This window comes from Podarcis raffonei, chromosome 14 (assembly GCF_027172205.1).
Source record: "Podarcis raffonei isolate rPodRaf1 chromosome 14, rPodRaf1.pri, whole genome shotgun sequence".
In the NCBI taxonomy this organism is placed as follows: Eukaryota; Metazoa; Chordata; class Lepidosauria; order Squamata; family Lacertidae; genus Podarcis; species Podarcis raffonei.
In genome coordinates this window covers 42,777,233-43,021,025 of record NC_070615.1, presented here as the reverse complement: position 1 = coordinate 43,021,025, position 243,793 = coordinate 42,777,233, and the positions used below count along the sequence as shown (strand labels likewise).

General features: G+C 44.0%; 9 protein-coding genes across 16 annotated transcripts; 3 read left to right on the top strand and 6 right to left on the bottom strand.

The window, feature by feature from the left end:
- Positions 1–392: 392 nt before the first annotated feature.
- On the bottom strand, positions 393–38,199 carry USP42 (ubiquitin specific peptidase 42). 2 transcript variants are annotated; one of them, XM_053364129.1, is made up of 17 exons: positions 38,018–38,199; positions 29,092–29,341; positions 27,569–27,772; positions 26,882–26,992; positions 26,230–26,332; positions 26,060–26,127; positions 25,870–25,940; positions 24,167–24,249; positions 23,075–23,186; positions 22,399–22,539; positions 12,574–12,674; positions 11,472–11,622; positions 10,090–10,836; positions 8,235–8,326; positions 5,629–6,930; positions 3,264–3,580; positions 393–1,900 (listed from the first exon to the last, which is right to left on the bottom strand). In XM_053364129.1, the coding sequence occupies exons 2-17, from the start codon at positions 29,330–29,332 to the stop codon at positions 1,848–1,850; spliced, it is 3,897 nt and encodes a 1,298-aa protein (XP_053220104.1). In that variant the 5' UTR covers positions 29,333–29,341; positions 38,018–38,199; the 3' UTR covers positions 393–1,847. The 2 variants fall into 2 exon arrangements, with proteins under 2 accessions (XP_053220104.1, XP_053220103.1); XM_053364128.1 differs by having other exon boundaries at positions 3,268–3,580.
- Positions 38,200–41,945: 3,746 nt separating this feature from the next.
- EIF2AK1 (eukaryotic translation initiation factor 2 alpha kinase 1) lies at positions 41,946–66,372 on the top strand. Of its 2 annotated transcripts, none has more exons than XM_053364134.1 (15): positions 41,946–42,741; positions 45,529–45,687; positions 47,074–47,210; positions 48,104–48,135; positions 49,172–49,271; positions 51,445–51,525; positions 52,353–52,453; positions 53,321–53,374; positions 54,538–54,826; positions 55,711–55,819; positions 56,710–56,816; positions 63,403–63,523; positions 63,614–63,693; positions 64,278–64,511; positions 66,170–66,372. In XM_053364134.1, the coding sequence occupies exons 1-15, from the start codon at positions 42,606–42,608 to the stop codon at positions 66,296–66,298; spliced, it is 1,869 nt and encodes a 622-aa protein (XP_053220109.1). In that variant the 5' UTR covers positions 41,946–42,605; the 3' UTR covers positions 66,299–66,372. The 2 variants fall into 2 exon arrangements, with proteins under 2 accessions (XP_053220109.1, XP_053220110.1); XM_053364135.1 differs by lacking the exon at positions 41,946–42,741 and adding an exon at positions 43,047–43,224.
- On the bottom strand, positions 57,751–61,749 carry ANKRD61 (ankyrin repeat domain 61). Its single transcript, XM_053364141.1, has 3 exons — positions 61,427–61,749; positions 59,674–59,744; positions 57,751–58,755 (listed from the first exon to the last, which is right to left on the bottom strand). Exons 1-3 carry the CDS (start codon positions 61,580–61,582, stop codon positions 57,867–57,869), a joined length of 1,116 nt encoding a protein of 371 aa, XP_053220116.1. The 5' UTR covers positions 61,583–61,749; the 3' UTR covers positions 57,751–57,866.
- A 348-nt stretch (positions 66,373–66,720) lies between the features above and the next one.
- On the bottom strand, positions 66,721–72,381 carry AIMP2 (aminoacyl tRNA synthetase complex interacting multifunctional protein 2). Of its 2 annotated transcripts, none has more exons than XM_053364143.1 (4): positions 72,283–72,381; positions 70,361–70,567; positions 68,634–68,865; positions 66,721–67,257 (listed from the first exon to the last, which is right to left on the bottom strand). In XM_053364143.1, the coding sequence occupies exons 1-4, from the start codon at positions 72,295–72,297 to the stop codon at positions 66,872–66,874; spliced, it is 840 nt and encodes a 279-aa protein (XP_053220118.1). In that variant the 5' UTR covers positions 72,298–72,381; the 3' UTR covers positions 66,721–66,871. The 2 variants fall into 2 exon arrangements, with proteins under 2 accessions (XP_053220118.1, XP_053220117.1); XM_053364142.1 differs by having other exon boundaries at positions 72,142–72,344.
- Positions 72,382–72,612: 231 nt separating this feature from the next.
- On the top strand, positions 72,613–87,858 carry PMS2 (PMS1 homolog 2, mismatch repair system component). The gene is made up of 15 exons (XM_053364130.1): positions 72,613–72,855; positions 73,222–73,361; positions 73,643–73,729; positions 75,100–75,202; positions 75,438–75,621; positions 76,449–76,616; positions 77,024–77,121; positions 77,962–78,061; positions 78,301–78,385; positions 79,169–79,321; positions 80,531–81,398; positions 81,949–82,116; positions 84,360–84,460; positions 86,373–86,542; positions 86,744–87,858. The coding sequence occupies exons 1-15, from the start codon at positions 72,836–72,838 to the stop codon at positions 86,885–86,887; spliced, it is 2,589 nt and encodes an 862-aa protein (XP_053220105.1). The 5' UTR covers positions 72,613–72,835; the 3' UTR covers positions 86,888–87,858.
- A 1,488-nt stretch (positions 87,859–89,346) lies between these two features.
- LOC128402214 (radial spoke head 10 homolog B-like) lies at positions 89,347–117,846 on the top strand. 5 transcript variants are annotated; one of them, XM_053366240.1, is made up of 22 exons: positions 89,351–89,819; positions 91,233–91,549; positions 93,123–93,198; positions 93,982–94,050; positions 94,333–94,506; positions 95,564–95,590; positions 95,980–96,065; positions 97,373–97,493; positions 98,823–98,999; positions 99,271–99,412; positions 101,243–101,364; positions 103,207–103,396; positions 104,264–104,372; positions 105,248–105,327; positions 105,447–105,595; positions 106,090–106,197; positions 108,212–108,388; positions 110,680–110,805; positions 112,108–112,198; positions 112,712–112,837; positions 115,427–115,625; positions 117,050–117,846. In XM_053366240.1, exons 2-22 carry the CDS (start codon positions 91,305–91,307, stop codon positions 117,261–117,263), a joined length of 2,808 nt encoding a protein of 935 aa, XP_053222215.1. In that variant the 5' UTR covers positions 89,351–89,819; positions 91,233–91,304; the 3' UTR covers positions 117,264–117,846. The 5 variants fall into 5 exon arrangements, with proteins under 5 accessions (XP_053222218.1, XP_053222215.1, XP_053222214.1 ...); XM_053366239.1 differs by having other exon boundaries at positions 89,351–90,028; XM_053366243.1 differs by lacking the exon at positions 110,680–110,805 and having other exon boundaries at positions 89,347–90,028.
- Positions 117,847–120,140: 2,294 nt separating this feature from the next.
- Positions 120,141–149,519, bottom strand: CCZ1 (CCZ1 homolog, vacuolar protein trafficking and biogenesis associated). Its single transcript, XM_053366244.1, has 15 exons — positions 149,158–149,519; positions 146,718–146,815; positions 145,938–146,031; positions 140,119–140,193; positions 139,333–139,380; positions 137,814–137,897; positions 136,090–136,265; positions 134,397–134,478; positions 134,203–134,264; positions 133,423–133,534; positions 131,669–131,702; positions 130,767–130,884; positions 123,662–123,820; positions 122,482–122,609; positions 120,141–120,502 (listed from the first exon to the last, which is right to left on the bottom strand). Exons 1-15 carry the CDS (start codon positions 149,254–149,256, stop codon positions 120,447–120,449), a joined length of 1,425 nt encoding a protein of 474 aa, XP_053222219.1. The 5' UTR covers positions 149,257–149,519; the 3' UTR covers positions 120,141–120,446.
- A 15,976-nt stretch (positions 149,520–165,495) lies between these two features.
- Positions 165,496–173,941, bottom strand: LOC128402217 (parvalbumin, thymic CPV3). The gene is made up of 4 exons (XM_053366247.1): positions 173,881–173,941; positions 170,740–170,872; positions 168,326–168,435; positions 165,496–165,663 (listed from the first exon to the last, which is right to left on the bottom strand). Exons 1-4 carry the CDS (start codon positions 173,939–173,941, stop codon positions 165,638–165,640), a joined length of 330 nt encoding a protein of 109 aa, XP_053222222.1. The 3' UTR covers positions 165,496–165,637.
- Positions 173,942–187,343: 13,402 nt separating this feature from the next.
- On the bottom strand, positions 187,344–195,632 carry LOC128402216 (parvalbumin, thymic-like). Its single transcript, XM_053366245.1, has 5 exons — positions 195,506–195,632; positions 194,687–194,755; positions 191,690–191,822; positions 188,683–188,792; positions 187,344–187,864 (listed from the first exon to the last, which is right to left on the bottom strand). The coding sequence occupies exons 2-5, from the start codon at positions 194,745–194,747 to the stop codon at positions 187,836–187,838; spliced, it is 333 nt and encodes a 110-aa protein (XP_053222220.1). The 5' UTR covers positions 194,748–194,755; positions 195,506–195,632; the 3' UTR covers positions 187,344–187,835.
- Between the last annotated feature and the right edge of the window lie 48,161 nt (positions 195,633–243,793).

Below are 243,793 nucleotides of genomic sequence, written 5' to 3'. Positions count from 1 at the left end.
GAAACCTGTAGTCCACCAATAACTCTCCTTAGCCCCAGACAGCCAGTGGGCAAGGATGGTGAAGAGGTAGTTCAAGAACATACGCTTCAAAAACTTGATCGTGTAGAAGCCAGGATGCTAGCTCTCTGCAACTGCAGCAAAGGCGCATCAACCAGAGTGTGATTTCTTGAATAAAATATACAGCTGCTGTATCACTTAACCAGAGGACACACACACTATACAGTAAGTGAGTAGTTATTACATTAAACGATTCACCCTTAGCTGGGGATATACAAAATACCACCATGAGCAGACAGCCTGAGCAGAGAGCATCAAGAATATAAACTTCGTTAAAAGTCATTGGTGTAGAACAAAATGAAAACATAACACTACACACTAGATGGAAACCAGTGTACATTGAGCAACATTGTTTTGACTTGTTGTATTTATATACTATATAAATTTTACATGCCATATATTTACAAGTGGGGCAAGTGCTTTATCTTTAAAAAAACAAAAGATCAAACTTTAGACATCTCTGAACAACACAGCTTGTATAAACCAGACAGATTATTCAGATGAACTGTATTTAATACAGTTTTCCCCACTCCGTCTCCTGATGCAGGACCAGTGAATTAAGTGTATCACAGTTTGATAGCAATTCATCATAAAAAAATTAAATCACAGTATGAATGTGTCTGTAACTAGAAACTTTTGAAGGGACAAGGACCAGACAACTGAGACCCCGTAAAGACAAGCAACACTATAGTAAAACACAAAAACATAGTGGATGTATGAGGATGGCTCCTGCTGGCCGTTGTCGGAACGACGCAGGGGGACCCGCTGCCGCCAGTGCCGTCATCTGTGGGCGCCTGAAAGAGCCGTGGAACAGATGCCCGGGACAGGCAGCTGCAAGAGTGGAATCAAGGAGAGGCAAAGAGACAGGAGACAAGGGGAATAGGAGCTAAACATGGGGTGGGGGTAGAGTAGGGGAAGGAAAGAGAAAGTGCACAGAACAGGAAAGAGGACGCCCCACAGAGTGAACAAGAGCCAAAGGCAGAAGCCTTCAGTGGAGGAAAACTGAAACGCAGCAAGAGAGAGTGTGGTGGGAGGGACAGAAGGAGAGGGGGGCAGACATCTGCCGGAGACATCCCTGCACCAGCCTTCACAAGTTCATGGGTGAGACGACAAGCCTGGCCATTCAAACACCCTGAATATGACCAGCTGGCAGGTGGTTGGCGACATCGCAGGGCCCAGAGAGACAGCCCTATCCACGGGAGTGGCTGCAGCAGGCAAGGGGCCTTCAGACATGTTCCAAGATACATTCAAAAACTGGTAAAGAGTCCGAACGGCACGTTTCACATAGTCCAAGACTGGAATCCGACGGGGTGGGAGGGAATGGATCGAGTTTCTAGTAGCAGACATCACAGAAAAAACAGATGAAGCTCTTGCAAAAATTCTAGTTGTATGTGAAATTTTTAAATAAGTCTTTAAATTAAATAAGAGACTATCAGTTGCAGCTTGATAATTCTGTGGTTTCCTCGCCCCTTTGCACCAGGTGTGTAGACTTGGAGCAACATCACATGAATAACACAATCAACCTGAGTCTGTAACTAAGCAGCATTTGAGATGTTCTATTCCAGGGCATTAATTACTGTGACATTTACAGGGTATATTTTATGATGTTCAGCAGTTGTAGAAAGTTTCCATCCGGTTTTTTTGTTTCTTTTTCTTTTTTTTGGATTGCAGGTAATTAAAAAAAAAGTCTCAAGGTAAAAACTAAAAAAAAGGGTTTCTTTCAATGGTAAAATTCTGTACAGTATTTCTGAAGCACCAATTATGAATTAAAGAGTTAATCGCTTTTCGGTTTATAAATATACTGCGAGCTGTGGAGGGATGGCTTCCAGCAGACACTCTGGATCTGAAAGAAGAGAAGAGAACCAGGTTATTCTTGGATGCCTAGATCCGAGATGAGCTTTTGTCTAGTTCCTTAATGGCACAGCACAATTGTGGTGCTGTGTCACACAAGCTGTAACAACTGCATCACTGACAATTCCAGCACTGAATAATCCTCAAATTGTTTCCTGCTTTCCTTGAGCCTTCAGCAGCAGAGAGTGAAATGGGATCACTCTCCATCAATCACTCTCCATCAGTCTGGCTAAGAGACCAGCTGCCATTTGGCTCCACCCCTCCCTGAAATGTCTCCGTTCAAGCTGGTCATCATAAGAACAATTATATTAGTACACGAGTTTGCTGGTTTTCCCATTCCTTCCCTCTTTTTATGACATATTCATTGGCCTGCAAGCTTGTGGACAGGGACTGTTTCATTTTCTAACTCTTTGTACAGCACCTAGGAAACTTTGCAGGTTTTATAAATGATCCCTAATAAACCATGCTAACCAAACTCAGTGGTTCAGCATCTGCTTTGGATGCAGAAGGTCCCAGGGTCAGTTCCTGGCTGGCAAAAGACTCAAGTCTGAAGCCAGGGACAGGCGCTGCCAGACAGTGTGGACAATACTGAGTCTGACTCAGTATAAAGCAACTTTCTATATTCCTATGATATTTTGAAGCCCCTGAGGAAGCTTAGGATTACATCAAGTTATTAGCAGCATAATGAAACATGCACTGTTGATTGAATCTTGGGTTAAACAGCACCTTGATGCAATCATTTGTCAGGAACGCAGTAATTTTCCATTTAGATACAGAAGGTGGGGAGCTGGTGACACGTTGGGACAGTCCTATGGTTGGCCTGGGAGCTCTGAGGCAGTGCAGACAAAGCAGCCTTAGCATGATTCTGGGTTCCCAAACATGATTCTGGGTTCCCAATCATGAATTGTCCAGGTTTATGAAAGCGAAAGGGAGGACCACTAAGCCTTATGGGTGGGAATGCCTGCCTCACAGACAGCGTGATATAGTGGCTACAAGGCTGGACCAAGGATGGCCATTTCCAAGTGGAAAGCTCTGCCTGACCTACCTTCACACAGATCCTCATAAGGACAAAATGGAACAGTGCATGCCGTTTCTTGAGCTCCTTTGAGAGGATATGAGATAGAAATGTAATAAAACAAAGTAAGAGGACTCCAGAGGTTGCCCAGGAGTGGGAGGAAGAGCTGCTTTACAGCAACTTCTGCCAGCGTGGGGATCCTCCAGGGATTCTGAGTGGCTAGTCTCATCAGCTCCAGCCACCCCACTGGGGGTGCTTGTCCAAAACCACTGGAAGCTCCCCATGAAGGCGAAGGCTGCTCTCCAGACACCACTTGGAAACCCCCCTCCAAGCTTCTTACCTACGTTATGATCTGTAGGTGGGCAGCAGCTCTCTCTCTTGCTACCTTCTAAGCTCTTGGTTTTCTGGCAAACAGTCTCTCCATCCTGGGGGCCCTTGCCCTGTTTCCTATATGCATCCGAAGAAGACTCAGTCATTTCCCATGCTTTGAGATTCTTGGTTTCCAAACCGGTCGGCTTGGGAAGACGAGAAGCTGACGTTTCGGCGCGCTCTTCTTTCTTTGTGCGTTTCTTCTTCTTCTTCTTTTTCTTCTTATGTTTATGCTTGTGAGTCTCGGCCTCGGAGCTGGATACAGACGGGTCTGAATCCTGGTGGTACCTGAAAGAAACGGAAGCTAGTTAACAGGAAAATCTGCAATGCAAGCTCCTGGAAGGCAACAGGTTCTTCAGCCAAGAGGAAAGTGTCCTGAGTGGGTCACTCCTTCTGTGTGTGTGTGTGTGTGCGCGCGCGCAAATGAGCACAGACATTGTTCCTACCCAGTTCATAATAACAGAGTGATTTCAGAGTTTCTGCTCTGACTGGGTTTTGAGCCTCCCTACATTTCACTAGGTAATGTGGAAAGGGAGCCAACCTTAAGAATGCGAGATGACCAGTGGTCCACCAAGTAGTCTAATCCTCCTTTAAAGACATCCAAGTTAGTGGATGGGCAAGGAAACTCAGGGAAGGGCCATGACTCGGTGGTAGGGCACTGCTTTGAATGCAGAAGGTCCCAGCTTCCATCCCTGACACCTCAAGGCTGGGCACAGAGAGACACTTGTCTGAAACTCTGAGGAGCCATTGTCACTCTGTTGTGATGATACTGAGCTAGATGAACCAATGGTCTGACTGGGGATAAGGCAGCTTCCTTTGCTGCTGTTCACCTAGAGGAGAGGGCATTCCCTCCATGGGGAGGCTCATGGTCACAGCTCACACACAGCTCAATCTGCTGTGAGTAACATGACCTGCTTTTTGTTTGCTGCCTTGGGATCAAAGACACGCTATATGATCTTTATTGCTTTTGTTCTCCCACCCTGAGAAGGGTTGTAGAGACCTCACACCACCTTCCTGAAGCTGGGAAAGCAATAACTAGGCTTTGGGAAGCAGGTGGGAGGACTCTAGGACCCTGCCAGAGCCCTCATGCCTCCTTCCCAAAGCCCAGGGCCTCGCTTACCCACCTTTGGGAAGGCCGCATGTGGCCCTTGAGCTGCACATTGGAGCATAGTGTACTAAATCAACCTTCTTCCCCCACCGCAATTTAAGGTCTGCTAAAGATCCTGTGGAGGATTTCATTTCAAGAAGCAGGACCTTTCCTGCTGTAGCCCTAGAGCTTAGTGTGTCCCTCCCTCCCCCCCCCCACTCAATGGGAAGCACAAAAAGCCCCCTTCTTGCTTTCATGCCACAGCCAGCTTAAGCTTTTCCTCTTCAAACCTGCCTTTGGCAGCTGATCTGCTAATACACTCTGGACCTGAGATTAGCTTCATTTATTTTATTAGTGGATTTTAAACAGAAAGTGTTTATGAATGAAACATAGGACACTTCCATACACCAATGAAGTTGTACCGCTGGCTACATCTAGCTCAGTATTGTATACACTGACCAGAACTGCTTCTCTTGGATTTCAGGGAGGGAGGGAGGGAGGGAGAGAGAGAGAGAGAGAGAGAGAGAGAGAGAGCTATTTCCCATAGCTGGCACTACCTGACCCATTTCAACTGGAGATGTTGGGGATTGAACGTGCAAAGGAAGCTATGGCCCCTTCCAAGTGAAAAACAGTAGAATAAAAAATAATAAAATGCCGGTGCACTGCAGAAACCACCACATTGCACAGGTACCAGCTAGTTTGAGAAGCAGCAAGTCAATTCACCAACTATCCCATTCCAGGGTCATAAGCAACTGTCAGGGGAAGACCATAAAGCTTCACAAAAGTTGGGTATGTACCCAACGCTAGTCGTACTTAAGAGTAAGACTCCATCTCCCTTAGGCCTCCTCACCGACAACAGCCACGGGGAAGCAGCCATTCCATTAAACTGCCTCCGTGGGAGAGACAGGAAAGCCCAGCACCTCCTACCACTGGAATGTGCCAGCCGGTCATTGTAAGAACTGTTTAAGAATTGGTGCCTGAGTTTGATTCCACCCCCTCTCTTGTGTGCTTTCCAGATTGCAAACCTGTGGGGAGGGACTGTCTTGCTAGGTAAGCCACACTAGGAGCCTTCTTGGCTGAAGAGGACTACAAATGCTCTAAAATAAAGGAGTAGATCCACAGAAATTAGCAGACATGGCTAATGGTGGGTCATTAATTTCAGCTGGTCAGCTCTAAGTAGCACTTATTTGGGAATAGCCCTGGGCTCCTGCCATTGGCTTCCCCCCACCCCCACCAACTTTGCACGAACCTGGAATCTCTCTCTCTGTGTTTGCTTTTCAACTTCTTCTTCTTCTTTGACTTCTTATGCTTCCGCCCTCTTTGTTCCTCGAGAGACTCACTCTGTGAGAGCTTCCGGTGCCTCTTTTCCGGGGGGGTCTTGCTCCCCTCGGGGCTCTGGCACCTCCTCTTCCTTTCCTGGTCGTGAGTCCACCTGCTTTTATAATGATCGTATTTATACGGGCTACTGTAAACATGACTTGATTTGCTATAGTCTCTCTCGCAGTGAGTGAATTTCCTATCCTGATTGTACCTGGGGCCGTGGGAAGAATAGTAGTAGCTGTAAGGCCTGCAGCTCTCCCATCTCCTCGGGCCATCTTGGTAATACCGCTCCTTGCTCCACGACTGCTCCCCTTTCCCGTAGCAATGCCTGCTCCGTTCAGGGTCCGTTTTACCTCTGCTGCGAGATCTGTAAGAGGGATATTTCCCCATGCCCCTCTCAGGATCAGGGCTGCATGGGAATCTGTAATAGTTTGCATTGTAGTATTCTCGCCGGTAGTGCTCCTGCTTGGCTCTCTCCCTGCTGTAGGAGCACCACTTCTTGGGGTAGTGCCCTTCTGGCTGGCCCCGGGGGGCCACTGCTGCCTCCTCTTCCTCCTCCTCCTCGCTTTCAGAGCGCTTCCTTTTGGAACGGTAGTGCTCTTTGTCTATTTTTTTTGAGGTGGATATTTTTTCCTTAAGGGGCGAATGGGATTTCAACTCTTGCCTTTCTGTATTTCCTATGAACTGTTTGCTGCTGCTCTCTCCCAATCTGCCGTCGTCCTTCGAACACTGGCTTCCTCCAACGGGGTCCAGCCTTGTAACGGAAGGTTCACCAGGAGGCGGGACATCCTCGTAGCGTTCCGCACTGTCTTGTGTTTCTTGGGATTTTTCTGCCACGTTTACAGTGGCAAGCTTTGGAGAACTACATTCACCGTCGGACCTTGTAAAGAGGGGGCTAGGCACCCCCTTTTCTGCTGCTCCCCTGACAGGCTCAGGGCTCTTTTCCCAAACTGCTTTCCCTTCTTTTGGTCCCCTCATCTGTTCAGGATGGTCCTCCACGTCACCTTCCCTAGGGAAGTCTTCTTCTGCCCCCAACGAACTGGATTTAGGGTCGTGCTGCCCATCACTCTCAAGAGGCGTGCTCTCTGTTTTGGCAACAGTCCTTTCACAGGGGTCTTCTGTCGTAGAGGTGATTTCAGGGTCTGAAGGGGCCAAATGAGTCTGGATGTTGTTGGGAAGAGTACTGGCTCCCTCTTCAGAAGGGCCGTCTGTTTTTTCTGTTCCACTACCGCTGCACATGAGAAAGAGAGAGATGCCACTGACCAGAAAAACAAATATATAGCAAACATTACATATACCTTCACACTTTTTTCGGCTTCTGGAAAGCACTTCTCTCAAAGCAGAATAAAAGTCGCAATATAAAGTACACGTACCAAGATGGTTTTAGGAACTCTCTTATTGTGTGGACACAGTAACTTTATTCACATGTCACAGTAAACCACAGGTAATGTCTAACTGTGATCCCTACTTTAGTGTCATGTCTAAACCAGGGATCATGCTTTATTTTGCCTCAACAAACCACAATACGTAGCAAAGATTTATTTCCCCCCCTTGGCTTACTGATCATCATTTATTGGGAGTAGAACAAACACAATCCCTGCTTTGGACATTATGTTAACCCAGGGGGTTGGGTTGTTTCCTTACAGCACAAATGGAAGCCTCAAAACAAACCAGAAAGGGGCAATCATGGTAAACTATTAACTATGGTTCAGGTCTAATTTTCTGATGATATTATGAACTTACATGCTTTGCTTCTATGTTTTCATTTTCCTTTATAATTCATGTTTGCTCTACGTATCGTTACAATGCTGTTTTTGAAAAACCAATCAACTCTGCATTTAACTCCTCCCCCCCCCCCTATAAGTTTACTGTGATGCGCTAACTGACTGGGCCAATCTTACACTGAAGCAGAATTTTCAGAAATCTGCCTTGGAGCACCACTGTTGATAGAACATTAAATCCCACAAGGTATAAATGCTCCAAAGACTTGTGTTCTTTTAAAGGAATGAAAGAAGAGATGGTAGCTTGCCACAATCGAGAAAGAATTTGTTCTACCATAGCTCATACAATTCTATTTAGTCACGCAATACAGTCTGTCTTAAAATGAAGTCTTTGGGTCACTAATTTACATCAGGAATGTAGCCTTCCAGATGTTGCTGGACTGCAAAGCCCATTATCGGCTGCGCCTGATAAGAGTTGGAGTCCATCAACATCTGGAAAGACAAAGGTCCCCATCCCTGTTTTAAATGCTCAATGTTGCCCAAGCTTTAAAAATCTCGAGAGAGATCCTGTTTAGACTGATTTCAGGACAATTACATAGAACTACTTTCTGGAGTATATTAGCATAAGGTGCACAACACCAGATGCTGTTGAAGAGAAGGCACAGCCCAAAGATTAAGCTCTGATTTCTACAAACCCTGCACTTATTTCCAAACAAATGGCTGCAGATCCTACAGAACTAGGCATTGGCAATATACTGTGTGAAAACACATGCGTCTGAAGGAAAGCGTATTGGAAAAAGCACATGTGCTTTACCTTATTTCCCCCGATGAGGTTTTCAGTTGATTGTATCTGAAAGAGTCTAAGATCCTGTCTTCAGGGACTGGGGGCAAAGCTGTAGGCACACCCTATTATTGAAAACAAATAAGGTTAACATGCAGTATCAACCAATAGGGACAACAACTACCGTATTTTTCGCCCCATAGGGCGCACCGGCCCATAAGGCGCACCTAGTTTTTTGGGGGGGGGGGAATAAAGGAAAAAAAATTATTTCCCCCCCCAAGGCGCGAGGCTGGGGAAGCCCGAGCTTCCCCCGACCCGAGAACAGGCTGCTCTCCGCAAGCCGTGGGAGCCCTCCCGCGGATTGCGCAGAGCTACCCGAAGCCCCGGCGCGACTGCTCAGCGCGCTGGGGCGTCGGGATAAGAGGCAGCTCTGCGCAAGCCGGGGGAGCCCTCCCGCGGATTGCGCAGAGCTACCCGAAGCCCCGACGCGACTGCTCAGCGCGCCGGGGCGTCGGGATAAGAGGCAGCTCTGCGCAAGCCGGGGGAGCCATCCCGTGGCTTGCGCAGAGCTACCCGAAGCCCCGGCGCAACCGCTCAGCGCCGGGGCTTTGGGATGCAGGCAGCTCTGCGCAAGCCGGGGGAGCCCAGGGGGAACTCTCGCGGGCTCCCACGGCTTGCGGATAGCTTCCTGAAGCCTGCATTCGCCCCATAGGACGCACACACATTTCCCCTTCATTTTTGGAGGGGGAAAAGTGCGTCCTATAGGGCAAAAAATACGGTGCTTTAAGTGCTTGTGAGAAACAAATTGCCTTCCTTCCTCACATGGTTAAGAGACGTATTAGCTAAGACTGGCTCCCACCAAGTACCATGCTCAATAAACACCAACTAGAAAAGGCAAAAGGAGTTTTAAGTAGCTGCCTTATACAGAGCCCTGGTCTGCTGAGCTTGGTATTGCTAAGGGGTTGCTAATGTGGTGCCTCCTAACTTCACTGAAGCTGTTTTGGCACTCCTTGAATAAGAAGCAAAGGTCTTCATCCAAGCCGAATTCTGCAGTACGAGTAAATGACACCAGCTTTTGCTATCCTTCCAGATGTTTTGATTTACATCTAGATGAACTACACAACCCAACCAACTCTGCCTATTGGCTTACATCAATAACTTCACTTGTGGGACGGTTTGGACTACAACTCAGTCATCCCTGAACTCTGGCCATGGTAGCTGTGTCTGATGGGAGTTGTACCAGGTTATGGAAGGCTGTCGTAATGCAATGGCAGGTGTGTGGGGTATCCCCACAGCCATGCTGATAAGCCACAAGTCTGATGCAGACGGAATGGTGGTTTGGAATCTGGGAAGTTGCCCCAGAAATGCTCACTGCCCAGCAAGGATGGATAACCTCTGCCCTTCCTAGATTAGCCGTGGTTGTCTACACCAGCGCCAACCATGGTTAAGGCTGCACCAGGACTCCCATCCCAGCTGGAATATGAAGTGGATTTACAAACCCCAATTAAGAGGGAAACTGATTAGCGCTAGCCGCCACTGTTAGCATCATGGAATGCCAAAGCACAGGTAAGATCTACAAAGGGAGAGGGGAGAAAGAATTCATGCCACAGTGCAGAAGGAAAGGAGCATGGGTCTTGCTATCAACAGCTTCAAGTTTATTTGTATCCAGCCTTCCTTCCATAGAACACAAAGCTGTGTGCACAGGATTCCCAGGCAGTCTCTCATCCAGGCCCCAACTACACTCAGACCCTCCTAGCTTCAACAACACTGTTGCATCATGGGACTTCAAGACCACACCCTAGACCACAGACTTTGCAGGCCATGGTTTGAAGGGAGCTGGCATCACACCTGCACTGAGCCACAGAAGCTGGAGAGGAAAAATACTCACTTTCCCAGGCAACCCATTTGCTTTGGAGAACGGGTTTTCGGCTGATTTAGCAGGCTTTGCTTGGCTAGTGGAATCGTTGCATATCTGTCCGTTTTGTTTAGGGGTATCATTTATGCTAATGGAAACAAGAACGGTAATGTTTTTCGGCGCTTCGTGCTGCGGAGCCTCCTTCTCGGCGTTGTGACACGACAAACAAGAGCCCTCCAATGCGCTGGCTGCATTTTCAGCTAGAATGCCGTTGAGAGGGGCAGCGTGGCCGTTCTCTTTCACCAGTCCTTTGGACTCCTCGTCGGAGTCTTCAGAAGATTCTGCCCCGTAAGGGACCAACGTGCTCGGGTTCAGCTTGGACTTGCCATTCACTACCAACTTGGAGCAAGGTTCGCTCGGAGGCATTTGCTTGGGGACTTGGTTAGGAGCCGAGACGGCAGGTGCGCTTGAGGTAGATTGCACAGCAGCAGGGCTGGAAATGGTTGAGGACGGGGCAGGCTTGCTGGGGTTGTCCAAGGTACAGCTGGCGTGAGAGACACTTTGGCGAGCGGACAGCTTGTTGTGAATACTGATGGTTATTTTTTGCTTCTTGGAAGGGTCTGGAGTGGCGGCGGTGGTAGGCCTGTTCATCGTCCAGTTTGGGATAGACATGGCCGGAGGAGCAGACGAAGGCCTGGTGAGGGTGACGTTACTAGCGATTGCCACAGAACCGCTGGGAGTTTCTTTCAGGGATGCTGTTCCATTCAAATGATTTGAATTCTACAATGATGAAAAAGAAATCTTCTGAGAAAGCGAAGCCTATGTAGAAACTAGCTTACAGCAGAAAGGCAAAATTTACACTTGTTGCTCCACCCACTTTCATATCTGGCTCCACCCACTGGTATGTGGCCCTTGGAAGGCTGCCCAGAAAGGAGTGTGGCCCTCAGACTGAAATAGATCCCCTACCCCTGCATTAGAGCAACAAATGTACATAATTTGTTGTATCAAAAACCCAGATTTCCACTAGAGTCGTACCTCGGAAGTCGAACAGAATCCGTTCTGGAAGTTTATTCGACTTCCAAAACGTTTGACTTCCAAAGTGTGGCTTCTGAGTGGCTGCAGGAAGTTCGGCTTCCAAAAGAACGTTCGAAAACCAGAACACTCACTCCTGGTTTTTGATTGTTCAGGAGCCGGAACGTTCGACTCCTAAGGCGTTTGGGAGCCGATGTACAACTGTACTTGTTTGAGAGCAAAATTTCTGTAAATGTTGCAACATTTACTTACCAGGTGTTTCACATGCATTGCAAAAAGAGGCACAGAGCAGTAACAATAACTTTCAGAGCTACAAGATTTCAGTGAACCCTTGCTGCCTAACCTGCTACCTTTATGCCATTGGCTTCAGAAGAGAGAAGTACCTTAATCATGTGAGGGGGTAGTTGTGGTCCAATAAACCCTGGCGCAGTCTGCTTATTGACCACCCGCTGATTGATAACAGGTCGAGGAGAAGACTGCCCAGGAGTGTGAACGGAATGAATGTGTTCGCCGCCATTTTTCATGTCATGGGACCTAACAAATAAAAGACATATTGATCCACATTTGTTGACTAAATTTCTTTCTTTCTTTCTTTGCACAAACCTATTTCTACCATGAAATTCTCCCTAGGGCTCCTATGACTTATTTGTCTCTCATGCTTTCAGTCCGAGTCGAACGTTCTAACCACTACACCACACTGCTATGGCTAGCAGCAGCTGTCAAAACACCATCGCAGACTTGCTACACAAGTTGTCCAAAGAACAGAAAAGGGAAGACAGATAACATGTTTTTGATGTATTTGCAAAACCGCTTTCACTCCTTGCAAGGCAACACCCCATAATGACTGCAGAGGGATGTCAACCAATTTAGGTTACCCAACTGGCTAAACAGCAAATGCTGGTCGGTTTCTGCCTCTGCCTGAACCACCTCCCCCAAAATCCGTGTGCCAGATGCCGAAGAGTCAGTGCGTGCAGAAGGGTATTTGTATCCAGTGACTAGAACTGTCTGGCTAACAGGCTTTAAGTTAAGCCAAGAATGGGTAAACTTCAACTTTGTGGAAATCTTCCTTTTTTAACTAGAAACCCAATGTCTACCAACTGGAGCCAAGTACACAGTTGTGGTATTTAAGGTGGTTGAACCAGATGTACTAACACTGGCCAACAGAGTTACAGGAAGGCTTGGTGAGAAAGACAGCAGTTAGCACATGTGTTTCAGAGACAAGTAAGGCAGAAGAAACCAGCACATTTTTAAAAAACCAGCACATTTTTGCTTGCTCCTGCTGCTGCTACAATCTTTGGTAGTCGGAAACCCTTGCTGATCTATGGCAAACCACCCAGAATTCTTCCAGTAGGCAGACCTTCTTTCTGCTTGACCCAATTTCAGCCCTTGAATTAGGAATAATTTCTCAAAAACCAAAAGGCTTTAGACGTAACTAACAGTGATGCAGGCACAGTGCAAGGGAAATCAACTTGCATTTGGCATTACCTGATATAAAAAAGCACGTAGGCTTGCTGATTCAATACAGTCCTGATGTCACTGTTTGAGACGGTGGAGTCATTCATCTGGTACCACTGCCCGTTACTGGCCTGCAAAAAAGAAGAAGAAAACATTATTGTCGTCTTTGCAACTGGCTACAACACGGCAGTGTTTTTATGCAGTGCTTGAGCACACAGTGACACCTCAAGGTATTTTAGGACAACGTGATTATCTAGATCAGGAATGAGGGACTGGCGGCCTTCCAGATGTTGATGGATATTTATTTATTTCATGAAATTTATATGCCCCTTGATCGTAAAACAAACACACACCTCAAAACGGTTTACAGGGGAAAAAGGCTACCTCTCCCATTACCCCCTGCCTGAGCCTGATGGAAGTTAAGAGTCCAGGAACATTTAATAATACTACTACTAATAATTTTATTATCTGTACCCCATCCATCAGACTGGGTTGCCCCAGTCACTCTGGGCAGCTTCCAACCAATATAGAAGCATAATACAACATTTGGTGGACTAGGAGCTCAATGCCCTCCCATCAGATGTCAAGGAAATAAACAATGATCTGACTTTTATAAGACATATGAAGTCAGCCCTATATTGGGAACTTTTTAATGTTTGATGTCTCACCACGATTTTATAATTGTTGGAAGCTGCCTAGAGTGGCTGGGGCAAACCAGTCAGATGGGCGGCATATAAATAGTATTATTTCGATGGACCTCTGCAACTTTCAATATCATTGGCAATAATATCTCCAGAAGTGCCTTTCTAGGATGTGGCTGAAAGGAACTGATGAATGGTGGGCACTTCCTGGAAGTGAAGAGAGTTTGGATTTGATATCCCGCTTTATCACTACCCTAAGGAGTCTCAAAGCGGCTAACATTCTCCTTTCCCTTCCTCCCCCACAACAAACACTCTGTGAGGTGAGTGGGGCTGAGAGACTTCAGAGAAGTGTGACTGGCCCAAGGTCACCCAGCAGCTGCATGTGGAGGAGCGGGGAATCGAACCCAGTTCACCAGATTACAAGTCCACCGCTCTTAACCACTACACCACACTGGCTCAGTGTGGTGCTACAGGCCTCCTAGGCCTGCCCCACATAGTTTTATTCTATCCCCTAGTAGCAGGATCCCATCTAACACGCATCCTAGAGACCTCTGCAGAGGAAGATGCAGATAACCTTATTCCAGCTGAAGACCAGGAGGAACCCACAGTAGTTCAAGGGCAGCCTAAGAGACACCTCATCTGTCTCCCCATTTTAAGTCCGGCCTTAATCACCAATTTCTCCAACACCAAACTTAGACCTCAGGAGCGAAGGTGGCAAGAGAGCTCATGGGAAGTCCCAAAGTCACCAGAAGAACATTCATCTGGTTGCCAAGAAAGCTCTATCCCCTGGGCTCTATTTAGAAGGGTCTATGTGGGAGGAGGAAAAAGATGCCACTGCAAGCAGTGACACAGTAGAGATGGAGTGGCAGTCTCTATGTCTTTTCTGGACATTTGCTGGGTTAACAGCTCCCTTCCAAGATCATTAATCTCCTGCGCTCCCTGGCTCAGCCCCTGTGCCAGTTCTGACTCTGGTTCCATCCTCCCCACCGGGTGTTGCTCACACCCATTTGTGGTCTTTAACATCTACGTGAAATTGCTGGGAGGACATCATCCAGAGTTTTGGAATTTCCTGTCATCATAACGCAGATGGCACACAGTTCTACATCTCCTTTCCATTAAAAACCCAGTGGGTCATGAAAGTCTTGGGGCCACAACTGAAAAGGCCGCCTTCTGCCAGGGTACCTGCCCACCATATCAGATGATGGCAGGACCAAAAGAAGTGCCTGCAAAACGGAAAGTTCACACAGCTGAGGAGCAAGGGATTTAATTCCTGAGATATCATAGGAAGGTAGACCAAATTCTGAAGCAGTCCAGCCCATGTTGGCCAGCTAGTTCTCCCAAATTATTCCATCTCGCAAGCATACTAGGTATCATGTCCAGCAGACATGATAGAAGCAGGAAGAAAAAATTGTGTGTTTGATGCCACTTTGAGATCAGAATTTTCAGAATGCCAAGTTGAAAGAGAAAGTAAAGTGGAAAAGTTAAAAGCTGACTAAGAGTTCCTCAATCTCCTAAATATATTTTTTAAGGGACAGTAAATAGCATAAGTAGACTGTTTATAATATGCCAGGAAACCATAATCTCTCTTCTGCCCCCAAATAATGCATTCAAGTTTTGGCATCATTTCCGTCCAACTTTTTTGCTCCATGCATCCACATAATTTGTAAGAACTTGTAACAGGCATAATTGTTAACTGTACCCTATTATCAACATAAACAAAGCTGCTAAGTGCACCTAATATTACCATACACCATATCCACTGATGTCTCTCAGTGTGATGTACTTAATTTCACGCATCAAAATTCCAGCAGCAGTATACACTGAATAATTTATATTCCTAATTTCTCACGCTTCTGAGCAAGGTAAGTGGTTGATTTCATATGCTCCAGATTCTAACATAGGGACAGGGAACTGGAAAGCACAAACATCAAGTGGATTTATGATATTTAGAAACAAAATGTCCCAATCTTAATTGAAAAATGGCACTCTCGGGACCAGGCAACAAGAGAAAGCCTGCCCTCCGGTGGAAGAAATGTGAAATAAGCGTGCCATATTGCTGCACTACTAGTAGTTAAATGTGATGACGTAAAGTTTGGCAAGTTAGCAAAGGGAACGGGAGGAAGTGGGAAGAGAGACAATTTCCCACAGGATTCATGTTTTAGAGAAGGCTTCCTTTTAAGCAAGATCTATGCTAGAAGTCCGTAGCAGGGATGGGGAACCTGTGGCTGTCCAGATGTTGCTGGGTCCAGCTCCCATCAGTCTGGGATGATGGAAATTGCACTGCAGCAACATCTGGAGGGTCCATGGTATGTTCCTACTGAAAGGCATAGGAAGTGGGGTGCAGCAGTGCCCATATGTCTTGGATTAGGGAGACCCAGGTTCAAATCCTCAGTCAGCCGTGACTGTCACTCTCTCTTAGCCCAGCCTACCTGCAGAATTCTGAGGAGGATAAAATCACATATGTTGCTTTAAGCTCAATGGAGAAAAGAAAGAATTTAAGTGCAACAAATAAAACAGGATGATTCTGAAGTTATCACAGTCCATACTGGCCATTTAGTCCTCCCAAATTATTCCACATCACAAGGGCAGGATCACATTTCTACAGGCACAAGACAGTAATGCTGGATAGGTCAAATCGCATCCTACCATTCTAAAGCCTGGACATTATTATGTTAATAAAACCCGTAAGATTTGTCCCAACTGTCTGAAATTTGGCGGAGAGGGTTATTGGTGTGTTAAGTGCCGCACGCTGCCCACATTTCAGACGGGTTCGGTGCAAAATGTTTGAGATGTAGCAGCTTAAAGAATTCACCATTTGAGACAAATCTGGCTTCTTCCATTCATTTCTGCCAGGTATAACATACCTTCAGAGTTCTTGTTTTTTGCCCCTTTAACCGAGTCCAAAAATTCGAGGGAATAGCAGAGGCCTTGCCCTTCCTGTTTTGATAAAAACCCATTGTGTATTTATCAGCTTACACAGTTTTAAAACCTCAGTACATTTTCCAGCAACAGCAGTAACTACAAGGAAGCCCATGCCTCTGTTCACATGCCCAGGTTGAGCCTCTTCCCTAAACAAAGATGGCCACCCTGCAGGGAGTTGGATTAGATGACCCCTTAGGGTCCCTTCCAACTCTATAATTCTATTCTATAACCACAAGGGGGGGGAAGGCTGGTTGTGAACAAGTTTTTTTGTGTGCGTGGTGCCTGCAAGTGGCTATGCCTATAGTGACTAGACCACTCAGGAGGGATCTTTATTGCTAAGAATTGAGTCCACCACATCACATATTGATGAGATACTCAAGGCATGTCACCATGCAGGAAATGATCGAAGTAGTAATCAGAAAAAAGGAAAATAACTAAAGGCTACGGACAGTTAAGCTAAAAACATGATCAAGTATAAAGGCAAGACATAGGCAGTTACACAGGATGAAACTGTTCAGGCTTATCACCACAAGAAACAAAAAATATTTTTCATCCAAGATACTGCTGGATGCTATATTTCAATAGCTGAAATAAATGCATCCTGGGACTTGCAGCTGACAGCTAATTTTACTAACAAAACAGCATTTCAGACTGTTTTCGAACAATCTTACTTCAGAGGATTAGTATGAAGTTTCTAGTGTCTGGCATAAATCATCCTCTCCCCCCCCCCACCCCAAGAGTCTTGTACGATTTTGAAATTAGATTTTTTTGGCAGCACAAATAAATCTCTTGCGTTTATTCAGCTACTCAAACACCTTAACTGACAATACAACTGGTACATTAGAAAATAAAAAAATGAATTGTGGGGGAACAGATATCTTGATCATGTTTATTCTACCTAGAAATGTACATTTTAAAGCATGTCAGCATTTTAAATTTGAGTCCATTTTGCTAACTGAAGGGGGGGAAAGTTTTTACTTAGCTTAGTATTATTGCTAGACAGATAGCCTAGTGCCACCAGTCCAAAAAACCTACTGATTTTTCTTGCTACAGAAACTAGTCCTAGTTTCTCAACTTGCTAGTCCAAGAATTCCTAAACTCTGTTTAGGCTGGTACCACAGATTTTTGTAGATTAATTTTATACCCTGCTAACTGTATAATGTTGTTTATAAATTATTGCTTTTACTGACAACAAAGACAAGTCAAGGCAAAAGACAATGCGGCTGGTTTGGATTCTGTGTGCAAGCTGAATATATATACATATCAGGAGGAAGAGATCAGAGACATCCATTTCTGATTGACTAACCACATCTACTTGTCAAGCTCAAATTCGGGGCATTTTTGTTTGAAGTCTACTTAGTTCAAACAAGCCAGGATCAAACCATGGTTTATGAACCATGGGAGTTCTCCATGTCTGGTCATAACAGGTAGCTGTGGCTTAATACTAAACATAGAATCTTAAATTTAATCTCCTCTGGCGTGTGAAAGCAAGCCTTGCATATGAGCAGTTCATCACTGGTTGACCTTCAGAAGCTGTTCAATCCCATCTTTCCTGACCACCGGCCATGCTGGCTGGGGTCAATGGGAGTTAGAAGTCCAGCACCATCTGAAAGGCCACAGGTTCCTCATTCCTGGCTTAAGGAATCAGTTTTTCACACCGTGAGGAGGCTCACAGAAAAACAGCAATCTAGCAGTCAACAACTGTCAAATTAGAAATGGCTACCACCAAGTCGACCAAATGAACTCCAGAATAAGTGGATTTTATACGCTTTCCAGAAGAACAGTTCTAAACCCGCATCAAGGACAGATTCCACAGCCCTGTGGCCATGACAATTAAGGCCCAGCTCCACGTGGCTGATATGCAATGAAAATACAAGGGAGTAGGGTCTGGCCCACAGAAGCACATGTTGGGAAAGGTGGTCCCTCACGCCGTAGAATCTGACCTTCAACTGAACCAGGAACATGAAAACCAAGCGAAGCTGAAATTTGTGAGGAGGCTTTGGAATCTGGGCAGAGGCAAGACTACTGCAGAAAAACAATAAGAGATGACAGCCAGCTTCAAGGCAAGGAACGAGCTAAGAGGAACACAACACAAGGATTTTCCTGTGTATCCAAGCAACAGAGAGCTGCTTCTCTTTCCTGCTCAGAGAGAAAGCAATAGGATTATATACACAGTTACAATGAGCAGGGCCCTTTTCACCCAGCCACCATTCAATTACAATTAGTCCTTAACCTTGTATTGCATCAACAACAGTCAAATTTCCTTATGCTACAGCTCAGGCTGAAAATCAATTATAGAGCAGTGGTGGCCAGACTTCCAAGGTTTAGCGACCTTGTTTAGTATTCTTGTTTCACTAGAATCTCAAGGTCCACAAATTGGAGCCAGGTGCGAAATAGAGGCTGGAGGCTGCAGTGGTAGAACCAGATGTAAAACGGTGGCGCTGAAAGTACAGCCAACTATCCGAATCACTGTGTACTCCATGAGCCACACAATGAATTAAAGAAGCCAGGATCTACACTTGAGTTACTATGAATCAGGAATCCCAACACAAAACTAGAGCGGCAAACAATTTATATTTTATAGAAAAGCTTAAAAATAAACTTTTTAAAATGTGCATTTCTACCTGCTTTTGTTAACTGGGCAGGCTTCTCCAACCTGATGTGCTTTAGATGTTGTTGGACTACAATTTAAATCATGCCTGACCAGTGGCCAGGCTTGTTGGGGCTGATGGGTGTGGTAGTTTAAAACAAACTATACTGCACTAGGCTGGGGAAGCCTGCTGCTGATAGTCAAGAGACCCTTGCTGACCCTCAAGCACAGAGAGATCTACCAGTACCTCCAAGACCACCTTCTGCCACCCGATACAGAAGAATGTTCACTGCCCTGTGAACTCCATGTCTGCACACCAACTGCACATGGCAAACTGAATGCAGAGACTTGCAACTGCTGCTGCCCCCACCATCTCCAGCAGGAGACTGCCCGAGACAGAAGAGGTTGTGCAGCTTTCCCTTCATGTCTCAGGTGTCTGGCAGCGGGCTTTCCCAGTTGGAGACAGGGATGGAAGCAACAGGTAGGCAAGCGAGGAGACAAGAATGCCACGTGAGCAGCATTTGATATGCTGGCATGCCAGAGTCAGGTGTTGAGTGCAAAAAAACCTACGCTCCTTGTTCTCTTTGTACTGCCACAGCAGGATGCTTCTGAAGTTCTAGGATGAGACTGACCCCCAACAGTGCAGACAGAAATGTATTCTAAAGCATGATGGTCAAAGCGATCTGAATACACATAAGCTGTGTTTGTTATCAGGATGGACAACATGTGTCTAAAGTCATTACCATTCAAAGTGATGTCCGATTGTTTTCACCCAGACGCCTTTCACCCCTGTGGCTCTGTTTGTTACCAGCCCAGCCCGGTAACGCAGGGATCCGAAACCCTGACCTTCCCAGTGCTGTTGGGTCTCTAAGGGACAGCCTGCCCTCAACCTTTCTTGGAGAGATCCAGTACTGGGCTCCAGCCTGCCTGCAGCATCTTCTAGCCCACTTGAGCCTTGCCTACACTGAGCTGTATACATCTAAATCATTGCACACAAAACAACTTCTGCAAAACTTCTCCTCTCCGTCTACCCCCTGCACAACATCCCTAAATATTTTCCAGAGGGACTGGAGGAAGGGAGACTAGGGAAGTCCCATCTCCTACACACACACAATTTTTTAGGTGGATACAACCCACTGAAAAAAACACACAAGATGGCAGTGACACTAGGGAGCAACACAAATCACAACCTCCTGGCACCACAGAGAAGCAGGGTGGAATCCCCCCCTCCACGCTTCATTTTACCACCAAAAATAAAATCTGTTTCATAAGTTCAATGTTAATAATGAACAGGTGCCAACTGTAAATAAATACTAGGAAAATAAATGCAAATAAATACTAGGCAAGCATCGCAGTCAAAGCGATTTAAATTTCCTCTTATTAAGTAAAGGTAAAATAAGCATGATAAATTAAGTCACATTCTAGGGAATCAGAACATTTTCTGATTCAAACTGGCCAGTAATTTGCACAGGAAAATTTCCCAACTCAAAAAATTTCCAGAAAACCTGAATACCTACTAAAGAAAACAACTTGACACCACCTCAAACACATGCTTAACTGTTTAGTGAACAACTTGCCCCTGGCTTGTATGATGACCTCAACATTATAGATTAATCAGCACTCTTGTATTGGTACCTTGACTCTACTGAAATTGTGTTGTCTTCTCTCTGTTTGTAATGTCGTGTTACATTTGCATGAAAACTTTTAGTAAATACAAATATAAATCCAGAAAACCCACACCAATTATTTCCACCCCTCTCTTCTTTCAGGGTGGCAGATTCACAGAGCTGCATCACAAACGTTTCTGAGAGCTGCTTCAGAGATCACGTGGAATTCTAAGTCACAGGCCTACTGAGCTTCACAGTCGTCTTGCATGAACAGAAAGTATGCCCCCCCACACTTGTGGTTGGACATTGCAAGAGAAAATAAATAGTGGTGGACAAACTTTCAAGGAAGTATGTCCTAGTTGTCTGCCGTTTGCTGAGCTTCTCATTCAAGAACTCCTAATAAACTTCCAAAGAACCCTAGAGTTCCCTGAAACATAGTGTGAAAACCACTACATTGAAAAACAGCCCTTTGCTTTTGCTAGGGGCCTTGCTTATGACATGGAAGAAAACATATTTTTTAGTTGCTGAAACCATCCCTGGCACTCTGTCCTGGTGCAATGACCTCCTAACAGCCCAGCTAAAACAGATGCAAACAACTAAAGTTACAACATGCAAGTATTCTGCAGCAGCTGAGGGCTCCAGGAGGACTACTGAGATGTCTCTGTAGGAAGAGAACATGTTCTTCCTTTTATCTGCCTCCCCTACCTAGCTTAGCATGTGTTACCTTTGTGTTACACCTAAGATATTTTGCTGCTGAAGCAAAGGATGAAACTTGCCCCCCAATACCAAAGCTGACCACAGTGGCAATTGAATCTTACTAGCAATGGGATAGTAGTAACCTGAGGACAGCAGACTAGCTTAGGGGATACAGCTCTGCCCTCTAACTCCTCACTGCCATCTCCTTAATTCTGGCTTATGTGGTCTGACATGGGTCTACCTAATGGTAAGGCTGCCCCTGATTTTATTCTTCTGAAAATGAATTGGGAAAGGTATACATGGGGGTATCACGTTTTATCCTTTCAACAAGTCTATGAGGCAGGTACATAGGAAAATAGGAAGCTGCCGTATACCAAGCCTTGATCTATCTACCTTGGTATTGTATACACTGATTGGCAGCAGCTCTCCAGGATTTCAGATGGGGAGGCTGAGAGAGAGAAATAGAGAGAGAGAGAAACAAAAACAGAAACAAAAACAGAGAGAGAGAGAGAGAGAGAGAGAGAGAGAGAGAGAGAGAAAGAAAGAAAGAAAGAAAGAAAGAAAGAAAGAAAGAAAGAAAGAAATTGCCCGGGGCCAATCAGCAAGTGTCTCACAGCTGAGTGGAGATTTGAACCCAAGGCTTCACAGTCCATCGCCAACACATTGTCCCTCCACACTTACTTGCTGGGAGTCCTCTGGAGCTCTCGGCTCCACAAGCACTTTCTTTCCTTTGCAGCAAACTGTGATCCAGATTGCATAGGTAGGCTTGTCTTTGTCTTTTGGTCAGGGGGTTGGACTAGCTGGACTTTTGCTCCTTTACAACTCTATGGTGCTGTGAAATTAATGGGAGGTTTTTGGGTAGTGCTAAGACTCAGTAGTGCAGAAGAGAAGCCCCATCTAGAAAGCAACAACAATGGGCCTCTTTCAAAAGGACAAAAAAAAGAGGGATAAAGGACAACCTTTTTACGGGAAGGGGCCAAAGGAGGATATATCACAAAAAGTGCCTGCCTGCAAACACACTGAACAAAGACTTCAGTGCAAAGAAAAGGAAAAGAAACCCTTAAGTGGAAAATTTTTATTTTTAAAAAACTGGCTGCATTAAAGGGAGAGGCAACAGAGTGGAGCCCCCTCCGTCAGCCGGACTGGGATCAGCTGCTGTTTAGTTCCTCCATTCCCAGAACTGTTTCCACCAGCAGCCAATCCACTAGGCTGAATCTGAGGGAGGAGGTGACTGCAAGGTTCCCTCCACTGCTAGTTGGTGCCTCTCCTCCCAGAATTCTCTCCTGCAGTGACAATTCCACATTACATAGTTTTACGTAACCAGTAGCGGACAGTTGATTCCTCTTCCCTCCCCATTCCTTTTTCCTCTTGTATCGTGACTCTTATAAATAATATTTACCTTTATATAGCAGTAGTAATGTCCTGCATGACAGCTGAAACCAGTATGTACCAAAACTGCATACAATGCATAAATAATTGGCTCTCCATTTGGCTGGGACATATATGGCCGAATATCCAAATACTCAGGGTATTTCACCTCCTAAACAGAAATGAAAGGGGGGGAAACACTTGCATTTTTCTCAATTCAGCAGAACAAGGTTTTGGTATGAACATAAAAAGCCCTATATATCTCAGGACCAAGTTACTTGGGAAACTGCCTTATCCCTTTTATACCTAGTAGTTCACTGTATTCTGCAGAACAGTTTCTCTTTCAAGCTCCCAAGGTATCAGAAGCCTGATCTGTAGCAGGTTGGAGCTGGGCTTCTAACGTGGCCCCCTCTGATCTGTGGGGCAATATTCCTGTCAGGATACAACAGGTGTTCACTATCTTTGCTGAAGGCAACTTTTGTTTCTAGAAACTTAGGACGAAAAGATGTACACCTATATGTACATTCTGTGCTTCTTTTAAACCTATACTTTGCTGTACCTGTACTATATAATAATTAGTAGGATATAAAACCATTTTTATATCTTCCTTCACAATATTTGCTTCCAGGCTGCAGAATGCATTTTAACATGTGTCAATATTTATATCTGGGGCTATAAAATCCAATCCAGTTGTATCGTTGTGTTACCTTTGTAATTTTGCCACCACTGAAATTTGCGAACCGTTTCAAGGACAAGGTGAGTACGTTTGAAGCCCGATGTATTGTAAACCTCTTTGACGCAGGAACCATTTTTTTACACCTAAAACATAAGCAGACGACATCCAGTTCAGCTTTCGAGGCTATTTACATCTGGTGTTATCCCATTTCCCTAAGTTCAAACAACTGCCTGCCCTATTTGAACTAGTATATGCAGGCTCAGATTTTCATAAATAAATTATGTCCATTCACAACAGCAGATTCAAGAAGGTTGGGGCAAAGAGAAAATAAAATGCCCCTGCCATTTCCTGCCTCCCACATGCCCTTTGATCCAGGCCAATGTCAAAGGTCAGCATGGCTGGACTCTTGACAGGGGGCCCATACCACAGCAGGGGCCCACTGACGAAAAACCCCGGGCTCCTATCCTCTTCTTCACTGCCAGCTGCTTGTCACCTGCTGTGGGCCAGAGGGGACAAGCAAGGAAACAACAGTGGCGAGAAGGAAAGGTGCCACTGTTTGCTTATTCATTAGCCCTGTCTTGCAACCAACCGTGATGCAGAGGACCAGCAATGCCTGCAAACAACAGCAGGAAGACCCACGGACTTCTGAAAACCTGGAGCCAGTGCTGCTCTTATTTTTCATTCATTCAACTTATATCCCACCCTTACTCCCCAAAGGAGCCCAGGGCAGCAACAACATAAATTCTGGAAACATTTTAAAAAACGTTATGAAAAACAATTTAAGATATTTTCTCCTCCAATGGTTTCAGGGCTGCCAGAAACAGTAACTTTTAGCTGCTCTTCTAAATGCCCTATTCATTTGCTTCTGAGAGTGGGGAGGAGAAAATACAACTTCCAGTTGTCCTCAAAGAATTTGGATTGCTTTTAATACGCAAATAAGTGTCAAAATAAAGCTTGCTACACCACATATCACTAAATATCCGTGATAAATAATTTAGCAAATGCCATTTTGCCTTGCAAGTTGCACATTAAATGAAAGCCAAACTCTTTTTTAAACCATGTAAGATTCATATGACAAATTGGTATTTTATTACAGAGAAACGTTAAATTTATTTCTTCTTACTTGCTACATTTATAGGCATTTTCACCATCCAGCTGTTCTGGCTTGACAAACTGCTCCAGAGCTTTGTTAACACTTTGAGCTGACTAGAAAAAGAGGAAGAGGAGAACTGAAGTGAGCGTCGCAAATAAAAATAAAACTATTCCAAGTTAACTCTAGTTCATGGCAGAATCTTCCAACTACCAAATGCTTTAAATCAGTGAATTAGGCACTCCAAAGTCATCTCTATCTATCATCCCCCAAACTACAAACATTGTAAAATCATTTCCATGGTTTTAAACGACGGCATAAAACCATTTTTGCAGGGAGCATGCCACCTAAATACTTCTTGAAGTACTTCTTGAAGAAAATTCTTCTTCAAACAATAAAAAATTAAATTATCCAAGGGGACCTGCAAAAAAACTGCAGAGTGCTCCTGTCCATTCTCCCAGTTTTCTGTTTCCCCTCCCGCAACAGTCAGTCAGCATTCCACGGCCAATAAGCATGCTCAGTCCTCATTGAGCTCTTTCTGAGTTCCTCCCCCCTTCAAGACTTTTGGACTCCTCCAAACCTTGGGGTTCCCCCAAAACAGCTCCATCTTGTGTGTGCATGGTTTCATTTTTGCTTCATAAGCAAAGCTCACCCTAGAACACTGGAAATGGGAGAGAATGCTGGAACTCATGGCCACAAGGTATGCTGATGGCCACTAACATACGCAGAGGAAAGACCTGTCAATGTCTGTTAATTACAACAGCTATATGGAACCCTCCATGTTGAGAGGGAGATGATACCCCTGACTGCCAGTTGCTGGCAGGGAAGGCAACAAGAGGCTGCCTTCTTGCATTCATGCCATGCCTGTGGATTTCCTGGAACAATCTGGTTGGTCATTGTGGGAAGTAGGATGCTAAACTACTTGGCCCTTTTGGTCTAATAAGTAGGTCTCGTGTTACAGGAAAACATTTACTTTTCATGCATGCAATGATGAAGACAGTTTTTGCAGCACAGGCTTGCTGTATAATAGCTCAAGCCTTCATCATGGGGATTGATGGGGACTCTCAGGCCTGGGGCCAAATGTGGCCCTCCAAGTATTTGTCTGGCCCACGGGACTCTCACATGCTTTTGTCTGGCTGGAATGTGCTCTTGAGCTGTGATAATGGGTTGTATCCAATTAAGCTCTACTTAGAGTAGACCCGCAGAAATTAAGCCATCTGTTAGCTGTGTCCATGGGCGTAGCCAAGGGGGAGGGGCAAGGGGGCAACTTCCTCCTAAATCAATACAAATCTGAGGTTCTGCCCCCCTAACAAAAATCCTGGCTACGTCCATTACTTTTAATGGGTCTACTCTGAGTAGGACTAGCACTGGCTACAACCCAATGCTTCTTGCTTGCCTGGATGGAGGATGAAGAGCTGTGTGGGCAGAAACTGCTGACTATTGCTACAACATAATCTGTTGTGCAAAGGTAAGTGTCACATAGCTGCCTGATCCAATTTTTGCCTCTGGTCCCAACCCATCACTTGCATGTGGTTCCCAGAAAGCTGTACATGAAGGAATGTGGCCCCTGGGCTGTAAAAAGTCCCCCCCCCCCGCAGCTTTACTGAATGGAATGGAACTAACCCCATTGGCAGCTTTCTTATATTTTGGAGTAGAAAAGCACATTCCTAATCTAATCAAACTGCATTGCTGTTAGAGATTTAAACAAAGCTTTTTCTTTTTGCAAATTAGCATACCTTTATCTCCAATGTAATATCTAGGTATGGATCAAAAGTATCTGAAACTCCTTTGCAGTTCATACATTTTACTGAAACGGGAAAAAAGAAGTTTAGAATAATATACCGTGATCGAAGCCAGAGTTCAACAGCACTCAAACAAGACAGATTGTCAACAATACGCTAAGATCCTGGTGTTTTAGGAACCTACCTCTAGATCTTAGGTATCCTCCAAATATTTGATGAATGAATGTGGTAGCTTGGGTATGTCTGTCCAATCTAGAAACAAATCACAGAAGTAGATAATTTAGGTCAAAAGAGATTTCACAAACACAATAATAGTTCCGGGGGTGGGGGTGTATTACTCCAGCTACAACTTACTTGTTGCTACCATTCAGACATGCTTTCTGCATAGCATCAACGGTGTACCGTAGAAATTCGTGTGCATCTTCCTGATTGCCAAAACGGAAATGCTTTGCTATTCCTAATATGCAAAGAAAGAAGCTACATTGAATATATCACGTAAACCAGAGGTGGCAAAACATTTTGGCCCAGCAGACCAGATCTTTACCTCCCCACACCCAGCAGGTCAACTTTAACAGGTGGGTAGGATTACCCATCTGATGTCAGCTGATGCACAGAGTTCAATCCTGCTTTCCCCAGGCAACGGCTGTGTGGGGCTGTCAATCCAGCTACGTCTCTACCTGCCCACATCTGATATCACATATGACATCAGGTGTGGGCATGGTTTTGGAAAACGGCCTGGTGGGCCAAATTTGGTCTGTGGGCTGACAGTCCCCCACCCAGATATAAAAGTCAGGCTTACACAACCTGCAACTTACCAAACTGAACTCAAACCCATCAGGGGCACAACATCCCTCCTGTTTTTGTTGCCTGCCTAAGACGGCAAAACTAGGAAAGTTGGTAGGCTACAATCTATGGCTTTACGCTGTGGTGGGCTTTGTGGTTTACATGTCATGCAGACGCTATGTAGTCTAAAGCATACTAGATGTCAAAGAAGATAAACGCTTACGTCTAAGATCATTTATGACAGGCATAGGCTTGATGACATTGCCGGAGTTTGAAAGCGCCTGGGTGATGTGACCTTGCATGGTGCACATCATGCAAAATCCTTGTTCGTGACCTGAAAAGGAAGGGGGGCAGGGGAGAAATACCCATCCTGTATTATAAAACAAATAATTGGACAAACCTTTTTGCAGCTCACAAAAAGCAGTCAGTCCAACAAAACGTTGCTTCAAGGATAAGTCATTGCAATTGCTTCAAGGGGCAAAATTATTTACAACCAAGGGGAAAAGGGATGGATTTTTAAAAGGATGCATATTATATGCAATTATCTCCAAAACAAGCAATAGACACCACTCTCAACATCTAACAAATTCTGAGCAGCTTTAGTAAGCAAAGCAATTCTATATGCTATGTGTGAGGCCTAACAAAAATGGGCTGGTTCTCACCCACCTGCCTTCATTCATGCCTATAATTTGAGCAGCACTTACAGCTCAGGATAGTAAAAACACAGGGGTGTATACTCAGAGTAGATCTACTACAATTAAAAGGCACGACTAACTTAGGTTCCATAGGAACTGCTTTACACTGCTTTTAACTTAATAAACCATGTTCTTAAGAAGCCTGCCATATTTAGAATCATAGAATATTGTCCACATTTTTCGAGAAAGTGTGACAAACGTTAAAATATACTCACAGGTTTTGGAGTGTTCATGGGAAAGCATGTAGTTGGCAAGAGGTGGGGTGTAGGTCAGACATTGCAGTGCAGAGTTGAGGAAGCATGTGTTGCCAAGGTTTTGGAGACCGGCTCCAACTCTGTGTGTTTTTTGCCATTTCAAGCATATCTTCTCTGCCGGAAAGAGGACCTTCTGCGGGGCAGTAATGCCGTCACCAACAGCGGCTGAAGACCAAAGACACATTTTAAATATACTGAAGCGATTTAAGATTTTGACAGAATGATTACTCAAAGATAGAATTTTAAAATTCAGAACAAAGGATAATGATGTTTGGGAAGCTCCAGCTAAAAGGTGGCCCAGGGTATGTGTGGAACCACTTTTAAATAAGTAATTTACAATGGTAAAGATAAATAAAAACACATTTTAATCACCTTCCTGATCTGAACACTGTATCTTTTTAGTGTTAAAAATGTTAACTATTGAAGAAATCTTAGGTGATTTATAGTGTATTTTGTTCTATTGATATACTGGGTATGCATATCACAGGTTTTTCTCTTTTTTTAACATTTCTATTCCACCTTTCCTCCAAGGAGCTCAAGGTGGTGTACATGGTTCTCTTCCTTCCCATTTTACCCTGACAACTCTGTGAGGTAGGCTAGGCCGAGAGTGACTGACTGATCCAAGGCTACCCAGAGAGCTTAACAGCTGAATGGGGATTTGAACTCTGGTCTCCTAGTCCAACACTTTGACCACTACTTCACACCAGCGCCACAAAAGAAAAGTAGCATTTTCTGTGTTTATATAGAATGTGCATGTGTATCTTAGCAGGCAGCTTCTTAGAAGAGGCACCCTCTTCTTTCCTACACAGGAAATAATGCCTCTCAATATTATGCTTGCCAGTTTCAGGTTTTTTAAAAAACGAATATTGAAAAACACTTACGATGCATAAAAATATTCTTAATCATCTTCTTAATCAATACCATTTTTAATGTGCTTAATGGTTCATCCCAACTGCTAAATGTGCCTTGTTTATAGTTACCAAGGTAACTGTGGCATAACTACTGCAATAGGAGAACATGGCTTTCTCCTTTGGCTCTTGCCACAGGTGGAACAAATTTTCAAAAATTAAGGTTGCACGAGTTGCACAATAGGCTTAAGAACGTAAGAAGAGACTGCTAAAACATGCCAGTGGCCCATCTAGTCCAACAACCGGTTCTCACAATGGCCAACCAGATGCCTCTTCTGGGAAGCCTGAGTGCAATAGCCATCTCCCCGTCCTGCAGTTTCCAGAAACTGGTATTCAGGTGTATACTGCTTCTGACAATGGAAGTAGCTTGCAAATCCAAGTGTTCTGGTTGCTATGTTTTACTGCTTAGTGTTGGTTTTAATTATTATGCATTGTATTTTTCTCTTGTTTGTAATCAGACCAAGGAATGTTTATTGATGGGTGAGCATATGAATTTCATAAACAAAATAAAATCGTAAGAAGCTTCGCTGTGTGTTTTCTTTTCTCTCTCTTTGTTAATAGAGCAGCTTTACTTACACAGATCCTTCTGAGCTGAGGGCTTGGATTTTTCAGGTACTGATGAATTAGAGTACACTGCAGCTCCTGGCACTGGCCCCAAAGATATTTTGTGTTTTGGAGCTTCTAAAGAAGAAGACACAGCACCCCATCCTGCAGAGCCCGAGTCCATTTCTCCAGAAGCTGGTGCCACGGAGCTGAAAGGCTGTTTCTCAGAAGCCGAAGGCTTTGAGGACTCAGACGTCTTGTCAACTATGGTCATTGTTCATCTCTGTAAAACCGAGAGAGAGAAACATATCGTGGATGCACGGCAAAAAGAGTAGAAATCTTGATTCACTTTCTAAGTAGACAACACACAGTTCTTTTTATACATGACGGAAACTCAATCAAAGAAACATGAACCCCTCTAACAAAAGAAATGTACTGGTTCTTTGGCCATAGCACAATGTTCCCAAGTAGCACCCACCCACATAATCTCTCTTGAGACAGTCGCTCGGTGTCTCGGAGTGGCCACACTGGGCCAGTCAGGCTGCCCCAAGAGGTTCTTCTCCAGCTCCCCCAACCTCTCTGGCAAATAGACAAATCCATTGTGATGACCACAACCTAGGTTTAAAGGTGCCATTTGGCACCTAGCTTATATATTTGAGTTTCTAACACTGCTGCAAGGTCAGAAATGATGGCTCACTTGGTTTTTCAAGGAAGCTGCTTGCAACTCAGTAGGTGTCCTGCATAAAGTGACAAGGTGCTTCAGCATCTGTGCATTGTTTTCAGAGAACACTAAGGCTTCCATGTAGGTGACAGATTGCAAGATTCAGTATGGCCTAAGGCATGTGTGACTATCAGCAGCACATTGGAAAAGAAAAAAAATCCCACCTTGCCAGACTGGATTGACCCTAATCAAGCATTTAAGAACCACAAGCCCCTCTTTTTGCCATGCCTGTTTTCATAACATGTTAAATAACTGATGTTATTTTTTATAAACAAGTTGCATACAACTAAGTACCGTATTTTTCGCTCTATAAGACACACCAGACCACAAGATGCACCTAGTTTTTGGAGGAGGAAAACAAGGAAAAAAATATTCTGAATCTCAGAAGCCAGAACAGCAAGAGGGATCGCTGCGCAGTGAAAGCAGCAATCCCTCTTGCTGTTCTGGCTTCTGGGATAGCTGCGCAGCCTGCATTCGCTCCATAAGACGCACACACATTTCCCCTTACTTGCCACTGCACATGACATTGTGTGGCATGGCAGTTTCTTTTGGATTAATGCTCCCCCCCCAGGCAATAAAAGTATTCCAGTTCCCTAAATGGCTGCTTCAATCTCTAGATATAGGGGGTAAAGGGAGGAGGAAGAACTAGCTTAGTTGCAACATCCTTGGCCAACCCTGGCTCATGGTGGATGGTGGGCCAAACAGCACCATCCGTCTACTTGATGATGCTGACGTTCACAGGGCTCTCTCTGTGTTAATATTAGTCTCAGAATTAGTTATGTCTCATATCAGCCTACCAATTGAGCCTGACCATGGCAACGTGCTGCAGCCTGCATTATCCCAGTTCCCAACTTGAAAAGACGGTGCTGCATTGCAGGAGATGCCAAATTTATGGCTCTCCCAATTCCTTCTGGCGTTAACGTCAAAAGAGGGTATGGTCACACAGCTACCCTAGCATTGCATATCCTCATTTAAATAAACACATAAATGCTGCACTAGAGCTGCTGCCATCCATACGATATTTTCTGTCTTGAAGGCTGAAAAGTGGGGAGTGTACACACAGCTGCAATAGTGCTATAGCAGCTCTGATTGTGACACTGTCTTTCGGCTGTAAAAGGCTAAAATAAAGAGTAGTAGTGCTACATTACTCCAGGCAGAGGAAACCAATTGCAGCATGTGCTAGTTTAGCTTGCAATTCAACTGCTGGCATGCACAATTTATTCGTGTGCTAAGAGAATGACACATGCAAGGCTGGACCAAAGGCAATATTACAGTAATGCAGCCAGTAATGTCCCACCAGTGCATATCATTTTGAGTTTGGGAGGGAAGCAGAGAGAGGGAGGATCCAGCAGGCAGGAAGAGCCCATGTTAGTGAAAGGAACTGCTGGAGAGGGCTAGCTGTAGCATGTACTATATTAACTCCCTACTGTATTTTGAAACCAGAGAGATCTAAAGCAAATCTAATCTCTCTGGGTGTCTAGATCAACACAAAGCCCAGAGATTGGCTTGACAGTAACTGAGAACTGAAGGTTACTGGAAGTGTTTCACACATATGAGGTTACATAAAGTAAATCTAACAGCTTTCATTGTTAAACAACACATTCTCAGAGCTCCATATTAAATCTGGCTTCCTTTTGGAATTAGAGGGCTCAGGTTACCAAAATTGCCCAATAATGTAGCAGAAACATACTGAGAAGCACATCTCTGCGCCAACACTAAACATGCTTAAGTATTTACTCATTTCCTGCATGTGTCTGTTCGTTCTTAATGGGAATAGCAATGAAAGAAGAGCACATTGGAAGCGCAATTCTCTTCCCCCTATTAACTAGGAAAAGGTACAATGTGAAGGGGCGCGGGGAGGAAGGGGCAGAAGGTCAAGGAGCCCTCGATGCACAAATAAGTCAATAACACAATTGCTGAGCAGGAGTTCACTTGCAAGTCATCTGAGAGAATTGTTTATAGAAGAGAATGAACACAGCAGCCAAAATTCATTTGGAAGATAGTAAACTACAGTCCAAGTGCATCATTCCGGAGGTGCCTGGAGCAAACCTAGTAATAAGAGACAACTCCAAAACTGTCAACTGCTCAGATAAGATTATCCGACAACAAACACAGATGCGAATCCAGACAAAGAGTACGTTCCATTAAGCAGCGGGGTGGGGCAGGAAAAAAAAAAAGAGGTTTATCATCTTTTCTCCTCTAAGAAACAAGGATGTTTCACCACCACTTGGGAAATGTAACAATAATGAAAAAAGGCAAAGAGGAAATTGTCACAAAAGTAAAGAGTGAAAAGTAATTCTACAGCACAGTCGCTGTGATTCACTATTTACACAAGCACTACTGTTGCCAACAACACATTAAGAGAAAATATTTATGACTCCTAATAAGCCACAGAATGTGGCGTGTGCCTAAATGGTACCCAATCAGCGACTAGTGTTGTGTAACTTCCACTGATTTCAATCGGGTGGGACCTGCAAGTCTTACACAATCCTACGTGACTGGATGGTGAGTTACTTCACGTGGGCATACTTACTGGGAAGTAGGCCTTACTAAATTCAGTGAGACTTGCTCCCAAGACAACAGACCTAAGATCAGCTTTCATGGGAGAGGTCTCTGATCTGACTTAACAAGCCATACTGCACTGCTCCCAGTTCACTGCTCCTTGGGAGCAGCAAACCAACCAAGAAGTGGGCAGGCAGCTTATGACACATGCTGTGTCTCCCCAATCTCAGCCCATACAACACTGACCCAGGTAGTCACCGGTCAAGGCACTGACCAGACCTGCTTAACTTCAGCAAAGGTCCTGCATCGTGTGCCCTCAGACAATGCCCTGGGACTAGTCTAATCACCTGCTTCATAGCAGGACTCTCAGCTTCTGTAGGTCAATCTACCCAACGTAGAATACAATACAAAGAACAGGAAGATGGTTGCATAGCAGTTAGCTCCTGATGACTCAAAGCAAGTAAGACAAATGGCATGCACTATATAGCAATGACAAACCTAGACAGCATCTTAAAAGGCAGAGACATCACCTTGCCAACAAAGGTCCGTATAAGCTATGGTTTTCCCAGTAGTGATGTATGGAAGTGAGAGCTGGACCATAAAGAAGGCTGATCGCCGAAGAATTGATGCTTTTGAATTATGGTGCTGCAGGAGACTCTTGAGAGCCCCATGGACTGCAAGAAGATCAAACCTATCCATTCTTAAGGAAATCAGCCCTGGGTGCTCACTGGAAGGACAGATCGTGAAGCTGAGGCTCCAATACTTTGGCCACCTCATGAGAAGAGAAGACTCCCTGGAAAAGACCCTGATGTTGGGAAAGATGGAGGGCACAAGGAGAAGGGGACGACAGAGGACGAGATGGTTGGATAGTGTTCTTGAAGCTACCAGCATGAGTTTGACTAAACTGCGGGAGGCAGTGGAAGACAGAAGTGCCTGGCGTGCTCTGGTCCATGGGGTCACGAAGAGTCAGACACGACTAAACAACAACAACAACAATAGCAGCAGAGAAAAGACATATACAGTGGTACCTCTGGTTAAGTACTTAATTCGTTCCGGAGGTCCGTTCTTAACCTGAAACTGTTCTTAACCTGAAGCACCACTTTAGCGAATCGGGCCTCCTGCTGCCGCCGCACCACCAGAGCACAATTTCTGTTCTCATCCTGAAGCAAAGTTCTTAACCCGAGGTACTATTTCTGGGTTAGTGGAGTCTGTAACCTGAAGCGTATGTAACCTGAAGTGTATGTAACCTGAGGTACCACTGTAACACAAAGTACACAACAAACAAACACACAAACCCAGGGTCACTGGTCAGCCTGACCTATGCATAGGAGTTTGCCTTCCAGATCTCCAAACTGCGCCCCAGTTCCATATTGTGGTTATATCCGTGTAAGAAAATTGTCAGTGTGTGTGAATGGTGTTTCAGATGGGAGACTGAGCGGTTTGTGAAAGTGCAAGATTCTAATCACTGGTATTCTGAAGCAATCTGCAAGTCAAAGACTGCCTGAATTAAAAGCACCACATGAAAATGTGAATTGACCTTCAACAGTTGCTATAAACCATGGTTAGGCAAACTTAGACCCGGGGGCTGTTTCCAGCCCAATCACCTTCTAAATCTGGCCCACGGATGGTCCGGCAATCAGTGTGTTTTTACATGAGTAAAATGTGTGCTTTTATTTAAAACGCACCTCCGGGTTATTTGTGGGGCATAGGAATTCATTCCCCCCCCCTGCAAAAAATATAGTCCGGCCCCCACAAGGTCTGAGGGACAGTAGACCGGCCCCCTGCTGAAAAAGTTTGCTGACCCCTGCTATAAACATTGAACAAAACAATTAATACTACAGGGGTAGGAAACCTGGAACCCTTTTGATGTTGTTGGATGCCAATTCACATCAGCCTCAGTCAATGGGTAATGGTCAGGGATTAAGGGACGTGTAGTCCAGCACTTCTGGAGGGCACAGGGTCCCCATTCCTGTAACAAAACTGACCAATCTGAGAAAATTGCAGGGGGCAACATTTATGCTTTTTAACAAGTTCAATAAATTGCAATGCATCAAGTGTTTAGAATTTATTTCCTGATAATTTATGGCGGATACAGACTGGGGGAGGGGGTTATTTGTTTTTGTTTTTATTGTGTATTTTATGTTTGTTATCTTGTATTTTTATGTTGAAACCGCCCTGATATTTACAGAGGAAGGGTGGTACACAATTAACAACAACAACAACAACAATAATAATAATGGGAAATTATATTTTTAGAATAGCATAGCAGGTGGATGGATAGATGGCTCAGCTCAGCTATAAACTTCAGTAACATTTAGCAACAGGTAACTGCCCAATTTTCGGTCTGTTTGAAGAAATGTTGTACACCACATTTACAAGGGCACACCTTGCAATAAAATCAAATACCTTAATTGGAAACATCAGGTCTCTCATTAAAAAGCTGTAATTATTTTAAGAATACCGACCATTAAGAATGTAAAGTCCCAGCAATTGCCTCCTGTAGTTCCATTTTGTTTTACTTTTTTTGGATTCAGAACCTCTCTGCACAAGCCCTGTCTCCCCCCCCACTGGCCGCCATTTCTGTTCTCAATTATTTATTCTCCCCAGCTTCTTGTTTCCTTTCCCCCACAATTGTCGACCTTGTGCCTAAATCTTTCAATTTAATTTCACTATGGTCTTTTACAACAAAGTTAACTGGTTCTTCTAACATATTCCATTCCGAAAGAAGCAATTTACTTGCAAAGAGGCAGCTCTGTGTGTTTTAAAGGTGCCTTCAAGATACATTTGTGTTTGCAATTTTATACTTACAAAGCATCGTTTATGCCAGGAGAGCCTAAAGTAGTATGTTTCCAGCTACTGAGGCTATAAAATGGGTTTTTAGTAGGGGGCGTGGTAGTCAGTACACACAGAAGGTAGAATATCTGTAAAATGTCTATCTCCCCTATCCCTGGAAATTAATATTACTGAAGGTAGAAGCATTTGATACATTCCTCCCTGGGGAAGGTGGATTTTGCAAGGAACAGAAGAGGCATATTGATACTTTCCCTTCCAGCTCTACTACACAGGAATCTATTGTGCTGCTGCTATAATATCATTCATGCCAAATACAGAGCAACGCGGCCCTGATGTCAACATGTCACACAGCCAGCGTGCATACAGAAAATGTCCATGCGGGAAACAAGATTCGCCGCCCTTGTTCAAACCCAGCAACAGCTGCTGCAACATGTCTAATCAGATGTGGCAAAAGGATGAACTGGACTGAAAAGGTGGACACGTAAACTATGGACCTAAAAGATGCAAAAGGACCTGGGTGTCTGTTAATTCCCATCCCCACCACATCAAAGCCCGATTTCCAGACACAGGGGGAAGAATGAGAAGACGGGAAAGTACAGGAATCACTCATTTGAGAAGTAGTGTCCATGGCAACCAAGCAAAGGAAGTAATACTATATAGAGAATGACAGGAGACTTTCAAACCCACCCACCCCTTCAGCAGCAAGGGGGAGGGGCATGAGCAGGGGCACCAGAAGGAAATGGCAAAGTGAAGACAATCTTACAAATCAGAGGGAAATAAGATAGGGGCACCCACAGAAATTTTTCCAAGGGAGAGGAATAAGCATATATACATAATCGAAAGGTGGAAGTAGGCAAGTTTCTCACAAAACAAATGAGAATATCTCTGGTTCTACAAATATTTTATTTATTATTTGGAGCATTTGTATCCTTGCTCTTCAACCAAAAAGGCCTTCAGAGTGATTTGCATACAATCAAAACAAGACAGTCCCTACCTACCTCTCATTTTTTAAAAACAAACAAACCCCACAACAACCCACATGATGCACAAGGAGAAAGGAACAGGCAGGCAGAGGAAAATAAAATAAAAACTCAGGCACCGATTTCTAAAGAGTTGTTTCTGTAATGACCAGCTGGCACAAGTCTGGGCCAGGAGGTGCCTTATGTCCCCAGATGACAGCTGAGGGGAGAGGGAGGCCTGATGGAGCTGACCTGTCACAGAAGCTGATGAAGCTCTCAAACTGCTGGAAGGGCTGCCATTCTTTTTTCTATATGAAAGCTGACAATCTGGGGCTCATGGTCTGTTGTGTGGGGACTGCCCCCCTCTACCCCATGTGGACAGCCAAGGTGGGGGGGGAAAGACAATGTAGGCTACTCACAAACTGGGAAGGAAATGGGAGAAAAAGCAGTATATATTGGACCAAGAAAAGAGGGAATTCTGTAACTGCCTCCCCCCAAAAAAACTGGGAGGCCAGAGGAAGCAAGGCCCCTGCTCCACACTAAAGCTCAAGTCCTTCCTAGAGGTGGAGTTAGACCATGGGTAGGCAAACTAAGGCCTGGGGGCCAGATCCGGCCCAATCGCCTTCTAAATTCAGCCTGCAGATGGTCCAGGAATCAGTGTGTTTCTACATGAGTAGAATGTGCCCTTTTATTTAAAATGCATCTCTGGGTTATTTGTGGGGCATAGGAATTTGTTCATCCCCCCCCCAATATAGTCCGGCCCCCCACAAGGTCTGAGGGATAGTGGACTGGCCCCCTGCTGAAAAAGTTTGCTGACCCCTGAGTTAGACAAATACGATGCACACACAAAAACCATGCTGAAACAGAGAATGGAAGAGTGGGGCAAACTATTCAAAAGCCCTCTGACAACCATACGCACAGAGAGAAGTGCGCACACACAAAGAATTGGATGTATAAATACCCATACTCCTCTGCCAACCAAAATGACTATATATGTATATGCAATACACACACACACACATGCACACACTAATACTCTAAAAGCCAAATGTACATACATCTCTCTGTATGTACATAACACCAGTGGTGTGAAACGCACGCTTTGCAAACCTCAACTATATATAAAATGTGCATATATGCATACACACACTTGCCAGTATACACACACTGAAAGAAAACCAACTTTATGCGGACGCCTGTGTGTATATGACACCAGAAATACTTGTGCATGCACACCAGGATAAATATGCACGCATACGGGTAACAGTAGTACACAGACATAAAACACAAGTACATACACACACCTCTTTCCCTCCAAACCACCCAACTGCCTTCCCTTGCCTTCCCTCTCATTCCCCCCCAAATCATATAAGCAGCAAAGCGGGGTTGAAGGGGGGGAAGCATTTCACAAGCTCCCCCCAATTCTCCCCCAGCCACAGAAAATAAGCCCACGCACGTATCACAGAGCCCATCCCCCGCGTATCTCCAACGCCCCAAACCTCGGGCCCCATAACGCCTCCACCCCCAGCCCCCACTAGCACTGTGTGAGCGCGGGGGCGGCGTTTGCAAGAGGAACGGGGGCTGCTGGGGGGGTCGAGGCGGGGGTGGGGGGCTCTGAGGTCACCCCGGGGCAGAGATGGCTGAGGAGCGGGGGGGTCGTGAGAGAAAGAGAGAGAAAGAGGGGAGGCAAATGGCAGTGGGCGGGGCGGGGCCAGGACACGCATGGGCCTAGTGGGGAGGCGGGAAGGGAAGCGCCGGGAGAAAAAGCGACGGGCGGAGGAGGCGGCGGCTGAGGAGGCGACGAGGGGGCGCTCCCGCAGCAGCAGGGGGGCGGGAACGGGCCGCGCCAAGCAGCCCCGGCCCGGGGAGGCGGCCTACCCGGCGCGGCTCCCCAGCGCAGCCCACCCGGCCCCTCGCCCACCCTCTCCCGCTTTCCCCCCTCACGCTCCCGCGGTCCCCCCTTAGCCTTCCCCGCTTCAGTTACCTGGGACGGCGCTGCCGGCTCCCCTTTCGCCTCAGCCCGGCCGCTCCGCCTCCCTCCCCTCCTGCTCCTGCTTTGCCCGCGTCGGGGAACAATGACGTGCCCCGCTCCGCCCAGCCTCTTGCATCCGGGGCCCCGGCGAAGGCCGGCGCGGCTCTGGGTCACACAGGGACCAGCGCCGCCCCTGCGGCTTCGACAGGGGGCCGGCAGGGGGCGCTGCGCTCGCCGGCGTCTGTTTTAAAAAAGAGATGGAGGGCGGGGCAGGGGCTCGGCGGAACTGCGGGTTTAGGGGGGGTCGGCAAAGAGGCAGGAGGCGGCGGCGCCGCCGCCGCTACTGCGGCGAGGGGCGGTCTCGAAAGTGCGAGCCGCGAGTGGAACGCAGACTCGGAGTTCGGTTGCGGCTGCTGTTTAACGGGGGGTTTGGGTTGTTTGTTTTCGCGCAGATCGGCGGTTTTGCGCACGCCTTGCTGGGAGGCAAGCCCCGCTGATCTCACTGGGGCTACCTTCCTCTGGGTGCCTTGCAGCCTTAACGGTGCAGCCCTAACCATGGCCGCACATTTAAAGCAACACGTGGCTTTCCCCCCAAAGAATCCCTGGGAATTGTAGTTGAGAGATGTTAGCCTATCCCCCTCAGTTTGGAATTCCCAGCGCCCTTAAACTACAACTCCCAGGGTTCATTGGGGGAAGGTATGTCTGTTAAAGGGACACAGGTGGTGCTGTGGGTTAAACCACAGAGCCTAGGGCTTGCCGATCAGAAGGTCAGCGGTTCAAATCCCCGCAGCAGGGTGAGCTCCCGTTGCTCGGTCCCTGCTCCTGCCAACCTAGCAGTTCAAAAGCACGTCAAAGTGCAAGTAGATAAATAGGTACCACTCCTGCGGGAAGGTAAACAGCATTTCCGTGCACTGATCTGGTTTACCAGAAGCGGCTTAGTCATGCTGGCCACATGACCTGGAAGCTGTCTGTGGACAAACGCCGGCTTCTTGGCCTATAGAGCGAGATGAGCGCCGCAACCCTAGAGTCGTCCGCGGCTGGACCTAATGGTCAGGGGTCCCTTTACCTTTATGTCTGTTAAAAGTGGTATGGGAGTGCTTTAGGTGGGTGATGAGGATGCAACCTGAGTCTGCTGGGGTAGTGGGCTTAGGATTGTAGCCCAGAAGGCTCTTTCTCATTTCTTCACCACCACGGCCACTGAAACTGCTATTATGTGGAAGAAATATAACAGCAGTTGTTGAAAATCTTTGGACCTCCAGATACTGCTGAAGTACAACTCCCATCAGCCATAAAAAAAACCTTGGACCATAAACCATTGATGATGGGAGTTGTAGTTCAGCAACATGTGGAAAGTCAAAGGTTCCCCACTCATGGTATATAGGATTGCAGCCTTACTTCAAAATGTAGGCAAGACCTGCTGCATTTGGGGACCCTGCTGCTCTGTCAATGCCTCTGATTATGCTCAAGGAGAGATTTGCACAGGTACATTTTCTAAAGCAACTGGGAATTTTCTAAATACCCAGTGAGGTTGTAAACACTAGTCTTTGTCAAGAAACACAGGAACCTACCTTGCAGGTGGGCCAGACCATTGGTCCATCCATCTCAGCACTCCCAGGAGGGTGCAGGGCAGCAGGGCAAATCTTTTTAGCTGCAAATGTTTCCACGTTTTTGTAGGAGAAATCTGTACAATTATTTCAGCAGGTCATGCAAAACTATAAGGTCATAAAGAAGGTGGAGGTGCCCCATGTTTGATGACTAGCACAGACAAATGACACCCCGCTGAACCAGCTCTACAGATGGCCCAATATTCTACAACTACTCCACAAGTACCTCGTTTTCAGGCGGGAAAATGGTAAAGATTTTGGGCTGTAGAATGGTATCTTGTGGATACAGAGAAATTCACATTTTCAAATCGTAGCACTTCTAAAGTGTCTAAAAATAGCACCCAGCAGGCACACACTTTGAAAGCAGAAAGGTTTTGACAGGGTACAAAAATCTCGAGGAAAACCATGGTGAGTGAAACATCAAGGTGAAGAAGAGTATCCATATGGAATCTTTATAATGGATCATGAAAAGGCACAAGCCATTAGCTGTAATGTTCAATTACCAGGGCCTGAAAAAGATATGTTCTAATTAGTCAATTCTCAGTTTGCTATCAGAAGATTTCTTGAACCAAATATGCCCTAGTGAAACTGATGGCCCTATTAGCTTGACACAGATGGCTATGCTGAGTAAAGCACTGCTTGTCTTTAGATTCGCTAGTGGTGGTGGAGGGAAAACCACACGCAAACAAAAATCAGTGGCCATCTTTTCTTTGTTGGTTAAAAGAATGCAGATCCAAAAATACATATTTAACAACGAGGACATTTATTTATTTATCCATCTCATTTACAATCCACCCTTTACCATCTGGTCCCACCCAGGGTGGACATGCACCACATAAAACTTCATAAAATATAAATACCATATTATAAAATACCATAGTTAAACACATACACGCAACATCAATAAACAGTCTGGTGTAGTGCTTAGAACTCAGCCATGAAGCTCACTGGGTGACATTGGGCCAGTCAATGCCTCTCAACCTAACCTACCTTACAGGGTTGTCATGGGGAACCATGTGCTCCTTGAAGAAAAAAGGTGGGATATTAATGCAGATTTTTTTAAAAAGCATATTAAGTCGGGGATAAAACAGGTCTCCTAAAAGCTTGGGTAAAGTCTTCAGCTGCTGCCAAAAGGTCAACAATGTCAGGGCTCAACTTACTTCAAAGTGATCATTCTAAAGATACGGGGTCTCTGTAGGGAAAGCCTGTTCATGCACTGTTGTCCCCCAAGTTTTCCTCAAGTGGTGGGATCAGCATCAGACATTAATTAAAGGGCAGGTCAGTATGGAAAGAGGCATCCTTTCAGATACTTGGGTACAAGGCTGGCCTACCCATGAGGTGAGGTGACTGCCTCAGGTGGCACGCTCCACAGGGGCAGCAGATCCTGACCGAGATCTTTATTATCCCATTGTTTCTGATGTAGATCTTCACTCACCCCTTCTTCCCTGGGAGGGAGGGGGCACCATTTTGTGGTTCACCTCAGGTGCCAAAATGTCTTGGGTCAGCCATCCTTGGATCCCATGTCATTTATGGCTTTACATAAGCACCTTGAATTGGGCTCAGAAGTGAATTGGCAACCAGCACAGCTCTTTTAAACCCCAGTTGTATGTGAGTTTAATGTGCCTGTCAGCACTCTGGCTGCAGCATTCTGTTCTAGTTGACGTTTTTATACTATTTTCAAGAGCAGCCCCATTGAGTGCATCAACTCCCACTACTCTGTCTACTTTGTGCATAGACAATACAAAATAAACTCTTGCATGGGACTTGCTTCCCTCCACAGCTATCCTTTGGTTCCCACCCAAGGGACCTTGATCCATTACTCCCTGGCCCCATATGCACAGTAAGAATAATGTGGGCGGCGCTGTGGTCTAAACCACTGAGCCAAGGGCTTGCCGATCGTAAGGTCGGCGGTTCGAATCCACGCAATGGGGTGAGCTCCCGTTGCTCAGTCCCTGCTCCTGCCAACCTAGCAGTTCGAAAGCACGTCAAAGTGCAAGTAGATAAATAGGTACCACTCCAGCGGGAAGGTAAACGGAGTTTCCGTACGCTGCTCTGGTTTCGCCAGAAGCAGCTTAGTCATGCTGGCCACATGACCCGGAAAAACTGTCTGCAGACAAATGTTGGCTCCCTCGGCCAGTAAAGCGAGATGAGTGCCGCAACCCAAGTCGTTCACGACTGGACTTAACTGTCAGGGGTCCTTAACCTTTACCTTTTTAATAATAATAACAATAATAACAATAACTAAAAAAGCCCCTAAATCATCACCATCAAGGTCATCATAAGACCAACAACAGCCATAAAGGCCATAATTAAGATTATTATAATGATAGTAACAACCAGTGTGAAGTACTGTAGTGGTTAGAGTGTTGGCAGACCAGGGTTCAAATCCCCACTCAGCCATGAAGTGGGTGACCTCAGGCCAGTCACTCGCCTACCTCACAGGGTTGTTGTGTGAGGGTAAAACAGGGAGAACTGCACACACCACCTTGAGCTCCTCGGAGGGAAGGTGGAATAGTAGTAACAAGCAATTGCAACGCCTGGGCAGCAATGCTAACCCTATCTTGCCTTGATCCTTCCTCGCTGCAGAAAAGCCCCAAGGGTCTTGTGGAAAGTGCTGGGTGTCAGCCCCATTAAAACCTATGGCGGCTTCCTTCCGAGTAAACACGCCTGGCAGCATCGGGCTGTGCTCTGTGGCTGCCATCCTAATACCCCACCCCCTTACCTGGGCATTATTATGGGGCCTCAGTGCGCGACTTGCACACTGAGGAGACCCGTCCGGGCTCGCCCTCTTTCGCTCGAGAGCGGCCGCGCTTTTTTCCTGTCCCCGGGCAGAGCCAGGGGGCGCCGGCGGGGCGGCCGAGCTTCCCTGTCAGGAGACTCCGGCCTAGCGAGGGAGGCCGGGCTCCGTCCCCGCCTTCTTTCCCTCAGCGCGCTGCGCGTTCAGGCCGTCCAAGGCGGGGGTGGGAAGAAGGGCCTCGGCTGGGAGCAAAGCAGCCATGTGGCGAGAGGACGACGCCGGCTCCTCCGGGCAGCGGCGGCGGCCGTGGCGGGTTGAAGAGGTTTCGCCGACGCCTCCCGCAGCCATCGCGTTCCCAGAGGACAGCGATGGAGGGACGGAGCTGCCCTTCGACGGTGCGTTACCGAAGGGGGTGCAAATACAGTGGTACCTCGGGTTACAGACGCTTCAGGTTGCAGACTCCGCTAACCCAGAAATAGTACCTCGGGTTAAGAACTTTGCTTCAGGATGAGAACAGAAATCGCATGGCGGCGGCGCGACGGCAGCGGGAGGCCCCATTAGTTAAAGTGGTACCTCAGGTTAAAAACAGTTTCAGGTTAAGAACAGACCTCCAGAACGAATTAAGTTCTTAACCCGAGGTACGACTGTAATGGTTTCGAGAGGGAAGGAAGCACGGTAGGGGGGAAACGTGTGCAAGCTGAGCCCCGTCATGCTAGCCCTACTCAAGAGTAGACCCGTTGAAATGACGGGGCACGGCTTGCCTCGGGGTCCATGGACTTTGCTGTGGCTGCTCTGCGTTGGGTGCAACGCTTAGGAGAGGTTAAGTTCCCAGCTCTGGTGTCTCCTCAGAAGTAAGGACTAGTGAGACTTGCTCCCAGGTAAGTGCTGCAGATTGTGGAGCCATTATTATTTATTATTATATATTGTGCTAGAGAGAACAAAAAAGAGGGAGCCAGATCTCTGCCTCAAGGGACAGTATAAAATTTGACACAAGGGAGCCAACCTATGGGGAAGGAGGGAGAGACAGAGGCTAATAATTATACCCCATAAAGGGCAATTTGCCTTTCAAGACCCGTAATAATAAAATCTAATTGGTGGTGTGAATTCCATTTTCGTCAACTCCCGTTGGCAATAGAAGCTTAGGCTGTGTATACACCATACTTTTAAAGCGGGGGGGGGGGGGGGGTACTGGGAACTGTAGTTTACTCCCCCCTGAGCTACAATTCCCAGCACTGCTAACAAACCATAGTTCCCAGGTTTCTTAGCGGGGCCGTGTGTCGTAAATTGTATGCTGTGTACATAACCTTGGGCTGCAATGCTACTCCAACTTAGCTGGGAGTAAGCGCCATCAAATTCAATAGGACTTCGGAGTTGACATGCTTAGGATCCTGCTGTTACTGGCCTGTCCCAGTGCATGTGTGCTTGGGAGTAACTCCACACTGAAATTCACAGGACTTGCCATCAAGCAAAGGTGAAAGGGAAGGTTTATGTCCCAATAAACTCAGATCACAAGTGGTAAAGCGTTTACTGAGGCACGTCACTGTGGACAAGGGCTTTATCTATTTAAAAACTGCTCTGCTGGAAAATGTGCCAATATCCACCCACCCTACCTGAAAGGGCTCAGGTTTAAAAACAACACATGAATTTGCCGTATGTATAAATTCTGTCAATGTTTGTGTTTGCTTTGGGATACGGCTTGGTAAACGAGGCTTTAGAATAATTAATGGATAGAATAGAATAGATTCTACTGCTTTGCACTGCAGGAAAACAGTGGGCAAGGAAGGGGGATTATTTGTGCCCTCACAGGAGACTAGCTGCTGGAATTATTTTAACGGCATGGAAGACAATAATATACCAAGAGTTATGCAACTAAAACAATCTAGCCGGGACTGTACATGTCATAACATGCAGGAGACATCCAGATCATAGGGCTTTTGAATCATTTTAGTTTTGCTGCTCTCACTGTTTCTGGTTAAACAACATATTTTGACATAGTCTCCTGCCTGCCCTTCGCTTGAGTTCCACCCCCCCCAGCCCCGCTTCAGAAATGTTAACCTAATAAACCAAGAATGGGGTAGCTGTGGCCTACCAGATTTTGTCGGACTACAATTTCCATAATCCCTGACCATTGGCCTTGCTGGCTGGGGTTGATGAGAATTGGGAGCTCAATAGCATCTTGAGAACCATAGGATCCCCCCCCCCACTCTGTTAGTTAGAGAAGCTGGATTATTTAACAGTTTTTGTGTTAGGAATGGAAGAATGTGCATGACTGTACAGTTATGTAGTTACATCATTCTTCTTCACCTTGAGGCAGAGTTAGGGGGCAGTTTCATCATTCCTACTGATCTGTCTTGTGACTTTCTCTTTAGGGCCTCTGGGTACTCTATAATTGCATCAGCTGCCCTTTTTATTATACTGATGCAAACCATGTCCTTTATCATTCCAAACTTACGCTAACTTAAAAGCAGCCTCCTTATATGTTCTGCATCCTGAGATGGGGTGGCATCAGGCCAGGGGAAGTGGGGAAAGGCTCACCCATTTGTCTCTATGGCAACAGTCTTTTTGGGCATGTAAATGTCAGTTCTTAACAGACCAGCTAAGGTCATTGCCTTTCAAAGAAATTGGTCTGACTGGTTCAACAGCTTCTTCTAGATTCTAAACCTCACTTGATGCAGAATCACAGGCCTGGAAGGGACATGTGGCTATCATCCAGACTAACCTTCCACCAACTCATAAGAATAGTTTATTTTTAATGATATTATTTCATCAAATGTTACATCGCTTGATTGTTAAAAAACAACAACAACACTCTTAAAGACATTTGCATATCAGCCTGCTAGATGGAACTATCCCTACCCCATGTGCTGTTCAGGAGGAGGTTTTTCCAACTCCTCCAGAGCCAGATTCAGGGAGGGCAGGAGGGGGTGAAAGCCCTGTTGCACAGTGGAAACCCTTGTGCAGGGCTTCTGCAGATGGAGTTTGTTGGGTTGGTCCTGCCTTTTATCTGGGAAATATGTGGTCCTCTCAATAACACTGTAAAACATTCCAGCTTTGATATTTCTTAGAATAGGAATATTACATAAATTGCCGTTTAATCCCACAGTGTTTTCAACTGCTCATGAGAAAATGTGCTGGTCAGCAAGCCTGCCTTTCAGCTTCAATTTTTGCCTGGTCTATTTCAGATTCTGATTGGCCTGCAGAGCTTCGAGGTGCAAACGGTTCTCAAAAGTTAATGAACATTACAACTTCGTTTGCGAACCAGCTCCTGCTCGTTTCACTGCTAGAGCATCTTTGCCATGTGTATGCACAAGATCCAGCACGTTCAAGACGTTTGTTTCAATGTTAGTAAGAGCTTGACTTACTTTTGCATGGTAGAGTGGTGGTTGTCAGTTCCAGCAGCTGAAGAATTGCATTATTTTGTCTGAATTTATTATATTATATAAATATATTAAATCAGAATGTAGCTAATAATAATTTGAGCACATTAAGGTTGCAGTCCTATAACCCCAACCCTATAAGTACTTCAAGGGTCGTAAACCTCATTGAACACATCGGGTCCTACTTACAAATAAACATCAATAAGCTTTCAGCTCACCATACATCTCTTACCGGTGGTGCACCTCAACTTATCTGAATTTCAACTTAATCTTTAACTATTCTGTTGTTATTATCTTTGCTCCATCAAGTAGGAAAGTAAACAATTTTAGCTGCCAGTTCAAAGTCTTAGATCTTAACAAAGTCTTAACAAGTTCAAAGTTCTCATGTTGCTCTTCAAATGGACGTATTATAAATTTTTTTTAAAAAATCAGCCATAGTAGTTCATTTAGTTCACATTGGGACAGCTCAGTTGGTGGAGCATGACTCTTAATCTCAGGGTTTTGGGTTTGAGCCCCACATTGGGCAAAACATTCCTGCATTGTAGGGGGTTAGACTAGATGACCCTTGTGGTCCCTTCCAACTCTAAAAGTCTATGATTCTATGAAGGCTGAATTTTATATGTCATTTTGAATGTAAAAGCTAACCCCGAGCTTAATGCTAGAGGTATAACTGCAGCATGTTAACATGCCCAAGTGGATACCTGACATGGTGTAAGGTATCAATAAAACACTATAGCAATTTAAAAATCCCATTAAAATCCCAAATAATAACTACAAAATGCACAGCATTTATTAAATACAGAAATGCATATATTAAATACAGACAGGCACACATTTCCATGCCACCCACATTTCCACCCACCTACAAACCATCTGCTATTCAGACTGATTATTAGATCTTGTTTGATTTGGGTGGGGCAGGAGGGGTTTTTCCTTGAGATAATCAACCTCCTGGAAGCTCCACCCATGGTTACATTTGAACAACAAGAGTGTTCAGAGAGGAATGCTGAAACTCACCACAGTCCAAGCCTGGCATTAAAATACAAACAAACAAACAAACAAAAAAACAAAAAAAACCCCAACCCCACAGCTTTTGAAATGGGGCAGTTTTTGGAGACCTTTTATTTTAAAAGTGTATTCTAATACTTAATTATAAAAAGATGGTTCCATAGTTTGGCTGAAACATTTTTGTTGAGTGTCAAAATGTTTCAGATCATTTCCTTGTAGGTAGCATCAGCTGTCAGTGCAATTTAAGCAAAGCTAGGCCATGAGCTGTTTTTAATAATCTGAGTGTTGTGTAAAGTTCAAATGTTTGATTTCTTTTCAAATATTTCCCCTCCTTTTGTACAGTACTGTGTAAGACATTTACTGGAATGCACTTGCTATCTGATTTTGCTGTCCGCGAAGAATTCAGTAGTTTGCGCCTGCAGCACAATCGAGCCATTACTGAATTGATGAAAGCAGCCAACCAACAAATACTCAATGAGGTAAGCTTACTTCAAACTTTATTCCATTTCTCTGCTTCTCAGTTCCCATGATTAGCATAAAAAGGACTTTGGTTTCTTTTTGTGATTCTTATGCAGACCAGAGAATTCTACTCCAGTGCTCTCCTCTTTGTTCATACTCCTTTACAAGGGTATGGACTACATTATCTTTTAATGTATGTATAGGTACTTTATAATGTATAGGTACTTAATAATAATCCGGAGATCACGTCATTAGGAGCATGGTGAGGTTGGTGTAGTGAGATCTATTCTTCTCCATGTGTCAACAAATCTTTTTTTTAAAGGACTATAGTGTTTCATGGAAGGATAAAAATATATTGCAGCCTGTTTGGTCATTGTGCTAGACCATGGGTTGTGCTAACTATAGTGTATAATCTAAACCAGGGTTTGAGCCTAAAAAACCCCATACCGCAGTTCAGCACAGTTTGTCTGCTTTTATTTTCCCTATTACTGATCCCAAACAGCATTTTTAAAATTTAGATATCATGCCAAACCATAGTTTCTGGTCTAGTATGGACATATGCTAAAGCACTTGCCAGGAGTTCACAAATTTGGTTAAGGATCTGAGTGACACACTGACATATAAACAGTGGCAGCCAAATGTGTCCCTACACGTCACAGAACAGTCAAAGTCTTTCTTCTAGTGTGGCCATTGCACAACTGTTGGCTCAGGCTGATTGGAGCTGGAAGACACCAATTAGCAAAGGCTGTCTTAGCAGCCAAATTTCAAGTTAGAAAAGTAAAGATTTTTGCTTTACCTCTGCCAAGAAAGTCAGCAGGAAATCCATATGAAAGTTAAAATAAATTAATACATCCTTCAAAGAAACTGCTGCAGGAGCCCCTCCTCATTGTGTATGTGTTTTATATTTTTGTAGGAGTTCGGGAAGAGTGATTCTTACACAAACAGGTATGTGTTCAAAGTGCTTCAACGAATGTTTAAAATTGCTTGTTGGGCAATTAACACATTAACTCCAAAGTAAGTTTCACTGAGCTCAGTGGGGCTTACTTCTCAGTAAATGTGCTCATTTACTCTCTCTGCCAGAGTCCTCAGTATTACAAATATAAAATGTTCATTATTAGAAGTGTTTAAAAAAATCAAAACAGGAGATTCGATACTGAAAGTGGAAGTTTTAAAATAATATCTAGAGTTTCCCATGAAACTCTAGTATTGTTGGAACTATGCTTTTGAGAACCAACTGGAGTTATGAAACCATGAAAGCATGGTTTGATCCTCCCCCGTTCTTGCTTACACTGGTATTTTTCATCAAAAATAGGGGGAATTGTACCATAGTTAGGAAGCCTGACTTGCTTGTTTTCTGCCCCAAGTGTCTACTGCAATCAGCCTTCCCCCAGCTCAGCGCTCCAAATATTTCGAACTACAACTTCCTCCATCCCTAACCATGCTGGCTGGATCTTATGAGAGTTGTGGTCCACAACATCTGGAGGGAACCAGCTTGGTTAAGGCTGGTCTGACAACTATGACAAATCCTTTCTTTTTTTAAAAAAAGAATGTGTATAAAAAGGTGTCTGAGAATAGCAAATTATGTCACTATGGATTTGCGTGATAGAGATTTGTGTTCCTTCAGTGTCACAAAATTTGTCTGGATGGAGAAGGAACCTCAAAATGAATATATAGTAGCATCACTTCATATTTTTGTAGTACCTTATATATTCGTCTTTGAGTCAAAACTACATGAAGCTGATTAATATCTTCTAACATTTTTATAAATGAAAAGTATCCTTGGACAGTGTGACTGAAAGCATGGGAGGACAGGAAGGTACTTAAACTACTTAAATCCTACCATTTGAATGCTAAAAATGCATGCCCCCCATTATTTTTCTGCCCATGAAGGAAAGTTACATTGTTGGTGATTCTAATACCTTTTTATTTTGTGATGTATTTTGTTGCTACAACCAGTGATGCCCATCTTTTTAAAAACTAGGGAAAATGAAATTATCTTTGAAGCACAGACTTCTCGCTATATCAATGAATTTGATGAGATTACAAGGCTAGGAAAAGGAGGGTACGGCACTGTATACAAGGTATTATTTATTCTTTGTTTTAACAACTTTGTAGTAACGGTTTATATTACTGGGTGAGCTTCCATAATAAGAAATACTCAAAGAGAAGGGAGTCCAAGATGGATGGAGTTTTTTAAAGCAGAGGTTCTCCTGTTTATTAGAGCTTAATTGGACTAAAATACTGGCGCGTGCTAGAAGAGATGAGATCACAAACTGTGGAACAAACCAACCGTAAGGACTTTAAGGTTTGAACTCGTTTGGTGCGAATGACGGTGGGGGGGAGGGGAGCCTACAGTTTCTTTATTTAAAGTTTTCTTCTCTACATTTATGATTCGGCAACCCTCCTCTGAATCTTAGTTCAAATTATATTTGTACAAGCAAGGATGGGAAAAATTGGATTATAAATATGGAATATAACATCAAACGGAACTGTGTGTGTAAAAAAAATATGAAAAAGGGAGGGAAACAATATTTTAGAGAAGGTTTATGAGATGACTTTTCCCCATCCTTTATTATCTACAAAGTGAACTAAATGACGCTAAGAGGACTTGGAATTTAATTTAATTGGAAGTATAATTGTTCATATATCTTAAGCTGGAAGGAAGAATGAAAGGAGTCTGTGAGCTGCTAAGGAACTGATAAGGTTCTTTATTGAGCCATCTGCAGTTTGACAGACCACTCTTCTTCCCAGGCTGAGAGGAAAAATTGTGACAACAGTTTATTTACTGGGCCAGAGTGACTTTTGCAGCTGTTGTTAAAGTTCTCGGTGCAAAACAATGAAGCACGGGATAGAGCAATGGAGAAATTTCTGGAACAACAATGGGATATCAGCTCCGCCCAAGGCAGGGGTCGGCAGCGTGCGGCCCATGGGCCGGATGCAGCTCACGAAGACCGTTTTACTGGCCCATGAGCCACCCCTGAACCGAGCCACCCGCTCTGTGAGTCCCCCGCGCGCTGCGCTAAACTGGCGCAGTGCGGTGCGGGGACTCGCTGAGTGGCGCAGGAAATTGCACCTGTGCACACGCAGATACTGGAAACTGCGTCTGCGCATGTCCAGACGCCGAAAATCGCTTCTGAGCAGGAGCAGTTTTTGGCGTCTGGGCATGCGCAGAAGCAATTTCTGGCACTGCAGACATGCACAGATATAATTTAAGGTGTCGCAGTGCGCCAGTCTGGCCCACGGATGATCTCCTTGGGAGTGATCCAGCCCATGGCCGGTAAACCTTGCTAACCCCTGGCCCAAGGCATGATGGATAACAGCAACAATTGGGGGAAAGAAAGACATAACATCTTACTAGGACAAGAAGAAACACCACGGACAGAATAGTTTGAGTTCCTCACTTGCAGTTTTATAAATCTTTTAATGTGTCAACACAAATAGAAGTTATTAATATGCAGTTGTTGCATAAGGGATTATTATTATGACTGGAATGTAATTGAAACTAATAAGATTTTGGAACGCAGAAAAAAAGAAAATAGCGAAACCATCAAATCTAGCATGCGGGGGACCACTTTAACTAAATTATATAATTCGGTATTGAATGATTGGTATTAATTATTGTATTATAAATCAGTATTGTTATAATGAGGCTATTATTGGACTGTAATTGGAAACTAATAAAAATTATTACAAAAATAGTAATAGAAGAAAGGGGAAATCACAGAGGAGGAGTATACATGAGTAGCCAACAGTCACAAGGTGAAGGTCAGGTAGCTGATAAACCTCTGCTCTTGCTGACCCTAGTTTTAAGCTGCAACCACCTGTTAATCTTTCCCTCTGCCTGAACTGGGTGCCTGAACTGGGTGGTTTATATGTGTACATGGGGAACACTGTGTTCAATACTATTTTCTTTTTTAAAAACAAAATTTCTGAAAATGTTAAAAACCATTACCAAGCATAAATCATTGTATTCCAGGACAAATGCATGTACAGATGTTAAGTCTTGTGTGCAGTTGTCTACATGGCATTAAAACAGACTTGGGGAATCTTTTACATTACAGTTTAAGCTCATACCCACAGGGCATGCTTTAATCTAAAGCATTAAGGTAATTTCTCCATAGTGGCTGCTGGGACTGAGACGGAAGGGAGTTTACTGCACAATTGTTAATGTTGTGAGTGACCAGATAAAAGAATGTTGCCTGCCAGTTGTCATTTGGCCATCTCTGAGCTGAACTCTGCTGTATCTGTTTTCAGGTCCGAAACAAGCTAGACGGTCAGTTCTACGCAATTAAGAAAATTCTTATCAAGAAGGCTACCAAAATAGATTGTATGAAGGTATGCACTTATTTTACATCTGTTCATGTGTTTTGTTTGGCCTGTGGAAATTCATGACTCAGTGTAATTGGTTTCAAGATCTGATATTTAATGTTAATGGAAAGGGATTATGCCAGGATAGTGAAAGGAACAGAAAAGACAGAGAGAAAAAAACTGTTGCTGTATAATTCTAATGATTCTGTAATCAGCTACTGTTTATGTAGATGAACAATGGTCCACAAGATACAGAATTTAGGTGATCTATCTATCTATCTATCTATTTATCTATCTATTGTAACATCTGGAGGGCCGCAGTTCCCCATCCCTGCTCTAAAAGCAAATTGTGTAAGAATGGATCATAGCTAGCCTTCTCAGTGCAGGTTAAATTTAGCCACTTAACCCAGTATTCTCTGCTTTTGACTGGCAGAACTTCTGCAGAGCTCAGGCTGAGGTCTTTCCTGTTACTTTCTGCCCAATCCTTAATTGACTTTTGCTAGTATCTGAAAGGCTTAAATAAGAGTGCAAAGTCCTCTCCTTGCAGAATACTTTGCAGACAACTAATGAAGCTGCTAACAGCTGGATGATTTAGTACTATGGTTCCCAAACATCTGCCTGGAGATGCTGAGGACTCAACCTGGAGCCTTCTGCAAGCTAATACTGTGCCGTACCACTGACTTAGGACCCCTTACTACAAGAATAGCACCCTTTGGGTTTTTTGGGGGGGATATAAGAATGAAGTGCACCTTCAGTTTTATTTCAGGAAAAGTGTTCCTCAGTTCTCAAAATTCTGGTAAACAATGGCTTACCAATGATAAGAACAGGACGGATTCCCTCTTGTTTTTTTGTAGGTGTTGCGGGAAGTTAAAGTGTTGGCTGGGTTGCAGCACCCTAATATTGTGGGATATCACACTGCTTGGATGGAACATGTTCAACCAGCAAGCCCAAAAGGGGAGTACAACATTAGTTTTGTGGCTTCTATCTGTCAACATGACACATCACACATCCTAAACTGGCTGTTGTTGCCCAGAGAAATATTTTGGGATCATAATAAACAGCTTTCTGAAATTTCCCCAGTCCCTAAAGGTAAAGGTAAAGGTACCCCTGCCCGTACGGGCCAGTCTTGACAGACTCTGGGGTTGTGCGCCCATCTCACTCAAGAGGCCGGGGGCCAGCGCTGTCCGGAGACACTTCCGGGTCACGTGGCCAGCGTGACAAAGCTGCATCTGGCGAGCCAGCGCAGCACACGGAAACGCCGTTTACCTTCCCGCCGGTAAGCGGTCCCTATTTATCTACTTGCACCTGGGGGTGCTTTCGAACTGCTAGGTTGGCAGGCGCTGGGACCGAGCAACGGGAGCGCACCCCGCTGCGGGGATTCGAACCACCGACCTTTCGATCGGCAAGCCCTAGGCGCTGAGGCTTTTGGGCTTGCCGATCGATCCCCAGTCCCTAGTGTGGCACTAAAAAAAAAAAGACAGCTCTGGTGCGGGAAAGGTTAAAACAAAAGCAATAGCTATATTGTAGCACAACTCCATGGTGTATCAATTTTGGGAAAGCCGTGTGCTGTTCTGGTCACCCCATAAATGATTTGAAGATATAAAAAATGTGTGTGGGGTTGTCTTTTTATAGGTTTTTGCATTCATAAATATAGTATCTGATCTTAGTTAATATAATAATTTGTTCTTATTAACTATTGAGATTTTAAACCAACTACATGTTCATAAAGTAGGCAACTAAAAGGTATAATTTAACTATAATCCAATGGTACAGTCAGTCTGTCGTTGTAAAATGTTGTGTTTCTCTTCATCCAACTTGTAGGTGAGACAACTTTGAATTTACTATCCCTCAAAATGTCTTCTGGGCAGAGTTCTGAGTATGTATCCTATGTATCAGTAAGAACAATCTCTTTTGGTCTTTTTCAAATAAAAGCCAAAAATATAGCAGAATGTTGTCTTAACGTATAGCAAGGATCTTTTCTTAAACCACGTAATATAAAAATATATATTTACCTTTGCTATTCCTTTTGTCAGATTGAAAAACAATACTGCTTCACCTTGTTCTTGATTGCTGGAAAATGTTTCCATGACTAGTTATTTTAAAACTTGCTGGAGGGGAGAGCAGAGGTTTTCTATTTCATGGTCTCTGTGAAATCCTACAATATGAGTCTGTGCATACAGAAGCCACAGACCACTTCTAGAGCCCAAGCATGGAAAAGGCTGCATGTTTGGTAGGCACGAGATTGACATTTTGCAGCTAGCGATTCCATTCCTACCTGCTGTAGTGCAGCAGCTAACAGCTTGTTCATCCAAACAAAACATTTTAATTTCACATGTTTTATTTATATAAATGTTTGTGCAAGCGGAAGCACAGGAACTGCTTTTGAACTCAAGAAGTGGGTCCTGCAGCAAAAGGTTTCAGTGTGGAGTGCTGCTGTTTGCTCCTCCAGTCTGCCATGCCCTGCTGCACACTGTTCCATTCTCCTTCCCACCCCGAGCTGTCAGGAGATTTCCTGGAGAAGGGTGGTCTGATGCAGAAGAGTGAGAGGTGACAGCAGGCCCTGTTAATCACACTATGTTAACCTTGTTAAAGGGACGCGGGTGGCGCTGTGGGTTAAACCACAGAGCCTAGGACTTGCCGATCAGAAGGTCGGCGGTTCGAATCCCCGCGATGGGGTGAGCTCCTGTTGCTTGGTCTCTGCTCCTGCCAACTTAGCAGTTCGATAGCACATCAAAGTGCAAGTAGATAAATAGGCGGGAAGGTAAACGGCGTTTCCGTGCGCTGCTCTGGTTCGCCAGAAGCGGCTTAGTCATGCTGGCCACATGACCCGGAAGCTGTACGCTGGCTCCCTCGGCCAATAAAGCGAGATGAGTGCTGCAACCCCAGAGTTGGTCACCACTGGACCTAATGGTCAGGGGTCCCTTTACCTTTAACCTTGTTAACCAATGCAAAATCTGGCACAGCGTTTGAGGAACAGCAGTAGCAGGTATTTTCTCTCCCGCTCACAGTTCTTTGTCTCTCTCCTTACGTTTCTTGCAGAGATCAGTACAGCGTTCAGGATATGGAAGACAGCAGTTCCATTGTCTTTGCTGAATCTTCCGGTGGCAGAGACCGTAAAGGAAATAAAATGGATGCATGTGCGCTACCTGTTGAATTGTCCGAGAGCAGCTGCATGAATAACACAGTCGATGGATCAAGAGATAATGAAAATCATCCATCAATTGTATCTCCTTGCAATCATGCTAGCCTTGGCAGTGTTAGTACAAATGATTCTTGCACTGATGAAGAATACTCCCAGAAGGGGATATCTGTGCGGCATCAGTGTCAGGTAAATGCGGGTTCCTCTTAAACATACTTAGTTACCCCTTGACACATGTGGAGAATAATCTTCAGCAACTGTGCAGCATAAATCCAAAACACAGCTATATTTCTAGAGATGGCTTTTGGACTTGTTTGACTGTTTTTATTTATAATATTTTAAAGCTGCTCTTTCGTATAAAATAACGCAAAGTTTTATGCAACCTTAAAAAAAAGGTGCTGCAATAAGAACATAAAACATGTCAGTAGAAGCTGGTTGGCAAGGAATCTCAAGTTCAAAAGATCTGTCTGAATAATACTGTTTTCTGAAGGTGTCTGAAAGTGAGCAGGAATGACTTCTGCCTAACCTCTACCAGCAAGGAGTTCCACAGAATAGGACCTGCCAAACCACAGGGACATGTTGCAACACCAGAAGTGTCCCATTGGAAGACCTGCTATTTATTAAAATGTTTATAGACTGCCTTTTATTATTGAGTTGGCATACAGGATTAAATAGTCGTTGATATATCTGATGAATTTTGCTTTCCGATGCTACGATTGGCAGCTTCTTTCTTTGGGCTGCCTTCTTCTTGGTTTACTTTATTCTGTTTGTAAACATGTCCCATCTGACTTAATTCTTGAATATGTACATCCTAGTTTTATATTTACTTTTTTTTTAATCTTTTCCTACTCTTGGGAGCTGAAAAGGGGTGGAAATGAATGCACATTTTCACCTAAAATGTAACAGCCCTGGTGCTCCACTCCTCAGGATGGAAAGACTGGGGGAAATGGATGGACGAATGAATAAAATCTTATTTTTAAAAATGTTTTGGAAGTTGTACATGACCTGATAAAGTGGTGTGTGGGTGCATGTGTATGTATAACACACTTAAATGTTTGTATTTTTCTTCCCAGATAGAGTATCACCTTATGCTTCACATACAGATGCAGCTGTGTGAAATTTCATTGTGGGACTGGATTGCTGACAGAAACAAAGTATGTTTGAAAACAGAGGATGCTTCTAGTAAGTTTTGTTTTTGAAGATAGAGTGGTGGGGGAGATTAAATGTTAACGTGATTTCCTGCCTTTAAGATAGACTTAAAATATAAATAAATATTCTTCTCTGGGCAGCTGTAAAAAGTGCTTCCCGTATTTGCCTGTTGTTTTTTAAGCTGATTTCCATAACAATAAAGGCAATGAATCTTAGTCTGCATTTGAAAGCAGCAAATGTTTTCTTCCTTATTTGTAAATCCTAAAGCCAGGTTTCCATGGGCGGGTGCTCCTGCTCAACCCTCATGATCCTTCTCCCTGTCTAGCTGGGATGTGGAGAAGAGAATTCTCATCTTTGTACTGCTGAGGTTTTGCCTCATCTGCACACACCACAACCGAAGAAAATCCCCGTTGAAAGGAATGGCTTTTCACGTTGCACTCTGGAGTTTTGGAGCTGGCAGCAGAGGGACAGAGAGAGGGGTTTCATCTGACAGCTCCAAGACTCAAGCACCATATGAGATGCACAGAGAACTTGGGAGGGAGGAAATGGTCAGTAGCAAGTTGCCACCACAAATGTGTGGGCCCCTACTTATAGTTGCAGAGGTACTGTAGTTCATTGGAGAACACATGCAGGAGGTCAAGAGTTCAATCTCTGGCATTAGCAGGTAGGGCTGGGGAAGACCCTTTGCCTGAAATATTGGAGAGCTTCTACCTTTCAGTGCAGACATTTCTGAGCTAGATGGACCATTGTTCTAGTTTTGCTTTCCCCAATCCAATATCCTCCAGATGTCTTGGCCTATTCCTCCCATCAGCCTCAGCCAGCACAGCAAATGCTGTATTTTCATATTAACTTCTTTGTTAAAATAGCTGGACGTATTATGCTGTCATTTATAAAATACTTCACTCCCCATCCCTTTTTTAAAGGTCCTTATCACCATGTGGACAACCAGTGGACATTAAAGATCTTCCAAGAACTACTTGAGGGAGTGTATTATATCCACAGTATGGGAGTCATGCACCGGGACATTAAAGTAAGTAAAATCCTCACTTGGAGCTTGGAATTGTGGAGGAGGTGGGGATTATCTCTGCAGCTGGGGCACAGTTGGTACAATTTCTGGGCCCAATTTTAACCTTTAAAGCCCTAAACAGCTTGTCATGAGGCTACCCAAAAGACTGACTTCTCCCACATGTTGCCACCTGAACCTTAAGATCTCTCCAGAGACACTGCTCCAGGTGCCCCCGCTGGGAAAAAGGTGGGTAGCTACCAGGGAGAGGGCCTTCTTGGTGGTTTCCATCCCAGTTATGGAAAAACTACACCAGTAAAGCTCACCTACTGTGTTCTTTGTGGTCTTTTCAGTGCCAGGTGAGACAGTTTTGTTCACCAAGGTGTGGTCCCCCAGAAGTTGTTGGGACTCCTGCTTCCATCATCCCAGGCTGTAATGAAGCCACTATCTCTTGAACTGACCTACCTCACAGGGTTACTGTGAGGATCACATTGTGTGTGTAGTGGGGAGAAACAAATTCACTATCTTGAGCTTCTTTGAGGAAAGGCAGTATAATGATGATGATCAGAATGAGGAGAAGGCAGAAGAAGGAAGTAAAGGAGGGAGGAGGAGGAGGAGGAGGAGGAGGAGGAGGAGGAGGAGGAAGAAGAAGTAATAATGGACAATAAAGCTGAGATGCCTGTAGCCCTGACCTGGTGAATCCTTTTGCGTTTGTGATTTCATTCCGAGCTTTGGGAGCTGATTCCATTGCATCAAGGGAGCTATTGTTAAGATAACCAGAATCTTGATAATGACCAAGAAACCCTGCCATACAAGTGGAACTTTTTGTATGTAGAGATCCACTCCCATTATTCTTACAAATCTTTTACCCTAACAGACTGGTTTAAGTGGACGTTATTCAAATAACACTCGAGAGAATTCGTAATGCTTCAGAAGATAAAGCCAAATTCAAGTTTCTCACTAGTTTTTTTCCAAATTTTATTTAATTTAAACAAGGAAGCTTATTTTTGAAAGCTTTACGGGGCCCTTTTTCTGCTCTTGTCTGATAGCGTTCCAAAATGTGTGTTGCACAGTAAATCAAAAATAATTTATTTTTGAAGCATAGGAGAACTCTTGATTGATGTATATGGAATGCCACAAGCTGGTTGGAATCACTCCTTTTAGCCAGAATTTCATGTTACCTCGATATACTTTCCTGATGTTGAATTTGCAAATATCCTGCAAAGACAAGACCTCTGAAGACACTCTCAGGAGCATATCTTTCAGCAGTCCACAGCATGAATGGCTGAGTGCTTTGGGTAACCGACCTTCCCTGTTTGTTAATTTCAAAGGATATGATAAGCTTAGCAATCTCTTCAGTACGTCTCCCTGCCTTAGATTGGTCTCTTTTTCAAGAAATAGGAAAAGTGCAGACTCCTCTTCCTGCGTTAAAGCGTTAACATCTGCGTCATTATCAAGCAAGAGGTTTATTATATCTCTTCTGCCACTTCGGCAAGCGCTGTGAATAACTTCTTGCCCTTCCCAGTCTTTCATGTGTACATCTGCTCCATTGCACAGCAGTAGCTTAACACACTTATCACCTGCTGCTAAGACTATGCCAGCCTTGCAGGCTGAAGACCAGACAGCAAAGTGGAGCGGAGTTTCTTTGGTATCTGGAGTTGCGAGATTGGCGTTCGCTCCACAGAGGAGTAGCATGGTAATTGCCTGCTGGTCCAGGATTTCAGAAGCTAGGTGAAGAGCAGTTTGGCCTAACCTATCCCTGTCATTTATATTGGCTCCATTCTTCAGCAGGTGTATTAGAGTTTGATGATATCTGTTGGCTACAGCTAAATGTAGAAGGCTATGGCCGTGGTAAATGATTGCGTCAGAATTCACCTGGAAGTCTTCCTCTGATTTGACGTGAGGGTAGTTTTCTTCATTGCACTGTGCAATTCTCTGATGCATGTTCAAGGGGCATCCTGCAGTTCTGTATTTGGGAAGTGATATAATAGGTGGTAAGATTCCATACAATTCCTCTTCCATTAGCCACCACCCTTATTAACCGCCAGGTGGTTTTCTCTAAAGAATTTGTCCAGTATTACCCTTCAACAATCAAGCAAAAACTATATTTCTTATCGTTTCTTCTTTCTTCTAGACCATAAAGTCAGTGTTGCCCAACCTTTATCAGTACATGTTGATTGGGTATGAGGTGCAAAAAGTATGATAAGGCACATATCATGGATCATCTTAGATTAGCGGCAACCACAGAGCTGAACCTGAGGGTTGGGCTACTAAAGGTTTGCTTCCCTCTGCTACTGTCCTCCCTAGCACCACAGCCCGCTGGATTCCCAACTGCAAGGCGCCTTGCTTTATAAAGCAAAGCCCCTTAATTTGAAGGAGTGGAGATTGTGCCACACACAGGCGATTCTTTGTGCTTTTGTTGGCCTTCAAAGGACTTGGGGGTACACTAGTCAACTCCAAATTAGGTGGTGCTGTTCTAATAGATATGATAGGTTTTCCATATGCAGTCCCCACCCCTTGGTGTGGCCTTTAATCTACTGAGCCGGGGGAACGTGTGGCAATACTAGCACAATGCTGGAAAGGCATACAAGAGTGTAAGCTTGACTCTTAGCAGTGGGCAGGGCTGGTGTTAGGAATTGGCAGCTGTGGGCGCCTGCAGAGGGCTGGCAGAACCCTGGAGCCCATGGTCTCTTTGGTGGAGGACGTTCCAGAGAAATTCTACAATTTGGCTCTTCTTGGCATGACCCAACCAAACTTGGCTAATGTCTCATTACTTTTCTGGACTTGCTGCTGAATAGCTTTGGCCAAGCATAGAGGGTTTTCTTCTGCCCACCAAAGGATTCCCAGATCTCTTACCTAACTATAATATATAGTTAAACATTACCTTATTTCAGGAGGTTCAATTTGAAAGGTACTTTTCATATATCTTCCAAGCGGCTTCCTCCCGAACTTTTGCTGCCATATTGGTTCCGGGGGCAGGGAGAGGAGAGAGATCCAGAATAGGTATCGAAGTTTATCTGATAACCCTTTTATGCATGTTTGAAGTACAACTAAGGATTTTTATTAGCCATATCGGAAGGGCTTATATCAGATTGCATTTATGATGCATGTGGCCCAATATACAACTGCCCTAAAACTGTCTTTCCACTCTGTTTTGAAAGGGTGCGTGCTTCTATAGAGTACCGTATACAGTGACTAAAATTTTGTGGAAGAAAAGCTACACTTATTTTGCATGCATGGAAAACTGTTCAGACATTGTTACAATAAGATATATTTCACAAGTGCCTAGTTTTTGAGGTGCTTTTATAAATCTCTAATTATTTAAAAAGTTGGCCAGTTTTATAAGAAGTGCGTAATATTTATTCTCAGATCTTATCTTACATTCAACATGTAGCCCCCTGCTGTAAACTGAAAAAAGTCCACTAATTCAGTAAGTGTGCTTAGACTTGCAATCTTACTGCAGTTCTATGCAGTTCTACTCAATGGGGCTTAGTAAGTTTTGGAATTCCTGGGTTATTGAACATAATGGGGCTTACTTCTGAGTAGACATGTAAAAGACTGTTATCAGCCAGCCTGTTCTTTTAAGTATCAGTACCAAAATACGGTGGTTTTTTCAGAAATCAGAGGAACACCTTAACTAATCAAAGGCATTAATATTCTGTGTGGTATTAATATAGAATCTGTGTCCCGCATCTGTAGAAATAGCCTGTTGAACTTTCTATATGAAGGTCTTACAGTATCCAAACACTGTTGTCTTTTAGATTATAAGGAGAATAGCAAAAACAAAGTTCTGTCATATAACCTTAAAATTCTATAGCTTATAGAAATATCATTTGCCAAATGGCATACATGAACTACCTGCTGAGGTCTACAAAAAGTGCCCAATTTCTAACTGACCTGGTAAAAATTGCCACAGTCACAGCAAGTTAAAAAGTGATGAAAATTCCCCCCTTGGGTATTAAGAAATCTCATATTCTTTACAATTTTGGTGAAAACTACCGATGTACTTTCTTCAGGCTTGCTGCAGAGCACATACTTTCGTTGGTTAGGTGAAGTTCTAGACAGCAGTTTAAAGGTTGTTAAGGTTTTCCTGCCCCATTAAAATACATTAAAAACAAATACTATCAAAATAGTGTCAGGCATGACAGAAAACAAAATGGAAACTAAAATTTTGCCAGGAGAACAATTTTTGCAGAGGGAGTCACCTAGTGTCTTATATGTAGAATGTCTGTTCCTTTACTTATGAAATATAAGTGTGTGGTACAGCAGTTACATGAGGTTTTTTTTGGCTCTGTGGACACATTTGGAAACCTAAGAAACTGTCATGGGGACCATATGTTCCATATGATCACGTGCACCCAGTTTGCCATGGATGGCATGCATCCCACCCAACACTGAACCTTCTCTCACAAATCACCCTGTCCCAGGAAAAGTGAATGGAGGCAAAGTTGTAAGCAAGCACAGTTTGTGATATTGCATCATTGCTGATCATCAAGCATGTCTTTTAAGGCATCAGCCTTGGCTTCCAATTTCCTGAGTTTATGGAGGCTGAACCAGCGTGAGGTAGTTTAACTCTGATCTTAAACGGGGAGGATTCTTGATAATGGAACAGTAAGTAATTTTAGACATATGATTACCCGGAAAATAGTTGGTTCGTGGACCAAGAGGTAATACATTAAACTTTGAAGTGTAGCCCCATCGTTGTCCATTACAGCGTCAAATAGCATTTTCTGCCTTTCATCTAATTCATGGGGTGGTTTCTTTCCATAGGAACGTCTAATCAGATTGCCCATGTTTACAAAGAGAAAATGTGTAGCTGAGAACCCTTAGTTTGGAGAAAATGCAAAGGAATCTTGAGCCATCGTTCCTTTGTGATTATGCACAATGCCTGGTTCTAGAACCAGCCAGATGATACCATGGCTCTCCTGTGTGGGCAGAGGGAGGACTGAGCTTAGTTCGTAAAGAAGCTGTGCAAGAAACGGAGGGTTTGCGCAGCAGAAGCATATGTATTGCCTCTTTGCACTGTTTACCTGTTTCGAAACAAAATTTAAAAAGATTCCTTCCAGTAGCACCTTAGAGACCAACTAAGTTTGTTCTTGGTATGAGCTTTCGTGTGCATGCACACTTCTTCAGATAAACTGAAACAGAAGTCACCAGACCCTTATATATAGTGAGAGGATGGGGAGGGGTATTACTCAGAAGGCTGGTGGGAATGGGTGATTGGCTGATAGGTGTGGTAAACCTGTTGATTGACTGTTAATTGGTCTTACAGGATAAAGCAAGGGGTGAGATGGCTAAAAATAGCTTTATAATGAGATAAGAATCCAATGTCTCTATTCAGACCAGGTCTCTCCATGGTTTTAAGTTTGGTAATAAGTTGCAATTCAGCAACTTCTCTTTACAGTCTATTTCTGAAATTCTTTTGTAATAAGTCAGCTACTTTGAGATCTTGTATAGAATGTCCTGGGAGATTGAAGTGTTCTCCTACTGGTTTCTCTGTCTTGTGATTCCTGATATCAGATTTATGTCCATTTATCCTTTGGCGTAGGGTTTGGCCTGTTTGTCCAATATAGAGGGCTGAAGGGCACTGCTGGCATTTGATGGCATACAGAATGTTAGAAGATGAGCCATTAAGTAGTCCTGAGATGGTATGTTTGATGTTGTTGGGGCCAGTAATGGTGTTGTCCAGGTGTATGTGGCAGCAAAGTTGGCATCTGGGTTTATTTCAGGCTCTGGTACCAGTGTCCATGTTAAGTCTGGTTGTTGTATTATTGTGGGTGAGGAGTTGTTTAAGATTGGGTGGCTGTCTGTAGGCAATGAAAGGTCTTCCTCCCAGAGCTTGAGAAAGAGAACTGTCATTGTCTAGAAGAGGTTGTAGATCTCCGATGATGCGTTGAACTGTTTTAACTTGTTTACCTGTTTGTCGATCCTGGCCTACACCTGCATGGAATTGTTATTTCATCTGTCAGTCACTTTATACAAAAGTAAAAATTCTCAAAGCGACTGAACAAGATAAAATGCAACGAATTTAAAACCGTATAGATGTAAAACAGTGAACAATGCAAAATAAACCTACCCACCCCACTAAAAGATTAGCACAATGTAGAAAGCTTAAATACCAAAGGTCCAAGAGGCCCTCCCCCCCAAAGCCTGGTGCCTAAATGTAGTGATGGCACCCAGTGTGTTTCCCTTGGGAGTACATGCCACAGACAGACCACCCAGCACTGAAAAGGCCCGTTCTCATGTGGCTATTGGAGTAACTGGACATGAGGGGTTAATTTCCTTCAAGAGCGTAAACCATCCCATGGATGAGCTTGACACAGGTGCAAAGTCAGCCAAGCCAGTTGCTATGGTAACTGCCCAGTGCCTCAGCTATATCTTTGATAAATGCATGTCAGATCAGTACTCTGTCTGTCTGTCCCTTTGCTGCCAACTCATCTCTAGAGACAGACCAAAAACAAAGGCAGATGAGAAGCTTGGACTCTGCGTCAAGTGCAGCTTAGTTCTTAGATTAAATGTAACTAATGGATGAGTGAGAAATGCAAGGTTTCATGCATAAAATATTCAAATTTTGTGAAATATATAACCAGCTTACATTATCCTGTTTTTACAGCCCAGAAATATCTTTCTACAAGGACCTGACCACCATGTGAAAATAGGAGATTTTGGACTGGCCTGTAGAGATATTATACAAGAAGATACAACCCAGTTGCTAAATGCAAATAAGATAAATGGTAATTTCAAAGCAGTTTGGCCTTTACTTAAAAATTGGCAGTGTGGTATCCTAAGAATTAATTCTAAATTTTGTCTTTTTTGTTGATTAGATCTAATACATACTTCTGGGGTGGGTACTTGCCTGTATGCCTCACCTGAACAGCTACAAGGCTCTCACTATGACTTCAAGGTACAGCCACTCAACCCCCAATTATTTATTTTAAAACTTTACCTCCGTTGTGATAATTCGGCATACATGTTCAAGAGCATTATTGATGGGTGTTAACAAAAGCAAGCTGGACAGGAGCTGGAGCAAAGTCAATCAGTTCAAAAACAAGGCACTAGAGCCATGTGGTGTAATACTCAAAATGGAAACAGCTAAACGCAAAAAGTAAAAATAGAGTGTTCTATTTGCAATGATGAGAGGGAACAGAACAGCTGCAAACATTTATTTATGCCCACAGATGAGGTAAAAATGGACCGTGTATGTCAAGTGGCCTGATTTTATGGTGGACAAAAATATAATGGCACTCCAATGTTTGTTTGAAATTTCATGGCTTATTAAGTATGGTTGCATGAAAATTACCAACACCTGTTTTTTAAAAGGCATTTGTTTCTGGGCAAGCTTCTTGAAACATTGGAAGGTTATTTTCTGATATTTTTACAGCTGTATCGCTGAATGTGATTTTAGGCCATTTGTAATGCATTCAAAATTTCTCTTAAGACGTAATTATTTTGTGCGCTAATGCTCATATTTCTCTTTTCTGCCAATAGTCAGATATGTACAGTTTAGGTGTGATCCTGTTAGAACTCTTCCATCCATTTGGAACAGAAATGGAAAGAACTGAAGTTTTGATGGGCTTAAGAAGTGGCAAGATCCCCCTCTCCTTTAGCAGGAAATGGCCTATACAAACTAAATACATTAAGCTGCTTACCAGTTCGGTATCATCGCACAGACCAACTGCAGGTCAACTTCTTGAAAGTGAACTCTTCCATAATTCAGCAAATGTAAGTTTTTACTATATATTGGCTTTGTAAAAGAAGGCCCCTTCTGATTCTACATTCCGTAATATGAGGGAGACATCTGCAGGGTGAGCTTCATTCTTTGAGATTTACTTGCTGTTTGGGTCAGGCTAAAGGCTCGCCTGCTCCAGCTTCCTGTCCCACAACTAATCATATTCCTATGAGAGTCCTGGAAGCACTTTCCCCAGGTTACCAGCATTCGTTATTCAGAGGCATACTGCCTCCAACATCAGAGGTGGAACAAGCTGCCCAGAATGGATGGGGGAACCCATCCAGATGGGGAGGGTTTAAATAATAAAATTATTAGAGTCTGTTCAACTCCCGAAACTGTTCGAAAACCAAAGTGCGGCTTCCAGTTGGCTGCAGGAGCTTCCTGCATTCATTCGGAAGCCGTGTCGGACATTGGGCTTCCAAAAAACATTTGCAAACTGGAACACTTCTGGGTTTGCGGCATTCAGGAGCTGATTACTTTGACAACTAAGCCATTTGGGAACCAAGGTACCACTGTATTGCAAAAAACGAATTGTGCAGGCCATTCAAAACTGCTCCTAGCAAGGTTAACATTTAAGGAAGGTAGATAATTATTTCCTGACGTTCCTACACAAAAGGATAAAATGTACTATATAGCCAATGTTGGTATCTCATTACTTTAAAAAAATAGTTTTTTATGTAAAACAGCAGTTTTATAGTATTAAAATCCTTTGTCCTTTTAGTCATAGTACAGTGGATCCTTGGGTTACGTTACCTTTGGGTAACAAACGTGGCAAACCCGGAAGTGTATACTTCTGGGTTTTGCCACGTGCACATCAGCAGAAGTGCTCCATTGTGCTGCACATGTGCACAGAAGTGGCACCTTTTCTTCCGAAATTTTCGTAATTCATATCCGGAGGGTCCACTGTTTTAAGGAGGTTCCTTAAAACCCTTCTCACTCACAAAGAACATGGGTTTGTTTTAATAAATCACAATTTGGACTGAAATGATTTTTACTACCATATAGTATTCTTGGTTTATTTCTCTGAGCATTAGTAGTTTTCTTTGAGTCTTACTGGCGCTGTGGTCTAAACAACTGAGCCTCTTGGGCTTGCTGATTGGAAGGTCAGCGGTTCAAATCCACAGGATGGGGTGAGCTCCCGTTGCTCTGTCCCAGCTGCTGGCAACCTGGCAGTTTGAAAGCATACCACTGCAAGTGGATAGAGGCTGCTGCAGCAGCAGGAAGGTAAATGGAGTTTCTGTGTGGTCTGGTACTCGTCATGGTGTCCCGTTGTGCCAGAAGTCATGCTGGTCACATGACCCGGAAAGCTTTCTGCGGACAAATGCTGGTTCTCTCAGCCTGGAGTGAGATGAGTGCTGCATCCCATAGTCACCTTTGACTGGACTTAACCGTCCAGGGGTCCTTTACCTTACTGTAGAGTGAGACAGATAAGCTAATGTCCAGCTGTTCCTGGAGCCTTCTCCAGCCCTAGTGGCCTTCGGCTGTTTTGCGCTATTACAACTCCCACCATCTGTTGGCCATGCTGGTTAGAGCTAATGGAAACTGTAGTCCCCTACATCTAGTTACCAAGATGGAGAAGGCTGTATTAGCATTGTGACTACCTGTGTACAATGTTCAAATACCATACTTGTGTTTCCTGTTTTGTTTTTAGGTTATTTACAATCTTCAGCAGAAAGTGATGCAACAACAAGAAGAAATTAAGTTGCTTAAAGAAAAAATCAAGCTATTGCAAGAGAAAGATGAGAGAGATAGAATTCAGCAACTTGGCTCTCCTGTTTAAGTAGAAAAACAAAACCAAGTATTTATATCATGTTATGCAAGATACATTGTTTTTATATAAAATTGCTTAAAGCAGCTTGTGTGCCTATGTCATATGTAGTTTGCCATTGTCAGAAAGAAGAAATGCAGACGTAGGCGTCATGTACATAAATGAATGGGTTGACAGTACAGTGGTACCTCTGGTTAAGAACTTAATTTGTTCCAGAGGTCAGTTCTTATCCTGAAACCATTCTTAACCTGAGGTACCACTTTAGCTAATGGGGCCTTCCACTGCTGTCGCTGTGTGATTTCTGTTCTCATCCTGGGGCAAAGTTCTTAACCCAAGGTACTACTTCCGGGTTAGCAGAGTCTGTAACCCGAAGTGTTTGTAACCAGAGGTACCACTTTACTGTCTCTAAAAGAGGGACCAAGCACCAAAAGATATACACAAAGGGCAAGTGATGCATTTTATTGACATAAGACCTTTGACAGTTGCCTTCTAAAACTTCATTCACAGGCTTTATATAACCCAGGCTCACAGCACACATGTAAATATAGAAAATATTTCAACTGTGTCCCTTTATATAGAACATGTTTAATTCAGCAACTTGAGAACAGAGTTAAAAGGTGCCAAATTCTCACAAGATTTTAGCCACTTCTGCACATTGGCTGGAACAGCGTTGGTGCTCCCTGTCTGCTGAAGTGCACACCAGGCCACAACGTCAGCTACTGTCAGTTCATTGCCCACCAACCAGGATGTCTTGCCGAGGGCTGCGTTCATAGATCGCAAAACAGCTGCCTTTTCTTTATTGCTCCCTTCTTGCAGTTGGAAGATGGCTGTATCTACCCAGCTGTCTATCAGAGTTGCTGTAACCGCATTGTGCTTCTGACCAAGTAAGGAGAACAAAAACCTAGCAATATTTCCTTCTCCTTCAATGGGACACATGGTTTGGATGCTGAACTTCATCTGGGATTTTGGCACTGAAACAAACACAACGCAATAGAACATTAGACAAGAAAAGCAGGCACCTTGAAGAGACAGATACATTTCATTCAAACCATTAAACACAATTATAAACAAGTCCCATTATGTCATTAATTGCTAGCCAGATTTTCTATATAAGATACTGAATTTTTATAGAATACTTGCATATAATCAGCCATGCTACCTTTTACTTACAGCTGCTAGGAAATGTCCCCATGAGAGATTACTAAACAGGCATACTAACAGATTCCTCCTAATCCAATCCTGGCAATTGGGATAACTCTGGTGCCATTTCCAGCTTCGACATTATAGTGTTATGCGCTTTCTTCAAAAAGTAGGCAGTGTGTAGTGTTACTTTTTAGTTTCTTCTTCCAAACACACCACCATAGGCCAGCGTTAACTTAAAATGGCTTTGTCAGTTAAGGTAGCATAATAGCAGAAGCACTTAATTTTATTGTTTGAAACACTGAAGACTGAGTATTACATGCTCCTTTTCTGTATGGGCCTATGGCCGTAATAAATGATATTCTATTCATGCTCCTTTTCTACTTTCACAACTGACAATTTTACTTAAGCTAAACACTAAACATCTTAACTAGAGCAGAAAGCTTAATTCATCTTGTAACTAAAAACCAAGAACTGCCTAACAATGGAACGTAAGTTTATTTGAGCAGTTAAGAGGAAGCTAGCAAACACACTAGGGTTATTAAGATACTTTAGTTTTCTTGTAGAGATTATATAATAGAAGCTTCATAGCAATATTTTTGAAACTGCATTCCTAGGAACTAGGTTACTCAAATTTCTCAGAAGTCCTTTGAAGAGCAAAGAATGAAAGACTCAGTGATCTTCCCGGCAATGTACAGCTATTGACCTATCAACCTGCATAAATGAAAAGTGAGGTCTAATGTAGCACAAGTTAACTCATGCAACAGGGCTTCTTCCTCTTCTGTTCCCTGTGCATTTCCAAAATGTGGGTGCTTGGGGGACACCCAGAGCAGATTTGGGACATGGGGAGAAGGGAGTCCCATTGGGCAGGTGGGTGGACATAATTTGATGTCATCATAAGTGTGCTTATCAGATTCTTCTGCATCATACAGGAAGAGAACAGAAGCTTAAAGGTGAATTATTATTGGCACTAGAAGTGACTCATCTACTACAGCTCTTCTCACAATGTATTCTGTTGTCTAAAGAATGACCATGTTGTGGACAAACTAGTTGTTGAGCTTCCCAGTTGCAAATTTATTCATGGCCAGCAGCTGGCCCATTTGCTGCAGATACACATTTCTTGTCATTAGACATCTAGAAATTGTGTGCTACTCATAACATGTTAACATTAATGAATGTGTCGCTTTTCCTAATGTGCTGGACTTACCACCTTTCCAAATTAATGTAAATCCCAACTGATACTCATGACGCGACTGCTTCTTAGGCTGATCACCAAAGCATTTCAGGAGATTTTCTGGCACACTCTTCACAGATGAGTGTGTATGAACAGCTGATAGTATCTTATAACGCTCACACAGCAAGCTGTGGAGTATTAACAATGACAGTGGTGGGTGATCGGGGTTTGCATTGATCACAATATCCTTCAGAGCTCCATAGTCCTGTAGGAAAATAAGTCGCCATTAGTAAGTTGTTCAAGTGACACATTCATGCATTGATTCACATCCCACTCTTGCTTAGCACAACACACAAACACCCTCATTAATTAACTGCAAGACACACAAAACCAATGAATTTCTACAAAAGGTTTTTACAACTGGCAGCCGACCTTTAATATCCACCAGATGAATGGTTCAGCTGAGAACTACAAAGAGTCACAGACCTTTAGAAGAGTTACTGGATGTCTGTTTATGCAGTGGCTCATGAAGAAAAGTCTTGTTCCACTTTTTAAAATAAAAAATATATAGTTAGAGGAAAAGGAGGCTTCCGTCTCCCATGATTAGTAGTAGCATCCCAAAAATGTTTACTTTCAAAGTTAGTGTAATTAATGTGTCTTTTGGGAAACAACTCTATTCCTGAAACAAAAAAAAACTACAGGAAATCCATTCCAGCCCAAATCTACCTGTCTCTCATTTATTTTAAAACACTTAATATATTTAAAAATCATACAATAAAACTGATAAGTAAAAAAGATTAAAATACAAAACCCACAGTAACTAGCAACTTAAGCCACATCCAACATAATGGCCATAAAATGCCTGAACAAAGCAATATGCAACCAGCAAGCACCAAAACCAAAACTGATAGGTAAGATTGGTTTTTAAGTTATGCAGCATTTTACCTGCACTTTAAAGCCAATTTTGTCTCATTAGACATCAATCAAAGAACTAGGCACAAATTTCTTAACAAGTCCCACAAGATATTATCTTATATCATTAATTCAGTTACTATTTAATTATTTTGTTGATACTTTGAAACAGAGGCCAGATTTCAATACAATGCTTAGGCACAGCTTGTTTTGAGTTTTTGAACCAACCAGGATAAATCTTAAGACAAGCAAAGCAACTGCAGCAAACCAGGGTTAAACAAGGATGGTGGGCTCAGACATAACAAGAAACCACTGTTAACAGGAGCAGAGACAGCCATATGCCAGCTTCAAAATACAGATTCATATTCTGCTTTATTGGACACAACCCAGTTAGTTGGCTGAGGTGAGTTCAGATCTGCAAAGAAACCAGTTAAACAAAACAAACCAAACCATGTCTTCAAGTTATGTGGAAACCAGGCCAATGAATTAAGATGAGTTTTTGTTTGTTTCCAGAATTGTTAAATGCTTGATTTCTGGTTAGCTTTAAGAAAAATTTCAGATCTATTATCAAGCTTAGTTTTAAAACAATGAGAACCCGCTCACTGAATTCATTTTGAGTGCTGGCTTGAATGCTAATAACCTCATTAAAGCTTAGCTTTAAAATAATTCTGTACCCCTCCCACCTATCACAAGGTGCTTCTCTGTGGATTTTAGCTATGTTTTAGTGATAAATCATTCTGAGTGTTGGCCTGAATGCTAATTACTCCATTAGTCATCATAAAAACTCCAACAATGGTTAAGTCAAATATACAGGAATTGTGGTGTAGAGAAAGTTTATCTGAACTTGCCTTCCCAAGTAAATTGTCAAGCTCTGCAGCACTAGCAGATAAAGGAATGTGTTCATCTGCCTGGATTATGTTTGTTGCATCAAAGTCTGCATCCGGTGTTTGGATCATCTTTGAAAGCCCATCCACTGCAGCTTTCAACTCATACAAGCGTTTCAAGATCTCCTCCTGGCGGGATTCAAGTGCCTGAAGAGCTGGATCAACTTCTTCCTAAATAAAGTTCAATTGGTATTCACTCAGCTGTTTTAATATTGTGTAAAACAGATGGATATTTCCCATTTACCTCAGCATGCGCTGTAGCTTTAACACTCTACAAGTCTCCATACTAGTATTATCCATCATCATGCATACATGCACATGGGAACTCTGCCAATATATCAAGGTTCAATACAGGTCAAGGGGCGGGAAATACAGGTGGAAAACTGGATACAGATGTAGGGCTGGATCTGGCCCACTGTCTACAGGCCATTTTGACAAGTAGATATTAAGTGATTCAGAGTTTTCGTGCTTTGAAACGGCTTGCTGCCTTTAAACAACAGGGCAAGAGGCTTATATCCAATCTTAGTGCTATGCTACTCAGTGCTAAGACTGAAGAGCAAAAGACCCCTTAACTCCAATCATAGGCCTTTTTATTATGCAAACCACTTAAGAGAAATTTGTGATCAAGTGGTCTATAAATGCAAAGTAAAATTTCCTAAGTTGTCAGGTAACTGACAGGTGGGTGTGTTTTGCGTACAATGGCCAGGATACGCCTTATTAGGCCTGCGGGCTGGTTGTGACTTCCACCACTAGCATAAATAAAACAAATGTAAGTAAGGCATTTAACCCAACTGCAACCATGAACAATATACGGAGGTAGCATATACAGTTACTTCCAAATAACCTTTTAGTCAAGTGCAGCTCTGTCCTAAAGCTATTCCGAAAGAAGGAACTTGGGACACCTGACACGCTGTCCTGCAAGATTCCTGGAAGAACAGCAGCCACATATACCTGCTTCAGCTACATACACAAAAACATTTGATAATATTATTATTATTAAATGTAAAGGGACCCCTGACCATTAGGTCCAGTCACGAACGACTCTGGGGTTGCGGCACTCACCTCGCTTTACTGGCCGAGGGAGCCAACGTTTGTCTGCAGATAGTTTTTTCGGGTCATGTGGCCAGCATGACTAAGCCGCTTCTGGCGAACCAGGGCAGCACACGGAAACACCGTTTACTTTCCCGCCGGAGTGGTACCTATTTATCTACTTGCACTTTGATGTGCTTTCGAATTGCTAGGTTGGCAGGAGCAGGGACCGAGCAATGGGAGCTCACCCCGTCGCGGGGATTTGAACCACTGACCTGATCAGCAAGCCCTAGGCTCTGTGGTTTAACCCTAATATTATTGTTACTATTGATTAAATTTGTATACCACCCTTCCTCTCTATATCTCAGGGCAGTTCACAACAATGTAGAGGGGAGGGGGTAAGCTACAGTTCCCTGGATTCCTGGTGTGGTGTGTGTGTGTGTGTGTAATGTAAGGATTGAGATTTAAACGTACGGACTGTCAGCCGCCCGGAAGTACAACGTGAGGCGGCCTCAGGCCTTGGCGCAAGAACCTCCCTCAGCCCAGCTTGGGAAAGTGAAAGCGCTGGCCAGCGCCTCTCCCGAGACGGCCAGGCCAGGCTGAGGAGCCGCACCTCGCGGCCTAGGAAGGGAAGCCAAGGAAGGAGAGCCCTTGCCCGCCCGCCCCCGACCCTGCCCGCTTCCGAGTGCGGCGCCTCTGGGCCGCCTCCTTCCTACCTCGTGAAGCAGCGGCGGCGAGGCGGCTGACGGGGAGCCGCCCTCGGGGCAACGGTGCATATTTCCAACCCGGTACATGCAGGCGGGAAGGTGCTCAGCCAAGACCGCCGCCGAGCCAGGCCCCCCGTGAAAGGGCCTCACCTTGTACATCGGCATCGTGGCTGCTCGGCCGGCGGCTCCTCGCTGACTGACTGGCACAGAGACAGCCACGCCCCGCGCGAGCGTCACACCCTTCTGCCATTGGAGGGCGTTCGTCCGTGACCCGCCCCCGACTTCTCTTCTTATTGGCCTGCTCCGGGTGGGTGACACCTCGAAGGTCTTATTGGCTCCCGCTGGCGGGAAAAGGCGGCGCTTCTTTTCTGCCGTTGGCTTCGTCGCCTGAGGAGAGTAGAATCTGATGCAAGCGCGGCGCTAACGAGGGAACCGCAGGCTGCGCCTGCGCAGTACGGTCGAAGAGAATTCTGGGAGCTGTAGTTTGTTCAGGCCCAGCGCGAAGTGAGCTGCTTTGGGTTGCCTCTTCCGAGAGGGACGTTCTGAGTGAGGCGCTGCTTAGACCTTCGTGCTTGCTCTTGATTCATCCCCCTATGATGAACGGGGTGGCGTCGTTTTCATATTGCATTTTGGACATTTGACAAAAAATAACTTCAGCGCCGCCGAGGAAGAACGAGAAAAACAGCAGCCCCGAAGCAACGCCATGGAGCTGGCTCTTTCTAGGTAAGCGCGCGACAAGGTTGCAGCTTGTTTTGCACTGGCTGTGGTTGCTTTTCTATGTCGCTTTTCATTCACATGACTCCCGAAGCGGCATGCAAACAATAAATAGCAACAACGTGAGTAAAATATAATAATAGAGCAGTACAAATGCAGCACAAATTGTATAAAGTAATTGGCCAACCGTTAGCAAAGCGATTGCAATCTATAAAAACCTGCGGGATTAGTTTAGCCAGTCGAGCGTGAGACTCTTCATTTCAAGGTTAATAATGATCTGACTTACGAGTCTCAAATCCGGCCGTTCGGATTATTTCAACCAATTTTTGGGCTCGAAAGCCAATTCTGTGTTTTTTTTTGTGTGTTTTTTTTTAGGGACCAGCCTTCTAAAGCTATCAAACCAATAGACCAGAAATCTGTCCATCGCATTTGTTCAGGACAGGTGGTGCTGAATCTGTGTACTGCGGTGAAAGAACTGGTGGAAAATAGCATCGATGCTGGTGCTACTAGCGTCGGTAAGTTTACTGTCAAGTGAGCGTGTTTAGCAATCTTATTAGCATGTTGCTTATGTTGGTGTTTGCACGTGCATGTCTGCAAACTGGCAGCTTTTACAAATGGAAAAGAGAACAGAAGTACCATAATAAAAAACCATGTTCGACTAAGAGTGCCCTGACATACATTTTGAACCTTAAAAGGACAATGTCTAGAAATCCCTTCACTGCTGTAAACCTATATGTAGCAAAATGTGGTGATGCTTTGTAATTGTTATGTGACAAATATTCTTTATAATTCGTAGAAGTGAAACTTAAAGATTATGGAGCAGACCTTATTGAAGTTTCTGATAACGGTTGTGGTGTAGAAGAAGAGAACTTCGCAGGCTTGAGTAAGCTTTGTTTCATGCCTCGTTTTCTATATGCAAATCTGTGAAATCAGTTTGGTTAAGAGAAGCTATTAATATAATCTCAGAACCAATTTTACTTTCCAGTTTCATGCTGATGGCGAAATGCAAAAAACATACAGCCAGGTCATACCACATACACAGCAAAGCTGCATTTTAAAAACCATTTACTTTAGCAGCAGTACTTTTGTCATCCTTAGAAATATTTGTTTAATGACTTTTCAAGTCTTCTATATAATGTAGCAAGTGAGTTGAGAGCCACAGATGATTAGATTTGACCTCAACAGAACAGAGAGTTCAGTGGAGTGTATCTTTTATGTGAATTGTGGGGTAGCAGTTGGATTGGGGGGAAGTAGCAGAAAGGAAATTGTCTCCACTACTTCCTGTCCCTCCTCATTGCTTTTGCTAGCAAAGTCACTTAAGAGTCTAGCAAGAAAAGAAATCTTGATAGCACTTTACTGAACAAAAATGAACAAAAATAGTGTATGTAATGTTCAGAGGAAGAAATTGAGAGGTTTTGTCTTTCTTTATTCAGGCCTTGTACTCAGTACAGAAACGTTAAACCAGATATATGGAAGAAAAACTCCCCCAGAACTCACAGCCAATCAAGGCACATGCTGCCTCCACCTCCACTTGCTCAACTGACTGACAGCAGAATTAACTCTTAAGATGCAAACGGAATGAGCCCTACTGTTGCAGTTATAATAGCTTCCTTGACTAGGTTTTTGAGTAAAGGCAACTTTGTCTTTTGACACTGCCACTCTGGGTGATGAGAGAAATCTGGGCTCCTCACCAGTGTTGCTGAGTGGGACATTGGTTGACTGGGAAGAAGCAGACTTGATTTCTGAGTGGCTTGAGAATTGGCAGGGTCATCAGGGAATATTTTTGGGCAGAAGTCCAAGGTCCACTCAGAAGAAAAAGCAGGCGGGTCCTCAAGTACACATTTTGAAATAATGCATGTTGCCATTTTTAAAGAAGAGGCAGGGCACACAAGTCCATTAATTCCAGTCTAAAATTAGGTAATCTCAAACCAGGTGTGGCATATCTTTGGCCCTACAGATGTTGTTGAACTACAACTCCCATCAGCCCCAGCAAGCATAGTCAATGGCTAGAGGTGTTGGGGGTTGTAGTTCAAGTTCCCTGCAAATGTTTTAAACTCTGGACTTTATGGTCTTATGGAACTTACTGCACCACTGTGTTATTTGCAAACCAATAATTAAACATACGCCAAACCACATCACGGATATAAAGCAAGAAAGCCTTGAATCAATTGTTTTAATTATTTTATGCTAGGTAATATTATACAAAAGACATCTGAATGTCTTCTTGTTTTATCTTACCATTTATTTTTCCAGCTCTGAAACACTATACTTCTAAGATACAAGACTTTTCTGACCTTACACGTGTTGAAACGTTTGGCTTTCGAGGTGAAGCTCTGAGTTCCCTGTGTGCATTGAGGTAGGATTCTTTTCTGCTTTTAGTGCAGAGCTCTGGCCAGAGCACTTGGTGCATCTTATACCACAGGCCTTTCCCATTCCCGTAAGAATCTTTGAGCAGAATGGGAGCCCAAGTTTAAAAGAAGCAAGTTTTTACAATTTGAAAATGGTTGGCATTAAATGCAGGGTGGGTTTTGTTTTTTTAACTCCTGGAAGCTTTTGTTCCCCTGTAGCATTTATTTGTTCTTTTCCTCCAGTGAAGTTTCCATCATTACTTGTCACAAATCTGCAAAGGTTGGCACACGCTTGGTATTTGACCACAGTGGGAAAATCACTCTGAGGACTCCCTGCCCACGACAACAGGGGACGACTGTCAGTGTGCAGCAGTTATTTTATACCTTGCCGGTACGACATAAAGAATTTCAGCGCAACATTAAGAAGGTAGGAGCAGCTTACTAGTAACATTGTTTTTAAGAATGAATGTAAGAGATCCTAATGAAGGCAAGGGCCATTGGAGGGAGTGAATAAAGGTGTTCCTTTACCAGATGGTAAAGTCAGATGGGAAGGATCCAAAAATAAACCAGAAACTAGTTCTGAGCAAACACCTGCCTTCCTTCACAAATATGCCTAGTAGATGCAGAAAAAAATAATGTTGATCATTATTATTTTTATTATTACACTTGTTAGTTGTTTTTCTCAGAGTGACCCAAAGCAACTTACGTTAAAACCAATTAAGAACCTCCAATAAAAAACTAAAAACACAGCCATTCAGATAAAAGGCAGGACTTACAGATGCCACCACACTAAAAGAGGCCAAAAGCCTGGGTAAAGAGAAGAGGCTTTGCCTGGTAATGGCAATAGTAGTAACTATTTTTAGTTTATATAGTGCCTTAGTGTTCAGTGTACTTCACATGTGCTTATAGTGTGGTAATCCCTAAAACAACCCTTTAAGGTAGGTCTTCATTGTTGTAGTTGTAGGCCAGAGATTGAGAATATGATAGCTTTAGACAAGCTATCTTGCAAGCTCATGACAGATGCAGGTTTAAGTGGGAGGCTTTGTGGCTCTCAGCTTAGTCTTTTAACCAGTTCTATTCACCAGCCCTCATGATTGTGTTGTTATATTCTATACGATGAGGTAGGATAATAAGCCATGAATTAAAAGGTGTTTTGAAGTGGGAGGGAAATGGCAGTAATCACACATAGTCTATGTAAGCATGCTTCATTACATAGTCACTAGAAAATCATCACTATCTCTTTGTTTTTGCCAGGAGTATGCAAAAATGGTTCACGTGTTACAAGCATACTGTATCATTTCAACAGGAGTCCGTATTAACTGCACCAATCAGGTTGGCCAAGGGAAGAAGCAAGCTGTGGTGTGCACCAGTGGGAGCTCAAACTTAAAAGAAAATATTGGAGCAATATTTGGACAAAAGCAGGTATTACTGTTATTATTATTAACATCCGTATTGTTACAACTACTAGTCGTACGGTTGCTGCTGCTGCTACTGCTACTACAGTGAACTAATGCAACAGGTACTTCTACTCCTGCACAGTTAATGCTTTGTACAATTAACAATGGAAAGGAAGTTGTCCTAGTGACATTGGGTGGTGCTGTGCTTTGAAGCCCAGGATGTTGGGCCTTCAAAGAGCAGCATGGAGCTGTTTGAAAGCCCTTTGTCAGCAGCCCTGCATTGCTCCTTAAACCTCCACAAACCAGAGGTTTAAGGGAAGCATGGGGCTGTTTACAGTTTCCAAGCAGCCCTGCACTGGTATATGAACCTCTGGTTTTTGGGCAGTGGCTGGGAAGGAGAAGTGAGTTCCATCAACTACCACTTATTTCCAGGTGCAGAGCTTGGTTCCTTTCGTTCAGCTACCCCCTAGTGATGCTGTCTGTGAAGAATATGGCCTGAATGTTTCTGATATGCCAGACAATTTTTATACGTAAGTAGAAGATTGTACGTGCCTCACAGTCTATGCAGCTTCTCTATGTTTAATTGGCTTAGGCTGCAAATCCTAATTCCCTCCTTACACGAGGGTAATGCCTACTGAATTCAGTGGGACCTCTGAGTAGATATGTTTAGGATCACGGCCTTAACCATTCAGCTCTACAATTTTAAGGTGTGTCAGTCATGTCTATTAGTCTTCCTTGCCACCTGGAACCAATTGAGGAGACTGCATGAAAATTATTGCGTTCTCATTTTAAGCGTTTAGGGCAAAGATATACTAAATTAGGCTTAAGTGAAATGAGTCCCACAAGCTTCCTGGTCGAAGTTCTGGGTACTCTGACAGGTGTACAAAGCTATGTCGGGCATGTCAAGATATTCAGCTTGGAATGGTCATTCCCCACAGTTCAAGGGCAGCTGAATAATAAAAAAGGAATATTGTAATCCATTAATCTTTTATATTTAAGGATGTGTGGATAGTTATTTTCTGGATATGGGTAGACCTGCTGTGACAAAGTTAGAGAACTTTTGAAGAAGGACCCAGGAATTAAAAGCTCATCTTTTATTTTTTTAAAAAAGCCAGGGTACCTGGCATAAGTGCTTAGCTTCCTCACTCGTTTAGCAGTGAGTGAGAAGTTTGCTGGACGTTGCCCTTTCCCAGGATGAAAGTCCGTTGAGAAGTGGTGACAGATTTGTTGGTGTGTGAGTCTGTGGTAGCTCGGCAACCCCACAAACCTCAGCTTTAGTCTTAAAGAAAGAAAGAAAGGTATGTCAAATTGCACAGCTTCTATGCTTTTCTTCTTTGGAAATATATCCTTGACATATTTACTTTGATCAGTATCACAGGCTTTGTTTCCCGTTGCGATCATGGTGTCGGGAGAAGTACCACAGACAGGCAGTTCTTCTTTATCAACCAGCGGCCCTGTGATGCAGGCAAGGTATGGCTCTCTCTCACAACACACACAATGCCTCCGTTCTTCGCTTTTACAGCCTTTGAGCTGTAGTTTGTCTTTCCATCCACTGTGTCATGGAAGTGGCACAACATTACTGTAGTTTAATATTTGGTTGGAAGCCGCCCAGAGTGGCTGGGGAAGCCCAGCCAGATGGGCGGGGTATAAATAATAAATTATTATAATTATATTATTATGTCTGCAACACCTTCTTCTTTTCTGGACAGGTTTCCAAAGTTGTGAATGAAGTATACCACATGTACAACAGACACCAGTATCCGTTTGTGGCTCTTAATATATGTGCAAATTCCGGTGAGTCACACACATTTCTCTAGGAAAAACTTGAAAGATTAAGTATGTTTATGTGTGTGGTTGTTGTTTAGCAGTTGGGATAAACATCCTGATTCTTCGTCACTCGGTTGGCAGTAAATCTCAATTCCAATACTCATAAGCCAGGTTGCCACCAGGCCATTTTTTTAAAAAAGAGCTTGGTTTCCTTCTTTCCTTTTAATAGAGGTTTGATAGGCAGAAATCAACAAGTGAAGCTTTCCATGATATGCTGCTTGACTACCCGCTGCTGATAAAAAGCAGCAAGAAGTCTAGTTCAAAAGCTGATAACCCTACTTCAAGCGAATGTGTGCTGTTTTTTTCAGATTGTGATGTAAATTGATACACAATCTCTGCACTCTGAAGTGCATTAGTCTTAAAATTTACCCTGTTGATAAGAAATCTTCTAAACCTGGGTGCAGTGCCTGAATTGGCTTGTTCACTGCTAACAAACCACAATACGAAGCCATGGTTTGTTGTTTACTAATGAGCTTTAGTTTCTTTTAACTAGAGCTTGGAGGTGCATATTCACCTAACACCCTTCCTTAATCATGCTTTGTTTGTCCGCCCAGATGCTCACCAAATTGCAAAGGCACAAGGCAAAGTTTGCTAGAAGGTTTTGGACAAGGCATAGTTCATTTGTTTTTTGTCTGTAGGACAGCTTTCGGTTAATTTGTTTGTTAAACATGCCATGGCTTGGCTTAAGAAAACCATGACTAAATGTTACATGTGAACCAAGCCAATATCATTTTATGTCTTTGTTTTTAGAATGTGTTGACATCAATGTGACACCCGACAAAAGGCAAATAATGTTGCAGGAAGAGAAACTTCTATTGGCGACTCTAAAGACTTCAATGTTGGGAATGTTTGGCAGTGATGTTAACAAACTCATCGTCAACCATACATTGCCAGATACTAAAGGTAGGAATGACACCAGCCATTTAAACCAACTCCCTTTCTAAGTGGACAATTATGTTTTTTTAAAAGTGCATTGTTAACGGGCTGGTTCAACTGATTGTGTTCGGCTACACACAGTGCGTATTTCCTCAAATGTCAGCCCAGCTGTATTCCCTGGGGCTCAGGGCCAATCATTTCCGCTTAGAATTGCGGCCTCGTTTAGTTAGACAAACTCAGGCACAGTTTTAATGTGATTTCCTGCAGTGCCTTGCGTTACAGACAAGGCATCAGGTATCAATGGATTTCTGCCTGCTGTTCGTGAAATGGAGCTTGGGTCCCAATTTGGCCTGCTAAGCTGTTTTCCCTGAATCACATTTCTTGCTCCAAACTTGATGTGTTATGGGCCAAGTAGAGAAGTGGCGGCATGGGACGCGGGTGGCGCTGTGGGTTAAACCACAGAGCCTAGGACTTGCCGATCAGAAGGTCGGCGGTTCAAATCCCCGCGACGGGGTGAGCTCCCGTTGCTCAGTCCCTGCTCCTGCCAACCTAGCAGTTCGAAAGCACGTCAAAGTGCAAGTAGATAAATAGGTACTGCTCCGGCAGGAAGGTAAACAGCGTTTCCGTGCGCTGCTCTGGTTCGCCAGAAGCGGCTTAGTCATGCTGGCCACATGACCCGGAAGCTGTACGCCGGCTCCCTCGACCAATAAAGTGAGATGAGCGCCACAACCCCAGAGTCGGCCACGACTGGACCTAATGGTCAGGGGTCCCTTTACCTTTACCTAGAGACGTGGCGGGCGGTGCACATCTGGAGCCTTAAAGTACACTCCCAATTGTTATCAGTGTCAATTGATGGTGACTGCAAGCCTGCTGGATTTGCTGCAAGACCAAGTTCTCCACTGCACAGCTGATCAGTGGTGACTTCAAGCCTCACTTGACTTGGATTTCCTTTTGTAGCATAGCTTGCCGCACTACAAAGAAAATTTTCATCACCCAATGTCATCATGAAGCCAGATGATTGACAATTGAGCGGGCCTCCATCCAACTGTCAGAGTGATCCACTGTGGTTGGGGGGGGGATCTAGGATTCAGCTGGCTAGCCAGATCCATTTCCCCACCCCTGCTCTCGTTGTTCTTTCTCTGGAGCCTCGGAGTTCTCTATTGGGGCCTTGATTTATTCCTGTGGGTTGATTTTTAAATTGCAATTTAAAACTCTCCTCTCTTCACCCTTTCTTAGGAAATTTCACAGTGCTTCAAGAAGAGGCAGAAAGCCCTGCCTTGGAAACTTCACGTGGCTCTTCCTCTCAGAATCTGAGCGCAAAAGAAAAAACAGCAATCACTCTTGCCAAACTTAGGGAATCATTTTCTCTCCACCAGGTAAAAAAGGCCCGTTTTCATGGTGTTGAAAATGCCAGGCGTCAACAAAGTTCCTCTGGGCAGAAAGAACTTCCGGCATTTTTTAGCATTTTGGATTCTCCAAATAAGAAGACTGGCTCCAGCAAAGAGGCGGAGTGTGGAAGAGAGGAGGATCCAAGTACATTCATGCTTTCGGGCAAAAAACTCAAGAAATCGGCAGAAGATAGAGATTCTGGTTGTGGGAGCACCTCAGCAGAATCGGAAGTGGGTTTAAGCACGCCAGAAAATGGTAGCTGTTCCAGCTGTGAAAACGCAATTGGCTCACCTCTTGAAGATTTCCCTATTTTCAGAGAAGTTCAAAGTGGCAGTCTTGAGACGAGGGGAGATTTCTGGGGAGCTGAATGCAAATTGAACCAAAGCAAAGAGAGCCAATTATCCCAGCAGGCAGACAGTTCACCCCCCAAAATGAAACGTTTTAAGATGAGCCAGCCTCTTTCTCAGGTGGCCACTCCGTCAAAGATGGAGAATGACCGGGATTCTTCAGTCCTATCGCAGTATGATGTACCTGTAGAACTGGAGAAGAAAACCGTACCGTTGGAGTTTTCTCTGAGCACACTGATGGGCAGAGTACAGAAGCTAAGCCAGGAACAGGAGAAGAAAGAAGCAGCGCTAAAATTCAGAAAATTCAGGGCAAAAATTAGCCCAGGAGAAAATAAAACAGCAGAAGACGAATTAAGGAAAGAAATAAGGTATTTGACCTTTTAAATTCCTCCACTGGCAAAGCAATGGTATCTGTTTGACTTGAAAGGAGTTGGGAGGGTACATCTGGAATATTTGCAGTGACCAGGAAATCCTCACTGTAGAGTAGGTGAAACTTTGCTTTGCTTTGCACCGTGAGACACAGCTTTCCATCTTAGGTTCCCATGCAAAATTCTTCCCAGGCTCCCATATACTCTGCTTGAGGGACAGCTGGGCAATGCTGCTTACACATCTGTCCTTGACCATGAGGTGACAGAGAGAGCTTTTCACAACTCACTGTGATGCTCACTGTAACTTTCTGGAGCGAGTTGCTAGTCTTTCAGGCAGCTGGCCACAAGACCCCCAAAAAACTGCAGACAAACTCCGGCTCCCTCAGCCAGTAAAGCAAGATGAGCGCCGCAACCCCAGAGTCCTTCATGACTGGACTTAATTGTCAGGGGTCCTTTACCTTTTTAGGTAACTTAAAGGGCTGATAGTTCCCCTGCCCTAAAATGTAAACACATTTTTAACCTGCTTTCCCCACCCTTTCCCTATATACAGGAAAGAGATGTTTGCTAAAATGGACATAATCGGCCAGTTCAATTTAGGGTTTATAATAGCCAAGCTGAACTCGGACCTCTTCATCATTGATCAACATGCTTCAGATGAGAAGTACAACTTTGAGATGTTGCAAGAGCACACCGTTCTGCAGGGGCAGAAGCTGATCACGTAAGTGTCCCAAGATGAGTAGCTGGCTGCTCAGTGCAGTCAGCAAAGGCCCTACCCTTGGTACCAGTTTCATTGCTTTTTTATTGCATGGTAGAGCTTCTTTGGGAGTTGCTCTGGGTGTTCAGGGAGCAGAAGAGTGGGGTAGAAATACTTGTTACGAAAAAGGAGCAATGCAGAAGCGAGCTCCAGGTGGCTGGAATGCAAAACAGGATGTTGATGTTATGGGACTGTACCGTGGGAACAAGGGACAGTCTATTCTGTGCACTGAGCACTGGATGTTAGCTCAGAGTGTCACATGACCCTGTACTGGAAGTACATGGGTGGAGTTATTCTCTCTCTGCTGTTGGTGATGAGAGAGTACAGACACAATTCTCTGTACTGCTGGAAAGACAGGAATAAAGGCATGTAAATACATTTCTGTCTGTCTCTCTCCCCTCCCTGGGAATGGGAGGGGTGAAGTGGTGTGTTCTTTACGTTGGGAAGGATCGCCGATAAAGACCTGCCTTGTCTTGCCAGGAGTCGCTGACAGGGAGGTCAACAAGGATTCAAGCCGGGCACCTGGAGGGTGGCCAATTCCTCTGACTTTACTGGCTTGAATTCAACAATACTAAGTACAGTGTTACCTCAGGTTAAGTACTTAATTCGTTCCAAAGGTCTGTTCTTAACCTGAAACTGTTCTTAACCTGAAGCACCACTTTAGCTAATGGGGCCTCCTGCTGCCACCGCGCCACTGGAGCACGATTTCTGTTCTCATCCTGAAGCAAAGTTCTTAACCCGAGGTACTGTTTCTGGGTTAATGGAGTCTGGGTTAATGGAGTCTGTAACCTGAAGCGTATGTAACCTGAAGCATATGTAACCCGAGGTACCACTGTAATAGCTGAATGGCAGTGATTGGATAAACATATTTTTAGCTTGTGGCTGTTTAAAGAAGCACATACTTTGGATGGAATGAGATACAGCTAACAAAGGTAATAATTTGAATGCAAGCTGATTTAAGGGGGGGTGTATGTTAGGGCTCATGAAAGGGTTCTTTATGGGAGTCCCTGGGGCTCTTTTTCCTCCCGCTTCACTTTTTAAAGCCTCTGTTTGTGCTTTACTTTGCTTATAGGGTGTCTGGGTCCACTTTCAAGTACTTTGCAAGTTGAGGCACCAGCAGTCCTCCATCTTAATTTCTCAGGGGTAATCTGTAAATTAGCATATGCAAATATGTCCCATGAACCTGTGTCCTGAGCCCCTTAGGTGAGGCACCCCTAAACTCGGCCCTCCAAATGTTTAGGGACTACAACTCCCATCATCCCTAGCTAACAGGACCAGTGGTCAGGGATGACGGGAATTGTAGTCCCAAAACATCTGGAGGGTCGAGTTTGGGGCTGCCTGCCTTAGGTACTTAGCAGCCGGGTTAGAATTGAAAATTGGCCACAGGTTATGGTGGGTTTTACAGCATTTTAAATACTTTTTAAAAAGAAGTTTAGCTGTCCTTGTATTCAAAGTTCCTATGAATGCTAAGATTAATGTGAGGGTGGTCTTTTGATACATTTGAGGTTAGGCTTGGTTTACTCAAACCTCTTTTCCCCTTTGAACTTCATAAAAAAGAAGAGGGGGAAAATATAGTAGTAAAAAGCATTTCATTGGATGTATATTAAAATATCTCCATCTGATCTTTGGAGGAGCTTTTGTATCCCATCTGCTTTATTCATTTAAAGCAGACTACAGTGGTACCTCGGGTTACATATGCTTCAGGTTACAGACGCTTCACGTTACAGACTCCGCTAACCCAGAAATAGTACCTCGGGTTAAGAACTTTGCTTCAGGATGAGAACAGAAATCGTGCTCTGGCGGCGCGGCAGCAGCAGGAGGCCCCATTAGCTAAAGTGGTGCTTCAGGTTAAGAACAGTTTCAGGTTAAGTACGGACCTCCGGAATGAATTAAGTACTTAACCCGAGGTACCACTGTATACCATTTAAGGAGAGTCATGGCTTTCCCTAAACAATTGTGGAAACTAGTTTAAGAGCTACAATTCCCAGTGGTTTAACAAGCCCACTTCAGGGAAGTCTGGGATTGGTTGGTGGGGAACAGGGGTCTCCCCACAATTCCTAGCACCCTTAAACTACAGTACCCAAGTGGCATGAGCCTGCTTTAAATGTATCAGGTGGGGCCTAACTTTTGCCAGAATGTATCAAGATAAACACTTGTCACACTAACTTCACACCCTATTCTTTTTTCAATGTCTCCCATTATTTCAGGCCTCAGAATCTTAACTTAACTGCTGTAAGCGAAAGCATTTTAATGGAAAACCTGGAAATTTTCAGAAAAAATGGATTTGATTTTGTTATTGATGAAGATGGTGAGTTTCCGCCTAAATGGGATGCTAATATCTAGGGTACAAAGATCTGCCCAAGTTCCTTTGCCCAAGTGGTGGTTGCTATTCTCTTTCTCTCCGACACCAATACCCACTGAAAAGCAGCAGTAGTGTATAGTATGCAACAATCGTTTGCATAGGTCCTTGGGAGTAATCTCCATCCAGCTATGTGGCAAGTAAGTAGGGATTGCTTTGGACTGCATTGGTTCAACTTGTAGAACACACTGAGCTTTTTTCACCCGGCTGAAATGTAAGCAATCTTGCAAAGCTAGTGTCACCACTTACACCGCTACCATGAAGTCAGGAACCCCATCAAAGGAAAGGAAAGACGTATCTAGCCTCTGCTTCATTGTTTTCTTCCTTTTCTGACTTCCTCCAATGTAAATGAAACTTCAAAATCTTGTTTGCTTTCACTTGCCAGAGCAAGAATAGTCTGTGAGTTATGGTGCTCTGGCAAATGTCCTTGCTCCTGCCCTGAAAAAAAGCCCGGAAGCTACACTACACTTCTGGAAATTTCATCAGCTTTACATCCTAATAGAAATTATTCTTTTCTCTTAGCAATGCCTTGGGGTTTTCTTCTCACAGAGTTTATGCAGTATAGACAAAGGAACCAAGTAGGTGGGCCCAGGGCTATGGTTCCTTCCCACAGTAGTGGTCTCCATATTAGTGAGCAGTTGTCAACCTGAGCGTTATAGACTTTTCATATTGCTATGGAATAAAGCAAGACTAGAGAAGCAGCTCCCATGTTGCTATAGCAGTAGTCCGGAGTGCAACCTCTCCACTGTGATATTCATGCAAAGAAAACAGAAAATGTTCTGCCTTGTGCTTTCTGTTTTTCACATCTCTCTTTACTGTGTCTGAATCAGTGCTTTGATGTTTAAAATGAACTTTAATATTGGGTTTTTAAATTGTAACCCACCTTGGGACCTCATGGTGAATGGCTGGTAAGAAATCTCTTAGTATTAACAGTTTCTACCTCCTACTCACATAAGAAGAGCCTGCTGGATCAGGCCAATGGCCCATCAGAGTCCACCATTTTGTTTTCACCGTGGCCAACCAGATGCCTATGGGAGGCCCATAAGCAGGACCTGAGCGTAAGAACACAAATTCTAGTGTTATGAGGCAGGGAGGTATGCAGACTTGTGAAGGTGGGGCAGCGTTCATCTCTGGAGGCCTGGGGTGTGAAAGGTTCTATTTTGGACATGAGAGAGAGAGGAGAAAGGAGAGGAAGTGAAACAGTTGTGCTTCCTGTTTGTCCGGTATTGGTGTCGTGACCAAAGTTGCACCTAACTGCAGCAGGGCCCATGTGTTAGGAATGCCTTTAATTCTTCATGCATCCGTTTTTCAGCTCTGCATTTTAAAAATTAGAAATCGTAACACGAAAGTAGAAATGATTAAATTTTAAAATTATTTTTGAGACACGCTCAATCTTCCAACAGCTGCCTTAATCAGGGTGTGTGTGTGTGTTATTGGGTCGTTGTTTCTATTTTGATCATATATATATATATGTGTGTGTGTGTGTGTGTGTGTGTGTGTATATATATATATATATATATATATATATATATAGTGGTTTTATATTTTGATTTTGTTCTGTGAACCACCCTGAGACCTCTGGGTATAGGGCAGATTTAAATTCAATCAGTCATCAGCTTAATCACACACAGAGATGAAGGTCTACATTCGCAGAGCCACATCAGACGCTCTTGCTGCATTAAGAGCATACGATTTAAAAATCTAAATTTCAGGTTTTAGATTACAAGTGGGAATTTTTCATTTACTTTTGGCTTTTTAAAAATGTAAGCATGAAAAGTGTGGTGTAAACAATGTAAAAATTCCCCCTCCTATCCTTACAGTGATAAAAGGGCTATTAAATCATTCATTTAAAACCTTTCAGCTCCTGCTACCCAAAGAGTTAAACTCATCTCTTTACCTACAAGCAAAAACTGGACTTTTGGTCCACAAGATATAGAGGAGTTAATCTTCATGTTAAGCGACTGCCCTGGAGTGATGTGCAGGCCTTCCAGAGTAAGACAGATGTTCGCTTCTCGAGCATGTAGAAAGTCTGTAAGTATTAATCTGTTGGAGATTTCATATTTATTTCTTGCTTTTCTATTAAAATAACGCTCAAAGCTGCTTACTGGATAATGGGACATAGGAGGGAACTTCCTTTTTTTAAGATTAAGGAAGTAAAGTATGTCAACCAAAAATAGATAATGGTAGTACTAACCCTTATGAGACTTTTAACATTTTATTTTTCATCTACAGGTGATGGTTGGAACAGCGCTTAATGCAAATGAGATGAAGAAACTCGTCACCCACATGGGTGAGATTGAGCACCCTTGGAATTGCCCACACGGAAGACCTACCATAAGGCATATAGCCAATCTAGATCTGATTTCACAAGAATAACGAACCTTTATGCACGTTCGTTAGGACATTTTTAGCATTTATTCCATTGGCGGATGCTATTGAGACCTCTTTTATAGGATTGTGATTTATCACGAAAGTCTTTTTCTCCCTTTGCAGCACAAAAGATCAAGCTTACCATGTTGTTCAAGAAATAAACTACTAGATGGGCAAAATGTCTATGCTGATGCAACTGTGTGTGTAACTGAGGCTATAGCTGCTCATCTCTTGCAACTCCCACCATGCCCCAAACCCCATGATCCTTGGATCTCTGTAAGTGTTTTATCACAACACTGGCATAGATCCACAGTGTCTCCCCTTATCCCTGCGCAGGTGAACTGTCATTAAGTCCTGCAACACCTTTTACTACCCTTTTAGAACAAAAAAGGCTGGAAAATCAAGCCAGCACCTGTTTCTATGGATTAAGGCTTGGTTTGAGTTATGTTGCTGCCTTTGGTCTACATCAAACTACGTGTGAGGCAGGAAGAAATTAGGTTTCTCTCTTCAGGGTTTCCCCCCCATGGCAGTTCCTTTTCACCTGCCCTGTAGGTGAACAAAAAGCGAAGGAGCAGGCTGAGATACTTTGTCCTGTGCACCAGACAATTGTCTGAAAATTATGGGACGGTAGGAGGCAATTTGTGGTGTTTCCCTTGGTGGTTATCCAGAGTAGTTCAACGCCTAATAATCTTGAGAGCCCAAGAAACTGTATTTTCTGCCCACTGGGTTGGGGCAGCTCTGCCCTGGTTGGTTAATCTATTACGGAATGATCTGCTGGTCATTTATATTAGTGTAGCTTCACTGCTAAAAACAGTTTCCTTTTATTAAATAAATTGTACATAGAAAGGATTTGTGTACATACGTTCTTACTATGGATGGCCTTTTGTTTTTATAGCAGATATATATTTAAAATATTTTTTTAAAAAAACACAAATGAACGTTCTCCAGCTTTCTCATTAAATGATTTTCCTAAAGAATTTGTTGTGGTGTGTCTTCAGTATCTTCATTTACCTAGACACTTCAACCAGAATCTGACCCTGGGGAAAATCTTGCCTTTTGTCTTATGGCACCTGCCCTTTGGAATTCCCTCCTGTTAAATGTTAGATGCTGTCTGCCTTTTCAGTGTCACCTCCCTCTTTCAGCAAGCCTTTCAAGCAGAGTCTGCATTTGTTGGGAGTTAATTTTAGATGTTCTAATTCATGGGTAGGCAAACTAAGGCCCAGGGGCCGGATCCAGCCCAATCGCCTTCTAAATCCGGCCTGTGGATGGTCTGGGAATCAGCGTGTTTCTACATGAGTAGAATGTGCCCTTTTATTTAAAATGCATCTCTGGATTATTTGTGGGGCCCGCCTGGTGTTTTTACATGAGTAGAATGTGTGCTTTTATTTAAAATGCATCTCTGGGTTATTTGTGGGGCATAGAAATTCATCCCCCCCCCAAAAAAAATAGTCCGCGCCCCCACAAGGTCTGAGCGATAGTGGACCGGCCCCCTGCTAAAAAAGTTTGCTGACCCCTGTTCTAATTGTTTTATTGCCTGAGTGTTTGCCACCTTTAGCTTCTTTGGGGTGGGATATAAATTTAATAAAAAGTCTATGTGCGAACGGTTGAACTTAATTGAAATGCCAAACGGAGGCTAGGGTAGCTAGCTAAATCTCAATTTATGAAGCAAGTAAGGCAAGACAGGAAATGCTATTCTTTGCCGATGTGAATGAATAGAACATTATGAGATTAACTTGTGCTGGGGTAAGAAAATAATGTATCTTCAACTTGTACAAATTTCAGCTATCTGAAAAGCAGCAGTGTGTAATTCACAAGTTTATAGTTTCGCACACACCTCAAAAAGAATGGTCCACTGAAAGAGGTCTCCAGCTTTTTCTCAGGTACTAGTTACTGGAGCAGATATTGAAATTATATATAATCTCAAATGTATTATTCTGCACATTAACACTTGGCACCATGGCTTCCACTCAGGGAGCTTGTGGCCTTGGTAAATGCTTTACGATGCCAACATTTTCTGGACTTCAGGGTTGCAGAGGTGATAAACATAGAGTGCAAGATACAATTTCCATCCCAATATCTCCAGAATACAGTGGTACCTCAGGTTACATATGCTTCAGGTTACATATGCTTCAGGTTACAGACTCTGCTAACCCAGAAATAGTGCTTCAGGTTAAGAACTTTGCTTCAGGATGAGAACAGTTTCAGGTTAAGAATGGACCTCCGGAACGAATTAAGTACTTAACCTGAGATACCACTGTATATTTGAAGCTTTAAACAGTCATGGCTTCCCCCAAAGGTTCTTGGGAGATGTAGTTTGTTACGAGTTATAAAGGTTGTTAAGAGGCCCCCTATTTCCCTCCCAGAGAAACAATTCCCAGAGTGGATTTAACAGTCATTCGTGCTTCACAGGAAACTCTGAGACTTGTAACTCTGTGAGGGGAATGGGGCGTCTTCTAAGGACTCTCTGAACCCTTAACAAACTACATCTCCCAGAATCCTTTGCAGGGTAAACCCACGACTGTTTAAAGTGGTATCATAGCGCTTTAAATGTGTGGTGTGGATGTGGCCTTTAACAGAATTGAGCCGAGAGGAAAATGGGGACAAAGCTGGGGCACAACCAATAATTGGCTTTCCCTCCACCCACTGTTGGTTTCTCTTCCTTCTGCCCCATCAGTGCCCGTTTGGGCACTCCCCACCACTGGCATAGAGCTTTTTTGTTGTTGTTAAGGAGGCTGTGGCAAATAGGCTAATAGGTGATGGTCCCTTTAAGAGGAATAAATACTCTCCTCTCCCCCCTCCCGCCCTGAGCGTGGTTACTATGGTAACTGTCCGGGATTAAGACGCTGCAACCGCTGCTGCTGTTGTTGCTACTTAAATCTCTCTGCAGAGAGTTTCTGCTGGAGGTTGGAGGCTAGAAATTCTCTGTCCTTTTGCTTGTGTGAGTAAGCGATGGACACCAACAGACCCATCCAAGTCTGAGGGAGGTACTTTTGAGCAGCCCCAGCCTGAAGAATTTTTGCGTCTTCCAAATATGTGGACTGCAATTCATTTTTTAAATAAAATCCTTTTTTAAGATAGCTTTAAAAATGCCATTACTAAGGGACTAGATCCATCGTGCTTCCAGAAGGGGACTTGATGTTGGAGAAGGTTTGTTCAGTTGCCGTAAACGGGTCACAAGCACAACAGAGGGGTGTGTGTGTGTGTGTGTGTGTGTGTGTCTGTTTAAACTGGATTTTCCCAGGAAAGATAAATCTGAAGGGAGTGGGATATGAACTGGCTATTTTGCGTGTGGCTGCTGCAATTAATAATAATAATAATAATAATAATAATAATAATTAATAATAATATCATGAGGAGCACTGTTCACACAAAAAGCTCTCATCTCCAGGCACCTCTATATGGTCAACTGTGTTCTATGCTGCCAAAAAAGCCACAGAGTAACAATTGGGGGGACGGGACACAAAAACACCTGTCTTGTGGCATGAGTGAACTCAACTGGAGAGGTTTCAACTCCTTTCCAAACAGCCATTTCCCTATTAAACAGAAGCCTGCTTAACCACATTGCATATGTGTTCATTTTTATTTTTCCCACTAAAACACACTTTTATGTTCATTACTTAAGTATGAAATTGACTTATGCAAAATTAAAAGGGCAGGAGCCTTGTCTGGTTTGGCAAAAAACAATGATTTTCGCCTCCTTTCCTGAATTCCGGTAGCAATCCTATGTGAAGGATGTTATTTATGACTTCAGTTATTGTCTGAATTAAAACAAGGAAATCCTATAGGAAGTGGCTGACAGGCCCTCTATTCTTAGAGCTCTGTTTCCCCCTCCCTTAATTCTTTTTATTGCCCTTGATATCTCTTCTGATAACCCTCTTCCCATGTAAATGCCACCAACTAGAGTGGTAGGGACAGCTGGATCATAGCCTCTGTCTCTTGCCTTACACTATTGTTTTAAGATTAGTGTGTTAAGCTCTTGTTTCCTAGTGCAGTAATGCTCCATCCCATGATAAGGCAACGCTTCCCTTGGTGTTGACCAGGCATAGGCAAACTCGGCCCTCCAGATGTTTTGAGACTATAATTCCCATCATCCCTGACCACTGGTCCTATTAGCTAGGGGTGATGGGAGTTGTAGTCCCAAAACATCTGGAGGGCCGAGTTTGCCTATGCCTGGTGTTGGCTGATGGCAAGCTGTGCTTCAACTTCCTTGTTCACCAGGTGCTTAAGAGTGTGATTGTTTTGTTGGACTCGGGTAGAGGAAGCTGTCATCAGGCATGTTTATCAACAGAATACTGTATGTATATATATATATATATATATATATATATATATCCCCTCTCTCCCTTTACAGGATCTGTAAAGTTTGAAAAGGGAAGGAGGCAAGATATCTAGGGAGTCCTGATTTTGGTACAATTCAGCTGCGATGGGTAAAGAAAAGAAGAGAGACAGTAAGAAAGGAGAAAAGTCTTTGCCTCCTCCTTCCGCACACGAGCCCTCAGTAGAACCTGCTACTTCTGTACAGAACATCCCGCCGGCTGTAAATCAAGTGGATGAACAGGCAGCAGCCCAAACAGTTCCCCAAGAAGAGGTGAAAGAGGCAGTGGCACTTCCACCGCCAGAACCCATTGAGTATGAGGAGCCGATTCTGACTCAGCTCATTGTTGAAAGGTAAACTAGAAGGACTGGGGTGGGGGGTGGAGGACTTAGACTATGTATGTGTGGCTGGTAAAGGTAAAGGTAAAGGGACCCCTGACCATTAGGTCCAGTCATGGACGACTCTGGGGTTGCGGTGCTCATCTCGCTTTACTGGCCGAGGGAGCCAGCGTACAGCTTCTGGGTCATGTGGCCAGCATGACTAAACCGCTTCTGGCGAACCAGAGCAGCGCATGGAAACGCCATTTACCTTCCTGCTGGATCGGTACCTATTTATCTACTTGCACTCTGACGTGCTTTTGAACTGCTAGGTTGGCAGGAGCAGTTGGGAGCTCACCCTGTCGTGGGGATTTGAACCACCAACCTTCTGATCGGCAAGCCCTAGGTTCTGTAGTTTAACCCACAGTGTCACCCGCGTGCCTGTGTGGCTGGTACCTAAGGTTAATAACAGGCTTAAATTTATCAAGTTCATGGCAAAGGCATACATTTAAAGAACTCTCATACTGCTTTAATAGCTCCTTCAAAGCACCCTGGGAAATAGAGCTCTATGAGGGGTGTCCTAGCAACACTTTGCACCCTTAGCAAGGATTTCTCAGGATTCTTTGGTGGGGGTATGACCGTTAAAGTAGTACTTTGTACTTATTCTACTGTTAAAGTAGTATAAAGATGGTTTACATGGCATTCAAGATGCGATCTTGCAATTTACTAGCTAATTCGAGGCTGTGTCCTCTTCTTTCTGGCAGTGTAAACAGAGCAAGGTAATTATAATATAATAATTATAATATATGTATTTTGAGTTTATTTGCTAATATATCCCCTACTTTAGGGTTGACATGTTTCAAAAAGTAAAAAAACCAGGACACTACATTTCAGAAATTCCCCCCGGATATCAATTCTGCCTTTGAAATCCTGGATGTATGGAAGACCTACCCTACTTTAATCCAAGGGCTCAGGGCAATTTGTAAATTTCAGACAAATATAAAATGATCGTGCCCACTTTGAGATTGGGAATCTATTTAATTAGATGACTCTGTGCTGGTTTCTGAGTGAGAGTTGTTGTATTTTTGCGTACCTTAATGCCCTAAGGCAATATTTTTCACCCCTGCATCTGTTGGGGGTTCCATTCCATTTTGCAACCTTATACCTCCAAGACGTCAGTGATGTTAGAATGAATAATTAGTACCAAGTTTTATCTTTGAATCTGTAGATGTTAAAATAAATTACTCATTCTCTGTTTTTGCTCCATTTTTTTCCTTTATTGGGGAAGCAGGGAGAGTGGGCTGGCCTTCTGCAGAATACCACAACTTGTTGCTGAACCCCCAAAGAGTAAAAAAACAACCCACTATTTAAAGGGGTCGTGTGTGTGTGTGTGTGTGTGTGTGTGTGAGTGAGTAAGTAACTGCATTTAGGTGAAAACTTTACTAGTTACACCTTCTCCACCACTGATATACCCTGGTGAGAAAATTTGTTTTACAATTTGATATAGATTAATGCTTCTATTTCATGCTCGAAATTATTTTGTCTGCTTATTATATGGATTTATTCAATACCAGTTAATTTTAATCTTAAGTATTTCCCCCCCTTGTAGCTACGAAGGAGAAAAAATCTGTGGGTTATATGAGGGAGAAGGAACAGCTTGTTTTCAAGGAGGCAATGTATACAAGGTGAGTACTTTTGATGGTGGGCTCTGTATGTAATTTTTTTTTTTGGGGGGGGGAGTTGAGGTAGGCTCAGATTATTGCTTTTACTACTCCGTGGCTGTAGTGGTGTAATTACCAAGAAGCTGCTAGTGTTAGACTCTAGATTTAAGTTGCCCCTCAGGCAGCAAATGTGAGTTAAGGTCATTTCCACACCATACCTTTAAAGAACTCTTATGCTATTTTAACACTCACATCTTCATCCAAAGAATCCTGGGAACTCTAGTTTGTTAAGAGTCTCCAAACAATTCCCAGCACTAACAAACTACAGTTCCCAGGATTCTTTGTAGGAAGACATGAGTGTTAAAATAGTATTTCTATACCGCCCTCCATCTGAGGATCACAGAGCTGTTTATAATATAATACAATCTCTCTCCAGGGTTTCAGACAGGACTGTTTCTCATCAACCCCCCCCCCCCGAGGAAATTCTCTTTCAGGTGTTTAGATATCCCTATTTTCCTACTGTTTTGTTGTTTGGAAGTTGACAAAACACAGCTATATAAATCATCACAAACTGCTATAGTTCTTAGCTAAATCTTTTAAGCTTTTATGGTGTTTTATTTCTCTGGATATGTATTTTAAGTACACTTAATTAGTATATTGATTGTTAACCCCAGATTGATTGTTTTTATTGTTTATGTAGAGAATTATGCAGAAATTCTGGTTCAAATATGCTGGCCATTGGCTGTAATAAACACTGACTGACTGACTGACTGACTGATTGATTGAAATCTGTGTTTCATTTTGAAGGGCATGTTTTCTGAAGGCCTCATGCATGGACAAGGAACATACACATGGGCTGATGGAGTGAAGTATGAGGTAAAGTGTCGTGTTAAATGGAGCATCATTGCAACTACCTTGACGGCCCTTAACTTGCAAGTACATGTCTTAGAATCTTGGCACAAGGATAATTTCCATATTCGTATATTAAATCTTATGTCTGTGCTTGTTTGTAGTGATAAACCGAGAACCTGGGCTTAATAAACCATACTTTTCAATTTTTAAAAGAAAAGGTATAATGCATAAATTTCCAGGTAAAACAAGAGATCTCTTGTTCTAGCTGTGAATCTCTTTTGTCCCTCCCCTCACCCCTCTCTCTAGGGAAACTTTGTGAAGAACCTACAAATGCATCATGGCAGTTACACCTGGCCGGATGGCAGCGTCTATGACGGAGAGGTAAAGAGCGGGATTAGGCATGGCTTTGGCATGTACAAGTGTGGCACCTACCCTGTTTCGTACATCGGCCAGTGGGTCGAAGGCAAAAGGCATGGCAAGGTAAGTAAAGCACCATGGCTGAAGCATCGCCTGGATTGCTGGGGCAATCTGGGGCAGGAAGATCTTGCCTGTCCTGTGCTCAGAGCTGCTACCAAGTCTAGACACAGATTTAAGATTTGCAGAGTTGCCTGAAAGGGGAGAGACTCCATCAGGCAAGGCCTCCTTCCACCTGCCTTGCCCCACCCTCTAGTCTCTGCTTCTCAATTTGTATTGTATTATTTTATATACTGTGTCTTGCCGTTGTTTTATTGATTATAGTTTAGAAATTATTTATTATAACTGCTGAGTGGATTTCTGTTTAACTTTATATGTTATTATTTAATATTATTCTAGTGATTGTTGAATGTTACTTTTTTGATATAGGTTACCTAGATAGATAGATATAAACTTTATTTGCATAGCTGACAGGCCATAGCATCGAAGGACAAACACCGACAAAAATACATTACGAATATAGTTACCATAAAATCTTATGACCTATTAAAACCCTAGGTAGAAACTGGTTACCTATTTTAAAGTTATGTTTTATTATCACATTTTTGTATTGCATTAGATTGTTATAAGATGTGCATTTTTTGTTTCTTCAGCTTGTAAACCGCCTTGAGTATTGTAAGATAGAAAGATGGTATACAAATTAAAAATGATGATGAAAAGGTGACTGATAGCAGTCCTCCTTTCACTCTTTGTGAGTTTTCTACTTTGCGATTGGTGTCATAGTTAAAAAGCAAACAAAACCGGGCCAGATCCAGGCTTGAGGGGGCTCTCGGCCTCTTCTGGACCCCCTGTTAGGGAGACTTACCTTTTAATTATGGTAGGTAGCAGCAGCCGAGCTCCAGTGAATGTTTGCCAGGTGTAAGGAAGCAAGATGGCATGGTTTCCATTCTGACATGTAGCGCAATCTCCATTCTGCTGCATGTTGCGCAGCAAATGTAGCGCAATCTCCATTCTGCTGCATGTTGTCTTTAGACAAAAAACAACAACGTTATTCTTCTTGCTGTCCAGTGTGGCTGAATTTTACATAATTAATACGCTTCCACCCCCATTCCATTTATTTCAGTGCAAAGGAAATGCAAATACGGAAACAGTAATTAGTTACATATTGTCCGTAGACAACAACAATGGTCAGTACTAATCATATTTGCAGGACTGATTTCCATTCCAACATGCTTCCTCCCAACACCACTACCTCACAAGCTGGTTTTGAAATTGGGCATATCTAACTGTTTTGGTTTCTCAGTTTTTCCCAGCCTTTGGTTCTCCACATTTCCACATTAGTTTTCAGTCCTCCTGAAAAATCATGACCATTTTAATGCTGTTTCCTCCTAACCTGCACTTTTTTGTATGCATTTTCCCCCTGACAGTATAATGAGCTTTTGGGTGTCATTTTCATGGATTTATAATGCACACTTTACCTTAGTACATGCAAATGCTTAGGCACTGGTTGATTAATGCGCTTGTATGATGTGCTTTCAGGGCACCATTTATTACAACAAGGAAGGTTCTTCCTGGTATGAAGGTGACTTCGTATACAATGTAAAAAGTGGATGGGGAATAAGATGGTAAGTTTTAGAACCTTTCTGATTCAGCAGATCTTTGGACACATATCAGCAGGACACATATCTGCAGGAAACTCACATTTTCATTTATTACATGTGCATCAAGGAAGCCAAGGTACCCTCTGTTGGATTTCCCTGTTATGTCCTCATAACAGCCCTGTGAGGTAGGCTAAATGGAGAGATTGAGGACCAAACCACATATTATCATGATTGCATGTTCAAAACAATATACAGTGGTACCTCGGGTTACAGACGCTTCAGGTTACAGGCGCTTCAGGTTACAGACTCCGCTAACCCAGAAATAGTACCTCGGGTTAAGAACTTTGCTTCAGGATGAGAACAGAAATCGCGCAGTAGTGGCGCGGCAGCAGTGGGAGGCCCCATTAGCTAAAGTGGTGCTTCAGGTTAAGAACAGTTTCAGGTTAAGAATGGACCTCCAGAATGAATTAAGTTCTTAACCAGAGGTACCACTGTATTTACAATGGGCCACACATTTATTTTAAACCAGCCATAGTGGCCCTTCCAACTGGATTTTGTTTGTTTGTTTAACGTAGAATGATGACCAGTCTTAAACAAACCACCAAGGCAACTTGTGATTTGGCCTAAGATTTGCCAAAAGTGAGGTTCATGCCTGAGCAGAATTCATAGTTTCCTCATTCCAAGCTGAGCTTATCAGTCACTATCCCACAATTACATATTAGGTATCCTAAACGTGAATCAAGTTGAAATGCGCTAACTGTCAAATATGGTGTTATGCGTTTGGTTGGGGTATCTTAAATACTATGGGTAGCCAAGGACTAATGAAAAAATAATTCTGGAGACCTCTCTCCCACCTTTGGAATGTAAAACCCATCAGAGTTTGGGAAGGTGGCATCTTGGGAAGATTTTCATTTTATATGCACTTTTTTTAATAAAAAAAATGCAAATACTGTAGCAGCTACTGGTTGAGGGGAGCAGTAATTATCGGGATTGAAGCAGGTGAGGAGGGAGTATTTAACCTTTTCTTCCTTGCTGCAATGAAAATTACTCCTCCAAGGTTGCTGTTTGCATTGGGAGTGAATCTAGTGACCTTCCAAGGTAGACTTCCTATAAACATGGAGGTTCCGTTTAGCTTTTATGGGTAATATACTTCTCCTCCACTGTAATTTTCTCTTTCCCCCTTTTAAAGCCATCTGCTAGTAGCTGCATCACATCTTGGGGAAATGACTTCACATCATCCAGAAATGACTGTATGAAATGTGAGTCTATTTTGAAACAATATTTGTTGGGATTGCCATTCTGCTTTCCTTGTTCGTTTGTTTCCTTCCTAGTTATAAATCTGGAAATATCTATGAAGGCCAGTGGGAGAGGGACATGCGTCATGGAGAAGGGCGGATGAGGTGGCTCACGACGAATCAGGAATATACCGGGCAGTGGGTTAATGGCATACAGGTAGGGCTGAACTGCTTGGATGTTAAAGTGGTACAGGTTATTTTTTTTGTGTGGAATTGTGGGAAGGAATGTGGAAATAACTAAATTAATGGTTCTTATTACCCTGAATAGTACCGAGTTAAAAACCAAAGAGGAATGTAAATGGGTAAAATTGATGGTAATTGCAGCCAGACAGGTTATAGCGAGTAATTGGAAAAATGCAGAAGAGTTAGGGGTGAAACAATGGAGGAAAAACTGAATAATATTATAATTTTAGAATACCTAACTGTGAAGATACACAGAATGAAAGGGTTTAAGGTCAGTGAGAAAGAGGAGGATTGGTTTGAGAAGATATTGAATTATTTGGGTAGGTTTGAACAATTTGGGGCATTAAAATGTTAAAAGTTAAATAAACCTTACGGAGGGAAGAGTGTTAAGGTATATAGAAGTGTACATATGGTTGATTTGAATATGTTATTATTGAATATTATTGAATAGGTATATTATTGAATATGTATACCCAAAGTATCAGCCGCCTGGGGGGGTTTCACTGTTTGTGTTTTGGTGGTTGGTAAAAAGTTAAGTATTTTTTAAAGTGGTCCAGATAGGACTCAAATTAGATTAATTGTGTGACTTGGAGCCACATCAGGGTTTTGTTTTTAAATCCTCGCCATGGGAGGGCAATTTCCATTAGCCTGCAGTGTGGAGGGGTAGGAGATCCATCTCTTTCTTCTGCACCCAATTACCTTCCGAATCAGCAATTGGCGATAGAAGTAAAGCTCTCATTAACATATTTGTGAAAGCTACTCGTTACACGGATGATCTCCATGACTAATAATTTCGCAAGGATCATAGGCTGTCAAAATAGGACTACCTTGTTAAATTGCACCCCACCTTTAGACGGGTGACTCATGCATGGTCCATATATCAGGCTTTCCGAAACCTGGGTCTCCAGCTGTTTTTGGACTACAGTTCCCATCATCCCTGACCTCTGGTTCTGCTAGCTGGAAATGATGGGAGTTGTAGTTCAAAAACAGCTGGAGACCCAGGTTTGGGAAACCCTGGTCTATATGGAGAGCAGCCATAAGTGGAATTTTACAGAAACCAGGAATGCTCCTAACTGACACACTCTAAATCAGCATCTTGAGGTTCCTCATCTAGCTTCTACCATATTCTCTGGTTAAGTTGGGAATTCTTGGGTGGGAAGCTGGGACGTCATTACTTCAACCAAAGGCTTTCTTGAAGCAATGTTGCAATGCAACAGATAATCTGTTCCACAATGCACCTTGGTGTTGTTTACCTAACTCTAGTGCACTCGCTGAGAGTTGTTTTTTTAAAAATCTTTTTCAGCACGGCTATGGTACCCACACTTGGTATCTGAAGAGAATACCCGGATCACAATACCCCCTAAGGAATGAATACGTGGGAGATTTCGTCAATGGGGACCGCCATGGACATGGGAAGTTCTTCTTTGCCAGTGGAGCAATGTATGATGGGCAGTGGGTTCACAATAAGAAGCAAGGCATGGTAAGATTTGGGGTATGGAGAGCTCAGAAACATGGCATGAAACCTCAGCCTCCTCACTGCAGCTGTAAAACAAGTGATGCTGCAGAATAAAGTGTTAATTAGAGCATTGGCAAAGCCTCTATATCTACCCATCAATAGCTAGTTCTCAGCGTTCTGTTGCAATGCAGTGTGGCCCACAGAATCCTGCCTACGATGATGCTAACTGGTGTGTAGTTGGCCTGTTTTTATCTCTGCCATTGGGGACATAAATTTCCCTTTCCCCTCCCTTCAGGGTAAGCTTGTGTTCAAGAATGGCCGTGTCTATGAAGGCGAATTTATAGATGACCATATGGCAGAATATCCATCTTTTCAAATTGACATCATGAATAACCAAGATCTGAGTGGCATTCGGACGACGAGTCCCTTTGGCACTGGTGAGGAGCCTGAAGTGTGGCGGGAAATAATTTGGGTGTGTAGCAGCTTGGACCCTCCAAGAAGTTGCTGAACTACAACTCCCCACAGCCCCAGTAAGCATGGCCAACAGCCATGAATGATGGGAGCTGCAGTTCAGCAACATCTAGAGGACTAAAGGCCCCTCGCACCTGGACTAAAGTGAGGGCAGCTGGAGTTAAAATACATTTAAAAATGTATTTTATGAGAGGGAATATGTTTAGAAATGCACATTTTTGTGAGGATTTCAGTATCGCATGTGTGGAATAGAATTATGGCAGACACCAGTGTCGTGTGGTGAATTTTTTCTTAGGGGAACAGTTAGGAACAGAGGGGCCAGCTTATGAGGGCAATTATTGGGGGTGTTGCAGGCTTGAGCATCACACCTCCCTCCCTAAGCCAGACAGAAGCTTCCCGGGCTTTGGGAAGGAGGTGCTAGGGGAACATTTAGGGGACTGGCCTTGTCCCCCTAGTCTACGGACCACACGCCACTGGTGAACACAGGCAACACAACGTCGACTCGAGAAAGGTTAATAGCGCAATCATTTTTATTTGATTTTTCAAATAAAAATTTACAACAAAATCAATTACAAATCCATACAAAGAGATTTCTCTGAATCTCAAGACTCCGTCCCCTCCATGGGTCCTAATTTCAACGCTTACAACTGCCTATCAGTCCGTTCTCCTCATTTTTGTCCATCTCGTTTATCCATCGTATTTGTTACTTTACAAGCGAGATTAAAATCCTGCTCATGTTTCCATTTGCTTACAATGGTCTCTTAAATAAATTGTAAATTTCCCCCCATTCTTTTTTAAAGTTCTTGTCCTCTTGGTTCCTGAGCTTCCCAGTTAGTTTTGCCATTTCAGCATAGTTCATCAACTTGGTTTGCCATTCCTCCCTGGTCGAGATTTGTGATGGGATGATGAGCTGCTTGTGCGTGAAATTCCTAGTCCCTCAGAGTTTGGCTCAGTCCCCAAACCTCTGTCTGTAACGGAGCTCCTTAAGCATGGCTCCGTCAGTCGCTGGTAGAATCCGACAGTGGGCGTTTACGGAATTTCTTCCAGCATAAAAGCTCCTTAACGGAAACGCGCCTTCTGGACTCTCGGCGTGACAGTTTCCGGCGAGGAGTGGGTGTCCCTATAGGAGGTCCTGAAACCTCCCCACTGTTTTCGCTGGAAGTGTCTCTGAGCCATCCCTCCGCCTCACTCTCCCTTGGAACTCCTTCTCTCCCCCTGCTGGTTCCCTCCTCAGCTGATAAGTCTCTCCCAACCTCTGTGAGCCCTTTCACCTCCTGTGCTTCCGATGGCAGTTCCCTGACAAGATTGTTTCTTCTTTCCATCTCTGGGCTAATAACATCTGTGTGGCTGTTGTCGCATACATAAATTGTATTTTCTGATCCTTTGGAATCTCGGTACCTATAATTCTTAATAAAAAAACTCCTGGTTTTCAAAGAAACATTATTTTAAACTCCCCCCCCCATTTCATTATATATCATCTCCCAAAAGGTTTTTATTACCTTATATGACCACCACATATGATAAAAGGTACATTCTTTTTCTTTACATATACAGCAGGTATTTGTACTTGCTCTATATATTTTTGAATAGCACAATACTAACCATGCCTGCTCAGTCCTGTTGAATTCAGTAGGGCTTGCTCCCAGGTAAATGAGGTTAAGATTGCATCCTGATTAATCCTTCAGGTGTCTACTGGGGTCCTCAGGTCTGCTTGTGCCGATGTCGCTCTTTAAATTTTTGTAACAAATAATTACCAGTTTGATTTCTTTCCTCCCACCGCCTGCCCCGTTGCGAAGAGAGTATCAAAGTTGTTGATGGCCCAGATAGTACATCTGCATTGGGAACGAATATAGAAATAGATATATCAACTTTGTTGGCTATATTTCCAGAAGAAAACAGGGAAGAAGAAATCAAACAGGTAAAATGGCTTTACATTTATGATTTTTTTAAAAAAATGATTTATTTTTTTTTTGGAAATAATATTTATTAAGAGTTTCAAGATTACAGAAAGAAAGAAGAAAAAACAAGAAAAAACAACACCACAATATATAAAAAAGAAAAAAAGAAAAAATACATAAAAAACCAATACAACAACACAACAAGAAAAGAAAAAAAATACAAATCCCTTTTTGCATATCTTTACCTTTCATTTGCTTGTTTCATTGACCTCCTCACACCTCCCTTTTTGTATTCTAGCTTAATTAGTTGTTTCAGCAAATTCTTTCCATCTTTCTCAATTTTTATTAAATAATTTATCTTAACAGTCTAACCTATTACTTAACTCAGCAGATCCTTTCCATCTTTCACCATATTCTGTTATTCAATTTGCCTTAATTTATTTAACCTTATCTTACCGTAAAATACCTTAGAGCTTAAAACTTGATACTTATTTATACATAATTCCTTATATCATTTCTACTAAAGCCAGATAGTTTCATTCCAACATTTTCCCCAATATTCATTAATTTACACTAATTCCCAATATAACAATTTTTCTTTATAGACTTTCTTCCAATCTCCATCCAACGTCCCTTCTTCCTGGTCTCGGGTTATGTCAGTCCTTACTGTCCATTCCATCTAGTCCATCAACCTGGTAGTCTTATGTCCGAGGCTCTTAAGTCTCTTCCATGCCCCTTCTGCAGATCTTCTTCTTCTTCTTCTTTATACTTGCACTTTTCCTTGTCTTTTGTTGGTCGGAGGAACTCCGCCATTCGCCGATGGCGCTAACCTGGAAGTCAAAAACTGATTTTTAATTTAAAGGAACAAAACATACCTGTACAAGAAAAATACAGCTTGGTAGTTGTACAGAAAAGAAAGAAAAATAGAGGCTGATGGTTGTAGTTTTTAGACCTACCAAAAAAGGCACTGAAATGAAAGTGTCTCTCCATAAGGTTCCATGAGTTGATGGAGGGTGAGGACCGTATTTGATTGCCTTAACAAAATCAATAATATGATACCAGGTTGTACAGAACAGGCATGTCCAACTAGTCGATCATGATCTACTGGTTGATCGCGGGATGTCCATGGTCGATCGTGTGATCCTTAGCGATCCCCGCCCCCCAAAAAGCTCAGCAACTTTGCCTGTCAATGACAATGGGTAGATCACAGGTGGCATTATTATACTGTGAGTAGATTGCAGTCTTTTGGGAATTGGACGTGCTTGGTATAGAAGGTGTGAGTCTTCCCTTTATGCAGTGTTGGAAATGTAAACCTTCAATCACTCTGTCAGTCCGTCCATCTCTTAATATCTGGGCAGGATTCACCTACCAGCCCTGTTGGTTGGAAGTCCTACACAAGGACCTCTGCTTGTGCAATAGGGCTTTCCCTCCACTCTCCCCCAATACCCCTTAAAATTATCTCTGCATGGGGTCAGGAAATCGCCCAGAACAGCACACTGGAGCAGGAGATCATTTGTTCTGGCAGACTGAAATCCTTGAGCTGATGGAACATTCAACGTAGCACATCATTGAAATCCTCCTTTAGTCTTAATTATTGCTACTGATCATAGAGTTTTCAAGGTAGCATACAAAAAGGACAATAATAATAGTAAGATAATACACAGACACAATTAATGCGTAGAAAAACCCTTTCCCCAAAGAGCTTCATTAATAAGTCAGACTGGCAAATATTAATAAATATGAGGTATATAAATACAAAAATATTTTATTATACATATCTACGTAGCTTATTTAATACAGCAAAATACTTATACTTTTTTATTACCGGTTTTCTATCGAAAGCTATATATATTTGTCTCCAGACAGAGTTTGCTGTACTGAGATATATCTCGGAACTGAGGCGAATCTACACCTTCTACAGCAGCTTAGGATATGACCATTCTCTTGATAACACTTTCCTGATGACGAAGCTTCAGTTCTGGCGATTTCTAAAGGACTGCAGATTCCACCACTGCAACCTTACGCTTGCCGACATGGATAGGATCCTGAACGGTTTGCATTCCTAATAGAATAGACTGTCCATGTTATTTTAGTAGTGGCAGAGTAGCAATCAGTAAGCATGGGAAATAGCCCATTTGCAACAATGAAGTTGCAATGATTGGCCCAGTTCACATGTGTCACTAAATCATGGCGTGGCGGTAAATGGAAGAGCCTCCACAAGTTTAAGCAAAGCCTTAGGTTTGCGTGTGTATACACACAGAGTCCCCCCACATGTCCCAATCAGGGGGTTGGATCCTGCCTGTCATTGGCTCTGACTTCACCTGCTGTTGGGTCTCCCTTGCTTCTGCCCTACCAGTCCCAATGGGCACAAGCCACCACCGCGTAGGGTGAGCCTGATATTATGACTTAACTTCTGGTACAGTTCTCTTGCTATTGTTCAGTTAGTGTAGCTGGTAATCCATACTAGATGGAAGGGATATAACTGTTTTATGTGCACGACATAAGCCAGTTTTCAGAATGTCTTACCTTAAAATAATTATACAGTGGTACCTCGGGTTAAGTACGTAATTCATTCCGGAGGTCTGTTCTTAACCTGAAACTGTTCTTAACCTGAAGCACCACTTTAGCTGATGGGGCCTTCAGTTGCCGCCGTGCCACTGGAGCACAATTTCTGTTCTCATTCTGAAGCAAAGTTCTTAACCTGAAGCACTATTTCTGGGTTAGCGGAGTCTGTAACCTGAAGCGTATGTAACCCGAGGTACCACTGTATTATGTTACACAAAACATAAAATACACACCAAGATTTTCAATTAAAGTCAGGAATGAAAACAAGTTGACCTGAAAAAACAACAACTCAGGTTAGAACTCTACCTTTGCATTGTCACTGTATGCAGTACAGTGTTTTTGTTTGTTTTTCAGATAAAACATTACTTGAAGAGATTCACTCTCCATATGAGACTTTGCTACTCCGAATGTTTTTGACATATCTCATCTATTTGTCCTTCCACATCTATCATAAGGAGTTTGAGTAAGTGGCTTGTCCATCGGCTAAGGTATCGCCGAACCTGAGAATTGTTTGCTGAAAAGTCACCAGTTTATAATCTCAACACAAGGCACCTCCACGCTGTCAGCAGGTTGCTGGAGGGGTTCAAGTGTATATAGGATAATGAGAATTGTGCCATTAAAGTTGATTAAAGTGCTGTGTTGCCCTAGGTCAAAAAAATCCACTTATGAAAAATAGACTTCTAGAATTTTGGAAAGTGACAGGTAATTGCCTTGAAAAGTGTTGAATGAGCAAATGATTAATGGGAAGATGTACAAACACTCCACAAGCAAATCAGGATTAATGCTTGTCATGGAACTTCCCTGCAAACAAATTGGAATGAATGTTCAATTCAGTTTTTAGAATGATTTATTTGATTCTTCCAACATATAACATGTACACACAGAGACACACAAAATCATGTATATAATAAAGTAAAACGGGCACAAGGTTTGAAGCATAAAGACTCTTTTGAAACTGAGTGGTATGGCTTTATTATGTATGTTCTTAGAATGAAGACAAAGAACATTATAAAACCTTTTGCTTAATATAAACTGTTGATTGCCTTCTATATAAACGGTTGCACACGATAGGAACTTAGAACGTTGTTTGGATGTTCCTTCGGATGCAATGCCCAACTCCCATCTTCTGGATTAGGGAGGGATAGTTTTTAAAAAATTATTGTTTTTGGATCCATAAATAGTCAACAAAGTTTTAAAAAACCCAAAATTAACCAAACCAATTAGCTGATGAAAAACTGCAGATAACTCTAAAATGCAATCCCTTCTGAATTTCTGAAACCTGTTTCCTCCGCATATCACAGTAGTGACTGCTATATCAAATTCCTGTTTTAACTCCAGCAATACGAGTCCCCGCCTCTTCAAGTGCTTCTGCAAGTTGATGGTCAAGAACATCTGTCCTAATGCCTGCCAAATAAAAGGTGGGCTATGCATTTTGGTTTGGTTTCCTACATTTCCCCAGATTTCTCAGTCATTTACACACAGATGTTTGGGCCTTTTTCATCCTCTGGCTCTCCCTCCCCCTGGTTTGCCTCTGCAGGCATATTGTTCAGCGACCGGCAACAAACAGTCTACGCAATCAATTACATTGACAAGTGTTGGGAGATATTCAGGGCCTTTTGTCGACCAAATCCCGTTGCTCCGTATGAACCGACCATGAAGATGAGGCACTTCCTCTGGATGCTGAAAGTAATCACCATCTCAAGGATTTATTTCGGGTCTTGTTAGCGACGGATGTTATCTGTCAGTGTTGGTTCATCTCAGGTTCTCATTTTCCCTGTCTTCCATTCTCTGCATTTCCACATTAGTTTTTTTAAAAATTATTATTTAAAAAGCCCTCATGAAAATTTATCAATATTTTAGCACAAATTTCTCATACTATACAATTGCATACAATTTTTTCAGTTTTTGTATGCAATGGCGGCCTAATATACACATTTTCACAAAGCACGTTTAACCTAATATAATGCATTTTGGCATGTTTTCACAAATATATGCCTTCGTATTTACAGCTTATTGTAGCTTTTGCATTTTTAACACATTACTTAGCTGGAGAACAACATTGAAAAATTAGGCCCATGTATCATTTGGGAGAACATGAACTAGGTAGCAGCACATGCCAAATGAGGATTGAGAAATTTGGATAACACTAACCATTTTGTTGTTGTCGCTTCAATCTCCAGGATTTAAGACTCGTAAGCAAGCAATTAACCGCTACCAAAATTGTGAATATTCTGGCCAAAGACAGCCCTTGTGTGCGTGATGGAGAGGACACTAACTTAGAACATGAGGTATATGTATTTCAGGAAAGTGTGGGGAAATATGGTCTGGGTGTAAATTTCTGCAGCTACACTGAAAAGAGCCAACCCACTTCAGGAGCTGGTTGGGCTTGGACTGTCCTTTGCCCAGAAGGAACTTTATTTAAGAACAAAAGCTTTTGCTAGTTAATCAATATGATGAGTCATATAAGATTCTAATGTAGAGCTGAGCCACTCCAAGTGGGACTTTGGGCGAGTGAAATTAAACTGCCCCATTTGCTTTTTCCTGGCGTCTGTTCCATGATCCGGCCAGCAACAATTGCCCACCAGGCATCATTGCCCCTTCTACCACAAAGATCCAGAAGCACGGGCCTCACTCTGATTTGGCGTTGTTATTGTTAAGTTGTGGGTGAACATATCAGATGTCACAGCGATTCTTCAAACAGCTCTTGTTTATTCACAGGCCAGAACAGAACTGAACTGAAGGGTTCAGTCAGCCTGCTTATATAGAGCTCCAGTACAATGTAACTGTAACAATTTTCTAAAACTATCCAATCACTGAACGTCACTTTCGATCCCTTATTTGCATAACTATCTACAGTATCCCCCTGCTGGCCCAGGGTGAGAACTTCAGTACATAACAGTTATGATGCCATGTCATCATGTGGTTCTGCCATGATGAGGCAATCAGAGTGAGGGCTGTGCTTCCTGCCTTATCTTGAGATCTTTGCAAGGAAACAACATACCTGTCAGCAACCAGATAGCCCATGGGTAGGCAAACTAAGGCCCAGGGGCCAGATCCGGCCCAATCGCCTTCTAAATCCGGCCTGCGGATGGTCCGGGAATCGGCGTGTTTTTACATGAGTAGAATGTGTCCTTTTATTTAAAATGCATCTCTGGGTTATTTGTGGGGCCTGCCTGGTGTTTTTACATGAGTAGAATGTGTGCTTTTATTTAAAATACATCTCTGGGTTATTTGTGGGGCATAGGAATTCGTTCATTCCCCCCCAATATAGTCCGCCCCTGCACAAGGTCTGAAGGACAGTGGACCGGTCCCCTGCTGAAAAAGTTTGCTGACCCCTGAGATAGCCGCTTTCACATCCTTGCCCCTAAAGCTGCCCTCACTGTATTTCCCATCCGGCAAACAGTATTGCAGGATTGGGGGCCCATTTTGACACAAACTAGCCCCCCTCCCCAATTAATTGGTAGAACTGACAACATACAGCCTTTCTCAACCTGTGGGTCCCCAGATGTTGTTGAACTACAACTCCCATTACCCCTAGCTAGTGAGGCCAGAGCTCAGGGATGATGGGAGTTGTAGTCCAACAACATCTGGGGACCCACAGGTTGAGAACCACTGAACAACAAGCAATAACTCAGTGATGTGAGACCTCTTGAAGGTCCATCACTGGAACCCACAGTGAAGTAATCTCAGACTCCAGATTGGCTCCACCTATCCAGGCTTCTCATTGGACCCTCCTAGGTTGGAAAGGGCTATGAAGAATTTCCTGGTCATACCGCATCCCTGAGCAACAATGATTGTCCTACATCTGGTGTGTTTTGGCGTGTTCCTCAGCGCTGACTCCTGGTTCGAACGCCTAACACAATTGCTGACCTGGCTCCTCTCTGACAGCTGCTTGCAGCTCAGCCGTTCCACAGGTCCCTAGTTAGGACCCCTCCAGGAATATTTTGCCACATGTTCTTGGTGGATTAGCGGTGGGTTTATTCCAATTTGGTTTGTTCTGCAGCGCTTCTCCAGTGCAGCCAAATTATTGCTGTCTGGAGGGGCTGTAGTGCAACAGAAGAAGGACAAAAATAAACCAGAACTTTTGTGGACTAAAAAGTAAGTGGATTTCAGCAGGAAAGACATGCACTGGTTGGAAAAGAAGCAACATGTCCACCCCAAAACTTTCGCAGGTACAAACGGTACTGAAAGTGGGCATGACTCGTTAATCATAAGAAATGTGCAATAAAAAGATGCCTGGAGGACCCTTTGATCTTGTCGATTAGCAGTGACTTGTTCTTTTCTTCCTTTGTTGTGCTACAGCTTGTTTTCCTGGAGTTTTTCGAAGCTCTGCTGGACTGTGCCCTGTTGTATGTCACCGATGAGATGCTGAAGCAGCAAGCAGAAGAATCCAGTTGTTCAACAAGTTCCTTCAGAACAGATGAGTTCATAGACCCGGCTGCAGGGCCTCCATTGGCTCAGGACTTGTCCTCTGGTCAGGTTAGTTCTCCGAGCGTAAACATTGACTCTCTTCGCTACAGGTAAGGGATGAGTTAAATGCAGCAGCAGCAGCAGCCTTTCACGAGGTTTGCTGGCCTCCCAAATTGAGTTTGGGCACTTTCCAGAACGGAAGCCAGACATTTCAAGCAAACTTAAGATCTTCAAAGAGGGGGCAGGTGTGACAGGGTACATTGGCTCCTTACAACCGTCAGGAGCAACGCCTCAACACCTTCCACATCAGGAGGATTTGGGGCATCACATGGCCAGACAGAATTCCCAACAACGTGTTCTCTCAAGCCCTCATTCCCAGCAGATTTGCGCTCCTGTCTCAGCAACGTCTATGCCGGCTTGCTCATGTCCACAGAATGGAAGATGGTAGGATCCCCAGGGACGTGCTCTACAGGGAGCTGGCTTCTGGCACCAGGCCAATCGGCAGGTCTGCTCTGCATTACAAAGATGTCAGCAAACATGACACGAAGGCTGGCAACATCAACTCTGCCATGTGGGAATCCCTCGCGGACGACCGCAGTGCCTGGAGACCGGCAGTCAAGTCATGTATCCATAGCAGTGACCAGAGGAGAAAAGACCACTGGGAAGACCGCAGAGAGAAGAAACGCCATGGTGCATCTGCAGCAACACAGCTGAAACATGTCTCTCCTGTATCGGTCTCTACAGCCACAGCAGGCGCTGCAGCCTTCCAACAGCTTGACCTCACCTCCAAGGCGCATTATTCCGTTGTCTCCCAAGACAGATGGATGCCAACAACAACAGGCCCCTTATGTGAATTCTACCACTCAACATCTTCTGGGAATGAAAAGGAGTTTAAGGCTGTATTATGGACACAATCTTGTTTTGACTTCTCTGGGCCTTAGGGTTAGAAGTTGCTGGCAGCTCAGGGGTAGGGTTGACACTGAGCTAGATTGACCAGTGGTCTGCCTTTGGGGGTGAGGGGGCTTCCTATGTTCCTCTGGTGGTAAGACTCCTGGGGGCCAAAGCACTAGCAGTTCTGAGGAACTATGATATCAGTAAACACCAAATGGCGCTGACCTGGAGAATGGGGGGCGGGGAAACTGGTCACACGAGGACAGTGCAAGTTTCCTCTGCCACAGAACACAAGGACTCATGGAACGAGCCCATTGTGGGGCAAAGGGCAGGCAACATCATAAGGGTCCTAATTTTTAAATAACGACTGTTAACTCAGTGATAGTACACAGGATTTTTTGGTAGAATGTCACAGGTTCAGTTTTTTTAAAAAATCAGTTGACGGGAAATACTTCTGCCTGAAAACCTGGAAGTTCAGTTGGTAGAGCATGAGGCTCTTAACCTCAGGGTCGTGGGTTCAAACCCCACGTTGGGCCAAAGATTCCTTCATTGCAGGGGGGTTGGACTGGATGACCCTCATGGCCTCAGCTCTGTAATTCTATTATACTTCTAGGCAATGCTGGGCTTGATGGACAAAGGCCACATCAGCACCATTCATTTAAAGCACATTTAAAGCTCCTGGGTTCTCCTGGGAACTATGGTTCAACCCTCACAGAGCCACAGTTCACAGCATACTTCTCAAACTACAGTTGCCATAATTCTTTGGGGGAAGTCGTGTGCTTTAAAAGTATGGTGTGGATGTGACCACACTCTGAAATGAATGTCTTGGGCTGGATCTAGACACATCAAAGAAGCGTTTCAGTTAAATGCGTTGTAAACTTTGTATGAGAAATCGGGCTGGCAAAAATGGAGCTCCACAGCACCATCTGGTGCCACTGTGTTAGAAGAAGAAGAAGAAGAAGAAGAAGAAGAAGAAGAAGAAGAAGAAGAAGAGGAGGGAAAAGAGTTTGGATTTGATATCCCGCTTTATCACTACCTGAAGGAGTCTCAAAGCGGCTAACATTCTCCTTTCCCTTCCTCCCCCACAACAAATACTTTGTGAGGTGAGTGGGGCTGAGAGACTTCAGAGAAGTGTGACTAGCCCAAGGTCACCCAGCAGCTGCAGGTGGAGGAACAGGGAAGTGAACACGGTTCACCAGATTACAAGTCTACCACTCTTAACCACTATACCACACTGGCTCTCTGCATAAACAACACATATAAAGCGCTTTTTCTTTGCCAGTGTGGCTGTGTCCTTGATCTAGACCTATGTGCTTGCATATCTGTAAAGCACAATACCTCTAACTGGAGTTCAGAGGGATGTTTTCTTTTGGCTGTGTGCAAGTGTCTTTTATCCCCCCCCCCCATATAGCACCTCCAACTAACTACAGTATTGCTCTTATTTTCTTCTATTCTTTTAAAATTATCAGTCCGTTCAAACCAGAAGTCTAAGCAGTGGCGAAACAAGCACTGAGACCACAGAAACCCTGCATGTCAAGGCTTCCACAAGCAAGATTGTGCATTTTGTGGATGTTGGCAAGGGAAAGAAGTCCGAGGTCAGTGGGGTGATGAAACATAATGGCTGTTTCGAGGTCCCAGGTCCAGGAAGGACTTGGAGAGATTCTTGCTTGAAATCGCGGAGAGCTGCTGTCTGACTTAGTACAAAGCCACTTTCTGTGTTCCCAGGAAAGGGCCTTTTCAGTGGTTGCCCCCCTAACTCTGCAACTCTCTTCCCTGGAAGGCCCACCTACATTCCTCTCTTTAGTTTCCCGCAAGGTGATGAAGACAGTTATTTCGGAGGTTCTTGGGCATTGTGGCAGTTGAATTGCCCGTCATTCTCTACCACTGCTATCTGTTTATTATGCTGCTATCGCTGCTTGCTTTCTCGTAGGTTGTCTGATGTGATCACGTGATGGAAGCAGGGGGTCACCAACCGTTTGGGGCCACTGCGCATGTCTGGAACGCTGTGGGTGCCAGTCACAAAATGGCCGCCGGGGTTGCGTGGCATAACACAAAAATGGCTACCACACCCAAAAGAGCAGAAAAAGAAACAGGGACACAACATGGTGTGGGCATACCCTCCTATTATACCCCCTTTCAAACTGGGGAGGCACTTATAGCAGACTTCACTGTGCTCAGCCGTAGAGAGAAGCACTCTGTATTATTATTTTTTGTTCAGAGTAGATGTGAGGGCAAATGTTCAGAACTGGCGCCCAGTGAAATGTGGGCATGTGGAAGAAGCCTGAGCTAGTGCAAACAGGTATCGAGCAGGAAGAATGGTGTAATGTGGATTTTTGAGGGGATATTTACCGAGGCTTTCTGTGGGTGTTGTAGGAAGTTCTGGCAGTTAGGCCTGGACATTGGGGCATTGAGTTGGGCCATTGACATTTGCTTCCGAGCCAATGTTAGTTTACCTCTTATCTCCCCACTTGGGAACATGCACAAAAGCATCTTCCAGACAGAATCTTGTTGTGGGTATACCTGCATGACCTCATTGTGGCAGCACCTATACTTTGGAACTCCCTGCCTCTTGACATCAGGCAGAGGCACCTTTGCTGTAATCTTTTCAGTGCCTGCTTCAAACATTTTTCTTTAGGCAAGCCTATTCAGACAGGTAGAAGCTACATGCGTTTCATTTCAATTTTGTTAAACAAATAAATGGAAGAGTAAAGAACATTGACACTGTTCTCTTGAGTCTTTGCCATGAACTTGTTTTTGAACAACCTCATCTGGGCATATATTTATTTTTGCTTTATGTTTTTATCTTAGTTACGGTACCAGATTTTGAAAATAACACCATCTCCTAACTCAACAACTCATTTTTTATTTTTTTATTATCTTTTTTCTCATTACCACAGAAAGGAAAAGGCAAGAATGGAGGAAAAGAGGGCAAAGGATCTCGGCACGGTTCAAAATCTCCTAGTAAAGAAAAAAGTCTCTCTCCTCAGGGTGGGTCCTTCCAATCTGAGCCTTGTTGTTGTACAGGATCTTTTTTTGCTCTGTGGGAAAAACTGGCGTTGAAATTGATGTAGTTCAACTAGGCCTTTGACAGTTTAACATCCTGTAATGTTTTAAATGTGTTTGTGGGACAGGGGTGTGTGTGTTATTGGCTCATGTAGTTTTTTGTTTGTTTGTTCCTGTTATTGCATTTTTTGTGTTTTCATCTTGAATCTTTATGTTGAGAACCGTGCCGAGTTCTACGGGTGATGAATAAACCAAACATTTTGGTGCAGTTTCGACACCAGCGTTTAAAGTCAGTGCAGTTTAGAAGGGCTCAGCCCAGCACCACCTTGATTCAAAAGGGCATCCGCTTGTAGTCGACAGAAACTCGCTCCTTCATCTCAAGAACTATAGTGGAAAATTTGGTTGTGGTAACTTAAGAGGTGTCCGAAATGCATAGAGAACAGGCAAAGAGACAAATGACTTTCCAAAATATATAGCAGATGCTTTTCTTCCTTTCAGCCATGAGTTTTAATGTCACCTTCTCTGCTATCGTGGAAGAGAAAGAAGAAAGTTCAGCTCCATCACTATCAAGTGCAGAAGCAGGGCAAGAGTCAATTCTTAGTGCTCCCATGAAGGAATTAGCAGGTGAGAAAACTAGAACTTTTTAGACAGCAAGCTATCAGGTATGGATCATCTTTTTATCAACGTAAAGAATCATTTTTGCATTTTTGGAATTGTTGTTATTAATATATGTATGTTTATGTTTGGCACACATACACACAATTTCATAACCCAGAATGCAGTTTCCAAAAAACTTTGCTAGGATTTATTTTGTTTGCTTTCCTGTTTAACCATTGGGCAAGGTAAAGATGTTGCCCTTTTAGTATATCTCTTTGTTTTCCTATATTCTGGGTGTTTTATTTCTTTACTTCTGGATTGTGTTGGCATCATAGCTGTCAACTTTCAGATTTGAAAATAAGGGATCTGCAGCCTCAAAAATAAGGGATCAGCAGCCTCACCTGTCCGGGGACAGTCTACGGGATATCTAACAATCCAGGATAGCAGTGGGAAGCAGCAGGAAACGGCGCTGGAATAAGGGAATTTCCCACCAAAAAAGGGAAGTTTGACAGCTATGGTTGGCATCCATGATAAGTTGGCCTTTATTTATTTGAAAAGCATTCGCTTCTCTATCTAATCTAACTAGAGGTACTGCTTTTTGGAAGGGTCACCCTGAGCTGCAGATTGTGCAGTATTTGAGCACACATTCCTGTAAGATTTCCTGCTGTCACAAGAGGGCAGTAAAAGAACACCAGACCAGAACACAGTAACTTGCACCTTCCTTTTTTGAAGGCTTTCACAAGGGGACAAGTCCACTGTTGCTCCGACCCCACAGCTAAGTCCCAAACGAAGCGTGCTTGAATTCTGCAGTGGATTGCAAGCCATAAGCCATAAGCCAGTAGTATTCAACAGATGGGGAACCTTTGGCCCAGGGTCTAAATACAGCCCTCTATGCATCTCTGTCTGCCCCCCAGGACTCTCCCCGGGGGCATACACCTCATGAGATACTACACATGATCTTAGCCAAAAGGCCGAGAAGCCCTCATATTCCCCTGAGCGGCATAGACCCGACATACAAACAGTATCTGTACGTCGAGCATCCACAGTACCTTCGCTAGCATCAGGTCAGGGGAGTGTTCCACCTACATCAATAAATGACCCGGATTTGACTGAAGACCCGGCCGGACATATAAATCAAATGGTTTCATTGGCGACCTTTAGACCTCGCGGTGAGGCAGTCTCAGCAAATCCTGTGGAGTCTCTTACTGAAGTGGCTACCCTTGGGTTAGCCAGCGGGAGACCCGCTTTGTTGCCCCAGTCTGAACACCTCACTACCAACTTCAAGATTAGGTACCTCCAGCAGGTGCCTGCCACGCAAAGTAAAATAACTGACTTTTTTGTGGGGTCTGCCCTGCCTCCAAAGGACCCACTTCTCTCCCTGAAATGACAGCGAATTGAACACAACAGGAACTCCCCCCTATCAGTCCTCAGCTGGAACATTGCGGGCTGGAGGGGGAAAAAACATGAGCCAGAATTCTTGGAGTATCAACCAACCCTCATGAGATACAATCATAGAATCATAGAATCATAGAGTTGGAATAGACCACAAGGGCCATCGAGTCCAACCCCCTGCCGAGCAGGAAACACCATCAGAGCACTCCTGACATATGGTTGTCAAGCCTCTGCTTAAAGACCTCCAAAGAAGGAGACTCCACCACACTCCTTGGCAGCAAATTCCACTGTCGAACAGCTCTTACTGTCAGGAAGTTCTTCCTAATGTTTAGGTGGAATCTTCTTTCTTGTAGTTTGGATCCATTGCTCTGTGTCCGCTTCTCTGGAGCAGCAGAAAACAACCTTTCTCCCTCCTCTATGTGACATCCTTTTATATATTTGAACATGGCTATCATATCACCCCTTAACCTCCTCTTCTCCAGGCTAAACATGCCCAGCTCCCTTAGCCGTTCCTCATAAGGCATCGTTTCCAGGCCTTTGACCATTTTGGTTGCCCTCCTCTGGACACGTTCCAGTTTGTCAGTGTCCTTCTTGAACTGTGGCGCCCAGAACTGGACTACACCCCTCATTAACCCTGCTTTTCACCCTCCTTAAAAAAAAAAGAAAAGCAAATGTTACTGGTTTTTCAAAATAGCAAAATAACAATCCCCACAACCAACATCCCACCACCATTCAGATGAAGGTTCCTTAGAAGAAAGCATTCAGGTCTGTGGACCCATCTTGGGTGCTTTTGTCTGGTTCAAATGGATCCCTGGACTCTGATTATGCTGCTCGCTTGCCTGGGCGGAGGATGGAAAGGAACTAGCTTACCATTCAAAAGGTGAAATTCACATTTGTTGCTCAGCCCACTTTTAATTCTGGCCCTGCCTACTCTGCCTCCACTGCCCCACCTTCCTCCACCCCTGGATCCACATAGGATCTTCTGCATCCTAAGCATGTGGTCTGCTATGAAGCTATGATAGTCTTTCCCCTACAACAGGGGTTGGTCAAAGGGGGTGCTCTGCTGCAGAAGCGCCCATCATCCTCAGCCAGCCCAGCCAATAGCCAGGGATGGTGGCAGTTGTAGGCATCACACATAACTGGAGGGTGTTTCGTTGGCCGTCCCCTGCCCTACAACTAAAACTCCATTTTATTTCCCATCCCCCCCACCCCGCCGTCTTGCAGATAACCTCGAAAGTGCAAAGAACGAGCAGAAGGACAAACTTGGTTTATGGATGAGTCAGATCTACATCTTTTTTGTCAACAAATTCTTTGCCGGCTACAAACACTTGGAAGTCGTGAAAGAAACCATTATAGACAACAGGATTCGGCACGCTGAATTCCTTGTACTGAAGAAGATCCAAGAAGCTGAAGAAGAAGCAAAGTGAGTTTTCAGCTTTTGCTTGTGGATCATGGTTTCTAACCTGCTCCCAAATTTGGCAGGAGCCTTGCCACATGCGTTCATAGAATCATAGGGTTGGAAGGGACTGTGAGGGTCATCTAGTCCAGCCCCCTGCAATGCAGGAATCTCTTGCCTAATGTGGGGCTCAAACCAACGACCCTGATATTAAGAGTCACATTCTCTACCAACTGAGTTATCCCATCATAAAACAGGGTGCTTTGCTAGATGGCCCGGCTGTTTTCATTGGAGACATGCTGGCAACACCGGGCCTTCATTGCTATAGTCTGCCTTCTATTATGCCAGATTGAGATTACATGTTCACATGTAAGGCTAAACTGTGCCTTAGCATTAGAAGTAGCTGTAGTGAGCCTTGATTTTTAATGAAATATATCTATGGAGCTAAGGAAGCAGAGTGAACAGGGTACCTGGAAAAATGAGAAACTTGAGAGAAAGAACATACTTCTCCATGCCACTTCCAAGTTTGAGCCTTAGCATCAAAATGTTCAAATCAAGAAGACAATGGCAAGTACCACTCGTCATCTTTAGCAAAAGAGTTAGTTTTCTGAACTAGGGGATAATTTACTTCCTTTGCTTAGGCTGATATGATTAAGCAAAGATCAAGATTTAATATATATTTTAAACTGCCGCTATATCTGTATTTGGCAGTTTAAAATATATATTAAATTTTGATCTTTGCTTAAACTGCCGCTATATCTGTATTCGGGATGCGGGTGGCGCTGTGGGTTAAACCACAGAGCCTAGGACTTGCCGATCAGAAGGTTGGCGGTTTGAGTCCCCAAGACAGGGTGAGCTTCCATTGCTCAGTCCCTGCTCCTGCCAACCTAGCAGTTCAAAAGTACCTCAAAGTGCAAGTAGATAAATAGGTACCGCTCCAGCAGGAAGGTAAACGGCGTTTCCATGTGCTGCTCTGGTTCGCCAGAAGCGGCTTAGTCATGCTGGCCACATGACCCGGAAGCTGTATGCCGGCTCCCTCGGCCAATAAAGCGAGATGAGTGCCGCAACCCCAGAGTCGGTCACGACTGGACCTAATTTACCTTTACTATATCTGTATTATCTCTGTTATACCCAATTGCAATTCAGTGTATTCCTGTTGTGTTTTATGATTTTCCTGATATTGTAAATGAGCCGGAACTGGTCTGTGACCGTAATAATAAAAATTAATTTAATTAATTAATTAAAAATGATTAAGCAAAGTTTGCATCTGAACATGAAGCTGGCTGTTTCGATATGGAATAATGGCTCCTTGATATCGTCCTGACATTTGTATGGGTGCCATTTATGGATTTGTTGTTTCGTGGCTCACGTGTTCTGAACTGTGTTACGACTTTTTGGTTTAAGAGAATCTGACCCCCCAACTTCTCTGTCCCACCCCACTCTGGCCACAGGCTTAATGCTATGAGGGAGGCAGAAGAAGCCAGAAAGCTAGAAGAAGCTGCAGCAGAAAAAGCAGCTCAGGAGCTGGAGGAAAGTTTGTGCAGAGAGCTGGAGGAAGCATCGATACAGCTGCAGTCTTCGCCAAAGGAAGAATCCCCTGTTTCACCACAGGCGCCACCAAGCACCAAGACTACCGGAGGTGGGAAGAAGAAGAAAAAGGCATAAAAGGAGCAGCTGTACAATAACAGATTATTGTACGGAGGCATGCGGAATCCAAACATGCGGAATGCAATTCATGTTAGCTTTGGATTACAGGAGTAATAAATATCGGAGCAATAAAACTGAATAACTTTGTGAAGAAAACCACGCACGAATAATTTCAGATGCCACCAGGTTTGTCAGAGAACTTTCAGACACAACCGCTATAAGCCTCTCTTTCATCTGGTTGCAATACTGTGCAGTTCCATGAGAGTGTAAGTCAAGAGGACTTGCTTGCAAGTAGACAGGCATAGGATTGCAAGTATCCAAACTGCTGGTGTAATGCCCAGGTAGGGTCAGCTAGGAAAAAATATAAGAAAGAAATGGGATTTCCACTTATTTCCAACTGAAATGTGCAGGGGTGAGATCACACTTTAAATATCTCACACCCTTCCATTTTTTTAAAAAAAGTTCAACACTGGTAAGACAGAGATGCTTCTTCTAGCTCCGATTCAAGAATGGGATGTTTACGATGCTTTCTGTAACTTCAGTTGAACCAATGTATATAGATTAAAATAAAATAAAGGGTATGTGTTGTTGTTTCGCACAACTTGGCTATCCTGAAGATGTGTTTCCATGTAAAAAAAAAAGGTATAGAAGACAAGGACCTAGAGATAAGAGACAGAAGCAGGGCTTGCAGAATGGTAATCTGGGAAGAAACACCTTTGCAGCAAAACTTGTTCACTATCTGGCATTTCTGTTGCACAAACTGCTCCTTTGACGTAGGATCACAAAGCAGTAAGGGATCAGTAAAGTCATTAAATTCAAGGCAACTCCATTTTAAAAAAATGTATTTTTATTAAAGATTTTCTTAGTTTACAAAAGTATGTGCAATGTCTCTCTCTCTCGCCCCCCGCCCCCCAAGTAACATTTTTTACAGATCAGTTTCATTTGTTGAGACATTAGGAAGAAAAGGGGGAAAGAGGTGGAGGGGGGGAAGGTGAGTGGGGGTGGTGTCAGGTGGTGATGTTTCTATTGTACTTAATATATGTGGGGTTTTGTGTCAGTGTTGCTTGTGCAGGTTCTCTGCTATTCACTTGTGTTCCTTTGGTGGTGAGAGAGGTTGGGGTTGGCCTAGGGTGTGGTTGTTCATTTGTGGTTGGCTGTGGTGATCTTTGTTTTCTTGTGTGAGTGGGGTGGGTGGGTGTTTTTGAATCAGGTTAGCCATATTGATTTGTATGCTGTTGGTGGAGTTTTGTCATTGTCTTGTTGGGCTGTGTATGTGATAAAGGGGAGCCATAACGGTGTGAAGGCATCTTCTTCTGTTTGTTCCCATGTCAGTTTCAGTTTATTGGTTAATTTTTCTAGTAAGGCTGTTTCCCATACTATTTTGTACCATTGGTCCATGCTTACTCCTGACAGGTCTCTCCAGTGTCTGTTTATGGTCTTTTTGGCTGCTGAAAGTAGGTGTGTTATGAGTTATTTGTGGTGTAAATGGGCATTATTGTCTTGGAAGATGTTTAGTAGGGCCAATTCTGGGGGTGATTTCTAATACTTGCTTAGTTATTTTACATATTTCTCGTATGGCTGTTGTCCAGAATAGTTGGATTTTGGGGCACTCCCACCACATGTGGAGGTATGTTCCTGTGGAGGTGCACCCTCTCCAGCATTTTGGTGAGGTTCCTGGGCGTATTAGCACTTGTTTTCTTGGTGTTATGTACCACCAAGTTTCAGAGTGAGTTCTTTTCTTTTCGTTGATATGGATTTAAAGGGGGGTTTAGACCACATTCTGGTCCATTGAGTGGGGTTAATCTCATAGCCTATGTCATCCTCCCATTGTTTTTTAATTGCGTCTAGGGGGTTCGTGGGATTTTGGAGTAGTCTTTTGTATACTGAGGATACCATCCCTTTACCGTGTCCCTTTGTTGTTAGGAGGAGGTTTTCGAAGGTTGTCAGGGGCCTAGTTGCTGCTGATTTTACTGCTGGATTGTTTAAGAGGGCAACTCCATTTTTGAGGGGAGCACAGCTTGGTGGCGGATGACATGCTTTGAAGGCAGAAGGTCCCAGGTTCTGTCGGGTATCCCCCAGATCCTGGACAGAACCATCTGTCAGCATAGACAAGCTTAGAGTGCACCACATCATTCTTCCCTCCCCCAAGCCAAATGCAATGTATTCACCTGGCACCCCAAAAGGTTAGATTTTTGTTGTTGCTGCTGCTGCCGCCACTTGCCTAGAAGAATAGTAACTGGGGGCTGTCAAGTCCTTGATGGCTGGGGCCTGCCATTCAATTTTGCAGTTCAGGTCTGGTTTAAGGCATTGCAAAAACATCCTCATTCAGCAGAAAGCTCTGATCTAAACTGAAAATCTAAATCTTACTGTGTTCCCTTTCTCCACATTAATCAGGCAACAGATTTTAGTTCTTTAAAATGTTTTTAACAGAAGTGTTTTTAATGTATGAAATGTGAAAAACTTTTTTCCTCCCATGTGATGGTAAAAATGCATTGAGATTATGCATACTGCAATGAAACTTTGATTAATAATGATTTCCTCCCTTTTGGAATGGTTTTTTGTACTATATAGTTGATGCTTATTTAATTGATCAAGTGATTAACTTGGAGGATTGATCAATCAAGGTGTCTTTATCTGGGCAATAGTTCTACTAGCAATTTATGATGGCTTTGTTTCAAATGCAGACAATCTTTTTTTCTTTTTCTTTCTGGAAGTTGCTGTGTGCAAAATGGGGTATGAATAGGCTGTCCTTAATTTCCTAATGTGGCCAGATAGCCACCTTCATGAAACAGAGGGATATCATCTCAACTTTACAAACATTTTGTCCCCCACAGAAGATGAATGATATAATTTTATAAACTTTTCTCCAGAGTCAAGAAAGAGGAAGAAAGTCCATTAAAATTGTAACAATGACTAATTTTATTTTTCCAGTAAAATATTCACATAACATTATCTGAGAAATGGAATGACACATGTTTAATTCAGACTAATTTTAATTCATTTGCACATAAATACTTTAAAATCTAAAAACCATATGATCAGAATGTAGAGTTTTAGTAGAAATTTGATTCTTACAAAGCAAGTATTGCTCTACTACTGTCATTATTCCAGTCAGTAATATGACTAATAACCTGTCACAGTAAACCAGAATTCTTTCAGGATATTTTAAAGCCGTCTTCAAAAGAGTTTGCCCCCAGCTGATCAATCCAAGAAGAATATATTGTTGAACTGTGTTGCACAAAGTTTCTTTACTTCTTCTGAGGGGAAAAAAGAGGAAATATTATTTTAAGACTTAGAAGTATGGCACCAATTACAAGCTACAAATTGATCCTGTGTGGCTTTCCAGTGACGTGATCGGTAAATGTTTTGTAGTCATTTACGGATCACGTCACTGGAAAGCCACACAGGTTTGCATTTTCTCAAAGGTTCAGCTTAAATTTAAAATCAGTGTTGACAGAATAAAATCTAAAAGCCTTCTGCATAACCCCTTCCTCTCCATGCACCATTGTAATGCATGAAGTGTGTTGTGCAGTTCAAAAGTCCACAGAAACAAACCTTGGCTCACCATCATGACTTTTAGGTGATAAACAAACCATGAGTGCTGATTCACAAGCTAGTCTCTGGTTTGTTTCCTCCTTGGCACAGTCAAGGGAGCAACCGCATGAGGACTTTTGAGCAGCATGCTCATTTACATTAAACCAGGGGTCACTAATATTTTCGGAGCCATGGGCACATCTGCAAACTGGAGAAACCACATATACCCACCGCAACCTATTCTATTGGCTACAATCAACTTCGTTGGACTGGTCATGTTGCGCAGATGCCTGATTATTGTCTTCCAAAGCGACTACTCTATTCCAAACTTAAAAATGGAAAGCGTAATGCTGGTGGTCAACAAAAGAGGTTTAGAGACTCTCTCAAGGCAAATCTTAAAAAATGTAGTATAAACACCGACAACCGGGTAACACTGGCCTGCAAATGCAGCCTTTACCAAAGGTGTCATGGGCTTTGAAGACACTTGAACTCAGGGCGCAAGGGAGAAATGTGCTAAGAGGAAGGCACGCTTGGCAAATCCACACCGTGATCAACTCCCGCCCAGAAACCAATGTCCCCACTGTGGAAGGACGTGTAGATCCAGAATTGGCCTCCACTTACGGACTCACTGTTAAAACCGTGTTCATGGAAGACAATCTTACTAGGCTATGAGTGATTGCCAAAGAAGAAGAAGAAGATTGGCTACAATTTACATGCTTCTTTCAAAACTAATTTCAGAGCCAGGGGAGGCCCTGTGGGCAGCAAGGGACTTGTGTGTCCATGCATGACATTAAATTCTGGTTTAGTGATGTGTGAGCCAGGCTCTTGTAACCCAGCTCAAGTACATTGTTGCTGTTTGGTCGTTTAGTCATGTCCGACTCTTCGTGACCCCATGGACCAGAGCACGCCAGGCACTCCTGTCTTCCACTGCCTCCCGCAGTTTGGTCAAACTCATGCTGGTAGCTTCTAGAACACTGTCCAACCATCTCGTCCTCTGTCGTCCCCTTCTCCTTGTGCCCTCCATCTTTCCAAACATCAGGGTCTTTTCTAGGAAGTCTTCTCTTCTCATGAGGTGGCCAAAGTCTTGGAACCTCAGCTTCAGGATCTGTCCTTCCAGTGAGCACTCAGGGCTGATTTCCTTAAGAATGGATAGGTTTGATCTTGCAGTCCATGGGACTCTCAAGAGTCTCCTCCAGCACCATAATTCAAAAGCATCAATTCTTCGGCCATCAGCCTTCTTTATGGTCCAGCTTACACTTCCATACATCACTACTGGGAAAACCATAACTTTAACTATACGGATTTTTGTCGGCAAGGTGATATCTCTGCTTTTTAAGATGCTTTCTAGGTTTCTCATTGCTTTTCTCCCAAGAGGCAGGCGTCTTTTAATTTCATGACTGCTGTCACCATCTGCAATGATCATGGAGCCCAAGAAAGTAAAATCTCTCACTGCCTCCATTTCTTCCCCTTCTATTTGCCAGGAGGTGATAGTTGAAATAAATGAATACTCTACTCTTGTATAGCTCTGCTGCCGTTTCCCTCCCCTGTGTCAATTTTAAACTGTAAGCTCCTTGGGACAGAAAGCTATCCCCTTATGTTTTGTAAAATATAATGAGTTCTATAAATAAGTAATGAAAGTGTTTTAATAACACTTAAAAGTGGTAAAACTAAAAAAACCCACACTTTTAAAAAAGTTTCTTACCATTCACTTCAATCAGGTTTGCATTTTTCTGATTCAAAATTACATACAGCTCCCGCTGATCAGATTTCTTGCCAACAATCCAGTAGTCACTCATTGCTTTCACTATGATTTCCTCATCATCATCAACCCTAAAAGAAAGAAGTTGGTATGTGCAAATCTTAGGATGCCTCAAATAAGTAACAAAGGAATAAAACCAAGCAAAAGACAGTAACTAACACATAAAGAAGATTTTACACATCAGCAAGTGGATCGAGCTTTGGTTTATTGTTTTAAGTTTTCCTCAAGTCTTAATAGATTAAGTAATTCTTATATCTGTGGTAGGATCTGTACCACACTGACACAGAATTCCTGGAGTATTTGCTAATAATAGGATCTAGCAGCTTCAATTACTGGGACTGCAAAAAAACATTAAACACAGCTTCACCTCCTAACAGAAATTTGCCTGTTCGATTCTGCGGCACCACACAAATTCCATCTAAAATTCTCCAGTTGTGATGTGTATGTATGTATGTATGCATGTATTTAGCCAATGTGGTCTATCTGACAATGTGCTGAGCCTGGATCTGGGAGACCTCTGTTCAAATCTCACCTCACCGTAAATCTACTGGTTTGCTTTTAGAAATTCCTTCACTCCCTGCCTCACTTTCCCTATCTGTAAAAAGAGGTAATAATATAATGATAGACTTTACAGGTGTTTTTTTCTTCTTCTGAGGATGAACAAGATAAGGAAACATTACTCACTCAGAATCTTTAGTAGTAGTGAGATTTATAACTATTATCATACTACGGAGATTTACACTCCTGGTGTATTACTTTGACTACAGCATTACGGCTAAGGAAGAAGAAAATTGTTTCCAAGTACAGTGGTACCTCGGGTTAAGTACTTAATTCGTTCCGGAGGTTAGTTCTTAACCTGAAACTGTTCTTAACCTGAAGCACCACTTTAGCTAATGGGGCCTCCTGCTGCTGCCGCACCGAAAGAGCCCGATTTCTGTTCTCACCCTGAAGCAAAGTTCTTAACCCAAGGTAATATTTCTGGGTTAGCGGAGTCTGTAACCTGAAGCGTTTGTAACCTGAAGCATCTGTAACCCGAGGTACCACTGTATGCACTGCCAGATCTAACTATGCAAACTGAATGATATTCAGATTTTAACAAAGGCGGGGAAGAATGTTACGTTACCTGGTGAAGTCACTGTTGATATCACCAAGAATCTTCATCAAGTCAGGATGAACCGATGTGAGCGAGATATTGGGCGTTCTCCTCAAGTGAATTGTACTTTTCTCTGCTAGGTTCATGTGATTGAAATAGATAAATTTAAATTGAGGTTCCTTCTCCGACCTAGGAAACAAAGAAGGAAATGGTCAAATAAGCAAGAGGAAGGCCATTTTTGCAAAGAGAGTTGAACGTCTATCTAGAGTGGCTTACTATCATATTGCCATATGCTTTAATTTTTAAGTCAGGATTGAAAAATTGTTCCCTGAAGCCATTAAAATATTAGCAGCTGTCAGACTCCGGAGTGATGTCTATGGTTTGCTAATGCCACTTCAGAATCAGGGAATTCAGAAAGGCTAAGGAGCTGATCCTGAGAACTGCTGAGCCAGAAACAAAAAGAGACAAGAAGTCTGGTGCTGCAGTGCAACACCAGAGAACATGAGGCCTTCACATTTTGTGATACATTTCTAGTGAGGTCCTCAGCTTGGCCCTGACCAAGCTACCAGAGTTGGGAGATCAGCTTGACTGACAGCCCTTCCCCAACCTGGTGTAATCTAAAATATCAGGAGGGCCAGCATGGCCAATGTTGCGTGTGGCGGATGTTATAGTTCAGCAACACCTGGAGGGCATCAAGTTGAGGAAGGCTGCTCCAGATGAAATTGGGGGGAATGTTTTCTTTTGGCTAAAAGGTAAAGGTAAAGGGACCCCTGACCATTAGGTCCAGTTGTGGCCAACTCTGGGGTTGCGGCGCTCATCTCGCTTTATTGGCCAAGGGAGCCGGCGTACAGCTTCCAGGTCATGTGGCCAGCATAACTAAGCCACTTCTGGTGAACCAGAGCAGCGCACGGAAACGCCGTTTACCTTCCCGCCGGAGCGGTACCTGTTTATCTACTTGCACTTTGACGTGCTTTCGAACTGCTAGGTTGGCAGGAGCTGGGACCGAGCAATGGGAGCTCACCCCGTTGTGGGGATTTGAACCGCCGACCTTCTGATCGGCAAGTCCTAGGCTCTTTGGTTTAACCCACAGCGCCACTCGCGTCCCATTTTCTTTTGGCTAGAAGACCCTAAAACTCAGGTTGGCTTACAAGGCGTTCCCTGCCCTCAAACAACATCCAATTGTCCATCTGCTGACATTACTGGGGGGGGGGGTTGCTTTGATCCTGCCACTTTGCCACTGCATTCCCTTGGTGAAGCAGACCCCTGCAGCCAGCCAGACTGAACCTTCTACTCACCAGCTGGTGAGCAGAGTGTTCAATCCACACTGGTGAAGCAAAACTGCTCTGCTGCCCCGTGGGTTGACTTTGACAGGTAGGTGGGATTGCTTACCTATCAGCACCTGACATCATCATGGCCTACAGAGGTGGGGAGATAAAGAGGTAGCCTGCTGGACTAAAAGGGTTCTCCACCCCTGCTATAGTCCAAGAAGCATTTGTTCTTGTTCAGCAGACAGAGGTCAGGAAATGGTTCAATATTCTGGACAAAGGTTAGGAAAGCCATGGAGAGTCTTGTATCATGTCTAGCACTGCACTGTCGACTTTGACTTACAACAGCCCTCCGCAATTTCAGGCAGAGGTATTCAACATCACCTGCTGCCTGATTCTATTCACTAGAGATGCCAGGTATTAAACAAGGCCTCTCTGCATGCAAAGCATATCTGCTCCCTCGTTGCATTGCAATCACATCCCAGCTAATACCTGCTAATGGCTGCTTGCTCCAAATTCAACAGGTCAACATTTGCTAAGCAAAACTACATAGAAGTTTGTTTTAAGCTTTAAAAATACAATACAAACAGACTGCACTTTGAACCACAAAATGCACCTGTAATTAGAGATTTACAGGCCTGGGGAGGGGGGAATGAAAAAAATTATCTGCCCCCCCTTATTTGTTTCTGAAAATTTGAAGATGATAAAAAAAAGCCCTCGCCTTTTCCTGTCCTGTCCCGTCCCACCCCACCCCCGGCCTTTACACATTTACTGCAATCTGAGAAACACATGTCAGATCAGGAGCTGGTCAGTTTGATCATTCTAAGCTCTACAGATACTAGGGTTGATGCTGTTGTCTACGATTCTGGAAAATCAAATGTATTTTGACATTTGCAGCTTGGTGCTTCCCCTTGCAATAAATGTCACATGACACCTCAAACTAAAGCTGGTTAACTTGCTCCATACGAGATCAACCTAGCTGTATTAGCACTAAGAGATGCTGCAACAGGTTCTCAGGATGCCACCACATCAAAGTTTAAGGCAGGCTTAATCAGATAAGCTTCCATCACTTTCATCTGCCAGCACCATTAAAAAAAAACGAGCAGTTTGGTCCAGTTACAAGCATAACTGGCAGCTTTGATAGATTCAACAGTGGGTTTTTTTAAGATGATGAGCAACATATGTCCTCAGGGACAAATAAGCTGACTAAACACACACACACGTAACTTTAAACTGTGGCTGAATCTCTTAAAAGTCAGTAGACACCATAAATGTTGGGGTTTTGCTACAAGACTGAAAAGCAGCTCAGAAACAGAGCAGGAAAAAGGTTCCTGGGCATGTGCACATGGCTCCAAAGTCTTTATAGGAGCCCCAAGATTTGACTTTTTTTGCTTTTTAAACAGAAGTTTATCTGTCTTTTAAGATCCCAGAAGTCATAAGGGCTGGCAGTAGGTTTTCTGATGTGCTGAACACAAAAGGTCATAGCCAGAAAGCACAAGATGTTCCCTGGGCAATTTTCCTGACCGCCCAGCGGATGAAAATGTGATGTAATGAATAGCAATAACAAGCAGCTAAGAGACAAAAAAGGCCCCCACCCTAGTGGTTACTGACTTCACTTTGTTTGGTGGGGGCACTCAAAGCAGCCCTGTGAAGAAGAGCTTAAGGTTTGGGAAGGTACGTATGAAACCACAATATTAACTACAGCCTTCTGGTTTCCTAATATTTTAAGCCTCCTGCCAACATCCCCAGTTAATCACTTGCTTTCACACTATTAGTGGCCCCAGCTTTCAGAGAACGTCTTTGCAACAAGCCCCTTGAGTCACAGAAGCTGGGATAGTTGTTTGGTCAGTAGATCTCTTATAGTTTGTTTATATTTTAATTATAAAATTTAAATGGTGTCTCATTACTGTGCATTTATCTGCATTTCTGCTTGTCCCATGCTCTGAGCGGTTTCCCGCTTGCCCTGCTCATTTCCCAGGGAAAACCCACTCTTTAGTGCTAAATTGGAGCAATCGTCAATCCGGAGACAACCTGAATTGCCATTTGCTTTGACTGAGCACTAAATAGCAGTTTTCCCCAGAGGAAAGCAGCAGGACAAGAGGAAATGTGGATGACCTGAGGCTTCTGAAGAAAAGGGTCTCAGGAAATAGAATTGTTAACTGTTTTTACTGTTTAAAAAAGGAGCCTTACCTTGTGACTTCTTGCATAGTCCAACTGACTTAGTACAACTGCTTTCTCATTCTATTGCAAATAACAAGGGCTAACCTTATCCCCCTCCAAAAAGGAACTTTCTTCTTGCGTCACCAGGCAGCAAGTTTAAACGAGTGGCAGGCTAAAAGGATTCAAGGTTTTAGAGCTCTGGAGCTCAGGGCCCCTCCACCCACCCTTTTTACAAACAAATCAGGATGAATGCTCATTAAATAGTCAACATCTCTAAGCAAACAGATCAGGCTTATTAAAGAGGTTGGCCGAACCTCGACAATATGTTGCAGAAGAAACCTGCAACAAAACACCCTTACCAGGAACAGATTTCTGCTGCACATTCATTTTCACCATCAAATAGGTCCCCCTAACCTCAGGGAGCCGCAGAGTCAGCTGTGTGTCTCTCCAAGGAAGCACAGCCATTGGATAGGAGAAGGCTAGCCCTTTTATCACCCTGGTTGTTCAGAAATGGGCTAGGAGGCAAGGCTCTAACCTCTCTCCCCAGCCCCATTCCTCATACATCCCAATGTGTGCCATAAAACACCAGTGAAAACTGCATGCTCCTTGCCCCACTGTACTGCTTTGACCATGCAGGGGTGAGTGGGTGGGTGAAGCAACACCATACCCATTTTTTTGAGGCTCCTTTGCTTCCCTGGGGAACATACCTGATAGGACACCTGAGAGGAGACCTGATGGGGCAGTGCAGACCTCTGTGGCCTGGCTCCCTCCCCGTGCATTGCATCCATTTGCCTCCAAACCTGGGATGAGAATGAAACCAACCAAGCAAATCTACCTTTGTCATCCTTGGAGGACAAGGTCTCTTTCTTGACACTAGGGCAAAGTCTGCAAAGAAATGCCTCTTCTATCCAACCTGCAAACAGCCACAAATTGTATAAATGGGCTCCTTATCTCTGTTTCTTCCTGGGGAGGCGGGGGGACCCAATTTATTATAGGGGGTGGGAAATAAGGACGACAGGAAAGAGGATGCTGCACTGCCACAAGGTAATAAACGGGGGGGTGGGGAACCTTCGGCCCAAAGGTCTAATTTGGCCCACTAGGCATTTCCCCCCAAACCACACCCACATGCCCCACCCCTGATGTCAGGTGTAGTGTCAGGTGTGGGGCAGCATAACTGAGGGCAGCCATTCCCCCGTTGTACAGTGGTACCTTGGTTCTCAAACATAATCCGTTCCAGAAGTCCATTCCAAAACCAAGGTGCGCTTTCCGATAGAAAGTAATGCAGAATGGATTAATCCGTTCCAGACTTTTAAAAACAACCTCTAAAACAGCAATTTAACATGGATTTTGCTATCTAATGAGACCACTAATCCATAAAACGAAAGCAATAAATAATGTACTGCAATCACATAATCAATCAGTAGCTGAACTGGGTTCCACACAGTCACAAAAACAAAAAGGCACAAAACCGCAAAATAAATAGCGAAAACAGACAGACCTTAGTGTAACACTCAAAATGGAAGTGTGGCACTCAAATCACTTACTTCCGGGGTTGCAGTGTTTGGGTTCCAAGTTGTTTGAGAACCAAGGTACCACTGTATTGTATTTTTCTTTGCTTATTAAGAGTGTAAGTCTGTAGGTGGGGAGTGTCTTGTTTTGATTCCGTGTAAGCCGCTCTCGGGGGGCCTTTTTGGCCGAAGAGCGGGGTACAAATGCTCCAAGTAAACAAAATTAAAATAACTTTGAAGTCATTTTCCAAGCAGTTTGCACTGACGCCTTTCAGCACCAACCAGCTGATGGGTGCTGAGAGACATCACCTTTGAAGTCCATTTCCAAGTGGTTTGTATTGAAATCACTTTCAAACAGACTTCAGAAGGTGAGGCCCTTTCAAGTTGTCAGCTGCCCTTGTCTACCTGCCAAGAGTTGTCCTGCAGGGCTGGGGGGGCGGGGGAGGATCCAGTTCCCATCTCTCTATTATATAGAGCATTTCCTCACCCAGCTGTAGTCACTGGTGAAGGAACTGTCTTATTCGCTCACTAGTGGTAGACCCAGTTACCTGCTGCATAGCATCGCTTTACATGCAGTGGCCAAGAAAACAGTAGCAGACATGCTGTCAGCCGAAAGGCAACAGAGAAAGAGGTAAGCAGGCCCTCCCTGAAGATACTGCCCATGTCTGCAAAACTGGCATCTTATAGAATTGTTGTGCTGTATACATTCTTCATTCAGTAGGTAAGAGTATTTGTCTCTTCAGACAGACAGTGAAGGCTTCTAGGTAAGGACTAATAAATTGGAGGCTCAAAGTTATTTGGAGATAAAATGCAAAGTGGTTGCCACTTGGCCCAATGTAGCTTCTTCCATTCCCAGAAGAACTCAGCTGCTTACCGTATTTTTCCCTCTATTACACGCAGATTTTTTCTCCTAAAAAGTAAGGGGAAATGTCTGTGCGTGTTATTGAGCGAATGTGTGGTCCCTGGAGCTGACAAGCGCGAGTGGAGGAAAGTAGGAAGCTGCCGCTTTCCTGCATTCTGCCTCAGGGTCTTACTGCCCACCCGCTTCTGTTTCCTTACTGTGTTTGCTCAAACGGAACAAAGAGCAGAGAAAACCCCTCCCCTCCAGGCAAACAGAGCGTTCTAATTCCTCTCCGTGCGTCTGGGACTCGAAGGCAACATGCAGGTTGGGGGGGGGGAGAGAGAGAGAGAGCTGGCTGGCTTGTGGGGGGGACGACTTTTGCCTTCCTTTCCTCCCTCCGGTAAAACCCCTCTCCTGCATTCTTAGCCAGCTGCTTCTCTGTACACCCCTCTCCTTGTCGCTTCTATGTTTTTCCTTCCCTCCCTACTTAAAACGTGGTTCCAATCACGGATCCACATGGATCCTCAGGATCTTTGCATTGAGTCACCCCAAATTCACCATCAGATCACATAGCAATGATCTGATGCAAAAACAGGGCTGCAATGGTGCAAAAACATGGTTACAAAGCACGGATCCACATGGATCCTCAGGATCTTTGCATTGGGTCACCCCAAATTCACCATCAGATCACATAGCATGTCCATGGCTACAGCCTGCACCAAAAAAATCACGCACCCACTGTTGCCTGGGGCTGCAATGGTACAAAAACGTGGTTACAAAGCATGGATCCACATGGATCCTCAGGATCTTTGCATTGGGTCACCCCAAATTCACCATCAGATCACATAGCATGTCCATGGCTACAGCCTGCACCAAAAAAATCACGCACCCACTGTTGCCTGGGGCTGCAATGGTGCAAAAACGTGGTTACAAAGCATGGATCCACATGGATCCTCAGGATCTTTGCATTGGGCTACCCCAAACTCACCGTCAAATCACATGTCTGTGGCCGCAGCATGAAGCACAAAAATGATACATCCACTGTTTCATTCAGAATTTTTTTTTCTTGTTTTCCTCCTCTAAAAACTATGTGCGTGTTATGGTCAGGTGCGTGTTATCGAGCGAAAAATACGGTAGATTGTAAGCCCACAATGTCTTTTTCCACATTGTGACAAGGGCTCTGGGGGCCTTTGTCAGCTGAAGATCAGGGGGAGGGAATGTTTCGAAACTTAATAATAACACAGAATTTTCAATATGTTGCCATGAATATGATTTGCTTCCTATTTTAGGCAGTTCTTAAAATATCTGCGCCCCTGTTAAAAAGCTGATGTTGTGAAACAAGAAATAAAGAGAGTACCAACCCTGAGATCCTTTTGTTGATGTTGTATTGTTCGCATATATCTGAAGCCAATACTGTGAGCTGAGGCCCGACAATGCTGTCAAGTTTACGGCAAAAATCCAACGTAGGCTGTGTAGAGGCTGTGAAACAGTTTGGGAAAACAAACCAACCAACCATTGATACTTCCCTTCTGTGTGCCACAACCACATCACATTTAGAAGATCACACCCAATATTTACAGCAGGAATTAGCAATCTGTCCACCTCCAGGTGGTGTTGGACTACAACTCCCATCCTTCCCAACCTCTGGCCATGCTAACTAGGGCTTGATGGGAGCTGGAGTCTCAATGACATTTGGGAGGGCCAATCGTTCCCCATGCCTGATTTACAGGGATAACGGAGCAGATTCAGCTGTTTGTTACACTCGAGGCACTGGGATTCTGTACATGCAGAATAAGAACTCATACCCAAGAAGCCCCACCTGACCAAGAGGTGATGTTAGCACTGAAACAGCTGGAAGATCAGATGATCTAACAATTCTGTGCATAAGAATATTTAAGAACCTACAGCATTTTTTGAAATTGCTGTACTCTGCAGAGTTTCTTATAAGCAATCCTCACTGAATTCAGTTGTTCTTACTTCTGAGTAAACATATATTGGATCAGGCTGCCTCTGTGCTTCTACTCTATTATCCATATTTACCCTCTGATGACTCATTAGCAGAGAAATTTTACTCTTTTGACTTGACACAGTTAAAAAAAAAGAAAAATATTTTCATTATAAGATGCTGGTAAAACTACATACAGCAACATACCATTACAGTTAATGCCCAAATAACCATGGATAATGCTCTAATGTCAGGATTTGTCAAAAACAAGACTTAAAACTTCCATAGCTGTTTCAAAGAGTATTACTTGATACTCACCATCAATCATAAAGCAGACAGCTGCACTCATAGCCTGCAAGGAAGAATACGTTTATCATAATCCGTTTTCTGTCTCATGGATACACTTGACTATTGGGAGTTAAGCTCTGCTCAAGAATGTTGCTGTACTTTCCTAAATTCGTAATTCTGGGGAAGCTCCCATGGGACATGGAGATATTTTAGGTGACGTCTTCTGGAAGACCTGCAGCCTTCCTTATGCAGTTGGACTCCCAGTTCCCATCCATACCAGCCAGCATGGCCAAGGATCAGAGATTTTTAAAACTGGAATCCCACAATATCAGGAAGGCCACAGTTTCCCTATCCCTGGTCAAGACCCAAACCTATGAAGATCTGACAGGGGTAGAAGAGGAGTGTCATCTAGTCTGCTATCTCTGACTGACAATGGGTCTCACACCTACAAGCCTCAGCTTTCCCAGGCCCAGGTTCTTAGATTCATATGAACTGCAAAATATATACCGTATTGATCTGGATATAAGCCGCACGCAAATATAAGCCACACATTTAAAATTCAAGGGGGGAAAAGAAAAAGAAGACAATACCTGAATATAAGCCGCTCCCTTAAAATTGGCGGCGACCACGTGGTCTGAGGGAAAAATTGCATCCCTGGGAAATGATTGGGGGGGGGGCTGCCAAAGGCGCCCTGACACTCCCGGGCAGCGCCAGACCTACACGGTGCAGCTGGGGGGAGGTTTGTGTAGGGTGACAGTGGAGGCAGCGGCCCGCCCGGGCACCCGCAACCAGCTGCCCCCTCACTGGGCGAGCACCCCCCGCTCCCTAACAGTGGCAGGGGCCGGCTGGACAAGAAGTGGCAGCACCAGAGGCCACCCGCCAGGGCTCCAGGAGTTAAAGAGTTAAGGGGGTGGGGTCTGTATGTCTGTTTCAGGAGCGATATTGGGCTTTTTGTAAGGTCGTGAATATAAGCCGCACTTTAACTTTTCATAGTCGGAATTTGGAAAAAAAGTGCGGCTTATATTCAGGCCAATACAGTACTCTAGCACTACACTTTGGTTCCTGCATGATCTGAAATGAACTCTGAGCTGCATTAGAGCAGGGGTGGCCAACGTGGTGCCCTCCACATACTGCAACTACAATTCCCACCAGCCCCAGCCGGCATAACCAATTGTCAAAGCATAATTTTTGTGCATGGGATAGCTGGTAGTCACTTGTAGCCATGGCTCCTCTTAAAAAAAAAGCGGCCGGGTGGCGGGGGGAGATGGAAGTTGCAGTTCAACAGCACCCAGAGAGCACCACATTGGCTACACCTGGGTTACAGTTCTTTGCAGCAAGCTGTGGCTTATACATTATCTGCTGGAATTATACGTCTCCAAAGCCCGGTGTCATTAAAATGCTCTTCTCCTGAAATATGAATGACAGTTGGCTACTCTCATTGCTAATTGTTATAGTTAACTTGGGGCTTTTCTGTGTTTCCCAAAACAGTACTGCACTGTAGTGCAGAGTTGCAGTCAAATTTTATGCATGCTTAGAAATACTTCTGATTTTAGTGAGTTTACTTCAAAGTAAGTTGGCACAGGACTGTGGCTTTACAAAGGCTCTCAGACGGACATAACCGGAAACTATTTCGGGGTTCCTCCCCAGCTCTATAGATCATATTGCCCAGGAAATGAGAGAAGCTGAACTCTTTCACTCAGGGCAAGATTTCTACATACATACCTAATTACAGAATTGGAGTATAACTTCATTTTTCAGTGAACAGGGAAAGGTGCAACGGTTACCTTATAAACAATTAAATGAAGCTCTTCGTAAGTATCCTCTGTGTTTACAAATATTTTGGGAAATCTACATTTCGCTTCTGGATCATTCAGGTTCAAAGGTCCAGTAAGAAACCTGAAAGGCAAAGATGGGACTTTATTTATTTTGTTTATGTAAAAAAAACTATATACCACCTGTAATCAGGCAGTGTACAAGAAGGTAAAATGGGCTTGATTCAGACACAATGCCAAATTTTAATATCTTTTGTATTTGTATTGTAAAATTCTAAATTGTAAACAATACAAATACAAAAGATAGTATTAAAATTTGGCATTGTGTCTGAATTGAGCCCATGCCCACCTGATTATAACTGGCATTAAGCCAGTTATAGATGCTGCATAAGCAGGACAGACTACAGCTCAACTCAGAATGGTTTGATATTGCTTTCAAACTATTATGGGTTCAGTCCTTTTTAGAGGTGGAGAGACACACAACTGAACTAATCCACCAAGTTTCCCTTTCCCTTGCCTTTAATTTACTGCAGCATCCGATTCATGTTAGTAAGTCAGAGGTTGAAAGGAACCAAATTATTACCTCTGGATAACTGACCTTGTAAAAACAAACCGCAAGCCAGGGTAGGGAGAGCTGTGGCTCACCAGAAGCTCTTGGGCTCCAACTCCCATCATCCCCAGTCAGCATGGCCAATGGTCAGGGATTATGGGAGTTGTAGTCCAACAACACCTGGGGGTTTCGATTCTCCGGCCTGGTGGCAAGAAAGACTACAACAGATGTAAAACTGCTACCTTCCATAGTGCTGTAGATTTCCAGACATTTCTGTATGTATTGGGGAATCTCTCCCTGCCAACTGAAACAAAAGACATTGCATGGTTAAGGAAATTTCCTGCCCCCCACTCCTAGGAGAAGAAAAATTGAACAGCTTTTTAAGAAGGAAATAGTAGTAGTTTCCTGTTTAAGTAAGCCAAGCCACACGACTCACCTCTGGTTCTATATGCCTTGGAAACAGGGATGTGGTGAGATATTTGTATAAAATTCTCATGTCATCTTGTTCCAATCCACTCCTGGAATGTTGAGAAAGACAACATTATAGCACGTGATGACACTGTTTCAAGTACTGTTAATTGCTTACACATAAAACTGCCACAGGCTGTGTCAAAACAACCATTTATTTTTTGCCCGGCACTTTCTCCACTGATTAACAGCAGCTCTCCAAGGTCACAGCCAAAGGATCTTTCCCAGTTCTGTGATCGTTTATCAAGAGATGCAGCCTGACTTTCTGAATGGAACTCACGGTGACCTGCCACTGAGCTACAGCCCAGCATCATTAAAAGTAATTTAATTACTAATGTAATTTGCAGGAACACCTAACACATCCAAGCTTAGTGTAATGATTTTGGATCCATGAATATAAACCATAGTGAGCACTGGAATCTGCAGAATTAGGCAGAGTTCTGCAAAGTAGACTCAAGCCTTTCTGTTCCAACGTACTTGAAAGTCATGGCTACATTTCCAGTTTCACTAAGCTTCCAAAATAAAGGAATGTCTCCAAATTATAAAGCACCACTTCATTTAATAACTAGCTTTGACACACAAGCACTGATAAAGTCTCAACCTTGGTTTATAAACAGATTATGGGTAGCATATGACCTAGAAACTTGAAAAACAAACCTAGGCTTTGGTCCTAAGTTTCTGATGTGAGTCCAGGGCTTAGCTGACCCCCAATGGCAGGAGTTCTCATTCCCTATTTCTCACTGTAATGTACAAAGCATGCCCACACAATTTAGTTGCTCTGGTAAGTTTTCGAATGAATTACTGTGGAACTCCTAACATAAGCTTACTGTAAAAGGGAAGAAGTGAAAAAGGGAGAGGAAGAAAAACAAACCCAGGAAACCCTAATCTGATTTAATTATTTTATGCAGTCATACGTAAATTACTTCTTGTCTAGCCTTGGAGCACATTAGTTCTTGACTCCTTAATCACTTTTGAATAGGAAACCCTTGAACTGCGACTCTCAAATGAAACTGGATGCTTGGTGCAGCTGTGCCGTGTCAATAAACACCCTGAAAAGAAACGCAGCTGAAGGGGAACTGCCAGGTTTAAGTTACAAGGATGCTGCAAACTGCAGACATTTCTTTGTTTCTTTTTAAAATGCAACATTTCATATCAGTGAAGTCATGATGGCAAAAGAGAGCTGCGGATTGCTGGAAAACATGCTGCCGTTCCAATTTTCGGGTTCCTTTATTTATTTACACACCTTCGTATCTTTTACTTCAAAATTAAAGACTCTGAAGAATGATATTTTTAGTGCCTCAAGGGACTAATTATTACCAAGATCCTCAGAGATTGAGGATATCTCATGTTAGTTGTACTCAGAGAAGACCCATTGAAATCAATGAACTTTTTTTTTTTTACTTCAGTGTAAGCATGACTAAGGCTGGTTCAGTAGAAACCACATTTTTCCTCCCTCCTCTGCACTACTGATTTCAATGTGAAACAGTTGATGTCAAAGCCTCCTGGACTGCTTTGGACTGATTTTACTATAGAAATCTGCAACGTATCTCTAACAAGGAGATAAACAATGAGATACAAATTGGTGGATATACAAAACTAGGTGCCTTTGAGGGGGATAGATTTGAGGCATTGCCCTGACATCCATTCACTCAGGTACCTACCAGATGAGCTGATCATTGTAGAGAAAGGCAGTATATTTGACTATGCTCAAACTTTCTTCCATCTTATTGATGAACGACTGGATTTTCAAGTAAGTCATTTTATCCAATGGGAAGAAGCTGATCCCACAAAAAACATCCAGCAGGTCACATGACTGTAAATGAAGTGTTTGCAAGTACTGAAGAATAAACATAGAAAAGCTGTATTAATGACTGCCTTTGTTTAAAAACAGTGGCATGAAAGATATGACAAACACAATCTGGCGCAAGTCTCAGGCTCACGCCCTCTCTCCTCTTTAGATGCAAGGTGAGGATATTGAAAGCTTCCATTTCTGCTGTGTTCTAGACAGAAGTTACCCACTTTCACCCAAACCTCATTAATAAGCCAGGATGCAAGCTATGGTTTGTTGTTACATCTAAACAAAATAGCCCAGAGATGGAGTTCCTTCCCAAATGTTGTTGGACTCCAACTAAGCCCAGTTAAGGGTTTTTAACAGGAATTACAAAGAAAACCAATAAAAACAGTTGTTCAAACAAAACAACAAAACAAAACAAGGAATGATGGGAGTCCAACATCTGGAGTGCCAGAGGTTCCCCACCTGCAACAGCCAATCCTAATTGCAGGTTCATGACCGACACCAGTGTACTTTTCACATCTGTGTGACAACATCTCACTGACTTACACTACAAACATTGGAAAATGTATTTGGGACTCTCAGAAATATGAAGCCCACCTTTTTCTAGCACACCAGTGGGCAAATTCCTGGGAGGCATGTCTGGGTACTGTATTTCTCTATGGTGAAAACAGTAATCAGCAGCCAACAATGCAATAAAGGCATGGGTCAAGGCAGTTTGGCACTTGATACCTCTGTGTTGCTTCTCTGTTGCCCGACTGGAAGCGGACGGCAGGAGAGGCAACTGGCCATTGCAGACTAGAAGCCTCAGAGGATAGATAGCCGGGTAAAAGAAGTACTTCTGGAGTACAGGAAATTGGTCACAAGAGGAAGAAGGTGGCCAGAGGAGAGCTGGAGATTAAGAGGAATAGAAAGGAATACAGGAAAATTGCCCTTGCCTCAGAGGAGACAAAGACAAGAGGTGAAGGGGACAGTAAGAGGAGAAACTAGAGTTGTGGAGCCTGCTGGCGAGTCATGTGAAATGAAAGAGAATGCATTCAGGAGTAATAAGAACTGCTACAATACAGAAAACTGTTGTATAGCATCCTGTAAGGAAAGGACTGCCCAAGCTCTGAGAGTAGCTTATGAATTAAGAGAGACTGGGGCTCTGCATATTCTATGGAACTTAATAAGGGGGCAAGATCCCAAGACCAGGATCATGCAGGTCTGCTACATCACTCAAATTTAACAGCTACGTTCTAGCAGTTATCATTTGGCTGAAAATAAAGCTGATCCCCGTTGATCTTTAGTCATATTCACATTTTAAGTACTACAAACAAAAGACATTTTTAGCATCACTCAAGAAAGCAACAGACTTACAGCTCGCACCCAGTTGTAAGTGGGTGCAACGGTTCCAGAAGTGCAAGCAGATTTCTTCAAAGTTATGTTGGAGGATGCACACAACTTCTTTTTTTTAAAAAAAAGATTTTACAGCAAGGCATGTCTGCTTTCAGAGAATTCCACACCCAAGACAACACGGATAATCAGGCCACCAGTGCTGAACAAGCTGCCAAATTCTAACACTCTATTGCTGCTTTGATAATAAAGACTTACCCGATGGAAGAATTTCTCTAGTCTGTCTTTTAGTACTCTTACACCTCCATCTTCCATGGCTTTTCGGAATGTTCCATTAAAAAGCTAAGAATTATTGGGGGGTGGGAGGGAATAATTGGGAGTATTACAAGCACATACACTAATCAAGATATAATCAAATGACAAAGGAAGTAGAAGTGCTAATCCTGTAATTCCAGTTCCCTAATTTCAGATGCTTTAGGAGCAATAAATTTGCATTGCACTTAGGTGTTTCTTCACATACAGAACGATTGTGATTAAGGTGAAGCACCAGATTTCTGCGATATCCTCCACATTTCCTGCACACACCTTAACCAGCATATTGTGCAAATTATGCAAATAGCAACAACTACCTATGTAGGTTTGTGAGAGATGAGTTTACATGACTTGAGCCAAGACAGACATGTATTTGCTCAACTAGCAGGCTGGTTTGCAAGACAAGCTAAACTTTGGCAGCTTTGAATGAATTTGCAAACTATGGTTTGCCACAAACCAGGGAGGGAGAATCACAGAAATCACAGGAGTTGAAAGGTCCTTAAATGCTTATCCACACAGTGCCAAACAATAGTCCAAAGCAGGATCCAAAGAACACTGAATCCGGTGCTGCACACCTTTTTAATTTTCTGCAGAAGCACATGGCAAGCTATTTTTTTAAACAGAAAAGACTTTCCAAAGTGTTTTGGCATGCAAAGATGTCTTCACTTCAAGGAAAGAAATCCCACTGGGCACACCCAAATGTTTTTGCACGTTGAAATTATCTCTCCATGTGTCAACGCTGTCTCACAAGGTTAGCAATTTTTTGAAACGGGGAAAAATGCACATTGCACATTATAAAGTTAATGCTGTATCCAGCCAATAATCAGCTAATTGCGACAGTCCTTTGGCAAAACAGAAGTAGGAATTTGATGTTCACAGAAAATGTCAGTGTTGCTGCCATTTTTAAGAAACTGAGATACCCCACCCAGCCTGTTACTTTGAGTGGGACCAGCTGGCATCTCCCTTCCCAGAACTGTTTCCTGCAGAGGCCATAATACCTGAATTTGCTCCCTACCCCTTTCCCCTTCTCTTAACTTCTTTATCAGACTGTAAGCCACTATTTTAAATTACAAGCAACTCCCAATTTACATGGAGGTTACGTTCCAAGGCACCATGCATTTAAGTGAAATTGGGTATATTTGAAACACCACTGGAAAAGCCTGCAAAGACCCTTTTAGTGACGTTTTTGGGTCACTTCCGGGTTTGGCATGGTCGAGCACATATCGGATGTGCCTAAAACAGTTGCTCTCTTTATTAACTTCCATGAGTACAATTGTCAGAAAGGTGGCTTATGAATGTAGGAAATAAAGTGTTCAGCATCAAAGAGATGATTCTGCGACCCAAACTTTGGAAAAGAATGGCACTCCATGAATCAGAGAGTATGATCGGGTTCTGCTATGGAGGTGCAAAGATGGCTTTTCACATCCCAGCATGAAAACTGACAAAAATCATAGCTCTAACTTACCTTGTACATGTTATAACACTGCTGTAACACTGAGCTATACACTTTGTCCTGTAAGATAGCCAGAATCAGAGAGTTACTACAAGAAGAATCCTATGAGGTCATCATTTAAAAGGTTAACTTTGCTTTTCTCTGTCAAGACATCAAGAAAAACAGTGCTGCAGCACTGATAACATCAGATCCAAGAAATAACAATAACAATAATAATATTTTATTTATATCCCACCCTTCCCAGCTAAAGCTGGGCTCAGAAAACATATAGCAGTTGAAGAAATGTTGCACAAAGTTCACAGCCATTGCTGAGAGAGCCTTATCTGAGTTAGCTCATATTTTCCCAGCAGCAGGTATGCTGCATGCGGATCACTGTTCAGGTGAGGTCCACCTGAGTCATATTCTGGGCAGAGGGCACAAATACTCTAACTTTATCATTGGCACCTGTATACGTCTCTAGAGACAATGGAGTGCACCTGCAGGGGTGAAGTCAAACTGCTGGAGAATCACAGAGCATGCTGTGACCGCAGAGACTGGTAACTTGTAACTGCTGCTTCCTGCGCTGTTTTTGCTGCGTTAGCACCTCTCCGGGGCACAAGCCTGGGCATTGTGTACAGAGACAAGAAGACCCCTCTCTCGGCCTTGCTGATGTGATCCAAAGAAAGCAGAGCAACACATAGGCACCAGCTTGGCTGCAGGAGTTGTTGGAAGGCGCCATCCAACTAGAGACCCAAATAGGGCACACTGTGGACAGGTGGGGAAGGAGAAACAAAAAGCACAAGCGATGCTAATAATTACCAGTAACTCTTCTTCTTGATACTCAACAACCGGTTTACCATCTTTGTGTTTTTCTACTATGGGATTTCGTACAACCTTGAAAGTGGAACAAAACAGACGTTATTCATTGATTTAGAGTTGCTGGCTAAAGGTGATCAGCAATACACTAAAAGGAGAATCAAATACAAAAGGGAGACTAAATCTCTAACAGTGAAATCCTATGTATGCATCCTTGGGAGTCCTACTGTCTCAATGGCTTACTCCTAGGAAAACATGTGTAGGATTGTAGCCTATGTTACCCGACACCAACTTATTCTTTTGAAGCCAAACTAATGGAGACCTCTCTGTCTAATTTATTCAAGTCTGTAGTGTATCTATTATATTTTCATTTATTAATTTATTTTATTTATTATTTTATTTATTTAAATTTGTATCCCACTGAACTGTAAATAAAACCTCTAAGCAGTTTACATAGAAGATACATTAGAATCGCCAATCTAAATCAGTGTTAAACGCAGGTTTATAAAAGCAAAACGAATAAAATCAACCATTAAATTATGCATTCTAAAGTAAAGTTGCAGATTAAAATGCACACCAGCTTTACATGTCTGGGTAGGCTGGTCTAAACAGAAATATTTCAGCAGGTTCCAAAAACAATACAGTGAAGTCACCTGCCTGAGCAGTGAGCAGAGAGTTGCAGAACACAGGAGTTGCCACACTAAAAGACCGTTACAAATGTGGAACGAACATCCTGTGTCACTTGTATATCCAAGTGGCTGAGCAGATATATATGAGGTAATACAATCCTTTAAGTAAACTGGTCCCAAGCTCTTATGGGCTTTGCATACTAACACATTCAATTTGGGCCAGTAACAAATCAGCAGCCTCTGCAGTTCTCTGAGCAACTTGTGAAAAAGGTTGTCCATTTGTTTCCAAACTCAGTGTAAACTCAATTTAAAGTGCTGGTGTTAATTTTTAAAGCTCATAGTGCCTGTAATGGCCTAGAGCCAGGTTACCTCAAGAACCACCTTCTCCTAAAGGAATCCCTTCTCCTAAAGGAATCTGCATGAACCCAAAGACTGGCTTTATTGTCACCACAGGCACAAGGCAATTTTGGTGATGGCCTCATATAACAACAACAACAACAACAACATCTGGCTGTGTTTCCCCAGCCACTCTGGGCGGCTTCCAATCAAGTGTTAAAAACAATACAGCATTAAATATTAAAAACTTCCCTATACAGGGCCATCTTCAGATGTCTTTTAAAGATAGGATAGCTGCTTATTTCCTTCACATCTGAAGGGAGGGCGTTCCACAGGGCGGGCGCCACTACCAAGAAGGCCCTCTGTCTGGTTCCCTATAACCTCACTTCTCGCAGTGAGGGAACCGCCAGAAGGTGCTTGGCGCTGGACCTCAGTGTCCGGGCTGAACGATGGGGGTGGAGACGCTCCTTCAGGCATTGCAGTAGTCCAAGCGGGAGATAACCAGAGCATGCACCACTCTGGCAAGACAGTCCACAGGCAGGTAGGGTCTCAGCCTGCGTACCAGGTGGAGCTGGTAGACAGCCACCCTGGACACAGAATTAACCTGCGCCTCCATGGACAGCTGAGTCCAAAATGACTCCCAGGCTGCGCACCTGGTCCTTCAGGGGCACAGTTACGCCATTCAGGACCAGGGATTCCCCCACACCTACCCGCCTCCTGTCCCCCAAAAACAGTAATTCTGTTTTGTCAGGATTCAACCTCAATCTGTTAGCTGCCATCCATCCTCCAACCGCCTCCAGGCACTCACACAGGACCTTCACCGCCTTCACTGGTTCTGATTTAAAAGAGAGGTAGATCTGGGTGTTATCTGCATACTGATGAACACCCAGCCCAAACCCAACAGAGAAGTCTGTTGGGCTCCCTCTCGTCCCACTTTTAAACAGGCTTTGGATACCTACTAGTTCAAAGCATTTCTAATGCCTGCTGCTTTATTTTTATTTGGTTTTATCCGAATGCTGTGTTAATCTGATGATCTCCTTCTACTGGTCAACAATAGAAAGTGTCCTTTCATACTGCATCACGGTGTGGTACGCTGGTTTGACATCAACTGATAGGAAGTGCCTACAGAGGGTGGTGAATACAGCACAATATATTATTGGCTGTCCCATGAATCCGCTGGATGAACTAGCGGAAGAACATTGCCTTAGGAGTGAGGAAAATTCTCAGGGATGATTCACACCGTGGCCGGCACTTTCTGGATCTCCTGCCCTTGGGCAGAAGATATAGAAGCATGATTAGTTGCGCCAACAGGGTAAAGAACAGCTTCTATCCATGGGCTGTTAGGCTGCTGAATGAAAAGATAACAACAGGGCAACTGACTTTCGGGTTTGGTGCATGTGCATCAGTAAATGAGGGGAATTAAGACTAAGAGAGCTGAGTGGGGGGTGCTCATGTAATCTCACTGTATACAAATTGTACAAGTGACAATAAAGTATTTCAAATTTCAATTGTTTTAATTGCATGGTTTTATTGTTTATTTTGATGTTTTACAATGCAATCCTAGAGATCAGCAGAACTGAGATCAATAGAACCTGCTCCCAGGAAAGTGTAGAATATTAAAGCCTTAGTGTTGCAAATTGTAATTGATTTTGTTCTTTTTTTCCATTCCAAAGGGCCTTTTGAGTATAACTACTTATAGAAAAGCATAAAATAATTGTGCTGTTTCAAGTTCTTCCCTTCCACCACATAATCTCCAAAACACTACAGTATTTGAGGAGCATAATTTCATGTCGTCTTTAGGAAGGTGCTAGTGGCATGCAATGCTTAATATCTGGACACTGGAGATGTAGATTTAATCCTTGCTTAGCTATATGGTTCACAGGATAGCCTCTGGTTAATGCTGATGAAGCTGGATTATGGTGCAAGGAAACTTTCAGGGCCGGATCAAGACATTTTGCTGCCTGAGGTAATAATAATAATAATAATAATAATAATAATAATAATAATAATTTTTTGTTTATACCCCGCCCTCCCCAGCCAAGGCCGAGCTCAGAGCGGCTTACAAGCAATAATAAAAACAAGATGAATGATTACAACTTAAAAACAAAAATAAAATACAACATTAAAATAATGGAACATTAAAATATTAAAATGTAGCCTCATTGCAGGAGGAGAAGGAAAAGAAAAAAGAAAGAGAGGGAGGGAGGGAATCAAATTGGCTCCAAGCCAAAGGCCAGGCGGAACAACTCTGTCTTACAGGCCCTGCGGAAAGAAATCAGATCCTGTAGGGCCCTGGTCTCATGAGGCAGAGCGTTCCACCAGGCCGGAGCCAGAGTTGAAAAGGCCCTGGCTCTGGTTGAAGCCAATCTAACTTCCTTAGGGCCTGGGACGACTAGGGTGTTGTTATTTATGGACCTTGAGGCTCTCCGTGGGGCATAACAGGAGAGGCGGTCCAGTAGGCCGTGAAGGGCTTTAAAGGTCAAAAGCAGCACCTTAAATCTGACCCTGTACTCCACCAGGAGCCAGTGCAGCTTGAAAAGCATTGGGTGAATATGCTCCCATGGCAAAGACCCCGTGAAGAGCCTCGCTGCAGCATTCTGTACCCGCTGGAGTTTCTGGGACAGCTTCAAGGGCAGCCCCGCGTAGAGCGAATTACAGTAGTCAAGCCTGGAGATGACCGTCGCATGGATCACTGTGGCCAGGTTGGGGCGGGAAAGGTAAGGGACCAACTGCTTGATGCGGCGAAGGTGGAAAAATGTCGCCTTGGCTGTTGCTGTAACTTGCGCCTCCATGGAAAGGGAGGCGTCAAGGATTACACCCAAACTCTTAACGGAAGGCAATGGCACTAATTGGGCCCCCGCAAGAGAAGGGAGTTGGTCCCTCATCCCCATGCCATCCCGACCTAGCCATAGGACCTCTGTCTTCGAAGGATTTAGTTTCAATCGGCTCCCACGAAACCATCCAGCCACAGCTTCCAAGCATCTGGTTAGTGTGTCCGGGGCCGAGTTGGTGTGGCCATCCATCAGCAGATAGAGCTGAGTGTCATCAGCATATTGGTGACAGCCCAGCCCAAAGCTCCGGATAATCTGGGCAAGGGGGCGCATAAAGATGTTAAAAAGCATCGGGGAGAGAATTGCGCCCTGCGGCACTCCACACACCAAGGAGTGGCGCGACGACATTTCCCTCCCTAGTGCCACCCTCTGTCCCCGACCAGAGATAAAAGAGCACAACCAGTTACGGGCTATGCCCTGTATCCCCACGCCTGCGAGGCAGTGGTCCAGAAGATCATGATCGACCATGTCAAAGGCTGCTGACAAATCTAAAAGGATCAGCAGTCCTGACCCGCCTCAATCCAGTTGTCTACGGATATCATCTGTTAGGGCAACCAGAGCCGTCTCCATCCCAAAACCAGGATGGAAACCGGACTGAAATGGATCTAATGCCGATGTTTCCTCCAGAAACCTACCAAGCTGTTCAGCAACTGCTCTCTCAATTACCTTACCCAGGTATGGAAGATTTGAAACTGGGCGGTAATTGGATAGGTCTAAGGGATCTAATGAAGTTTTCTTTAAGAGTGGACACACCACTGCTTCCTTCAGTTCCCCAGGGAATGTCCCCGTGTCAAGGGACAAATTGATAATTTCAACCAGGGGGGTCCGCGCAACATCTGGACACTCCCTAATCAGCCAAGACGGGCACGGATCAAGGAGGCAGGTGGTGGGCCTACCAACTTGGAGGAATCTATCCACATCAGTAGGGAGTATCCGATCAAAATGGTCCAACACTGGACCTGAAGTCAGTCGAGGGGCCTCCAGTTCAATCACTGTATCTAAATTGGCAGGGAGGTCACGGCGGAGCAACAGGACTTTCTCCGCAAAAAAGCTCGCGAATGCCTCACAGCTGTGGGTCGAATTTGTGCTTAAATTTGGTTGTCCTCCTAAGGACGTTATTGACCTAATTATTCTAAAAAGTTGTGCTGGGCGAGAGCTAGCGGATGCAATGGAAGCTGCAAAGCAAGATTTCTTAGCAGCTTTCATAGCCATCTCATAGGCTTTCATAAGCGTCCTATAAGATGTTCTTGAGGCTCCGTCACGAGTCCGTCGCCATACTCGCTCTAGCCGTCTGAGATCCCGCTTCATTTTCCGGAGCTCCTCAGTAAACCAAGGGGCCCGGTTTCGACGGGGTCGCAGAGGGCGCTTAGGCGCGATCTCATCAATGGCTGCCAAGAGCCGGTTATTCCAGTCCTCAACAAGGTCATCTAATGAGTCGCCAGGAGGAGCAGGGTTCCGCAAGGCTTGTCGGAATCTATCAGGATCCATCAGTTTTCGCGGATGAGCCCAAATAGGTTCGCCACCCGAGCCGGGGAGGAGCGGGAAGTCAATCTTGGCTTTCAAAGCGTAGTGATCAGACCATGGCACTTCCACAGCAGGGAGCAGCAAATGGTGTTCCCTGCATCTGCACCCCACTCCCACTTCCTAAGCCAATGAAAGTCAAGTTATTTTGGTACCAGAGATTTCACAAACAGCTCTCTTCCTCCTTGCCATTAAAAGTACAGTAAAAAAATACGTTAAATAATGAACAATTTGCCAGCCTTTCATGACAACCCAAATTTGCTGCCGCACATTACCCAATGGTAGGGCTGCCCCTGCGGGAACCATTTACAAATAAGCAATGACAGGGGAAACACAAGCAAATTATGTGTCCCCTCTCCATATTTCCATTCATGTCCAAAAGGGGAAGATGTGCTTTCTCCCAATGTAAAGTCAGAAGGCTCCTCTCCCCGCTTTAGACTACCCAAAGCAGCTTTGATAAATCCTAAATAAATGCTAAATAGAACAGTATCATGCATTTAGGTACCATAACCATCCAGAAATTTTCTTCAGGTTCATTGAAGAACTGTCTGTTTTTCTGGGTGTGTAGGGATTTTGCCGGTTTTGAAGGACTAAAGGTCCTAAAAGAGGAAAATATTACATGAATGAACACTTTAGACATTGGAGTGTTAACCCCTACCTATTAACTAGGGATGCAACATATAATTGACTAATTGATTTTAAAATAAATAGTCTAAATATATACTCCAATTAATTGAACAGAAGACCTGCTTCTTCTTAATGGTGACTCCTAAAACACATAGGTGCATCATCAAAGAACAAAAAGGCATGCTTCTTGTTTCAGAACTACTGTTTTGTCAATATGTAAGCATAATCTGTGTGAGGACCAGTGTGGTTTATTGATTAGGGTGTGGACTAGGTCCAGGAAAACCCAGGTTCAAATTCCCACTCAGCCACAAGGCTCACTTGGGTTAGTCGTTCTCTCTCATGCTAAACTACCTCACAAGGTGAGGATAAAAAGTGGGTGGCAGGAACCATTTATGCCACCTTGAGCTCCTTGGAGGAAAGGCATGCTATAAAAGCAAAAAATAAATAGAAACGTACATGATTAATTGACTAAGATTTCTCTAAACTGGGTGACAACCTACAACTAATAAAAGCATAATATCAGATTGCCTAGCTTGAGCGCCATCAGTGCAACATGCTTTTTAAAGCTCATTTGTAAATGTACCTAAAACATTTTACGTGCCTTATAAATAATTAAATCATAAATAAATGGGATAGGCAAAAATGTGGAACTTAGTACCTTGTGAACTGAACTATGGCTTCACATAAACCAACACTTCTAATTTTTTCATTCTTTTCAACTTCATTGGGGTAGTAAAAAAGAATCTTCTTTTCTTCCTGAAGTTAGAAAAGTAAACAGCGACAATTAATACAAAATAACTATGTTCAAATAAAGTTATCTAAATTAAGTCCTGACACCTCACATTGTAATTGCAGTATGTATTCCTTTCATAGTAATCCACTTTAAGGATTCGGTCAAATTCTTAAAAAACGCCTTTCTTCCAAATCCAGTGTGCATTTTACTTTGTTGTTTACTATAGTGCATCTATTAGAAACATTTTTTTAAAATCCTGGGAATTTACAGATGCACATGTATAACATAGGTGAAGATGACAAGGAGCTATTTATTCAGGACAAAATTATCCAACTAGTCTAGGTACATCCACAGTTGTCAGAAAGGAAACTCCCATGTGGAATGCCAACACAATCTCTTTAGATACAAAAGCATCCCATTTTTGTGGCTGTCAGAAGGTCATCTGTACGACCATAGCTGTGAGAGTGGCCCTCTGTGTCAGCCCAATGGTCCATGTAGTTCAGCATCCTGTTCTCACAGTGGCCAACCAGATGCCTACAGAAAGCCTGTTAGCAGGACCTTTTGTATGTCTTTTAGACTCAAGGCTAGGATGCCCTTTTTTATTCTACAGTGGACCCTCAAGTTACGTACCGCTCTGGATACGTAACTTTCGGGTTGCAAACACAGCAAACCTGGAAGTATATACTGTACTTCCGGGTTTCACCACATGATGCACAGAAGCGCTCTGCGCACCATGTGCACGAGCAGAAGCGCTCTATTGCAGCGCTCTGTGCACTGCAAGCATGGGCAGAAGCACTCTATCGCACCGCACACATATGCAGAAGCGGTGCCTCCAGTTACAGACTTTTCAGGTTAAGTATGGACCATCGGAACGAATTTAATTTGTATCCGGAGGGTCCACTGTATATACAATGCCTAGAAAATTTTAAGAAATAATACTGTTAACTGCTACTACATCTAAGGATAGCTATCGTTCTATGCAATGGGAGGTTCGTCTGGTCTCCTTGCTTTTCATTTTCCATTTTCCATTACCTGCTTAAGAAAGTTTTGTTTAGGCCCCCCCCCCCATTCATCAATGCTTTTTAAAAAACTGATCTGCCCACTGTACGCTTTTATGGCCATATTAAGGTTTTTTTTTAATGTAATTTGAATTTGTCTTATGAATTTATTCCTAGTCACCTAAGCACACTCTCTTAGAATATAGGATATAAAACATCTTAAATAAATAATGCACAACACAACAAAGATCCCAGGTTTAAGTAAATGTTATACCTGGATCTTGTCCTACTGCCATCTCCACCCAAAAATACAAGTTAAAAGTCTCGAAACCTGGTGATGCACTGGTTGCATTAGATAGGCTTGCATTAGAAATGAAACACACACCGTACACGTACAACACATTTAAAGGGCATTCTGGAGACTATACTATACCCTCCACAAATCTACAATTCCCAGCATCCTTGACAAACTACAGTTCCCAGAATCCTTTGAAGAGGGAATTCTCGAATTATTTGAATGTGATTAAAAGGTATGTGTATGCATATGAGCATGCCGGCAGAGGCAAATACATTTTAACTTATGTTCGGCACTTAAAGAGAAAAATGTAGGCACTTTAACAACTGTTAAATAGCACCGATCAATTAATTAATTTACTTCCCTCTTGCGCCTAATCAAGCATGCAGCTTCCTGCCACTCTTTATAAAAAGTTTTCAAAAATGGTGTTTTTCACTGTTAAACTCTACGCTACGCCTGCGAGGAGGTTCTTTTTAAATGCGAGGGTTCTTTTACTTTTCTGAAAAATAAGAAAATTAAAACAACAACAACAACACACCGTAAAATAAAATAAAAGATTTAAAAACGCCTTTCTGGTTTAAAAACAAAACAAAACATCATGATTCGACCTATTTGCCAAGCAGCCTGTCATTTTAGAGTCTTTGGGCTGAGAGACTCCTTCCTCGGATCTGCCCCCTCTGTCTACTCCCGTGTTCACTTGGCAGCCGGAAAAGCCACCGCGCTACGTCGTAGCCTCGCTGGTTTCCGACGTGACGTTTACCCGTGCGCAAAATATCGATCCGGGCTTAACTGCATTGAGCATCTGCGAAAACAAACCACCTCTGCCCTTCCTTCACGAGTCTGGCTTTGCAACTCGTTGCGTTGCTATCTTTGGAAAATCCAATAAAAATCGATTTATTTATTTTTTTAAAGGGAGAAACGGAGAGTAAATGAGAGCAATAAAACCGACAACAATAAGGACGCTTCCCCTCCCTCTTCGGAGCCTGTCACGCCCCCCAGTTTCGCAGCCTTCGCCCCTCAGACTGAGGGGCCGCTTTCTCTCTCCCCACCACCCCCAAATTCGCCCCCTTACCTCGCCTTCTTTGGGGCCCAGCCTCGGGTTGTAGATGAAGAAGCTGAGCAGGGCCGGCGCCAGCTGCTTCTCTTGCCCGGCTCCCCCGGACGCCGCCATCCTGGGCCTGAGGGGAGAGCCTCGCCTGCTGGGCCTGCCTGACGCCGCCGCCGCCGCAGCCGACCATCGGAGGAGGAGGCGGGGGGAGCGGCTCTCAGGCGCCTGCCGCTGCCGGCCAAGGAGCTCCCCTCACGGGCACCGATCCGCGCCTCGCCGCCCCCGACACTTCCGCCGCTTCGTCCGCCCCGGAAGGGATGCGGCGCCGACCTGGGCCTGCTCCCTTCGCCTCCCGGTTCTCTCGCTGCCGAGGGCCGCGGGGCGAAGAGGCCGAGAAGGCGGCCTTGAAGGGGGGGGGGGTCGGTGTCTCTGCCAAGGTCTGAGGCGCCTGAGAAGCGAGGAAGGAGAGGAGAAAGGCTTTCTGGTGCTTTTGTGTTTCTCCCTCCAAATTACTTATTTTTATTTATTCACATTATATGCCGCCCTATACCCGGGGAGGGGGGGGGGTCTCAATGCACTCAAACACTAAACAGGAACCCAAGGAGCATAGCTGTCAACGTTTCCCTTTTTTTAAAAGGGAAATTCCCTTATTCCGAATATGATTCCTCGCAAGAAAAGGGAAAAGTTGACAGCTATGCCAAGGAGAGGCACTCTGCACATACTCAGAGGGACCCTGGTTAGTTGGTGTGGCCTAGGGTTGAGCTCTGCTTGGCTCAGGTTGCAATCCTAGCACACTTACTAATTATTATTATTATTATTATTATTATTATTATTATTATTATTATTTTATTCATTTACGGGTTTTTAAACTTTTTTTCCCAGCACGCAAAAGTGGCAGCAAAACAAGCGTAGTCAGAAAGAGGAAGCGTACAGAAATTTGCAGGTGTTTATCTCCGATAAATGTTTCCCAGCGAATGTGTATTTCCCTTCACCTTTCTTCAGAATGGGATTGGCATACCAGTTCATTCGGATGATCGTTTGCGATGCATTATCAGCGCCTAGGATTTGGCCAGCAAACACCTCCCCACCCCCACCCCCTCAACAGTAAATCAGGTTCTTAATCATAAGACAAAAATGTTGTAAATCTGGTGCTGATACAAAGGGATTTCGTGCGCGGCTGATGTGTCATTCTCAACATTGGTTTAAAGACAGTGTTACTGTTGGTGCCCTTCGTAATGAAATGTTTTGCTGGACGTGCTAAGAACTGTGACTCCGTAGGTCTTCCTTTGGACCAGGGTCGCTGCCAGTGACAGGAAAGTGGTAATGCTGCTTAAGATCTGGTCTTAGCAAAAATAAAAACCGGTTAAGTCTGATGCTATTGGAAGATGCTGCGCCCTGTGGCTAGAGGCACTCGAGGGTTTTGTATTTGTGTGGAGGACAGCATGCATGCAGCTGCCATGAGCAGACGGAAGCATGTAGCACCTTAGAACTAGGCCAAAAAGCCAAAATCTTTTGTTAGTACACTTTGCAGGGGAAAGGAAAGAAAGGCTACAATCTTGCACCTATTTTTTAGGAAGTAACCCCATTAGACATTATTTCCATTGGAGAAATAGAGGGCGCTCTGATTCTTTGACGCCCCTGTGCTTTCAGGTGCCAGAGTAGATACCATCTCCTCTTGAGTAGATACTTTTGTGCCTTTTCTCTGTATCATAGTGGGAAAGTATATTCTACCCGGTTCGCTCTTCACCATCTCCAGAGGTCTCTCCTCAGAAACATTTGTAATTATTATCATTTTTTCAATTTATATATTGCCATATACGGTACCTGTAGATCTCAGGGCAGTTCACAACTCAGGAGGATTTTTCTTCTTCTTCTCAGCAGCCATTTCCCTCTCTTTCCACTTCCCTAAAATTTTATTAATGCCAAATCACCTCAGCTAAAGTCTGTTAGTCCTCTGGAGTTTCAAGCCCTTGAAAAAGGCAAAGATCTCCTATGGGTCCCTTGGAAGCATTTCCTGCATCTTAACTGCTGAGCAAAGTTCAGCAGTTGTGTCTGCAGCAACAGTCGCGACAGGAATCTTGTATTGAAATAGAAACCAAAGAAGAACAATTGTAGGGAAGTTGCTGGGGAAAGGCGTAAGTAAAATTTATAGAATGGGAACTTTCATAAGCACAAGCAAGAAATACAATGTAAAAGGCTACTCCTTCCTGCTATTTTCTCCACAGAACAACCCTATGGGGTAAGTTGGATGTTCCTGTTGGGTTAGGGCAGGCTGAGATATTGACTGACGCAATGTCACCCCTATCAGCTTCACAGCCAAGCAGAAATTTGGGTTTAAGCACTTCCATCTCATTGGCCCAGATTATATAGTTTGTAATAAAAAAATTAAGGTCTTATATATATAATAAATGTTCATAAATGTACCAACCAAGCACGTGCATAGCTATGTGGACCGCATGTCTGGAGCAGCACAGGAAGACTGTCCTGAAACCATTTTGACTCCCAAACTGACCAAATGTTTTCTCTGCAAGAGGGGGTGAGGGAACCTTCCCATTGTCTCAGGAATTGGGTAATCACCATCTCAAAGGAATGGCCAGACTACCAGGAAAGGCAATCAGATAAGGCATTATCAGATAAACTGGCAGACAGGAAAAACAACAGCATTCAAATTTCTGTTGTAGACCGCCTTTTCTGTGATGTATGTATGATGTATGGAGGGGTGGTCTTGAGCTCCAGGGCAGGGAATTTAAAATGTCTATATAAGGGCAGGCACACCTTGGTTCTGGGCCCTCCTGCTCTCTCCTATGTGTGAGGGGAGCACCCTGTTGCAACAGCTTTAATAAAGATGAGGCTTACTAGCTGCTTTGCTTCTCAATATTCTCTGGTTGGCCTCTGTTATTTTCTCCTGCCGATGGAGAACCTACAAAGGACTCTATAAAGGGCTCTTGTATACCCCATAAGTGAATAAGGGCAGATTTTATTTACAATAAGTTCAATGAACACTATTTATCTGGGATAGCCCCTGATTTTTTTTGCCCCCCTATAAGTCCTTTAAGGGTTGGATGCTCCTCTATATTATGAAATATAATTTATTTATCCATTTTATTTCTCAGAGTTGTATACCACCCTATACCCACAGATCTCAAGGCAGCTCACAACACAAAACAGCATAATTAAAAAACAAACGAACCAATAACCATGTGCAATGATAAAATAGAAAACCCAACAAAAGCAATACAATTAAAACAACTGGCTTTTTTTTTTTTTTTTAGATAGATAATACTTTATTCGGCTATAAGCCCACAAGGTAAAACCAATCAATAAATAAAATAGCATTTTACATTCTAAAATATCAACTAAAATATTTCAACGCATAATCTCCTTCACGTTACATACAATCTCTAGATGTACCATATTGTGGCCTTGAATATAAAGATGGTGGATAAAGTTTACTAGATTTTTAATAGTCATACAACATTCCATGAAGTCTTTTATATGAAAGAACTGAATTCAGGAATCTGGCAACCTGTAATGTTCTATAAGAGTCAATGTCCTGGAGTAAATAGGCTAGATGTAATTCAGGTGGTTTAGTAACAGTTTCCAAGATGATTGAACTCAGAATCCTTGATCGGGGAACAATATATAAAGGACAATTAAACAAGATATGATAAAGGGATTCTATTGATTTGCTGTCACATGCGCATAAAACAGAGGTTTTACCGTTAGAAAATCTATTACTCAGCACATTTGAGGGGAACACATTAAATCTGGCTCTAACAAAAGCGAATCTATGCGACGCAACCGATAAGGTAGACAGATATCGAGGTATCTGGGACATAAATGTAATGCCCTGATTTATCGGGGAACATGTACCTCCACCTGTAGTAAGATTTTGTTGCAAATCAACCTCCTCCAATCTTTGTTTGATGACCTTTTTTGCTGTAATTAGATCTAAATTTAGTATATCGGAAGGAGAGATTCCATAAGACAACAGTTTGGAATGGATTTTTGTTGCCCATGGGCTGGTAAATTCATCTCTCCAAAGGCACTGAATAAGATGGTAATTGGGCAATTTAAAACAACTGGCTTATGGAAGAAAAGAAGTGCAAAAGCCAGCCGGCATTTAAAAAAGTCTTCAAGGGACGCCTAAAAAAAGTGAGGATGCCTGCTGCATCTCTGCAGGAAAAGTGTCCCACAGCATTGGAACGGTGGGACTAAATGCCCACTTCTAGTTGAGATTTCTTGGGCCTCTGTTACAATTTACAGTTGTGTGAGGCGGGGACTGTGCCTGCTGGCACTGCTTCTGCCATCATCTCCCTGCTGGTCCACACCTGGTGGTGAGGAATTTTTACAGGTGAGTTTACTGTACAGTGGTACCTTGGGTTACATATGCTTCAGGTGCAGACGCTTCTGTTACAGACTCCGCTAACCCAGAAATAGTACCTCGGGTTAAGAGCTTTGCTTCAGGATGAGAACAGAAATCTCGCGGCGGCAGCAGGAGGCCCCATTAGCTAAAGTGGTACCTTGGGTTAAGAACAGTGTCAGGTTAAGAACAGACTCCCGGAACGAATTAAGTTCTTAACCCGAGGTACCACTGTACATACAAATGCTCCTCCTGATATATGGAACCTCAATTGTATAAGGGTTTGCATCATAGGGGGACCCTATGTATGTAGAACAAGCTGCTCTTTAAAGTGCTCCCCATCAACAAATGTTATAAGAGAGGAATGATTTTGAGCAGGAACAGAAACCAAGGACCCCCTTAGAGGAGCAGTTAGGGCAACGGGGTGATTTGGGCAATAGTTATGGTAGAATGCCAGACACAGTCCTGGCCATGTATGTATCAGGTAATATGGTGTAAGATAATTTTTGTGGTTTAGGAACTGCACAGTAAGCACCAAGATAGAGGGTATTACGCCATGGTTAAAAAAATAAAGTAAAATAAAATAAAATTAAAAAAAGATGTCCTGGGATGACTCAGGCTTTTCATAAGCAGTTACTGTATAAACCATTACAAGATTAGGCAGATTACTGCAGTGATAGTGTACAAATTAACATTAGGAGGAAAGAATGATTGTGGTTCCAATTTCACCCCATCTTCTTAATTGTGTGCATAGTAACACCAAACCTTGACATTTGCAGAGCGATATTAGATAGTTCCCCTGTCTGAAATTTGATTCTTAGCCTTCCCATTACACAAAATTAAAGTGCTTGTCAAATGTATTTAAAATGAATTGTGACAGTGGATAACCTGTGGCAGCATCAGAGAACGAAAAGCAACTTTATTCCTGTTTCAGTGTTCGGTATGGGTGAAGCATAGATCTCAGGGGAAAATAGGAATAATTTAATAAACAGCAGGGCACTGTGACTTAAGTTCTGCTGACTGTGTTTCTAGACACTATTTGCAGCATTTCCATCAGCTAGAGAATATCAGACATAACAGAAAAATACCCCATAAATCACTCTGGGTGTCGGAGATGACAGCAGTAAACAAATATAGTTGACTGGTCAAATACCGTATTTTTTGCTCTATAAGACTCACTTTTTCCCTCCTAAAAAATAAGGGGAAATGTGTGTGCGTCTTATGGAGCGAATGCAGGCTGCGCAGCTATCCCAGAAGCCAGAACAGCAAGAGGGATTGCTGCTTTCAATGTGCAGTGATCCCTCTTGCTGTTCTGGCTTCTGAGATTCAGAATTTTTTTTTCTTGTTTTCCTCCTCCAAAAACTAGGTGCGTCTTGTGGTCTGGTGCGTCTTATAGAGCGAAAAATATGGTAGTTCGTTGACAGCCTGTGGTCTAAAAGCGTTGGTAAAAGTGTGAAATTATAGTCAGCAGTTTGATGTTGCTTCTTATAGCAGAGTTGCAAAATGAAGAATCTGGTTCTCCAATAACCCTTGTCCCTTCTTTTCCAAGTATACTGTAGTGCCTATTTCTCCAGCTATCTCCGATTTGATCCCTGTTTTTAAAATTCCTCTGTCCTCTATTTTCCACCTGGAAATGTCTGAATTCCATCAGGTCTCTCAATCTCCCTAACATTTTGTACTAAGGGCTGTCCCTGAAAAGCTTTTGAAGAATCTAAGGTTCTTAGGAACACAACTTGAAAGTCAAGCCACTGTCTTAGGATGTTGCAAGGCTATTACAGTGGTACCTCAGGTTACATACGCTTCAGGTTACAAATGCTTCAGCTTGCAGACTCTTCTAACCCAGAAATAGTACCTCTGGTTAAGAACTTTGCTTCAGGATGAGAACAGAAATCGTGCTCCGGCGGCGTTGCAGCAGCAGGAGGCCCCATTAGCTAAAGTGGTGCTTCAGGTTAAGAACAGTTTCAGGTTAAGAACGGACCTCCGGAACGAATTAAGTACTTAATCCGAGGTACCACTGTATTCTGACTTTGCCTGAACCAGCAGAGACTGGGAAGATGGTTGAATTAGGGCTGCCATATGTCCAAAAAAAGCTTGACAACTTTTGGGGTGTCCTGATTTTGACTTTTTGAAATGTGGCAATCCTAGTTGAATGGCTTGGCAAGTGTCTAGCAAGTGGTTTTCTTGCTACATAAATCTAAACAATGGCATTTGAATATATCCAATGTTTTACATTACAACAAAACTCAAATATGGGAAAAAATGTGTTTCAGCAAACATTGCTCTGCATGTTCAGTCAGTGGGAAAACAGCAAACAAGAAGTTCCTGGCAGATTGTTTTGTGTCTTGGATTTCCTGCAAGAGGAAGTATGTAAAAATGTTGGGAACATTTGCTTCAGGTCTATACTTGTGCTTTCTCATTTGTGATGTTTGAGTTGGAAATGGTAGATTTCATGTGACTGGGTGGATTTCAGAGAAACTTATGTACTAAGCTTGGATCCTAGAACAATAGGCAGGTAGGATCCTAGAATGCAACAACTGATTGGCCTGCAGGAAAAGACCAATCAGGCTCCAGGAGGGAAGCAGAATCAGCCAATCAGACGGGAACCATTATGTAAATAATGTATATAAAGCCAGAGGTTTGGGGGGAAATTCATTCACTGTTTTACGAGCTGCAATAAAGAGCATGAAATCACTACACGACTCCAAGTATATTTCACTATGTAATGTCACTTAAAGGCAAACAGTCTTAATTAAAGATTTATCTACCCCTTACCCCAATGCACATACTTAAAAGAATGCCTGTCACGAATAGCAATGCTTTGATCTCTGGAACTGTGAAACAATATTTGGAGGAGATCCTTTATTATTTTTTCTATGGTGCCTCTTTACTGAGATCATCATCCAAAACCCTGTTCTGAGTTCCTCAGGCTTTTCCACTGGAGAAGGACCGTGCCTTAATGAGAGAGCAGATACTTTGCATGTAGAAGGTTCCAGATTTAATTATTGGCACCTCCTGTTAAATAGACCAAGAAACAAGTGATGGCATATCTCTGCTTGAGAGCTTGGAAATCCACTGACCTGGTATAAGACAGCTCCCTATGTTGATTATTTTATGTCTTTCTTTTATTTAAACAGCTTATGTATGTTGTTGTTGTTGTTGTTGTTTAGTCGTTTAGTCGTGTCCGACTCTTCGTGACCCCATGGACCAGAGCACGCCAGGCACCTCTGTCCTCCACTACCTCCCGCAGTTTGGTCAGACTCATGTTTGTGGCTTCGAGAACACTATCCAACCATCTCATCCTCTGTCGCCCCCTTCTCCTTGTGCCCTCCATCTTTCCCAGCATCAGTGTCTTCTCCAGGGAGTCTTCTCTTCTCATGAGGTGGCCAAAGTACTGGAGCCTCAGCTTCACGATCTGTCCTTCCAGTGAGCACTCAGGTCTGATTTCATTAAGAATGGATGCGTTTGATCTTCTTGCAGTCCATGGGACTCTCAAGAGTCTTCTCCAGCACCATAATTCAAAAGCATCAATTCTTCGGCGATCAGCCTTCTTTATGGTCCAGCTCTCACTTCCATACATCACTACTGGGAAAACCATGGCTTTAACTATACGGACCTTTGTTGGCAAGGTGACGTCCTTTGTTGGCAAGGTGACGTCTCTACTTCTCAAGATGCTGTCTAGGCCTGTCATTGCCCTTCTCCCAAGAAGCTTATGTATACCGCTTAACAATCACTAAATGGTGTACAATGCAGAAAAGGTAAAAACGGGTTGAACCATAACATTGGACTTCAATTAAAATGCCTGCTGGAATAAACAAAAAAATATTCAGTTGGCACCAGAAGTTCAGTAGGGAGGGGGCATCTGACCTCACCTGGGAGTTCCATAAAATTGAGCCCACAGTACTGAATGCATGACTCCTGGTGGATGTACAAGCCATGCATCTGAGCACAGGGGACCACTGATGCTGACTCCCCTGAAGACCTCAGTGATGAGGCAGGAATATAAGGGAATATGGGTGGTCCTTGATGTATCCATTACATTCTAATGGAGATCCAGCGGTGTGGGAATGTTGTGGAAAGGAGGAGAAGATATATTGATTAAATATTATCCCTCCCCACTCACACTAGTGAGCATGTAGCAGAGCACCTTCCCTTGCACATTGCTAGAAGCAAGTTGATGGATTCGTTAGAATAATTTAAGTTAAGCAATCCTGTCTGGCTTGTCCAGATTGGAATGTTCCTGGTAAATTTCCCCTTTACAGTGGCACCTCGGGTTAAGAACTTAATTTTTTCTGGAGGTCTGTTCTTAACCTGAAACTGTTCTTAACCTGAGGTACCACTTTAGCTAACGGGGCCTCCTGCTGCCACCGTACCACTGGAGCACAATTTCTGTTCTCATCCTGAAGCAAAGTTCTTAATCCGAGGTACTATTTCTGGGTTAGCGGAGTCTGTAACCCGAAGCGTCTGTAACCTGAAGCGTCTGTAACCTGAAGTACCACTGTATTTCCCTCTTAAAAATAATAATAACTTGACAGTCTTCTTTCAAAGTAATGGTAAGGTTGACTTACATTCAGTACATGGTAGTATCCTGAAGGCAGGCTTTATCTTGTGGTTAACAGTTACATTTGTAGAGAAAAGAAGTCTGAGCTAGGCCTCAGACTTTCTACCTTGTGGCTTCCATACTCTGAAAGGATGAGCTGTGTGCTGCTGGCTAGCCCTTTTGTAGGGTCTGCTAGGGTTATGCCCATCTACCTGGTCACACACAGGCGGAGGATACTTCAGAGGAAGGCCTTCTCAGTGCTAATCCCCAGGCTACAGAATAGATTCCTAGGAGGCGCTTTCTTGCCACCCACTCTCTGTTCATTTCAGCACCATAAAATGTACTTTATTTAAAATACCTTTTTAAGGACACATGCTGCTGCGTAATGGTTGTGTGTGTTTTTTTTAAGCCACTGCTGGGGTTTGTTAAGATCTGCTTCTTTTTGAGTGTTGTTAGTGTATAGATATGTTGGTTTATATGTATGCATATTTATAAAATGATTTTGCGTTGTGGTAAGTCAGGATAAAAATATTATAAAGAAATAGTACCCTCTCAGTTATGGTCTGATAAAATAAAAAGAAGCCAAAGAAATTTATAGCTGGACATAAACTCCATGCTGCGTGGGCCATTTTCCCATTAGGGTCGACCCTACCTAGAGTATAATAATAGTCAAGTGATACCTGTCTTTTTTTTTTTTTTTTTTAGGGACGCGGGTGGCGCTGTGGGTAAAACCTCAGCGCCTAGGACTTGCTGATCGTCAGGTCGGCGGTTTGAATCCCCGCGGCGGGGTGCGCTCCCGTTGCTCGGTCCCAGCGCCTGCCAACCTAGCAGTTCGAAAGCACCCCCAGGTGCAAGTAGATAAATAGGGACCGCTTACTAGCGGGAAGGTAAACGGCGTTTCCGTGTGCTGCGCTGGCTCGCCAGATGCAGCTTGTCACGCTGGCCACATGACCCGGAAGTGTCTTCGGACAGCGCTGGCCCCCGGCCTCTTAAGCGAGATGGGCGCGCAACCCCAGAGTCGGACACGACTGGCCCGCACGGGCAGGGGTACCTTTACCTTTTTACCTGTATTTTTAAAGATAAGGCCTGATTGATAATTCCACTTACCATCTTATAGGGATGCGGCAGCTTTGCAGGACAGCCAGCCAGCCCCCCAGTGATGCAGGGCTATGTGTTGGGGTCTGATTCTTGCCAGGGCAAGAGCTTAGGCTTGTGCTACTGGCTTGAATTCCTGCTCCGCATCAGCATGGCGAATTGGCCAATGGCGGGTTGGCTCAGAGGGCTCTCTGGGGACAGGCTTGAGGGAACAATCAGGCTTCTCTTGACAGCGGCGGAGCAAGCCGATTGGACGCCTGGGATGGCGCGCATGCCATGAGCCCGGGGGCAGGGCCAGCCGTGCACGGGGGCGGGGCCTCCGAGGAGTCTTCCTGCCTCCTTCCACTTAGCCGCCCTACAGCTGAGGGGGAGGCGGCGGGCGGATCGTTTGGGGCAGTGTGGGGCCTGCGGGTGCCCAAGCCACCGCGTCACTCCCAGGAGAGATGCGTGACTCAGGTGTGCTGCAGGGCCCCCCCTCAGTGGTTACACCCAGGGGGACCCGCCCTCACCACACCCCCTTCCTCTGCCCCATCCCTTGGGTCTGCTCCCGGGAGGTTTAAATCAGCCTGTGAGATTGTACCCTCCTTTTCCCCTCCAGAAATGGGTTATCCCATTAAAGGGATCCTTGATGGAGTTGCCTCTGTCTGTTTGCCCAGACGGGGGTCTTGGGACTCGGTGTTCCTAGAGGCTGTGATCCTTGCGGGGGTCCCCCTATTTGATGTAAGTTATAGGAATCCCTGCTGCCGGGTTGACCCTGATGTCATTTCCGGTAAGCAGCCCCCAAAACAAATGCTTACCCAATGGCTATGCCAAACCACTTCATCTGTGGTCAATAAAAGTTGTGGCCTGATTCGATCCCAGTCAGCTGTGTGGTCTCCTTTCTTGGTAGCTCACCTGAGCGGAGGAGGGGGCTGCGTGTGGCCCTGACCTGCAAGTTAGTGATTGCTTGTGGATAGCTGCTGAAGAGCTGTGCCTTAGAGTACTGGCTGCTGGAGGGTATTCCAATGTTTTTTTTAATAGGTTGTTGCATTTTGTACTTACTTCTCTTGTATAATTTGGCTTGTTGTGCAATAAAGAAGACAGTCTATTCATATACCAAAAGGCAGGGATGGAAGGATCTGTCAGTTTCAACACCCAGTTTCTCATTTTTTCCAATCTTAAATTCAGTTCTTCACATTTCTGCAGTAATTCGCGATTTTTGATTAAAAAAAATATATTCATGAAAAAATTTCCGGGTGAATTTCTTCATAACAAACACATTTTTGTATGCTATTTTAACCAACGCACACATTTTTTTGCGTGCAATTTTTCCTAATATAATGCATTTCTGTATGTTGTTTTCACTAGTACTTTCATTTTTATGCACATTCCCCACTCAAAGATTCATTTTTGTAAATGTTTGGTTAGAGAACTGCATCACAAAAATGGGATTTGTGTGAATTCTGAAGAATGGCTGTGGTTTGGTTCCCATATTGTTTTGGAAAGTGTGAATTTGAGAACATCTGTTTTAAATGCAAATGAAATTGAATTTCTTCACCATTCTCTACTAAGAGGCTTATGTGTTAAGAGAAGTACAAGGAACAGATTAGGAGCCATCTGCATAAACTGGCATGACAGCCTTCTTCAAGCACCTTGAAAGCAGTCACACAGAAGAGGACGAAGGTAGATTCTATATTGCCTTACTTGGCCTTACTTTACAGGAGGGTACCTTTGCCAAAGAACTCATAAAAGCTGGAGTTGGTACAGCTCTAGAGTAACAAGAATCAAGTCCTGAAATTCCCTCCCATGGACTTCAAACTATTTTGCACTTTGCCTGAGTCTAGACCCCCATAATTCAAGCACTATCCTTCTGTTTATATGGAAAACTGCCAGCAATGCCCCTCTGTTGAACTAACCCAAAGCCATTAGGGCACTTATAGCAGTGATGTGTATGTCCATGGAAAATGTGTAAGAGAAACGTATCGCAGCATAATCCTATACATGTTTATTTTTCTAAAATAAGCCCCATTGGGTTTGGTGGGGCCACAGTCCTATGCCCACTCACCTGGGCATAAGTCCCATTGAACACAGTGGGCCTTACTTCTGAATAAACATGCATCAGGTTTGCCTGCACATTTGACTGAAGATGCTATTGAATCTTTGATCTTGTTCTTCTGAGACAGGGATGGCCTTGAATGTCAGATCATAAATAAGGTTCTTCAGATTATCTTTGCTGTGTGCTGTAAAGGAGATTTTCCTAGGGGAGGATTTTGATATGAAACTCTTCTCCAGGCAGGGGTGTGCCAGCTTTTGGGCCCCCCCAATATTTTAGGGGTGGGAGCTGGGCCCCCCAATGTCCAAAAAACATGGAGGCTCCTCGTCCTGTCGTGGAGAAGAAGGTGGGTCAAAGCAGCCTCTCACCGGTGGTGTTGGCAGCAGGTGGCAAAGAAGGGGCCACTGACCATTAGAGCCATGCGGCCACTGTGTTTGGCTCTGCTCCCATCTCCTTCTGACTTTCTGCGCACAACTTTGGCCCCCCCTGCCCCCATCACCCTTGTAAGCTGGCGTCTCCAGGTCATCAGTTTTCCCTTAAGTTTGGTGAACATTTTTTAATTCAAGAAGGAACTGACTTCCGGATGCATTTTTAATGTGAACGGATAGGCGAATTTAAGCCTACACCATCAGACTCTACCTTCAGTTACAGAAATGCAAATGAAACAAGATGTTAATCAGTTAATTGCACCAGTTAGTTGACAAAATGCCTTTAGTTCTAAATGTGAAGAGCACACCAAAAGCTTTTATTGTTTTCTACCACGGTTTCTACTACCTTGGAAAGACTGCAATTTCTTTGTTTTAATCCAATCCGAACACAAATCTAAAACCAGCGTGGGTGGCATTGTATATACCGTTTCTCTTCTGTTTTATTCGCTACACAAAGAAGCATAAGGGAGACTCAAAACACATTTTAATGTCACATATGAACACATCTTTTCATTTTGGTTCAACCAACAAGACAACTTGTTGAGTCATAAAAGCGCACCACCAGTAGAACAGTAGAAAATCAAAACAGTGGTCTAACAGTGGAGGGTGTGTCAGGGATCTGCTGGCCTGGCAGAGATGCCCATGCAAATGTTTCAGAAATTTAGTAATCCTGCACTCAGTCCAGCAAAGTCTTCTTACAAAGAACTCCCAACTTCCTTAAGCAAGAGGGCGGAAGATTGTATTTACCCTTTTGGTTCAGGAGTTAGCATTCTACATTATAAACTGTTAAGACTCACAACATTCCTATGACCAAGAACAGGCTGATATGATTTAGGGGACCTGCAGATGTTGGTCAGAGCAGTGGTGGTAATGCAGAACAGGAAGTGGAGCAGGAAGGGTAAAACTTGAAGGCCATGTACACAGTATATTTTTGAAGCACATTGCAAGCACATCCTTTCCCTCCAAGAATTCTGTACACTGTCTTTCATTTAGGGTTGCTGGGAATTGTAACTCTGTGCTTTAAAGCTATAGTGTTTGCACAGTCAAATGTTATTAAGCATTTTTTTAAAAAGCATATTCAACACTGCCACTGCTATTTTGAGGAAACTAGCAATTGTTGCTGGTGAGGAGTGGTGATCAAACAGGAAACTAAATAGCAATACCTCTTCTCCTGCAGCAAAGACTGGAAAAGAGTGGGGGAGAAGGACTCACACACAAAAAAGCAGGAAGTCCCTCAGATCTATCCATAGCTGTCAACCTTCCCTTTTTTTGTGGGAAATTCCCTTACTCCAGCGCCGTTTCCCGCTGCTATCCTGGATTGTTAGATATCCCGTAGACTGTCCCCAGGACAGGTGAGGCTGCTGATCCCTTATTTTTGAGGCTCCTGATCCCTTATTTTCAAATCTGAAAGTTGACAGCTATGGATATATCCATGCTATAGACATAAACTACTTAAATTATTATCTCTGATATGATTTAGGAGACCTGCAGATGTTGATCAGAGCAGTGGTGGTAATGCAGAACAGGAAGTGGAGCAGTAAGAGTAAAATTTGAAGGCCATGTACACAGTATATTTTTGAAGGTTTCTTTAACACAGGAGCCCTAGCAACATCACCAAAGTACAATTCCTAGAATTGTTGTGGAGGAAAGAGCAATGGCAGACACAGTGGTATAAAACCAAGACATAATATGATGTAGACCATCCAATAGAAATAGTACATCTTAGGGTCAAACTGTATGTTTTTCAGTAGCAGATAGTGTGCTTAGGAAAAGCACACCATTTTATTAACAAAAAGCAATCAGGGTCCCACACTCTGAATTAGGGTGTGGCACAGAGAAGGGTTAAACCTTTTGCCCTGTGCTGCTTTCCTGGTGGAATAGTACTCCCAAAGCTTGTCGTTGCCCCATGGTGATGATATATATACTGCAAATAGCACCTTCAGCAGCAAAGAGTAGAAACAGGGGCAGCTGTTTTTCATAGGAAAATGGTGCAAGAAGAAAAAACAGCATCACCTCCCCCAACCCTGATGCAAATTCATTTAAGGATATATTTGAAATAAGTAACATATGAAGGAGGGTTATTTATGTGAAGGGTTATCACATGATGACTGGACTGCCAGCTCTCATGTTGCATGGCCAGATTAGTGGTGGCCCCTGATATCTGCATGTTGAGCATAGATATCTGAAGAGACGCCTTATATGTGCGTAGCTGCTCTCACTCAGGGGCTCCATACAATTAGGATGTCAGTGCAATTAGGGAGCCCAGTCACAAGCAAGCCTGTGCATTAGCAGTTGCTTGTGAGTGAGGTCTCCTCTTCAGAGCTCAGCCTGTGGACATCAGGGATTGGCTAGGCCAGGTGCATGACACCAGGGATGGGGCAAGTGGATTGCTCTGTTGGACATCTTATGATGCCCCTTCGTGCAAGCAATATGTCCTTCAATGAGGGACAGCAGGTTCTTTCACTTTCAGCTCTCTAGGTTTCTAATTTTTCCAATCTTAAATGCAGTAATTTGGGGGCAAATAACCCTCATGAAAATTATTAAGCATTTTGGTGCAAATTTGTCCTGATAAACACATTTTTCTATGTTATTTTATATGCAGTTTCTCCTAATATAGTGCATTTTTGTATTGTATTTTCACCAATATCTTTATTTTTCTGCACATTGCAACCATCCCCATTGTTCAGCCCGGACACTGAGGTCCAGTGCCGAGAGCCTTCTGGTGGTTTCCTCACTGTGAGAAGTGAGGTTACAGGGAACCAGGCAGAGGGCCTTCTTGGTAGTGGCGCCCACCCTGTGGAATGCCCTCCCATCAGATGTCAAGGAAATGAACAACTATCTGACTTTTAGAAGACATCTGAAGGCAGCCCTGTTTAGGGAAGCTTTTAATGACTGATGTTTTAATGTAATTTCAATATTTTGTTGGAAGCTGTTCAGAGTGGCTGGGGTATAAATAATAAATCATTAGTATATAACCACATATATGCATTTTTTTGTAAGCATCTGGTTGGAGAACTGCATTGCAAAAATTGGATGGATGTGAATTTCAAAGGATGGCTTTGTTTGGGGGTCTCATATTGTTGTGAAAAGTGACAATTTGCTAGAGTCACATTTAAATGTGAACTGAATGAAATCTTTCCCTCATACCTACCTGTTGTGTGGCCAACAGTTAGCTTAGCTGCAGCTACATTGTACAAGAGAAAAGCCTGTGTACAGCATTCTGCCTTAATTGTTCATATGTATGCAATTAAATGAGTGTGCTTGGGCTACATCCAGCAATTTCTTACTTAACGTCTAGGGACCCTGGGGAGGTAATTACATACTGAAGAATGGCAACCATTCAAAATTTAAGCAGGGCATTCGTAAGAGACCAAAACAAGGACTGTAATTCACCAGAAACGTGGGCCAGAAATAGGGACTGATCTTAATGTCTATGATGACATGAAGATTGACTGCAAAAACATGAATTGTTGTGGGAATGGCTTTTTAATTTTACAGCATTGGTCCCCAACAAAGCCCACTTTGTGGAACATCCTTTGCTAAGACCACGAGCTTTTCAAAATAGATTTTGAGATTTGAGTCTGGGTATCAAAAATCACACTCACCATAATATATCCACTATACATTTTGGAATATTGTTTGGGACAGGAATGGGGAACCCATGACCTCCAGATGTTGTTGTACCCCACTTTCTACCAGTCCCAGCCAGCATGGTCAACGGTCAGGCCTGATGGGAGTTGTAGTTCAACAATACCTGGAGAGCCACATTTGCCCCATCTCTAGGTCAGAAGGATAGGCTAGGGCAAAAGAAAAAGAATATATAGGTAATTTTCAGTGCAGTGACTGATGAGACAATGACCAAGGTCTACACTAGCATGACATCGCCTTTATTAACTAGTGTAGCAATACCTCATTAAATCTATAAACCATTGACACACAGTCAAGAGAAAAAGAAAATTAGAAATGGGTTCATGGGTTTACAAGCTTTTGGAAGATTGTCTCCTATAGATGCCGCAGTTCTCCTGACACGTGTGGTCATTTTCAATGCCTTAGGAGAGCACCATTTCCTGGAATTCTGCACCAAAAGCGGAAAAAAAGTCATTTGCAAAGCTGACTTGTATAATTCAGACAGTTGCTTGTCTACACCGCAATCTCTCATGTAGTGACAGCACAAGATATGGCAGCGAGGGAGTTATGAAATAGGTGTGAAAAATATTGGAATATAGTGGCTGAAAGTGTGGAAGTGCTACAGGTAGGGGACTGTGAGTCTTATAGCTTTGCGAGTGAGACTTTGCAGTGCCAGGGAACAAAAACGACAAATTTGGACAAGGCTACACTATGTGGACAGAAACTAGGTTTCATCAAGGAGAATGGGTCCATGTATAGCTAGTAACCTCCAAATTCAGGAACAGTATACCTCTGAATTGCCAGTTGAGTGGAGAACAACTGGGAGAAGCTTATTGCCCTTAATGTCCTGCTTTTCGCGTTTCCAGAAGCATTTGGATAGCCACTTTTGGAAACCAGGAAACAGGGCTAAATGTCGCAACAGGTGACTCTTGTCAATTTTGGTTTCTCACTTGTGATGGTGATTAATAATAATTCACTTACGAACCACATTTTACATGTGCCTCAAGGTGACATTGGCATCAGTTTGTAATGCTCCTTATGGAAATTTGTCAGCATATTGGTATGTATTTTCCCTAAAGTATATCTTTTCCCTAATGTAAATAATTTCCCTTAATATAATGCATCTTGGGGTGTTGTTTGCACAATTCTGTACACCTTTTTGATTGTTTGTTAGAGAACTGCATCACCCAATTCGAATCCTACCTGTATTTCTGCTCGCATATCATTTTGGGAAGGGTAGAACCACAGCTGATAAAGGTCACCCATTTAATTAATGCCACCTCTTTCTCCCCCCTTCTCCCCCCTCCCCCCCGTCCTGCTTGTGCAACAATTATGCTGGGGGCGGGAAGAGGCCCTATTCCTATGAATGAACCTTTTTGTAATGTTAGTTGATAACTGGCTTGAGGCTGCGGCAGCAGTTGCTGTTAGATGAGGAGGAAGGAGAGGCAGAGGAAGTCATAGGTGGGGAAAAGCCCAAGAGGAAGGATGGGTACCCCAATACAAGGGGGACAGTTCTGCTGGCTCTCTGTCTTGCCCCATCCTGTCCTCTCCCCCTAGAGATTGCGTAGCACTGGGGGAGGGTGTCAACAAGCCATGGTAAAGGTAAAGGAGCCCTGGACAGTTAAGTCCAGTCAAAGGCGACTATGGGGTTGCGGCGCTCATCTCACTTTCAGGCTGAGGGAGCTGGCATTTGTCTGCAGACAGCTTTCTGGGTCATGTGGCCAGCATGACTAAACTGCAACAGAACACCGTGACGGAAACTAGAGCGCACAAAAACACCATTTACCCTCCCGCCTCAGTGGTACCTATTTATCTACTTGCACAGATGTGCTTTTGAACTGCTAGATTGGCAGGAGCTGGGACAGAACAACGGGAGCTCACTGCTGATCTTCCGATCAGCAAGCCCAAGAGGCTCAGTGGTTTAGACCACAGCGCCACGCGCGTCCCATGAGGGAAGGCTGAGCAGCAGGTGGAGCCATAGGGGCCGACCCCATTCTATCACCAAGAACTTGGTGATTTCTCTGCTGCTGACAGCAGACCACACCCCTCATAGGTTTCATCTGGCCTCTGGTGCTGTTCTTGAACTCTATAGCCTCACCTTAGGCACCTGTACTTGTACCATTGCAAACCTTGATTAAAGCTTGCTTTCTTACACACACACACACACACACACACACACACACACACGAGCCTCTGTTGAAGTGGTGTTTACCAGGCAAGGAGATGATTAACCCTTCCCTCTCCAGCTGTCCAGGGACACAGGTGGCTCTGTGGTCTAAACCACAGAGCCCAGGGCTTGCCGATCAGAAGGTTGGCAGTTCGAATTCCCGCGACGGGGTGAGCTCCCGTTGCTCGGTCCCTGCTCCTGCCAACCTAGCAGTTCGAAAGCACGTCAAAGTGCAAGTAGATAAATAGGTACCACTCTAGCGGGAAGGTAAACAGCGTTTACGTGCGCTGCTCTGGTTTCGCCAGAAGCGGCTTAGTCATGCTAGGTACATGACCCGGAAAAACTGTCTGCGGACAAATGTCGGCTCCCTTGGCTAGTAAAGCGAGATGAGCGCTGCAACCCCAGAGTCGTTCACGACTGGACTTTACGGTCATGGGCCCCTTTACCTTTACCCCAGCTGTCCATGTTGAAAATGCAGCAATTAGGTAGGCTTAGTAAATAAAAGTTTCATTTGCATAAATGGAACCTTTTCTAAGTCCAATCACTTCATGGGTGGCTGAGGGAGGGAGACTATGGGGCAGAGCTATTTCCCTGGAATTTAAGAGCCACATACCCAGTTGGTCGTGGCTCTTTGACCTGGTTCACTATGAGAGTGAGCAGAACATGAAAAAGTCTGTTAAGTCAGATCCACCCCCGCCCCCGGGAGCCAGTTTCTAGGATAATACTTGCAGAATGGAATCACCAATAGGTGAAAGAGCCTACCCTCATGGAGAGATGCAGGCCGGCCCATATATTTGGTTGTTGGGGCATTTGTGCTTAGCACTAATCTCACAGAGGGTGCCAGTCAGCCAGTTTCTAGGAGAAAGGGAAGGTGGCAGAAACAGTGGATAGAGGTGACAGGATTAACCTATGCTGGACCATTCAATATCAGCCACATTCGTACCTTCAGCCCCAATCTTCCCATCTCCATCGTGGTCTCCTGCTGCCAAAAGGGTTTTGGTTTCTGTAGCTGTTAACACTCGGGCTCCACTATCAAACCTCTGGAGGAAAAACCTAGTAAGGGAAGAATAAAGTGTATACAACTGAATGCCATTGAATATACAACTGCCTGAAGAGGAGTCCTGAGCAACACGAAACCTTGTTAACCTCAGTTACACACTGACCTAGTTTGCGTTAACACTAAGACCACATTCACACCACACATTTAAACTTTAAAGCACTGTGACAACGCTTTAAGTAGTCATGGAATTAAGTCCCCAAAGAATTGTGGGAGCTGTGGTTTGTTAAGGGTGCTGAGGGTTGTTAAGTGACCCCTATTCCCCGAACTGAGCTGCAATTTCCCATTGTTCCTTGTGAGAAGGGATGTACTGTTAAACCACTCAAGGAATTGTAACTCTGTGAGGGTCTCATAGCAACTCTTAGCCGCAGAGGTCAGCAAACTTTTTCAGCAGGGGGCCGGTCCACTGTCCCTCAGACCATGTGGGGGGCCGGACTATATTTTGAAAAAAATAATAATGAACAAATTTCTATGCCCCACAAATAACCCCGAGATGCATTTTAAATAAAAGGACACATTCTACTCATGTAAAAACACGCTGATTCCCAGACTGTTTGTGGGCTGGATTTAGAAGGTGATTGGGCTGGATCCGGCCCCCGGGCCTTAGTTTGCCTGCCCATGTCTTAGCGCCATTAACAAACTACAGCTCCCAGATTACTTTGAGGAAAGCCAAGGCTGTTTAAAGTGATATCAGAGTGCTTTAAATGCATGGCCAAACCATGGCTAAGCACGAACAGGCAAGTGTGCAAGAACTCGGGTGGAAAATCACACCCATTTTGCTCCTTTGCTGCTGCTTGAATCGTGAGCTTTCTGAATCAGACCATGAGTTTGAGGCATTTGAGGACAGGGGCTCTCAATGTGAGGAGAGGGGAGAAGACTATGCAACAAATCCTATTTGATGAACCCCCACTCTCTGCCTCAGACAATCTCAGGCCTGGGCAGGACAGGAGCACTAAAGCACTCTCCTGCTTTTGATCCTCAGCACATGGTATTCAGAAGTTCACTTCCTATGACACTAAGTTGAGGTAATATATTCATTGGAACAAAGAGGCATCAATAGCTTTATCCTCTACAAATTTGTCTAATCCACTTTGCCTAGGAGATTTTCTTCTCCCTGACAGATGAGGAGGGAAAACTGGGCACCAAGTCTACCAAATGGAGAATGGTCGGTGGAGCAAGGAACTAAAGCAGAAATTGAGAACCTGTAGTCTTCAAGGACTCCACTCCCATCAGCTGGAGCCAGGTCTGATGGCAATTGGATTCCAGCAACATCTTTAGGGCCACGGATTCCTCACCCCCCAGTTTAAAATAATGTTGTTACATAAGGTGGGGTGCAAATGAATAGGCATTTTTTGCCTCCCATATTTTAAAGATTTCTCGCACTATTAGTGCTATTTTAAATCACGCTGATTAGGTTTTACGGTAGAAGTGACTACTAGCAGATTCCCCCAGGAAGTCATTCTGAGCGGTTCAATAATTTGCATGTTTATTCAAAAATAAACCCTGCTGTGTCCAGTAGGGCTTAGGCAGGGGCAGAGGAAGGGGGGTGCAGTGGGGGCAGGCTGCCACGGGTGTCACCACTGAGGGGGGTGAGAAAATGCTGGGTGGCCCTCACTGCGGGGCCGGCAGCGCGCCCGAGCCACGCATCTCTCCTGGGAGTGACGCGGTGGCTTGGGCACCTGCAGGCTCCTTGCTGCCCCAAACGGTTTGCCCGCCACCTCCCCCTCAGCTGTAGGGCGGCTGAGTGGGAGGAGGCAGACAGAGTCCTTGGAGGCCCCACGGAGCGTCCTGCCCCAGCTCTCCCCACCCCCGCAAGTGGCTGGCCCAGGCACCTGATCGGCTTGCTCCGTCCCTGGGCTTTGGCTGTGTAGATGCTGTCTTTGAAGCACATTCTTTCCCTCAAAGAATTCTGGGCACTGTAGTTTACCCTTCCAGTGTTTACAATTCCCAGCAACCCTTAACTTTTAATGTTTAATAGTCTGTTGTATTTTAATATTTTGTTGGAAGCTGCCCAGAGTGGCTGGGGAAACCCAGTCAGATGGGTGGGGTTATTATTATTATTATTATTATTATTATTAACAGCAAACCACAGTGCCCGTAATTCTTTGAGGGAGAAGAATGTGCTTGATAGGCATAATACCCAGAAAGAGTGCACAGGGTGTCTGTTAAATATGCTTCGTGCTTATTTTATATTCAAACCAAGGACGCGCCAAAGAAATGAGAGAAACACAAAAGGAAGAGAGATGTCTAGGCAACTTCAAAAGTCAGAGAAAGGGAGCAAAGGGGAGGTGGAGCCTCACTTCAGTTCATCTTCTTCAATGTAGCCGCTTTGATCATTGTCTAGGATGCGGAAGAGATCCTTCAGTTGGCTGCTGCTCTTTTTGGACATGCCACTTATCTGAAAGAATTTTTTGTGGTTGAAACTATCTGGAGCTAAGACAGAAAAAGAAAGCTGCTGTTACCTAGGAGCTTGGGATACAGATGAAGACGGTCACTTCTTTTGTAGCTATGCATCCTGATTCCAAAAGTTGCTCATATCCTCTTATGGCTTCTGTGCATGTGTGCGCCTACAAGCGGCATTTTAAGATTTCTTTCACACATGCCTGCTTCTCACTGCATTATCTTTGTGAGGGATCCGTTGTCGAGTGGATCAGACTTATTGCATTTCTGTCTCTGGCATGGTTTATTTATTTGATTGTTTCATAAAATTTATATACTACTTGACTATAAAAACCCCCCAAAAGTAAAAACACCAAACCTCGAAGCAGAATAAAACAATGAAATCATTGCCAAAAATAGTTTAAAATAACAATTAAAAACACTTTTTTTAAATAATTAAAATCAACGATAAGATGAAAACAGATTAAAAACACACAGCAACATTGTACACATCTGGGTAGGCCTGCCTAAACAAATATATTTTTTTGCAGGTGCTGAAAAGATTACGGTGGAACCTTGGTTCTTGAACGGCTTAGTCGACGAACAAATCGGCTCCCAGACGCTGAAAACCCAGAAGTGTTCCAGTTTTCGAACGTTTTTTGGAAGCCAAACATCCAATGCCGTTGTTGACTATTGTTCCGGGGAGGGGGGGCTGCGCTAATCGGAAGCTGCGCCTTGGTTTTCAAACATTTCGGGAGTCGAACGGACTTCCAGAACGGATTAAGTTCAAGAACCAAGGTTCCACTGTACCGTGAAGGGGCCTGCCTGATGTCAATAGGCTGGGAATTCCAAAGTGTGGGATGCTGCCACATGAAAAGTTCATTTTATTACAAATGCGAAGCAAGTATTGTGTGGCACCTGTTACCGTGCCAGTTCCGCAGGAGGATCCCGTGGTCAAGGTACTCAAAAACCAACAGGAGATCAAGAAGCAGGAACAGGGTCATACTCCCCAACCTCCTCTCTTCAAAGGTCATCCATCGGGGTGACCAATGTCAACTCAGACCCGAATCCTGGCTGGGAAAGATCTAAGAAATCTGTGGCATCCAAGAATGCTGGGAGGTGCCCCCTGTCCAATCCTGTCCACCACCTTCCCCCCAAAGGAAAGATTTGTGACTGGTCGATAAGGGGGTCCAGAGCTGGTTTCTTTAGGAGTGTGGGGTCCAGAGCTGGTTTCTTTAAGACAGGGGTCAGCAAACTTTTCCAGCAGGGGGCTGGTCCACTGTCCCTAAGACCTTGTGGGGGGCCGGACTATATTTTGGGGAAAAAATAATGAACCAATTCCTATGCCCCGCAAATAACCCAGAGATGCATTTTAAATAAAAGGACACATTCTACTCATGTAAAAACACACTGATTCCTGGAGCGTCCACGGGCCGGATTTAGAAGGCGATTGGGCCGGATCTGGCCCCCGGGCCTTAGTTTGGCAGCCAAACCAAACCATACCATACATTAAATGTGTGATTGCATCCTTCAAAATAGCAGCTGCAGGGATTTATTTAACTTAGAAAAACCTACAGGCTGTTTAATGAGAAAAATAACATAAGCAGCTCACAAAATGAACTTACCAATGAAACACAGATCAAATACAATGATGAGACATAGATAAAATAACTGAATTGGAACCTGTGTATTCAGAACACTGGTGTAGTTTGGTAATTTAAGACTGGACTTCAAGGTCTCTTGGAGACCTTCCTCTAGGTGGCAATGTGTATTATACTTCATTTACTGCTGTGTTTGGATCCCCTCCTGCTTATTCTGTTGTCTAGGGCTGGGAGCAAGCTATAGGTAGGGGATGTCCTGCTTGTCAATGTCCTGTAGGCATCAGGACTACCTTGAGCTCTTAACCTCTTTAAGATCTTCAGCGAGGAAGCAGACTACAAATGGAAATACAACAATACAGTTGAAGACAGCATCTTAGGTTAGGTCAGTGACTGAGAACCTGTGGCCATGAGGTGAGGTGAAAAAATTTGCCTCAGGGGCAGATCTGACCTCTGCCCCACTGCCACCCCACCACCATTGTTGCACCACTGCCAGCCATGCTGTGGTTCTGCTCATGCCACCTCTGCTGCTGCCACAGTACCCTTGCCCTCACCCCAACACTGTGTCGCGGCAGCAGCCTGGATGTAGCCGTGGCATACCCGCCAATATTTCTCTGATGAAAATAGGGATGATGATGAGGATAATAATACTTTGCCCATTTGACTGGGTTCCCATAGCCACTCTGGGCAGCTTCCAACATATATAAAAGCACAATAAAATACGAAACATTAAAAAAAACTTCCCTATACAGGGCTGCCTTCAGATGTCTTCTAAAGGTTGTATGGTTACTTATCTCCTTGGCTCAGGGATCATGTAACTCCATGCTCTTCAACATTTCTCCCATGAAAATAGGGATGTTCTTAGGAAAACCGGGATATTCCAGGATCAAATCAGAAACCGGGATGGCTTCTGTAAACCTGGGTCTGTCCCTGGAAAACAGGGACACTTGGAGGGTCTGCCATAGGCAAGGCTGTAGTTGCAGCGGCAAGATGGGCAGCAGTGCAGATGCAATGTTGGGGGCAGGGAGGGTGCCTGGATTTGTGGGGGGAGAGTGCTGGGCAGGGGGAGGCAGCGGGGCGTTTTGCCTACAGTGGTAAAACCTCCTGGACTATGCCTGTCTGTGTGGCTGTCCAGAAGTTGTTGGAATCAAACCCTAATCAACCCCAGCCACTATGGACAAGGTAGAAATTATGGGAGCTATAGTACAACAACATCTGGAGAGCCCTATATTCCCCATTCCTGGACTAATGGACCTTTGGGTCACATTCTTGCCATACATTTAAAGCCTATCACTTCACTCAAAGAATCCTGGCAGCTGTGGTTTGCTAAGGGCGCTAGGAATTGTAGCTCTGTGAGAAGGAAACTACAGTTCCCAAGATTCTTTGTGAGTAAGCCATGTCTGCTAGGGTGGTAGAAATGTGTTTTAGATGCAGCTCTTAGATTAGTTACACAGACAATTTTACCTTGACAGTCTCTGATTGCAGCAGCAATATCAGAAGGGCTGATGATGTCGCTGATACTCATATTAATCTGTCCCAAAAGACAAAAAAGCAAAGTGCTATAACAAGGGAAACGAGCTCACCCTTTCACTCAGGGAACGGAAGAGATACGAGAGAAGAAAAAGCAAGGGGCATTGCATTCGGCTTTAAGACAAAACCTATTAAGATGTATCTTTAAAACTATCTACACAATCAGCATAACCAGGGCGTTTCAGTTTAAAGCATTGTAAATTTAAACAGGGAAAACAGGTGGAGAAAAATGGGACTCTGCATCACCATCTAGTGGCACAACATTATATCGCATATACAACACATATAAATTGCTTTTTCTTTACCAGTCCAACTGAGTCCCATGTTTGGATAAACCTTGTTCTCATACCGAGCGTCAAAATCATTGGCCCCCTCTTTGACTCAGGCCTACATCCATATTTGATGTATCTGACATATTTTTGCACAAAACAGCATTGTATTCTGAGATGCACAGATATGAGAGATGGAGATGAGAGAGAGAAATAAGTGCCCCGGCTGAAAATGGAAAGGGTGGAATATTTTCACTAAAAATGGTTAATCATCCTAGTATTGTGGACAGTAACAGGTAAAAGGATAACTGATAAATAGATAACAGGTTCATCTTAGAGAAGAAGCACTATGCTTACTGCTCAGAGATGTTTTGCTCCCTTAGTCCCTTCCATGGCTTTTCCAGGCAGGGAAACAGTTCACCGGTAAATAGATAATACTCAGCCTTAGAGACAAAGCTGTATACTTACAGTGTAGTTGGCCAGGCACAGGTGTCTCTGCCCTTTAATCTCTTCACGGGCTGCTCACCTTTATGGTTTCTCCAAGCAGGGAAGAGGTGGGAGGGGGGGAAAGCCGAATCAATATCAGGCAAAATTGTACCTTTGGCTTGGAGTTGTCCACCTAACTTATATAGGATTCAAAAGGTGACAATAGCGACTTAGGTTACCCTTTCATGGATTAGATGCTCAATTTGAGACCCTGCTCAAATGTCTTGCTTAACTAATGAACTGGGTTTTTTCCCCTTCTATTTATACCCAAGGAGAATATAGTAGAGAGAATTGCTGACACTCCCATCTTGGCAATATGTTCTTGCACTGACTTTAATTAGGTTTGCACCAATGGGGGGAAAGTGTGCAGGAACAGTTTTTATAGCAAAGCAGGGCCTGGGCTGCACCTTATAGGAACATTTGCTTCTACACATTTGCTTCTGCACATGAGTACAAACATCTAAGCTGAAGCATTCTTTTTTCACTTATCCCAGAATGTTCTGTTCACACTGACCTGTTCTTTGCTTGGTGGACCACATCTATGGAATACAATAGTTATGCCCTGCTAGGTTTTGCTGTATCAATCATTGGTTAAGGAGGTTTTCATGCCTGTCCAATTCCGTGTTCTCTGTGTTCCCTTTTGCAGCCTTCCTTCTATTGGTGATTAATGCCTATATGCAACCCTTGTATTGTATTTGTGTTAACCAATCAGCAACAAGCGCACCTGTGGCAATGCATGTAATATTCAATAAAAGAGAGTCCTCAAGACTTGCTCGAGAGGTGCCTCCCACATGACACTCGCTACTTGTCTGTCATTATTCCAACCCAACAGCACCTAGCTCCCAACTGTGCAATACTCAACCAGCAGAGAGAATTACGGACACTGTCATCCTGGCAATAAATTATTGCACTGGCTTTCGTCAAGCTTAAGTGATGAAATTGAATTCCACATGAATTCAATGTGAGGGACCAAAAACATTTGCTTTGGTTCGTAATGGCAAGCTGGATGCCCAGGAGAAAGTCTTTAGCTCAGTGGTAGGGTTCGTGTGTTGCATGCAGCAGGTTCACAGAATTAATGCCTGCCTTGGTTTGGACATAATGTTAAACCATGGTTTAGATTTACACGAATTACAAGCTTTGAGTTTGTGTGCCGTCTCTTTCCTGCTCAGTATGATTCTGAAGACAATGGAAGCTTTCACTTCTGCTTTTAGTTAACCACACTTTATTGTTATATCCAACTCCAAAACTGTGGTTAATTATTTTGAAACGGTCAGCTTTATAAACCAGAGTTTGAGGCTGGCTTGTTTCAGCATATCATACTTCAGGCAAGCCACAGTTTGTCAGGATTCAGACTGCTCCCCAGTGAAAATTTGCTTAACAGGGAATGCAAAAGTGCGAAACAGACATTTGAAAAATAACACCGCCTTTCCAAATATGGCTATTTGCTACCATTCATGTGGTAGATATAGAAAATAACTGATCTTCAAAATGTGCAGGATCCATCACAGGTTGTTATTTTTGCTGTACAGAAGCAAAATATAGGGGCTGTTAATTAAGATCGTTGTGCGTTGGTACATATGTAGGGGGGGTGATCTGGAATGAAAATGCAATTTCTATATATGTTTTGTGTTTGCAAGTGTAATACAAGCTTGTTGCACCTGAAAGACATGACAAACTCCTCTGGGGGTATCTTCTTTGGGTTTGCCCCCACCAGAGATGCAACCAGCTGACCCCAGCAAGCTTGCCATATCCTTCCCAGCACCAAAGCAAGGTGCAATGGTTTGGGGAGTATCCTGAGCAGCTGCAGCTAGTTGGGCAGATGGCATTCAGCCGCAGTGGGGCCCAATCATGCTGCTTAGTATCTCCCAGAAAACAGCCTCCTGGAGAGAGCTGTGTCTGCAAGGGTGCAGTGGGTCCGAAGGTAAGCTCAGTGCCTCTCCCCACTCGCCCTGTCTCAGCTGCCAGAGGGAGCTCCATACCATTGGTGATGTGATGGCCTGGGACTTGGGCTCGGAGCCAGAGGAGACTCAGTCTGCACCGAATCCTTTGCCTCAGGCATCACCTGAACCAAGTCTGGGGCCTGATCCTGAAGAGTCCCAGTCTGCACAGGTTCCCCTGCAACAAACACCAGCTGGGCCGAGTCAGTGGCCTGAGCCTGCCCTGGCTCCAGATGCGGGGATTATCTCGTTGCCTCCAGCTGGGCCATCACCTTCAGCTGCTCCACTGCCGGTTGGGTCCGGAGAGGCTGCGGCGGCCTATGGGTCTAGTAACCCACCGACGTCTCCCGAGCTGCAGAGACTAAGGTCTAAGAGAAGGAGAGACCTGAGTACTCGCAGGAGGAGTGCTCACCTTTGGGCGAAAGAGAGGTGAGTTGTTGGGGGATCAGGACCGGCTGTTACCCCGACAGAGATAAAAGGCTGTCGGACCCCGCCCCAGGTTGTGGGAGCAACATTGCTGTATGCTAGATCCTGCACCTGTCCTTGCCTGGTTTCCTGCCTCGTGTCCTGCCATGGCCCTGTCTGACTGACTCCCAGCGGAACCTTCAGATTCTGGACCAGTCCTGGACCGTGTTTCACGGGTTACCCCCAGGCCCAGCACAGGTGAGATGGGCAGGAACAGTGGTGAGGGGGGCTGAAACCACATGGTGGGCCGCCCCTGTTCTTTCTGCTGGCCCTTTTCACTCAGAGGTGGAGCAAGGTGGGTGCGGTGCGCCCCAGGTGTCATCCCTGAGGGGGGTGATATTTCTGCTCCGCCCCCCCCGGGATGCTTGGCGTGGGCGGCACACCCCTGGGACACTTGCCCTGCCCCCCGGGTGCAGCTAGCTCTGCCACTGGGGTCACTTAGACTTGGGGAAATGAATCACGTTTGTGCAAATGTTTCTACCTAAGTTTAATTGCTGTGCATTAGAGGTGTTGGGTGTGAGTAGCTGCATACATTGAGGAAAGGGCTAACCCTTTTCTCCCCAGCTGCCATTTCTTGGGAAACCCCTGTGGCAGTTAGGTAATGCACAGGGAAACGTACAGAAAATGCTGGTTTTTATCCCTCCATGTTTGCTGATCCTATGGAGGAACCTGGAGGTGAAAGACGCCGAGTTATTTCGTGCCAGCCTGATGAAAGAGAAGCTGTCAGCTGGACAGAAGAAACCTTGATACGGTTTGGAGCGAACTGCCTTTATCAAGCTTCGCTTTCTCGTCTACAACAAAGCCATTTCCTAAAACGTCGCTGGTATCTTGGGAAAAAGAAGAATGAGAATGTAAAAACCTTTTTAATGACAGGGAAAACTTGGACAGCTCTGACAGGACTGTTGTTATTAAACAGAGCTGTGTAAGAGATGATCTGCACTTCAGTTTTGGAACTTGAATACAAAAAAATGCCCCATTGTGAAACACAGTACAGTGGTACCTCAGGTTAAGTACTTAATTCTTTCCGGAGGTCCGTTCTTAACCTGAAACTGTTCTTAACCTGAAGCACCACTTTAGCTAATGGGGCCTCCTGCTGCTGCCGCGCCCCCGGAGCACGATTTCTGTTCTCATCCTGAAGCAAAGTTCTTAACCCGAGGTACTATTTCTCGGTTAGTGAAGTCTGTAACCTGAAGCGTCTGTAACCCGAGATACCACTGTAATGTGATTTGCAATTGAAATATACAATAACAAGCGGTGAAGGGTTATAGCTCTGTAGCAGAATTCCTGCTCTCTGCTTGGAAACAGAGGGATTGTTAGAGAGAGTGCGCTAGGGAGCCTGGCTCCCTATTCTTTTGCAGTGGGCCCTGGATATCCTGTGCCTCCTCACCCCCTCTTTAAAAACAACACAAAATTATGGTTTATTATTATTATTATTTCTTCCAGCTTTGCTTATAGTCCTTTTGGGCATACTGTAAGGTGCAGTGCACGGACAGCTGCTATGTGGCCACCATATTTATTCCAACAGTTAGTTTTCTAGCAAACTGAATATGTATTAAGTATAGAACATAATAAGATTATGTACTAGGTGCAGAATGTAGTAAGAGTAGAACTTTTGGAGTCTCCAAGATATACTGTTTAAGATGCATAGGGATGCCTGGCTAGAAGGAATAGTTTACAAACGAATGTATTTTTTTCTGGAGGCTTGGCTGTGAAATAGACCCACGTGCCATCTTTCCTGTCGACATGCATTTTAAGACAAATTCCTTAAAAAGCACATTCTAAAGGAAAAGGAACTAAGATAGGGAGGAACCTATCTTAACTATCTGCAGGGATCAGACTCCCCCCCCCCGCTTCTTCCAACTTAATGATACTTCTTTACCCCATATAAATGGATTTCTACTAAAAATGTAAAGAAGAACCCCACCCACCCCCCAGAAAAATAACAACCGAATGGCTAGCAAAGTGCTTTCCAGTTAAAATTATTTGGAAATGTTTAAATAAACGAACTGCATGGTGAAGAGACAACAAGGTCAGCTAAAAACATGAAAAGGAAGATGTCACCAATCAGTGACTGTTAAGAAAGAGGTTCTTTAAGGTTGAAACCGGACGCCAGGGACCAAAGTGACACCAATCCTAGCTGAAAGGTTGGTTACAAAAGCTAAAAAGAACTGTATTTCAGAACGAAGGCAATACTTCTGTATAGCGATACAGGTGGTAATCTACAGTTACTGGTATTTATTTATTAATTAATGACACTCTTATCTGAAGCATTGCTTTCTGTCCACCTTAATTAGAATGAATGAAATCATCAGGGGCAAATAAAAAAAGAGGCATCTTAATTACATACACCGGACCAAAAGGCACTTGAGATATGCCTGGTTTCTCTTTTTCATGCTAAATGACATCTCTTTGTCTTAAGCCATTTACTTTTCAGTAGCATTGTTGCTCAAAAAGCTCGAAAAGTAAGGTGGTAAAGCAGCAGAAGGCAGTCGATGCAACACTAAAGAGGAGAAGAAGAGTTGTGCTTGACTGGGGATGGGGCAGAAATTCATCATCCATAGAACTTCCCAGTTCTATGAATTTTGCCATACTGGTCTCCAGCCAAGTGCTGTGTACAAAAACACCTATACTATGGCAAAGTATGCACACGGATGCAAATATTAATGAAAAGAACAGAAAAATGCATTGCATGAGCAAAAATTCTGCTTTGCAGAAATGTCCGTATCAGGAGAAATTCACATTGAAATGCTGACAAATTTCCACGAGGACCTTTGCATTATAACAAAAAAAAATGCAAACTGAAATAAAAATGGGGGAGAACTGAACTTGGCTGGTGAACTGAATTGCAAATTTCAGAGAAGTGCAAATTTCAAGGGATTACTGTGTTGGTTCTTGCACTGTCTCAGAAAGTGAAAAACAGGTAGCTTTGTCTTTAAATGTCAACTGAATCAAAACTCTCCACCACCCCTAGCCCCAGCTCATTTATGAACAGGCAAAAAGCTACTTGCATTCAGCAACATACTAGTGAATAGAGCATGTGATAAAGGCAGGGAAACCGTTTTGCAGTAGGCAGGTTGGAGCTGTGAGTTGACTGTCAAAGATCTGCTGCCTGCAGTAGGAGCCTTTCCTTGTGATCAAAGATGCCATAAATTCCCAGTGCTCTCTGGTTCGTTCAGAGGAAACTAAAGCCTTGGGTAGCTTGGACCCAAGAAACTCTCATTGGTTGGAAAGGGGGCGCACGCAGCAGTAGACAACATCAAAGAAAGAGAGCCTAGTTTTGTAAATAGCATATCAATTCCAGCAGTTTGTGTCCTTAACTGTGTGATTGGCTTACAAGCTTCAAAGCAATTCAGTTCTCTGCTGCCATCGCTACCGTTTGATATACTCTATGATGATCATTAAACAGATTGTTGAGTGTCGTCAATGACCCAGTAACATTATCTTGTGACCGTGATGCTACATGCAGTTGTCCAAGATGTTTCTGGTTGCTGTCAGCAGCATAATCAGGGAGGGCGATCTTTCGATTGCTGAATTATTCAGGTTTTCTCTGTTATTTTAACAATAACTCTGCCCTAAAGGTTAAAGGATGATTAGAAAATGCATCTCGAGAATCGGTAGAAGCTATGGGCAAGAGAGGGTGTCGGCTGCGTATATTGTTACGGCTCCTCTTCTAAGGTTCCAGCGCTTGTGATCATTGTCTTAAAATAATTATCAGTGCAGCAACTCAGAGCCCAGCGACTAGAAGAAGCTGATGCTATAGCATTGTCAGAGCCGAACAAGTGCAGACCTGATGAGTCCCTTGCATCGCAAATGGATTGCTCATAGATTCAGGACAAACAAAACGAGTTATTTATTCATGGGATGTATGTTTAACTCATTTCCACAAGATGTGGTGATGGGAGGGAAGGTAGTTGGCTGCAAAAGAACGGGAGACAAATTCACAAAGAGCAGATTCGTCAATGGGCATCAGTCATTGCATCCGGAACCACATGCCAAAGAGAACTAAGAGGCAAGGATTGTCCGTCTCCATCATGTGGTGCCCCAGTTGTCATGTCCCAAAGGCGTCTAGATTGGAGGATGAAATTCAAGAATAATTCCGAATCCAATTTGGTATTTACCACATTGGCCCGAATATAAGCTGAACTTTATTTTTCCAAATTCCGACCATGAAAAGTAAAAGTGTGGCTTAAGTTCGCGACCTTACAAAAAATGGGCTTTTACGATATCACTGCTGAAGCAGACATAAATGGTAAAAAAGAACAACAAAAAACAGTTTTATTGCCGATTTGCAAGCATAAGACTGTTGTGCAATTAACCCTTAGGATTTTCTTCTACATTTGCCATTTGCAGGTGTGAGAACCTACGGAATTGTAGCAACTGAATTTGCAATTTTAGCGGTTGTACGGTAACTTTTGCGGGCTTGCAAGATCAAAGGCTTAAATTGGCTCAGAGTTACAATTCTACCAACCGCAGCAGTTTTCAGCCTGTAACCCAATTTTAAGGGAGCAGCTTATATTTGGGTATTGTCTTTTTTTCTCCTCCCTCCCAAATTTTAAATGTGCAGCTTATTTGGGGGTGTGGCTTATATTCGGGCCAATACAGTACTTTTATTATTTAGTAGTGATTCCTGCCAGGTGACGCTTGGGGTCCCTTCCGACTCTACACTTCTATGAGTCTATTTCATTTATATCCCACCTTTTCCCCATGGAACTCAAGATGGCCTCTGTGGGATTCCCAGGCAGTCTCCTACCCTGACACAGACAAGATCCAGGCTGTTTTAGCTTCAGTAAGTTCCTGTGCTTCCAGATCATATCCTAGTTCCTATGGGTCGGCGGTTCGAATCCGCACAACGGGGTGAGCTCCCGTTGCGCGGTCCCAGCTCCTGCCAACCTAGCAGTTCAAAAGCATGCAGTGCAAGTAGATAAATAGGTACCGCTGTGGCAAGAAGGTAAACGGCATTTCCGTGCGCTGCTCTGGTTTGCCAGAAGCGGCTTAGTCATGCTGGCCACATGACCTGGAAGCTGTATGCCGGCTCCCTTAGTCAATAAAGCGAGATGGGCACCGCAACCCCAGAGTCGTCCGCAACTGGACCTAACGGTCAGGGGTCCCTTTACCTTTACCTAAGTTCCTGTGCTTCCAGATCATATCCTAGTTCCTATGTCCTCTATAAATATAGTGGCACTGTTCCAAACAAGCAAAGGCACTGTCCTTTTTGACGTTAACTCTTCCGCAGGACTGTTACAAAAAGAAAAGGACTTCCTGGATGCAGGGTTTTGTTTTTGTTTTTCATTTTTATCTACTGTTAACGATCAACGAAGCAGACACCGCACCTGTCTTACCATCAATTTTTTATAGTCCCTAATGTAATGGTAAGTGTCAAAAGTGTCTCAGATTTGTTGAGCTAGCGGGGGAGCCTCAGTGTCAAGCCATGAGACAGTTTGCCTGGAAATCAGATAGCAAGCTCAGAATTCAAGTGTTTTGGAGTTCTGTTGCTAACTCTTGCGGGATGCTAACCTTACCCAGTCACTCGACACCTCTCCTGCCATCTCTTGGTAGTTGCTTCCAGTTGCCTACCCTGCAGCCCTCCATTGCCTCCTGGTATTGTAATTTTGGGGCAATTGCAACTCTGGTCAGGTTGGTGGTTTGTAGAATAGACTTTATTTACGTAGCCGACAGGCCATAGCATCAAAGGACAAACACCGACAAAAATACATTACAAATATAAATACCATAAAATCTTATGACCTATTAAAACCCTAGGTAGAAGCTGGATTATCATTCATCAATGACCCTCTGTCCCACGGGCGGCGGCCTTTTCTCTGGTAGATTGTTCCAGGTCGGTTAAGTAAATAGACCAGCCAAATTGCAAGATTATAAATATAAATATAACCTCGGAGGGATGGTCAGGACAGGGTGGTTCTTCTTTGGCACAGTGGTTGTCAATAGTTTATTAGTTGTTCCAGTGGGGCTGCATTGGTTTCTAGGTCCTAAACATGTCTGCACCCCCAAGGCAGGAACCAATGGCCTGCCTTGGGGGTGCAGACATGTTTAGGACCTAGAAACCAATGCAGCCCCACTTTTCCTTTTTTCCCTGCAGCCTCAAGTGATCAGTGGAAAAAGCAACAGCAACACACAAACCACCACCACCACCAGCAGCAACAACAATTTTATTATTTATACCCCACCCATCTGACTGGGTTTCCCCAGTCACTCTGGGCGGCTCCCAACAGAACACTAAAGACAGAACAAAACATCAAATATTAAAAACTTCCCTGAACAGGGCTGCCTTCAGATGTCTTCTAAAAGTCAGATAGTTCTTTATTTCCCTGACATCTGATGGGAGGGTGTTCCACAGGGCGGGTGCCACCACCGAGAGGGCCTTCTGCTTGGTTCCCTGTAACCTCACTTCTCGCCGTGAGGGAACCACCAGAAGGCCCTCAGCGCTGGACCTCAGTGGTTTGAATCAAAGTCCACCTCGATGTGTTCATTTTGCTGCCATCTCGACTGTAAAATTTGCATAGACTACACTCTTCCTCCTTTTGAATGGGTATTGTAGTGATTTTCACCTTTTTTACTTACTTACTTACTTATTTACTTACTTACTTCATAAAATTTATATGCTAGTTGAATGAAAAACAACCTTTTTAAAGTTTCTTTTGAACATAATCTAAGTTTCCCATAATATCTATATTATAAGCATAGAGCAAGTGAGACTGTGACTTACTGAAATGTTTTTGATGCTACTAGTGAAGCTTTAAGCCAGGCATAGGCAAACTTGGCCCTCCAGATGTTTTGGGACTACAACTCCCATCATCCCTAACTAACAGGACCAGTGGCCAGGGATGATGGGAATTGTAGTCTCAAAACATCTGGAGGGCCAAGTTTGCCTATGCCAGCTTTAAGCTCTTCAGATTTCTTCTGCCGGCAAAATAAAGACAAACATAATGTGCACACAAGCCTCAAGCTGCTCCTGAGTTTTCTCCTCCACTGAGGAAAACGCCACCATTTCTTCAGCGCATGCACACTTGAAAACACCCCCTTCCTCTTCCTCAGGCACACAGAAAAGCACCCCCTTTTCCACCAGTGTAATAACTAAGGTAGGAATACTTCCTGCATTTTGCTGGACCTTCGGAAGGCGAAAAAGCAGAAAATGCAAAACAGCATTAACTATTGGAGCAGAGTCAGGGATTATTCTTGAAAGTGCACTCGGGTCACAGCTGGTGTCAGCAATTGGCACCATTAGGCCCTTGCCAAGGCCCACAAACCCGGCAAGGGGCCATCGATTGACCTCTGGAGCCTTTTGGCCCTGCTGATTTCCCCACCCCTTGCTGACACAGCAAGTACTGTATTATTCTTCCCCAAAGGCACACCACTTCATTCTCTTTCTCTTGAGATAAATAGAATCACAGAGATGTGGGGCCGCCTTCTGAACATCTTGCCTTTGCCCCCAGAAAGCTGGAGCCAGTACTGATGAGGTTAAGAACCAGTCAACATGAATTACAGTGGTACCTCAGGTTATGAACTTAATTCGTTCCGGAGGTCCGTTCTTAACCTGAAACTGTTCTTAACCTGAGGCATCACTTTAGCTAATGGGGCCTCCCACTGCCACCGCACAATTTCTGTTCTCATCCTGAGGTAAAGTTCTTAACCCGAGGTATTATTTCTGGGTGAGCGGAGTCTGTAACCTGAAGCGTCAGTAACCCGAAGTACCACTGTATAGTGGTTTGGCTTTTTGTTGTTGATATCTCTTAATTTCAACCTGTCGCTACTCAATTACACATGTGGTGGCAGTGGATATATAAGCTGGAAGAGATTACAGCAGGGGCAGACTAAGTTGTGGGGCTGCTAATATTGATCAGCTCTAAGCAACCGCCACTTGGTAAGGTAGTTCTGGAGAGAAAGTAGCTTCTCTGTCAGTTCAGGGTTGGGATGTGCCAACTTATCTCCCTGGGCCTTTTTGAACTTGTCCTCCTAGGGCAGAGTAATTGAGCAATACCCTGGATTCCTTGCGTTGAGCTCTCTTTATTGTGGGCACTTGCCAGAGTTGAGTGATGCAATGAAGACAGGCTTGTGGAAATAACCCTGTCTTACCCTGGTATTCTGAACCAGGTACAAACATTTGGTTGTGAGCAAAACAAGAGTGCCATCGAGTGGTCAATTATTTCTAGGTAATTCTTTCTCCGTACAATTCTTTATTTCTGTGCTGAGCTACTACTACACATAATGAAATTAAGCCTGTCTTGATTTTTGTTGATTTTAAATGAACTTAAACAAATAAGCGACCACATAGGCACGATCCCTGTCCATCAGTCTTAACGTCACACAATTCTCTCGTCCCCCTTGCAATTTGCTGATCTTGTTGCATCCCAAACTGCAAAGGTGCCAAAGCCAAAAAACTCTTATGGTCGTTTGCAGCTGAGCCATATGCATCACCTGTGTACTCTGAAGTACATAAGGACTGTGGCTCAATTGTAGAGTAGATGCTTTGCATGTGGGAAGATCGCGGGTTCAATTCTCCAGCCTGGGAAAGGCTTGAAACACAGAACAGACAGCAGTCATTGTGGACCAGGGATGAAGAATCTCCATCCTTCCCACATGCACAAACACTGCCAGGGTCCTTCCCCCCCCCCCCTTTGAGGGGAGGTGGTTGGGAGCCACATAGCATTGGTTGGACGGGCCAAAGTATACAAACACACAGTTACACACACAAAGACAGAGAGCCCAATAGCTATGGGAATGGCCTGGGGGGAATCCAGCAGGCCAGACTGAGACGACTGGTAGGCTACATTTGGAGCATGAACTGGAAATCCCCCAACCCTGATACAGACTATATTGACCCTGGTAGACCTATGGTCTGTTTCAATATACCTAAACGCCATTCCTTTGTTCCTTGGCATCCTTAAGAATATTGCCACTTCAAAATGTTACAGGAATTCTAAGGTCTCAAATATACCATAAACGTTGATAATTGCACACATACCTAAGTATATAAACCACATGTCTAAAATGGTACAGGAAAGCAATCCAAAAGTCATCTTGGCTCTCCTAAAGAATCTCAATATTTCTGCTGCCTCCTTAATCCCCCTTGCCTGAGAACAGGTAGGGAGATAGCAGTCAGGGGAAGTTCCTGAAGGGATTCCTCTCCTATAGCTATGAACCTCCTTTGTATTGATCATCAGTTTGCCCAGATGCTCTGCACTGAGGGATGTCTGACCTGCATCCTGATTGTCTTATCAAATGCTAATGTTTTTTGCAAACTGTGTCTGGAACTATGTAAAACTTGCTAAATCCTCAGGGATATCACACCTTGGCCAGCCTGAGCCACATTAACCTCACCTTATGTGTGATGTAATTTTTGACTTCTCCACGCCGAAATGCAAACCCTTAAAAAAGACGTTTCTCCTTAGTTTTTGGTCTCTCTTGCCTCCTTGCAAGGAGGGGAGGGAACTCTTTTGCAACAGAAAAATAAAGATCTGCCTTGCTTTCACAGCACTCTGCCCCAGTCCACTCCTCTCTGACCGATCATGGACTTAGGGGAATCAGTCCCTTGGGGGAGTTGAGCAGCAAAAGCCAACCACCCCTATTTCTCTATATCAAAAGGAATTGCTGGGGTTGTTTGTCAGGTCAGAGCAGCTTTGAGGACAGAATCCAAGCAGGCAGAACTGACCCTCAAATTTGTCCTAGCACTTCCATAGCTGACCATGCTGTGGGAGGTCTAAATATCCAGTTTGCAACCATTATTATGTGTCTCCCACCCCAGGGGCTCCTTTGTCAAAGAGAAGAAATGAGTTATCCACACCTAGTTCCTTCTCTGCCATCATCCAGAAAGATCAACAAGTCTTCTGCCTTTGCCTTTTATCAACACATAATTCCTGCCTTCCTTATATTGCTCTGTGACTCCATGCCAGAAGGAGGCCTTGTCTCTGGGTCCAGGAAAATGCAGTATATGTTTGCTGGTGTGTGTTATTGAGTGCTATTTCCATGCTGGGCTTGCCAGTTCCATTCTGGCTCCCTTCCCCACTCAGCTTTCCATATTCCCATATCCACACCATCAGCTAAAAACGAATGCTTCCAAAGCATAACAAAGCTAACATGTTGTGTTGCTGTTTTTTTTTACATTCGTAATGTACAAAAGAAAGAAGGGAAACTTAACAACATAAGTTAAACAAGTAAAGAACGATTCCCTAATTTGTGAATGATGAAGTCTCTTTATATGTACAAATGAACAATTCCACCAGAGTTAACTACAGCAAGGCATTTAATGAAGCTGGTTGTGTTAAGGCAAGGACCAGTTTAAACATTCTCTTTAAACATTTTTGTTTAAACATAAACAAAAATCAACATGATTCTCCCATTGTCATTTCATATACCTTGATTGGAAGGAAGATTGATGTTGGTTAACTTTTGATCCAGAGATCTCTTTAAAATCTCACATTTATTGAGTGTTCCTACTAGCGCCTACTGTAAGTGAAACATAAAAGTTCGAAGTTCTTCTCCTTAGATTCCAACTTTGTCTCTGTTTGATGCAGACCTCCTTTAACTACGAATTTGTGACACCAGACAATAAGAAAGATCAAACAGCGCATTGGGAGTTTAACAAAGTCCTCTAACAATAAGAAACAATATATTGGCAACTGTCAATGCCATTTAACTGTATAAAATGTATAAATAAATAGTAGATTTGCAATAAGAAATAGTGTTTTACAATACAATAGCTTGGTCTTCCACTTGATCACTTGCTTGTAACCAGTGCTTGGAACTCTAGAAAAGCAAAAACAAAACCCAGATTTAATTATTTTGCTGTTGAGAAAACTAGACAGCTTTATTTTTCTTTTTCAGAATCCATACTGATTCTCTCTAATGATGTCACACAGAGACTTTTGCCAGAGACTGAATTCAATGGTTGCATACACACCATACATTTTAAGCGCCCCTCAAAGAATCATGGGAACTGTAGTTTGCCCCTCAGAGAGCTACAATTCCCCACACCCTTAGCAAACTACAGTTTCCTAAATTCGGGGGAGGGAAGGGTGTGTGCTTTAAATGTATGGTGCTATAAATACACCTCTCTACCATTAACTGCCAGGTTTTTATTGTATGTATGTTTTACCACACTTTGCCAGTGTGAGCCACCAAACCCTTTCTCCCCACTGTGCTACCAATCTGTGTTCCCAGTCTGGACCCCTCCCCACATGCCATTTACACTGGGGAGGGAACTTCTATTTTGTTCAGTTTGAGCTCCCTTCTTCAAGGGAAACTCTAGATTGAGGGCCAGGAAGAGGGGAAGGTTAGAGACCCCTGCTCCCCTCCTTTGCATTTTACCAAAGAAGTACATCATATTTACAAGGAACAAGAATCAAATTCTGGGCAATTTGCAAGATAGAATCATAGAACCTGAACTTTCTGTTTTTGGATTTTAGTTTGTCTCGGAAGAAAATTCCAGAAGCCCTGATCACTTTTAATTTGTTCATTGTCATAAACTCCCTATCCCTATTATATTAAGGATAACAGGACAAGCAAGGCATACATGTCAGATCCAGGTGAATTAATAGGTAAGCATTCCGCTAATTTATCCCCACCTTCCACTCCAATTTTGCCATCTCCATCGGTGTCACCTGCTGCCAGAAAAGCATTGGTCTCCTTGTCAGTCAACACTCTGGCGCCTGGTTTGAAATTCTGCATGAAATTTCTGTCAGAGAAGAATTGATTGATGAGTGATAGGTTAGCAAGCTACAGTGAGGCTACAGTGTGGTTTTATCAACATTCACCATGAAGCATTCCTTTCTGCTGGGAAAAAAAGCCTATGCAAAGCCTCCCCTCTTGTCAAGAAAAGCCATAGGGCAGGAAGAAATATATTTGTAATCGTCATAATAATTTGTTAACCTCTGGCATTCCCGCACCTCCAATACCCCTTTCATATAAGTTACTGCTTGTGCCCCCCAAATTCTTTCACATGCCAAAAAGTCACCCACCATCCAATCGTCCCGCCAACCAAAACATTCTTATTATTCAAGCTTTCACAGGCCATTGAGATCTCTTCTGCATTCTGCCACTTGGGCTGCCAATCTAGGTGAAATGCAAAACAAATTCCACACGCTTGCTGTGCTTCAAAGTGCTGCATTTCCATTCCCATGTATTCTCCGCAGCCCCTGCGCTTTAATTTGATGGGAGAGGTAGGTGAAGCTGATACTGTACTAAGGAATGCAAAAACAGCTACTGTTGGGTCGGCCTCTTTGTTCTGCTACGTTTCTTAACCTCTGAGCCCTGAATATGGTTCCATAATTCGTATGGAATGTGGCAAAGGTGCCACTGGGGACTTAAGTTACACCTGGGGTCTTATATTCGGAAAGCTCTGAAAGTGGCCAAAAAAAGAGAGAGGAAATGGCATTACCAGAAAAGAGGGCACTGATCAGCATAACATTTGCATTTGCTTCTTTATATGTATAGGTGTAGCTTTAGGGGGACACGGGTGGCGCTGTGGGTAAAACCTCAGCGCCTAGGACTTGCCGATCGCATGGTCGCCGGTTCGAATCCCCGCAGCGGGGTGCGCTCCCGCTGCTCGGTCCCAGCGCCTGCCAACCTAGCAGTTCAAAAGCACCTCCGGGTACAAGTAGATAAATAGGGACCGCTTACCAGCGGGAAGGTAAACGGCGTTCCGTGTGCTGCGCTGGCTCGCCAGATGCAGCTTGTCACGCTGGCCACGTGACCCGGAAGTGTCTGCGGACAGCGCTGGCTCCCGGCCTATAGAGTGAGATGAGCGCACAACCCCAGAGTCTGTCAAGACTGGCCCATACGGGCAGGGGTACCTTTACCTTTAGCTTTAGGATAATTGTAATAAAAATGCAGTAGATCTCACCCTAGTGGGGAAGACACATCAGGAGCAGGTGTTTGTCTGCTCTGTCTGCTTTCCAGATGCTGCTAACTGTTGATGGACAACTTCAAGTCCCCTCCTGCTCTCACTTCAGAGGGTTCGTTATCTTTAAACCAGACAGCCTTTCACCCAGAGGACTGTTCTCTAAGACATGTGATGACCACCCTATGAAAAAACCCTAGTTCAAGTCTTAGCTTTGGTGCTGAATATCTGCAGGCAATGCATGAGCCTTTGCACCTTTGTCGTTAATTGTATGTATGTATATATGTATGTATGTATGTATGTATGTATGTATGAATGTATGTATTTAACATGTATACCAGTTTATATTTCAAGAAATGACTAAGTGGTTAGAATATATATACATAAATTCTGCATTCAGTATGAGTGCAATAGTTAATTATAACAGTTTTTATGGCGATGTTATTGTTGTTGTGTTCAGCTAAGCCCCACCTAGAACAGACCCACTGAAATTAATGACTCTAAGCTAATCATGTCCATGAACTTCAATGGGTCTACTCTGAGTGGGCCTAGCACTGAATACCACCCATCACCATCTTCCATATTACAGTATAGGAATAATACAGTGCTGAAATAATGCATATGTAGCACTCTGATCACTAACGATGGAGTGTTTTCAAATGCTAAGGGAACAGTGCAGACAGAATCAAGCACTTCGAAGCATCCTTATTTTAGTGGGAAAGATGTAAACATATATTTACTATTGATTTAAAACATGCATATCCCAAACAGTGTATTTATGTGACTCGTACTTTTTCAACTGATATCAATTAAACTTAAAAGTACTTAACTTGGGCTGGATCGTGCCTAAAGTATTATGTGTGTGTGTGTGTGTGTGTGTGAGAGAGAGAGAGAGAGAGAGAGAGACTTGTCTGAACTATTTGCATACATCTCCACTTTGAGGAACGTTTATGCTCAATGGGTTGGTTTTGGAGAACTGTGAATGAAAGGGCAATAGTCACCAATGCCACAGGGACACAGGTGGTGCTGTGGTCTAAACCACTGAGCCTCTTGGGCTTGCTGATCGGATGTTTGGCAGTTCGAATCTGTGTGGTGAGGTGAGCTCCTATTGCTCTGTGCTAGCTCCTGCTGACCTAGCAGTTCGAAAGCATACCAGTGCAAGTAGATAAATAAGTAGGTACTGCTGTGGTGGGAAAGTAAACTGTGTTTCCATGCACTCTGACACTCATCACAGTGTCCTGTTGTGCCAGAAGCGGTTTAGTCCTGCTGGCCACATGACCTGGAAAGCTGTCTGCAGACAAACGCTGGCTCCCTCGGCCTGAAAGCAAGATGAGCACCGCAACCTCATAGTCACCTTTGACTGGACTTAACCGTCCAGGGGTCCTTTACCTTTACATTTACCTAGTCACCAGTGCTGTTCTGTATGTGCTTAAGAATTTGTGCTATGCTATTACTGGAAGGCTCTATAACTGTTCTTCTGTTTCTGATTGTGTAAAAGGTTGCACAAATTGTTGAACCAGCAAATCAACTTCTTTGGATCTAGTTTCATTTTGGATCTAGTGTCAGGTATGAAATAGTTTGTCCATAAGTGGAGCGCACCTTTCATCATGAACATAAGATGCCTTCTGCACAAGGGGGCATATTTGGATCTGACCCAATGGCATGCAGGTTAACTACCGATTGTAAAACTGAAAATTGTCTCTGGGAAAGGCATTTCTTCCCCTTCTACTCACTGCAGTTCTTCTTTCTCAATGAATCCACTCTTGTCCTGGTCAAGGACTCCAAATACTTTCCCCAGTTCTTCCTTAGATTTTTTGCTTAGACCCGTTTTCTCAAAGAAGCTTTTGTAAGTGAAGGAATCGGGAGCTTTTGAAGCAGAAAAATGAAAAGAGATGGTGAAATATTGGAAGAAAAAGGAGGGGAGAAGTTAAAGGAAATAGATTTCCCCCCCCCTGACCATCGTATATGAATGAGGACAACTTGTCTCCCAAAAAATGTCATATTTAGCCTTCCATCCTACCATATGTTTTCAGGGAAGTTTGCCTTTGGGGTAGCAATTCTGCTCGAATCAATTATAGGACTCAATAAAGGGTCCAGGACAAATCAAATTACCATGCCTCTCAAAAAGGCACAGTAAATAAGAGTTGCATTTTAAGTTGGATGTGCACTGATACAAAAATGCAAAGCAATTTGCAACTTGAAATTCACATAGTTTCAGCTGTGCACATTGGGTTTCAGCAGCTGGGAACTATCAGTCTAAAAGGAGCCCTGAGACCCACAAGTTGGTCTTGTTTTCGAAACCAGGCTGGGTAGGTCTAAAAAAGGACAATCATAGAACTTCCTTTAGGAATCAGGAAATGCCCATCATCATCTTCAGCTAATGGTTTGGCACCAACAAGCAGATCATGCCCTGCAATGGAGGCAGTTAAAAAATGTTCTGTTTGCATGCATAAATATATATATATATATATTTAAAGAAGATCAAAACAAATAGAAGTGAATGCCATGTTGCAAGTTGGAGATAAGGTGAGTCCCACCAGGTAGAGGAGCTGTCAGGCCAAGACTTTGGGGCAAAGGTCTGGGGTCCCACTATGCAAAATGAGTCAAAAAAGCCCCAAACAAAGCCAGGCTGGTGAAGTAGCAGATGCTGTCATCTAACAAGTGCCCTCCCTCCCCATAAGGTCACTGAACCCGGAGTCTAAAATTACCTAACTGCACTATTGGCCCAGGGTCTGAAGAGTTTGACGACTCTGGCTCTAAATCATGCTAAGATTGCAGAGTTCAATTATAGCTTAGGGAATATTCTCTCTGAGAGGCTCGGCACTAGGAGTGAAGGTGAAATCCGATTCTATGGGCATTTAAAGCCGAATTTATCAAATCCACACTTTCCGAAACGATATGTGAACCGAAACGCAGCTATCCTTCGAAATTCACACTTATTCGAATTTCGCAATGCAGTTATCCAACCAGTGTTAGCAAAAAACCGCAAAAAAACCTGAATATATCAGTGGAAATAACACTAAAAAATGCATTATATTAGGGGGAACTGCTTGCAAATAATGTGTACATTAGTCAAAGCTACATATAAAAATGTGTTTGGTCAGAGAAATTTGCACATAAATTCTGATAAATTTTAATCAGGATTATTATTATTATTATTTAAAAAAATATTTAGCTTGTTGCAAAATGTGGAGAACTAAATTTAAGGCTGGGTAAATGAGAAACAGAGAGAACTTAAACTGATAGATCTTTCTATCCCAACTCAACATGTTGGTCTTGCACATACACACATTGCTGTGGTTTCCAGACAGATATACATATCAGGTACATACAGGAAGATCATAAACTCTGTTGTCTGAAGTAGCCTTTGGCACTGGCCTGAAATGACACCACGTCCAGGCAATTTTTAGGAGGAGGAGGATGTCAAGCTACTGGCACAGTTGTGGTTGCCGCTTAATGGGGTGGGGGAAATCCCTTGCAGGGTGGGGTGGGGAAGGAACTTGTGCTACTCCAGCTGCTAGAAATTGTTAGAGAATTTCTACCCCCTCCAACCCCGAGAATTTTGGTGAAATTGTTCCCGTAATTTCTCTGCAGGTAAACAAGGTTGGGAGTTTCAAGAGGCTATTTGCTCCCAGCTCTGGAATTTCCTTTTGCTCACCCAACAGAAACCAAAAGAAAAAGAAGGCTGCTTTGCTGATTTTTCTGCAAAACTTCCGAATCATTTTTGAGCGGCACCCACCATTCTCCCACAGCTATGCCCACAAATAACACATTGGGCCTTTGAAATCAGGTTTTTTTTTCCTATTAAGATTCCAGACAATAGCAGCAAAGAGGGTAGCTATACAGTAATACATCCGTTGGTTGTATTGCTCTTATAGCCCATTATTATTATTATTATTATTATTATTATTATTATTATTATTATTATTATTATATTGCCCACTAAGCACAAGCAATAACAACCATTTTTTTGGTATCTGCAATTATTACAAATAGTGTTATCACAGTTGTCGTTCAGGGTTAGCACAAATTTTAACCAATTACATATAAAATGAATGTTGGGGGAAGCAGAGGACACGCCTCCTCTTTGTGGTAGTTAATATACACAAAGAAGGCAGACTGTGAATTTGATATAACAGATATTAATCACATTGGATACAGCCCCATATTTCAAAAAAATCATCCCCACCCAGGGCTAACCTAGTTTTGTATAAGCTTCTTTGCCTGTGTGATCTGCCATCTCCTGTAGTACAAGTATCTAACTGAAAAGCCAGATGTACACTTTAAGAAACAGGGATTGTTTGTTTTTTGTTTATTTAAATATTCTACATCTCTATCTGTCTTAAGTCTGTCTTCTTTATGAGGTGCAGACAACTCAGTTAGTGGTCGTGACAAGCTCACTGCCGAAATTATTTTGGATAGAATTCGTTCAGTTCATAGACACGCAATTTCTAATTTACACAACGTTGTGGCTTGGCTAGCTGGTTAAGTTATTTTGTCTGCTTTGAAGAAAAAAAAACTTTTTGGGAAGGATTGTTTGTTTGTTTGTTTGTTTTGCTTTGCATTTTTAGGAAAGCGTATTTTAGAAAAGTGTCTGTTTTTCCACTAGCGCTGCACAATCAAGTCCAGGAATGGAGAATGGAAGAGCAGGGAGAAAGTTACAGATTTCTTTAAAATATATTGTTTGCCTGAGGGTAGGGAAACCAAATACTTTTAAAGATAGAAATTACCTTGGCAGCTTTTCAGGGCAGCTTCAATGTCCGCATCAGACAGGATACCGGCGAAAGCCATTATCAAAGCTATAGGGGGAGGAGGGAGAAATGGTTAGCTGAGGTTAAAGACAGAAAGGAAAGCTATGAGGGCCATAGGGACATGGGAGGCTGCCTTAAACTGAGTCAGACCATGGGCCTTTGTAGCTCAGCATTGTCTACTCTGGCTGGCAGCAGCCATCCAGGCTTTCAGAGAGAGATCCGAATAGCATTTTCAAGCAGAGGTAACTAGGTGCAGGAGGTCTCAAGAGTAGTCTGCTCTAGCTGCCAGAGCTCAAGTTGTTCTTCAGCCACCAGATGGGGTAGCGGCATGAACTCTCCTTGTATCGCTAGGATATAGCAGCAGCAGCAGCAGCAGCAGCAAAAGCAATGATTACAGTCCAAGGCGAAGGAGCTGCCATTCAAAACCAGCGAGCAGAGTTCCTTCGTCAAAAATAAAAAATAAAAAATTATTTTTTAAACAAAATTCTGTTGTCCACTCAGGTTGTGTTTTCCCCCCCATCAGGATGGTCACGAAGGAGATTAATTTGCTCTTCTCTGATCATTGTTCCCCCTCCCCCCCAGTTTGCACAAACGCCGAAAACAAGCAAAAAAAAAAAATTGTGGTAATAAGAATAATAAGAATAAACCTCTCATTGCTTGACAGCTTCTTTGGTCTGAGAATCTTGATAAGTTTCCATGCAGGTGGCTATTTTTTTAATGGCTTGGTTGTTGCCAATGGCTGCAAAAATAATAAAAAATGGCAGGGGAAAAATCTCTAGGCTGAAAGGCTAAACTCACCTTGTGGATGTTTCCCAAAGCTGAGAGAAGAAAAGGGGGCAGAAAGATCTAAGATCTAAGGAGAGCTCTTCTCTTAGGGTATTTGCCTGGGCAGAGACCTTGTCTTATATAGGCTTTAGTTAAGACCCCCCAAGCCTTTTACAGAAGTCCTGGGAGCACGTCATTGCTCAAATGCCCCAGGGGATAAGATACTGTAGCTGACAAGACCTGCTAGCTAATCAAATTGATATTTATATCCCAAAGGAATGTACATCGGGTCTTAGACAATATAGCAAGTTTTCAGAGCCACACAAAGTCGCCCCCCAACTGCTGTCTCCTAATGACACCCAAGTAAAAATGATATTTATAAAATATAAAGTTGGAACATTTTCCCCCCCCCATTTAGAACTTTTATCTAGTTTTCTATTAAATGATACATCCGAAGACTTTGCAGGACAGTCTCTGTGCTTCCAGGAAGCAAAAACTCTGGGTTCAAAGAGGCTAGTTTGAGAGTAAATTTGTGCTGAGTGGGTCAGTCTCCAGAAATAAATCATGGGTTGCATGCAATGCAATTCAAAGTGCTGGTTTTGGCTTATAAAGCCTTAAAAGGCTCAGGACTGCAAGGCCTAAAGGACTGCCTCTCCCCATATGAACCTGCTGCCCATTAATTTCAGTGGTCTACTCTGAGGAGATCAGTTATGAATTCCCACTTACCCTGCCCCTTAATCATCAATCCTACACACCCCTGGGAATAAGTCCTGCAGTATATATGAAAGAAAGATTAGCAGCCAACGAGGTACCACGGCAGTATCATACCTCAAGTCCCATTAAATTCAGTGGGATTTACTTCTGAGTAAACATGCATAGGATTGCACTCCATACTTAAGTCTTCGCCTTTACAGTGGTACCTTGGGTTACAAATGCTTCAGGTTACATACGCTTCAGGTTACAGACTCCGCTAACCCAGAAATAGTACCTCATGTTAAGAACTTTGCTTCAGGATGAGAACTTTGCTTCAGGATGAGAGCAGAAATTGTGCAGCAGCGGTGCAGCGGCAGCGGGAGGCCCCATTAGCTAAAGTGGTACCTCAGGTTAAGAACAGTTTCAGGTTAAGAAAGAACCTCCAGAACGAATTAAGTTCTTAACCCGAGGTACCACTGTCTTTATTTATTTAAAAAGTGACACACACCCCTTTAATATTTTCAATTACCTTAAAAACCAGGTTACTAACCAAACAGACCTGGAACCTGTGATCGTCATCTGAGGCCCTTCGTTGTGTGCCTCTTCCAGGAGAGGTCCAGAGGGTGGCAACACGAGAACAGGCCTTTTCTGCATGGCTCCCCATTTGTGGAAAGCTCTTCCCAGGGAGGCTTGCTTGGTGCCTTCATTACACATCATTAGGTGCCAGATGAAAGTGTATCTCTATAACCAGGACTTGGGCTGATTAACATTCTATGGTCTTCTATGTATTTTATGTTCTCATTTTGTATTTTTACGTTGTGAACCGCCCTGTGATATTTGGGTGAAGGGCAGTATACGAATTTAAGTAATTAATAGAAGGGAGTAGGAGGTTTAAACTGAGGGCAGACCAGAGGTTTCAGGAGAGCACATGGCTTCTGTTTGAAGAGCAAAGCCCAGAGCTCTAGGCCTCCAGGACTACAAATATGGTGGCCCTAGGAGTGGACCATCTAAGCAGGACTCCGCCTTTGCATCTGCCCACCCTTGTTAATCATTAGCAACAGCTATGGTTGCTTACGAGGTATCTACAAGGATAAACAATAAATAAACAATAAAACCCATCCGTTAGGGCCAAACTCTGATTCCCCAAATTAGCCAGCCTCTATGGCATTTAGGTAATGCGGAGGCCCCTTGGATTATATAAATTCAACTCCAAATGCTCCGTCTTAACTGGCTCGTGGATTAAGCTGTTTGGCTGCTTCCCCGCTCAGAGCTGCTTCTCCTGGCAGAAATTATACACATGCTTGAGAGAGAGAGAGATCTGGAACCATCCCAGAAGTATGTCAGCTTTTGAGAAGGAACTCCCTGTACCATAACTGGCTGGAGGTCAGCCCATTCCAAAGCAGTGAGCTCCCTTGCACTCAGCAGCTGAATACTGCTTCTCTGGTTCAGGGGGGCAGGGGGAATGGAAGATCTTCTGCTACGGTCTAGCGAGGGACTGGGAGGGATCTGAAAAGTTTGCGGCAGAGGCAGGGGGCCTGGGGAATGACCCAGAAGAGGGGGCCAGCGTTTTATGGGGTTTGGCACTGCCTGCAAGGCAAGAGTCAAGGTGGGGTGAGGAAGAAGGTTCAGAGCGGTCTGAGACAGAGGGAGGCACGCAGGAAGTCTCAGGGGTGGAGGAAGAGACTGTTCAGGTAGGGACAGGCCAGTAGACTCCCCGCCATCCCCTGTCCTGCCAAATCCTAGAACCAGGTGGGGCTTGAAGGGGCAAAAGCATCAATTGCTGGCGCTGTGGGTTAAACCACAGAGCCTAGGACTTGCTGATCAGAAGGTCGGCAGTTCGAATCCCCGCGACGGGGTGAGCTCCCGTTGCTCGGTCCCTGCTCCTGCCAACCTAGCAGTTCGAAAGCACATCAAAGTGCAAGTAGATAAATAGGTACCGCTCCGGCGGGAAGGTAAACGGCATTTCTGTGTGTTGCTCTGGTTCGCCAGAAGCAGCTTAGTCATGCTGGCCACAGGACCTGGAAGCTGTACGCCGGCTCCCTTGGCCAATAAAGCGAGATGAGCGCCACAACCCCAGAGTCGGTCACGACTGGACCTAATGGTCAGGGGTCCCTTTACCTTTAGGTAGAGCCTCAAGATGCATGTGTATGCTCCATCAGATGAGGGTACGTAAGCTTGGGGGTGGGGGTGGTGTGATCCCACTGTTGCGGCGACTGCTCAGCAGGGCACAAACCTGGAGGCAGCTGCCTAGAGGCGAGAAGTATATGGAGCACCATGGAAGTTGTTGTAAATGCATTTTTTTTGTCAATAAAGAATTAATTATCGGACATGTACCTTCCTTAGCTGGGGTGCCTAGGACCGTGGTGTTGAAACAGCAGTCCCAAAGTTATTGGGGCTTGCTGCCTTCAGACTTAAGAATATTTACCTGGGAATCAACCCAAACGAACGCAGAACAGCTACTCCTGAGGAAACATACACAATGGGGTTGTGCTCTTCCTGGTGAGCATAGCATGAGTGTTTAAATTACAGTGTGGAAGTGGACATCCCATTTATCCTTCTCTGAGATTCACAGCGCACCATTCGTCAGAACAGGTGTATGCAGTTATGCAATCTCTTGCAATGTGCCAATAGGTGGCACCAGAGGAAGGTAAGTACCAGAAATAATGCATCTGGTATAGTCTGTTCTCTAGCTCCATAAACTAAATAATGTTCGAGTTTGGTAAATATATATGTGCAGAAATAGTCTGGTCAGACTGATGGTTGAAAGGAAAAAGAAAAGTTGTGGTTTATTATTCATGGCAAACAAAGCCGTTCTCTAAATATAAGTTTTACATGTGGCCAAGATGGAGTCAATAAACACCATCACATGCTATCTCATATTTGGACTGACCAACTTGGAGAAGAAGCAGGAAGCAAGTGAAATCTGAGAGGAAGTGATCCCATTTACCAACAAGTAGTTATTAAAAGAGAAGGAATCGGTGAGGGGGGAAATAGGTTGCCTTTCTGTCTATCGCCCCCAACTGGTTCAGGTAACTTACTGCAAGTGTTATTGCACTACTCCCAGCCAATAGAAAGCCCATTATTTCAACCCGTTGGTGGCACATAGGGACATGCTCAGCTCAAGTTGTGTTCCAGGCAAATTGGATTATGTTGCAATGGTTGTGCGTTTTCACTAGAGACTGGCATACTTGGGTACCTGCTGAAACCCACACCATTTCACTGCTGACCCCTGGAGTCTCCCAGTTCTGTTCCTCCTCCTCCTCCTGGGACTGCCTGAAAACATGACATGAGGCAACAAATGTCACCCTGCTCCAAGCCAAAGTGCAAAGTGCCCAAGACCAGCTGCATCATTAAGCCCTGATGCAGAAAATTTAATGAGCCCCTGCCGTCCTCTGATTTAAATACGAAACACCTGAGTAACCAAAAAGGAGGCAATGCATCACCACCCCAAAAGAGGGTGTGGTTGCATATGTTAATTAATATGGATTGAGGCATGCAAATGTGGAAATAATGACTATAATTTAAATAAAAAATGCAGTACACCCTAGTGAGGAAGACTGTGATGATGCAAGTCGTGTTTCTGCTCCATTTGTAGTCCCAGTGCTAATGGTTGATGGGCAACTTCAAGGTTCCTTCTTTTTTTAAAAATATATATATATATCTTTATTAATTTTAAAATAAATACATTTATGAGAGAACAGACGTACATACAAGTAAACAAACATACAATCAAACAAACAAATAACAGAAAAATCAAACAAACCACCACACTATAAGATAAAAGAAGATTAATATAATTATCATCCTTCTGCTCTTTTATCTTTAAACTAGACTCGGATTAGACAACCCTTCAGATAGAGGACTGTCTTTCACAGAACAGGACACGCTGTCATCCTGGTGACAATTAGGCAGTTGTCCTTTGTGGGAGGGATGTATGCCTTCAACCAACGTTCTCTAATACATTATCGACTTCTGGTAGTGGGTCATATTGGACCCAAAGCCACTGATTCTGTGGCCCTCAGCTTGGGTGCTGTACTTTGATGTGGGGCGTGCCAAAAAACAAAAAAATCCCACTTGCTCATGGACAATTCACTAATTTCTCAACCTATTTGCCTCAGAAGGTTGTTGTGCACAGCGAAACCGCCGCTCTGGACTTGGAAGAAGAAGGGTAGGATATAAACGATAAAATATCCATGTTGGAACCATGTCAAGCAAACGAACAAAAATGCAAATACGAAAGCTGCTTTGAGTTTTTGAATCCTGCCATTCAGAGAATTCATAGTCAGCCAAGAGGCGTTTATTTCAGTACCTCCTTCTGAGAAATAAATCTAACCCGTGGCTCCCTCGGCCTCCCCTGCTACGTCCCCCTCTGCCAGTTCACCTCCCGCTGTCCCTGTTTCTGTGAAATGACCAAGTGTTTTGCCAGGCTGCTGCGCTAAGACCACCCCCATGTGGGTTGGCTGCTAATTCAAAGGAGAAACTTTAGCAGTCTGGGTGTGAGTGTGGGATGACTGCTTCCCTATCCTCTTTCCCTTTCTCTGCTCTCCTCCTCCTCAGTGGAACCATTTGGACTGCTTTTCGCTTCTCCTACAGATTCTCTCAGCCCAAGCTGCACACACATCTTCCACAGGGCCGGCCCTACCATTAGGCAGAGTAAGGCGGCGGCAGCAGCCACCTCAGGCAGCAGGTGAGCAGCCATGAAGTGCTGGAGGACAGAAGACTGTGTGTGCCCTGCAGCTATAGCCCTCATGTGTGCTAAACTACGGGACCCGTTTGCCAGTGCTGACAGATAAAGCTGCCAGTCCTTTGTTTATCAAGGAAGACACTATCTTACCCTTTGTCTCAGTCAGCATAGTATCGTCTGCTGTCCTTTATCTTTCACCATAGGCAGCATGATGTGTGCAGGTGTGTATTGGGGAAGGTAGCCTTGCTCCTTGCTTTAAATATATGTGGATCTAAGCTTTCACTGACACCATGGCTCTGGCTACAATGCATTGGCCGTAAATGACATCCCATCCTCTCTTTTCTCAAAGTTGCTCTGGATGGCGTGCATGACTATCCCCCTCTCATTTTAACCTCCCAACAGCCCTGTGAGGTAGGTTAGGCAGAGAGTGACTTACTTGCCCATTGATATTTCTTAGTTGTTGTAATCTGACATGCAAACCAGTACACCGCTCTGGCTCTCAGAGGCTGGCTCCGTCTTTCCTTTTCTTGGGTTGGGTTCCTACTTCATGCTAGCAGTATAAATGGTAACACCTCTTTGCAAGGTTGTTTACATTTCTCTTTAGAAGCTTAAGGATGCATTTCAGCTGGCTGAATATATTTTGTTAAAGCTCAGTTTGTTTCAGAAGTTGAGCCTTGCCCAATAAATTATGCGTAGGATTGCAATAACGAGAACCCTAATAAACTGGAGTACCGTGCTATGTGCTGCTGCTCTTTAGTGTGTGGGTTTGTGCATGCATATATACATATCAAAGCTGCTTGCATTTTGGGGTGCATGAATTGGATTTTGGATCTTTCTGGGGGCTGTGGGGGTTGTCACAATGAGCTCTTGCATAACAGAAGTTTACCACTACGCTACTGATAAAGGAAAGGGAAGCCATGCATGCTGGCCTCAGCTCTTTAGCGAAGCAGCAGTATAAAAAAAAGAAAGATAGGCAGCATTCAGGAACAAGTACAATTGAGATTGGTTTCAAATATGTAGGGATGAAAAGATCAGCCGATTCCCAGTCTGTGCCACTTTTGCAAGTGTTCATTCATGCATTAACCTTCATTTTCTATTAAAAAAAATAAATCCTCATGAAATATTGCATTTAAATACTTGTTTTAAAATCATTTCTCTCCCAAAATGCACATTTCTAAATTTATTTTATCTCAAAACACACTTTAAAAAAGTACATTTAATGCTTAAAAAAAAAAGCTGAGAACTGCATTACAAAATTCCGAGAAGTGTGGAATCCAAAGGATCGATGACATTCCAATCTGAACATTGGTCTGTATCGCAGTTCCCAAAGATCAATTTCCTTTGATTGTGTACACACATGGCAATTAAAGAATGAGCTCTTGTGTGCTGCTTGTTGCTTCACACGTGAATATTAACACAGCATGGAATGTGGAAGAGAAACTGAATGGATGTCGCAGTCGACGTGAGATTTGCATTAGAAGCTTAAATGCAAAGTGATTTATGTCTTATCTGTGAGAACACCCTGAGGAGTTCCCAAATGACATCACTGGACAAACACCATCAAGGGATATGACCACTGCGCCTGCCCCTATAAAAAGGAGTAACAGAACTTGGCTGGGGCAAGTGGCCATAGTACCCTGATCAGGACTTGATTCCCCGTGCCTAAGAGCCTCAGGGGTGAGTGACGTCCTCCTTATTCCTAAGCCAAATACTCTCCAGAAGGACACCAAGCACTAGCTTGTTAAAAGAGGCTCAGACACGCTAATAACCAAAGCAGGGTGAAATCACCTTGTGATTTCATGCATGTGCATGATTAAACTTGCACATTATTACTGCACCAGGCATGGGCCCCATTAAAAATGTAATCAAATCCATTGTGCAAAGAATAGTTGCCAATAATATCTTACTCAAGATGTGGGGCATGCTCCTTAGCCACCCCCACTAACCCCCCCCCCGGCCATAGTCAAGGGAATAAGCAGAAAGAAAGCAATCTAATTGGTTCACCATTTGCAAATTGCAGTCCGGCATTTGGCACCAGCTCTTGTTTCAGCCAAGAATTAACATCAAAGACTTTGAGGAGAGTCTTAGGATTTATAGTCATGATAATTCTGCATTATGCTTGACTGCCAAGGCATCAGGGGATGTGCACTGCTAGGATTCCTTGTCTGAGTTCATAGTCTTACATCTGCCAAAGAACTCAAGCTTCATGCTTGGCTGTAATTGAACTGCCCCAGGCATTACGTGATCGGCTTGCAATTTGTGGCTATGTCAGTAAACGAAAGTTATATAAATGTTCCAGCGTGCTTTGTTTCTGCAGTTCTGGAGTGTGGGGTGGGGTGGTGGGGGCAGAGAAGCAGAGCCCAACAACTGTTTGTTGCCCCTAGGCTACATTCCTCACTCAATTCCAAAAGAGATTATAAAAATTACGCCAAACATATGACTTGGAACCAAATCAGACTAAACAGGAAGACAGTTAATCAATTGAATCTTGCAAGGGTACGTTGCATCTCCTTCGCATAGAAATATAACACAGCTACTCTTCTTGGACAACTTGGCACTCCTAAACAGCTATGATGAAGTATCTGCAGGGCTATCCCATCCATCAGATAGGGTGAACATTTGTCCCGAGTGCCAACTGTGCAGAAGATGCCAAACTGGCGTATGAGTATCTGGGAGGAGCAAAGTGGAACAAAATAGGAGGAGGTATCAAGGCTTATGCTGAAACAGCCACAGTGCAACCCTTGAAACTGTGTGATGGGGTATTCCATTACCATTGCCTTCTAAAGAGCATCTATGCCAGAGGTTTTCAACCTTTTTGAGTCCACGGCTCCCTTGACCAACTACATTCTTTCTGCGGCACCCCTGTGGGGCTCAGGGGCCCAGTTACGTCACCCCTTGCCTGCAGAGCCGGCAGCCCCTCACCCCTTTTCGAACACCCTCCCTTGTGAAGTTTTCCCTCAGCCTCCTCTCCTCTCCCCTCTCCTGGGGAGTCCTCCGGGCAGCCTGGTCTCTGGACTGCCCTCCTCTCGCCCCAAAGAGAGGTGCCCCCTCTCACAGGGGCCTGGGCTGGGGATGCCCCCAGCCCAACAGAGACTGGTCAAGGTGAACATAAGGCCCAGCACATTACCTCGGGAGGCAGCAGCGACAGCAGTGGGTGCTGCTGGGCCTGCGTGGTGGAAAGGCTCCCCTTCAGCATTGCACACAGCAAGCACAAGAAAGGCCAGCACAGTGCCTGCCTGCCTGCCTGCCTGCCTGCCTGGCTTCCCACTTGTCCATCCATCTCCAACAGCAAGGTCTGGTGGACTGGCTAGCTGGGCTCCCTCGCCCACTTGCTTGCTGACTTTGAGGCCGCCTCAGCTCCTGGCAACCAGCACCCCCTGACCAGCCCCAGAGGCACCATTAGTCTGTGGAGCTTGTCAGGGCTGCTGCAGCAAACGGCTGTGCAAGCCTTTTGGAGGCAGAGACACAACAGGGCATCAGAGGAGGGAAGGAAAGAGAAACAGAGGCCTCAAAGTTGCTCACAGTACCCTGAATATCATTCAAGGCACTCCAGGGTGCCAGGGCACACTGGTTGAAAGCCACTGATCTATGCTGTTATTCATTGAAATGGGGATGGCACAGGAGATGTATCTAGTTATGCCTCGGGGTAAGAGATAGTGGGGGGATTTAGTTCAGTTTGCACGTAAAAGTGAACATTCATTATTTGCACTTTCCAAAAACAGTACAGAATCGTCCTCTGAAATTTGCACTTCTCTGAATTTTGCAACACAGTTCTCCAGCCAAGTTGTTGCATCCGTCTGTCTCAAGAGACATTGGAGTGTACCTCCAGGGGTGAAGCCGAACTGCTGGAGAATCACAGCGTCTGCTGTGGCTAGAGAGGTTTGCAACTCATAACTGCTGCCTCCCACACTGTCTTTGCTGCGTTAGCGGCACTGACGTGACATCTCTGGGGAGCAAGCCTGGGCAGTGAGGTTGCCCAAACGACCCCCTCTTGACCTCACTGATGTGGTCCAAAGGAAAGCAGAGCAATACATCTGGCACTCTCTTGGCTGCAGGAGTTGCTAAAAGGATATGCACAAGACACCATCCAACCGCCTTAGGGAGTCACTCCGGATTTGTGTAGGGTTTACTCTTTGCCTTTTCTTCTCCCAAAGGTGTCCCACAAGGCAGAGGGTACAGATTTTCCATCAGGTTTACTCCCAAACCCTTTCTCACAAATGTGTATAGCTGCAAGGCAGTTGAGGTTTAGGATCAGAGATTCCCTTCTCCTAGATGGGCTACCTTCCCAGGTTGACAAGCCCCATCTGCACCTCTACAGTGCATGCAGAAACCGCCTTCTTAACCATTGGACCCACAATTGGTCTCATCCACTCAATCAACCAGAGCCTATCTTTGCATGCAGGGGAAGTCCCTAACTCGAGGGTTTGAGACCCATTGGCTACCCTCATCTGGTTTAGCTGGCTAGACGGAGCCTCTTCTTCCGTCCTCCATTAACTTGCATGGGAGGAAGATATAGCTATCTCCATTAATTTGCATGATACAGGGGCAGAAGAAGAGAATGCAACCCTAGAAACAGCTGAGGGTTGAGTGCGAATCTCACCCTACTGTTAAGGACTCTTGGGAAACAGGGTCCTTGGTGCCAATGAGAGATTTCCTCCTCATCCAAATACTTATCTTCAGAGGAGGGATTTTTCTCAGGGCCACAGTAGGGGAGGAAAAGGTTAGATTCTCCCCATGCCAGTTCTGATCCTGCTCATTATCAGCTAATGCAATTTGCATTTAGCCCTCCCCATTGCATCTAACATCACAAGTAGTTTGGCATTTCCTTTATGCCACACTGTGACATCATTGCATTAGGACTGTCACACCAACAGACAGGGGGGAAATTGCTACCAAACACAACTCTGCTTTGTCAACAGCGACGAAGGCTGCAAATGGCCAGAGAACTTGTTCCTGGGTTAATCTGTTAAAACAAAGAATAATTGGTAAAGTGTAACAATATTTCATCAGGTTATAGCCATTTTTCTCTGTTGTGTTGCACACTTTCAAAAATAAAATCATTGTCATTAAAGATATAATACCATTCATACTTATTTTAATCTTCCACCGGATTTAAAATTTAGAAAGGAACCAGGAGTTTATTCCTTGCAATGAGCTCTCTTTCAGTTCCACTTGAATTTCTCTCCCAAGCTGGGACTGAACTTGTTTTATTTTTAGCCCTCTTGTTAGCAACTCTTTTCCTTAAAGATCACAAGAATTAAACTCCAGAAAAATGGGACAATAAATACACGAGGTGTCAAGGCCATGGAAATGTGTCTTTGGCACAAAAGAGGAGAGCGAGAAGCAGAGAAACTTGTAAAGAGCAAGGCCCCCCACCCACCCTCAGAAGTCTATTTATGGTCTCCCTTTTTCTTTCCCCAGCCAAAGTCTCCATATTGCAGATGATATTGCTTTTCTGCTAGTAGTACTGTTAACCCTAGGGAGCTCGTTTGCAGAATCCCATTGTCATGGACTGGCTGGATGCGGAGGAATGGTTGGAGGCAGCAGCTGGAGAACCCACAAGGGACAAAGACTTAGAGCCTGGGGATTGGTGGCGGGATGGTGATGAGTGGTCAGAGGGAGAATCCTGGGAGAAGGCGGTGTTGGAAACTGAGAGGTAACAGGGCTTGGTCAGCAGGGAGTCTGTGTCAGAGAGAGGTCCTGAATCAGAATTATAGGCGGAAACAAGAGAGGAAGGGAGCCAAGAGGCAGAGATGAGTCAGGCTGATGAAGAAGCCATGGTGTCTCCCACTCCTGCTGCAACAAGCTCCCCTCCCCTGTCTCCCAGGACCAGAAAAGGGATGAAGAGGGATAAGCAGACATAGGTGCACTGGCAGAGTCTCAGATTGTTTGGGAAAGACCTGGGGAGGGGGAGAAAATTTAGGCATCTGTGGGAAGCAGGGGACCTTCAGCCTCTGCAACTACCTCATAGGGGCAAGTCTTGCCAGGAAGAGTTGCTGTGCTCACTAGGCCTGGCACCCCTGAGCAGCCCTCGTTTCTTCTAACAAAGATTTAACTTCACATACTCTGTGTGAGTATTATTGCTGGCTGGCTCCCTGACACCCATTAGGCATTGGTAGTGCAGGCCCATATAGGGCTTGCTTCGAGGGTGGAAGCCTCCTGGCCTCAGTCATTAACCTTGGGAAAAGCACAGTGCTGTTTTGCTCTTCTTTCCTTTCCCAGTTGTCCCAAATGCACTTGCTGTGCCCTTCCACAACTCGTGTGCATCAATGAAGATGAATGTTGGAAGACTCAGGACAGACAGAAGAAAGAACTTCAGGCAGCATGTAGTTATATGGAACCACAGGAGGCAGGGATGGTCACCAACCTGGATAGCTTTAAAAGGACCAGACAAATTCATGGAGGACAAGACTATTCATGACTAGTAGCCATATTGGCTATACTCTGCATTATGCCACTCGATGCCAGTCGCTGGTATATGCAGGTGGGCAGACTGCTGTTGTGCTCATGTCCAGCTTACAGATTTCCAACAGGTTTCCAACAATTGCGTTTTCAATAATATATGTGTTGCAATGGTACCTCGGGTTACAAACACCTCGGGTTAAAACACTTTGGGTTACAGACTCCGCTAACCCGGAAGTAGTACCTCAGGTTAAAAACTTTACCTCAGGATGAGAACAGAAATCACGCGCTGGTGGCACGGTGGCAGCAGGAGGCCCCATTAGCTAAAGTGGTACCTCAGGTTAAGAATGGTTTCAGGTTAAGAACAGACCTTCGGAATGAATTAAGTTTGTAACCAGAGGTACCACTGTATTGTGCACAGTTTATTTATTTTGGAACACATGACTTGGCTGGAGAGCTGCATTGCAAAGATGTTCAAGTTTCAAAGGATGGCTGTGTTTTGCACAGTTTCATCAAAATTTCTTCCCCGCCACGGCCCAATAGGGAGGTTAAACATAGTGCTGCGCTAAACATTTATTCCATCTTTATCACTGTCCATCAGTTAAGGAGAAAAGAAATTACAGTCAAACAAGTCAGGACCAGTTCTGTCATTAGGCAGAGTTGAGGGGACCTATGTTGCGGGACAGAGGCAGCAACCCCCAAGCCGTTCCTTTTGAATTCCCCAAGGATTGCTCTCTTTTGGAGGGCAGGGTTGCATATATGTCGTATGACTTGTGCTGGGCTCCCTCAGATGTCTCTACCTAGAGTGGAGGGAGGACGCCATCTTATCCTTTACCTCAGGCAGCAGAATGGCAAGGCGATGTGACCAGCAGTGGTAGTTGGTAAGGCCGCCCAGTTAACCCAGACCTGGTTTAGGGTCCACTCCTGATCCTGTTATGCTAACTGCCACCTGGTACCTGTGAGAGATGTGCTGCCATTTTGAGAAAGGCACCTGCCTGGTCTTGTTCTGAACTGTTTTAAAATTGTTTTTGATATTGTGTTTTCATGTTGTAACCCACCCTGGGACCGTAGGGTGAATAAATAAATAAAAATAGCCAGAAGCAGAACTCTGAGGTACTTTCAGGTCCTTCCACCAGGCAGCCTTCCACCCTTTACCAGCCATGTTTTCCTTGTCTCCTCAGCCTGACAGTTCTAGGGGCCTTGTTGTCTGAGGGGCTGCAGAAGCTTCAAGCCAAGCTGTGCAGGGAGATGCTTTTTCTCCTCCCGCCGACATGTTTAGAGGCAAGGCTTCAGCTTCTTGCTGAAGTTCTCCTCCTCCTCCTCAACCTCAGTTTCAACGAGGTGCCTTTACGAGAGCTCTGTGAGGAAGCGTACGGTAAGAGAATCAGACAGGGAAGTGTCTAACATGATGCCCTATTTGGGTCTTCGGAGGAGAAGCCGCAAGAGCTGCTGCTGAAGCACATTCCTGCAGCTGTGTCTCCCTCCTCTCCCAAGCTCTGGCTAAGATTAGCATGTGCGCCAATGAGGGATGCCACCTGTTCAGCTTCGGCCGAGACAGCCCAGTGTTTAGCGACATCGCCCACAGTACATGGGACAGGATGCCCTATTTTCTTCTTACCCTGGAAGCTGCAAGGAGCTAGCGCCCAACCGGCCGCCTGGAGTTTAAATGCACATTACACCAAACACATGTAACAAAGTAATCTGTGCTTCTTCTTTTTTTTTTGAAAATGTAATCCTGCAGATACAAGGTCTGCTCTGCATGATGTCAGAATAGAGCCTTTAGTGTGGAAGCACCCAACTCCCTCGCATTACATATCAGACAGGCGCCTTCTCTCTTTTCAACCACCCTACTAAAATCTTTATCCCAGTTGGCATCTGTCCTGGATCTGAACTGATGCATGTGCTGTAGTCTTCAACTTTTTTTATATATTTAGAGTTGCATTTTGATTGGTTTTATATGCAATTGCTTTTAACTGTTTTTATATATGTAACTGTTTTAATATTGTAAACCGCCTCTTGGGAAACGATTCATAAATTAATTTAATAATTCTTATTATTATAATAATAGTAATAACCACAAGGCTACTCAATGTTCACTGGACTGATGGTATGTGGGAAGGTTTTAGCTTTCCATCTCCACCAGCAAAAATTGCCCCTGCAAAGCAATTCACTTGCTTGGCAGCAGGACATCTGAAGGCAGCCCTGTTTAGGGAAGCTTTTAATGTTTAATAGATTATTGTATTTTAATATTTTGTTGGGAGCCACCCAGAGTGGCTGGGGAAACCCAGCCAGATGGGTGGGGTATAAATAATAAATTATTATTATTATTATTATTATTATTATTATTATTATTATTATAGCTTTTCCCCAATTGTTGTGGAGGAACTTATCCTCGTCAGGATTGCAGCTAGGTAGGGAAGGGTTAAACACCTCCCACTCTCTGCATGCTGTAGCCCTGATGAAAAATTGCCCCTCCCCACCTACTACTAAATCTTAAAACACCAAAGGTGAAGCTGCATACCGCACACTTAACCTAACACTCAGACCCCTGGATTGAAAACAAAAGGAAAACAGAAACCTTAGGTGCAACTCGTGAAGCCCACCAAAAGGCAAGAAGCTCCTATCTCTCTCCCATTGGTGTTCCTGCTGTTGGAGATTAAACAGGAACAGCTGAGGAAATGCTGTCACCCCCAAACAACTTCAGTGATCCAGAAAGTTCACCCTAGCATCAAAGATGATGCAATAAAAGGAGTGGGCATAGCTCAGTGCGGTGAAAACTGGCTCAGCCAATGTCTGTCCTTAGTCAGACGACCCCACCTTGAACAGGAAGTGACTACTAGCTTCCTTTTTCTTGGTCTCAGCACTGCCCTTGTAGAGTTCAGCAGGGAGGGAAATGGGGATAAAATTTAGAATCTGTTCTTCTGTCTGTCATTGGCTCTGGTTTAGTTTATCACTGGCTCTGTCTTGACCTACTGTTGGCATCCCTGCCTTCTGCCCACTGTTCCAATGATGATCAGCCACCACTGGCTCTGTGTTAGAGCACATGCTTTTGATACAGAAAGTTGCAGGTTCAATTCCTGGCATCTCCAGTTGAATCATCGGACATATTAGGGAGAGCAAAATGTACTGGCCTAGATGGAATAATGACTTTCCTCGGTATAAAGCAGATTTATATGTTCGTATGACTATAGGGGTCCATTGTTGTCCATTATACTAAGGATGGGAAACCTGAGACCCTCCAGATGTTGTTGAATTCCCACCCCCATCATCCCTGACCACTGTCCATGCTGCCTGTGGTTGATGGGAGATGTGGCCCACCAGATGTGGCTGTTGGACTCTACGTTCCCCACTAAACAAAAGCCCTTTCCGAATTCAAAACCAATTCAGACAGCAGAATGGAATGTTTTCTTTCCCATCGCAAAACAATTGAAATGAAAAGCTGGTTTTTTAAAAAATCCCCTGGGGAATAAAAAATGTTCTCATCTGATGCCTAAAAAGACGACAACATAGGCACCATTCAAACTTCTCTGGGGATGGAATTCCATAATTCTGGGGACTTACAATAATTTGCCTTCCAGATGTTACTGGACTACAACTCCCTAACCATTGGCCATGTTGACTGGGGCTGATACAGGGAGTTACAGACTTAACAAAATCTGGGTGGCATTAGGTTGCTACCACTCTACTATAATTAAAAGGCCTCTATCCCCACCGAGGGACACAGGTGGCACTGTGGTCTAAACCACAGAGCCTAGGACTTGCCCATCAGAAGTTTGGCGGTTCGAATCCCAGTGACGGGGTGAGCTCCCGTTGCTCGGTCCCTGCTCCTGCCAACCTAGCAGTTTGAAAGCACGTCAAAGTGCAAGTAGATAAATAGGAACCACTCCGGCGGGAAGGTAAACGGCATTTCCGTGCGCTGCTTTGGTTCGCCAGAAGCGGCTTAGTCATGCTGGCCACATGACCCGGAAGCTGTACGCCGGCTCCATTGGCCAATAAAGCGAGATGAGCGCCACAACCCCAGAGTCGGTCACAACTGGACCTAATGGTCAGGGGTCCCTTTACTTTTTATCCCCACCCCCACCCCTTCTAAGATCATGGAATGCCTCCACTGTATGTGGCTGAATACCATTTGCTGGGAATAACAAGTGGGCAGTGCTGTTGCACCCATGTCCAGCTTTCAGGCTTCTCACAGGCATCTGGTTGGCCACTGTGAGAACAGGGTGCTGGACTAGATGGGCCATTGACCTGATTCAGCAGACTCTTCTCATGGTCTTACTGCCAACATTTGATCTGTACTGTTGAGAGTGTATTAACTTATGGTCTGTGTGTGGTTTGGGAGCTGCACGGTCAGGGAAAAAGCAATCCTGTCCAGGGTTGTAAAGACTGTGGAGAGAATAACTGGGTGCACTCTTCCCACCTTGGATCAAATCTATGCTTCCAGGTGTCATAAGAAAGCTGCAGAGATAGCGCAGGATAGTGCGCACCCCGGAAATGATCTCTTTCAGCTTCTGCCTTCTGGAAGAAGGTACAGGGTTATAAAGACTAGGATTAGCCGCCTGAGAAACAGTTTCTATCCAAATGTGATTTTGGTTTTAAATGTAGTGTAAGGAGTCTCTATGGAAGTATATTGTATTTAAAAAATGGGGTATCAGAGTTTTTAGGGGGCTAACCAGGTTGGGATAGCTGGGAGAGCAGGCTTGTTGGTTTTTGAATGTCTTGTGTAGATTTTTCAGTTTCGTTGTTCTGTATGGGACAATGACAACAAAGATTATCGTATCGTATCATATCTGAACATATTCAGCATGAAATGATGGCATCACAACTAGTTTGACACAGACTGATGTGGTGGGAAGTTAGGGCAGGTCATCTTTCCCTCATGTCTGCTTCATGCCGGTTCAGTCATCTAACTTACTAAGGCCTAAGTCCCACACCCTGAACGTAAATACTTTAAAATTATTGCTCATCCTTTCTCTTTTCAGAACCTAACATTGACTCAGGCTGCGTACACACACTATAATTTTAAAGCACATTCAAATAACATTTCTTTCCCTCAAGGAATTCTGTGCATTATAGTTCGTTAAGGGTTTCTGGAAATTGTAACTCTGTGCATAGTAAGCTACATCGTCCAGAATTCTTTGAAGGAAAGAATGGCATTTTCAAACGTTCAAAGTCTTCACATACCTTATCTTGTGAAAACCCTGCCACAACTCTGTTTTAGTATTTGCAAGATTACAAGTGATGCAGAGAAACTGGATTGGAAGGAACAAACTTTACTTGTGTGGCAAGTTCCCATACCCACCTGGGAAGTGGAATAAAGAAACATGAAACAGTATTTTAGGTTAATGGGCGAAAAGGGCCTCAACTTTATTGGTTACAGAATGCGAGTGGTATTGGCTTAGGCATTGATGATGTGCGCATGGGGAGAGCTTGCTCCCAGCCCACAATGTCACCTCCCCATGAACGGGAAATAGCTTTAGCAGTGTGCTGCTAAGCAAACTAAATACAAAATTGTAGCTAACCAGGTCTTCATAACTCCCTTTCTCTGCTGTTGTCACCCAGATTCCTCCCATACAACCATTTCTATATGACTTGAGTTCCTGCTCACATTTCACCTGTAAGGTTGGTCAATATTATTACTCTCAAGTTGCAGATGGGCTGCTGAAGCAGAAAGAGTGACTTTCCTAAGGCCGTCTGTTGGGCTCAGGGAGTGTCTTCACCCCAGTCATTCAGCCTGGACACTGAGATCTAGCTTCAAGGGCCTTCTGGTGGTTCCCTCACTGTGAGAAGTGAGGTTACAGGGAACCAGGCAGAGGGCCTTCTTGGTAGTGGCACCCACCCTGTGGAACGCCCTCCCATCAGATGTCAAAGAGATAATAATAATAATAATAATAATAATAATAATAATAATAATAAATTTTATTTATATCCCGCCCTCCCCAGCCGGAGCCGGGCTCAGGGCGGCTAACAACAATAAAACAGTACAAAAGTACAGCATAAACAACACTCTAAAATCATTCATTATAAAATTAATTAATTCAAGCCACTGGCAACCATTGGGCTAGAGCTCCGCGAAGATTGCCGAGGGAGGGAGTCAGGCTGTGCCCTGGCCAAAGGCCTGGTGGAACAGCTCTGTCTTGCAGGCCCTGCGGAAAGATGTCAAGTCCCGCAGGGCCCTGGTCTCTTGTGACAGAGTGTTCCACCAGATCGGAGCCACAGCTGAAAAAGCCCTGGCTCTAGTTGAGGCCAGCCTAACTTCTCTGTGGCCTGGGACCTTCAAGATGTTTTTATTTGAAGACCGTAAGTTTCTCTGTGGGGCATACCAGGAGAGGCGGTCCCGTAGGTACGAGGGTCCTAGGCCGTATAGGGCTTTAAAGGTTAAAACCAGCACCTTAAACCTGATCCTGTACTCCACCGGGAGCCAGTGCAGCTGGTATAGCACCGGGTGAATGTGATCTCGCAGCGAAGACCTCGTAAGGAGTCTCGCTGCAGCATTCTGCAGATAAACAGTTACACAACTTTCTGAAGACATCTGAAGGTTTAATGTTTTATTATGTTTTTATAAATACTTGAAGCCATCCAGAGTGGCCAGGGTATAATAATAATAATGATGATAATAATAATAATAATAATAATAATAATAATAATAATAATAATAATAATATGTTATTATTCATGACAAGAGGGGAGATTTGAACTAGAGATTCCCTGATTTGTAACCCAATTGCTTAGCCACAAGGCTGCATTAGCTCTCACCATGTCAAAGAGTCAGTGCATCATAGTTTGGAGAAGCACAAAATATTCAAAAGGTGATGTAATCATTTCTGGTGAAAGAACACATAATTTAGCACAAGCTATTCTTTTCCTGCAGGAGACACTGGGGAATATCAACTGGAAAAAAATAAAATATTTTGCTCCCCATGGAGCTGTGGAAACCAATGTAACCTTCTCCCTCCTGCCCAGAGCAGTATTTCCGAATTGCGATGGAACAAGGCTCAGCATGTCAACCGTGGCTAAATAAAAAAAGCTGATCTGCATTAGCGTTGCCTCTTAACCCTGGCAGCTGAAGACAGAGCAGCTCCAAAATCTTTCCCAGAAACAATGTCTGTGTCGTGCCATTGCTGAGATGCAAAATATAAATTAGCGAGAGAGCTATTTAGTCATTAAAATAACTTCACTGTCTCTCTCCGGGGTAAGGCTCTGTTTGAGGTTGTTGCCGTGACAATTTCTGATATGGGATCCCTTATTCGCCTAATTGTAAATGGAGCACAAGGGAACAGATGTCTTTAGCAGGTGGCTCCACTTGAAGATGGGGACTGAGTGGGGAATTCCACAAAGGAACACGTGCAGCCCACAGGGCGACATGATTATTATGTCTGAGTTGTGCATTGGGTGCAGGAGAGGCATGTATGGCGCACCCCAAAAGCTGTCCTTTAGGCAATAATTTCTGTAGTTACTTACAATTATCATTCAAGTAAATTCCATCACCAGCCCTTCATTCATTTACAAACTGGCAAAACAATCCTGTGCACGAAAGTGAGTCCCCTTGAGCTGAATGAAGTTTATTCCCTGGAAAGTATGTTTAGGATTGAAGCCAAAGTAAAATGTAGAGGGATCTAGAAAGCTAGAATGTCTGTCTGGATGATTGTGGTGCAGAACAGGGAAGGGATAACTTGTGCTGCTATTGAAGTTGTTGGACTTGCATCTTCCATCATCCCTGACTTCTGGTCATGTTGACTCAGGTTGATGGGAGATGTGGTCCTAACAGCATCTGAAAGGCCACAGGCTTCACACCATTGGTTTCAGAAGTGGGTGTCAGAGGTGGGTCTGCAATAAATCACAGTAAGTGAAGTTAACTCTTTGTTAGAAGAAACAAGGGCAGCTCAGTAGTGCCAGGCCTAATGATCGCAGCAACTCTGCCTGGTAGATCTTGCCCCTATGAGGCAGTTGTGGGGACTAAAGGTCCTCGCCTTCCCACAGCTGCCTAAGCTCCCTCCTCTTCCAGGTCCTTCCCAAGCAATCTGAGACTCCACCAGCACATCTGTCTCTGCTCCTCCCTCTTCATCCTTCTTCTGGTTCTGGGAGATCAAGGAGGAGGGGAGCTTGTTGCAGCAGGAGGGGGAGACACCCTGGCTTCTTCACCAGCCTGACTCATCTCTGCCTCTTGGCCTCCCTTCTCTCCTGATTATGTTTCTGCTTCTGGACTTCTTTCTGCCACAGACTGCCTCTCTCACTAAGCCCTGTTAGGTCTTCAGCTACCAACATCTCTCAGTCTCCTCCCTCTTCTCTCTCTGACCACTCATCCCTCCACCAATCCCTGGGCTCTGAGTCTTTTTCCCTTGTGGGTTGCCCAGCTAGTGTCTCCCACCATTCTTCTGCGTCCAGCCAGTCCATGACAGTGGGCTTAGAAACTTGTAAATTCAAATCTGGGACTTCTCAACTCATGTAAAAAATTAGCAGATACATGGTGTTTTCATACCTGAAAGGTACATAGCATTTTGTACCCTGGGTATATTGCATGTACACACAGCAGGATCTTAAGACTAGCCCCTTGTGTTCTTCTCACATGTTGCTAAGCAAACCACAGGTATTTTAAAATTTTATTTATTTGAAGATACATGATCCCGACCTCCCAGTTTGTTTCCATTATTCACAGTGGCTTTCAATGATCAAGACCATCCATAATGAAACAATATAAAAACCAAACAAAGAGAAACAGATTAAGTAGATATAAAAACAGGATCTACACAGGCTTTAAAACCTGAGAGTCCAGCATGACTAAAGCTTGCTGGAACCGACAGGAAGCATCGAGGGAGGGTGCCAAATGAATTTCTTTTGGCGAAGCACTGTATTCCAAAATCTAGGCTCAGGCAAATGTGACTCTCCCACAGGCAGAGCACGAGAAATTTGCTTAATAACGGTTATCAACAAACCACTTAAGCACGTGCCTTCTACTCATGCCTGGTTTATTTGGCAGCCTAACAGCAGGAGAATTTGGGTCACCTCCAGACTGTCCGTAGTTTGCAGGAGAGATTGAAGCACATAGCGAAAATTTAGGTGTACACAATTAAAATAGATTGAAGCCCTGGTGCAACAAATCCCCATTTTCTTCTTCATCTTTAAAAACAAACAAACAAACTCTGGACAATTTGCAGGTAGGAAAGTGATGGATATATGCACTGAAAAGTGTGGAATGAAGAAATGATTAATGGGAAGGTGTCTCACTACCACACAAGCAAATCAGGACAAAAAATGTTGTTGTTGTTTAGTCATTTAGTCATGTCCGACTCTTCATGACCCCATGGACCAGAGCACACCAGGCACTCCTGTCTTCCACTGCCTCCCGCAGTTTGGTCAAACTCATTCTGGTAGCTTCGAGAACACTGTCCAACCATCTCGTCCTCTGTTGCCCCCTTCTCCTTGTGCCCTCCATCTTTCCCAACATTGGGGTCTTTTCCAGGGAGTCTTCTCTTCTCATGAGGTGGCCAAAGTATTGGAGTCTCAGCTTCAGGATCTGTCCTTCCAGTGAGCACTCAGGGCTGATTTCCTTCAGAATGGATAGGTTTGATCTTCTTGCAGTCCATGGGACTCTCAAGAGTCTCCTCCAGCACCATAATTCAAAAGCATCAATTCTTCGGCGATCAGCCTTCTTTATGGTCCAGCTCGCACTTCCATACATCACTACTGGGAAAACCATAGCTTTAATCCTTGAATAACCTCCCAACAAACAACGCAGAATGAATGCTCAATAAACACTAGACAGGACATAGCCTAACCTCTGTGTAAGCTTTGTGCAAGGAAATTAGGATGAATGCTCAATATACAGGATATCTGGAGGAACCCTTATTTTGTTTAGTTATGGTGACTCTTTGCCACCATAAGTTTTGTTGCTACTGTGCGAGATGAGCAGGGAGTTGAATTGACCTGGGTTGCATGCACATCACACATTTAAAGCACATCGCTTCCCCCACTCCCAAGAACCTTGGGAACAGTGGTTTACCTCTCACAAAACTATGGTTCCCAGCACCCTTAGCAAGCTATAGTTCCCAGGATTCTGTGGGAGAAGTCATGTACTTCAGTTGTGTGCAACCTTGCAGTAGAATCTGTCGAGAAATAAATGGGGGATAAGTGAATGGAAGAGAAACTCATCTGGATAATGTGCAAAGGAACTGAACAATTTATCTGGGGAGATTTGGGGGGAGATTTGGTTAGCTTGTCTTCTGTGACATCTAAATGTATATCTAGACATATAAGTTAGCATATGGAACTGTGTGTTTAGTGGCTGGTGCCTCAAACCTTTTACATACCTAACAACGCCCCTGGCTTGAGGCAGAATTCTGTCCCTGTTTCTAAAATTTATTTCTTCTTAGAAGTCTGAAGGATTTATTATCCTGCCTTTGTGATCCTCTTGGCTGGGAAAAGAGGGGATCTAGTCTCTCCTTTGGCTTGGAGCTAGCTGATATATCTATGTATATTTTTAAAGCTGTATACCATGTAAAGATTGTAGATTTCAGCATTGCAAAGCGGATGGTGTCGGATGAACCTGGCCAACTAGTCAACTTGCTCTATTTTTAACTCAAGAGAATGCATATGATATTTGCAAATGAAACAAGATGAGTGGCTGGATAAGTGAAAAGGGTTGGATGTATTCAGTTTCTTCAGATTTAAGCAGAAATGGTTGACTTCCCCTTGTGGCCTCAGCAACAAACAATAAAATCTGCAAGGCTTTCATGATGGATGGATGTAGGTTTTGTTGCAAAATTACTTGCTATATTCCCTGAAAAGACTGCTCGGGGGGCGGGGGGGATTAGGGAAAAAAGTGACACAGTATGCAATGCACACAGCAGTTTAAAATGGATTCAATGCATCTCATGTGTGCAAGGTGCGTTGTTTAGCTTTTGCACCATCTACACGACGATGTCATCATCCAAGTGGCATCATCATTCAAGCAGGCCACACGCTGGATCTGATCTTTGGGGCTGGCATAGATGTGATCATGCTCCCCACTGTGGAAGTGCCATGGTCTGATCACTACGCTCTGAAAGCCAAGATTGACTTCCCGCTCCTCCCCGGCTTGGGTGGCGAACCTATTTGGGCTCGTCCGCGAAAACTGATGGATCCTGGTAGACAAGCCTTGCAGAACCCTGCTCCTCCTCATCAGATCCCTTAGACCTATCCAATTACCGCCCAGTTTCAAATCTTCCATACCTGGGTAAGGTAATTGAGAGAGCGGTTGCTGAACAGCTTGGTAGGTTTCTGGAGGAAACATCGGCATTAGATCCATTTCAGTCCGGTTTCCATCCTGGTTTTGGGACGGAGACGGCTCTGGTTGCCCTAACAGATGATCTCCGTAGACAACTGGATCGAGGCAGGTCAGGACTGCTGATCCTTTTAGATTTGTCAGCAGCCTTTGACATGGTCGATCATGATCTTCTGGACCACCGCCTCGCAGATGTGGGGATACAGGGCATAGCCCGTAACTGGTTGTGCTCTTTTATCTCTGGTTGGGGACAGAGGGTGGCACTAGGGAGGGAAATGTCATCGCGCCACTCCTTGGTGTGTGGAGTGCCGCAGGGCGCAATTCTCTCCCCGATGCTTTTTAACATCTTTATGCGCCCCCTTGCCCAGATTATCCGGAGCTTTGGGCTGGGCTGTCACCAATATGCTGATGACACTCAGCTCTATCTGCTGATGGATGGCCACACCGACTTGGCCCCGGACACACTGACCAGATGCTTGGAAACTGTGGCTGGATGGTTTCGTGGGAGCCGATTGAAACTAAATCCTTTCAAGACAGAGGTCCTATGGCTAGGTCGGGATGGCATGGGGATGAGAGAGCAACTCCCTTCTCTTGCGGGGGCCCAATTAGTGCCATTGCCTTCCGTTAAGAGATTGGGTGTAATCCTTGACGCTTCCCTTTCCATGGAGGCGCAAGTTACAGCAACAGCCAAGGCGACATTTTTCCACCTTCGCCGCATCAAGCAGTTGGTCCCTTACCTTTCCCGCCCCGACCTGGCGACAGTGATCCATGCAACGGTCATCTCCAGGCTTGACTACTGTAATTCGCTCTACGCAGGGCTGCCCTTGAAGCTGTCCCAGAAACTCCAGCGGGTACAGAATGCTGCAGCGAGGCTCCTCACGGGGTCTCTGCCATGGGAGCATATTCACCCAGTGCTTTTCAAGCTGCACTGGCTCCCGGTGGACTACAGGGTCAGATTTAAGGTGCTGCTTTTGACCTTTAAAGCCCTTCACGGCCTACGGGACCGCCTCTCCTGGTATGCCCCATGGAGAGCCTCAAGGTCCATAAATAACAACACCCTAGTGGTCCCAGGCCCTAAGGAAGTTAGATTGGCTTCAACCAGAGCCAGGGCCTTTTCAACTCTGGCTCCGGCCTGGTGGAACGCTCTGCCTCATGAGACCAGGGCCCTGCAGGATCTGATTTCTTTCCGCAGGGCCTGTAAGACAGAGTTGTTCCGCCTGGCCTTTGGCTTGGAGCCAATTTGATTCCCTCCCTCCCTCTCTTTCTTTTTTCTTTTCCTTCTCCTCCTGCGATGAGGCTACATTTTAATATTTTAATGTTCCATTATTTTAATGTTGTTTTTTATTTTTGTTTTTAAGTTGTAATCATTCATCTTGTTTTTATTATTGCTTGTAAGCCGCTCTGAGCCCGGCCTTGGCTGGGGAGGGCGGGGTATAAATAAAATATTATTATTATTATTATTATTATTATTATTATTATTATCCCCCACTCTCTCCCCATTAAGATTTATTTATTTATTTCATAAAATTTATATGCTGCCTGTTTGTAAAAATAAACCTCAAAGCAGTCTACAAAACAATTCATGAAACAATTAAATTACTGGTTAAAAACAATTAAAACAACTATTTAAAACATAGAAAATAAAATCAGCAATGAACTAAAAAAAGGCCACCAGCATTCTAGGTATCCGGGTAGGGTTATTGTTAGGTAGTGAGCTGAATCCCAGAACAATAGGATCCAGAATGCAGCAGTCCGATTGATCCGCAGGAGCCACCCAATCCAGCTCCAGGTGGAAGTGAATCAGTGACTTGATTGGCCTGCAGGAGCAGCCAATCAGGCTTCTCGAGGAAGTGAATCCGCAACCTGATTGGCCTACAGGAGCAGCCCGGAATTGGCCAATCACGTGGGGCCCATTGTGTAAATAATGTATATACAGTGGTACCTCGGGTTAAGTACTTAATTTGTTCCGGAGGTCCATTCTTAACCTGAAACTGTTCTTAACCTGTAGCACCACTTTAGCTAATGGGGCCTCCTGCTGACGCCGTGCCGCCAGAGCCCAATTTCTGTTCTTATCCTGAAGCAAAGTTCTTAACCTGAAGCATTATTTCTGGGTTAGTGGAGTGTGTAACCCGAAGTGTTTGTAACCCAAGGTACCACTGTATAGCTAGACGTTTTGGGAAATGTTTCATCATTGCTACTACGAGCTGAATAAAGAGCTTGAAATTCATCCCCGACTCTGCGTATCTTTCAGTTATCTAAACAAAAAAGCTTTTAGCCTTCACTTAAAAGAATGCAGTGAAGGTACCTGCCTGATATCAACAGGCAGGGAGTCTCAAAGTGTAGGTGCTGCCACACTAAAAGATTGATTTTCCTGCAAATGTTCCTGATATTGCTGGATGTTGGCAGATTCAGGACAGATAAAGAAACGTACCAGTAGTTTTTCACACAGCGCATAGTTAAACTACGGAGCTCTCTTCCACAGCAGGTATTGAGGGCCACCAACTTGGATGGCTTTAAAAGAGGATTAGACAAATTCCTGTAGGAGAAGGCTGTCAATGGCTACTAGCCATGATGGCTCTGCTCTGCCTCCACAGCTGGAGGAAGCCATGCTTCTGAATATTAGTTTTTGGAAACCACAGAAGTATACAGTGGTACCTCAGGTTACATATGCCTCAGGTTACATACGCTTCAGGTTACAGACTCCGCTAACCCAGAAATAGTACCTCAGGTTAAGAACTTTGCTTCAGGATGAGAACAGAAATTATGCGGTGGCAGCGTGGCAGCAGCGGGAGGCCCCATTAGCTAAAGTGGTGCTTCAGGTTAAGAACAGTTTCAGGTTAAGAATGGACCTCCGGAACGAATTAAGTACGTAAGCAGAGGTACCACTGTACTCTCTTGGAGAATGAGTCTGCTGTTCATATATATCAGCTTTTGCCGATGTAGTGCTCTCAAGACAGGAATACCGGAAGCTTCCTTGTACTGAGTCAAGACCATTGGTCCATGTGGCTCAGAACGGCCTGTACTGACTGGAATTGGCTTTCTGGCATTCCAGACTGGGGGCTCTCCCAGTCCTACTGGGAGCTGCTGGGGAGTGAACCGGGGACCTTCTGTATACAAAGCAGATGCTTTCTACCATTGAGCTACAGCTTTTCCCAACATGTTTTGCCCAACAGCTCCCACCAGCTCAGCAAATTGGTGAAGACTAGAGTATATGGCATTTTCTTTACCACGGGGATAATTCTGTCATGTTCTATTCTCTCGATAACACCTTCACTTTTGTTTCATTGGCATGCAGTATTATTTCCTAAGGAGTGATGCTCCTTTGTGGTCCAAAGGCTCAGATGCGAAAACTTTGGAAGAGCTATTATGATTGAACACCAGCCACAGCACATCAGCTGATAGTAGTGTATGACCTGCGTGCCTTTTTTAACACCCTTCCCTGCTGTGCTGCTTATACTGTAAATAGCACAAGTTGCAATCATTTGTTGCAGCTCCTGTCTCCTCCAATCATTATAAGGTCGGCGGTTCGAATCCCTGCAACGGGGTGAGCTCCCGTTGCTCGGTCCCTGCTCCTGCCAACCTAGCAGTTCGAAAGCATGTCAAAGTGCAAGTAGATAAATAGGTACTGCTCTGGCGGGAAGGTAAACGGTGTTTCTGTGAGCTGCTCTGGTTCGCCAGAAGCGGCTTAGTCATGCTGGCCACATGACCCGGAAGCTGTACGCCGGCTCCCTCAGCCAATAAAGCGAGATGAGTGCTCCAACCCCAGAGTCGGCCACGACTGGGCCTAATGGTCAGGGGTCCCTGGCCATCTTTCCCTCTTAAGATGTAATTTACTGTTTGTTCCTTTTTCTTTTTAACTGCATCCCTGTAACAGTATTGTTACAAAAGTCAGGTGCCTCCTGCTCTCTCTGCTGAGCGGTGGCAAGAGCCCATGGGGTTCCAGGCACTCACACCAGGGTCTGTGTTCCTTTGGAGAATTAAGACACGACAGAGACCGTTGTGGCTTTAAGAAATATAGTTTATTCGCCTATTTGCACCTTCAGTCTGCATGGAGGGAATCCAGACCTTACAGCAAGCTCATTTCAAGAGGAGCTGGTCCCCCACAGCAGCAGTGACGTAGCGTGGGGGGTGCAGGGGGGGCCGGCCGCACCGGGCGCAACATCTGGGGGTTAGGGTTAGGGGGCGCAAATCCACGGGTTAGGGGGCGCAAATCCATGGGTTAGGGGGCGCAAATTACTTGCCTTGCCCCGGGTGCTGACAACCCACGCTACGCCCCTGCACAGCAGTGCAGTTTGCCTTCAGCTAACCTGCCCAAGATGGATCCCAGTCCTTCTTCCTGCTTCTTCTTCCCAGCAGCCCTAGCTCAAAGATCTCATTTCCTGTCACTTCACATCCAGTTCCAAGGGAACCTTCCAATCCCCCAGTCTCAGGGCAAGGGGGGAGGACAGTTCTCTTGCACTGCCAATAATGGCCCTAAATGGCCCTGTATTGTTTCAGAATGGCCCTAGCTTGGCCAGGTCGTTTTGCATAGGCTAGCCCTCTGCAGTTTGTATTTCTCCCTTCACACCCCAAATAATCAAAATCCTACCATTTATTAATTTCTAGGGTTTAGGGGGAGTCCCTCAAATCTATAACAGTATATTGATGTGCTTGAAAGGCAGATGCCAAACAATGTTTTGTGGTGGGTTTTGAGATGAGTTTCAATTTTTAAAGCATGGTGTGCAAAACTGAAATATACTTGAGTCGAGTGTGAATTTCATGCTCTTTATTCAGCTCATAGTAGTGAGGAATGAAAGTCCCCCCAAAATATCTGCTTTATATATGTAATGGTTCTAGGGGTTGCTCGTGTGTAAGCCGGTGCCAACACCTGGCTGGGTTGCCTGAGTGAACCTTTTCTGTCCGGACAGCCACTCACCCGTGGCTGTCTCAATCGCTGGCAGAATCCGTCAGTGGGCGTTTCTTAAACTTCTTCCAGCAAAGAAGCTCTTTGACGCCTAGTCTCCTCCTACTCTCCCTGCGCGGAAGGCTTCTGCGCAAGGAGGGCGTAGGCAGCGGAGGACCCTTGCTCTCCCCGCTGGTCCCCGGCAAGGAGTCATGGGACCGCCTCACCGATTCCCCCATCTGCCCCCCTTCTCCACTGGTGCTACGCTGATTCTCTTCCCCAGAAGCTGGGCTGCCTCTCCCCATCCCGGGACGCTCTCTGGAATCCCTCTGGAGCTTGCTCTCTCCCTCCGGCACTGATGGCAGTTCCCTGACAATATACATTATTTACACAATGGGCCACACATGATTGGCTAATTCTGTGATTCTCCTGTAGGCCAATCAGGTTGCGGATTCACTTCCACCTGGAGCTGGTTTGGGTGGCTCCTGCGGACCAATCATACTACTGCATTGTTCTAGGACCAATCAGACTGCTGCATTTTGGATCCTATTCAACTCAGTACATAACAAAAACGGAGAAGCCCGATATACATATATGCGTATGTAGGTATATGAGACGATATGGCCCCACCCACTGCTGGCATGTAGCCCTTTAGAAGTTAGCATTGAGGGAATGCAGCGCTCCAAGTTGAAAAGATTTCCCACTCCTTCAGGAAGACTAAGATCTTGTGCCAAAGACTTCATGAATAAGAGGATGGAAAGAAGAAACAGTCCCAGCAAAGGAAGATTGGCAACTAAAACTGATGGAATATGCAGAGATGGCAAAACTTGCTGGAGGAATAAGAGGTCAGGATGGAAGACTTTTTCTTAACAGAATGGGAAAAAATCATTGAAGATATGAAGACAAATGGTAAACAATTAAAAAAGTTAGCAGGGAGCTCTGAGAATTGTAGCTCCGTGAGGGGGAGAGGGGCCACCTGACAACTCTCAGCATCCTTAACAAACTGCAGCCCCCAGAACTCTCTTGGGGGAAGCCAGGATTATTTAAAGTGACACGATAGTACTTTAAATGTATGGCATTAATGTGGCCTAACTGGCCAGGCACCTGCCATGTTTTATCTCCTGTAGTTCAGTACCTGGCACTGGACAGTGGCCATTGCATTGTTGAAGATCAAGCATGGCAACTGCCCAGTGTCAATCAAAACCACATAGTGGCTCGGCTTGGGTCCCAAGACTGTGTTACTGTAAGCCAGGTAAGCTGATCCAAGGGAGGAGGAGGAACTGGGGGTTGTGTTGCATCACTAGGGTCCACTAGGGATTGCATTTGCTTGGGGGGCGGGGATGACGATGACAAGGTCCCAGGCAGGATGTCAGCAGTACGCCACACTCAACTGATGCCAGGCCTTACCAAAGGACCGAACTTTTCTGATGTATTTCTGATGGAGCTGAAGTGACAAATGCACCAAGGCCACAGGTGGAAGGAGGGAGAGAAATTGGCACCAGCCACCACACCGAACGAAAAAGAAGTCAACAAAGCAATTGTAATGACAGTGGATATGGGAGCTTTAAGCCCTTTTAGAAATGAGAATTCATCTCGTATTTTAATGCTAAGCCTGGCTCAAAGCATCCACAATGATCCCATTGTTTAAATACTTAAAGGATCAAGAGTGGGGGGGGGGATGAAAAAGCAGCAGCAGGAAATGTCCATCCGACACACGGCTATGTTCGTTTTTTCATGGCAATTGTCAAGAATATTATGGGCTGCACTCAGTGATTTTTTTTCCTGGGGGTATGCATACCCCTAAACATTTTGTGAATCTTTGTACTTTTGTCCATTTACTGTATTTATTTTCCACGATTTGAACTATAAAATGGTGGTTTTCTTGAGTCAAAATGAGAGTACCCCTAAACATCATCATCATCATCATCATCATCATCATTATTAATTATTATTATTATTTTATGGGGGAAAGCACAGGCTGCACTAATGTGAAGAGGGGACCTGAAGTTAGATTAAGTGGTTTGTATCTAACAGGGGTTTGTACTCTGCAGTAGTGTTTTGGGGGGTAGTATGACCCAGGGCTTTTAAGTAATCCCCAGCAGCATTTCTGCAGCCACATAGGGAGCAAGAGAACTCACAGGCTCCCCCCCATGACTTAACCTTGAAACAGTCAAGGCTTCTCCAAAGAATCCTAAGAACTGTAGTTCGTAAGGGTGCCAAGAATTGTTAGGAGACCCCTATTCCCCTCCCAGAATGACAATTCCCAGAGTTTCCTGAAAAGAGGAATTGTCACTCAAATGGGGGCTCTCAGAACCCTTAACATACTGCAGTTCCCAGGATTCTTTGGGGGAAAGCCATGACTGTTTAAGGGATGCGGGTGGCGCTGTGGGTTAAACCACAGAGCCTAGGGCTTGCCGATCAGAAGGTCGGCGGTTCGAATCCCCGTGACGGGGTGAGCTCCCGTTGCTCTGTCCCAGCTCCTGCCCACCTAGCAGTTCAAAAGCACGTCAAAGTGCAAGTAGATAAATAGGTACCGCTCCAGCGGGAAGGTAAACGGCATTTCCGTGCGCTGCTTTTGTTCTCCAGAAGCGGCTTAGTCATGCTGGCCACATGACCCGGAAGCTGTACACCGGCTCCCTCGGCCAATAAAGCGAGATGAGCGCCGCAACCCCACAGTCGGTCACGACTGGATCTAATGGTCAGGGGTCCCTTTACCTTTTATGACTGTTTAAAGTGGTACGATACTTCTTTAAATGTATAATACAGATAGGGCCCTTGTTTTTCTCCCACCCCCAAGCTACGCTACTTACTGTCTCATTCACTCTACTTGGCTCTCTTGCCCCACCCCAACGTCTCTTTTTCAAATGCTTGAAAATTGCAGAGGGCCCCCTAATGATTTCCCCCCACCCGCCACCTGTTGTAGCAGTTGAGAAGCTGGGTGCTTGATGCTGTATGATTTTTAATTGTATTTGCATTGCATTTAAAAAATTTATTATACATTGTGTTTTATTGTATTCCGATATGAATGCCATAGGATTCCGACAGTAAAACAGCATAAGTAATAAAAAGAAGCAATAAAATTATAATTTAAATCCAATGTGAATAGATAAAGAGATGAAAGGGCCATCTCCCGCCATCAACCACATATCCACAGGCATGCTGTGGAGCACCTGAATGAAGCTCATGCAAGTTCTGTACTTCAATTGCAGTACAGTGGTACCTTGGTTCTCAAAGTTAATCTGTTCCAGGAGTCCGTTCCAAAACCAAAGCGTTCCAAAACCAAGGCGCGCTTTCCCATAGAAAGTGATGCAAAATGGATTAATCCGTTCCAGACTTTTAAAAACTACCCCTAAAGCAACATTTTCACATGAATTTTACTATCTAACGAGACCATTGATCCATAAAATGAAAGCAATGAACAATGTACTGCAGTCACAGAATCAGTCAGTCAGTAGCTGAACGGGGTTCCACACAGTCCCAAAAACAGAAGAGCCGCAAAAACGCAAAATAAATAGCAAAAACAAACAGGCCTCCGCGTAACACTCAAAACGGAAGTGTGGCACGCAAATCAGAAGCGTAACACTCAAAATAGATCACATTCAGCTTCTGAAAAAAGTTCACAAACCGGAACACTTACTTCCGGGTTTGCAGTGTTTGGGTTCCAAGTTGTGTGAGTACCAAGGCATTTGAGAACCAAAGCACCACTGTACAGGATTGAAATAGGAAGGCATCAAATTAGGGGAAGTAAAGAAATGGAACGCAGGTGGCGCTGTGGGTAAAAGCCTCAGCGCCTAGGGCTTGCCGATCGAAAGGTCGGCGGTTCGAATCCCCGTGGCGGGGTGCGCTCCCGTTGCTCGGTCCCAGCGCCTGCCAACCTAGCAGTTCGAAAGCACCCCCAGGTGCAAGTAGATAAATAGGGACCGCTTACTGGCGGGAAGGTAAACGGCGTTTCCGTGTGCTGCGCTGGCTCGCCAGATGTAGCTTTGTCACGCTGGCCACGTGACCCGGAAGTGTCTCCGGACAGCGCTGGCCCCTGGCCTCTTAAGTGAGATGGGCGCACAACCCCAGAGTCTGTCAAGACTGGCCCGTACGGGCAGGGGTACCTTTACCTTTAAAGAAATGGAAGGAAGCAGGGGCAGCCCACCCCATTTCACCGCCTGAGGCAAAAAGGGAAAGTGCTGTCCTGCATGTGTTCCATGCACACCTGCCACCCCTTACTGCCCCAACTGAAACCTCGCTTGCTGGAGTCGTGCGGCTGTGGCTTCTAGGTTCTGGTGAGCTCTCGCAAGAGCCCTGCGAGATCAGGGCCTTGCATGACCTTCTAGAGGCCCTGGTAAGGGAAGCATTCTGCCTCCCTTGCCAGGCTCTCAGGAAGGTTGCACGAGGCTCGACGTGATCTCACAGGGCTCTTGCGGGATTTCACCGGAAGCTGCCACACCCACTTCTCTAGCAATGGTCTCTGCCCCTAGGTTTCCGCTGACTGAGGTGGCTGCCTCCGTCTGCCTCATGAATGGGCCGACCCTGGGGAGAGGTTTCTCTTTTTAGGAATCCTTTGTCAGAGGGTAGAAAATGAGGGTCCTTTGGTGGCCTTGCATCTGGACACTGACTCAACACAAGATTATTTTGGCACTGGCAAGCTTCCTTGATCACACCCTGGGCCCTAGTTTCATATTTCCCAAATTCAGTATATTGGATCATTTTAAAAACATCAGTATATTTATATATCGTTTTCTCTTTGTCGAAAGACAAAGAAAGCCCTAATTCCCTGAATGCTGGTTTGTTTAAGGGCAGATATGTGTATATCCTTGTTGAGCTGTGTGTGGGGTGGGGTGGGGAATTGTTGTAGATGTTCACTGCTAAAGTGACCAAAAGGATTTGCACTAATGCATCTCAATCTTGTACAGAGGCTATTTTGGGGAGCACCTCTGTTTATGTAAGAACTGCTGACTTGGAATGAAACAGATTTGACCTAACTGGTGTGATCTCCCCCTCCCTTCCCCCCTCCCCAATTCACTATGTTTCATCCTGCTTCTTAATTTAAGACCATTTCAAGCTGTCTGATGAATCTAGAATTTAGCCAGAGCTCTACTGTTTCAGCCAGTAAGGCAATTCCATCCAAGATCCGACAGATCAGATATCCTGTATCTCAGCTGACCCAAATCCCCCACGCCTGCTTTAGCACCATTCTTCAGGAACTTCTCAGGCCTGGATCCTTATAGACTTGTTTTCCTGCTTCACAGGGCAAGGATTAAGCAGTTGCATGTGAGACCCTTCTCCCTCCAAGGCAGGGATGGAGAACCTGTGGCCCTTGAGTTCTTGTGGGGCGCTGAAGTCCATCTAGCATGGGGCGAATCAAATGATAGTCCCGTGATAATCTGGAGGGCCGCAGCTTTCCCCCATCTCTGCCCCAAGCATTTTGGACATCTAAAAATGTTCATCATCAATCCCATCATGATGTTGCAAGGAAATCTATATCAATTGGCAACAAAGCACCAGGGTTTGACTCTGCACTACCTAGTACTCCCAAATGTACTGTCCTGGCTCCCACCCTTTGAGACAGTACTCAAGACTCTCGTTTTGAGGAAATCCAAAAGCTTTATTCACTAAATCAGTACACAGGCTCAGCATCAGTTCAGAGTGCATAACACACAAGTCAAAGGTATGAGGTGAAGGTAAACGACCCCTTGGATGGTTAAGTCCAGTCAAAGGTGACTATGGGGTTGTGGCACTCATCTCGCTTTCATGCCGAGGGAGCTTTCATGCCAGACAGCTTTCTGGGCCATGTGGCCAGCATGACTAAACTGCTTCTGGCACAATGGAACACTGTGACAGATGCCAGAGCGCACAAAAACACCGTTTACCTTCCCGCCGCCATGGTACCTATTTATCTACTTGTACTTTTTGGCTTGCTTTCAAACTGCTAGCTTAGCAGGAGCTGGGACAGAGCAATGGGAGCTCACTCTGTCGCAGGGATTTGAACTGCCGACCTTCCCATCAGCATGCCCAAGAGGTTTAGACCACAGCGCTACCCGCGTGCCTGTCTCTATAAGTAGAGCTCTAAGATACATCACTAGGCAGTGCTTTTATTTCATGAAAAATAGGCGCCGGGACTCACCATGAAGTTGTTACAGTAAGTGCCGCACTTTTTAGCAAAAACAAAAAAGAGGTGATGGTAATGGGTACCTTTGAGTACCCTCTGGAAAAAAAGCCCTGTGACTAAGGTGTTGCCCCAACACTTTGGACAAATGACCTTCCAACTATATAGTTCTATGATTCCATGCTTCTATGAATCTATGAGGACTTTTTAATAATGATTAAAATAAATCAAATTGATGCAGAAATGTGGAAAAAATGAGAAATGGCATTGAAAGCAAAATGGACAAATTTGGCTATACCTAGTTGTAACCTTCTATTGTAGAGGAGTTGCGCCAGCCCCTTGACTGTATTGTGTATGATATTAAGAGACTTATATTATATTATGGGAAACTGCTTTGCAAAAATAAATAAATGGGTATTTTAGAGAAAACTGCATACAAATTTTCTTAGGGGGAAATCTGCACTAAAAATCCTGACAAATTTTCACAAATGGCAAATGGCAGCAGAAATGCAGTGAGCTGAATTTAAGGCTGGAAAAAGAAACTGAGAGAACTGAAATGGATAGATCCACCAATCCCTACTCCAGAGTGAACACGTATTCAGTTGGTCCCTAAATACCCTTAAAATCAACTGTTAACTACCCATTTCATTTGGAACTAGCTTCTGATAGCTCAGCCAGGAATTTGTAGCCACACCATCAGGATTGTCCCTCCCCATCTCATATTCCAAGTGGGGGGGGGGGTTGAGTTTGCAGCTCTGCATCTATACACTTAAAAGTTCCTCCGGTAGCCCTCTTTTTAACTATACGTTTTGGAGAAACAGCTTGTGGGCAAAAGGCTTGATTGTCAAACCGTTTCACCAATGTTTTGTTCTCCATGCTGTTGTATTTGGGTCAACCTGGATTGTAACTTAGCGAGTTTGGTGAGAATGTCACTTTGCTCTTTATCTGGTAGGTTAATAAAATTACTCTGCAAATCCTCTTCTTCTGGGGCCATCCAGTCTGCCGAATCTGCAGGGTAATTTTTATCTGGAACTGCAGTAGATTGATTAGACCTCTTGAATCTTCCTTGCATAATCTCTGGCGTTGCTGATAGTCATTCTTCCCAATGACTGTGATCTTCTTCGGCAATAGGGCAAATGTCAGCTTTTGGGTACCAACAGTGGCTTAAGCAATGTGTCTTCAAAATGCTGATAAGGGAGGACTCATTCCGGGCTAAACGATCCTTCTTTTTCATTATTATAGCAGGAATTCAATGGCTGTATCTCTGGGCTGTACAAGAAATGGGGTGGAACAATTTGCCCAGTTTTAAATTAGCAAAAGCCCCGCATTCAACCTGTTTGAATTGCAGCAGTTATATTACACAGTAAAGAAAAAAAACCTACTAATGGCTATTCATTTTGCCAAAAATTCAGCTCAGTCTAAAAAACCTGACAGCAACTTGTAGACTGCTGATGGAGAAGCAGCATAGTGTTACATGCTTGTCAATACGGTTCAAGCTGAGATATACCTTCACACATAGTGAAAGATTAGTGCTATATTTAGCAAAAACATGGAGTTCTAGGCATGGTGTCTGCACCCAAATATGTGTTTGTGTGTGAGAGAGATGGGAGCCTCAGTTCACTCTTAAAAAAACTCAACCTAAATGTAGATGCTGTTGGACTCCAATTCCCATCAGGCCCAGCCAACATGGACAATAGTTAAGAATGATGAAAAGTGTGGTTCAGCAACATCTGGAGGGCCCAGAGTTAATTGCTCTATGAGATATTTGGATGCCAAACATAAAGTTCTTTCAGGACCAGTGGCTACACCTGGTACCCTCTGTCAGCTTTCAGGAGGACCCACTAACGATGATGCTCTGGCTTTAGCCCAGCTCTTTTACCTCAACTTGGATTTACAAAGCAGAAGCAATGGGTGGTTGTTGGGAAGCAGCCATGTAAACATTGCCACCACACCCTGGAATGAAGTTAAATCAGGGCATTGTGAGAAATTCAAAATGGTGGGTGTCATAGAGGCATCCATCACACACCACTGTTGCTTCTGCTCTTCACTATGTCTCACCACCCCATAATAGGGTTGGGGATGGAGTCCATCGGAGGGCACTTTGCCAGGGCCACCAGCCCAGGAGTTCTTTCTTATGTCTTCTAGAACCTGAGGATTCTAAAATCAAGAGACCTCTGTCAATCAGATGAAGCAGGCTGCTTTAAGTGACAGAGTTTGGGAGGAAAATCACAAAAGAGCAGCAAACCATCAAATTATTCATCAACCTACCTTGCCTGGGAAAGCAATGACAAACCTAGACAGCATCTTAAAAAGCAGAGACATCACCTTGCCAACAAAGGGCCGTATAGTAAAAGCTATAGTTTTTCCAGTAGTGATGTATGGAAGTGAGAGCTGGACCATAAAGAAGGCTGATCGCCGAAGAATTGATGCTTTTGAATTATGGTGCTGGAGGAGACTCTTGAGAGTCCCATGGACTGCAAGAAGATCAAACCTCTCCATTCTGAAGGAAATCAGCCCTGAGTGCTCACTGGAAGGACAGATCCTGAAGCTGAGGCTCCAATACTTTGGCCACCTCATGAGAAGAGAAGACTCCCTGGAAAAGACCCTGATGTTGGGAAAGATGGAGGGCACAAGGAGAAGGGAACGACAGAGGACGAGATGGTTGGACAGTGTTCTCAAAGCTACCAGCATGAGTTTGATCAAACTGCGGGAGGCAGTGGAAGACAGGAGTGCTTAGCATGCTCTGGTCCATGGGGTCACAAAGAGTCGGACACGACTAAACGACTAAACAAAAACAACAACACCTTGCCTAGGAGCTCCAAAAAACCTAAGACTTTTTTGGATTTTCTGTTTCTGGCAAGGAAATATTTTCAGCTCTCTATGTGGGAAGCCCCTTACATTTCATGGAGCTTTGTGGTTCCAAGGCAAGGTAAGTTCCCTTCATCTGAGATGTTCCCAAAATAGACGTGAGACTGGCAACTCTGCTCAGAAGCACTCGCTCTGTCACTTCGGCCCAAGCCCACACATGAGACTGCAGCGTGAGATGAGGTTTCCCTTAGGGACAAATACGGTACAGAGTCTTCGCAGTGTTCCCAGGCCTGAGCCAGGGAAATTCCATCACTTCTTGCAGGAGATACTGGCTGTTGTAGTGAGAGCATCAGGGTTTACTGGAAGGGCAGGCAAACCTTTATAAATTATAGCCACAAATAGATGACGTTCGCTGACTGAAATCAAAGGCAAGATGACGCTTGCTCGCATTGATTCTGGCAAGACTGTAGACTGCTGTTTTTGAAACGAATTCCTCCGGTTAAGGATCAAATGAACAGTAGCACAATATGCCCAGAGAACTTGTGGTGGCATTGGGCAAATTAGGCTGCATGCACAACTATAATTCAAAAGAATAACCATTAAGTGATCTATCAAGAGGGTCTGCAGTTTTCAAGTGGTCCATGGCAGGGGAAAAAAATTTGGATCTCCCTCTCAGTAGAACAGCAGCACGTAGCTATCCTTCAACCTTTTCAGAAGGACTTAAATACTCATTTGTACCAATAGGCCTTCCTCGAGTAATTTTGTGACCCATTCACTTGATGGAGGTTGGAATTTTAAATTATTATATTGGAGTGCTGAGTTTGTTTTCATTTTTGTGAATTCTATCTTTATTTCTTAGTAGTATTGATTGTGTGTGTGTGTGATTTTTAATGTTGTACGCCTTTCCCCCCTGAAAAGCAGTATAAAAATGTATTTTTTAAATTAAATTAAGGACAAACAAACAAACACATTTCAGACCAGATCAGACTCAGTTTGCCCTGTGGTCCATTCCCCTTCCGTCTGGGAACCCCTTGCAGGTGACTACAGCACCTGGAGACAGGCCAGCAGGGACCAGAGGAGGAATGACCGCTGGTAGGGGTGCAGAAAGAAGAAACACCATGGTGCATCTGCAACAGCACAACCAGACACCTTCATCTGCCCCAGCTGCAACAAAACATATCTCTTCTGTTTCGGTCTCTACAGCCACCACAGAGACTGTAACTCTTCAATGGTTTGACTTCACCCTTGAAGGCACACTTTTCCATCGTATCCTGAAACAGACAGATGCCAGCCTAACCAATCATCACCCTTATGACTGTGTAAGCTAATTGAAAACAAGCTTCAACTACTAGATGCACACTCTGAAATCATTAAAGTCAGCTGTGGGTCATTGCCTAGAAAATACTGTACTTTTCCGTGTATAAGACGAGGGTTTGTTTTTTTAAAATTAAAAATCATTTGAAAAATTGTGGGTCATCTTATACATGGATAGTGCATTGTGGAGACGTGGGATTGGTTGCTGCCGTGAGCCGGAGATTGTCAGTGGGTATTGTGCGTGCTATTGGTGACTGTGGCAAGGGCTGGTGTTGATTGGCTGTTGCTGAGGCGATTGGCAGCTTCTGCTAGCAAGGGCACAGACAAAAGATGGCTTTTGCGACATGTGTGAGTGGCAGCAGGTGAGCGATTTTCGGCAATCCCCCCTAAAAATAAACCTCAACAACTCTGGGGCAATCTCCCCCCATTTTCTTAATTTGGAGTCCCCCAAAATAGGGGGCATCTTATACACGGGGGCATGTTATACACGGAAAAATACGGTAACCATTAATGAACATGGCTTAATACAGCATTATGAATGCTAAACCTTCAACCAAGTTTCTGGCACAACTGACATTAGCCCAAACTACAACATGGTACACATCTTTTAGTTCTTTTTTTAAATGTTCTTTTATATTTTGTTGGAAGCTGCCCAGAGTGGCTGGGGCAACCCAGACAGATGGGCAGGGTACTACTACTACTACTAATAATAATAATAATTCCCTGTTGCCTCAATTATCTTTTTTTCTCATTTTCTTATAGATTTTCCTCAGAGCATATCCTTATATGGCAGACATACTGGGTTTAACAGCCATTCTCTCTGCCTAAGCCAGAGATGGTCAGCCTGTGGTCCTCCATAAGTTATTGAACTTCAGCTCCCATCTTTACTTGAGCATTAGGAACATAAGAAGAACCCTGCTGGAGAAGAACATAACAGGGCATCCTGTTCTCACAGTGGCCACAGCCACATGCCTGTGGAGAGCCCACAAGCAGGCCAAGGGTGCAACAGCCCACCTATGATTCACAGCGACTGGTATACAGAGGAATAAATGACCACTGGCCACGATGGTTGGAGTTGATGCGTTCAACAGTTGTACTCCCAGTGTAAAGCTCAGAACTTACTTGTCCTCAGTGCGAAGGACTGTTGTGAGCATATTGCAGAGAGAGGAAGAAGCCTGTGCCCCATTTTGGACTCCTTGAAGGAAAGTAGGAGAGCTCAGTTGGTTATAGAGTGTGATGCTGATGACACCAAGATTGTAGGTTCGATACCTGTATGGAACAGCTGCATATTCCTGCATCGCAGGGAGTTGGATGAGATTCCACAAGGTCCCTTCCAACTCTAGATTCTGTGCATAAACATTCTAGAATCTGAACTGTGATCCTTAATCTCAAGATGCTGGACCACTGTCCTGATCTAACAGGCTCTTATGATCTTTACTGTCAGGGAAAATAAAGTATAAAGGAGGCAAGTCGATGGATTCCTCTAAAGGCCAAGGCACATTTTGAGCTTCTTGAATGGATTTGAAGGCCTTTTAAGGACACTTTGGGAAAGTGTTGTATATCAGCAGCATCTTAACATGCCTATCCTGACTTGTGCAGTGAAAAATAAATAAATATCCTGGACAGGTAACAAACTGTGCAAATGCGTTTGGGCAATTCTAAATCTGTCCTGTGGTATTGGGTTGCCTTCGGTTTAAGTTGCATAATGGTAAGCGGAGTAACTGGACCTGATCCAGTGCAAAGTGAGGCATGAAACCAGCGCTTCTCGCCACCCCCCAGCGGGTGTGAATTTGTATCAGCAAGAAACAGATATTCTAGCAACTACTGGTGAGGAACTGGAGAGATCTGTGCATTTTGATACCCACATTCTTCTGAAATGAGTCATTCTTTAAGGCAGACATAGGATCTCCAGCTTACGGAAGCTAGACGCATGCAAACATCGGTCTGGTTTAAAGCAGGATCTGCAACGACTTTGATTTCTGTGCTTATATGGTCTCCGTCTCTATAGTGACCGAATGGTCACTGACGCTGCAGGCATATAGCACATTACTCCAAGAAGCAAGTATCATAGTAAAAGCAAGAGGGAGCTTCACAGGGAGATTAGGCAAAATTGGCTATTTAATGGGTGTTCATTCTGATTTGTTTGCAGGGAGGTTCGTTGATGTTGTGCCTGTGGACAGATGAGAAATTTGATTCAGTACACCATGGGTAGACAAACTAAGGCCCCAGGGGCCAGATCCGGCCCAATCACCTTCTACATTCGGCCTGTGGATGGTCCAGGAATCAGCGTGTTTTTACATGAGTAGAATATGTCCTTTTATTTAAAATGCATCTCTGGGTTATTTGCGGGGCATAGGAATTCGTTCATCCCCCCCCCCCCAAATATAGTCTGGTCCCCCACAAGGTCTGAGGGACAGTGGACCAGCCCCCTGCTGAAAAAGTTTGCTGACCCCTGCAGTACACATTTAAAGGTGAACCTCCATGAGTCCCTCTTTCCGAAACAATGCATGAACTGAAACACAGCTTTTCTTCGGAATTTGCACTTTTGCGAATTTTGCAATTTCTCCATTTAGCGTGTGCAAAAATGCATAGACTGTAGCAAAGTGTGCCAAAAAATGAATACAGTAGTAAAAATAAAATCCAAAAATGCATTTCATTGGGGGGAAATGGCTTTGCAAAAAATGTTCGTATTGGGGGAAAGTCGCACTAAAATGCAGATGAATTTTCATGTGAACTTTAAAAAAATAATCAATGTGGAGAACTGATCTTAATCTTGGTAAAATGAAAAATGGAAAGAAACTGAAATGGACAGCCACCCATCTCTAGTTGGGTCAAAGCAAGTGTTATACTGTACTTTGCAGTGCATTTCCCCATTACTTTCCTTGCTGCAGAAAGTCCAGTCTTTAATTGGCACCACACCCCTGATCACCCCAAATAATTTATCCATGGATCCTGCCCCAAATCAGTTTCACTCGCCTTCGCTAACCTCCTTCATTAACCTCAAATCATCTCTACAGAAAGACATATTAAATTAATCTGTTGTCCTGCATACAAATTGATTTAAATCAAGCAGTCAAAATTGTACTAAGATAAATGGAAGAATAGCTTAAAAATGGATTAAAGTGGAAAATGCAGTGTTATAAAATTTAAATTAGAAAAGGAACCACGAGGGGGGGGGAGTCAAATATGCAATTGTATTGGAGGTAGTGTGTGTGTGTGTGTGTGTTGTCTCAAATGAATGTCCTACCCAGTAACCCAGATCATAATTTTTAAACCACTTTGAGGCTCCAAAAAAAATACACAAAACCAATCAAAAAGTGTATAAAGTTTATGAAACAAACAAACAAACATTTCCCCCAATTCATTTGCTCCTGAATTCATTAGCCATCTAGAAACACTTGGGGAATTTAGAAAAAACAATTCAGAGCCCATGCCCCATCATTTGCAGAGCCGGGGTATATCATCTACATCACTGCCATTTTAGCCCATAGCTGTCAACGTTTCCCTTTTTTAAAGGGAAGTTCCCTTATTCCGAATAGGACTCCTTGCAAGAAAAGGGAAAAGTTGACAGCTATGTTTTAGCCCCTACACCCCAATAATAATTATTTTTTGTGTAATTTAAAGTGTTTTAACTCATTTCCTTCACTCTCTTCTATCCAAGGCAACTGGCCCAAGGTTGCCATCTAGGGACCTAATCATTCAACACTCGGCTGCACTGTGCAGACAGTGGACTATTATTGGGTGCTTTGCTTATGGTGTCATCCCCCATAATGACACCCTCTATTGATGAACCTAAAGCATGGCTGGGGTTGGGAAATTTCATAGCTTGGTGATATGGCTGGCCCTATACTTGTGGAACTCTCTTTGCTGGATGATAATATATTATTTCACATGCAAACTCTTAAAACAATTTCACTCAGAACGCTGCTGGCTTGATCCTTTGGCTAATTTACAAGAACAAATGAACTTATCGTGAAACAATATCATCCTCTGTGAGGTATGTGTTCCCAGCATTTCGGCACAGAACTTGCCACGGGTCAGAGAGCAGAGAGCTCTGCTTCCTAAGCTGGGAGATTGTTCTCAGCTCACCAGCGTATAAATCTTGAAATAAATGAACTGAGGATCAGCTGGTGACTGATAGGAGCAGAGACAACAGGACCGCCAGCAAGTCTGTGATTCCTTGATGCTTGGACTAGGAGCCACTCTGGCAGTTGTTGCAAAGCATTTTTGTAGCTATGATTGGCATTAGATGGGGCTTGACTGGTGTGGGGAAGCTCCAAGGCTGTGCAGCCGTTTCTAAGTTGTGCCCTCAGGAGTCTGTTGTGGCACTAGCTTGGGAGCAGGGAAGCAGCCCGAAGACCTGGTCTAATGGGACATTTCTGTCTGGAACGTGCAAGCTGTTGACGGATGGGCTTCATTTTAATTTGTGTCTTGAAAATGTATCCTAGAACCTCCCAGCACTGGGTGGACGAAAGAAACACAATCCTTCCATCACAGTGACTGTGCATAAACACTTACATCTTTCAAACACATGTTTCCCCCCTCAAAGAATTCTGGGTACTGTAGTTTGTTATGGACTGCTGGGAATGGTAACTCTGTGAGGGGAAAACTACTGTGTCCAGAATTCTTTGAGGGAAAGAAAATGCGCTTTGAATCTGCTTTGTAGTAGTAGTAGCAGCAGCAGCAGCAGCAGCAGCAGCAGTAGTAATTTATTATTTCTACCCCACCCATCTGGCTGGGTTTCCCCAGCCACTCTGGGCAGCTTCCAACAAAAGATAAAAAATACAGTGGTACGTCGGGATAAGTACTTAATTCGTTCTGGTGGTCCGTTCTTAACCTGAAACTGTTCTTAACCTGAAGCACCACTTTAGCTAATGGGGCCTCCCACTGCGGCTGTGCCGCTGCTGCGCGATTTCTGTTCTCACCTTGAAGCAAAGTTCTTAACCTAAGGTACTATTTCTGGGTTAGTGGAGTCTGTAACCTGAAGCATATGTAACCTGAAGTGTATGTAATCCGAGGTACCACTGTACATTAAAACATCAGTCATTAAAAACTTCCCTAAACAGTACTGCCTTCAGATGTCTTCTAAATGTCAGATAGTTGTTTATTTCTTTGACATCTGGTGGGAGGGCGTTCCACAGGGCGGGCGCCACTACCAAGAAGGCCCTCTGCCTGGTTCCCTGCAACTTTGCTTCTCAATGTGTACATAGTCCTAGTCTGTGCAGCAAAGAGTACACATGTGGCAATATAATGCCTTCTATTTCTGATGCTCAGACTACAAGCGCTGTTGCTTATGTCGCCAAATGGCACCACCCACACAAAAGAGGCAGCTGCCAGAGACCTTGGGGCAATGGCAGCTTTGTGAAGCAGGCCCAGCTCACCCATGAGGCAAGGTGAAGCAACCGGCTCAGGCGGCAGGATCTACAAGGACAGCAGATCCAGCCTCCATGAAATGCATCCTCCGTCCGCAATGCCACCTCTTCAGTGGCCTCTTGGTGAATAGGAGCTGCTAGTGGGCTCCTCCCACCCTAGTTCCCAATGTAAATCTTTATTCCTGCTTTGCTTGCGATCTTTGTTTCTGAAATATACTCAGAGTCGAGTGTGGATTTCATGCTCTTTATTCAGCTCAGATTAGTGAGGAATGGAAGTTCCCCCGAAATGTCTGCTTTATATACATTATTTACACAATGGGCCCCACGTGATTGGCTAATTCTGGGATTCTCCTGTAGGCCAATCAGGTTGCGGATTCACTTCCACCTGGAGTTGGATTGGGTGGCTCCTGCAGACCAATCAGACTGCTGCATTCTGGATCCTATTGTTCTAGGACCAATCAGACTGCTGCATTTTGGATCCTATTAAACTCAGTACATAACAGTTTCCCCCCTTCTTCCTGATGTAGATCTTCACTCAGCAAACAAACATACACAGAACCACTGTAACAAATAAACATACAAACTGAAACTGCATTCCCCCCTCCCAAACCATTTGGTTCCAAGTTTTATATGAGAATAAGAACGTCCCATTTCTCCTAAGCAGGTAAGTGTAGCAAAGAGATAACAGTTTACATGCAAATCATTATACATATCAAAATGTGTTACGTAATTTTATCAAAAGATCATATAATGTGGAGCAGGAGATAAATCATTCATTTTATTATTAACAAAAGCAATGAAATCATCCCATGCTTCTTCAAAGGAATCATTTTTTGCTTATCCCCTAATTACTTTCAATTCTGATGTGAAGTTTTCCACTCAAGCTAACCTCCAGATTCTCACATACCAGTCACCCAGCACTACGCCTTTTAAATCTTACAGAATGGATTTCTGGAGGTCTTGAGTCCTGTTCTACCCCAAACTTTCTAACCGACAAATGTTGCAGTAATGGAGCAATGTCTGAACTGATGGGGAAAATATAACACGGTCATTTCTAGGCTAGTTTGCAGCTCATCAACTGAAGGAGCAAGTCTGGAAACAACACATGTCTTATTTTAAGCCGACGTCACTTTAAATCATCACACTTCCACTAACGCCTTTTAAAAATTCCTCATCTCAGTCTGCCTGTGCCTGTAAAACTATATAACGGGTTCGCTGTGCTGCTTAGTGGGAAATGGCACTGAAACACATAGTTTGCAGTGGCTGAGGTGCCAGTTATTTGAAATAAGGGGCTACGGTGGTATGACCAAATGCCACTGTTTGTTAACCTGCTGTGGGTGGCAACATCCCATAACACACAAAGATTGATTGCTTGGATTATCTCAATTTGCAGATGGGGAATGGACAAAGCTAACTGGCAATTCCTCATGTGACTGGCATTCAGGAACGGATCTGCAGGATATATCAGTGGCATCTGAAGATTCAGGGGCCTTTGCTGAGTGACAGCAGCTGCCCATGGCATTTGTAGGGATCGAGAGTGAAAACAATCTCATGAGCATATCCATCAGAGGTTGGACCAGGTGGTCCATTAAGCCTACTGTACTGTCTCCCTCAGGAGTCAGTCGTGTGTGCTTCAGCAAGCACTGATTGGCAAGAATACTAAGAGGTTAAAGTAGGTTTATTTCAGCATGCAGTGAGTGGGATCAAAAGAGAGAAGACAACCATCTAGGTGGCAAGCCCCAAAGTCATTTGGGGCTTTGTATTATTATTATTATTATTATTATTATTATTATTATTATTATACCACCCTATATCCGGGGGTCTTAGGGCAGTTCTCAAAATAAAATCAAGATATAAAACCACAAAGTACATAATAAAAATAAAAACAACCCAGTAGCCCCCCCCCCATTTTTTAAAAAGGGCATAGGATGTAAATCGGATCAACCAAAGGCCTGGTTAAAAAGGAACGTTTTTGCCTGGTGCCTAAAGGTGTATAATGAAGGTACCAGGTGAACTTCCCTGGGGAGAGCATTCCACAGATGGGGAGCCACTGCAGAGAAGGCCCCGTTCTCGTGTTGCCACCCTCTCAAGAAGGAGCCACACGATGGAGGGCCTAAAAAGATGATCTCAGGGTTTGGGTAGGTTCATATGGAAGGAGGCGGTCCTTAAGGTACTGCAGTCCTGAGCATAGCTGTCAACTTTTCCCTTTTCTTGCGAGGAATCCTATTCAGAATAAGGGAATTTCCCTTTAAAAAAAGGGAAACGTTGACAGCTATGGTCCTGAGCTGTTTAAGGCTTTATAGGTCAAAACCAGCACTTTGAATTAGAGCCGGAAACTAATTGGTAACCAGTGAAGTCGGACCAGGATCGGTGTAATATGCTCAAACCGTCTTGCTCTGGTGAGCAACCTGGCCACTGAATTCTGAACTAGCTGAAGTTTCCAAACCATCTTCAGAGGCAGCCTTGCGTATAACACATTGCAGTAATCTAACCTTGAGGTTACCAGAGCATAGACAACAGTAGTTAGGCTATCCCTGTCCAGATAAGAGTATAGCTGGACCACCAGCCAAATCTGATGGAAGGCACCCGAGCAACTAGCACTTTGAAAGGTGCCTAGAATTGGACTGGCAGCTGTCATAGCTGCTGCTGCAGCAACTATTGTGTCATATGTTCATCATAACTGGTCCCAAGCACCAGCCTGGCTGCAGGATTCTGGACCAGCAAAGTTTCCAAAAAGTCTTCGCAGGGAGCCCTGCATATAGTGCATTGCAGTAATCCCAAACAAGAAGCAACAAAGGCATGTGCCATCATGTACCATCTTGTGTTATCATGACCAGATCTGACATATTTAAGAATGGGTAGACGAACTTCCCAGCTGAGCAAAAAAAGCACACATGGCCACCCCTGACATTTGAGTATCTAGGAGATGATCCAAGACTACCCCAGACCTACAAAGCTGATTTGTCAAGGGGAGTGAGACTCCATCCAAAACAGACGGAACCACAATTCCCTGAACTGCCTTTCTATTGACCAGGAGCAGCTCTGTTTGGTCTGCATCGTGAATCTGTTTGCTCCCATCTAGTCCGTGCGCTAGCAAGTTCCTTCACTTAGCAGAGTTTCACATTCACCTTTTTAACCACACAGTGGGTTAAAAAGTGGGCTTGTGTAAGCCTCTTGCTATTAGGTTCCTGGTAAGTTCCCTTATATTCCTCTTAAAAGAATAACCACACCACAATCTTGTGTAAAGTATATAAAAGTAGTTTACTCACATCAGTTTACAGATGGTTCCCTGAAGGCAGACTTAGTTACAAAGTACTGTATTTTTCCGTGTATAAGACGCCCCCTATTCTTGGGGACTCCGGTTTAAGAAAATGGGGGGAGATGGCCCCTGCATATAAGACGCCCCCAAATTTTGGACATTATTTTTTAGGCGGGAAACCCTAAACCTAGTCTTATACATGGAAAAATATGGTATCTACATGTGGAGTTATTCCATATGGGGATAAACTCAGTGTCCTCTGTTGGCTGGAAGCCAATAGAGTGTATCTAGCTAAAAGCTGCTCCAATGATGGAGGAAGTCAAAAAGAGACTTGTTCCTTTTGTTACCTTTGACAGGTAAGGTCACGCCCACCTCTAGTCACATGCAAAGGAAGTATGTCCCAGCCAGGAGGAAAAAGTTTTCGACTGGCTGGACCAAACATTCCCCCGCATGTCCACTCTAGGAAAACAAGGAATGTTGTACTTGACTGCTACTTATGTATCACATCCCACACAGTCCATTACCAATGCCAGACACTGATTCGGAACATCTCTATTTCTCAGTGACCCTGCTTTTGTTCCAGTTTCTCTTGGCACTCACTCCATGAGCTTGCTATTCGATGGAGTGACTGGTTAGAATACAGTCTGCGTGTTTCCCCAGGTGTCTGCACAATTAAAAGGGCTTGAGCATTTTTTTATGGACTTGGAAAATTCGGAGAAGGGGCTTTGCATATTCATGAAAGAGCCAATCCCCCCCCCCCACAATGTTCCCTGTGAGGCTACAGGTCTGCTCAGGATTAAGATGCGAGTGGCATAAATACATTCATCCGGCTGATCTCATTTTTTGATAAGCAGTTCATTAAAGTTTTCATAAGGTGGGGGGTTTTTTGGTACTGTATAACAGCAACTGTACCAAATCTGGTACAGTATAACAGCAAATTTGGCCCCTTGGTCCTCAGCCCCAAATCCACTAACCTCTTTCACAATGCTTGTCTTGTGTCTATAGACATGGAAGCATGGGAACAACTGTGGAATAGGGATATAAAATTTACAGCATGTTATGGTCTAAGAGAAAATTATATGAAAAGGATATATCGATGGTATCTAACACAGATAAAAACATTGGCAGGATTATTGTAATAACCTGCAGTTTTATAAGAGTATGTATTTAAAGTAGATGAATAAATGAGCAAATTAAGTAAATTTGGATATGCAGAAGATATTAAAAATAAATTTAAGGAAACGCAGAAAGGGGGGAAGGAAGTCAAGTTGTGAAATGTTAAAATGATTGTAAAATTAGTGAAATGTATAAACATGGAAATAATAAATAATTTATTATTTTTTTTAAAAATGCTTGTCTTGTGTCTGTCCTTCTCCTAAGCAGGTAAGTGTAGCAACATCCCATACCCTTTTAAAATGTGACTCATTTTCGGGGGGTACGATTGGGTTGTTGCTTTTATTTTTATTTTATATACAGTGGTACCTCGGGTTTAGAAATTAATTCGTTCCGGAGGTCCATTCTTAACCTGAAACTGTTCTTAACCTGAAGCACCA

Bases quoted from the DNA above. Each gene is read 5' to 3' on its own strand.
- USP42 (XM_053364128.1), bottom strand. From the start codon at position 29,332: ATGACCATAGTTGACAAGACGTCTGAGTCCTCAAAGCCTTCGGCTTCT. The intron at 25,941-26,059 runs GTAGGTTCCTAA...TTCCCGTTTCAG, and splicing joins AGGATACCTAAGATCTAGAG to TAAAATGTATGAACTGCAAA. The intron at 1,901-3,267 runs GTAGGTAAGAAG...CTCTTCTTTCAG, and splicing joins GCCCACCTACAGATCATAAC to ATCCAGAGTGTCTGCTGGAA.
- EIF2AK1 (XM_053364134.1), top strand. From the start codon at position 42,606: ATGTGGCGAGAGGACGACGCCGGCTCCTCCGGGCAGCGGCGGCGGCCG. The intron at 53,375-54,537 runs GTATGTATCCTA...CGTTTCTTGCAG, and splicing joins TCTTCTGGGCAGAGTTCTGA to AGATCAGTACAGCGTTCAGG. The intron at 64,512-66,169 runs GTAAGTTTTTAC...TTTTGTTTTTAG, and splicing joins TCTTCCATAATTCAGCAAAT to GTTATTTACAATCTTCAGCA.
- ANKRD61 (XM_053364141.1), bottom strand. From the start codon at position 61,582: ATGGGCAATCTGATTAGACGTTCCTATGGAAAGAAACCACCCCATGAA. The intron at 59,745-61,426 runs GTAATCATATGT...CCAATATGGCAG, and splicing joins ACGAACCAACTATTTTCCGG to CAAAAGTTCGGGAGGAAGCC. The intron at 58,756-59,673 runs GTAATGTTTAAC...TCCCAAATACAG, and splicing joins ATTGAACCTCCTGAAATAAG to AACTGCAGGATGCCCCTTGA.
- AIMP2 (XM_053364142.1), bottom strand. From the start codon at position 72,297: ATGCCGATGTACAAGGTGAGGCCCTTTCACGGGGGGCCTGGCTCGGCG. The intron at 70,568-72,141 runs GTAGGAAGGAGG...AACTTTATTTAG, and splicing joins CGCCGCCGCTGCTTCACGAG to GAAGAAGTTGATCCAGCTCT. The intron at 67,258-68,633 runs GTAAGTCCAGCA...TGTTTGTTTCAG, and splicing joins TACATTAATTTGGAAAGGTG to TGCCAAAATCCCAGATGAAG.
- PMS2 (XM_053364130.1), top strand. From the start codon at position 72,836: ATGGAGCTGGCTCTTTCTAG. The intron at 72,856-73,221 runs GTAAGCGCGCGA...GTTTTTTTTTAG, and splicing joins ATGGAGCTGGCTCTTTCTAG to GGACCAGCCTTCTAAAGCTA. The intron at 86,543-86,743 runs GTAAGTATTAAT...TTTCATCTACAG, and splicing joins CTCGAGCATGTAGAAAGTCT to GTGATGGTTGGAACAGCGCT.
- LOC128402214 (XM_053366240.1), top strand. From the start codon at position 91,305: ATGGGTAAAGAAAAGAAGAGAGACAGTAAGAAAGGAGAAAAGTCTTTG. The intron at 97,494-98,822 runs GTAGGGCTGAAC...AATCTTTTTCAG, and splicing joins AGTGGGTTAATGGCATACAG to CACGGCTATGGTACCCACAC. The intron at 115,626-117,049 runs GTGAGTTTTCAG...CTCTGGCCACAG, and splicing joins GAAGCTGAAGAAGAAGCAAA to GCTTAATGCTATGAGGGAGG.
- CCZ1 (XM_053366244.1), bottom strand. From the start codon at position 149,256: ATGGCGGCGTCCGGGGGAGCCGGGCAAGAGAAGCAGCTGGCGCCGGCC. The intron at 133,535-134,202 runs GTAGCAGTTTTA...TTTGCCTTTCAG, and splicing joins AATCTACAGCACTATGGAAG to GTTTCTTACTGGACCTTTGA. The intron at 122,610-123,661 runs GTAACGTAACAT...TCTTTCTTTTAG, and splicing joins ATCAACAGTGACTTCACCAG to GGTTGATGATGATGAGGAAA.
- LOC128402217 (XM_053366247.1), bottom strand. From the start codon at position 173,941: ATGAGTATCAGCGACATCATCAGCCCTTCTGATATTGCTGCTGCAATC. The intron at 168,436-170,739 runs GTGAGGCTCCAC...TTCCCTTACTAG, and splicing joins ATTGAAGAAGATGAACTGAA to GTTTTTCCTCCAGAGGTTTG. The intron at 165,664-168,325 runs GTACGAATGTGG...CTTTTGGTGCAG, and splicing joins TGGGAAGATTGGGGCTGAAG to AATTCCAGGAAATGGTGCTC.
- LOC128402216 (XM_053366245.1), bottom strand. From the start codon at position 194,747: ATGGCTTTCGCCGGTATCCTGTCTGATGCGGACATTGAAGCTGCCCTG. The intron at 191,823-194,686 runs GTAATTTCTATC...CTGCTTCAAAAG, and splicing joins TGCCCTGAAAAGCTGCCAAG to CTCCCGATTCCTTCACTTAC. The intron at 187,865-188,682 runs GTGGGGATAAAT...TTGCTTTTCTAG, and splicing joins TGGCAAAATTGGAGTGGAAG to AGTTCCAAGCACTGGTTACA.